Here is a 288,358-nt window from a genome sequence, read left to right on the forward strand (position 1 = left end):
TTTGCACTGTCTCAACTCACCCGGTCCATATTTCTAGATGGCCGACCATTGTTCCTCTGAATCTTTTCTTCATGGTTTTTCACTATCTCATGTTCTTACTAGCACCGCCTATTGTTCGGGTTGTTGCACTTTCTGATTTATCCAGTTACGGGATGGTTTCTGGTCCGTATCGGCTTTCAAAGTAGGTAATCTGTATATCATGTTCTTAGTGTATTCTTTGTTATTTGTTATTTCTTTTTTCATTCATTTTTTCTAAAATATTTTTATTTCTTCTCCGTTTATCGATTGAGGCTTATCCACTCAGGGAGTTGTACTTATATCTCTGTATGGTACATCTTGTTTGTGTTTCACTGCGGTTCTGGGCCGGATTCCAAGATGGCCGACAGTGTTGGTCTTCATTTACTCGTGTTATGCGCTCCAACTCCAGACCAACAAACGCATGTGTTGCTTATTTCCGGGCATTTAGTGCTTGGTGCCCATGTATTTATAGGAGCCTCCCTTATCATTTGGTTCATTGTATTGGTTCGAGCCATGGAGTTACCGGAACGAATCCTTGCGGGAGCATCTCTTGAGGTAAGCCGTATTCTCGCTTGCATCTCTGCACCCTGTCGGCTGTATTTCTGATAGCCATGCAGTTACTTATCTTTCTGTGTTTATGTTTTCTTGGAGCTCCGGATTATTGGAGGGTTGGAGCTGTGGGTCATTTGCCTTCTTTTATCTTTATCTCGTGACCCTCTGGGCACGCTTTTGAAGCTAGAGACACTGTATCGCTTTATACATCTAAGCGCCTAGACTTATTGCCTCTCTGAACATACCTAAGTGACAGGATTAATTGCCTTAAATTGTGAGTGTTGTCTCACGTTTCTTTTCTTTTCTTTTTCCGCTCTTTAATATTATCTATAAAAGAGTGTAGATATGTTTATGGCCCTTTGGCTCTACCTTTGTGGGACACCCCCGCGCCGCACGGCCACCAGCTGCTGCGTGCGCCCCCAGTGCCTGCCTCTGCCTCAGCGCCGGCCTCGCTGCCGCCCTGAGCGCTCTCCGTGGTTTCCCCCGTTTTTTGCCTAAAGTTGTGCTTGTTTTTCATCGTGTGTCACTGCCCTTTTTTTCCCGTTTTGTGCCTAAATTTGTGCTTGTTCTTCATCGTGTGCCACTGCCTTTCTCCCCGTTTTGTGCCTAAATTTGTGCTTGTTCTTCATCGTGTGCCACTGCCTTTCTCCCCGTTTTGACTGAAATTTGTGCTTGTCTTTGTTTCTGCCGATCTCGGCGTGCTCTGCCCACCTCGCCGCCCCCCGCTCCCGCTTCCCGCCACCGCCTTAGCCCCGCCCCTTTTTCTTCTGTTTCCCTCCCCGCTCCCGCCTCCCAGCTGCTCCGCCCACCCGCGCACTTCGCCTTAAATGGCGACCGTGCGAACGCGCAGCGTTGACGCGCAGCGGGCGCGCCGATTGTGCGCCGAAGGCGCGCCAAAGGTAAGCCCGTCTGCGCCCGTCCGCGCCTGGACCGCGCCCAGTGCCAGGACCCCTGGCCCCCACCGACGGAAGACGACCCGACGAACCTACAGCGCCGCCGACCTCATCGCACTCAACACCGGCCACATCCCAGGATGTCACCGAGCCGCCCCGAAGCACACCCACGGACCCTTCAGCTGCCTCGCCTGCAAGTTCACCTGCATCCGGACCTTCCCTGCACCCGCCAAGCCGAACTCAAGCAGCACCCACCTCAAGTGCATCCTGCTCAACACCCGCTCCGTCCACAGACACGCCGTAGAACTCTGGAACCTGCTCGACACCACCGCCCCCGACGTTGCCTTCATCACCGAGACCTGGATGAACGCCTCCTCAGCCCCAGACATCGCCATCGCCATCCCAGAGGGCTACAAGATCACCCGGAGGGACCGCGACAACCAGACCGGAGGAGGCATCGCCATCATCCACAGAGACACCATCCGCATCACGACCAACACCGACGACACCCTCACCACCGCTGAACACCTGCACTTCCAAATCCACACCAACCCGAAGACCACCCTCAGAGGCACCCTGATCTACCGACCCCCAGGACCGCGCACACGATTCAGCGAGGACATCGCCGACTTCGTCAGCCCGCACGCTCTCCCCTCCGCCGACTACATCCTCCTGGGGGACCTCAACTTCCACCTGGAGAACAACAACGACCGCAACACCATCACCCTGCTCGACAACCTCGACAACCTCGGACTCAAGCAACTGGTGACCACCCCCACCCACCTCGCCGGACACACACTCGACGCCGTCTTCTCATCCAGCAAAGACGTCACCGTCAGCCACGCAACAGGACTCCACTGGACGGACCACAGCTGCGTCCACTTCACCTTCAGAAGAACGACGACCCACCACCACCAGCAACAGGTTGCTCGAAGAAGCTGGAACAAGATCACAGCCGACCAGCTCACCGCCTCCCTGAGCCAGCACCCTCCCGTCAACTCAGCGAACCCCAGCCAGGCCGCCGACAACCTCACGAAGTGGATCAGCAACTGCGCGGACGAACTCGCACCTCTGAGGACCCCGCCCAGCAGATCCTGCAGCAGAAAAACACCATGGTTCACCGACGAACTCAAGTGCTCCAAGAAGAACTGTCGAGCCCTCGAAAAAGCCTGGAGAAGGGAACCAACGACGGACAACATGACCACCCTCAAGCTCGCCACCCAGAAACACCACCAACTGATCCGCGCCACCAAGAAAAATGCATACAAGGACCGGTTGGACAACAACGCACACAACTGCAAGGAACTCTTCAACATCGTGAAAGAGCTCTCCAACCCCAACGCCGGAAACAACGACATCACCCCGTCGCAAGACCTCTGCAACTCCCTCGCGTCCTACTTCCACAACAAAATCACGGACATACACAACAGCTTCAACAACCAACCAACGCAAGCCACAACCGCAACGACGCCACCACCCACCACCCTCCGCACCTGGACCCCGATCAGCACCGAAGACACCATCCGCACCATGAACTCCATCCATTCCGGATCTCCGACTGACCCCTGCCCTCACCACGTCTTCAACAAGGCCGACGCTGTCCTCGCACCCCACCTGCGGGACATCATCAACACCTCCTTCGACTCCGCCACCTTCCCTGAGAGCTGGAAGCACGCCGAAATCAGCGCTCTCCTCAAGAAACCCACAGCAGACCCCACCGACCTCAAGAACTACCGTCCCATCTCGCTCCTCCCGTTCCCGGCCAAAGTCATCGAGAAGACCGTCAACAAACAGCTGGCCGCCTTCCTCGAGACGAATGGATCCCTCGACCCCTCACAGTCTGGCTTCCGAGCGAACCACAGCACCGAGACCGCCCTCATCGCCGCCACCGACGACCTTCGAACTCTGATGGACAACGGAGAAACAGCGGCCCTCATCCTCCTGGACCTCTCCGCGGCCTTCGACACTGTCTGCCACCGCACCCTAGTACAGCGCCTCAGCAACATCGGAATCCAGGAGAAGGCACTGGAATGGATCACCTCCTTCCTCGACGGAAGAACACAAAGAGTCCGCCTACCACCGTACAAGTCAGAGGCCACCAAAGTCATCTGCGGCGTACCCCAAGGATCCTCGCTGAGCCCAACCCTCTTCAACGTCTACATGAGCCCCCTCGCGGCCATCGCACGCCAACACAACCTGAACATCATCTCCTACGCCGACGACACCCAGCTGATCCTCTCCCTGACCAACGACCCCGCCACCGCCAGAGCCAACCTGCACGAAGGGATGAGAGACGTAGCCGAATGGATGACGACCAGCCGCCTGAAACTGAACTCAGACAAGACGGAGGTCCTCATCCTGGGATCCACGCCCTCCGCCTGGGACGACTCCTGGTGGCCCCCCGCCCTGGGCACCGCACCCAAACCGACGGACCACGCACGCAACCTGGGCTTCATCCTGGACTCCTCCCTCTCCATGACCAGACAAGTCAACGCCGTCTCCTCGTCATGCTTCAACATCCTGCGCATGCTACGTAAGATCTTCCGGTGGATCCCCACCGAGACGAGGAAGACGGTCACCCAAGCCCTCGTCACCAGCCGACTGGACTACGGCAACGCCCTCTACGCCGGAACCACGGCCAAACTCCAGAAGAGACTCCAGCGGATCCAGAACGCCTCGGCGAGACTCATCCTCGACATCCCCCGACGCAGCCACATCACCGGACACCTGAGAGATCTGCACTGGCTCCCGGTCAACAAAAGAATCACCTTCCGGCTCCTCACCCACGCGCACAAAGCCCTACACGACCAAGGCCCGAGCTACCTCAACAACCGGATCAACTTCTACACTCCCAAGCGCCTCCTCAGATCAACCAACCACGCCCTCGCCGCCGTCCCCCGCATCCGAAGAGCGACAACAGGAGGAAGATCCTTCTCCTACCTGGCCGCCAAGACCTGGAACTCACTTCCGACCAATCTGCGCCTGACCCAAGACCACCTCTCCTTCAGGAAGAAGCTCAAGACCTGGCTGTTCGAGCAGTAGCGGCACCCCCCCCTCCCAGCGCCTTGAGACCCTACGGGTGAGTAGTGCGCTCTACAAATGACCTGATTGATTGATTGATTGACCTTTGTTTTTAATTTTTTTGTGTACGGATATTTACTTTATGCCTGTACACTCCATCTTGGGTCCTCGATATCTGCAGTAGTAGTAGTAGATTTTTCAATCTATGTAGGTGTGTAAACGTTTCCACCTTTTTTGTGATACTAGTTTGCCCCACTATTACTGGTAGCATGGTGACTTATTCCATTTGTCTCTTTGTTTTAGAATTCTCAACCTCTGAAGTCTAGTGAAGTGCAGACCTGACTTATTTTTCTTCATAGTTATCACATATTAACTGTTGAGATTTGTGCTTAATATATTGTGTCTATTTCTTTCTTTGAGTGTTCCCCACAATTTTGGGCTATTAGGTTGATTTTCCAGGATATCCTCTGGGTGCTCTGGAATAATTATTCACATGGGTGTTGTGAATCAGTTTTCTTAACTTCATGTACATGGTATTGAATCTCTTGCTCAGTGTAACTATTTTGAGCCTTTGTTGTTCTTATCCTTGTAAATATTTTCTTAATTTTTTTCCCCACAGACAGTTCATTCAGCCCTGCTTACACACTATATAATATATTACTTTGGCTGATGACTACCTTCTGGCCACTTTGAAAATAAAAATTATGAAGGTTGCGCCCTGATGAAGGAATACTGAAGCAGTGGTACTTTCCGAAACCTGCGTCGGCGCCTTTCACCCTTGTTGTTTTATATGTCATATATGCGATGTATGTATTGTTCCTTGATGGTATATTGTTTTGCATTGTGTTATGTTTTTTTGTAGCTGTACATGATTATGTCCATAATGTATGTGTTTGATTTATGTGCCAATTAGTTGGATGTCCATATAGTGTGTATTTCTCTTGTTCATTATTCTTGTGGGTTGTTTTTCTGTCTCATGAGTATTGATGTAGTCTATATATTATTGTTTGTAGGATGTATGTTCACTTTAAAAAAAAACAAGTTTTTCTACTTTCTTTCCCCAAAAAAGTAATGATGATAAATAAATAAATAATTTGTGAACTGATCTGTGGGCGATCACTCCAATTCTTGGAGCTACTGCCCATTTTTTGCTAACCTGCGGAGGCATCCTCTCATGTTCTTTATTTGTATTTTCCCTGGTTTGGATTTTCCCCAGAACAAGTTTCTCAGGGTCCCTCTTAAGTTTATAAGCTCAACTAACTATAAACGCCGAATTTCTTTGGTTTTGTACCAGTGAAATGTCCAACTAATTATAACATCCGTGAAACCTGTGTTTTTTTCAGTGAATTTCTAAGGTTTTTTTAAATGCTAATTTCTAACTATAACGTCCCTGAAACCTTTGGTTTTATATATATATATATGACATATTTTGAACTCTTCATGACACCGCAAATAAACAGTCACAATTACAAATTGTATGAGCCACCCTTAACAGAGGACAGTGGAAGCAACGCTATGCAACTCATCTTACAGCCATTATATATCTCGACAGACTAAAGACACACTAAACAGGACAAATATTTTACATCTACTTCAGTACGTTGCTTCTCTATAGCACTTAAAATCAGAAGACATGCTTATAGTTCAAGTTGAATGATCGGTCAACTCTCTGCAATATGAAGAGACAATAGTGACCTGGAACTCCTCATGGCAAGTGAAACAAGTCTCGACAGAAGGAGCAGCATTTGAACAATAGGGCATTGAAACATGCTAGTCTAAGCCAGCAAAATATCCACACATTCCAGACAACACTAACAAACACGGCAGGACTGAGCTTCACTCAACAAGCATTTTAAGGAATGCTCTCAGTGCCTTGGAATACAATACATATACAAATGTCCTGGTTTGGTTATGCTTTTGAAAAGAGCACCTAGGCATGCGTACTGTCTACATAGACCAATTTTACATCAAAAAGAGGAAGACTGAGACTGGCACACAGCTGTGCTGCAGAGCACATCAAAGATGCACTCTGAGCCTTAACTAAAAATCAAAAAAGACTTGGGGATGCAAGACTCTGCATATTAACAATTACGAACGATAGGGCTGCAGAGACACAAGGAGAAAAATAACCATTGAGATAAAACCTTAGTGTTGACTGCAAAGGAAGGGGAAGGATGCAGCCAACCACTTCCATCATTAAAAGGACCAGCTCTGCACCCCTTGCATCGTGGGCCCTCATCTTTGGTGAGCTGCCTTAGGTCTTTTCATGACTCTTGTACTCTTGGCCTGTGGGTCATCTTGAGGGCTTTCTTCTGCTTTGATGGGCTACCCTGCTTGCTCGGGGCCTGCTCTGACTCTCCTGCTCTCAGTGAGTCCCTTTCATCTTATTGTTGCTCCCGCCAGACACCGACCACCTGCTCAGTGACATCCGACATGAGACAGCCCATATACAGCTCCTGGTCTTCCAGAGCATCACCAGGTCCCCACAGCTGAAGCAACAAGGTCCTTGCAAACTCTTCCAAGCTTTCTGACAAGGGTGGAGATTGTGCTTCCGTGCCTCCTGGTGACCTGTGACTGCAAAGACTCCGTCACCTCTGCTTGCAGGTTCACCTTTTCAAGAATCCAACCTTGGAATCCATCTGATTTCTTCACAGATTTCTGCAGTGGCCTTTATAACTGAGTCGCCCATTATCGTCTACTAGAGGTTCAACGTCAGTTCACCCCTATGCACTTAGCTCCCCTGGTGCAGGTAACTTGGTGCCTCGGGCATCCATGGGTGCAGTGGCTCCACAACCTTCCACTCTCCACAGTGTTTCTTTGGGGTACTCTGGAAAGGTTCAATTTTCTTTTAAACTGCAACTGCAACTTCTCCATTAACTTCTTTTGAACACTCTGCAGACTGCCTCTTTCAGGTTCTTGGGTACTTACCTTGGGTAGTTCCTGGTTCTCCAAGCACTTCTAAGTCCTTTGGTCCAAGTCCCGCTCTTCTTTACAGTTCACATTTCACTTATTTAGTATATGGTTTGGTCTCCCACTGGAGACCAGTATACATTTGTGCCAGTTACCTGATTTCTTTCAAATATTCTTATGTGTATTATTGATATATCCACATAGAAGATATATAAAGTGAAAGTGATTGTGTAATAAATAACACCCATTCAAGATAAGCCTGAAGGCTGCTCTCCACAGCTACCCCTTTAAGAGCTTTTATGGTTAGCAAAGACCACGAAAATCAGCACAAGGGCTTGCTTCAACTACACCAGCCTCTTACATTTGAACTCTACTATGTCACTCATCTTCACTCCACTTCACCCCACTCCACTCCACTCCACCGCACTCTACACTACCCCAGTCTGCGCCACTTCACAGCACTCCATGCTACTCCACTCTACAACACTACACCCCGTGCTATGCCACCCCACTCTATTTCACCCAACTCTACTCTACACCACTCTACTCTAAGCACCTTTACAATATTCCACTCTATACCACTCTATGTCACTCTGAAGCCACTGCACACCACTCTACGCCACTCTACTCTATGCCACTCCATCTACTCCACACAATACCACTCTATGCCACTCCATTCTTTACTGCTCTACTCTACACCACCCTACAAAACTCTACCTTTCACCACCAACTCTACTCTATGCCACTCTTCTTTGCACCACTCTACTCTACATCACTCTACTCTACACCACTCAATTCTATGCTACTCTACTCAATGCTAATCCACTCTACTGCATGCCCTACTACTCCATGCCCCTCTTTTTCACTCCACTCCACTCCACACTACTCTACGCTATGCCACTCTGATGTGTAGCAATCTACTGTGTACCACTCTACTCTATGCCACTCCACTCTTTGTCACCCTATGCCACTCCACTCCACTCTGCACTACTCCACTCTATGCCGCTCTACTATGGGCCACTCCACTCCATTCCACTCCACTCCACTCCACTCCATTCCACTCCACTCCACTCCTTAACAGCCGCGGCCGGTAGTGGGAGTACCGGCCGGGCGGTGACGTGGGGCGGGGGAGGGGCAGGGTGGGCGGTAGTAATGTAAGGATTACAGACTTTAACAGGTAAGTAAACATAAAAATAAATAAAACAAATTTCGCTGCCTGCACTGCATCACCAAATGCGATGCAGTGCGCGTAACAACATTCCTGCCTGGGCTGAATTGCCCCCCCTCCTCCCTGAAAGACTGGAGGCCCCCTTGCTCTGTAGGGACTGTAGGAGTCTGTGGTACGACCAGTAATGGCTGCCGCCGGATAGGGGGGGTAGGGAAGAGGTAATTAAGTAATTAATAAATTAAAATACCTCATACCAGCCAGCTGCTGCCTCCCCTGCATCCTCTTACTTCTTCCTCTTCAGTCAGGCCGAGAGCAGGAAGCACCCAGCTCACAGTCTCCTCTGAGCCAATCACAACGCTGCAATGCAGCATTGTGTTTGGTCTAAGTGCCGTTGATCGGCACTCAGACTCGAACAGGAAGCCTGTGCATGTTCCTGACCAGGCTGTGTAATGCAACCTGGTTGGAACGTGCAACGGGCACATGAACTGTTTGGTTGGCCCAAGAGCTTCGATCAACCAGTTCATGCGCACTGTGGGGGTGCAAATCACTACTCCCCTGGCCAGTCCTGCCCCGACCCACACTGCACCCAAGCTGCATGCAATAGGAAAAATAAACTGACAATAACGATACGTTATTGTGATTTTATTTTTCCTTTGTGAGCTGTGGGGCAACGTTCCTGCAGCTTAGTGGAGGAGCCACAACTAGTTACGACCCTCTATACGGCAGTGTGTTAATCCCTTTCAACCATTGGCTTTTTCTGCCCTACCTTTTTCCCCTTTTGACTTGAGTTACATCTGCTGCCCGCTGTGTCTGCGTTCTATACATTTTGGCCATTTACTCCCGACCTCTCCCCTTTCCATGTGTGCTCCATGTTTTCGTCCTCTCGTCTCTCTACCCTCTTCTATCATCACACCCAACCTCTTGCCTTTCCTCAATGGTCTGTTTATTATACTCTTTGCATCTGCCAACCACTCGCATTCTCCAACACTCCCAGTTTTCCTGTGGGCTCCCTGTCATGTCAACCCCTGCCTACCTGTCAGTATCTCACTTTGCCCATTTCCAAAACCTTCATTTTATTGCCTCTGAGACCAGGTTTCATATTAATCCTCGTTCTCCCCCTCCTCCGCCTGAACATCAACATCTTACATTTTTCCTTCCTAGCATCACGTTAGTGGAACTTTGTTTTCCAAGGGTTTCTGCTTGGTTTCCATGGGAGTTCCATGGGGTGGTACCTCACTGTGCTAATCTCTTAACTTTTTTTATTTTTTTTACTTGTTTTATTACATTTTATAATCAAAACAGGACAAATGATAACAATCATAACTAAGGGGAGAAACAATAAAAGACAATCACAGTATGAAAATGTAATGGCTCCAAAGACATTCTCATAAATGGTACACATTATCACTAGGCTTTACTGTAGGAGACAGCGAACCATACAAGAAGACAATAACTATCATTGGTAGGAAGTTATAATACAGTGTAGAGGATCAATGTGTGGAGAGGGATCTAAATGGAAAGCCCCCAAAACAGCCTACAATAGCTACACATCAAGCAGCTGCACAAGTGTACTTCCCATGTGGGAAGCCAATAATCCCCTGCCTGTCCCCTGTGTGGAGAGAGGAAAGAGTCCACAGTTATCTGGCCTACCCTTTATCCGCCAGATAATCTTGATATGAATTCCAAAAATACTTGGGACGACTCGGGGGAGGGGGCAGAGGGGGGGAGTAATTCGCTATATACTTCAGGTTGAGTGTTACAATATAGCATATCTCTGGACCATTGTGCTATGGTGGGAGGAGGACCTCTGGCCCAGTGCACTGTAACCACACGCTTAGCTATCAGTAGAACATATCAACCAAGCGCCTAATGCCTTTGCGAGTATGTTTTGAAAAGCCAAGCAGAGCTACCGTTGGGTCAGTACTCATAGTCTCTCCTATAATATCACTGAGGTTCTGAAAAATGGCCTTCCAGTAGTTGGCTACCTTGGGGCACAGCCAAGTCATGTGGATAAACCCTGCAGGATCACTGCCACACCTTTCACATCTCGCAGAATCACGGAGACCATAATTATGTAAGCGGAACGAGGTGTAATATACTCTATTGATAAATTTAAAATGTATAAGGCGGTGTCACCCATTCAAGGAGATGCACTGTGTAGCCTTGCAACAGTAGCGCCATGTATAATCGTCGAGTGCCATTTCGAAATTAATTTGCCAGTTGAGGCTGACTTTAGCAAAGTGGTGTTTCCCGTAATCTTGGGTAGGAGAGTAAATGTTCAAAGAATGTAGAATAGTCTGTGGTACGACCAGTAATGGCTGCCGCCAGATAGGGGGGGTAGGGCAGAGGTAATTAAGTAATTAATAAATTAAAATACCTCATACCAGAATAGAATGTTGTGTACTCATTTTCAGGTGCTGTTACCAGTGTGCAGTGGCAATGGTTACTCATATGCGTGGCTTTGCTTGGGATTTTTCATAAAAAGTAACGCAATGCAGTGCATATCACTGTCTTGCTGTACTTTGAACTAGGAGGGTGTTCTGTGGGTGGAGCATGGGTATTCCTATGCATTCACCCATACATTATGGTGCATTCCCAGTTTTACTAAAGATAGTAAGCCTGGATATGTGTCAAAATGCTACACCTCCCCAAACCAGGCGTAATGAGAAGAAATATCTGTATTTCTCTTCTTTATTTTCTTTTTCTGTGTAATGCATTCCGCAGCACACCTAGAAAGTGGAAATGTCTTTAAGGATTGTTTTTGTGCAGGAAGGGATCCTGGTCACCCCTGGTTATGGCTTTTCATTCTCTTAATGTTGTTACATTGTACCTGGATATGCAAGTACATGAACAGAACAGTGTAAGATTCCAACCCAAAATTTGTTGCAGCTGCTGTTATGTTAATTTAGATAAGGCAAATTACCTCTGAAATCAACAGTATAAGGATCTCTGGTGATTTAATAACTGCTATGGGAGCTTCACCTTTAAAGGGAGTAATCCCCTTATTTTGCATGGAGCAGAACTGTAAGCTCTTGCTGGTAGCGTAGACTGACTACTATTGCCTTGACCACAAGCTGCTACAGTGGTCACTGAGTAGTGCTGCCTGTGAATTATTGGCGCAGTTCAGGAATCTCAGGCCCATATTTACAAAACTGTCACAAAATGCAGCACAGCATCCAAGGTTGTTGTGCGGCGTTGTGTGATAGGGAGAGAGCAGGAAAGCAGCATATCTACAGAGATATGGCACTATCCTGCTCTCTCATTAGCACTGGTGCAGAATCAGGCAGCTGAGCGCCATGCACTTACCATAACACCACAGTGCAAAGGTAGTTGTGTGAGTCTAGCATAGAGTTTGCACCAGAAGAGTACTCTTCCAGTACAAAAACTATGTTTAGACTAAGCTAAAAACTTTTTCTATTTTGTTTCTGTGCTTTACAGTGCAGCACACATGAGAATGTGAAAAGTTAAGAGAAATAAAAGCATTTCTCCTTTTTAACACCAGCTTTCAAGTGGTGTTAACTTTTGGCACATAATCCTGTCTACTATTGGTATTAGATAGCGTTTTGTTTGGGAAATCATAGGTGGTTACATAGGAAAGCCCATACATCACCCATTAAATGGCCCTTACCGCAGAGAAATGCAAAGAAGCACTTCGCTCTGGTTTGCGTTACTTTTTCTTACTTACTTCCACCTAGTACCCCTCCTCTGGTATAGGCCTTCAAGCAGGACTCGTCAGCCTGTCTTTTCTGGTCTCTTCCTTCGATCTGGCTCCAGGTGTAGCCCATTTCCTTGTATTCAGTCTTGTAGCTTTGGCGCCAGGTGTTTCTTTGCTTTCCTATTTTCATTTTCCCCTGAGGGTTCCATGTCATTGGAACTCCAGATCTTCTTAACCTGAAGGAAGGCAGGCCTTAGTTTGCTGATTTTTGCCTTAATGTCAGGTTCTGTGCCACCATGCTTGTCTATGACACTGCCCTGGTAGGTGAAGGCCTCAACCTCTTCCTCTTCCAGTGTTTTGTCTACAAGAGTGACTGCCTTTATGCTGGCCGTGTTAGCCTTCAGGATCTTGGTTTTATCTCTGTGGATCCTGAGGCCAAGTTGTGCTGATGTGGCTGCCACATATACAGTCTTCCCTTGCATCTGCTGATGAGCATGGGAGAGTAGGGAACCAAAGGGGATGATGGATGGCTGATTAGCCAGAAACCGGTCCCAGGGTGCTTGTTTCCGGTCCAGGGAAGACATGGCTTGGCAGTTCTGGCTGGACTGTTCCCATGAGGCACAGGGTCAGACTGATTTGTATATGGTCATGTCTGAACTGGGGTGGCGGAGTGAGCTAAAGAATGATGATGGATTAAATCAAGATCAGTTGACTGGGGGTGAGTGCTTGCATTGTTCAACACTCCGTCCATCATCCCCTTTGGTTGTGCATGGGAGAGTAGGGCCAGCTCATCTGTAAAGTCCAGGTAATCAAGCAGGGTCCCCACTGGATCCCATTTCTTCTCCGTGCTGTGGATATCTTCATGATCCAGTCTATGGTGAGCAGAAAGAGAAATGGCAAGAGCAAGCAACCCTGGTGGACTCGGTCCTCACTTGTAACGCTTCTGTGAGTTGTCCGTCATAGCTTGTCTTGCAGGTCATTCCCTTTTAAGAGTACCTGATAATTCTTACAATTTTAACTGGCACACCATAGTGGTGGAGGAGTTTTCAAAGGGTCTATCTATTCACAATCTGGAATACATTCTCATAGTCAATGAAGTTGACATGGAGGGTGGAGCTCCATTCCACCGACTGCTCAATGATGATCCACAGTGTTGCAATCTGGTCTGTGCAGAATATATCTTTGAGGAAGTCAGCTTGCTGGTCTAACAATAGAGCATCAACTTGTTCCTTCTTTCTGTTCATGATAACTTTGTTGACCACTTTTCCTGTGGTTGGTAGAAGTAGTTTGTGCAGTTACTCAGCTCACCTTTCTTGGAGATCTTGATGTGCAATATCCCTCCTTCCAATCTGTTGGCATCTTTTCCTCTTCCCAGACAATTCCAAACAAAGGGTAGAACATATCTACTGATGTTTCAAAGTATGCCTTCAGTGCCTCGGCAGGAATGTTCTCAGGTCCTGCTCCCTTCTCATTTCTCAGTTGTTTGATGGCTTGCCATATTCATTCTATGGATGGTCTGCTGTCGTTGATTGGAAAGTCCTTCTCAGCAGCATGTATGTCTGGTGCAGACTGTGGCACGGGCTCATTCAGCAAGAGCAGGTAAGAGCGATGGGGTGGGGAGCGATGAAGGAAAATTCATTTTTTATTTAATTTTCCCTCCACTGTCTGTCCAATACCCCCCACCCCGGCCCACTACTCTTACCTGCATGGGCCGCTCCTGTTGTTCAGCAGTTCTTCAGAGTAATCCACCCATCTTTGTTGTTGGCCTTCGTTACCCATGATTATCTTCCCCGCTTTGGCTGTCATAGGTCTTTCTGGCTTGCGGTATCTGCTGGAGTGTTTCCTTTTAAAGTCGTAGAGTGTTTTCAAATTTCTGTGGCTTGCTGCTTCCTGGTCTTCTGTGACAAGACAATTAATGACTCTTCACTTGTCTGCTGTTTGCTCCCTTGTTGGTTTTGGTATATTCACCTTGAGTCTTCGCTTTTTCTGCTCTTGTTCAGATGGTATTGTCCTCATCTTTCTTTTTCTTTCTCTCTAGGATTCTGCAGAGAGTCTCAGTGGAAATCTATTCTTTATGTTGGTGTATCTGGGGACTCAGTTCCTCTTGGCAGGCTGATGTCACTGTTTTTTTCTCTTCTCCCACTTACTTGTTAATGAGCGTGGCTGAGTATCCACTCCGTTTCTGTGCATCTTTGAGGAGGGTGGTGTTATATTGCTTGCATTGGTTTTTTAGTTCCATTTGTGCCTTCTTCAACTTCAACTTTAGCCTGGCCATGACAAGGTGATGGTCTGACAACACGTCCACTGCTCTCATCACTCTCACATCCTGCCCGGACCTCCAGAACCTATTGGCAATGCAGACAGAGTGAGGCTGATTTTCTGTTGAATTGTCTGGTGAACACACGTTGACGATGCCTTGTGTATTCCTTTGAATGGGAATACACTACCGTCCATCACCAGACTGTTTAGGGCACCGAGATCTGTTAGCCTTTCTCGATTCTCAATCATGTCGCCAAGGCCATGGTTGTAAAACTGTTATTTTTCCTATTCTTTGTGAGGAAGGTCACTTAGCTGATTCTGAGACTGTGGGTTCCCCATCCAATCACAGCGCTGTTGACTGCTGGTGTTAGCAGAGTGTGTGGAGTCCTCGTGTCCAGAATACAACAGCATTCCTCCTGGAGCCAGTGTTTCTGTCCAGATTGTTTCCGTCTGGTCTTGCTGATGCCAAGCAGGGAAAGGTTGTATTTTTTCATCTCCACTGCCACTTGGGCTGTCTTGCCTGTTTCGTACATGGTTCTCACATTCCATGTCCCGATGGCCATTGTCTTTGTCGAAAGCAGGCGGATCGACTTCGTGACTTCCAGGGATCTCTGGCTTTCACTACAAGGCATCTTAGCTCTCCGTGAGGGAGAGTCCTCTCTCCCAAAGGCCAGGATGTCTTTTGGTTAGAGTTTCTGTAGTTAGGATATTTCTACATGGTGGGGTCACCATCTCCACGGATAGCCCTCCTCATTTCGCAGTTGGGCTTGGGACTAACCATGGCAGAGTTACTTTTTCTTACAATCCAACGCAACTACCAATTTGCGTTGGTTTGTAAAACCTGGAAAGGATTTTGTGTCCGTTCTGTGTTGGCCCCCAGGGACCCTCAGGATTGAAGAGGAATTAATTCCCCAACTTAAAACGCGCCACAGGGCGTGTTTGCAGACATGTCACCTCAGGCCCCACCCCCTTCCTTCACCATTGTGCAAACGCACCCCCTTGAATTCTGAGGATCCCTGGGGGCCAACTAGCGCACCAGGTACCTCCAGTATGCGCCAGGGGGCTGCGTTGCAGAGAGGTGTTCAGAGGCCATGCCCCTTTTTACACCTCACTGCAACACAGCTCTTTGGCGCTTACTGGAGGTAACTAGTGGGCTAGTGAGAACCTAGGGACCCTCAGGATTCAACGGGACTTAATCTCCCAACTTAAAACTGCCACAGGGTGCCTTTACAAAGTGGTGAAGCGAGGGGCCCGAGGTGACGTTTGCAAACACGCCCTGTGGTGTGTTTTAAGTTGGGGAAATAATTCCCCTTCAATCCTGAGGGCCAACTAGCCCACCAGGTGCTTCCAGTAAACGCCGCTGCACTGCGATACAGAGAGGTGGTCCAGGCCGTGCCACTTTTTACACCTCTCTGCAACGGCACTTATTGGAGGTGCCTAGTGGGCTAGTTGGACCCTAGGGACCCTCAGGATTAAAGGGGACTTAATCTCCCAAATAAAACGGCCACAGAGTGTGTTTACACAGTGGTGATGGGAGGGGACGAGCCTGAGGTGACGTGTGAAAACACGCCATGTGGCACATTTTAAGTTGGGGAAACATTTCCCCTTCAATCTTGAGGCCCCTGGGGGCCAACTATCCCACCACGTGCTTCCAGTAAGCGCCACTGCTCTGCGTTGCAGAGATGTGGGCTAGGCCCTGCCCCTTTTTACACCTCTCTGCAACGCAGCTCTGTGCCACTAACCAGAGGTATCTCAGGGGCTAGTAGGACACTAAGGACCCTCAGGATTCAAGGGGACTTAATCTCCCAAATTAAAATGGCCACAGAGAGTGTTTACAGAGTGGTGAAGGGAGGGGACGGGGCCTGAGGTGACGTGTGTAAACACACAATGTGGTGCATTTTAAGTTGGGGAATTAAGTCCTGTTTAATTCTGAGAGTCGCTGGGTCCAACTAGTCCACCATGTACCTCCAGTAAGCACCACAGAGCTGCGTTGCAGAGAGGTGGGCCAAGGCCATGCCCCATTTTACACCTCTTGGCAATGCAAGTCTGGGGCACTTACTGGACATACCTGGTGGGTTAGTTGGCCCCAGGGACCTTCAGGATTAAAGGAGACTTTGTCCCTCAACTTAAAACGTCAACAGGTCGTGTTTGCACACATGTCATCTCAGACCCCCCTCCCTTCACCAGTGTGCAAACGCACCCCACGGTGCATTTTAAGAGGTAGTTTTAATCCCCCTGCCCTATTATATACTAGGGGCTTACAGAGGAGGTCATTCTAATCAGAGGGGGACCCCAAGGCCTAGTGTTCCCTAGTGCATGTAGGTGTTTTAACTGTATTCTAAGTGTCTTTTAACATAGCACTGGCTCTAGGACTGGTTAGTCAGACTCAGTTACCACCAGTACCCGTCTGAAAAAGTTGAGGTTACAGGATGATTTTATGACAAGGCTTCTTTCTGCTCCTCTGTTTGTTCTTTCTGCATGTCTTGTTTCTTCCTGAACTTTTCTTCATCTTTGAGGACTTCTGTTGCTTCTTTCTGAATTTCCTTTGCTACTTTCTGTGCGTTTTTTCTTCTTTCTTCACATGTCCAACCTAGGGGTGGGCAGCAAATTCTGTTCCTCTCGCGGAACTTGAGACATTTCGGCATTTCGGCATTCCGTGCGGAACGCGAAAATGTCGAAACGTCCGCGATCCGCGGAGGAACGGAATTCGGGGGCATGATGAGGGCAGTAGAAAGTACTCCAGTTGAGTAGAGGTATTGATGGGGGTCTTTACATCTATGTATTGGCTAATATCAATGCTAAAACTGGAGAGATCCTCGTTGACCACCCAAACTTGCAAGCTGTCAAACTCTTGGGACGTTCTCTTCAGTCAGCGCTCAACCCCAGCAACATTTCAACGAAAAAGCCCTCCTTATGAAGGAACAACGTTGGATATACCGCCTATCCACACACATTGATGGGCTGAACGATTCCATTCAATGGAATGCTTTGACCACTTGAACAGTATGATAAATTCGAATGCTTTGACCATCTGAGCAGCATAGTATTTTTCTTGCCCCACGTCTTTGTAAAATTTTCAGTATGCCTACTGATTGGATATTTACTTGTCAGTACTACCCTTACTGATTAGTTATTTCCCTGTCTATATCGTAATTATACTCCGTGTTTTCCTTATTGTAACCATACATCTCAGTCTGTTTACTCTAATAACACCACTTGAATGACCCACACTTTGCGGGGCCAGTCTTGGCTTTTGCGCATACCACTTGAATGACCCACACCTTGCGGGCATATTCTGGCATCCGGCGATGCCACCCGCATGCGCTGTAACCCTGCACTACTCTGAGCCCATTGCGCATGCGCACGAAATACATATCCTACACACATGCGCACGCTCCACATAACTAAGCGCTTTCAGCGCGACCGCACCTCTTCTATCTTTATTCCCGCTCCAGGTGTCGCGAATCATACGGGCTATTTAAACGAGACCAGGGCCCTCACTCACTTACTCGGGACACCGCAGCAGGACAACAGGTCAATGGAGCACCCAGATCGGCAATTCCGTGAGTAGACACGCTACCCTACCGCTACGAACTAGGTAAGCTGCAGCAATTTTCTCCCTACAGGTTTTGGTGCTAATCTCTGCCTTTCCACAATGTCTAGGGTCTTTTCTCCCTGCCAGGTGACCCAAGGAAGCTTTAACAGCAAACAGCAAGTGTGAGGAAAATGTATTATACTTACCTGTACCTCACCCTGCACTTACCCCGCTGTGTAGCCCACCACCCCCACCCCGGTTTTACGCTTAAAACCACACCAGCCATGCAACCAGCCTGGCCACATTTCTTGCCGCTTTTAGGTCGTTTCACACACCGTAGAAGCCGGCATAACGTTGTGTTTTAGAAATATCATCCTAATTGACTCTACCTTGTACGTCTGTCTGTGTCCTTTATGTTATGTGTACAGTAAAGTAGAGGGAATCCCCCTCTTACACGTAACGCACCTTAGCGAGTGCGACACTTTTAATTACAAAACAAATCACTTAAAATATTTATTATCACATACTCATTGGTCCTGAGGAAAGCCAGTTTTATTCAAAAGGCCTGGCTGAAACATGTAGACCACACAGGACGTAGGAGGTCATAATTTACTCCACGCGTCCATTTGCCTTTTTAGTTGCTAACAGGGGCCCAGTAATTAAAGACTATCCATATACCCTTGGGTACTGGGACCCACTGTATAGCTTTTAAATGTTCACCTTCACATTCACCAACACTGCACACTCAGCGAGTATACCAGCTCCTCAGTAATCTGGAGTCGCAGCACACCCGGGACACATTCGGTGTCACTGTGGTGGGCCCGATGATGAAGCATGCCACCAACTAGGTTGGTGGGTGAGGGCTTCATGACCAAACCAAATGGTTTGTCAAAATGCGTAACCATTGAGTCCCTTCACACAACTTAGCTAGTCCTTCTTGATAAATTATATATAACTTAGGGGATCCAGACGGGCTTATCTAGTCCTCTCTCTCTATTTTGATTTGGCAACAGCATCCTAATGCCCTTAAATTTGAAAGCCATCAAATACCAATTAACGTCCGGGGCCAAACCACCTTTTAGGAGCTTCCTTCTTAGATTTTTTCATGACATCCTAGCACTTTTTTGGCCCCATATAAAACTGACAATTTCCCCCAGAATCTTACTTATGTTCTTTGGGGGAAAGTTAAAGGGATTGCATTGAAAATGTACGTCAATTTTGGTAAAACCGAAATTTTCACAAGATTTACCCTCCCATAGATGGTCAAAGGGAGGTTTCTCCATTTAGCAAAAAGATAATCAATCTCCTTTTCAATTTTCCCCAGATTTACCAGGGGGATTTTGCTCAAGTCCTTAAGCCCTTCCATGCTCATGACGAGCTCAGCTCGTCTTGCAGTACACTGCTTGTGTGCTCATGACGAGCTGAGCTCGTCATGAACAATGGAATTCAAGGATCTGCAGCACAGAGGATGAATTGCTGTAGCATTGATGTGGTTAACGATTTCAATGCCTAGGTACCTAAATTCTTTACTGGTGGGGCCGCCTCTGTAGAGGGTATTCCAGCACATTACTTCAGTTTTTGCCGAACTGGCGAGGTAACCTGAAATCAAACCAAATTCCTTCAGCCTGTTTTCAAGTTGTGGAATAACAAGCTCTGGATCACTAGTATATACTATCACATCATCCGCATACAATGCTAATTTGCAGTCATAGTTTGATGATTTAAACGGAATGATAGTGTTATATAGTCTGATTGTTTGGGCTAAGGGCTCAATATAAATGTTAAGCAAGAGGGGGACAGGGGACACCCCTGCCTTGTCCCTCTTTGAATATCCAAGCTTGGAGCCAGGGACCCATTCAGGGGAATGTTCACCGATGCGCCCAAGTAACAGTGCTTTAAAGTCTGCACAAAAACAGGACCCATACATATGACCTCCAATACCCCCCAAAGGTACCTCCAACACACCCGGTCGAAGGCCTTAGCAGCATCTAAGGCCACTACTGCCAAGGGATCCACCCTTATCTCCGCCAGGTCGATATTTTAAATCAATAATTGTGTTTGTTCCTGGATTGCTCTCCCCACCATGAAACCTTTCTGATCGGAATTAATTAGATTAGGTGCCAGTTTCGCCAATCTCCTTGCTAGAACACCCATAAAGATCTTATAATCGGAATTCAGCAGGGAGATCGGACAGTAGGAATCAGCCATCAGGGGGTCCTTTCCTGGCTTTAATATTATAAGTATTGTGGCCTCCTTCCAGGATCTAGGCATCACCCCATTAGAACAATAAACTGAACTAAATAGTATATGTTAAATAGTAACAGCTTATATATTTCATTAGGGAGAGCATCAAGACCAGCAGCTTTTTTATTTTTCAATCTCTTTATTTGATTCCTAATCTCCTCCATAGTTATGGGTGCATCAAGCGCATCTCTGGAGGGTTCAGTGAGAGCGGGTAAGGACTTATCCCTTAGCCAGGAGAATATCTGTTTTTTTTTGTTTTTTTTTCCTTGAGTGACGTTTTACAATTAGCATTTAAAAAGCCATAAACATTTACTGAAAAAAACACTGGTTTCAGGGACATTATATTTAGTTGGATATTTCACTCATACAAAACCAGAGGAATTCAGCTGATATAGATAGTTGAGCTAACTATAACTCACGCCCCCGCAATGCACGGCTGATGATGTCACATATTACATCATTCATGACCTGGTTAGTGATATCAATGATGATATCACTGATGACATCTCAAATTACATCACTGATGATATCATCCAGTAACTGTGTGTTTATGAAAAGTTTAAATATGTTTTGCATATGTATATGTCAAGGTGCATTGAAGAATGAGTGGTTGTATAATTGTCTGAATGGATGATTAAGTAGGTGTATGACTGTCTAAGTGAGTGATTAAATGTGTCTTACTGAATGCATGGGTTAGTGACTAATCTGTCTGAATGTCTGTATCAGTCTGTCAGTTGGTGTGTAAGCGGCTGCATGGGTTGGTGAGTAGCTACATGAGTGTCTATATGGGTTATTGATTTGTTGTCTGAGTATCTGTATGGGTTGCTGAGTGTCTGTGTTGGTGGGTGTGGGGTGTGGGGTGTGACTCTGTGCATAGATGTGTGAGTGGGTGATTCACTGCGTGTATGAGTTCAAGAGTGCATCTGTGAAGGGCTGTATGGGTGGGTGAATGTGTGTATGGATGTGTTGATTAGTGAATGGATCTCTCAGTGGTACATGTGTAAGTTACTACATATGTAAAAGGCAGTGTATGTGAGTATTGAGTATATAAATGACTATGTGAGAGTGAGTGATTGTGAGGGTGGCTGCATAGATGAGTGTGTGCTTGTATGAGTCATTGTATAAGAGAGTAAGAATGTGTTAGTATCTGTATGGATAAGTAAGGTGGTGTGTGTATAACTGTATGCATGAGTAAATGGGAGTGTGATTGATTATTTGCATGACTGACTAGGTGTGTGAGTAACTCTATGGATGAACAGCTGCATGTAAGTGTCTGTATAGTTATGAGTGCTTATGATAGTGCTATATTGATGAGTGGCTGCATGTATGAGTGGTGACTGTATGAGTGAATGAGCGGATATGTGTGTAGACCTAGGAATCAGTGAGTGGGTATGTAGTAAATGGTATTGGTGTGTCTATGGTTTTGAAAATGGTAGTCTGTATTTTAGAGAGGGTGTATCAAAGGTTAAATTAGGGTATGAGGAGGTGCATCAGATTATCACGTGGATGATGTCATCAGTGATGTCATCAGTGATGTCACTGACCCAATCATGAATTATGTAATATGTGACATCAGCAGTGCATTACAGGGGTGCGAGTTATAGTTAGCTCAAACCGACTGCTCGCAACACTCTTTTGTATTACGAAAGCTTTCATCCCCGGAGCCAGAAGAATAGCATACCTTTTAGCCAATTCTTGAGACTCTGCAGAAATTGCACCAACATCGGCGACTTCGAATTCCATGCCTCTCAATTGAAAACTACATTTCTCAATAGAGGGTACCCCCACAGATCGGTGAAAGAATCTTATAAAAGGGCCAAATACTTCAACAGAGAAGCCTTTCTCTGCTCCAACAAGGAAAAAGATTAGCCCAAACTGCTTGTGGTTACCACTCACTCTAATTTCAATGATAAACTCCGGCATATCATCAACTCCCAATGGCATATTCTTAACACTGACAAAACAGTTGAAGCACTTGAAAAACCCACCTTCGCATTCCGGCGGAATAAGAATTTGAAAAAAACTCATTAGTCAGAGCTTCAGTCACTCAAAGTAGTGGTTTTGACCAGAGATCGATCAAAGGTTTGATTCCTATCTGTGGCACTCACAGATGTGGAAATTGTCACGCATGTGATGCTGCCATTGTCACATCTGAACTCGTCTGGGGCAAGAAAAAATTCCCCCTCAAGGAAATGACGAATTGCATCATGCCCAATGTTGTTAATCTTGTGTTATGCCCCTGCCAGAAAGGGTATGTTGGTGAAACAAGCAAAGAGTTTAGAACACGGTTTAGTGAGCACAAATCGTCTATTCACAACCAAAGGGCTGGTGCCCCTTTGGTTGCCCATTGGCATGATCAAAAACACATGATTCAGGAATTAAAATGGCTCATTCTGGAATGGGTGTCCAGCCCGAGGGATGGCAATGTGGACACCCAGAGACAGCAGAGAGAGGTTTTTTGATTTTCACTTTGCAGACTGCCAGCCATGGACTTAACGAATCACTTCCCTGGAAAAATGCCATTATCTAAGCCCTGTATGGCTTCCCAGGTTTATTCTCTCTCTCTATATCTGCCACCACATTTCATCCCTCACCTATGTTCCTGTGGGGGGTGTCTTCATGTCTTTGAGTTTGTGGCCCCCTGGTCTTGATAGGACTTTTTACCGTATCTCTGCCCATTCTCGTGCCTTTATTGGTGTTTCCTGCACTGGGCTTTGCTTAGTGATTCTTAGCAGTGGGAGTTTTCACCCATTTTGCAGCATCATTGTATATATTTAATCTATTCTTTTATTTTGATCGAGGGTGTGTTGTTTTTTTCCCTATCTCCTGGGTCTATTCAAAAACATTTTTTCTCTGCATTTCTATGTTTTTTCGCAATTTTTTTTGCACTGTCTCAACTCACCCGGTCCATATTTCTAGATGGCCGACCATTGTTCCTCTGAATCTTTTCTTCATGGTTTTTCACTATCTCATGTTCTTACTAGCACCGCCTATTGTTCGGGTTGTTGCGCTTTCTGATTTATCCAGTTACGGGATGGTTTCTGGTCCGTATCGGCTTTCAAAGTAGGTAATCTGTATATCATGTTCTTAGTGTATTCTTTGTTATTTGTTATTTCTTTTTTCATTCATTTTTTCTAAAATATTTTTATTTCTTCTCCGTTTATCGATTGAGGCTTATCCACTCATCTCTGTATGGTACATCTTGTTTGTGTTTCACTGCGGTTCTGGGCCGGATTCCAAGATGGCCGACAGTGTTGGTCTTCATTTACTCGTGTTATGCGCTCCAACTCCAGACCAACAAACGCATGTGTTGCTTATTTCCGGGCATTTAGTGCTTGGTGCCCATGTATTTATAGGAGCCTCCCTTATCCTTTGGTTCATTGTATTGGTTCGAGCCATGGAGTTACCGGAACTACTTCCTTGCGGGAGCATCTCTTGAGGTAAGCCGTATTCTCGCTTGCATCTCTGCACCCTGTCGGCTGTATTTCTGATAGCCATGCAGTTACTTATCTTTCTGTGTTTATGTTTTCTTGGAGCTCCGGATTATTGGAGGGTTGGAGCTGTGGGTCATTTGCCTTCTTTTATCTTTATCTCGTGACCCTCTGGGCACGCTTTTGAAGCTAGAGACACTGTTTCGCTTTATACATCTAAGCGCCTGGACTTATTACCTCTCTGAACATACCTAAGTGACAGGATTAATTGCCTTAAATTGTGAGTATTGTCTCACGTTTCTTTTCTTTTCTTTTTTCCGCTCTTTCATATTATCTATAAAAGAGTGTAGATATGTTTATGGCCCTTTGGCTCTACCTTTGTTTTTTATTTTTTTGTGTACAGATATTACTTTATGCCTGTACACTCCATCTTGGGTCCTCGATATCTGCAGTAGTAGTAGTAGATTTTTCAATCTATGTAGGTGTGTAAACTTTTCCACCTTTTTTGTGATACTAGTTTGCCCCACTATTACTGGTAGCATGGTGACTTATTCCATTTGTCTCTTTGTTTTAGAATTCTCAACCTCTGAAGTCTAGTGAAGTGCAGACCTGACTTATTTTTCTTCATAGTTATCACATATTAACTGTTGAGATTTGTGCTTAATATATTGTGTCTATTTCTTTCTTTGAGTGTTCCCCACAATTTTGGGCTATAAGGGTGATTTTCCAGGATATCCTCTGGGTGCTCTGGAATAATTATTCACATGGGTGTTGTGAATCAGTTTTCTTAACTTCACGTACACCTCTGTGGTATTGAATCTCTTGCTCAGTTTAACTATTTTGAGCCTTTGTTGTTCTTATCCTTGTAAATATTTTCTTAATTTTTTTCCCCACAGACAGTTCATTCAGCCCTGCTTACACACTATATAATGTATTACTTTGGCTGATGACTACCTTCTGGCCACTTTGAAAATAAAAATTATGAAGGTTGCGCCCTGATGAAGGAATACTGAAGCAGTGGTACTTTCCGGAACGTGCGTCGGCGCCTTTCACCCTTGTTGTTTTATATGTCATATATGCGATGTATGTATTGTTCCTTGATGGTATATTGTTTTGCATTGTGTTATGTTTTTTTGTAGCTGTACATGATTATGTCCATAATGTATGTGTTTGATTTAAGTGCCAATTAGTTGGGTGTCCATATAGTGTGTATTTCTCTTGTTCATTATTCTTGTGGGTTGTTTTTCTGTCTCATGAGTATTGATGTAGTCTATATATTATTGTTTGTAGGATGTATGTTCACTTTAAAAAAAACAAGTTTTTCTACTTTCTTTCCCAAAAAAACTAATGATGATAAATAAATAAATAATTTGTGAACTGATCTGTGGGCGATCACTCCAATTCTTGGAGCTACTGCCCATTTTTTGCTAACCTGCGGAGGCATCCTCTCATGTTCTTTATTTGTATTTTCCCTGGTTTGGATTTTCCCCAGAACAAGTTTCTCAGGGTCCCTCTTAAGTTTATAAGCTCAACTAACTATAAACGCCGAATTTCTTTGGTTTTGTACCAGTGAAATGTCCATCTAATTATAACATCCATGAAACCTGTGTTTTTTTTCAGTGAATTTCTAAGGTTTTTTTAAATGCTAATTTCTAACTATAATGTCCCTGAAACCTTTGGTTTTATATATATATATGACATATTTTGAACTCTTCATGACACCGCAAATAAACAGTCACAATTACAAATTGTATGAGCCACCCTTAACAGAGGACAGTGGAAGCAACGCTATGCAACTCATCTTACAGCCATTATATATCTCGACAGACTAAAGACACACTAAACAGGACAAATATTTTACATCTACTTCAGTACGTTGCTTCTCTATAGCAATTAAAATCAGAAGACATGCTTATAGTTCAAGTTGAATGATCGGTCAACTCTCTGCAATATGAAGAGACAATAGTGACCTGGAACTCTTCATGGCAAGTGAAACAAGTCTCGACAGAATGAGCAGCATTTGTACAATAGGGCATTGAAACATGCTAGTCTAAGCCAGCAAAATATCCACACATTCCAGACAACACTAACGAACACGGCAGGACTGAGCTTCACTCAACAAGCATTTTAAAGAATGCTCTCAGTGCCTTGGAATACAATACATATACAAATGTCCTGGTTTGGTTATGCTTTTGAAAAGAGCACCTAGGCATGCGTACTGTCTACATAGACCAATTTTACATCAAAAAGAGGAAGACTGAGACTGGCACACAGCTGTGCTGCAGAGCACATCAAAGATGCACTCTGAGCCTTAACTAAAAATCAAAAAAGACTTGGGGAAGCAAGACTCTGCAATATAACAATTACGAACGATAGGGCTGCAGAGACACAAGGAGAAAAATAACCATTGAGATAAAACCTTAGTGTTGACTGCAAAGGAAGGGGAAGGATGCAGCCAACCACTTCCATCATTAAAAGGACCAGCTCTGCACCCCTTGCATCGTGGGCCCTCATCTTTGGTGAGCTGCCTAGGTCTTTTCATGACTCTTGTACTCTTGGCCTGTGGGTCATCTTGAGGGCTTTCTTCTGCTTTGATGGGCTACCCTGCTTGCTCGGGGCCTGCTCTGACTCTCCTGCTCTCAGTGAGTCCCTTTCATCTTATTGTTGCTCCCGCCAGACACCGACCACCTGCTCAGTGACATCCGACATGAGACAGCCCATATACAACTCCTGGTCTTCCAGAGCATCACCAGGTCCCCACAGTTGAAGCAACAAGGTCCTTGCAAACTCTTCCAAGCTTTCTGACAAGGGTGGAGATTGTGCTTCCGTGCCTCCTGGTTACCTGTGACTGCAAAGACTCCGTCACCTCTGCTTGCAGGTTCACCTTTTCAAGAATCCAACCTTGGAATCCATCTGATTTCTTCACAGATTTCTGCATTGGCCTTTATAACTGAGTCGCCCATTATCGTCTACTAGAGGTTCAACGTCAGTTCACCCCTATGCACTTAGCTCCCCTGGTGCAGGTAACTTGGTGCCTCGGGCATCCATGGGTGCAGTGGCTCCACAACCTTCCACCCTCCACAGTGTTTCTTTGTGGTACTCTGGAAAGGTTCCATTTTCTTTTAAACTGCAACTGCAACTTCTCCATTAACTTCTTTTGAACACTCTGCAGATTGCCTCTTTCAGGTTCTTGGGTACTTACCTTGGGTAGTTCCTGGTTCTCCAAGCACTTCTAAGTCCTTTGGTCCAAGTCCCGCTCTTCTTTACAGTTCACATTTCACTTATTTAGTATATGGTTTGGTCTCCCACTGGAGACCAGTATACATTTGTGCCAGTTACCTGATTTCTTTCAAATATTCTTATGTGTATTATTGATATATCCACATAGAAGATATATAAAGTGAAAGTGATTGTGTAATAAATAACACCCATTCAAGATAAGCCTGAAGGCTGCTCTCCACAGCTACCCCTTTAAGAGCTTTTATGGTTAGCAAAGACCACGAAAATCAGCACAAGGGCTTGCTTCAACTACACCAGCCTCTTACATTTGAACTCTACTATGTCACTCATCTTCACTCCACTTCACCCCACTCCACTCCACTCCACCGCACTCTACCGCACTCTACACTACCCCAGTCTGTGCCACTTCACTCTACGAATCTCTACTCTACACCACTTTATACCACTCTATACCACTCTACTTCACTTCACGCCACTCAGTTCCACTCTATTGCCACCCTGCGCCACCGCACACTGCTCTATTTCACTCTACGCCACTCTGACACTCCACTCCACACAATACCACTCTACACCACTGCACTCTATGCCACTCTACTCAATTCCACCCCACTGTAGTCTATGCCTCTATACTCTATGCCACTCCAATTTACTCTACTCCACTCCACCTCACTCTATGCAACTCTACTCTACACCATTATACTCAACACCTATCTGCTCTATGCCACTCTACAGCACTCCACTTTAGTCTAAGCCACTATATGACACTCTGCGCCACTTCACAGCACTCCATGCTACTCCACTCTACAACACTACACCCCGTGCTATGCCACCCCACTCTATTTCACCCAACTCTACTCTACACCACTCTACTCTAAGCACCTTTACTATATTCCACTCTATACCACTCTATGTCCCTCTAAAGCCACTGCACACCACTCTATGCCACTCTACTCTATGCCACTCCATCTACTCCACACAATGCCACTCTATGCCACTCCACTCTTTACTGCTCTACTCTACACCACCCTACAAAACTCTACTTTTCACCACCAACTCTACTCTATGCCACTCTTCTTTGCACCACTCTACTCTACATCACTCTACTCTACACCACTCAATTATATGCTACTCTACTCAATGCTAATCCACTCTACTGCACGCCCTACTACTCCATGCTACTCTTTTTCACTCCACTCCCCTCCACACTACTCTACGCTATGCCACTCTGATGTGTAGCAATCTACTGTGTACCACTCTACTCTATGCCACTCCACTCTTTGTCACCCTATGCCACTCCACTCCACTCTGCACTACTCCACTCTATGCCGCTCTACTATGGGCCACTCCACTCCATTCCACTCCACTCCACTCCACTCCATTCCACTCCACTCCACTCCTTAACAGCCGTGGCCGGTAGTGGGAGTACCGGCCGGGCGGTGACGTGGGGCGGGGGAGGGGCAGGGTGGGGGGTAGTAATGTAAGGATTACAGACTTTAACAGGTAAGTAAACATAAAAATAAATAAAACAAATTTCGCTGCCTGCACTGCATCACCAAATGCGATGCAGTGCGTGTAACGAAATTCCTGCCCGGGCTGAATTGCCCCCTCTCCTCCCTGAAAGACTGGAGGCCCCCTTGCTCTGTAGGGACTGTAGGAGTCTGTGGTATGACCAGTAATGGCTGCCGCCGGATAGGGGGGGGGTAGGGAAGAGGTAATTAAGTAATTAATAAATTAAAATACCTCATACCAGCCAGCTGCTGCCTCCCCTGCATCCTCTTACTTCTTCCTCTGCAGTCAGGCCGAGAGCAGGAAGCACCCAGCTCACAGTCTCCTCTGAGCCAATCACAACGCTGCAATGCAGCATTGTGATTGGTCTAAGTGCCGTGGATCGGCACTCAGACTCGAACAGGAAGCCTGTGCATGTTCCTGACCAGGCTGTGTAATGCAACCTGGTTGGAACGTGCAAAGGGCACATGAACTGTTTGGTTGGCCCAAGAGGGCCGATCTACCAGTTCATGCGCACTGTGGGGGTGCAAATCACTACTCCCCTGGCCAGTCCTGCCCCGACCCACACTGCACCCGAACTGCATGCAATAGGAAAAATAAACTGACAATAACGATACGTTATTGTGATTTTATTTTTCCTTTGTGAGCTGTGGGGCAACGTTCCTGCTGCTTAGTGGAGGAGCCACAACTAGTTACGACCCTCTATACGGCAGTGTGTTAATCCCTTTCAACCATTGGCTTTTTCTGCCCTACCTTTTTCCCCTTTTGACTTGAGTTACATCTGCTGCCCGCTGTGTCTGCGTTCTATACATTTTGGCCATTTACTCCCGACCTCTCCCCTTTCCATGTGTGCTCCATGTTTTCGTCCTCTCGTCTCTCTACCCTCTTCTATCATCACACCCAACCTCCTGCCTTTCCTCAATGGTCTGTTTATTATACTCTTTGCATCTGCCAACCACTCGCATTCTCCAACACTCCCAGTTTTCCTGTGGGCTCCCTGTCATGTCAACCCCTGCCTACCTGTCAGTATCTCACTTTGCCCATTTCCAAAACCTTCATGTTATTGCCGCTGAGACCAGGTTTCATATTAATCCTCGTTCTCCCCCTCCTCCGCCTGAACATCAACATCTTACATTTTTCCTTCCTAGCATCACGTTAGTGGACCTTTGTTTTCCAAGGGTTTCTGCTTGGTTTCCATGGGAGTTCCATGGGGTGGTACCTCACTGTGCTAATCTCTTAACTTTTTTTTCATTTTTTTTACTTGTTTTATTAAATTTTATAATCAAAACAGGACAAATGATAACAATCATAACTAAGGGGAGAAACAATAAAAGACAATCACAGTATGAAAATGTAATGGCTCCAAAGACATTCTCATAAATGGTACACATTATCACTAGGCTTTACTGTAGGAGACAGCGAACCATACAAGAAGACAATAACTATCATTGGTAGGAAGTTATAATACAGTGTAGAGGATCAATGTGTGGAGAGGGATCTAAATGGAAAGCCCCCAAAACAGCCTACAATAGCTACACATCAAGCAGCTGCACAAGTGTACTTCCCATGTGGGAAGCCAATAATCCCCTGCCTGTCCCCTGTGTGGAGAGAGGAAAGAGTCCACAGTTATCTGGCCTACCCTTTATCCGCCAGATAATCTTGATATGAATTCCAAAAATACTTGGGACGACTCGGGGGGGGGGGGGGCAGAGGGGGGAGTAATTCGCTATATACTTCAGGTTGAGTGTTACAATATAGCATATCTCGGGACCATTGTGCTATGGTGGGAGGATGACCTCTGGCCCAGTGCACTGTAACCACACGCTTAGCTATCAGTAGAACATATCAACCAAGCGCCTAATGCCTTTGCGAGTATGTTTTGAAAAGCCAAGCAGAGCTACCGTTGGGTCAGTACTCATAGTCTCTCCTATAATATCACTGAGGTTCTGAAAAATGGCCTTCCAGTAGTTGGCTACCTTGGGGCACAGCCAAGTCATGTGGATAAACCCTGCAGGATCACTGCCACACCTTTCACATCTCGCAGAATCACGGAGACCATAATTATGTAAGCGGAACGAGGTGTAATATACTCTATTGATAAATTTAAAATGTATAAGGCGGTGTCACCCATTCAAGGAGATGCACTGTGTAGCCTTGCAACAGTAGCGCCATGTATAATCGTCGAGTGCCATTTCGAAATTAATTTGCCAGTTGAGGCTGACTTTAGCAAAGTGGTGTTTCCCGTAATCTTGGGTAGGAGAGTAAATGTTCAAAGAATGTAGAATAGTCTGTGGTACGACCAGTAATGGCTGCCGCCAGATAGGGGGGGTAGGGCAGAGGTAATTAAGTAATTAATAAATTAAAATACCTTATACCAGAATAGAATGTTGTGTACTCATTTTCAGGTGCTGTTACCAGTGTGCAGTGGCAATGGTTACTCATATGCGTGGCTTTGCTTGGGATTTTTCAGAAAAAGTAACGCAATGCAGTGCATATCACTGTCTTGCTGTACTTTGAACTAGGAGGGTGTTCTGTGGGTGGAGCATGGGTATTCCTATGCATTCACCCATACATTATGGTGCATTCCCAGTTTTACTAAAGATAGTAAGCCTGGATATGTGTCAAAATGCTACACCTCCCCAAACCAGGCGTAATGAGAAGAAATATCTGTATTTCTCTTCTTTATTTTCTTTTTCTGTGTAATGCATTCCGCAGCACACCTAGAAAGTGGAAATGTCTTTAAGGATTGTTTTGTGCAGGAAGGGATCCTGGTCAAACCTGGTTATGGCTTTTCATTCTCTTAATGTTGTTACATTGTACCTGGATATGCGAGTACATGAACAGAACAGTGTAAGATTCCAACCCAAAATTTGTTGCAGCTGCTGTTATGTTAATTTAGATAAGGCAAATTACCTCTGAAATCAACAGTATAAGGATCTCTGGTGATTTAATAACTGCTATGGGAGCTTCACCTTTAAAGGGAGTAATCCCCTTATTTTGCATGGAGCAGAACTGTAAGCTCTTGCTGGTAGCGTAGCCTGACTACTATTGCCTTGACCACAAGCTGCTACAGTGGTCACTGAATAGTGCTGCCTGTGAATTATTGGCGCAGTTCAGGAATCTCAGGCCCATATTTACAAAACTGTCACAAAATGCAGCACAGCATCCAAGGTTGTTGTGCTGCGTTGTGTGATAGGGAGAGAGCAGGAAAGCAGCATATCTACAGAGATATGGCACTATCCTGCTCTCTCATTAGCACTGGTGCAGAATCAGGCAGCTGAGCGCCATGCACTTACCATAACACCACAGTGCAAAGGTAGTTGTGTGAGTCTAGCATAGAGTTTGCACCAGAAGAGTACTCTTCCAGTACAAAATACTATGTTTAGACTAAGCTAAAAACTTTTTCTATTTTGTTTCTGTGCTTTACAGTGCAGCACACATGAGAATGTGAAAAGTTAAGAGAAATAAAAGCATTTCTCCTTTTTAACACCAGCTTTCAAGTGGTGTTAACTTTTGGCACATAATCCTGTCTACTATTGGTATTAGATAGCCTTTTGTGTGGGAAATCATAGGTGGTTACATAGGAAAGCCCATACATCACCCATTGAATGGCCCTTACCGCAGAGAAATGCAAAGAAGCACTTTGCTCTGGTTTGCGTTACTTTTTCTTACTTACTTCCACCTAGTACCCCTCCTCTGGTATAGGCCTTCAAGCAGGACTCGTCAGCCTGTCTTTTCTGGTCTCTTCCTTCAATCTGGCTCCAGGTGTAGCCCATTTCCTTGTATTCAGTCTTGTAGCTTTGGCGCCAGGTGTTTCTTTGCTTTCCTATTTTCATTTTCCCCTGAGGGTTCCATGTCATTGGAACTCCAGATCTTCTTAACCTGAAGGAAGGCAGGCCTTGGTTTGCTGATTTTTGCCTTAATGTCAGGTTCTGTGCCACCATGCTTGTCTATGACACTGCCCTGGTAGGTGAAGGCCTCAACCTCTTCCAGTGTTTTGTCTACAAGAGTGATGTGGTTCTGAAATTCTGGACCCTACCGTTGTCCCGGTATCGAGGTCCAATACCCGTGTCCCGAAACATCAACGTACCATGACGAATTTGGTGTCGACGAACCGATAATGATTAAGACATCATTCCTATGCATTTGCGTCAGGATCGAGGCATGCTAACACCCCTAAATCGTAGTTTCCGTCCCGACCCCCCAGACTCCATTTTGTAAACGGTATCCATCTTGTGTCTTGCCCTCATGATAAGTCAATTAAAGGTCGAGCTTGATCTAAAAGGACACGTCCACCTTCCCTGACTTCCCCCTGACCTGTCCCAACTGACTCCCTTGCCTCCAGCCAAACCTGTTTAGGCAGCTCCTCGCCCAGTGGCCAAACACGATAGCATCAATGCACAACATACCACAAACCATTCACCTCTTACAGATCATGTTTTCTACACACATACACACCTGTCCACGCTCCCTGTTTATGGCCAGTTTTATGACTAGGAGGTGCCTTCTTTTATTGGGGTTTCACCGATATCTGATGGGAGTTCCGGGCCTGGCTAGGTAATCTATCACGAATTGGACATCTAAAATACGGGCTTGCCTACATGACTTCGCTCTTTTGTATTATTGTAGAAATATGTACATAGCCATATCATAAACTCAAGAATTCTTGCCTGCAGCTATTATTTTTGTATATAAGGAGAAGGCTGGTTCTGTAAAAACGAACAGTCTCCTGAGAACACATGACCCGTGCTTGTCGTGCTTCTAGGACACCTGTTACTTGGTAGCTATCAATAAAACTTGATCTCTGACTGCGACTAGAAGACTCCGTGTTTCTGTGGTCCGAAACAAGGGGGAACTCAGAGGTCTTCGGGTGTTATTCCCTGACACCACCGGGTTCTTAAAAACCCGGCACCTCAGTTGGCGCCCAACTCGGGGCGGTATCAAGCGGCGACGGTCCAAGCCAGATGTTCGTGAGGAGCTTCGTGTGAAAATTCCGGAGGACGGCCAGCCACTTCAGCGACCCCTGTATGTCGACGTGGTTCCGAAGGTCTTTACTGCGAGGTTCCCCGTGTCCCGACGGCTACGAAGGACTGCTGCCCTGACTATCGCCTTGTTTTGGACCCAGTGATCCTTGGTAGAGCGAAACGATAGACGAGTCTTCTAGCGACGTCACCGATCTTCAAATACTTCAGTTAAGTATAAGTGGAGCGTCTCCCAGTCCTTAGTTTGTCCTTAGTTTTTGGTATCCTTGAGATACGCTTTGATTTTGTACTTGCAAGCCCCAAAGCCGAAGGACTTGTGTATTCAAGAGAAATATCGTAACAGATAATCCTTTGAAGTTTGAAGCTAGACTAGTGAGCAAAGATGCCTGGTTTTAGCAGACTTGGAAACTTGTTTTGTCTTGGTTATAGTAAGGACTCCCGATTAGAGAATTCCTGTCCGGTTCCTCCGATTGGAACTCCAACATATGAGCTCTATGTAAAGCACGGCGTAGGTCCTATCACATATAATGAAGTATGGATAAAATACACCCGCAAGGATGGTGTTTTAAAGTGGCCCCAATATGGTAGTTTCGACTCAGAAATATTAGATAACCTAGAGGTCAAATTATTCAAGAGAAAAGCCCGGCCGGCGATGTTTGACTCTTTCCGCTTATGGCGCAAAGAAGCCAAACAGAAAGAAATAAAATTAGCAAAAAAGAATAAAAGAGGTATGTCAATGGTGCAAGCTGCCGTTGCATACAAGGATAACGAGGAAGAGCAAGAAAGCGAACAAATACTTAGGAGCAAGAAACTAGCAGTAGATAAATGCTACCCGTTGTTACCAAATAAGGGACAAGGTCAAGAGGAGAGATCCGAGAAAGATCCATTAATGTCCCACTTATTAAGCTCACCTCCACCGTATGCGTTAGACGCTACTACAACGCCAAAGATTTTTACTATACCGCGCCCCGGCGCACGAAACACAGCTCTTGCACACACGCCAGCTCCTCTTCAGCTGGTTTCTACTTCTCCGGCGCAGCCTTCTCAAGGGCCGCCATCTTCGCTACCTACTCCATCTACTTCCACGACTTTGCCTACAGCTCCAGCTATTGTCTATGATACTACGTCTGCTACTACTTCAACTTCATCTGCTTTTGCCTCTACTTCTTCTTTGCCTCAGCCTGTTTTTTCCGATGCACTTGCTCCTCCGCAAGCTTCTCCTTCTATTAGACAAAGAGTGACAGGTACCGTCACTGGTCTGCTTTCACCTTTCTTCGGGTCGCCTAAAACGACCCCTAAAACAGAACATAGACAGTTACGTAGTCAACTGCCTGATTACGAGGAAAGGAAAGTGCTGAATGAACTAGCCCGTAAATGGATTACGGATACTGTTAGATACGATGTTCAGTCTGTTATGGAAGTTTTCCGTCAATGGAATGCACCCACTCAGAGATACGTGTTCGAAGAAATGTGTGTATATCTGGGCAAAGATGTGAAGACAAATGATCCCACATACACAATGAACGAACTATGGCGTACACGCTTTAAGTTCTATGAAGGTATGATTATAGGTGCAGATGTTGAGAAAGCGATAGAGTTATTGCTCTCTTACAGGAGTAAGGGAAACGTCTCTAGATCATGTCACAAAGACGATGCACCAGAAGGGAAAAGAGCGAGACAGTACCCCATGAGAGAGGTTCCTCCGGTTTGGAGGGAAGGTGATGCGAATGCAAATCCGCCAATTCTGCCTCATTTCCAGCGTGTATGGGTACATGTCCCCTGGAAAAGATCCGATGTCTTAGCACTCAAGCAGACACTGCCTGATCCTCGTAAAAACCCGACTGGGTATTATAAGGAGTTAACGCAAACTGCAAGCTCATGTATAATGAATTTTGCGGATATAGACATGCTGTTTGGGAACGTTGTTCCACATCCGTTATGGAGCAAAATACGTCATACGAACCATGACCAAGAACTAGGTGACTCATGGGCGAACATTGCCGCTATAGATGCTCGACAAATAGGTGGTTCTAAACCTGAGCCGTTAATAGCTGAACTTCCCGGTAGAATTATCGCGTACATGAAAACGATAATGCCTGAAGTACGCGTAAACTGGGACAAGCTATCTGCGTGCAAGCAGAAGAAAGATGAGAATGTGTCTGACTTTTTCACAAGATTTGAGGAGACTTTCACCGATCATAGTGGTCAGGATATATGGCTACCGAGGGTGGTCAAAGATTGTTTGTAGACAAATTCGTATATAATGTAATCCCTGAACTGTGTAATAAACTGAAAGATTCAGAGAGTGCTTGGGCTGTCTCTACGTCAGCTCAAATTTTAGCTACAGCCCAGTACTATGAAAATAGGCGCAAAGACGAGCTAGATAAAGTCGACAAAAAGACAAAAGATTTAAAAACTAAAGTTCTTCTCCAGCAAGCTTATCCGCCTCGTACGGCTAGTCAGCCCAATTATCAACCACAACAGCAGTATTCGAGAAACGCGCAAGGAAACGAGTTTTCCCATCAGCGTATTGCTTATGGCCCGAATCAATGTGCGTATTGCAAGGAAGAGGGTCACTTTAAAGGTGATTGTCCGGCTCTTGCGCGACGTTTGAGCGGTGCTTCAGGTGTAAGGGGAAGAGGTGTTCAACATGCCCCTAGAGGTAGGGGCTGTGGAAATTTCACCCAGAATACAACTTCCTTTCCGCCTCAGAGTTCGATGAATAGCTTTGACCAACAGAATAATGCGTCGTCCAGGTCAGCTCAGTACTATACTGATGACTATTACACCGAACACGAAAATGAGGGTAACGTTTGCTAGGACAGCCATGGACATAGAGAGGGAGTTATTTCAGTTCCAGTAGATCAGAATGGACCTTATGTCAAGGTAATTACGTCAGGAGTGTCAGAGCCATTTCTGCTGGATACTGGTGCTACAAAAAGTTCTATCATGCACTCGAAACTTCCTGGCGCACCTTTGTCTGGCGAAATGAATGTTTCAGTAGGTTTCTCTGGCACCCCTGTTAGAAACCCGATCTCCAGTCCTGTATCTCTTTCTATTGGCCCATGCGAATTAGAAGCACCCCTCATTTTGACAACAGGTTGCGGTGAAAATTTGTTAGGTTTGGATTTGCTAAAAAGGTTATATGCGACTTTGTACTGTTCACCATTGGGAGTACAACTTACTTTAGGTAAGAAAGCCATTTCTCCAATGTATGTGTCAAAAGAAAATATTGCAACTGAATTGTCGTGTCTTCCTGATGTACTCTGGGCAAACGGTTCTAATGATGTAGGTCGTTTGGAGATAGCACCGTATGTCATAACATTGAAAGCCAACGTTAGGTTGCCACGCATTCCCCAATACAAAATATCTAGCGAATGTGAAAAGGCGTTATTGACGATTGTTTTCGACCTGATTGATAAGGACGTCATTGAAGAAACGACAGGAAATGTTTGTAACAGTCCAGTCTTACCGGTTTTAAAGCGTACGGACCCTACACAGCCTCCTGTGTATAGGTTCGTGATCGACCTCAGAGAAGTGAACAAGATAGTTATCCCACAGTTTCCAGTTGTCCCCGACATTACTGCTTTATTGACGATGGTTCCAGCTTCAGCAAATTGGTTCTCGGTGATTGACCTGAAGAACGCTTTCTTCAGCATCCCGATTGCTGAGGAGAGTAGAGATATTTTCGGATTTAATTTAGGAGGACGAAGTTTCCGCTTCAAGTGCGCTCCTCAAGGCTACTGCGAAAGCCCATCAATATTCAGTCAGGCCCTGAAAACACAACTAGACACGATTGTTCTACCGAATGGTTCAACTCTGATTCAGTACGTAGACGATCTACTGATCGCTGCAGACACTGAAGAGATTTGCAAGAAAGCTACGTTGTCATTATTGCATCACTTATGTAACATGAAGCACAAAGTCTCTCTTTCCAAACTACAATTTTGCCGACAAGAAGTAACCTACTTAGGTCACATCTTGTCGAAGGAGGGAAGGAGACTGACACCAGAAAGAATACAAGCAATTGCAGAACTGAGTGCCCCAAGGACACAGAGAGAGGTTCGAGCCTTCTTGGGCATTACATCGTACTGTAGACAATGGATACCGAATTTCTCACTACTAGCTAAACCCTTGCTGGCACTACTCTGTAAAGACACGCCAAATCCTATGCCTTGGTCTGAAGATTGCCAGACGAGTTTCCACGAGTTGCGGGATGCATTGTGTTCGGCCCCTGTGTTGGGAAACCCCAACTACAGTAAGCCTTTTACAATATATGTCCATGAGAAGGAAGGTTGTGCATTATCAGTTTTAACACAACATTTTGGGGACAGACAGCGCCCATGCGCGTATTTTTCGGCAACTCTAGACCCTGTGGCTAAAGCCCTACCAAGTTGTCTGAGGGCTACCGCCGCAGCAGCTGTCTGCATCCGACAATCCGCTGGATTAGTCATGAATAATACTCTGATCGTTATGGTTCCGCATGCAGTAGACATTTTACTAAACAGGACGAAGACACAACACCTTACCAGCGCTCGACTATCCAGTTACGAACTTACGCTGCTAGCAAGTCACATCCACATAAAGAGGTGCGATACACTGAATGCCGCAACGTTATTACCCATTCCGACAGAAACAGACAAGATTGATAACCATGACTGCTGTTTTAGGACAGAAGAAGAGACAAAAGGGAGAGTAGACTTACAGGACACTCCCCTTCCTGAATGCAACGATACTTTATGGGTTGATGGTTCATGTTTCAAGCTGCCGAATGGTGATACGACTGCAGCATATGCCGTAACGACATTACACACCATTATAGAGACCGCGCGCATTTCCCATAATTCTGCACAAGCTGCAGAGCTAATTGCGCTTACCAGAGCATGTGTGTTAGCGAAAGGAAAGTGAGTGAATGTGTACACTGACAGCCAATACGCCTTTGGTGTGGCTCACAGTTTTGGGAGACTGTGGCGTGAACGTGGGTTTCTTACGTCACATGGTGCAAAGATACAACATGGTCAGTTAGTTAATGAGCTCCTACAGTCACTGACCTTGCCACTACAAGTTGCCATTGTAAAATGCAGTGCACACAAAAAGATTCAGGATGATGTTGGCCGCGGGAATGCATTTGCAGACGAGGTTGCGAAAGAGACTGCAAGGAACACAATGAGTCGAATGTATGTTGTAGGTCCCGCCAGATGGATTACTGATGTAGGAATGTGTGAAGACACCATCGAAAGCGTGAAATCTATACAAGCCGAGGCAACTGAGAAAGAGGTGAATGAATGGAGAGAAAGTAAGGGTAGGTTAGATGCGAATGGTTGTTGGGTCGAATTGTCAGAACACCAGCGATGGCTATTACCTAACGCATATGTACTTGCAGTAGTAACAATGGCTCATGGATTTGCGCACATCAGTTCGAAAGGAATCTGTAAAGTATTGGCCCCAGTATGGCAAAACAGCAATATCCCGAGATATGCAGAGAATGTGGTCAGAAACTGTATGGTGTGTTTGAAGTACAATCCCGGTAGGGGAACCCCAACTCCAGCTGGTCATTTTGCGCCTCCAACGTATCCGTTCGAGGTTTTGCAGCTCGATTTCATTCACATGGAGAGATGCAACAATCTGAAGTATGTGCTCGTTGTTGTTTGCGCTTTCTCCAGGTGGGTGGAAGCGTACCCCCTTAAAGACAATACTGCCTTGTCAACTGCCAAAGCTCTCGTCAAAGAGTTCTTCCCGAGATTCGGCATGCCCAGAATCGTCTGGAGTGATAATGGAAGTGAATTCGTAGGGCGCGTGATGAAGAGAGTGTGTGAATGTTTAGGCATACAACAAAAATTCCACTCTGCGAATCACCCCCAATCAGCTGGATTAGTAGAGTGCTACAATGGCACTTTAAAGCTCAAATTAGCCAAGATCCAAGCCTGTACAGGTCTTAAGTGGCCTGACGCCTTGCCCCTGGCACTCTTGTCAACCAGAATGACAGTCCATTCCAGGTTAGGACTTAGCCCCCATGAGATAGTGTTTGGCCGCCCAGCCAACGTCTGGGGCGTGCCAAGACCAAACAAACTCAGCGAAATAGAGCACCCCGTACTGCTTGACTATTTGTGCGAATTGACAACTAAATTGCGTGTTTTACACCAACAGGTTCACAGTTCCTCTCCACCAGCCTCTGACGATCCAGGTCACTCCATCGCACCCGGCACGTGGGTCTTGGTGTGGAATTTCCAGCGCACAAACAACGGACAGCCGAGGTGGACCGGACCTTACCTGGTACTTCTTTCTACGAGATCAGCGGTTCGGGTGGAAGGCAAAAAGAACTGGGTGCACGGGACCCATTGTAAACGGGTCCCTCTGCCCCTTCCATACGACCGGTGGGTCAAAGAAGGAATTGCCGACTCCGAGACAGAATCCATACCTCGCTTCATCCCTTTCAGCGATGCACGTTTAAAAGAAACTGGTACCGAAAAGGAGAGTGATCATATTTTACAAGGATTTGTGCCACGGTCTATGCAGTTGGACACTACCGAACCTGAGACATTGTTTGAAGACCACACCGTACCAGGAAAACGACGGTACAATTTACGGTCTAAACGAAGAGACTAATAAAAACAAACAAATGTGATTTTCTTTTCCCCCAAGAACTATTTTTGATTTTTCCAGCTCTCTCACTCTCAGGAAACTTGCTCATTTTTGATTTTCGAACCGCCATCCGGTTCTGCTGCTAGGGTCGCGGTTGAAGGCTGGGGAGTGCAACTGGGGACGTTTAGGTCAACGGTTCTGGTTGGTCCAAGGGAGTTACCCCGGACTGAACAGAGCGCACTCCCTGGCAGAACCAACCTACCACCGCGGGCAGCAACTAGAGGATGGAGTTTCCTAGGGTAAAGAGACCTACCAGACTCACAAACATTGAAAGACAACTATGCACTGTACTGGCCAAAAGAAGGTTTTTGATAACATGTATTTTAATGTTGTGTAGCATAACAATGTTTTTGACTGGTTATACTCTATTCGTATTCCAAGTTACTTTTTGAAATGACACCCGGCCACAGCCTCCTCCTACTATCTCTCCACACTACTTTCACCCTCTACCTGAACACGAGTCTGCCAGAAGACTCGAATTTGTAAATAACTCATTCATTCAACTTCTACACCAACACCAGTCCATAATGAACACATCGAACTGTTGGATATGTGGACTCATGCCACACACAACGGATAAGGGTATCCCATACTTCATCCTGCCTTTCAGTTATTATGGTTCTCTGTGGGCTTTCCAGACCATGTTCCTATTCGCCCTTGAACCATACCCGACACGTTCCACTGAGAGCGATTCCAGCAACAAGGCACTAGTAGCAGGGATAAGAAATATGAGTAGAGAGTTCGACACATATCTAACGATTCCCAAAGATGGACTCACTCCGTACACTCGTTGGAACGTAACTAAATATGGGGTTTACCTGAGTAAGAGCCAGACAGCAAAGAAATCCCGCCCAGTTTGGATAGTACCCAACCGAGGTCACTTATGTTTACAAGGTATCGGCAGGGATCCCAAAGCACAATTAGGAAAGAGTAGATGCACGGAAACATATGTGTTCGCTTCCCGAACTTCCCCTATACTATTAGCAGCCAAAGGCACGTATTTCGTCTGCCATGACCAAGCTTACACCTGGTTGCCCCCTGACTTCTCCGGTACATGCTTTATCGCATTTCTGCTGCCTCCCACCTACACGGCCAGAGCAGATTACCATCGGACAAGGACAGCTAGAGGTGTCGTGAGTAAAGACGACACCGCGGGTCAGGAATTCGCTGACTTCGCAAAGGGTTTTCTGCCATTTTGGGGGCCTATGGTGAACAGCAGGAATATTCGCCAGTTATCGAGGATAGTTGAATCCGCCGTGATTACAACGGCCGGAGCTCTTGGCAATTTGACGACCAAACTTCAGTCGGATCGACTTATGACTCTTCAGAACCGAGTTGCCCTAGTTATCATACTCGCCGATCGTGGTGGTGTGTGTAGAGTGATCCAATCCAGTTGTTGCATTTTCATCCCTGATAACGCACCGACGGTGTACCAGGCCATCTCTAAGTTACACGAGATATCTGGTTCCCTTCACGTAGAAAAAGGGGACTGGTCCTTACTAGGGTGGTTCTGGGGACTGATCGCTACATGGGGATGGAAAACACTGATCTTCATTGGGATGATCTTAGCACTTCTGTTTATGTTCTGCCTGTGTGTACAGTGCGCTCCTGCACTACGTGGCCTCTGTGCTACATCATGTGTACGGAAGCCTGTGTCAAGGGTCGAACTGAGCAACAGAATGATGCTACAACAGCATCTCCACGAATTCCTTCATACAGATTTAGACTCGGATTAACATGAATTATTGCCTTATATGAGGGCAAAAGGAGGGTCTGTGGTTCTGAAATTCTGGACCCTACCGTTGTCCCGGTATCGAGGTCCAATACCCGTGTCCCGAAACATCAACGTACCATGACGAATTTGGTGTCGACGAACCGATAATGATTAGGACATCATTCCTATGCATTTGCGTCAAGATCGAGGCATGCTAACACCCCTAAATCGTAGTTTCCGTCCCGACCCCCCAGACTCCATTTTGTAAACGGTATCCATCTTGTGTCTTGCCCTCATGATAAGTCAATTAAAGGTCGAGCTTGATCTAAAAGGACACGTCCACCTTCCCTGACTTCCCCCTGACCTGTCCCAACTGACTCCCTTGCCTCCAGCCAAACCTGTTTAGGCAGCTCCTCGCCCAGTGGCCAAACACGATAGCATCAATGCACAACATACCACAAACCATTCACCTCTTACAGATCATGTTTTCTACACACCTGTCCAAGCTCCCTGTTTATGGCCAGTTTTATGACTAGGAGGTGCCTTCTTTTATTGGGGTTTCACCGATATCTGATGGGAGTTCCGGGCCTGGCTAGGTAATCTATCACAAATTGGACATCTAAAATACGGGCTTGCCTACATGACTTCGCTCTTTTGTATTATTGTAGAAATATGTACATAGCCATATCATAAACTCAAGAATTCTTGCCTGCAGCTATTATTTTTGTATATAAGGAGAAGGCTGGTTCTGTAAAAACGAACAGTCTCCTGAGAACACATGACCCGCGCTTGTCGTGCTTCTAGGACACCTGTTACTTGGTAGCTATCAATAAAACTTGATCTCTGACTGCGACTAGAAGACTCCGTGTTTCTGTGGTCCGAAAAAAGGGGGAACTCAGAGGTCTTCGGGTGTTATTCCCTGACACCACCGGGTTCTTAAAAACCCGGCACCTCAGTGACTGCCTTTATGCTGGCCGTGTTAGCCTTCAGGATCTTGGTTTTATCTCTATGGATCCTGAGGCCAAGTTGAGCTGATGTGGCTGCCACATATACAGTCTTCCCTTGCATCTGCTGATGAGCATGGGAGAGTAGGAAACCAAAGGGGATGATGGATGGCTGATTAGCCAGAAACCGATCCCAGGGTGCTTGTTTCCGGTCCAGGGAAGACATGGCTTGGCAGTTCTGGCTGGACTGTTCCCATGAGGCACAGGGTCAGACTGATTTGTATATGGTCATGTCTGAACTGGGGTGGCGGAGTGAGCTAAAGAATGATGATGGATTAAACCCAGATCAGTTGACTGGGGTGAGTGCTTGCAGTGTTCAACACTCCGTCCATCATCCCCTTTGGTTGTGCATGGGAGAGTAGGGCCAGCTCATCTGTAAAGTCCAGGTAATCAAGCAGGGTCCCCACTGGATCCCATTTCTTCTCTGTGCTGTGGATATCTTCATGATCCAGTCTATGGTGGGCAGAAAGAGAAATGGCAAGAGCAAGCAACCCTGGTGGACTCGGTCACTTGTAACGCTTCTGTGAGTTGTCCGTCATAGCTTGTCTTGCAGGTCATTCCCTTTTAAGAGTACCTGATAATTCTTACAATTTTAACTGGCACACCATAGTGGTGGAGGAGTTTTCAAAGGGTCTATCTATTCACAATCTGGAATACATTCTCATAGTCAATGAAGTTGACATGGAGGGTGGAGCTCCATTCCACCGACTGCTCAATGATGATCCACAGTGTTGCAATCTGGTCTTTGCAGAATATATCTTTGAGGAAGTCAGCTTGCTGGTCTAACAATTGAGCATCAACTTGTTCCTTCTTTCTGTTCATGATAACTTTGTTGACCACTTTTCCTGGGGTTGGTAGAAGTAGTTTGTGCAGTTACTCAGCTCACCTTTCTTGGAGATCTTGATGTGCAATATCCCTCCTTCCAATCTGTTGGCATCTTTTCCTCTTCCCAGACAATTCCAAACAAAGGGTAGAACATATCTACTGATGTTTCAAAGTATGCCTTCAGTGCCTCGGCAGGAATGTTCTCAGGTCCTGCTCCCTTCTCATTTCTCAGTTGTTTGATGGCTTGCCATATTTATTCTATGGATGGTCTGCTGTCGTTGATTGGAAAGTCCTTCTCAGCAGCATGTATGTCTGGTGCAGACTGTGGCACGGGCTCATTCAGCAAGAGCAGGTAAGAGCGATGGGGTGGGGAGCGATGAAGGAAAATTCATTTTTTATTTAATTTTCCCTCCACTGTCTGTCCAATACCCCCCACCCCGGCCCACTACTCTTACCTGCATGGGCCGCTCCTGTTGTTCAGCAGTTCTTTAGAGTAATCCACCCATCTTTGTTGTTGGCCTTCGTTACCCATGATTATCTTCCCCGCTTTGGCTGTCATAGGTCTTTCTGGCTTGCGGTATCTGCTGGAGCGTTTCCTTTTAAAGCCGTAGAGTGTTTTCAAGTTTCTGTGGCTTGCTGCTTCCTGGTCTTCTGTGACAAGACAATTAATGACTCTTCACTTGTCTGCTGTTTGCTCCCTTGTTGGTTTTGGTATATTCACCTTGAGTCTTCGCTTTTTCTGCTCTTGTTCAGATGGTATTGTCCTCATCTTTCTTTTTCTTTCTCTCTAGGATTCTGCAGAGAGTCTCAGTGGAAAGTGGAAATCTATTCTTTATGTTGGTGTATCTGGGAGCTCAGTTCCTCTTGGCAGGCTGATGTCACTGTTTTTTTCTCTTCTCCCACTTACTTGTTAATGAGCGTGGCTGAGTATCCACTCCGTTTCTGTGCATCTTTGAGGAGGGTGGTGTTATATTGCTTGCATTGGTTTTTTAGTTCCATTTGTGCCTTCTTCAACTTCAACTTTAGCCTGGCCATGACAAGGTGATGGTCTGACAACATGTCCACTGCTCTCATCACTCTCACATCCTGCCCGGACCTCCAGAACCTATTGGCAATGCAGACAGAGTGAGGCTGATTTTCTGTTGAATTGTCTGGTGAACACACGTTGACGATGCCTTGTGTATTCCTTTGAATGGGAATACACTACCGTCCATCACCAGACTGTTTAGGGCACCGAGATCTGTTATTCTTTCTCGATTCTCAATCATGTCGCCAAGGCCATGGTTGTAAAACTGTTCTTTTTCCTATTCTTTGTGAGGAAGGTCACTTAGCTGATTCTGAGACTTTGGGTTCCCCATCCAATCACAGCGCTGTTGACTGCTGGTGTTAGCAGAGTGTGTGGAGTCCTCGTGTCCAGAATACAACAGCATTCCTCCTGGAGCCAGTGTTTCTGTCCAGATTGTTTCCGTCTGGTCTTGCTGATGCCAAGCAGGGAAAGGTTGTATTTTTTCATCTCCACTGCCACTTGGGCTGTCTTGCCTGTTTCGTACATGGTTCTCACATTCCATGCCCCAATGGTCATTGTCTTTGTCGAAAGCAGGCGGATCGACTTTGTGACTTCCAGGGATCTCTGGCTTTCACTACAAGGCATCTTAGCTCTCCGTGAGGGAGAGTCCTCTCTCCCAAAGGCCAGGATGTCTTTTGGTTAGAGTTTCTGTAGTTAGGATATTTCTACATGGTGGGGTCACCATCTCCACGGATAGCCCTCCTCATTTCGCAGTTGAGCTTGGGACTAACCATGGCAGAGTTACTTTTTCTTACAATCCAACGCAACTACCAATTTGCGATGGTTTGTAAAACCTGGAAAGGATTTTGTGTCCGTTCTGTGTTGGCCCCCAGGGACCCTCAGGATTGAAGAGGAATTAATTCCCCAACTTAAAACGCGCCACAGGGCGTGTTTGCAGACATGTCACCTCAGGCCACACCCCCTTCCGTCACCATTGTGCAAACGCACCCCCTTGAATTATGAGGATCCCTGGGGGCCAACTAGCGCACCAGGTACCTCCAGTATGCGCCAGGGAGCTGTGTTGCAGAGAGGTGTTCAGAGGCCATGCCCCTTTTTACACCTCACTGCAACACATCTCTGTGGCGCTTACTGGAGGTAACTAGTGGGCTACTGAGAACCTAGGGACCCTCAGGATTCAACAGGACTTAATCTCCCAACTTAAAACTGCCACAGGGTGCCTTTACAAAGTGGTGAAGCGAGGGGCCCGAGGTGACGTTTGCAAACACGCCCTGTGGTGTGTTTTAAGTTGGGGAAATAATTCCCCTTCAATCCTGAGGGCCAACTAGCCCACCAGGTGCTTCCAGTAAGCGCCACTGAACTGCGATACAGAGAGGTGGTCCAGGCCGTGCCACTTTTTACACCTCTCTGCAATGGCACTTATTGGAGGTGCCTAGTGGGCTAGTTGGACCCTAGGGACCCTCAGGATTCAAGGGGACTTAATCTCCCAAATAAAACGGCCACAGAGTGTGTTTACACAGTGGTGATGGGAGGGGACGAGCCTGAGGTGACGTGTGAAAACACGCCATGTGGCACATTTTAAGTTGGGGAAACATTTCCCCTTCAATCTTGAGGCCCCTGGGGTCCAACTATCCCACCAGGTGCCTCCAGTAAGCGCCACTGCTCTGCGTTGCAGAGATGTGGGCTAGGCCCTGCCCCTTTTTACACCTCTCTGCAACGCAGCTCTGTGCCACTAACCAGAGGTATCTAGTGGGCTAGTAGGACACTAGGGACCCTCAGGATTCAAGGGGACTTAATCTCCCAAATTAAAATGGCCACAGAGAGTGTTTACAGAGTGGTGAAGGGAGCAACGGGGCCTGAGGTGACGTGTGTAAACACACAATGTGGTGCATTTTAAGTTGGGGAATTAAGTCCTGTTTAATTCTGAGAGTCCCTGGGTCCAACTAGTCCACCATGTACCTCCAGTAAGCACCACAGAGCTGCGTTGCAGAGAGGTGGGCCAAGGCCATGCCCCATTTTACACCTCTTGGCAATGCAAGTCTGGGGCACTTACTGGACATACCTGGTGGGTTAGTTGGCCCCAGGGACCCTCAGGATTAAAGGAGACTTTGTCCCCCAACTTAAAACGTCCACAGGTCGTGTTTGCACACATGTCATCTCAGACCCCCCCTCCCTTCACCAGTGTGCAAACGCACCCCATGGTGCATTTTATCCCCCTGCCCTATTATATACTAGGGGCTTACAGAGGAGGTCATTCTTATCAGAGGGGGACCCCAAGGCCTACTGTTCCCTAGTGTATGTAGGTGTTTTAACTGTATTCTAAGTGTCTTTTAACATAGCACTGGCTCTAGGACTGGTTAGTCAGACTCAGTTACCACCAGTACCCGTCTGAAAAAGTTGAGGGTACAGGATGATTTTATGACAAGGCTTCTTTCTGCTCCTCTGTTTGTTCTTTCTGCATGTCTTGTTTCTTCCTGAACTTTTCTTCATCTTTGAGGACTTCTGTTGCTTCTTTCTGAATTTCCTTTGCTACTTTCTGTGCGTTTTTTCTTCTTTCTTCACATGTCCAACCTAGGGGTGGGTAGCAAATTCCGTTCCTCTCGCAGAACTCGAGACATTTCGGCATTTTCGCATTCCGTGCGGATCGCGAAAATGTCGAAACGTCCGTGATCCGCGGAGGAACGGAATTCGGGGGCATGATGAGGGCAGTAGAAAGTACTCCAGTTGAGTAGAGGTATTGATGGGGGTCTTTACATCTATGTATTGGCTAATATCAATGCTAAAACTGGAGAGATCCTCGTTGACCACCCAAACTTGCAAGCTGTCAAACTCTTGGGACGTTCTCTTCAGTCAGCGCTCAACCCCAGCTGAATATTAATGTTTAGATTCACCCCGTACCTGCCAAGAAACAAGAAACAATTGACATTATGTTGGCTTACATGTCTGTCTAAATTGCTTTAAACCCTACTCCACTTATCTTGATAGATCAGACGGATTCATCTGGACATACACCTCATGTATTATGTCCTCGCCGGAGGAATCCCAGGGCTGCTACAGACCAAACAGAATTGGGATTGTGAATCAGAATCAGCATGTGATCGTCTCTGACTATCCCTGTTCTTAGCTTCATTCCGCCCCATCCCCGACCCGGCTGCTCCCAAGACCTCTGTGCTCACGGCACCCACAGCTGCTTGGTAACGGTGGGTCTTCTAGTGGAAGACACCATGGTCTACCTGTCATTATCTTTTCACTCTCTGATCCCCTAGTTCCCTTTCGTTGTGCATGCATTAACTCTTACTTCACCTGGGTTGCAGGTTTGTTCTTACCTGTGGCTGGGCTGAGACAGTTTGGGAATGCCTTGTGCATGGGCTGCACTACGCCTCAAAGCCCCTTATGTGTCTAGCCATGAACCATCCCTTGGTCTCTTAAGTTCATCATCCGGTGATGACGCAGTACCTTAGATTGGTGTCATCTGTGTCCTTGTGTGAATGATGAAATTGATTCAGTCCTGACGGATGTAAGCCCAGAGCCTTGGGTTCTGTCTGCACCCTCACCCTTCTCACGCACTCCTTCTCTGGTGTGTATCCATCAGCGGGCAGCATGTGGAAACCCAGATGCAACACTGCTGCTGAAAACAGAGACTACATATAACAGAACATCTCCCGCCAGGCACCAAACCCCTGTCCTGGCGCCTGCTGCTGTATGTACGAGGCTCTGGTTAGCTTTACGCATCTTCATAGCTCGTGTTTGCCGAAATTCTCTCCAGGATTTAAAAATGCAGCTTCTTTTTTTAGGGGAACATTTATGTACAATCAAGATCTTTTTGTAGCTTCCATATATATTTTTAAGCCGATGTTTGCTGTTTGTATTTTTGTATGGACCACACATGTGTCCCACCCCATACCACCCACTGTGGTACTTTCAACCCCAAGGAATGTGTATTCTTAGGGCCTCAAAGCCCCTTTTGTGTCTAGCCATGAACCATCCCTTGGTCCCTTAAGTTCATCATCCGGTGATGACGCAGTACCTTAGATTGGTGTCATCTGTGTCCTTGTGTGAATGATGAAATTGATTCAGTCCTGACGGATGTAAGCCCAGAGCCTTGGGTTCTGTCTGCACCCTCACCCTTCTCACGCACTCCTTCTCTGGTGTGTATCCATCAGCGGGCAGCATGTGGAAACCCAGATGCAACACTGCTGCTGAAAACAGAGACTACATATAACAGAACATCTCGCGCCTGGCACCGAACCCCTGTCCTGGCGCCGCCTACTGCTGTATGTACGAGGCTCTGGTTAGCTTTACGCATCTTCATAGCTCGTGTTTGCCGAAATTCTCTCCAGGATTTAAAAATGCAGCTTCTTTTTTTAGGGGAACATTTATGTACAATCAAGATCTTTTTGTAGCTCCCATATATATTTTTAAGCCGATGTTTGCTGTTTGTATTTTTGTATGCACCACCCATGTGTCCCACCCCATACCACCCACTGTGGTACTTTCAACCCCAAGGAATGTGTATTCTTTGGGCCACTGAAAAAACATAGGTTTCAGGGGTGTTACGGTTAGCTGGACATTTCACTCATACAAAACCATTGAAATTTCTCCGTTATACTTAGTTCTACTAACTATAACTCGCGCGCCCGCAATCCACTGCTTATGATGTCACATATTACATCATTCATGACATGGTCAGTGACATCACTGATGACATCTCAAATGACATCACTGATGACATCACTGATGACATCATCCAGTAAATGTGGCTTGGTTCAATATTTAAATATGTATTATATATATAGCAATCTGCATTGAAGAATGAGTGGATGTATAAGTGTCTGGAAGGAGGATTTAGTAGCAGTGTGATTGACTGTCTAAGTGACTAACTTAAAGTGTCTCACTAAATATATGGGATAGTGATTAAACTGTGTGAATATCTGTATCACTTTGTCTCTTGTTCTGTAAATTACTGCTGGTTACTAGCTACGTGAAAGTCTATATTAGGTATTGATTAGTTAACTGAGTATTTGCATGGGAGAGTGAATGTGTGTGTTGTTGGGTGGGGGTGTGTGACTGTCCAAAGATGTGTAAATAGTTGATTTAGTAGGTATATGAGGTTAAGACAGTGTGTGTAAACAGTTGTTTGGGTGAGTAAATGTCTTTATGGGTGTGGTGATGAGCAAATATATCTCTCAATGATTCATGTTCAACAACGTAGAAATATAAAAGGCAGTGTATGTGACAGTTGTTGTATATAAATAAGCATACATAAGACTCAGTGATTGTATGAGTGACTGTATGGATAACTGTATACTTGTAATAGTGTTTTTATAACACACTAAGTATGAGTTACTATCTATATGAATAAATGAGGTGGTGTTTGTATAAGTGTGAGCTGAGTAAATGTAAGTATGATCAATTGTTTGCATAAGTGAGTAGGATGACTGTATGGGTGAATAACATGTGTGCTGGTGTGTAATGTCGATGTAGGTGTATAAGTATATTTGATAGTGTTCTATTGATCTTTGTCAGCATGTATGAGTGAACCTATAGGTAAGTGTTTAGATGTGTGTGTAGATCTAGGAATCACTGAGTGGGTTTTTAGAAATTTGTATTGGTGTGTCAATGGTTTCAAATATGGTACTCTGTATTTTATCAGTGATGTCATTTGAGATGTCATCAGTAATGTCACTGACCACGTCATGAATGATGTAATATGTGACATCATTAGCAGTGGATTGTGGACACGCGAGTTAACTAACTATAATGGAGGAATTTCAGTGGTTTCGTACGAGTAAAATGTCCAGCTAACTATAACACCCCTGAAACCTATGTTTTTTCAGTGAATTTCAAAGGTTTTTTAAATGCTAATTCCTAACTATAACATGTCTGAAACGTATGTTTTTTTCAGTGAAATTCAAAGGTTTTTTAAATGACAATTTTTAAAAATGTAATAATAGTTATATTTCTGATTTTTATACTGATTTTCTAATTGTTTTGAACTATTTATTTTGACATATTTTATTTTTTAAATTACAATATATATTTTTAATATGAATGGGAAAAAATGTTTTTTAAAATATTGAAACTGAAATATTGTTGTTTTTTTGTTTTATATCTTTTTTTATATATTTATATTATGTTCTTTATTGTTTTTTATTTGTCAAATTTTTTGGGGGAGTCACACACCCAAAGCGTACCTTTCTCGATCCTTGCACGGAACCTAGCCGCCATTTTAGAAATGTTGTGAAGGATCCGCGTAGGATGTTCGACGGGTGCGTATTTTTGTGCGCGATTGCTATGTGACCGGTACGCGACTCCTGCTCCCACACATTCGCGACACATGCGCAGTACTGTACGCGACACTTGCGCGGTGACGGGTTCCACGTGACGTCATATACGTGTTGGGCGCGGTGGGTGCGTGACTCCTGCATAAAAAATTTATGTCTAAAATGATATATATATTTCTTTAATATAGGGCAAGACATTATCTATGCTATTCATAAAAATGATATATTTTAACTTGTAATAAACTTATATTACTTTTAAATGCAATTTCACGAAGTCGCGTTGGGTGCGTGCTGCCTGTGCACACAGTGCGCGGACCCCATGTGACCTGAAATAAAAAAAATTGATTGGTTCATAACATTTCCTATTGTAACTATTGAAGGACCCCACCCAATTCAATAATTTTTCCTAGACCTTCTTTGGAGGAACATCTCTCACCTGAGAAAGACTTTTTTGGGCTGATTTACTTTGTGCTATTTTGTAAAATCTGCACACAATGGCTTCAGGACAGCAGCCAGCACAGGAGTCTGAGCATTCTTAGGAGACCGACATCGGTGGTGTGGAATTTGTTTTCCATCCCAGAAGGCCTAAAAAAGGTGAATGCAACAAAAGTCACCAGCAGAATTTGCGAAAGGGTTATTTTGAGAGGCGATCCCATCAAGAAATATTCCTGCGGTACAGCTAGTATGTACAAGCACCTGAAGACTCTGCACCCCGTCAATCTGTCTCGGGAGGAGTACAGATGACTGCAAGGTAACCCTCCACCTGCAGAGGCTTGTACATTTGGTACATTATCATCGCCAGCACGTCCGGACATAGCTCCAGAATTTGCTCAAGTAAAAATCCACTGCATCAAGCGCAACCAACTAATATGCTACACGGAGCAGTCTGTAGATCTAGTCTGCACAGCACAGAGAAATCATCGCTGTTAGACTTTTCTTTTTTTTCCTGAAGTTGACTGTTTTGTTCCTCCTGTTCTCTCTTTTGAAAAAAAACAAAAAAATAACAAAATCGTTCAAAAATGTTAAAAATAAATATAAAACAAAAAAATAACAAAAAAAGTTATTTTCAGAACTAATATCTCTGGTTAAAAAAGAGCTATATTTGTATGATAGTGTGTGAAAGTTTGGTTGAATGTATGCATAGTGCATAATTGACTGGAAGAATGCATTAGTAGTGTATGGTGAATATATAAGGGCAGAACTATAAGGAAGTGCTGCACTATGATACAGTAAGCTCTTTAGCTGCAATGTGCTGTGGTACTTCCGAAGCACAGGGATGCAACATATGTACATAAATATGTTGCAAGTCTATGCTTCCCTCTGCACTGCTGCTTAAACTGCAGCCATGCGGTGACACAGGCACCCTTGCACCATGGTGCAAGAATATCTGTGTCATGCAGAGGTTTATTTGTGCAGGAAGACACACCTTCCTGCATAAAAACAATCAGTGAAGGTGTTTTTCTCCTTCAATGTATGCTGTGCAATGCAACATACATTGAAAAAGAAAAAATAAGGAGTAATGAAAACAATTCTCCTTGTTGTGCCTTCCTACGCGACCTGGGGGATGGTGCCGCATTCACACATATGTCCAGATTCATGATTTCTGATAAATCCGGAGATGTGTCCACAGCAACACCTATAGAATGCCCCTTCAATGCAAAGTTGTGTGTATGATGAGTTGCATTTACATGGAGAAGAAAAGCTACATAGAGTGCCTTTTTCTCTCCTTGTAAATATGAAGGAGTTTCTGGCACCATCACTATGTTACAAAAAGTGACATATTGTTGGCACAGGATGCTTATTAATTTGCTCCATAAGTCCTTAGGTTTTGGCAGGCTGTTACAATAAGAACATATTGCTAGTTGATTGACTGAAAAATTGCATCTGAGGAGGTAAGCACAGAGTTATCTCTCCAAAGATGCTCAAAGAAGAATGATTGAAATGGTTGCAGTCCTTCAATAGGTACAATGGAAAATGTTATGAACCAATCAAATCTTTTTTTTCAGGTCTCATGGACCCTATGACAGAGAGATTCCAAAACTACATAGGTATAACTGAGTATTTTGAAGAGTGTATTAATACTTTACAGCTTCTTGCAGGTCTGCATGCATAGTATAAAAAGAAATTGACTTGTACTAGGGTTAGTGACTAGGCCAATCCTTAAGTATATAACTAATAAATAGAGTAATTTCAGTACTGCAAAGAGAGTACAAGATAAATTTATAAGTACTTAGGTTTTGGCAAAGTGATAGGACATGTTTATAGAGTGGTGAAGGGAAGGGATGGGGCCTGATGTGACATGTGTAAACACACTCTGTGACGTGTTTTAAGTTCAGGAATTTAGGGGCATATCATCAAGAACGGTGTTAAAAATTATCGCCGGTTTAGCGGCAGAAAACTGCTGCTAAAGCGGCAATAATGGGCTTGATAATATACCCTTGAGAATTTCAATAGAAGTCCATGTTCTGGTGTGCCGCTAAACCGGCGATAATTTGAACGCTGTTCTTGATAATATGCCCCTTAGTCTCTTTTAGTCCTGAAAGTCCCTGGGTACTACTAGCCCACCATGTCTCTCTATCAAACACCATACAGCTGCGTTGCAGAGAGGTGGTCCGAAGCCATGGCCCATTTTCCACCTCTCTGCAATGCAACTCTCTGGCACTTTCTGCACAAATCTGGTGGGTTAGTTGGCCCCCAGGGACACTCAGGATTTAAGGAGACTTTGTCCCATAACTTAAAACGCCCACAGAGCATGTTTCCACACATATCTACTCCGTCCATCCCCCCTTTCTTCACCAGTGTGCAAACAGCCCATTGTCCATTTTAATACTTAGTTAATCTTACCTTCACAGTAATAGATATAAAAAACACTAAACATTTTTTCAGTTGTTTTTTATAATTAACATTTCTGAAAATTTCATATTTTAGAATTAAGATCTATAAAAGAGAAGAAAAAATACAGTTATAATATATAATATTAGATTTTTTACAAAACAACATAATTTTAACATTATATACATTATTTTCTTTGCCTTTTTTGCTGTTATCAGAATATATTGAATTTCACTACAAACAGTGATTTCAATGTTACTCATCACATAACAGCGGGCAAAAAAACACCAATCAATAAGATTGTTTAAAAAAAACAAAAGTGTGACTAAAATATTTTTAATATACTCAACTATTTCTGAACATTCCATAAAAACTACATTCTCAATTATATACCATTTAATACAAATCACACATTTATAAAATGCTTCCTTCTAAGAGAATTTTCTTACTTTAATATGAAAGTACTGAAATATTAACTCAATAAAGAATTATTTTTTAATTTCCGTACACTGTAAATTATGTTCTTTAAAAATATATGCTGTGAGAATGTGCAAGAAAAAGTCCATAATTCAAATTGTTACCTTTCCTCTAGGCCAAATGTTATTCCTGAAATCCTTTGAACTGAAATTGTCCAATAGTAATCGTATTAATACATTTTAACATATTCCTAATAGGCTGAATTATGTTCCTAAAACTTTGACTTTAAAAATATTAGGTACGAATTTGGTAATTCGTAAGGCAAACGTTGTTTAAAAACCAATTGAGCATCATTACAATATATCCATCCTTTATCGCATTTTAAATAGGCAGTGTAATATCCAGATGTTGTAGAAGGACCATTATGGAAAAATTATTGCTACTGCTACAAAAGTTCTTCCTGATATTGATAGTTGACTTGCTACAAAATGTTTTATTAAAGTTTCCAATTTTCTTCCATCAGCTGCACAACGTTGTATCGTTAAAATTATATATTGTCCATATCTTTGTATAAATAATGTTGATAACATTTCTGATTTGCATTGGCTACACTCCATGTTTTGATTTGCTGCTTTAACTAGTTGGTTGAATGACACTGATTTACAGTCTGGTAATGTCAAATATATAAATCTTTCAGTATCTATGTTAGTGCTAGATGTAAACATACAATTTTCACATTGATGTTCCCATTTATAACGAAGGCCAAAAAGTTTTTCAATTTCTATTCCTTTGTTTTCCAATACTGCAAGCATATACATTAGAAATTCCTGAGCATCTTGTTGGATATTCTGCGTAAATTGTGTAGAACCAGAACATATATCCAAAAGATTATGAATATCAGAAACGCTTTGCATTTTACTTTTATCAGTTCTTCATTTTTCATAAATACAATGCAACAAAGAACAACATTTTTTTCCCGACTCTCCACACTTTGCTGTTGCAAACTTTTTAGAAAAAAAACAACATTGACCACTACATATCAGTTGATACCTGAACTATTTTCAAACCGATAACCAACAATCTCTTCAACAGTGTCCTTTTTCTTTTTGCTTGCAATCTCAATATTATCTTGATTTGTTTTCCTTCTCTATAACTTCACTACAGATATTCTCATACCTTCTTTTTCAACCTACCACACGCTTTTCAAATACAGGATATTGACCTAAATTTGGAGCATACACTCTTCTTAACCTATTATACTTTTTTACACAGTTTGCATCTGCAGTAATCTTTATCTCATCACAATCAATCAAAAACAAACCAGATAAAGTTCTGACTCGGGACAAAGCAACATATGCCATACCCTCTTTAAACACGTTACTTTCAATGTTCACCAAAGCACTGTCTACACTTAATCCTTGAGATTTATGAATAGTCACTGCATATACCGGAGAAAGTGGAAACTGTTTTCGACGGTCATATAAATCTTTAGCAAGCAAAACACGAACTGAACAACGACCAATTTGTTTTACTTCTTCAATTTGATCAAATTTGATTTTTAAAAATTAAATTCCTTCTCTATTTTGATAATTAACAAAATCCACAACTTTACACATTGCTCCATTTACTAAACTTTTTCTACATCCAAATTACGCCTTAACATTACCCAACAGTTTACACATACATATAGATTATTTTCTAAACCAGCAGTTTTAAATATCGATTTTAATAAAGAATCCAATTTTGTTTTCAATTTTTCCGTCAAAATAATAGTGATTCCTTCAGGCTCTATTTTATCAATGGCTTCCATTTTTATTATTTCTTCATTTTCTAGCTTCAAAAGTTGTTAATTGAATACAGAACACTCGTGCAGTGTTGTCATTAAGCAGAGTATATATTTATTTTCTGCAATTTTCATATATATTTTCTCAGGAACTATATTTTCTTATGGAAATAAATTTGAAAGTAGTCGACTTTGCAAAGCTAGTTTACCATGCTCTGTCAGTACTCCAATTCTTATATCTTAAAGAATAGTTCCATAATCAACATCATCTGCCTGTCGCATATTTGTAATGAGTTCTTTGTATTCAAAATATGACCAACTATTAATGTTTCCAACACTTACCAAAGACTTTCCGGTGTCTTCATGCACAAGTGTTAAATACTGGTTGTCCCTTTAAGGGAGTAAGTTGCAGTAGATCTCCAAAAACTATTAAAAAAAATCCTCCAAATAAGAATTTGTTCTCTGTTTTAAGAATTAGCTGCATTCTTAAATGCACAAAAGTAAGCATTAAGTTTGGGACCATGCTTACCTCATCAATAATCTGAAGTTTCATTTTCTTTAGCACTCTTGAAACTTCATAACAAGCTCCTCCAGACAGCTTGGGATATTCCAATTTGTTTTCATGCTCTACAGGTAGCATAAGTAAACAATGCAATGTTATTCCTTTAATGTTGTGTGCTGCCAAACCAGTTGGAGCAGTTACAATACAAGACAATTGTAAATCAGTTGTTTTCTGTAGATAACTGGTCAATACTTTAATTAAGAAACTTTTTTCTGTACCAGCTTGACCACTGACATACATTCGGATAGGTTGAAATGACGTGCATGTGCATTCTTTCTTTTCATGAAGAAAACCATGGTCGGTCTGTTGTCTCACTTGCTGATATATATTTTGTGTTCAACATTTAGTTGTTCTTCCAAGTTTCCTAAGTTCATAATATCTTCTTGAGATGGATGCATTGCTGTTTCCACTTCATTCATGGCAATTGCTCCTACAATTCCAAGAATTGGTTGTCCTTGTGGATCTTGACTCAGTGGAGCAGAACTTTGACTATCTTGAGAACTGTCTCTAGCAATTTCAGCTGCAATAGTAGCTTCTTGATCAATTTCTTCATTCAACATTTCCAGATAATTTGCAAAAACTGTGCATTCAATGGTATCTTTACAAGCATTGAAGGAATCTTCATAGCTCTGAAAATCCAGTTCTGTATGCACACTTTGAACAGTTGCAAAAGTGCTATCAGGAGTGTCACAACTCAGTTTTCTGTGATTAATCAAATTGCTTTTCCTTTGTTTCACCAAACATCCTTCGGACCCAATTACTCCATATTTTCCATTATTGATGTTTTCTATAGCATTCCGTTTAAAAGTGTAGTTTGCAGCACTTCATGGAGACATATGTTCTCAAAATGATGACTTCTATTCGGATAATATGTGTCCAACATGTTTGGTTTTGACAATATCTGTACTTTCCGGATCTTTTTCTACTAAATATTCGATTTCTTGTACAGATTTAAGTACGCAATTTCGCGTTGCAGCAAGACCTAGACTCACCCAAATGATTCTTCTAGATTTTGAGTATAAGTTGCAGATGATAACCGATCTGAGTATTCATACACTCTAATTTCTTGATGGGATAACATCTTCAAACTGAAACTGTATAATTTCTTACTAAGACTCTTCTCGTGAGAAATTTCTTCCCACATTTCTTTCAATTCTGTCCTTTCTGATTTTGTAATGTAGGATGTTACATACCGAGCAACAGCAATGGAATTATCCCCAACGTATTGGATATCCATACTAGCATTCCACATTGAAAGTATAACTGGATTATAATCATTGATGTATTTTGATTCTTCACTTCTTCTCAAATTGTATGTATTTTTTGGAGATTTTCTATTGATGGTATGTCTCATAGCTGACATAAAACTGTTTACTCTTCCTTTGTATATTACAGTACATGGAAATTCAAAACGACATTTGGTATAAAACTTTTCCTCTATTTTGTACTTTTGTCCACAGTATTTTCCACATCGATGACTTTGGAATCGTAAGACTTGTTGCCATAAGTTGTTTTCTTCTGTTCTTTTTGGTATAGCACAATAAAAGACAAAACAGTATCATCCGAATCAGTTTCAAATTTGGGTGCATCCTTGATCTATAAGAGCATATGTATAGGAGGAGTACCTCTAGCTTGATACTCCTTTCTCCAAAAGAAATCCACAACTTCTCCAAGAAGAGGTTTCTTTTCATTACAGATAAAATACATCATAGCTTCAAACCTATGATTGAAATATCTGCTTACATTAACAGGATCCAAAGAGCACATTTCTCCAGGTGTCTTGTAATCAATATTTTTTGTATTCGAATTTGCCTCTCGAAGAAATTCAAGTAAATCATCCCAAGCGTTTTCAGCACAGCTTAGGGTAAGAAACCACGTAGGAGTTCCTAAGTTCCTTAGCATACATTTAAGTTCTCCATGACAACGGTACCAATACTCATTAGTGACATGCCATCAAATTAATCAGCAGAGATTCTAAATGATCATCTCTCTGATGTACTTCATCCATAAATTCCTTTGCTGAAACATTTTGAAGATGTACTCCTGTTTTCAATATGTGGTTGACTGTATATGAAAGTCCAGACAAGTCACTCTCAAACAAAAGATGAAATCTTGGATCTTCTGCATACAATCTTGTTGTCCGATATTCAGATGTAGGAATTTGCACTGATCGTTCTTCATATCGTCCACCCTTTCCTGTTGGGAACAGCTGCGGAAAACAACGAGCTTCCAAACTTGTTTCCCATACACTCATGGGACTTCCCTTTGGTGTTTTCATTTGGAACAATTCAATGGTATTCCCCATCACTTCTTTTGAATGAAGTGGATGTACACTATAATGTTCATAGATTTCTTCAATTTTGGACATATCTACTTTTTCAATTTGACCACTTGATGCTTCAGTATCATCTCCTAGAAGTATTTCTTCTTCTCCCACATACATATTTTTATAGTACTCATTGTTTTTTATCAGATACAATGATGCCTTTTGCACTTTCCTAACATCCACTAATTCTTGCCAGATTTTCTTACTCCTAGTAGGAACACCATTAACTAGAATAACTAGTGGTTCACTTTCTTCATTCTCTAGACCAAAAGCTTCAATATTTGTCTTTAAATCTAGAGGTAAATATACAACTCTTCCTTTTTCCGCTCTGTAAATCTGTAGGAGGCAATTTACATGTTTTAGGCTCCATACGAACAATAGCCTGAAATGGGTGCACACATTGAATCAGAATCAGAATAGCTTGCGGTGAGTAGGCGGCTGCCTGACCTCACCAACATCCACTGGGACAAAACATTTGGCGTTTCATTCTAGAACTTAGCAGCATTTTATGTACTTTTTTAAAAACTGCGTAGCGACTTTTAATCCTGCCTAATTTGCACATTCTATCTACTCTACCTCATTTGGCTCCCGCCTCGGTCCCCGCAGATGTGTGCTGTTTGAGAGGAGGACGTGGAGACCAGGCACTAGAACGCGCAGGGCGTTCCCGGCAGCAGAGGGGGCGAAGCTGATTGCGAGCTTCGCTCACTATAAAACCTATGTGTCAGCGTACGCGCAGCGGGCGAGCGCAGCCAAAGGCAAGCCCGTCTGCGCCCGTCCGTGCCTGCTCAGCATCCAGCGCCAGCCACTCTGCCCAAATCCATCCTACAGAGCGCTGCAAGTTGACCAGAAATAGTCTGCTTGAACTTAGACCCTCAATAGAAGGTAACCACATCAGATGCAACCTTGCACTATTGAATTAACGGTTCATCTGTACAGACTGCCCCATCTTCATTGTTCCCCCACAACCTCATCCTCGATGGGACATCAGAGACAAACCTTGCCCACCTCCCCCACGCGAACTTAAAGCGTGCCTACTTAATTGCCGGTCCCTGCCTAAACATTCAAGCGACATCTGGCTCTCCCTTACCTCTAATGCCTGGTATATGATGTTTCTCACGGAAACATGGACTAAAGATGCCTCAAATCCCGACATATCCTTAGCAGTCCCCTCAGACTACCAATTTGCCGGGCTCAACAGACCTGGATCAAAAATAGGAGGAGGCATAGCTATAATCCTCACAGCCCACTGGAAGATTACATCCAGGAAACTAGCCAAACTTGGATCTATAGAAGTCATGTGCTTCAGCATTTCCGAGGCCTCTCTTCTTATTTGTGCGGGGGTATTAATCTATAATCCACCCAATACCCCTCCTACTTATACTACGGATTTACTCACAACTGTGGCGGATCTCTCCTTAAAGCACCCCCACTTCACTGTTCTTGGGGACTTCAACCTACACATAGACGACAACAACTGTGCAAAAGCTTGTTCCCTAGTAGATACTATGGCGGGTATTAATCTCATTCAGAAAGTTCAGGGCCCCACCCATATAGCGGGCTATACCCTAGATCTCATTTTCTCTAACTCACCTGGCCTTTCCACCTTCGCCCCCCTTCCTCTGACATGGTCGGACCATTTTATCATCCCTTTTTCTGTTAAAATTGTCCCCACCACGACCCCCACTTGTAGGACAGAGAAAGTAGGAAGAAAAATGGTTCAAAGTAACACGGGAAGCGCTCGAACCTACACTAGCCTACACTAGCCGAGCTCAATTGGCAACTCTCCAAAGACATAAATATCGATGTAGCAAACCTCAACCAATACTTTACCACGGCCATTGAGAGCATTGCCCCTTTAACCACTCTCTCCTCGGCCAGAACTAAACCTTCTGCACCCTGGTTTTCCCAGGCATTATGGGAAGACAAAAGTTAATGTAAAAAGCCTCTGGCGCCGCACCTACGATCCAGCTGCCAAAACTACGTACAGAGTGGCGCTAAAAAAAGTCATAAAACTAAACAAAACATCATGAGAGATTATTTTGCAAGCAAAATTAAATCCGCAGACAACTCAGCTAAGCTGCTCTTTCAGATTGTTAAAGACTTCACTAATCCGGCGGCCCTCGCACACCTGTTAGCGCCCTGTTAAGAGCTCTGTGATGGACTGTCGGATTTCTTTCACGAGAAAGTCACTGACATCTTTGCTTTATTTGATGCAGCGAATAAATCCGACATAACATCTGGACCCCCCAATTCTCCCTCTGCCAAGAACATGAGGCTGTGTGCGTTCAAACCGATCTCTCTGGACGTGGCGTTGGAAAAAATACAGCTATGCAAATCGGGTTCGCCATTAGATCCCATGCCCGCCCAGGTGTTCACTACTGTGGCACCAGCGATTGTACAACCCCTAGCTACACTATGGAGCGCCTCCCTCTTATCGGGTCAGTTCCTGGAGATATGGAAACAGGCCATTCTCATCCCCCTCTTAAAAAAACCTGAGTTCGATCCAGCTGTGTTCAGCAACTATCAGCGACATGAGTCTCTTGCTCATTGCACCATCAGGATTCAAGCAAGCCGGGCCGAAGACGGCTGTAATGCCAGAAACCGGTTCTCGGAAGCTTGTTTCCTTTCCAGTGAAGAATTGGCTTGGTAGTTTGGTCTGCCCTGTTCCCATGATGCACTGGGCCAGGGACAGACTAATTTGCATATAGCCAGGTTCTGAACTGGGATGGTGCAGTGAGCTAAAAAACGGTGATGGATCAAGCCCTGATCTGTTGACTGGGTAGGAGTGTTCTGATTAACTCAGATACTCTGTCCATCACCACCCCCTTTTTGTAATTATTTTGGCCACCATGAGTGTGGAAGGGTATGCTCAGACATGAGTCCCTTGCTCATTGCACCATCAGGATTCAAGCAAGCCGGGCCGAAGACGGCTGTAATGCCAGAAACCGGTCCCCGGAAGCTTGTTTCCTTTCCAGTGAAGAATTGGCTTGGTAGTTTGGTCTGCCCTGTTCCCATGATGCACTGGTCCAGGGACAGACTAATTTGCATATAGCCAGGTTCTGAACTGGGATGGTGCTGTGAGCTAAAAAACGGTGATGGATCAAGCCCTGATCTGTCGACTGGGTAGGAGTGTTCTGATTAACTCAGATACTCTGTCCATCACCACCCCCTTTTTGTAATTATTTTGGCCACCATGAGTGTGGAAGGGTATGCTCAGACATGAGTCCCTTGCTCATTGCACCATCAGGATTCAAGCAAGCCGGGCCGAAGACGGCTGTAATGCCAGAAACCGGTCCCTGGAAGCTTGTTTCCTTTCCAGTGAAGAATTGGCTTGGTAGTTTGGTCTGCCCTGTTCCCATGATGCACTGGGCCAGGGACAGACTAATTTGCATATAGCCAGGTTCTGAACTGGGATGGTGCAGTGAGCTAAAAAACGGTGATGGATCAAGCCCTGATCTGTTGACTGGGTAGGAGTGTTCTGATTAACTCAGATACTCTGTCCATCACCACCCCCTTTTTGTAATTATTTTGGCCACCATGAGTGTGGAAGGGTATGCTCAGACATGAGTCCCTTGCTCATTGCACCATCAGGATTCAAGCAAGCCGGGCCGAAGACAGCTGTAATGCCAGAAACCGGTCCCCGGAAGCTTGTTTCCTTTCCAGTGAAGAATTGGCTTGGTAGATTGGTCTGCCCTGTTCCCATGATGCACTGGGCCAGGGACAGACTAATTTGCATATAGCCAGGTTCTGAACTGGGATGGTGCAGTGAGCTAAAAAACGGTGATGGATCAAGCCCTGATCTGTTGACTGGGTAGGAGTGTTCTGATTAACTCAGATACTCTGTCCATCACCACCCCCTTTTTGTAATTATTTTGGCCACCATGAGTGTGGAAGGGTATGCTCAGACATGAGTCCCTTGCTCATTGCACCATCAGGATTCAAGCAAGCCGGGCCGAAGACGGCTGTAATGCCAGAAACCGGTCCCCGGAAGCTTGTTTCCTTTCCAGTGAAGAATTGGCTTGGTAGTTTGGTCTGCCCTGTTCCCATGATGCACTGGGCCAGGGACAGACTAATTTGCATATAGCCAGGTTCTGAACTGGGATGGTGCAGTGAGCTAAAAAACGGTGATGGATCAAGCCCTGATCTGTTGACTGGGTAGGAGTGTTCTGATTAACTCAGATACTCTGTCCATCACCACCCCCTTTTTGTAATTATTTTGGCCACCATGAGTGTGGAAGGGTATGGTCAGACATGAGTCCCTTGCTCATTGCACCATCAGGATTCAAGCAAGCCGGGCCGAAGACGGCTGTAATGCCAGAAACCGGTCCCCGGAAGCTTGTTTCCTTTCCAGTGAAGAATTGGCTTGGTAGTTTGGTCTGCCCTGTTCCCATGATGCACTGGGCCAGGGACAGACTAATTTGCATATAGCCAGGTTCTGAACTGGGATGGTGCAGTGAGCTAAAAAACGGTGATGGATCAAGCCCTGATCTGTTGACTGGGTAGGAGTGTTCTGATTAACTCAGATACTCTGTCCATCACCACCCCCTTTTTGTAATTATTTTGGCCACCATGAGTGTGGAAGGGTATGCTCAGACATGAGTCCCTTGCTCATTGCACCATCAGGATTCAAGCAAGCCGGGCCGAAGACGGCTGTAATGCCAGAAACCAGTCCCCGGAAGCTTGTTTCCTTTCCAGTGAAGAATTGGCTTGGTAGTTTGGTCTGCCCTGTTCCCATGATGCACTGGGCCAGGGACAGACTAATTTGCATATAGCCAGGTTCTGAACTGGGATGGTGCAGTGAGCTAAAAAACGGTGATGGATCAAGCCCTGATCTGTTGACTGGGTAGGAGTGTTCTGATTAACTCAGATACTCTGTCCATCACCACCCCCTTTTTGTAATTATTTCAGCAACTATCGTCCAATTTCATTGCTCCCCAAACCAGCTAAAATCCTGGAAAAAATTGTCCAAGAACAACTTTCGGACTATTTAGAGTCGAATGAACTTCTACACGATTCACAATCTGGATTTAGGACCGGGTATAGCACCGAGACAGCATTATTGGAGGTTACGCAGACCGTGCGGGAGAGCGTGGACAGGGGAGAGGAAGCCATGCTTGTGCTCCTCGACCTGTCCGCCGCCTTTGACACGGTCTCCCACCCCATTCTGCTGGACAGGCTCCGTGAGATGGGGATCTGTGATACCCCGCTGGCCTGGATCACCTCCTTCTTAACTTTAAAACCTGCCTATCCAATATCGTAGCCTGGATGACTTTGAACACGCTAAAACTCAACGCCGATAAAACGGAGGTGTTGTTCTTTAATCAAGCGACCCCCTTGTTGCCTGCTACTTGGTGGCCCACGGAATTGAATCCTCCGCCTTCCCCGGTCAAAGTGGCATGCAATCTCGGTGTCCAAATTACAACGAACTATCCCATAAAACCCAGATCATGAAAGTTACCTCTGCTTGCTTTGGCAAACTTCACATGATAAGAAAGATCTCCCCCTTTCTCCCCACTGAGTCACTTAAGACAGTGACGCATGCCCTTGTCACCTCACATTTGGACTACGCGAACAGTTTGTATGCTGGTCTCCCAGCCTACTTCCTCCACAGACTGCAGATCGTGCAGAACGCTGCAGCCAGGCTGATCTGTAAGGTCCCCTACTGGCATTCCATCTCTCCCTACTGAAGGAAGCTTCATTGGCTCCCCATCACCGCGCGCATCAAATTTAAGGCCCTTGTACTTGCCTTCAGGGCTCTGAAGGGAAAAGGCCCCAGTTACCTCAGACATAGGCTGAAGTTAGTTCAATCTTCTCGGGCTCTTAGATCTAACCACCTTCGTCTCCTGCTCCCTCCCAGATTCCGCTTAGCTCGAAAGGGTGGTAGAGCTTTTGCGGTGGTGGCATCTAAACTCTGGAATTCCCTAACTATCCGTCTGCGCCTTATTGACACCGAATCTCAATTCAGGGGCAAATTGAAGACATTTTTATTTTCCAGCTGCTAATCCATGAGTTCCTCCTATTTGCAGTCCTCAGCGCCGGGACACCCCCGACTGGGGGTAGCCGAACGCTCAATAAATGTCATAAATAAATAGACTCATACATATTTAAATATATCAGTTCTGTGGTAGGAGAAGTTGCCAACTCTAGATTATTATGGACAGCTCTAGAGGGCATTTTATTCTGGACAAATTTGTTATAACAATATTTACAAATACGCTGATCAGAACCCAAATCAAAACAATTCTCTTCCAACAAATAGGCTGCAAATTCCTTTCACTTATCATTATTTTCTCTTTCACTTTTTAAATACAGATCAACAGTCCTAGTCTGATTTTAAAGTGAGTTCACCGGCAACGTATTCAAGAATACTTTGGCCTTTCACCAGAAATCACCTTAAACTTTGTAATTTGTTCTTCAAATGTTTTTGTAGTACTATGTTGCACATTCTCTTCAATATTTTCTTCTATTAATGTGTCAGTTTCTGCACTCTCTTGTTCAGGACTAAAGTAACAAAACTCAATTTCATCACAAACCTTCTTCACATCTGATAATGACCCAAGCAAAAGAGCACTGTTCAATTCATTTAACATTAGTGCTGGATTTTCTGCGTAATACAATCTTCTGACTAACCTCCGCATTTGAGAATGATGTACTGCTAACATTCTGAAATGATGAAAAACACTTTGACATACTTCTCTACAAAGACAAGCTAGAGAATGACCTTGGAAACCAGTATTTTTCCTCACTCTACAAGTATCTAATCCTTGCAACATCTTAATCTTTTGTTTAATACTTTTTTTAGTATACTCTCGTACGAAATTGTGTAACGCATCAATAGATTCCTGTCGTATAGTACAAATACTACTGCAATCCCAAGTGTACACTGGGGCTTTAGGACGTCTCCCTAGAACTTCATCAGCTATCACTTCTGCTACATTTCTGGGAACAATCTTCTCTTTCTCAATTGGACAACCATTTCTAACCTCATAAGCTCGACAACTGGTATCAACTGCATGCAATAAACTGTTGGTCTGAAAATAACTCTCTTCATTAAAGACAGGCTCTAAACTTGAACTGTGTTTCCGTTCACCCCAAAGAAATCACAAAAATCAGTTCTGTTCATTACTCTTTTCTTCTTACTTTTGGCCTTCATAAAATGGATTGGTTTATCTATTGATCGAATTCTGTTTAAAACTAAAATGAATAATTTCCTTTTTAATTCAAAAGTCTTTTGAACAATGGATTCAATATGCTACTTCTTTTTATAAAATAGTGCTCTTTTTTATATTTTTTCACATCTTTCAGTAAGTTAAATACAACTCTATTATAAACCTCGACCCTCAACCCTGCCTGCAGGCCAGGTCGTCCACCTCCTGCCGCACAGCACCACCTGTGAGCTTTGCCTCCCCCATCGCTGCCACTCGCATCAGGAGTCCGACCCTGCTGTGCTCCCCTGTTCGTTCCGTTCAACAGCTGTTACCTGCAGCCTTGCTAATTGTCTTTAGTATTTGTGCCCAGTTGTGCCAGTTAGTTCATTGTGCCGTGTTCGTCTCTGCCTCTGTTTTCTGCTTGTGCGCTCTACTGTGTTAATCTCTTCTTCACTCACTTCCTGCCCTTGCGTCTGCTCGCCCCCCGCCCCATCCTTCTCTTCTGTACCCTGCCCAGTTGTACCAGTTGTAATTTGTGCCGTGTTCACTTCTGCCACTGTTTTCTGCTTGTGCGCTTACTGTGTCTATTTCGTCCTCTCGCTCACTTTCCCGCCCTTGCGTCCACTCGCCCCCAACCCCCCTTATTCTCTTCTGTACCCTCTCCCGCCACTGCTCCACTGCAGACCCGCCCCCTCGCCATCCACTCGCCGCCCCGCTCCCGCCTACCAGCTGTTCCTCCCTCCCCGCCTTAAATGGCGGCCGCATGCAGCTGGTGCACCGCTGGCATGCCGGAGGCGTGCCAGAGGCAAGCCCGTCTGCGCCTGTCCGTGCCTGGACCGCGCCCTGCGCCAGAACCCCTGGTCCCCGTGAACGCCATGACGCCAGACTCCGATACAACGCCAGCACCCTTCACGCGCTCAAGGCCGGCCAAGACAACTCCTGCCTCCAGGGCGCCCCGAAACGCACCCATGGACCCTTCTCCTGCCGCACTTGCAGCTTCACGTGCGACAGAACCACCAAACCTCCTAGGACCGGACTCAACCACCTCCGCTGCATTCTCCTCAACACCCGCTCTGCATGCAAACACACCGTCGAGCTCTGGGACCTGCTACACACCGCCACCCCAGACATTGCCTTCCAGACCGAGACCTGGTGGAACGACTCCTCGGCGCCCGACATTGGCATAGCCATCCCGGACAGCTACAAGATCACCCGCAGGGATCGCACCAACGGAATCGGAGGAGAAATAGCAATCGTCCACAAGGCCACCCTCAAGGTATCCACCCATGCAGAAGACACCCTCATGACCGCCAAACACCTGCATTTCCGAATCCACACTGACCCCAACACCACACTCAGAGGAACACTCGTCTACAGACCCCCCTGACCCCGGGCACCGTTCAGCGACTCTATCGCTGACCTCGCCAGCACCCACGCACTCGCCTCCACGGACTACATCCTCCTCGGGAACCTGAACTTCCACCTCGAGAACAAAGACAATGCCAACTCCGCCACCCTGATGGACAACCTCGCCAACCTTGGCCTCTGCGAGCTCATCACTGCACCCACCCTCGCCGCCGGCCACACGCTGGACCCCATCTTCTCCACAAGCACCCACGTCACCTTCAACAACATCACCAAACTCCACTGGACCGACCACCGCTGGATCCATTTCACCTTCAAGAAACCAACCACGCACCACCGCACCCAACAGCTGCCCCGTCACCGCTGGAGCAAAGTCACCGAAGATCAGCTGACTACCACCCTTGCCCTGAACCCACCAACCGACTCCACCGAGCCAAACATCGCTGCCCGCAACCTCAGACAGTGGATCAATGACTGCGCCAACACCCTCGCTCCGCTCAAGAAACCCTCCACAAACAATACCAGCAGAAAAGCCACCTGGTTTACTGACGAGCTCCAGACCTCCAAGCGGGCCTGCCGGAAACTGGAAAAGAAATGGCTCCATGAACGCACACCAGACAACCACCCAGCCCACACGGACGACACCCGCAGACATCACCACCTCATCAGACTAGCCAAGAGATCCTCCTTCAAAGACGCATGGATAACAATGCGCACAACAGCAAAGAGCTCTTCAGCATCGTGAAGGAACTCCCCAACCCCAGAACCAATGCCAACGAAGTCCCGCCCTCTCAAGAACTGTGCGACTCACTGGCTACCTTCTTCCACTGGAAGATCGCTGACATCCACGACAGCCTCAACACCCTGACCACCCGATCACGCCAGACCCCACCCCTGCGAACTCCACCCGGACCAACCACCTGTCCTCCTGGACCAACATCAACGTCGACCGGACACGCAAGATCATGAACTCCATCCACTCAGGATCACCATCAGACCCATGCCCACACCACGTATTCAACAAAGCCGGCGCAACCATCGCACCCCAACTACAGAAGGTCATCAACACCTCCTTCAAAACAGCGACATTCCCGGAAAGCTGGAAGCACGTTGAAATCAACGCCCTCCTCAAGAAGCCCAAGGCGGACCCCAAGGACCTCAAGAACTTCCGACCCGTCTCCTGCTCTCGTTCCCGGAAAAAATCATCGAGAAAATCATCAACACGCAACTGGTCCGCCACCTCGAAGACAACAACATCTTGGACCCGTCCCAGTCCGGATTCAGACGAAACCACAGCACCGAGACAGCCCTCATCGCCACCACAGATGACATCAGGCGCCAACTAGACAATGGCAAAACATCAGCCCTCATCCTCCTGGACTTGTCAGCCGCCTTCGAGACTGTCTGCCACCACACTCTAAAAGCACACCTCCAAGAAGCCGGAATCCAAGAGAAGGCCCTTGACTGGACCACGTCCTTCCTCTCCGGCAGAACCCAGAGAGTCCGCCTCCCACACTTCCAATCCGAAGCCACCACCATCATTTGCGGCGTCCCCCAGGGCTCATCCCTCAGCCCGACGCTATTCAACACCCACCAGCACAACCTCAACATTATCTCCTACGCCGACGACAACCAGCTCATCCTCTCCCTCACCAAGAATCCACACACCGCCAAAACCAACCACCACGAGGGAATGAAGGTCGTCGCCCACTGGATGAGGAGCAGCCGTCTGAAACTGAACTCGGACAAGACGGAGGTCCTCATTCTCGGACCCACCCCCTCTGCCTGGGACGGCTCGTGGTGTCCGACCACGCTGGGAACTGCACCGACACCGACCGAACACGCACGCAACCTAGGATTTGTCCTTGACTCCTCCCTCTCCATGTCAAAGCAGGTGAACGCCGTCTCCTCCTCCTGCTACAACACCCTCCGCATGCTCCGCAGGATCTACAAGTGGATCCCGACCGATAGAAGGAAAACAGTGACACAGGCCCTCGTCAGCAGCAGGCTAGACTACGGCAACGCACTCTATGCAGGAATCCCAGCCAAACATCTGAGTCGACTACAACGCATCCAAAACGCCTCCGCCCGACTGATCTTCAACACGCCTCGCCGCAGCCACACCACCCCCCTCCTGAGAGACCTGCACTGGCTCCCCGTTGGCATGAGAATCAGCTTCAAGCTCCTCACCCACGCGCACAAAGCACTCCATAAAGCCGGACCAGCCTATCTCAACAGCAGACTCAGCTTCTACACCCCCAACCGCCAGTTCCGCTCCACGAGCCTCTCCCTCGCTGTTGTCCCCCGCATCCAACGAAAGACCTCCGGCGGCAGATCCTTCTCCTACCTCGCCGCCAAGACCTGGAACAACCTCCCGACCCACCTACGGCAGACCCAAAGCTTGCTCACCTTCAGAAGACTCCTGAAGTCCTGGCTCTTTGAGCAGTAGCGGCACTCCCCTCCCCTCAGCACCTTGAGACCCTCACGGGTGTGTAGCGCGCGCTACAAGTTCTTTGATTGATTGATAAAAAATCTTTTTTCTGATTTCTTTATACTGATTTTGCCTTCTTTTACCATACATTGTGTCTTTTGAATGCAATTTTCCATTCCATTTCTTCCTTTGTTTTTATTCATATTATTTTTTCTGGCTGAAGCATTCTTTGTACTTTGTACAATCTGTGCACTGTGTCTAGGCTTTGAAAGTTTTTTAATAAATTCTTTCGTTGTCTTACTGGATGATTTATTCTTTTTCCGCACATATTGTTGGTCATCCAATACTTTTTGTGGAATTTTCTTCAAATAATTGGCCTTTTTCTGTCCTTTTCTCTTTCTTGATTTTTCAGGCATGATAAGTTTATTTTAATGATGATAAAAAATATCTGGAAAAAATAAATATAAATATTTATTTTAATACATTTATAAATTATGGGCCATATGCATCAAAAATCGGTATTACATGTCCTTAATAGTGAAAAATAAGGAATCACTATTAAGGACATGCAAACCGCGATGCATCAATGATTTCGGTATTAATTACCGAAGCGGTAAAAATCGCTATAAAATAGCGAAACAACGTCAGCGAGACTAACAAATACCGATTTAGCAAATACCGACTCGGTATTAGGGAATCCGGTATTTGCGAAATCGGTAATAGCGAAAACGGCAAAAATACGCGACGCATCGGAAGCAGGCTGATGACATCACAACCAGGAAGTAGGACAGTCCATGCTCCATTCTGTGCCCGAGGAGCTCAGAGGAGGAGGCAGAGCACAGGAGCTGAGGAGCCAGACTGAACCAGCAGCAACCAGGACTAGGCAAGCAGGTCAAGATGGAGAAGGAGGCCCCCCAGCAGGGAAAGGACACACACAGAAAGAGGAAGCGCAAGTTCTCAGACAAGGAACTCGAAATCCTGATAGAGTGTGTGACCAGCAACAATGACAGACTGTTTGGGAAGTTGTCGCTGAAGGTGCCTGAGGCTGAAAAACGAACGATGTGGCTGCGCATCAAGGACAAGGTCAATGTCTGCGGAGTCACCCACCGCAGCATCGACGATATAAAAAAACGCTGGTATGACCTGCGAAAAAGGTCCAAGGAGAGGATTGCGCAGAGGGTCAAGGATGCTGCTGGCACAGGTGGGGGCACATCCAATGTGACACCTAACACAGTCCTGGAGGACCTAGTGGAGTCTACCATAGAGCCGGAAGCTGTTGTGGGGGTCACCCATCTGGACACCTCTGGTGCTGCGGAAGGAGGAGAAGGTAAGATGCATGACAGCGTAGCAATGCAGCGTGTAGTCAATCCCTGCCCACTCCCCCATGCCAGACCCAGTGCACATGTAGCCATGCCTCAAACACATAGCCTCACCACAGTGTTGCACCATGGGAGTTGTAGTCAATACATGAATGAGTGCATGTCTGACCCAAGAAGTGAATGAAATGAATACAGCAGCAAAGGGCCAAATGTCTGTCCAAAAAACAGCTTTATTTTTAGACAACAATGCTATATCCACATACAATACTTTTATATTAACTATGCACTGTTTCACACACAGATGCATCCTCCATGGATTCTGACGGCAGTGACCGCCTCGTCATCTCGGAGTCACCAGTGTTGATCGATGCGGAGTGCTCACGGGCACATGAAGCCATGTCCTCCCCTTCAACACCACCGCGGACAACACCTCCACCATCCATGCGGAAAAAGACACCACCACCACCGCCATCCACACGGAAAAAGACACCACCACCACCGCCATCCTCGCGGGCAAAGACACCACCACCACCACCAGTGCGTCAACTCCGCAGAGCCGCAGGGCAGATGTTCCCTCCCTGGTTGAGATGGAGTCGGAGCAGAGTTCAGCGCCCCAAAATGTTCCACGCCAGGCTGTCGTCACTCCAACCACCCAAACTGCAGCACGTCAGCGGGTCAGACAGAGGGCTGTGCCCCTGGTTAGGGCAGCAGCAAGACAAGTGGATCCGTCCCAAGGGTACGGAGTTGTGGAGGCCTGGATGCTGCGTGTCCAGCGCCTGGAGGGGAGACACATGGGTGCAATGAAACTCTCAATGACACAACTGTGCAACAAAATTGGCAACATGACTGATGCTGTGCGTGAGCACACCACTGCCGTAGCTGCGGGCAACAATGAGATCAAGCTTTGCCTGCAGGAAATGACACGTGCCATAGTCACAGGCCAACAAAGTGAGCGCCGGCGTCACAAGCAGGTCATGCTCGCTTTGAATTCCACCAACAAGGCCATCAATAGGCTGTGCAACAGCACAGCCGTGCTGTCCCGCAGGTCCGTGTCCCTGCATGTGGACCTAGGGCATTATTGTGGGGATGTGGCAAAGGCCCTTGAGAAGGTGACCACTGCAGTGGAGCAACTGCAGCCTGGGTCAGCCAGTGTCAGCAGTGTGGGAGTGGATGAGGGGAGTGAGGCAGCCTCCAGCGTGAGCAGCATCTCCCTGCCGGAGACTAGCGGGAGGAGGCGCAGTGTGCGCAGCGCAACTGCCACTGACACCCATCGTGGAGAAGCTGAGGAGTCACAGGACAAGAGACTGGGGGTACGCGGCAAACGCAAGTAGACATGTGGCAAAGTCAGACTATCCATGGTGATGTAACCATGGCCCAACTATAGTGCCACATGCATCACCCGTGTTGAGAAGGGCAATTTACATTTAACTTCTACTGCAGCTGCATCATGTTTGAGTTACATATTTCTGCACCTGTCAGGTGTTTGTTTCCATTAAACCCTTCCAAATCAAATACTGTTGTCAAGGCACTCTCTTACCTGTCTCAGAAATGATGCTGTGTGATGTATGTCCGCCTCCGTTGCCCTTCTGCTGTGTTGGGCACATGCGCCTGTTGGTGTTGGGGGGGGGGTTGCTGTGCACGTAGTTCATCCTCTCCGTCCACCTCTATGGGTATCCCCCTGTGGGTGGCGATGTTGTGCAGGATGGCACAGACTGCTATGATCTGGTAGCAGGTCACTGGGTCGTACTGCAAGGCACCTCCAGTCTTGTGCAGTATTCTGAAGCGACTTTTGAGGATGCCGAAAGTATGCTCGACCACATTCCGTGTGCTGATGTGTGCTCTGTTGTAGCGCTGCTCTTGCGGTGTAGCTGGGTTGGGGTAGGGAGTCAGTAGATATTCACGCAATGCGTAAGCACTGTCACCTGCAGGATGGGGAGAGAAAGGTCATCAGCATGATGGCAATTATACATGTGGGGATGGAGTGAACGATGCTGCATCAATATGTACCTAGTAGGTGTCCCTCTCCAAATTCACCGTTGATCAGGCGCCTGTGGAGGCCACAGTGACGGAATATGTAAGCGTCGTGTGTGCTCCCGGGGAATTGGGTTACTAGGTCCGTAATTATGTACTTAGCATTGCACACAACCTGCACATTAATAGAATGATAAGACTTCCGGTTGCGGTATATGTATTCGGTGGCTGATGGAGGACAGATGGGGACATGCGTGCAGTCAACACACCCTATCACATGGGGCAATTGTGCCACCTGGTAGAATTCCCGTTTGGTGCAGATCAGCTGCTGGGGGGTTGTGGGGAAGGTGATGTGACGATTCATGAATGTCAGCATGGCCTCTAGGAACCGGTGGAAGAAGCGTGATAATGCGCTTTGCGACACGCCTCCAGTCTCAGCTATCACCCCCTGGAAGCTTCCAGACGCCAGCAGGTGCAGGCAGCATAGGACCTGGAAATGGGCTGGTATGGCGTTGGTCCTACGGGTCTCATGCTGCAGTAATAGTTCCAGATCAGCTATCAGGCGCATGATCATGGCATGGTTGAGTCTGTACTTATCGTACACCTGTTCCTCGGTCTGCCCCAGCAAAGTGATGCGCACCCTGAAGACCCTGTCCTGGATCATCCTCCTGCGCTGAGCCTGGGTGTTGATCCTCCTCCTCCTAGCAAGCACGGAGAGGGCAGCCATTTTGGATGACTTGTGGGGTTTCCCAGGGCATATGTGAAGGCTTACTGATTGTCAGCACCTGCTGGGAATATTTTTTTTTCTTTCCTTCAAATAACTTTACCTCCTGATTCAGATTCCCCTTATTTTGCTCATGCTAAATAGCGAATTTTGCGTTTTTCGGTATTAGCGATTGTTCATGCATTCCATTGCGATTCTTTAATAGCGATTCGGTATTACCGAGGTCAGCTTTGGTGTTCGGAATTTCCGATTGTCTGATTAGCGATTTGGGGCCAGATGTAGGTAGCCAAATACCGGTCGGTAACGGCCGAAAATACCGATTTTCGGCCGTTACCGACCGGTATTGAGTATTCGGTATGTAGGTGATAGGAAAGAGGGTGAATCGGTAAATTTACCGAATCGGTAAAATTACCGATCGGTAAAATACCGATTATAAAAAAGTACCGATCGGTAATATTACCGATCGGTAAATTTACCGATCGGTCTAGTTACCGATCGGTAAACTTACCGATCGGTAAAGTTACCGATCGGTATAGTTACCGATCGGTAAATTTAACGAATCGGTAAATTAGAATAGGTAAAATTTAACTTTGAGATGTAGGGAGGCTCTGAAATACCGATTTTGCCTCAAAATCGGTATTTAAGAGTCGGTATTTACCATGGATTCAAATCAGGTGGTAACCAGGTGCAGCCTATAAAAAAGGACCCAAAATGCAATTCAGTTTGCACAATGGCGGCATTTTACGTAATAGCAAGACGGCTACGGCTACGGGAGGAAGGAGAGAGGGAATGGCTGAGACAGGAGCAGGTCTACAGGCAGAGGGTGACCCTGTTCATGCTCACAGAGGAGGAGATACTTCAAAGGTACAGGTTGGCTCCAGACACCATCATGGAGCTCATCAGGAACCTCAAACCACTGTTGGAGCACCCCACCCCAAGGGCACATGCAATCCCAACACATGTACAGGTGCTGTGCAGCCTCCACCTGCTGGCGTCAGGGAGCTACCAGAGCGTGGTTGCTGTGGCGGGAGGGGTGACCCAGAGCAGCCTCTCAAGGTTTTTTCACAGATTCCTTGACGCCATGTTGCATAGGATGGATCATTACATTTCTTTTCCATCCACCCATGCTGAACTTGTGCAAACAAAATCTGAGTTTTACCAGATGGCAAGATTTCCCCATATCATCGGATGCATTGATGGCACGCACATCCCCATTTGTCCCCCTGCTGCCACAGAATACATGTACCGCAATAGGAAGTCAAACCACACCATCAACGTCCAGGTGATTTGCAACGCAAAGTATGTCATCACAGACCTTGTCGCAAAATTCCCTGGAAGTACCCATGACTCCTATATATTTCAGAACAGCGGCATCTATGCACGTCTGTCAGCAGGGGAATTTGGCGAAGGATACCTCCTAGGTAAGACAGAGTCTGCGATCCCTTCCACACCTATTGCAGTGAGAATTACAAGTATACATGTGAGTAATGTATTCCCATTTCCCTTTTAGGAGACAGTGCATATGCCCTACGTTCATTTATCCTGACTCCCTACCTCAACCCCTCCACACCCAGCCAAAGGAGGTATAACCGGGCCCACAAAAGTACACGCAATGTGGTAGAACGGACCTTTGGCATATGGAAAAGCCGATTTAGATGCCTTCACAAAAGTGGAGGCGCAAGGCAGTATACCCCCACCACCTGCTGCAAGATCATAGCTGCCTGTGCCATGTTGCACAACTTGGCTGTGAGGAAGGGCACAGAGGTTGAATTGTCTGACTATGAGGATCATGATGACGACAATGCAGTGCCTGAGAGACAACTTGCTGGAGTCACAACACCAAGTGATGGGAGATACAGGCGTGAGGAAATAACAAGCAACTATTTCTGAGTAAGTAATGAGACACAGACAGGTTGTGTATGGAACTAAAGTATTTATATGTTTCCACAAACTTAAAGCACTCAAGTGCAACTAATGAAGTAAAACAAATGTGGGGACAACATGTCCTGGCAAAGTCACTTTCTCGCCCGCTTCCCAGAACCACTGGGATTTTCCTCACTACCTTCCTCCTGGCCTGCAGGCTCAGCTGGGCGCCTGCGGCTCCTACGAGGTGGCAAGACAGCACTTCCCAAGCTGCTGCGGCTACTGGTGTCCTCTCCTTCAGGCACATCCAGGGCAGGATTTTGAGCTGTTTGTGAGATCATCATTGCCTCTAGGGCACTGGTTATTCTGGCCATGCCCCTGGTGACCTCGGCCGTGTTCTGGGTCAGGCTTTCCTGCATATTATTGCCTCTGCGGCATAGCTGGGCTGTGGCAGTGGCGAGGCGATTAATGGCCCTATTGGTTGCTCGGGCGTCCCTGCGCCTTGTGTGCTCTATGTTGTTCATTTCAGTGCACAGCTGCGTGATTGCAGAAGTAATTCCTGCAGCTAGGTTATCATTGGATTTGACAATGTCCCTGTTGGTCTGTGCGATGTCAATAAGGCTCTTACCCATTTCTCCTATTGTTTGATGTAGGGCACGGATTTGGCGGTGGCAGGCCTGTAGCGATTTGCCCTGCATGTGCTGGATGCGCACCATTGCTTCCCTCCAGCCCACGGAAGACAGTGCCATCTCCAGAGCCACCTGCAGTGCTGGGCATGCGGCGACGTCTGCGCATGGTGTCAGGATCTGTGTTGGGCTGCAGTGCAGCTTGAGCCCTAGGTGCAGTGTCCTCATCCTCAGCTTCTGTTGTGTCCATAATTGTCAGTGGGGCCACGAGTCGCCTCCTGGCTGGTGGGGTTTTAGGTGCAGCCTGTAGCATTGATGGTGATGTTTCAGGAGAGAATTGCAATGCTGGGGATTGGGAAAGGTGTGGGGAGTGTGGACACTCGGGGTCAGGACTGTCTCCTCTTCCTGTGTGATGGCAGTTGTATCCTCCTCATCCTGCGATTCATGGACATGGCTTGGCCCTGCCTCCTCACTCTCCTCCCTCGCTGCTGCTGTCCCTGTTGTCGGTGTGCCTTGACTGGCTGATGGTGCCCCTAGGTGTAAATAAGCGTATGTCAAATGAGTGCTACTGTGTCACAGTGACTTAAAATAAATCTTTACACATTTAACTTTCATTAATCTGCGTTACTTTCACTGCCTTGCTCATGTCTGTTAAGTTATACATGGTCTAATATTTGCTGACTACATTTCCCATAATGCATTGCTCCTGTATAGTGCTAGCAGTACTGGACTGGGGTTGGCCTGTGCACAAAGGGTTAAGGGATGCTGCTCGGTATGGGGTGTTGTGCTGCGCATGCTTCTTACCTTTTGCTTTGGCTCTGGCAGAGCTGTCCACTTCTCCCAGTCCCACCACACTCTCAGGCTCGATGGTAGACGCCACCAACTCCTCCAGGTCAGTCAGGGGGGGTGCTGGATTCCTGCCTCCCCCGGTGAGTCCAGCCTGTTTGTGCAGCTCAGCCATCTTTTTCTTAGTGTGGCTCCTGAGGTCATAGAACCTTTTCTTCAGTTCTTCCATGCTCCTGGTGGTGACTCCAACTGCATTCACCCTTTCTACAATGTGCAGCCAGAGCTTTCGTTTTGCTGACTCTGCTAGTGTAAGGGACAGCTTTCCAAAAAGTTGGGTGTGCACTCTCACCACCTCCTCAATTAGTACCTGCAACTCCATGTTGCTAAACTTTATTTTTCTTTTTCTCTCAGCCTTCTGGCTCTCTGTGCTGCTTGCCATTCTTTCTGTGTTTCACTCCAAAAACTCTCTCCCTGCTGCTCTGTCTGTTTGCTCAGCTCTGCCTGCCTCCAGAACTTTCTAATGAGTTGCAGCTGGCTGGGCAGGCACTTCCTGGTAGGAAGGGGGAGGGTGGTTGCACCTGATTGGCTGTTGTGTTAAGTTTCACTTTTGATTCCTGCACGTTTTTGTAAATACCGATCGGTATTTACCGATCGGTATTTACCGATCGGTATTTCCAATGCATTCCTATGGGCCATAAGGCCCATAGGAATGCATTGGTAATGCCGATCGGTAAATACCGATCAGTAAATACCGATCGGTAAATACCGATCGGTATTTTCCGATCGTCCGATACCGACTTTTACCGAATCGGTAAAATATACCGATTTTTTACATACATATCATTTACCGATTTTTAAATACCAAATCGGTAAAATTCGGTATTTAAGAATCGGTAAAATCACATTACCTACATCTGGCCCTTTGTAATTTACCGAGGGGATGTTGATAGCGATTCTTTATTTTTTCCGATTTTTGGTTAATGCATGGCATTTTCTGGTTTACCGTTTGGTAACGGCCTGTTTTACCGATTCGGTATTTTACCGGGAGGTATTTTGCTTGATGCATCTGCCAGTATATCTTTCTATTACTATACAAAAACATTGTATATAAACAACATTTTACCCCTTTCTTTTGTAACTACTAATTGAAATTGTAATTAAAGGTGTAAAGATAAGTGTATAGGTGGTTAGAGGTCTGCATGTGTAACGGACAAGGGTTTGTACTAGTGTTTGTGTTAAGCACTGGGACATTGTATAAGTACTTAGGCATTGACTGAATGATTAGAGTCCTGTAAGAAAAATGCCTGGGTTAATGTATAAGTGTTTCACTTTAGGTGCAGTGTTTGGATTAGTACATGATGCTGGATGGCTGACTGGAGGAGTGCATAGGGAGTGACAGGGTGTTTGCTGGAGTGTATGGATACCGACTGGGGAATTGATGCCTGAAACACAAGTTTGTAGGTGGTTAGATGACTACATGCATAGTGGATAGGAGTTTGTACAAGTGCACATGTTAAGGCCTAGCTCACTGTATGGAAATGATTAGAATACTACAAGGATAGTGCCTAGGTGAATTTATAAGTGGTTCAGTTTAGGCACAGTGAATGCATTACTACATGGTACTGAATGTGTCACTATAGGAGTGCAAGGGGAGTAACAGGGTGTTTGAAGGAGTGTATAGATACTGACTGGGGAATTGAAGACCTGAAACACAAGTGTGTAGCTCGTTACAAGACTACATGCATAGTGGATAGGAGTTTGAAGCATTCCATGTGCTTATGGCCTAGATTACTGCATGAATACTTGGGTACTGACTGAATGATCAGAGTAGTACAAGGAGAGAGACTGGGTGAATTTATGATTGGTTGTGTTTCAGTGCCGTGAATGGATTAGTACATGGTGCTGAAAGGGTTACTAGAGGAGTGCAAAAGGAGTAACAAGGTGTTTGCAAGAGTGTATAGATACTGACTGCAGAATTGAAGGCCTGAAACACAAGTGTGTAGGTGGTTAGAAGACTATATGCATAGTGGATAAGAGTTTGAAGCAGTCCATGTGCTGAGGCCATTGATCACTACATGAATACTTGGCTACAGACTGAATAATTAGACTACTGAAAGAAAAGTGCCTGGTTGAACTTATAAGTGGTTTAGTGTTGGCACAGTGAATGGATTAGTACATGGTACTGAATGGGTCACTGCAGGAGTGCAAGGGCAGTGACAAGGTGTTTGCTGGCTGGATTGAATAAATGCTGTCTGGGAAAATGAAGGTGTGAAAGATAAGATAAGTGTATAGGTGATTAAACAACTGCATGCACGTTGGACAGAGGTTTGTAGCACTTCATGTTCTAAAGCTTGGATTACTGCATGAATACTTGGGTAATGACTGAATAATTAGAGTCCTGTAAGAAAAATGCCTGGGTGAATGTATAAGTGTTTCACTTTTGGTGCAGTGTTTCGATTAGTACATGATGCTGGATGACTGACTGGAGGAGTGCATAGGGAGTGACAGGGTGTTTGCTAGAGTGTATAGGTACTGCCTGAGTCATTGAAGATATGAAACACAAGTGTGTAGGTGGTTAGACAACTACATGCGTAGTGGACAGGAGTTTGTACAAGACTAGGTGTTAAGGCCTAGCTCACTGTATGAGTAGTTTGGTACCAAAACAATACTACAAGGATAGTGCCTAGGTGAATTTATAAGTGGTTCAGTTTTGCACGGTGAATGCATTACTACATGGTACTGAATGTGTCACTATAGGAGTGCAAGGGGAGTAACAGGGTGTTTGCAAGAGTGTATGGATACTGACTGGGGAATTGAAGACCTGAAACACAAGTGTGTAGGTGGTTAGACGACTACATGCATAGTGGATAGGAGTTTGTACAAGTGCTTATGTTAAGGCCTAGCTCACTGTATCATAATGATTAGAATACTACAAGGATAGTGCCTAGCTGAATTTATAAGTGTTTCAGTTTTGGCACAGTGAATGCATTACTACATGGTACTGAATGTGTCACTATAGGAGTGCAAGGGGAGTAACAGGGTGTTTGCAGGAGTGTATGGATACTGACTGGGGAATTGAAGACCTGAAACACAAGTGTGTAGCTCGTTATGAGACTACATGCATAGTGGATAGGCGTTTGAAGCATTCCATGTGCTAAGGCCCTGGATTACTGCATGAATACTTGGGTACTGACTAAATGATCAGAGTAGTACAAGGAGAGAGACTGGGTGAAATTATGATTGGTTGTGTTTCAGTGCAGTGAATGGATTAGTACATGGTGCTGAAAGGGTTACTAGAGGAGTGCAAAAGGAGTAACAAGGTATTTGCAAGAGTGTATAGATACTGACTGCAGAATTGAAGGTCTGAAACACAAGTGTGTAGGTGGTTAGAAGACTATATGCATAGTGGATAAGAGTTTGAAGCAGTCCATGTGCTGAGGCCATTGATCACTACATGAATACTTGGGTACAGACTGAATGATTAGACTACTGTAAGGAGAGTACCTGGGTGAAGTGGTTCTTTTTTGGTACAGTGAATGTATTAGTACATGGTGCTGAATGGGTCACTAGAGGAGTGCAAGGGGAGTGGCAAGGTGTTTGCTGGAGTGTATGGATACTACCTGTGGAAATTAAGAGGTATACGATAAGTGTATAGGTGATTAAAGTAAAGGACTGCATACATAGTGGATAGAGGTTTGTAGCACTCCATGTTGTAAGACCTGGATTACTGCATGAATACTTGGCTTCTAACTAAATGATTAGCCTACTGCAAGCAGAATGCCTGGGTGAATTTATAAGCGGTTAAGTTTTCGCACAGTGAATAGATTAGTACATGGTGCTGAATGGATCACTAGTGGAACACAAGGGAAGTGACAGAGTGATTGCTGGAGTGTGTGGATACTGCCTGGGGTAATGAAGGTGTGTAAGATAAGTATGTAGGTGGTTAAAGCATTTCATGCATATTCGATAAAGATTTGTACCAATCCAAGTGCTAAAGCTTGGATCACTGCATGAGTACTTGGGTATTGATTACATGATTACAGTAATGCAAGGAGAATGCCTGGGTAAATTTATAACCGGTTGGGTTTTGGCACAGTGAATGGATTACTACATGGTGCAGAATGGATCACTAGAGGAGTGTAAGGGGAGTAACAAGGTGTTTGCTGGAGTGTATGGATAGGGACTGGGGAATTGAAGGCCTGAAACACAAGTGTGTAGGTGGTTAGATGACTACATACATAGTGAATAGGACTTTATACAAGTGCATGTGTTAAGGCCTAGCTCACTGTATGAGTAGTTGGGTACCAAAACAATGATTAGAGTACTACATGGAGAGTGCCTGGGTGAACTTATAAGTGGTTCAGTTTTGGTACAGTGAATGGATTAGTACATGGTACTGGATGGGTCACTGCAGGAGTGCAAGGGCAGTGACAGGGTGTTTGCTAGAGCATATGAATACTGTCTGGGAAAATGAAGGTGTGAAAGATAAGTTTATAGGTGATTAAAGGACTGCATGCACATTGGACAGAGGTTTGTAGCACTCCATGTTCTAAGGCTTGGATTACTGTATGAATAGAGTACTGCAAGGAGAGTGCCTGGGTGAATTTATAAGTGGTTGGGTTTTGGCGCAGTGAATTAATTAGTACATGGTGCTGAATATGTCACCAAAGCAGTACAAGTGGAGTAACAGAGTGTTTGTAGGAGTGTCCGGATACTGACTGGTGAATTGAAGGGCTGAACCACAAGTGTCTAGATGGTTAGACAACTACATACATTTGATATTTGATATTTATTAGTTTTTGTAAAGCGCGTCTATCGCTCCGGAAGGAGCATCTTGGCGCTGAGCAGACAGAAAAAACCAGCTTGGCGTGAACAGGAATCAGATGGCTGCGAGGACCAGAGAGTCGGGCTGAGAGAATATCCATGTTTTCAGGAGTTTCCTGAAAAGGCTTTCTGAGGGGGCGTGCCTGAGGTTGAAGGGGAGGCCATTCCATGCCTTTGCTGCCAGGAGTGAAAACGTTTTTCCACCCTTCGTTTTGAGCTTAAACCTGGGTATGGTGACCAGGTTGGCTCCTGATGACCTAAGGTGGCGCAATGGAATGTAATGTGGGAAGCGCTTAATGAGATAGGAGGGGCCTGTGTTCTTGGTAGCTTTAAAAACAGTGACAAGGAGTTTAAAAAGGATTCTTTTAGGGAGGGGCAGCCAATGGAGAGTGTTGAGGGCTGTGGAGGCAGAGGACCTTCTAGGGAGTTTAAGGACGAGCCTGGCCGCTGCGTGCTGTATGCTCTGTAGCTTCTTGAGGGTAGACTTCTTTATGCCTGCCAGTAGACCATTGCAATAGTCTAGCCTGGATAGGATCAGGGCAACGGCAACTGATTTCCTGGCAGAGATAGGGAGAAAGTCGAAGAATTTCTTTAGTTGTCTAATAAGGTTAAAACAGCACCCTGCAGTGATGCGCGCATGATCGTCAAAACTGAGGGAAGAGTCGAATTGGACGCCCAGATTGCGGGCCGAGGAGACTGCGCTGGGAGGTGCTTCTGAGTGTTGAGGCCACCAATCTTTTGGAGAGAAGCGGGTGTCTTTACCTAAGGGTATAATTTCAGTTTTGGCGCTGTTGCACTTAAGATGGTTGTTGTTGAGCCAAGCAAATACTTGGGAGAGGCAGTTCTGGAATCTAAGAGCGGCGTCGGGTGTTTTTTTATCAAAGGTGACGACAAGTTGGGTGTCGTCAGCATAGGATGTTACTAGGATGCCATGGGATTCAATCAGGGCAAGCAGTGGGGCCATGTAGATATTAAAAAAAAGGGGACTGAGAATGGACCCCTGGGGCACCCCTGATATAATGGTTCTTTCGCCGGAGAGAAAGGGGCCAAGTGAGACTGTTTGGGATCTATGGGAAAGGAATGACGTTATCCACTTCAGTGCAGTACCTGTCACACCAATCTCGCGCATTCTGTGAATGAGGATGTCATGGGAGATGGTATCAAATGCGGCGGTTAAGTCGAGCAGGATGAGTACAGCGTGTTTCCCCTCATCCTGCAAGAACTTAATGGTGTCGGATAGCTCGATTAGAGCAGTTTCAGTGGAGTGGCCGGGGCGGAAGCCAGATTGCTGTGGATGGAGGATGTGGTTATTTTCCACAAAGGTTTTTAACTCCTCTTGTACTATTTGCTCAGTAATTTTGCCTAGTGCCGGGAGTAAAGAGATTTGGCGCATGTTGGAGAGGTCTGTCGGGGATTTGTTTTGTTTTTTCATTAGCGGCTTCACGATGGCCTTCTTCCATTCTGCGGGGACGGTGCCTGAGCTGAGGGATTGGTTAACAATGGAGTTAATGAGAGGGTTGACAGCCTCAATAAAGAGGTGGAAAATGGCAGGGGGGCAGGAGTCCGTGGGGGCTCCTGATCGACAAGACATAATGGCCTTCTGGGTTTGGAGCAAGGTCACTGTTGGAAAATTACCAAGCAGGGGCAAATTAGTAGTGGCAGCTTGCAGGGGGATAGAAGGGGAGGGAAAATCCTTGCGAATGTTATTAATTTTCTCAACGAAGAAATCAGCAATTTGGTCACAAAGGATTTGGGATGGGGGGATTTCCACTGCGAGGGCCTTGGGATGGGTGAAGGATTTGACAATATTAAAAATCGTCTGTTGTTTCTGATTGGCTACTTCTATTGCTGCAGTAAAGAACTCCTTTTTTGCTTTTTTTATATGAGACAGGTATTGTTTCCTCTGTCGAGTGTATAGGGTTCTGGAAGAAGGGTCGTAAGTTTTCCTCCACTCTCTTTCAAGAACCCTGCACTTATGGTGGCTGTCGGTAAGGGCCTGGGTATACCAGGGGGCATTGGGCTTTCTTTTATGAGAGATAGGTTTTTGGTGGGTTGAATTGGAGTTGGCCAGAACCAGTTGATTGATCCAGATGTGAAAGTTTTTGGAATCTTGTGATACATCTCCAACAATAGTGGGCGGGGGGGTAGGGAGCTGAGGGTGTAGTTTAATGGACTCAGCTACTTTCTTCCAGTTGGTCGAGTAGGTTGGAGGGGCGTTCTTGGTGCACAGTTGTGATATGGGTTTTGCCTTGATGGAGAAGGGTATAAAACAATGATCAGTCCAAATTTGTGGGATAGGGGGGGATATATCTAGAGTGATTGAGTTTGAGCAAATGCCATCTAGTGTGTGGCCGGCCCGGTGTGTGGGGGGAACAACTAATTGAGAAAGACCAAAGATATCAAGGGATTGTAGAAAGGTTAAAGTGTGGGGGTCTACGCGGGATTCCAAATGAAGATTGAAGTCACCGAGGAGGGTGAAGTTGGGATAGTGGGACAAAAGGGATCCAAGAGTTTCGTCCAAGGAGTCTAGGAAAGGCGTAGCGTTACCAGGGGGGCGATAGACCAGACCTCCGGAAAAGGAGGTAGATGGGTTAATGTGGATTACAAAGCCTATGCTCTCACAGTCCTTGAGAGCGGCCATGTCAAATGTGTGGCACCTAACGGATTTTCTAATAATGATAGTGTTGTAAATGATTTGACGAAGTCATACAAGGGTGTCAATTCAGTTAGGGAGTTTATTAAGGTAGAGCGCAGAAAGACCCGACCAACAGGACCGGGATCAAACGGGTAATAACGGCCGTTAGAGTAGAACACTGGCCACGTAGTGGAAGCGGGCATCTCGAGCGCAGCACGAGATGCACGCTGAGGACAGGGGAAAATATAACACATCTCCTTTCCTTAAACAGTGGAAAGGGAAAGCACATTTAAGTAAGTTAAGCAAAAACACAGCAGAACACAAAATGAAGGCATTGCTTATAACACGCAGTTTTCCGTTTAAGAACAAAAGAAACAATTAAGCCATGACTATGTAAATAGCATTGTAAATGGCACTGTTCAGAACATAAGCTTTTCAAGTAACATAAAGCTATGTAACCCCACACCCTTCCTTGGATGAGCAAAATTTACACAAAATCTTTTAAGTAAGCAGGAGCAACTCTTTTGCGAATTGGTCTGCAAGCCTTTTCATCAATAACCTTTTTGGTGACAGGCACATGAGTGGTTGGCTTGGCCTTTTTCTGGTAAAGCGCTACCCTGCGCAGATTCCAAGTTTGCCCATTCTGCAGCCTTACGTAATTACCAGCCACGGACTTCACCTGGTAAGGTCCTCTAAACTTGTTAAACATACTCTGATTCCCGCCAGGTTTCACCTTTACTAAATCCCCTTCAGCAATGTTAGTGCGGGCACAATTCCTTGACTTACAGTGACTATCTTTCTCTACTTTCCCATGTAGCCAAGTGGGAATCAACTTCGTACCCGCAGGCCTCCCTCTCATGAGTTCAAAAGGTGTAACAGACATGTTACTATGAACAGTTGTACGGTATGCCCACAACATTTCTTTAATCTCCTTCTGCACAGACCGACCAGCGGCTAAGGCAAGTTGCATAGTGCCTTTTACAAGTCTGTTCACCCTCTCGCACAATCCGTTCCCTTGAGGGTTGTAGAGCGACGTGCGCAGGTGCTTTAAACCCAAAAACACAAAATAGTTTTCCATGATTGCCGAGGTAAGTTGTGTGCCATTATCTGTTAAAACTACCGAAGGGATCCCTTCACGCCTAAATATCTCATCTAGAACCCTAACCGTGGATTCAGCAGTGATGTTCTTCATAAAGGCAACCTCCACCCACCTTGAAGCCGAGTCCACTAACACCAAAGCAAACCTCTCTGAATCCAGCAGGTCATGAAAAGGTCCTATGAAGTCAACACAGACCTTCTGCCACGCACCATCGTCAGAGACGATCTGTCCCATAGTATCCTTACTGGCACGAACCTGTAGCCTCTTTTCCGACTCTTTGCATGACTGACATTGCTCAACCCAACTCTTCACCTGTACATCAACTCCCGGCCACCAAAAGTCAGCCTTAACACCTTTGCCAGTAAGGGTCTGTCCTAGGTGGCCCTCATGCGCCAAAGCAATAATACGGGGTCTAAGGGAAGCAGGTGGTATGTATTTCTCACCCCGCACAAGAATGAACTCAGTCAGTAAAGAAATTTCATCCTGTAACTGCACGTATGGCCTGAGGGCGGGTGAGACCGTACTTTGCCTAGATACACCCTCCTTGCACATCCTGATCAAACTTTCCATCACAAGATCCTTTTTCATTTCTTGCATCCATTCCGCCTTTGATATGGAAGAAGGTAAGTCACTCTCTAGGTCATCTAAAAACGCGACCACACTCTCAGTCACCAACTCTCTGGGTAGTACTTTAGTGTCAGGCAACCTCGATAAGCAATCAGCAACACTGTTGCACCAACCAGGTAGGTATTCCACATTGCACGTAAACTCTTGGACGCTGACAGCTAACCTCGCTAATCGCCCTGAGCAATTCCTAATACCCCCAGGGGCCAAAATTTTCAAGAGTGGCTTGTGGTCCGTTCTGAGTGTGAATGTGATCCCCCACAGATACACACGGAAGTACCGAGTGGCCCAAGCAGCCGCCAATGCTTCACGCTCTATGACTGAGTAGTTCCTTTCAGTCTCAGTCAAGGAACGCGAAGCAAACGCAACAGTGTTCTGTTTACCATCACCTTTTTGCGTAAGAACAGCTCCGATCCCAACCGAACTGGCGTCTACAGTGAGAATGGTGTGAAATGACTGTACAAAACTTGAGAGAATGTTAGCATCCACAATATTTTGTTTGATCATTAAAAAGGCGTTTCTTTGATCAGTTCCCCATGTAAAACCTTTCCCTTTTCTCATGATGGCACGCAAGGGTTCTACTTTTTCTGCAAAATTTTTAACGAATTTAGCATAGTACTCTACCATGCCCATGAAGGATCTTAGCTTTTCTTTGTCATCAGGTTCAGCCACATTGCATATTGCGCTTACTAGATCCTTCTTTGGCTGAATCCCAAGGCCAGACACATGATACCCCAAATAGTCTACCTCCCCAACAGCAAAAACACATTTCTCCTTACGCAAGGTCAAACCAGCCCTTGAAAGAGCGGTGAGAACTTTGTCAAGAATGGCATTATGATCATCAACGTCTAAACCATAAATCAGGATATCGTCCTGAAAAAATACCACTCTTTTAATGTCTTTTAGGACGTCAGTGATGATTCTTTGAAATGCGCTTGCCGCAGAGCAAAGGCCGAAGGGAAGTCTTTTGAATTGGTATGTTCCTTCCGGGGTGATGAACGATGTAAACTGCTTTGAGTCCGGGTGAAGTTTCACCTGGTGGTATGCACTGCGAAGATCCAACTTCGAAAAAACCTTCCCTCCACCCAAACTTAGAACAATTTCATTTATATTGGGGAGTGGAAAGTTGTCCATTATCACAGCCTTGTTTAGACTTCTCATGTCCACACAGAAACGCAAAGAATTGTCCGGTTTCTGTGTGATAACTACAGGACTTAACCATTGTGTGGCCTCCACAGGTTCTATTATGTTATCATCCAATAGCTGTTTGATAATTTTCCTGACCTCATCTCTGGCGGACAAAGGTATTTTCCTCGCAGTGTGTTTTACAGGTGTAACACACCTCTTTGTTTTGATAATATGCTGATAGCCAACAGCTTCCCCCAATTTCTCACTGAAGATGTTCTCATGCCTTTTAAGAATAGCCTCTAAGTCTCCATGAACACTATTACATTCGTTGTCACTATCTATACACATCACAGGTGGGTCTGCTCTCGGGTTCACCCTTATGTTTAACTCGTACTGATGTAACCATCCCAATATGGCAGGGCCGTGTGGTGATACATAAACCTTCCCTCAAGTAATTCTTCCTTTAAACTTAATGGTGGCCTCAAAGAACCCAAGGACACCAATGCTCACCCCTTGATAACCTCTCAGGGTGATATCGGATTTGACAAGAGTCGACTCTTTGCAAGAGGAGTTAAACAAACTCTTTGGAATAATTGGGTCATTTCTTACAGTTACTGCTCCGTCACGCTTCACCCACAGTTGTATTCTTCCCCGGTGAGTTATTTTTTTCACATACCTTCAAATGAGGCTTACGGTATTTTCAACACTTTGAGCGATCCCTCTCACTGGATCGCGGTGATTCTTCTTCGGTCGGGTCTTCCGCTATTTTCTTTCTTTAACGTGGATGTCCGTCGTCGGTTGTCTCTCCCGTCTTCGTCCTCGATCGCAAGTCGCCAAAATGTTGTAAATGATTTGACGAAGTCATACAAGGGTGTCAATTCAGTTAGGGAGTTTATTAAGGTAGAGCGCAGAAAGACCCGACCAACAGGACCGGGATCAAACGGGTAATAACGCCCGTTAGAGTAGAACACTGGCCACGTAGTGGAAGCGGGCAGCTCGAGCGCAGCACGAGATGCACGCTGAGGACAGGGGAAAATATAACAGATAGCTAACCCGCCTCCCCTGCCAGCTGGTCTATCCCGTCTGTAGATGGTGAAATCAGGGGGAAGGGCAATTGCCAGATCTGGGTTGGATGAGTCATTGAGCCAGGATTCGGTGATAAACAGGGCCTCAAGATCATGGAATAGTACGAGGTCATGGATGTCTTGTCCATGACACGCTAAAGATCTTGCGTTAATAAGTCCACAGTGGAAGGTAGTTGGTTTATGTGGTAGTGGGGGGGGTAATCGTGGTAGATTGCCAGTGAGTGACAAGGATGACCATCTACAGAGGCGACACGAGAATGGCCCCCAGAGGTGATAGATGGGAGAATAATCCTTACAACTATGGCTAGCCATTGACTGTCGTATAGTGAGTAGCTCATTTGAATTGTACCTGGTTATTGGGTGGACTTGGGCAGCATGACCGGCTCTCGGCACGGTCTTGGCGCGGACGGGCGCAGACGGGCTTGGCTTAGGCGCGGCTTCGGCGCGCATCCGGCGCTCCCGCTGCGCCAGCCCGCTGCGCCGTCTGACCGCCTTGCACATTTTATAGGAAGGTAAGAGGGCGGGAAGGACGGCCCGACTTGAGCGCTGTCCCCACCTGCCACACTCAAGATGGCGCCCACCGCCGCCGGATATCGGCTGAGAAGCGGCTGGGCTGAAGAAGAAAAATGAATGAAGGGTGATAGAGGTGTCAGAGTGCCTAGCGATTAAATTCCCCTTGTACTGACATCCCCAAAGGTAAAGTAAGCCGATTGTTAAAATTATTTAAAAATGCTCCAGATGCGCTATACTTAAGAACACAATTCAATACACAATTCAATATCACACAAGTAAAATTCTCTGCAGCTCGCAGCCCCAGTTCCCCTCACCAGGGAGAGCTTCTGAAGGCACCGAGCGCTGCGAATGGGCTTGGTTAAGTACACTAGGAGGGCGGGAAGGACGGCCCGACTTGAGCGCTGTCCCCACCTGCCACACTCAAGATGGCGCCCACCGCCGCCGGATATCGGCTGAGAAGCGGCTGGGCTGAAGAAGAAAAATGAATGAAGGGTGATAGAGGTGTCAGAGTGCCTAGCGATTAAATTCCCCTTGTACTGACATCCCCAAAGGTAAAGTAAGGCGATTGTTAAAATTATTTAAAAATGCTCCAGATGCGCTATACTTAAGAACACAATTCAATACACAATTCAATATCACACAAGTAAAATTCTCTGCAGCTCGCAGCCCCAGTTCCCCTCACCAGGGAGAGCTTCTGAAGTGGTGGATAGGACTTTGAAGCAGTCCATGTGCTAAGGCCCTGGATCACTGCATGAATACTTGGGTACTGAGTGAATGATTAGAGTTCTACAAGGAGAGAAAGTGAGTGAATTTATAAGTGGTTGTGTTTCGGTCCAGAGAATGGATTATTACATGGTGTTGAAAGGGTCACTAGAGGAGTGCAATGGGAGTGACATGGTGTTTGCTAAAGTGTAAGGACACTGACTGGGAAACTAAAAGCCTGAACAATAAGTGTGTAGGTGGTTGGAAGACTACATGCATAGTTGATAGGTGTTTGAAGCCCTCTGCATGCTAAGGCTCTGAGTCACTGCATGAGTACTTGGGTGGTATGGAAGGGGTAACGTAACTGCACACATTCTACATTTTTCACTATTGCACTCTAGTGTGAATGTCTGAATCATTCTGCGAATGCATAGGCACTAACTGACTTCTAATACTACTAAAACTTAACAACAGGATAGGTTTTTAAGCAGTTATGTGTCAGCAAACATATAAAGTAAACAAATTCTTCTCTCACAATGGTTGCCCAAATGCACACAGACTCACAGTGTGATTGTAGACAAGCAACACTATTCCTTGGACTTTAGAAAAACACACTCACTAGTCTGAAAGGGGTACGGTGACTGCACACATTCTACATATTTCATTGCTGCACTCTACTGTGAATATCTAACTCATTCTGCAAATGCATAAGCAATGACTGGCTTCTCATACTACTAAAACTTGACAATAGGATAGGTTTTTAAGCAGTTATGTGTCAGTAAACATATAATGTAACCAAATGCTTCTCTCACAAAGGTTAACCAAATGCACACACACTCGCAGTGTGATTTTACACAAGCTACACTTTTCCTTGCACTTTAGCAAAACAGACTCACTAGTCTGAATGAGGTAAGGTGACTGCACACATTCTACATTTTTCACTATTTCACTCTAGTGTGAATGTCTGACTCATTCTGTGAATGCATAAGCAATGACTGACTTCTAATACTACTAAAACTTGACAACAGGATAGGTTTTTAACCAGTTACGTGTCAGCAAAGACATGAAGTTACCAAATGCTTCTCACAATGGTTGCCCAAATGCACATAGACTCACAGTGTGATTCTAGACAAGCAACACTATTCCTTGGACTTTAGCAAAACAGACTCACTGGTCTGGAAGGGGTAAGATGACTGCACACATTCTACATATTTCACTACTGCACTCTAGTTTGAATGTCTGACTCATTCTGCAAATGCATAGGCGCTAACTGACTTCTAATATGTGTATGTTTATGTTTAGGCAACTTGTATAGCGCGCAAATACCCTGGGGTGTCTCGGCACTTCAGGAGTAATTCAAAGGATAAACGAAGAGAGTGGGGACTACTGGCTGAGAGCCAGGTCTTTAATTGTTTCCTGAATATAATAAGTGGAGGGCTAGTTTTAATGAGGAGTGGAAGGGTTTTCCAGAGTCTTGCCGTAGCGACAAGAAAACGTCGGTCTCCCCAGGAGGCTCACTTGGTGCATGGGACCGGAAGCAGGTGTGCTGTGGAAGAGTGTAGAGATCTATTGGGGGTGTATAGGCTTAGTGATTGCTTTAGAAACTGTGGTCCAGTGTTCTTGATTGCCTTATATGCGATGCACAATGATTTTAATTTGGTCATGCTTTTAATGGGCAACCAATGAAGTTGGTGGATGATGGGTGAAATGGGTTGGAACCTAGGGGTGCCTACTAAGATTCTGGCTGCCGAATTTTGGACCAACTGTAGCTTATTGAGGACTTTCTGTTGAGCATTGAGCAAAAGTGTGTTGCAGTAGTCTATTTTAGAAAGTATTAATGTGAACATCATGGTTTTGCCTGCGGAGAATGGGAGAAAAGGCAGTATTTTCTTTATTTTTTTTAGTGTGTGGAAGGAGGAGGAGACAACACCATTGGCATGAAGAATAAACAAGAGTTTATCATCAAACAGGATCCCCAGGATTCTGACTTTCGTGATGGGCTTTGGTGGGGGGACCGAACTCATTAGGCCACCATGTGGGTGACCAGTGTAGGGTGAGGGATCCGAAGGTCATTTCCTCCGTCTTATTGGAGTTTAGTTTTAAGCAATTGCTTATCATCCATGAGCTGATGGCTAGCATTCCCTCCTGGAATCTTGCCGCAACAGCTTCACCGTCATTATGGACTGCTAGCACCAGTTGGGTGTCGTCGGCATATGAAGTTAGCCTCATGCCCTGTGTTTTGATAATCCTGGCCAAGTCCGACACATAGATGTTAAAAAAGGTCGGACTTAGCGAGGATCCTTGGGGCACCCCACAGGGGAGGGTGAACACTGGCGAGTAGCAGTTGCCTATTTTAACAGAATGGGTACGGTCAGCAAGGAATGAGGCAGTGTAGTTGATGCCAAGGGAAGAGACACGGTCGATGAGAGTGGCGTGATCGACCGTGTCAAAGGCGGCGGACAAATCCAATAGTATGAGGACTCACTTGGTGCATAAGACCGGAAGCAGGTGTGCTGTGGAAGAGTGTAGAGGTCTATCGGGGGCGTATAGGCTTAGTGATTGCTTTAGGAACTATGGTCCAGTGTTGTTGATTGCCTTGTATGCGATTTACAATGCTTTGAATTTGGTCATGCTTTTAATGGGCAACCAATGAAGTGGGTGGATGATGGGTGAAATGGGTTGGAACCTAGGGGTGCCTACTAAGATTCTGGATGCCGAATTTTGGACCAACTGTAGCTTATTGAGGACTTTCTGTTGAGCATTGAGCAGAAGTGTGTTGCAGTAGTCTATTTTAGAAAGTATTAATGTGAACATCATGGTTTTGCCTGCGGAGAATGGGAGAAAAGGCAGTATTTTCTTTATTTTTTTAGTGTGTAGAAGGAGGATAATCCTGGCCAAGTCCGACACATAGATGTTAAATAAGGTCGGACTTAGCGAGGATCCTTGGGGCACCCCACATGGGAGGGTGAACACTGGCGAGTAGAAGTTGCCTATTTTAACAGAATGGGTACGGTCAGCAAGGAATGAGGCTAGAAGGGCCCTTGCAGTGTAGTTGATGCCAAGAAAAGAGACAAGGTCGATGAGAGTGGCGTGATCGTCCGTGTCAAAGGCGGTGGACAAATCCAATAGTATGAGGACTGCCGCGCTGCCTTGATCCAGGATCATCCTGATCTCGTCTGTTGCCTTGATGAGCGCTGTTTCGGTTCCGTGGCCCTTTCTGAACCCAAATTGAGTGTCATCCAGGAGGTGATTCTGGTCGATGAACTCAGGTAATTGCCTATTCATTTTTTTTTCAAAAATTTTCGATGGAAAAGGACTAGGTCTGTAATTTTCCGAGGCTGAGGGGTCGAGGGTAGGTTTCTTGAGCAGAGGTTTTATGATAGCTTTTTTTCAGACTGAGGGGTTGCTGCCTCTGCGAACCATTGAGTTACAGATGTTGGTTAGAGGAGAGGTTATAGATTGAAAGATGAGTTTTAAAATGGACGGTGGGCAAGGGTCAAGAGGGGATCCTGAATTTATGGAGGAAAGTAGTTCTGAGACCTGCTCATGGGAGGGTTGGTTAAAATTAGAAAACGTAGGGGAGGTAGAGTTAGTGGGAGGGTGGGTATTAGTGAGTTCAGGGTTAGCCTGAGAGGCGAAGGTGGAGTAGATGGAAGTGACTTTGTCTGAGAAGAAGTTGGCGAGAGAGTTACAGAGGGTTTGAGAGGTGTCTGCATTGGGACACACGGGGGTTAGATAGTTTGTTCACTACCTTAAACAGCTGTTTGGACGAGTTTTGAGCAGATTCTATCTGGGATAGATAGAAGTTGCACTTTTCTGTGATGATCAGCTGTTTATATTTGGCTAGGGCTTCCTTGTATATTATTTTGTCGTGGGTGTAGTAGTTTTTGCGCCAATGTCTTTCTAGATTTCTGCAGTGTTGCCTTTGAACTCTGAGCTCCTCTGAAAACCAGGGGGCAGAGGGGGTGATCCGATAAGGGAAAATGGTCTTAGGTGGTGCCACAATGGTAAACGCTCTATGTAGCCACTGTGAGTAGTTATTGGATGCTAGTTCTGGGTCAGTGGTGGGAGTCTCTTGAGTGTTGGAGAGGGTGGTTGTGAGGAGGTGGATGTCAATGTTTTTCCATGCTCTAGTGTGTTTGGGTGTGCCGGCAGTGGGGTGCGGCAGGTTGGAATTTCGGATTTGGACAGTGAAGAGAGCTGCCGCATGGTCTGTCCATGCAAGGGGGATGATTGAGGAGAGGGTGATCTTGCTGTTGTTGGTGAACAGGTCATCGAGGGTGTATCCTGCCAGATGGTTAGGTTTAGTCATTAGCTGAAAGAGTCCTGCTGCTTGAAGGTCAGTTATGTGGAGAGAAGTGTCTTTATCATTGAGGGATTCTAAATGGAAATTGAAATCTCCTAGAATAGTTTAGTCGGGGGCTCCTGCTATAGGCTCTATTAGGCTGTCTAGTGCTGCCAGAAAGTTTGTTCGAGGGCCTGGAGGGCGGTAGATAAGGGTGCCTTTAAACGATTGGTTATTGGAAAGGGCGATAGAGAAGCTAAGCGCTTCACAGACTGGGGGGTCTAAGGTTTCTATTTTAGTTGGATAGAGTTCTCGATGGATAATTGCTAAGCCACCTCCCTTTCTGATCGGTCTGTCTCGTGTGAGTACACAATAGCCCTCTGGCAAAGCAGCACAGAAATCCGGTCCTGAGGAAGGGTCACCCCAAGTTTCAGTAATAAAAAGGATGTCTAAGTTATGGCTCGTTAGTAGCTCTAGGATTTCATATTTATGCTTAGGAACAGGGCGTGCATTTATGAGAGCGAAAGTGATGTAAGAGGGAAGGGAGGCTGGGTGGTGGGGGGGAGGGGAAGGGGGTGGGAAGGACAAGGCCAGGTTGAAAGTGCAGAAGGGACAATGTGTAGGGTGTTTATTCTTTGTGGAATCGAACATAAGGCAGGAACAGTGGAGGCTCTTGATGATGTTGTGAATGTCTCTAAGCTGGGTATGGGAGTAGGATATGATTTTGATGCTTGGTGATGGCGTGACAGATGCAGGGGGGTGGCCCTCGGCCTGGTCCCGGCGTGGACGGGCGCAGACGGGCTTGCCTCTGGCGCGCCGGCGGTGCACCCGCTGTGCTTAGGGAGAGGCATGGTCCTTTTATGGTGGTGGAGGTGAGCAGCGGTATAGAGTCAAAATATCGAGTTTTTAATATCGACTAAATATAATATAGAGTAAAAAATATAGAATGGACATAATATCGACTAGACATAATATAGACAACAAAAATATCGACTAGAAAATGTTAATATCGAATAGAATGGAAATATTATCGAATCAAACATATAGAATGGACATAATATCGACTAGGCATAATATAGACAACAAAAATATCGAATTTAGGGTAAGTTAATATTATTTTGTGTGTAATATAATTCTGTAGCGGGTTGTGGGTTTATAGGGGAATAGGGTGGGAAGTAATTTAATTATAATTAATTAAATATGTTCATTTATTTATTGTTATTTATTTTGAATTAATTGTTAATTCATTATTAATTGGTAATTAATTAAAATATAATTGGTAATTAATTATAATTGATTAATTGATAAATATGTTAATTTTAGTAATTTATTTTCTGTAGCGGGTTGTGGGTTTATAGGGGAATAGGGTGGGAAGTAATTTAATTGTAAGTAATTATATTTATTAAATTTTTTGTGTCTCATTTTTATTTATTTTTATATTGTAAATTAATTTATTGGTAATTGGTAAACAATTAAAATTAGTAGGTAATTTTTATTATTAGTTAATTTTTATTTGTAATTTTAATTGATTAATTAATATATTTTATAAAATTGTAAAATAATTTAATTATTTTGTAATTGAAATTAATATTTATGTTATTTATATTTATATATGAAGTATTTACTTTCCCTACTATTGCACTCACTGGAGTGGTAATAGTAATTTTTATCCCTACGCTATCCAACACTTTCCCTACTGTTGCACTCACTGGAGTGGGAATAGTAATTTTTACCCCTACGCTATCCAACGTTTTCCTTACTGTTGCACTCTCTGGAGTTGGAATAGTCATTTTTACCCCTACGCTATCCAATGCTTTCCCTACTGTTGCACTCTCTAGAGTAGGAATAGTAATTTTTACCCCTACGCTATGCAACGCTTTCCCTACTGTTGCACTCACTGGAGTGGGAATAGTAATTTTTACCCCTACGCTATCCAACGCTTTCCCTACTGTTGCACTCTCTGGAGTTGGAATAGTAATTTTTACCCCTGCGCTATCCAATGCTTTCCCTACTGTTGCACTCACTGGAGTGGGAATAGTAATTTTTACCCCTACGCTGTCCAACGTTTTCCCTACTGTTGCACTCTGTGGAGTTGGAATAGTAATTTTTACCCCTACGCTATCCAACGTTTTCCCTACTGTTGCACTCTCTGGAGTAGGAATAGTAATTTCTACCCCTACGCTATCCAACGCTTTCCCTACTGTTGCACTCACTGGAGTGGGAATAGTAATTTTTACCCCTACCCTATCCATCGCTTTCCCTACTGTTGCACTCTCTGGAGTTGGAATAGTAATTTTATACCCTACGCTATCCAACGCTTTCCCTACTGTTGCGCTCACTGGAGTGGGAAGAGTAATTTTTATCTCTACGCTGTCCAACGCTTTCCCTACTAATGCACTCTTTGGAGTAGGAATAGTAATTTTTACTCCTACGCTATCCAACACTTTCCCTACTGTTGCACTCACTGGAGTGGGAATAGTAATTTTTACCCCTACGCTATCCAACGCTTTCCCTACTGATGCAATCTCTGGAGTTGGAATAGTAATTTTTACTCCTACGCTATCCAACGCTTTCCCTACTGTTGCACTCACTGGAGTGGGAATAGTAATTTTTATCCTTACGCTATCCAACACTTTCCCTACTGTTGCACTCTCTGGAGTAGGAATAGTAATGTTTACCCCTGCGCTATCCAACACTTTCTCTACTGTTGCACTCACTGGAGTGGGAATAGTAATTTTTACTCCTACGCTAACCAACACTTTTCCTACTGCTGCACTCTCTGGAGTGGGAATAGTTATTTTTACCCCTACGCTATCCAATGCTTTCCCTACTGTTGCACTCTCTGGAGTGGGAATAGTAATTTTTATCCCTACGCTATCCAATGCTTTCCCTACTGTTGCTCTCTCTGGAGTGGTAATAGTAATTTTTACCCTCTCACTATCCAACGCTTGCCCTACTGTTGCACTCTCTGGAGTTGGAATAGTAATTTTTACCCCTACGCTATCCAACGCTTTCCCTACTGTTGCACTCACTGGAGTGGGAATAGTAATTTTTACCCTTACGCTATCCAACGCTTTCCCTACTGTTGCGCTCACTGGAATGGGAATAGTAATTTTTAACCTTACGCTATCCAACGCTTTCCCTACTGTTGCGCTCTCTGGAGTGGGAATAGTAATCTTTATCCCTACGCTATTCAACGCTTTCCCTACTGTTGCACTTTGTGGAGTGTGAATAGTAAATTTAACCCTCTCGCTATCCTACGGAAAAAATATTTTTTATGTTTTGTTAATAATATGTATATGTATATATATATATATATATTTTTTTTTAAGTTACATGAATTATGTGTTAATTTTAGGTTTATTTAAGTATTTTAAGTATGTTTAAATTAATTATATCTATTAATATATTACTTTAAAATTACTTTTAAGATATTTAAAAAATTCAATATTTTGACTGTCTATATTTTTCTTATCGATATTTTTGAGTCGATATTTTTGTACTTACCTGTTAGTAGATAGGAAGTCGATATTCTGGCATTCTATATTTTTACCTCGATATTTTGGCAAGTTGATATTTTGACTGTCGATATTCTGTCAGTGATCCGTAGGGCAGCACAGAAAATTATTATAATGAACTTTACAACTTATTTATGAGAAACAATACTTTTAAGACTGTGTTTTACAGAGTTTATCGGCACTTGATGTATTCTAAGCACAGTAATCTCAGGAAGCTTGGAAAAGAAGGCTGAACTCTGTCTCAAAACCAGACTACCCACAAGGATGCTAGGGATTTCCACAAGAAAGGCTGTTCAGGTCCCTTGCAGTGACGAGGGACCCTGTCACTGTTCTCTTGTGTACATGAGCCATTCAGACCTTGGTGGTGGAATGTCTGTTTACCCCAGAACAGGGTCTGCTGGGAGAGATCAGTAGGGTAAAGGACGTACACGTGGAGAGCATGAGCCCCCTAAAGGCCATGTTATCCTTAGAGTGAACGGGGTAGTTTTGCAGAGAAAGGCAAGTCCCCTTTTACCTGTAGCTTGCATCCTTGATACGTAGGTAACACAGGTGCGATTAGAAGTAGTGGGGGAGATTACCCAGGTTGCCCACCTGCTGGTCTCTGAGGTCACCCTAAGGTCAGGGTGCAGGGAACCTAGAAGAAAGTAAGGGGTAGGGGACAGGTGCCACCCACAGTGGGAAGACCAGTGGGTTAGAGGCTAAATGGAATGACATGGGGAGACCCTAAGACTGGCACCGGTGAGGCCACTTCTGTCCAGGAGGTGCTGCTTGTATTATGTTGTTTTCCAGACTCTGTTGCTGCTGCATGAGAGTAACAAACGTCTCGCTCAGGAATTGCTTTCTGCAGGTGCCATGTGTCTAGTTTGTGTAATCTCGTAGTGTTTAGATGCTGAACATTAGCTTGTTTCAAGTGTATTATGTTTTCCCTACATAAATAATGTTTTGTATACCAGCAATTGTTTCTTGAGCTCAATGAAATTATTTTTACCCTTTCTTCTTCTTGTCTCACAGTACCAACGGGGTGCTTTCATTTCAGATAATCAGAAATTGAATGATGGGAGAGATGATGTCCTTGCTTTTAATTTCAGTGGTGAATTTTATCACAGCTCCTATCCTATCAAAAGGCCATTTCACTGAATGATGTTCTTTGATTAGAAACGCATTTGCTATAGGTCTTTCACCAGTGTCATTAGCATGTAATAGTATATACTGTAGGGTCGTAACAAAAGATGTCACTATTGAGCCATTTAGTGATTTAAAACCGTGGCAAAGCCATGCCATGAGGTCCCATTCTAGCCTTCTTCAGTGGGGGTTAGTTTGAACATTTCTTTCCAGGGCTGATTTTGATTTTCCTGTTAATTGTTCACTGATAGACATCTTTACCCTACCGGTAAAGTGGTCATGTGTGGAACTGTGCAAACACTCCCCCTTTGCATCCCTTGTAAGGGCTTCACCTCAGGCGGCTGCAAGGGCTTCACCTCAGGCGGCTGCAGTTCGTCAAGGGATGACCCAATGTCCTTGAATGTCATTTTAGATTGCCAGCTCGCGATATTCTGAAAGGTCGGCTCCAGCCATTGTCCTTCAACGCTCTTCATGGCCTCAATCTGGGGTCCATCCCGAAGCCGATGTGACCAAAAACGTCTCCGAAGATGACCTTTGCCCACACGAACTGAACTAAGAAACACTCAGCACTAACTTTTCTGAGGTGCTATTCTGTCGCATAAAGCATCTGCATTGTAAAGTTGAAAAAAACAACAGGAACCAGCAAGGTAACCAACTCTACCAATTTGTAAAATATAGGAAAAGTGACCTGCAGCGGTCATAAAGTAGGCAAATAGCTGCATGCAAAGACTAATCTTAGCACAAAGAAGATATGTTCACTAAGGTAGGGGTCAGAGCAAATCTCGTGACCAACAAAACAGCAGCCATTCATTTGATATGCCAATAGGCTACTCCCCTGCCTCATTTGGCAAAATACTCATCAAACACAGCATGACAACATAAACGAATGCTGCTGGGCATTAATTATATTTTTCATGTTTGTTAATTTCAGATAATTTCGAGCATTATATGTTTTCCTTCACTTATTTGAGAAGCCATGGTTGTATAGGGTAGTATGTATTCCATGGTCAGAATCTAACTAAATCTAAGGTGGAATACCACACCTGCATTGATCATTCATCATTTGTTATTTGAAGGACTCAATGGAAGGCACATCTGTTTCATGGCAGTACTCCTATACTTAAGCAAATGTTCAAAGCAGATCTCCAAAGATCAGCCTCACAGATCTACCACTATACTTTTAACACATGAAGGCCTCTTAGTGAATCAGGTGTGAGGAAGCCAAACAGAGGTTCCTGGCTGCCTTTTAGTGTGGTGAAAGTTCCGCACATTCATTGGAGCACAGTGAGCTGTAAGAAGGCTACACCGTGTTTTGAAAAGTGATCCTAAACTCCATGAAGGGTGAACAAACTGCCTTCAGTTCTTGCGTCACATGGTGGTCTATCTGCAATTTCAGGTGCAGTCTGTCAGAATGGGTCTGAACTCTTTACAGCCTGACAATTCACTTTTTGATGATATCAATGTATGTTTAATTTCAGTGCTCCAAGGGTCGTATTTCACCCGCTGCTGTGGGGGTGCCGTTTGCATCTGCTGTGCATGCCCCTGGGGCACTTTAGTATTACAGAAGGGGCCGCAGACACTTGTGCGGTCCCTTCTGTAATACCAATAGCTCTGGCGCACATAAAGCGCCAGCGATCTCTTCAGGGGGAATTTTCTCATTTGCATAGGGGTGTGTCCCATGCAAATGAGGGAATCCTTTTATCTCTGTGCCCGCGCCGTATTACAGATGCGAGCGCAGAGGCATGGAAACCCTCATTGGTCACACTGACAGTGAGCCATTTAAAAAGTGGTGCACTGTCAGAGCATCCCCTGGGAGCAGCCCTCTGGAGGGGGTAAAATGGGTTCTATGGACCACCCACACATCCCCTCTAAAAGTGTAGGTGGATTGTCGCCTGCACTGTGAAACCATAGAGCGGCTTAACAGCAGCCGCTCGGTTTTTCACATCAGTGCGCTGCCCCCAGGGCAGCGCGAGTTTGTGGCTGTCCTGGAGGCAGCGCATTCCATATAACAGTGCGCGCTGTCCCTGTTTGCGCCCAGTGCACCTGTTTTTAGGTGTGCCGGGCACAAACAAGGAAAGAGTGCCCTTTACAACAAAGGGCCGCAGGACTCTTACCAGCTCGACCTAATGGTCAGGGTTAAGAAATGGAAGGTTATTAAGAAACAATGTTATTTTTGATTGACCACAACACAGATGTAGAACACAATCATGAGGTCAGTATTGAAAAATGTTCCCAAATGTTATGATTATGAAGCACCACTGGTTTGTGGTCCAGTGAAAAGAGATTGCTGTGTTGCTTATTTATTTCTCACCCACATTGCTGTTTCATAACTTGTTTCCCATCCATTGGTATGCACGATCTAGACACTAGTAATGTTTGCTTGGTTAGCAGTGGATTTACAGTTGCTTGTTAATTTGGGTGTCATTGATGTATGTTTGCAAGTGCACCTTGTGCTGCTCAGAGTTCTGGCAAGTGGTACATGTAGATATTGAAAAGCAGCTACTTATGGCACCGTACTTTGAATCCATAGGAGACAGATAGGTTAAGGAGTTGCGTTGTCCTTGCATCACACACGGTGACTCACGGCAGCACAATTCTTTTACTGAAATTTACAAGGCTGCGTCAGGGCAATTTGCACCGCCTTGCATAGCTTTGCATAAAAATGTAATGCAACACAGGTGCTTGTGCTATATTATATTATGTTAACAGTTTTGAGCTGGGAGGTCACCATGGGTGGATCATGAGCGTTCCCATACATTCACCCATAGATACAACACGATTCTGGATTTACCAATGTTTGTCCACCTAGGATCGCATTAAATTGGTATGCCTCCCAAGTGATGGCTTAGTGAGGAGAATAATCTTTTACACGCAAAGAATGAAAAAACATGTGTTTTTGGGTTGTTTTTGTGCAGGAAGACATCCCTTCCTGCACAAAACAATCCTGCCCGTAATGCAGGCTAACTTGCACTACAGTGCAAGGGTGCCTGCATTGGCGCAAGGCAGCACACACTGTGCCAGCCCAAGGAGAGAGCAGAAACGCTTCATATCCTTATAAATATGGAGCATTTCTGCTCTCTTCCTTTCACGTAATGCAGCACAGCAAATTCCCTTTCTACAATGCGGTACATGCAATAATGGTAAATGTGCCCCTAATGGTTCATGATTTCAGCGAACTTGTGATACTCTTCGCTTTGACTGAGGAGGAAAGAAGGGGTCCACTCTAGAACAGTTACACATACCTCTCCCTTTCTATTACCCTTTTCAATAATAAAGTGCTTAATTTGAGCCTATCTTTTCAGGTGCTCAGCACCAACACTTAGGGGCTGATTATGATGGCAGTGGAGCTGCCACAGGCAGGCTGTCGGTGGCGGGTTTACCGCCATCATGAGGCCATTTTCAGCCCGCAATAATATAATGGTGGGCTGTACTGTGGTGAGCCCGCCGGTGCATAGGAGGCCTCCCAATCCCATAAATGGCGGTAATGACTGCCAGGCACTGCCGTTGGGATTATGATAGTCCATCCCCGCCAGCCTTACAATGGTGATTCACCCGACATGGAAAGGCTAGCAGGGACAGACATTGGGGGCCCGTAGCGGGCCCCTCTTCACCCCAGGCACTTTCGTTTGAGGATTGGCATTTCCCGGTACCATGTGGCAGGCACCGCAACCTGCCACATGGTCCAACGCTTTCCCTACTGTTGCGCTCACTGGAGTGGGAATAGTAATTTTTAACCTTACGCTATCCAACGCTTTCCCTACTGTTGCGCTCTCTGGAGTGGGAATAGTAATCTTTATCCTTACGCTATCCAACACTTTCCCTACTGTTGCACTCTCTGGAGTAGGAATAGTAATCTTTACCCCTGCGCTATCCAACGCTTTCTCTACTGTTGCACTCACTGGAGTGGGAATAGTAATTTTTACTCCTACGCTATCCAACACTTTTCCTACTGCTGCACTCTCTGGAGTGGGAATAGTTATTTTTACCCCTACGCTATCCAATGCTTTCCCTACTGTTGCACTCTCTGGAGTGGGAATAGTAATTTTTATCTCTACGCTATCCAATGCTTTCCCTACTGTTGCTCTCTCTGGAGTGGTAATAGTAATTTTTACCCTCTCACTATCCAACGCTTGCCCTACTGTTGCACTCTCTGGAGTTGGAATAGTAATTTTTACCCCTACGCTATCCAACGCTTTCCCTACTGTTGCACTCACTGGAGTGGGAATAGTATTCATTACCCCTACGCTATCCAACGCTTTCCCTACTGTTGCACTCACTGGAGTGGGAATAGTAATTTTTACCCCTACGCTATCCAACGCTTTCCCTACTGTTGCACTCTCTGGAGTTGGAATAGTAATTTTTACCCCTACGCTATCCAATGCTTTCCCTACTGTTGCACTCACTGGAGTGGGAATAGTAATTTTTACCCCTACCCTATCCATCGCTTTCCCTACTGTTGCACTCTCTGGAGTTGGAATAGTAATTTTTACCCCTACGCTATCCAACGCTTTCCCTACTGATGCAATCTCTGGAGTTGCAATAGTAATTTTTACTCCTACGCTATCCAACGCTTTCCCTACTGTTGCACTCACTGGAGTGGGAATAGTAATTTTTATCCTTACGCTATCCAACACTTTCCCTACTGTTGCACTCTCTGGAGTAGGAATAGTAATCTTTACCCCTGCGCTATCCAACGCTTTCTCTACTGTTGCACTCACTGGAGTGGGAATAGTAATTTTTACTCCTACGCTATCCAACACTTTTCCTACTGCTGCACTCTCTGGAGTGGGAATAGTTATTTTTACCCCTACGCTATCCAATGCTTTCCCTACTGTTGCACTCTCTGGAGTGGGAATAGTAATTTTTATCCCTACGCTATCCAATGCTTTCCCTACTGTTGCTCTCTCTGGAGTGGTAATAGTAATTTTTACCCTCTCACTATCCAACGCTTGCCCTACTGTTGCACTCTCTGGAGTTGGAATAGTAATTTTTACCCCTACGCTATCCAACGCTTTCCCTACTGTTGCACTCACTGGAGTGGGAATAGTAATTTTTACCCTTACGCTATCCAACGCTTTCCCTACTGTTGCGCTCACTGGAGTGGGAATAGTAATTTTTAACCTTACGCTATCCAACGCTTTCCCTACTGTTGCGCTCTCTGGAGTGGGAATAGTAATCTTTATCCCTACGCTATTCAATGCTTTCCCTACTGTTGCACTTTGTGGAGTGTGAATAGTAAATTTAACCCTCTCACTATCCTACTGAAAAATATTTTTTATGTTTTGTTAATAATATGTATATGTATATATATATCCAACTCCTGTGTTTTTTTTTTAAAGTTACATGAATTATGTGTTAATTTTAAGTTTATTTAAGTATTTTAAGTATGTTTAAATTAATTATATCTGTTAATATATTACTTTAAAATTACTTTTAAGATATTTAAAAAATTCAATGTTTTGACTGTCTATATTTTTCTTATCGATATTTTTGAGTCAATATTTTTGTACTTACCTGTTTGAAGATAGGAAGTCGATATTCTGGCATTCTATATTTTTACCTCGATATTTTGACTGTCGATATTCTGTCAGTGATCTGTAGGGCAGCACAGAAAATTATTATAATGAACTTTACAACTTATTTATGAGAGACAATACTTTTAAGACTGTGTTTTACAGAGTTTATCGGCACTTGATGTATTCTAAGCACAGTAATCTCAGGAAGCTTGGAAAAGAAGGCTGAACTCTGTCTCAAAACCAGACTACCCACAAGGATGCTAGGGATTTCCACAAGAAAGGCTGTTCAGGTCCCTTGCAGTGACGAGGGACCCTGTCACTGTTCTCTTGTGTACATGAGCCATTCAGACCTTGGTGGTGGAATGTCTGTTTACCCCAGAACAGGGTCTGCTGGGAGAGATCAGTAGGGTAAAGGACGTACACGTGGAGAGCATGAGCCCCCTAAAGGCCATGTTATCCTTAGAGTGAACGGGGTAGTTTTGCAGAGAAAGGCAAGTCCCCTTTTACCTGTAGCTTGCATCCTTGATACGTAGGTAACACAGGTGCGATTAGAAGTAGTGGGGGAGATTACCCAGGTTGCCCACCTGCTGGTCTCTGAGGTCACCCTAAGGTCAGGGTGCAGGGAACCTAGAAGAAAGTAAGGGGTAGGGGACAGGTGCCACCCACAGTGGGAAGACCAGTGGGTTAGAGGCTAAATGGAATGACATGGGGAGACCCTAAGACTGGCACCGGTGAGGCCACTTCTGTCCAGGAGGTGCTGCTTGTATTATGTTGTTTTCCAGACTCTGTTGCTGCTGCATGAGAGTAACAAACGTCTCGCTCAGGAATTGCTTTCTGCAGGTGCCATGTGTCTAGTTTGTGTAATCTCGTAGTGTTTAGATGCTGAACATTAGCTTGTTTCAAGTGTATTATGTTTTCCCTACATAAATAATGTTTTGTATACCAGCAATTGTTTCTTGAGCTCAATGAAATTATTTTTACCCTTTCTTCTTCTTGTCTCACAGTACCAACGGGGTGCTTTCATTTCAGATAATAAGAAATTGAATGATGGGAGAGATGATGTCCTTGCTTTTAATTTCAGTGGTGAATTTTATCACAGCTCCTATCCTATCAAAAGGCCATTTCACTGAATGATGTTCTTTGATTAGAAACGCATTTGCTATAGGTCTTTCACCAGTGTCATTAGCATGTAATAGTATATACTGTAGGGTCGTAACAAAAGATGTCACTATTGAGCCATTTAGTGATTTAAAACCGTGGCAAAGCCATGCCATGAGGTCCCATTCTAGCCTTCTTCAGTGGGGGTTAGTTTGAACATTTCTTTCCAGGGCTGATTTTGATTTTCCTGTTAATTGTTCACTTATAGACATCTTTACCCTACCGGTAAAGTGGTCATGTGTGGAACTGTGCAAACACTCCCCCTTTGCATCCCTAGTAAGGGCTTCACCTCAGGCGGCTGCAGTTCGTCAAGGGATGACCCAATGTCCTTGAATGTCATTTTAGATTGCCAGCTCGCGATATTCTGAAAGGTCGGCTCCAGCCATTGTCCTTCAACGCTCTTCATGGCCTCAATCTGGGGTCCATCCCGAAGCCGATGTGATCAAAAACGTATCCGCAGATGACCTTTGCCCACACGAACTGAACTAAGAAACACTCAGCACTAACTTTTCTGAGGTGCTATTCTGTCGCATAAAGCATCTGCATTGTAAAGTTGAAAAAAACAACAGGAACCAGCAAGGTAACCAACTCTACCAATTTGTAAAATATAGGAAAAGTGACCTGCAGCGGTCATAAAGTAGGCAAATAGCTGCATGCAAAGACTAATCTTAGCACAAAGAAGATATGTTCACTAAGGTAGGGGTCAGAGCAAATCTCGTGACCAACAAAACAGCAGCCATTCATTTGATATTCCAATAGGCTACTCCCCTGCCTCATTTGGCAAAATACTCATCAAACACAGCATGACAACATAAACGAATGCTGCTGGGCATTAATTATATTTTTCATGTTTGTTAATTTTAGATAATTTCGAGCATTATATGTTTTCCTTCACTTATTTGAGAAGCCATGGTTGTATAGGGTAGTATGTATTCCATGGTCAGAATCTAACTAAATCTAAGGTGGAATACCACACCTGCATTGATCATTCATCATTTGTTATTTGAAGGACTCAATGGAAGGCACATCTGTTTCATGGCAGTACTCCTATACTCAAGCAAATGTTCAAAGCAGATCTCCAAAGATCAGCCTCACAGATCTACCACTATACTTTTAACACATGAAGGCCTCTTAGTGAATCAGGTGTGAGGAAGCCAAACAGAGGTTCCTGGCTGCCTTTTAGTGTGGTGAAAGTTCCGCACATTCATTGGAGCACAGTGAGCTGTAAGAAGGCTACACCGTGTTTTGAAAAGTGATCCTAAACTCCATGAAGGGTGAACAAACTGCCTTCAGTTCTTGCGTCACATGGTGGTCTATCTGCAATTTCAGGTGCAGTCTGTCAGAATGGGTCTGAACTCTTTACAGCCTGACAATTCACTTTTTGATGATATCAATGTATGTTTAATTTCAGTGCTCCAAGGGTCGTATTTCACCCGCTGCTGTGGGGGTGCCGTTTGCATCTGCTGTGCATGCCCCTGGGGCACTTTAGTATTACAGAAGGGGCCGCAGACACTTGTGCGGTCCCTTCTGTAATACCAATAGCTCTGGCGCACATAAAGCGCCAGCGATCTTGAAAGGGCGAGATTTTGATCGATACCTTATATCTATTGATCTAAACCTCGATCTGGTCGACTGAACCTTTGTTGCCTGTCTTGGAGGAAAACAGTACACCCATCTGTAAGTTAGTTCACCCAATAAAGGACTCTACTCCCAAAGATCACAGACAACTTCTAGCTTTCAAAAGTTTATTGTAAGGAAATGATAAGCTGCAAATACAGACATCTCAGAATGAGATTCACGAGATACACAGGTCCAATTACATACATGTGCTCTCGAAAAGCCCTCAAACGAGCAACAGAAATCACTAACACAAGTTCTAAGAATAATAAAGCTATCAGCATAGACGCATATCTCTCCTTCATTTAGGTTGGAGGAAAACACACAGGTTAGGCGTCCCTACCCTGTTCTAGATGGTATCCCTACTTAACCAAATCCCAACCTAACAAAGGTGTCAGCAGTGAATGACCCCCAAGGGAAGTCACCCACTCTAAGTCTCTTGGTGAAAACCTATAGTTCTCCAGTCATGACCCCTCTCTGCCTACCCATCCGCTCTCTAAAGGGTCCTCAGGTATCTGCTCTAACTCCACCCAGGGGTGCTGTCCCTAATACAAAACAGTCAACAACATTTGAGACGCCCCTTGCGAAACGCCTCTCACGTGGTGTAGCTTCAGGCTTTTTCCATGATGCTTTGTATTGGGCCTCAGACGTTAGAGTTGACCTTGCTTCTCAGGCTCTTCTCCGGCCCGCTGATACCCCTTAAACATTCCAAAACCCTCCTCCATGTCTGGGCCGTCTACTGAACAGACCTCTATTCATTCATTTATAATTGGATCCCCCCTTTCCTGTTGCAGACAGATATCTGCCGCCAAGAACCCAACTCTCATAGACTTCTAAAAAGGCTTGCAACATTTCTCAGCCCAGACATGTACGTATAAATCAATGCTAAAACATTTCAGGCCTACAATATTTCTCATTATGATTATAGCATTCAACTTCTTCTTTTAATTAAAGCATGTTAATACTCTTATTCTATTATTCAGTAAACATTTTATAAATCATGGCCCATTTAATGCAATGACCAAACATTAAAACAATCTGTGTCGTGAAAAGAAACACCTTCCCTTTTAGCTCCAGCTCTGGCCCTGAGGCCTACCACATTCTGCGTTTAACCGCATACCATCTTACATTTTAACAGCTACACGACATAGATTCAAAAGCAATCACATCTAATAAAATCATATAATGTCACACATTTCTGTATTAGTTCCACTTCTACTTAAATCTCTACATTAGCTATATATTTAGAATATAATTGCAGGTACTATTAGCACTCATGGCATTTCTCCTCATGATTTGTGCTTACTACAGGTAAGTGTGGTGCACTCATACATTTAAGTCAGTTTGCGCTCTCTCAGTTCCCCCCTTTGATGACCTCTCGGGGTCATCACTAACATTTAAACTGACGTTATTGCTGGCATTCTCTGCGCTTCCAGAGCCCTCAGACTCCTGTACTGATTATCTTGTATGGCAGCCAATCTCTGCAGCTGTTCTCTTTGGGCCCTTTCTGACCTTCTTGCTCTGTACCATTTGAATACCCTCACCAATCCCCACAATATTATCCCACAGATCAATATTATGATGATAGGCTTTAGAATATACCAAACAAAGCTTTTGCCTAAGGTGGAAAACCACCCTCCAACTGTACTCATTCCGTGGCCCACCTTTTCCCAGACATTTTCTCTACTCAAGTCTTCGATCTCCTTGTGAATATTAGTTATGTTCTTAATAACTTTCTCAAGGGGCTTCGAATTGTCTGGAATGTAAGTGCAACATTCCTGGACCTTCAAAGCCTTACAGACTCCGCCCTCTTTTGCTAATAGGACATCTAATGCAAGACGATTTTGAAGAACCATAGCCCTTATCGATTGCATCTCTCCTTCTACCAGCATTAAGGACTGAGCAGTGCTGGCAGACAACCTGTCGACAACTGTTGCCAGTCGTCTAATTTTAACATCATTAAGGATTATTCCCAAAAGAGGGAACATAGCTCCAAAGACATCTCCAACCATTTCGGCATCACCTACATCTCTCCTTCCCCTCGATGATGTCTGACCCTCAATGATCACTAAGTCTTGTGCATGATATATTTTGGGGAAGACAATTGCCAAATAACATGATCCATACCAGTTGTCAGGTAGTCTCACATAAGCATTTCTTCCACATACAAAATACACATTTGGAATCACTTGCATTCCCTTCAGGAAATCCTTAGTGTAGTACTCTAAATTAAAAGCATGTTCACAGTCAACTTCTCCAACGTATACATTTTCATAATACGTTTTGGCTCTGTGAAGACATAACTTTCCTCTCTGCGCTTTATCTAAGGCTATTGGACCACTACTACCCTTTCTCTGGTGTGACTTCTCTTCCTCGGTCCAATCTGTTTTCCCTTGTCCTGATTTTTTCAAAATCTTTTGTCTCCTGTAACGATCATCCACCTGCCCTATGAACTTCTTCTCGACTTCTGACACCTTGCATGTCAGATTATTTCTACGGGCATGTGAAGTATCTAAGGTAATCCAAGGAATGAAGAACTTGGCCAATCTGTCTTCACTCTTCCAGTAATCCCATTTGTTCATCTGCTTATAATTTGGGACTTCTGGCAACACTGAATCATAATTGGAGAAATAGTATTCAAAACTATCTCTCTCATAAAATATACTAAGCAATAAGCTACATGTAATGCCATATGTCAGAGGGAGGTGATGGTATCTAATACCCTCGTCTACAGATGCCGGCAACTGCATGCAGACATAACAATCCTTAACCTCCATGGCATCCACGTATTCATATAAAAGTTTAGCATAAGCATTTGACCTAAAGTCTCCTTGGGACTCGTCTACGTGTAACCTGCGGGCTTCTGCAGCTAATAACGCTTTCTCTTGAGTGTTTTCCCTTTTCTCACCAGCAACAGTAGGTGTAAGCGTTTCTACAGATTTCACATCAGTTACCTTTGCCTCTTCCTCATGTCCCTTTACATAAGAAATTGTTACCACTAAAGCTATTAATATTATCACTCCTACTATTAGTGTACCTATTATACATTTAGCTCTGCGGTTCGGGGTGCCGGCCTCCATTTCGTCAGACAATATAGCTCTCTCTTATCTTTAGCAAAAAGTTCTTTTCCTCTCGTTCCTTTACAGTCTCTTTTCAATCCTTTTGTCTTTAGAATCCACACAGCTGGAGGCTGACAGCCTTCTTCGCAAAAAGTCCTTTAACAGTTCAAAAAGACAACCCTAGCCCTTCTCCATCAACTCAAGGGAAGTTCCCTAAAATTCTCTGCTTCCTGGGCGCTAGGTAATCTTCTTTTTCCTGTTTGCTTTATTTACAAAGTCCTTTAACAGTCTACTATCAGATTTGTGGTTGCAGCTTCAATAGCATAGTTCAATATTTCCAAGCGAAGATTGTGCTCTTCATGTGCTGTTATCGTTGTACCAAAGTCGGGGAATTGCAATTCTGTAAGAAACATGTGTTTTAACTTGCTGAGGCGGGGAGGTCTGGGGAGCATGAATGTTAGTGACCCTTCTTGTTCGACACCGGGTACCAACAGTCGTATTTCCACGGTGATAATGGGCTCAGAACTGGACACCACCACCGCTCGGATCCTCCCTGTCTCCGGTTTCACAGACATTTGTCGCCAGATATGTCCACTCAGGTGTGGAGTATCTTCTGTTAGGCACACGCACTCTTCTTGACCTTCTTCGGTCGGGTGCTTCAGCGCCCTGAGCACCTTCTTCGGGGTCTGAGTCTTCTGATATCGGAGGAAGGGTTGCTTCTGGAGTTGACCTCAGGCTAGAGCTCCTTCTTTGCGGCCAATTTGCTTCTCCACGTGCCCTTCTACTCCTTCTTCTTCTTGTCTGTTCCCGCTCTCTCTCAGACCTGTCAGGGTCTGACTCGTACTCCCAGCTACTTTCTCCTTCTGTAGCGTCTTCAGTTTCACTGTTGTACTGACCGTCTTCAGCTTGGTCAGACTCGTTCCCTGCTTCCGCTGGCACCTCTACAGCTTGGCTAGCCCCCTCTATGGCTTCTCGGTCCTCAGCTGGACGTCTATCCGAGAGAGGAGCTGTTTCCAGAGGTGCTGGAACCCTTCGCGTATGTGACGCGTGGATCCAATTGGGCAGGCCTCCCACCTTTACAGCTGTGTTTGTGATCAGGATGACCTGGAAGGGCCCACGCCAACGAATATCCAGACAGCTTCTTCTCACGTGTTTTCTTACCAGGACCCAGTCCCCAGGGTACAGGTCATGGCACGGGCCCTGGCACGCTGGAACCTCGGCAGCCTGCACCTGAAGGGACACAGAACGCATGGCGTCAGACAGCCCCTTACAATAGTCCAGGATCATATCATCTGTGATATTTAACAGTGCAGTAGCTGGGATAGATGGCAGCCTCATTGCTCTCCCCATTAACACCTCATGTGGTGACAACCCTGTTCTTCTGTCTGGGGTACTACGAAGGCTCATAAGAACCAATGGCAGGGCATCAGGCCAACTCAGGGTCGTTGAGGAGCACACTTTTGCTATCCTGCTCTTGATCGTGCCATTGATCTGCTCCACAATCCCTGAGGCTTCTGGTCGGTAACTGCAATGTAACTTTTGGTCAATATTTAGCGCAACACAAATCATCTTCACAAGCTCGCTGTTAAAATGTGTTCCCCTATCTGATTCCAAAAAGGCCGGCACCCCGAAGCGAGGAATGAGTTCTCTAAGCAGTAATTTGGCCACTGTGAGGGTGTCGCACCTACGTGTAGGGTATGCCTCAACCCATCTGGAGAACACACAAACAACCACCAGGACATAGCGGAGGCGGTTGCACCTTGGCATTTCAATGAAATCTATCTGCATTCGATTGAATGGACCTCCAGACCTTCCTATGTGACTTAGTGCAACTGGTGTTCTTTTTCCTACGTTCAGCTGCTGACAGGTCACACAACGCTGGCACACTGCTTCTGCTGCTATTCTAAACTTAGGATTGTACCAAGTCTGTCTAAACACTCTCAGCATAGCATCTCTCCCTAAGTGTACGGGACCATGTATGAGTCTAGCCATTGGACTCACCATCTCATTGGGCAACACTGCTCTGCCGTCTGCTGAGACCCAAAAATGGGTCTCACCCATTACACATCCTGCCTTTTCCCATGTTTCTTTTTCAGAATCAGGAGCATTTTCTTGCATGGTTGACAGTTCATCCCAAGTATCAACAGTTTCCAGTATCATGGCTAATTCAGTTCTTACATTTATTCCACCCACATCCACCTCTGTGAAAGAGTACCCTTGTTCCGCACAATACCGTGCAACTTCATCTGCATATCTATTGCCTTTCGAAACGAAGTCTTCATTTCTGGTATGTGCGGTGCACTTTACAACTGCGATACCTGCTGGGCATTGCAATGCTTCTAACAACAGGCGCACAAACTCTCCATTGCGAATGGGAGAGCCTGAAGAGGTCATGAACCCTCTTTGAGACCATAACTGCCCGTAATCATGAACTACCCCATAGCCATATTGGCTGTCGGTGTAGATGGTGACTCGAATTCCATTGCTTGCCAAGCAAGCACGTGTCAGGGCAATAATCTCGGCTACCTGAGCGGAGTGTACTCCTTCCAGGCACCCAGCTTCCACAACTCCTTCAATTGTACAAACAGCATAAGCTGCTCTCAACTGCCCAACCTCGTCTCTTACACATGAGCCATCGACAAAGAAAACTTCGTCTGGGTCAGTCAGTGGCTCATCTACGATGTCGGGTCTGGGTTTGGTGCATAGTTCAGTCACATCGAGGCAGTCATGGTCTGTACATTCATCATCATCATCGATATCATTTGGAAGTGGCATTAAGGTGGCAGGGTTCAAAACAGAGCATCTCTTGAGGGTCACATTCTCTGCAGCAAGAATAACTTGCTCATAGCGCGTGAGCCTGCTGTTGGTCAGATGCTGTGTTTTGGTCCTGGTCATCAACAGTTCAACAGAATGGGGCACGCACACCTCTAACGGGTGCCCCATGACGATATTTTCACATCTCTCAATGCTGACACCCGTTGCAGCAACGGATTTGAGACATCCGGGCAACGCTGCGGCTACTGGGTCTAAAGTAGCCGAGAAATAAGCAACTGGTCTACGGGCATTCCCATGGATTTGGACCAACACAGACAACGCACAACCTTCCCTCTCACAACAGTAAAGAAAAAATTGTTTATTGTAATCAGGCATTCCCAATGCCGGAGCACGACACAGGTCCTCTCGCAGCTGTAAGAATGCCATCAAACAGTCTTTGTCCCATGGTACCGGATCACTCACCTCCTTGTGCGTCAGTTTTTGCAAGGGCTTTGCTTTCAGTGAAAAGTTCACGATCCACTGTCGGCAATAACCCACCATCCCTAGGAACATCCTGACCTCTCTCTGTGTCTTAGGCGCATTCATTTTCATGATCGCCTCTATCCTGTCTGGTGACACTTTTCGTTTGCCTTTCTCTATTCTGTGTCCCAAGTACTGCACTTCTGTCAGGCAGTACTGCAATTTTCCCGGGGACACCTTGTGCCCATTGGCAGCTAGGTGATTTAACAAAGCAATGGAGTCTTCCCTGCAAGCTTCTTCTGTTTCTGACGCCACAAGAAGGTCGTCTATGTACTGGACCAGAACTGACTTCTGGGGCAGCACTAGACTTTCAAGATTTTTCTTTAAAAGCTGGTTAAAGATCGATGGGCTCTCTGTATACCCCTGAGGGATACGACACCATGTTAGGACGCGATTTTCCAGCTTAAATGCGAAAAGAAAATGGCTTTCTTCGTCCAGAGGGATCGAAAAGAAAGCCTGACAAAGATCAATCACTGTGAACCACTCTGCTTGGAATGGAATCTGAAACAGTATCACTGATGGATTCGGTACCACTGGACAACACGAAACGACTATGTTATTAATCTTTCGAAGGTCCTGCACTATCCGAAATTTCCCATTTGGTTTCTGCAGACCCATAATCGGGGAGTTGCATGGACTACCCACGATTTCTTTCAGTATTCCCTGTTTAATCATGGACTCGATCACGGGTTTTATGCCTGCAATCGTTTCTGGAGTCAATTTATATTGGGGTGTTCTTGGGAACTCAGCATGCGGTTTTACTACAATTTTCACTGGGTCCACCCCTTTGACCAATCCAATCTCTTCCCCAGTGAAATCCCATACTTCTGATGCCACTGTCTCTCTCAAGTCCCAGGGAAGCTCATCTACTGTCAAAGTAGGGTACAGTTCCACGCATATTCTTGAGTTTGCAACTTTGAAATCTGCGTCATCATCATTGGTCAATACCTCCACTCCCTGAGGTGTACAATATATAGTACAATTCAATTTACACAACAGGTCTCTTCCTAGCAGACACACAGGGCTTGAATCGCAAACCACAAACTGGTGCTCATCGCTGTACTTCCCTATTTTCACCTGTACCGGTTCTGTCAATTGGCTGGTTATTCTCCTGTTTGCGACCCCTACCACCTGTATGGTCTCTCCAGACATGGGCAGGTCTGGAACTGCAGCTGATCTGATCGTGGATCTAGTGGCTCCTGTGTCCACCAGAAATGTCGTAGGGCACCCTGCTACTTCTGCTTCAACATAGGGTCCCCTCTGATCCACCTCTAAGGCTGCCCCAAGGGTGCAGTCTTCTCTTTCCACTCTCTGTCCGGTTAATGGGTCCACATAATAGCACTCTTCCCCTTCCACAAACAGGGGCATTTGTCTATAGGTCTTACCCATACTCCCTACTCGAGGAGGTTGCGGGAACTGGGCTCGGGGAGGAGCCCCCCCCCCTTTGAGCACCTTTCCTTGGTATGGTATCACCCCTCTTGTAGGTGCGCTCTGGACCTCTTCCTCCTCTATCTCTTGCTCTCCTATCTCTACATTGTAGGGGCACTCGCGTTTCCAATGCCCCAGCTCGTTACACTGGTGGCACCTTGTCGTTTTCTTTAAGGCAGCTATATCTATCCTGGGTCTAAAGGTGGAACTCTCCTCATTGCCCTTGTTCTGACTGTACTGCTTCTTTCCTCCTGTACCTGTTCCCTGCTGCTGTTGCTGTTGTCCCCCTTTCCCTGCTGCCTGCATCTGTACCACCATCAACTTTTCTTTTAGTTTCTTAGCCTTAGAGTCTATCTCATCACAGCAGTACCTGGCATATCTCAGTATTTCATCTAGGGGTTTAGTTTGCCAACAAATCGAGTGTTGCTGAATCATTAAACTAATATCCGGTCTCAGTCCCAGGACGAACTTGGACACAAATTGCCCTATGTCTTTTGGATCCATTACATCCAAGCCGCTATACTGCTTAAACGCCTTCAGCAATCTCTCGTAATATTCATGAACTGTCTCTTTGGGTTCTTGTCTTGTTCGGTCTATTCTGACCCAATCTATGTCTTGCATTGGCACCTTCTCTTTCAGCCAAGTCATCACTCTCTCGAATTTTGCCATCACAATCTCGGACGGCCCATTAGTTTTAGCATCTCTCTCTGGCTCCGTTGTGGGCCACTCAGCGCTAACCTTGCATGCTGTCCACAGATCTCCTGGTACTACAATGTCAAACAGCGTGTTCAAATCTATCCAAAGGACCTTTGAGATTTTTACAAACCTCTCGACTTGCTTGTACCACTCCACAGGGTTTTCCCGCAATTTGGGGAAGGAGGTGGTGAAAGCAGCTAAATCTCCCCTACTCCAAGGGACATGTACATAGTTCCCATTTGCGACTTCACGCAAAGGGTAAGCTTCTATTCCCTGCTGTCCTGGTGTCATACCAATCATGCTTCGCCTGCCGGTCCCTTTCTTGGACCACCTCTCTTCCCACTTATCTAGTGCTCTCCATGTCCTTATTCCAGTAATCAGTTCCCTTATGTGTGTTTTCAGCCCAATCGTTCTCCTCTCATCTAGGTCTCGATCTGTATAATGTAGCCTGTGGTTACCCTGTAATGCTTTGGTTCTTGACAAGTCCACCATATATTTGCCTGCTAGTTCGACTAACTTCTCATGGACTGCTCTCGCTTTTCGAGTAATGTCCTTTGCCATATACAGTATTTCATCCTGTTCATACATTTCCATTCTTTCTAAAGGCAGGGTACCATCTACCATGTCATCCAGATCTGACCTTAAGCTGGAGACATCAAGTCTCTTGGCTTTTATCTCAGCTCGCAATATGTCTTTCGAAGGGGGCTCACTGGTCTCCCTACCATCCCAACTTCGAGCTCTGCGTTTGGGCTCGGGAGAGTTAATGGGTGGCCTCCCTTGCTCCCATCTCTCCAGGTCCCATGCTCGGCCATCCGATCTTGGAAGGTGATGGAACACGGGCCTGTTACCCCCACTCTTGCTCTGCCCACTCTCTTCTTCTTCTCTTCTCTCCCCGCACACCTCTCTGTTATTCTCCCTCTGTTCTCTACTCTCCCTTTGCCTCGTATCGCTCAATATCCGATACGATCCTTCCTGGTTCCCCATATTCCCTGGGATGCGCTCATTTCCGTCATCACAGGGACTATGGTGCGACCTCTCACAACTCCCATTCAGTTCTCTGGTGCCAGGTACACAGTGTGGACACCTAAAGCTGTTTCTGTACTCTTGCGCTCTCCTCTCCCCTTCACTGAGTATTGGGCACGCCACCCCTCCACTCCCGGGGCCCCCGTTTTCCAGGTCTGTTCTACCTCCACTCCGGGCCCAATGGGTGACTCCCCTACTCCCTCTACAGTCCCACTCCGGGCTACTCTCCCCAGCCCCGCAGTGAGTCCGTGCTCTGCTATCCTGACTTTCTCTTTCAGCTTCCGCAGCATTGATGCTCTTCTGAGCCTTCACTGCCTCATCCCACTGCTTCATGTACTCATTTAGCTCTTGAAAGGATTTTCGTCCAGATCCCCTCAGATCCATTGGCCATCTAGGACCCCCAGGATCTCCTCCTGGGTCCCCTTCTGTATGCATCGGGGTACTCCACTCTCTGGGTATCGGCATCTGACTTGGGGAATTAATCGTATCGTTCCTCCTTGCCATCTCTGCTCTTTCTCTGTCTTTCCGTACCCGTTCTTCCCCTCTTGCTCTCTCTTGGTCATATATCGGTATTATAGGACCTATGGTAACAGGTACCTGTAGTGCATCTGGTAATGGGTAGGATGTGGCGCTTTCCGTTTCCGGCGCTCTTTGTACCACAAACCTACCGACCACCTGTTGCACCTGACTAGGCTGAGACAGCTCTTTCTTTGGCTCAGGATCCCACTCTGAACTGGGAAGCGGTCTATGCTCTCCTGCATTGCCCCCCTTTTCTCCTTCAGTATGCCCGACCTCTCCCCCTGCTCTATTATACGGGGGTGGCCTGTCTGTCAATAATCTGTTTATCAGGCTGTCCTCTGTTTCGCTCTCATCATCTTCTTCTAGGGGACTTTTATTTACTGGCGCCTCTAACACTGGGTACAGTTTATTTACTTCCATGTTATGCACTCTCCATCTTTTAGCATCCGCATCCCACCTGGCATCCTGCACTGCCCTTACCGATCGTTTCACCCTTTCTTGTCGTCTGTTCATATTCTTTTCATGCGCTGCCCTAATCCATGCATCAAGAGCTTCAAACTGGGTTGGTCTAGGCAAGGGTCTCTTTGAGGTCATGACTGATTTCAATCGATGTAACACCTCTAATCTGAACGTCCCGTACTTCGGGAACGTCAGTTCCTCATTTCCTTCAGTAATCTTACTCCACTCTGATATCCAAAGGATCGTATGCAGACCAACATTTACTGCCATGTAACGAGCTGGCGTACCCTCCGGCGGGGCTTCTTCCCCTTCATACGATCCCCGCTTCTCTTTTTTAAACACCGCTTTCAGCCACTTAAAACACTTCATAATTATGCGCACAAAATCCAGCCTCGCTACTCTGTTTACTTCCTGATGACAATCTACCAATCCTGTCGCGGCTTTGCTAGCTTGGCCTATCGCAGCGCGGTCTTTCTCCGGTCGGCCAATCACTGCGCGACACTACCTGACGTCACTTTTCTCCGCTTCGCAGCAGCACCCCTCCTTTCTCAACTCGTCTCCCGGTTATGCATGCGTCCCATTCATACACCGAAAAATGACTACTTCCGACCAAGCGGTCACTTCTCACGACTGTACGTCCACAGTCTATCTGTAATTGTCAACACAACTGACGAGATGTCTATCGTCCCTCTGATAGGTTGCTTACACACACAGTAACTTCCGACCAGCGTCCGTTACTCACGCACTCACTCTTACGTTCCCCCTATCTCGGTCTTTCGGGTGATCAATGGTACCTCATGACCCCCTTCACACTAGTTGACAATTACTCTGGGTGTCCGATACACCCGAACCACTTAAGCTCTCCTTGAACTTAAGATTTCCACCGGTTGCGCGCGCTCACAACCTGTTCCACAGTCACTCTACAGACATTCAACTCCGCCAGACATTACAACATAGATACAATACAAACACCGCAATCTAACACGCATAACCCTTTATACTCACTCTCGACCGATACTGCTGCTTTTTCTGTCTCACGTCATCCGGATCTTCTTCAGCAGGCTGTTCTTCCAATCATCGAATTCTAGGGGCCTTGGGGTAAGCTAACCTGGCCTAGGTCACCGTCCTCAAGAAGGCAACCATCCTCTATAGCTACCAACTGAAAGGGCGAGATTTTGATCGATACCTTATATCTATTGATCTAAACCTCGATCTGGTCGACTGAACCTTTGTTGCCTGTCTTGGAGGAAAACAGTACACCCATCTGTAAGTTAGTTCACCCAATAAAGGACTCTACTCCCAAAGATCACAGACAACTTCTAGCTTTCAAAAGTTTATTGTAAGGAAATGATAAGCTGCAAATACAGACATCTCAGAATGAGATTCACGAGATACACAGGTCCAATTACATACATGTGCTCTCGAAAAGCCCTCAAACGAGCAACAGAAATCACTAACACAAGTTCTAAGAATAATAAAGCTATCAGCATAGACGCATATCTCTCCTTCATTTAGGTTGGAGGAAAACACACAGGTTAGGCGTCCCTACCCTGTTCTAGATGGTATCCCTACTTAACCAAATCCCAACCTAACAAAGGTGTCAGCAGTGAATGACCCCCAAGGGAAGTCACCCACTCTAAGTCTCTTGGTGAAAACCTATAGTTCTCCAGTCATGACCCCTCTCTGCCTACCCATCCGCTCTCTAAAGGGTCCTCAGGTATCTGCTCTAACTCCACCCAGGGGTGCTGTCCCTAATACAAAACAGTCAACAACATTTGAGACGCCCCTTGCGAAACGCCTCTCACGTGGTGTAGCTTCAGGCTTTTTCCATGATGCTTTGTATTGGGCCTCAGACGTTAGAGTTGACCTTGCTTCTCAGGCTCTTCTCCGGCCCGCTGATACCCCTTAAACATTCCAAAACCCTCCTCCATGTCTGGGCCGTCTACTGAACAGACCTCTATTCATTCATTTATAATTGGATCCCCCCTTTCCTGTTGCAGACAGATATCTGCCGCCAAGAACCCAACTCTCATAGACTTCTAAAAAGGCTTGCAACATTTCTCAGCCCAGACATGTACGTATAAATCAATGCTAAAACATTTCAGGCCTACAATATTTCTCATTATGATTATAGCATTCAACTTCTTCTTTTAATTAAAGCATGTTAATACTCTTATTCTATTATTCAGTAAACATTTTATAAATCATGGCCCATTTAATGCAATGACCAAACATTAAAACAATCTGTGTCGTGAAAAGAAACACCTTCCCTTTTAGCTCCAGCTCTGGCCCTGAGGCCTACCACATTCTGCGTTTAACCGCATACCATCTTACATTTTAACAGCTACACGACATAGATTCAAAAGCAATCACATCTAATAAAATCATATAATGTCACACATTTCTGTATTAGTTCCACTTCTACTTAAATCTCTACATTAGCTATATATTTAGAATATAATTGCAGGTACTATTAGCACTCATGGCATTTCTCCTCATGATTTGTGCTTACTACAGGTAAGTGTGGTGCACTCATACATTTAAGTCAGTTTGCGCTCTCTCAATCTCTTCAGGGGGAATTTTCTCATTTGCATAGGGGTGTGTCCCATGCAAATGAGGGAATCCTTTTATCTCTGTGCCCGCGCCGTATTACAGATGCGAGCGCAGAGGCATGGAAACCCTCATTGGTCACACTGACAGTGAGCCATTTAAAAAGTGGTGCACTGTCAGAGCATCCCCTGGGAGCAGCCCTCTGGAGGGGGTAAAATGGGTTCTATGGACCACCCACACATCCCCTCTAAAAGTGTAGGTGGATTGTCGCCTGCACTGTGAAACCATAGAGCGGCTTAACAGCAGCCGCTCGGTTTTTCACATCAGTGCGCTGCCCCCAGGGCAGCGCGAGTTTGTGGCTGTCCTGGAGGCAGCGCATTCCATATAACAGTGCGCGCTGTCCCTGTTTGCGCCCAGTGCACCTGTTTTTAGGTGTGCCGGGCACAAACAAGGAAAGAGTGCCCTTTACAACAAAGGGCCGCAGGACTCTTACCAGCTCGACCTAATGGTCAGGGTTAAGAAATGGAAGGTTATTAAGAAACAATGTTATTTTTGATTGACCACAACACAGATGTAGAACACAATCATGAGGTCAGTATTGAAAAATGTTCCCAAATGTTATGATTATGAAGCACCACTGGTTTGTGGTCCAGTGAAAAGAGATTGCTGTGTTGCTTATTTATTTCTCACCCACATTGCTGTTTCATAACTTGTTTCCCATCCATTGGTATGCACGATCTAGACACTAGTAATGTTTGCTTGGTTAGCAGTGGATTTACAGTTGCTTGTTAATTTGGGTGTCATTGATGTATGTTTGCAAGTGCACCTTGTGCTGCTCAGAGTTCTGGCAAGTGGTACATGTAGATATTGAAAAGCAGCTACTTATGGCACCGTACTTTGAATCCATAGGAGACAGATAGGTTAAGGAGTTGCGTTGTCCTTGCATCACACACGGTGACTCACGGCAGCACAATTCTTTTACTGAAATTTACAAGGCTGCGTCAGGGCAATTTGCACCGCCTTGCATAGCTTTGCATAAAAATGTAATGCAACACAGGTGCTTGTGCTATATTATATTATGTTAACAGTTTTGAGCTGGGAGGTCACCATGGGTGGATCATGAGCGTTCCCATACATTCACCCATAGATACAACACGATTCTGGATTTACCAATGTTTGTCCACCTAGGATCGCATTAAATTGGTATGCCTCCCAAGTGATGGCTTAGTGAGGAGAATAATCTTTTACACGCAAAGAATGAAAAAACATGTGTTTTTGGGTTGTTTTTGTGCAGGAAGACATCCCTTCCTGCACAAAACAATCCTGCCCGTAATGCAGGCTAACTTGCACTACAGTGCAAGGGTGCCTGCATTGGCGCAAGGCAGCACACACTGTGCCAGCCCAAGGAGAGAGCAGAAACGCTTCATATCCTTATAAATATGGAGCATTTCTGCTCTCTTCCTTTCACGTAATGCAGCACAGCAAATTCCCTTTCTACAATGCGGTACATGCAATAATGGTAAATGTGCCCCTAATGGTTCATGATTTCAGCGAACTTGTGATACTCTTCGCTTTGACTGAGGAGGAAAGAAGGGGTCCACTCTAGAACAGTTACACATACCTCTCCCTTTCTATTACCCTTTTCAATAATAAAGTGCTTAATTTGAGCCTATCTTTTCAGGTGCTCAGCACCAACACTTAGGGGCTGATTATGATGGCAGTGGAGCTGCCACAGGCAGGCTGTCGGTGGCGGGTTTACCGCCATCATGAGGCCATTTTCAGCCCGCAATAATATAATGGTGGGCTGTACTGTGGTGAGCCCGCCGGTGCATAGGAGGCCTCCCAATCCCATAAATGGCGGTAATGACTGCCAGGCACTGCCGTTGGGATTATGATAGTCCATCCCCGCCAGCCTTACAATGGTGATTCACCCGACATGGAAAGGCTAGCAGGGACGGACATTGGGGGCCCGTAGCGGGCCCCTCTTCACCCCAGGCACTTTCGTTTGAGGATTGGCATTTCCCGGTACCATGTGGCAGGCACCGCAACCTGCCACATGGTCCAACGCTTTCCCTACTGTTGCGCTCACTGGAGTGGGAATAGTAATTTTTAACCTTACGCTATCCAACGCTTTCCCTACTGTTGCGCTCTCTGGAGTGGGAATAGTAATCTTTATCCTTACGCTATCCAACACTTTCCCTACTGTTGCACTCTCTGGAGTAGGAATAGTAATCTTTACCCCTGCGCTATCCAACGCTTTCTCTACTGTTGCACTCACTGGAGTGGGAATAGTAATTTTTACTCCTACGCTATCCAACACTTTTCCTACTGCTGCACTCTCTGGAGTGGGAATAGTTATTTTTACCCCTACGCTATCCAATGCTTTCCCTACTGTTGCACTCTCTGGAGTGGGAATAGTAATTTTTATCCCTACGCTATCCAATGCTTTCCCTACTGTTGCTCTCTCTGGAGTGGTAATAGTAATTTTTACCCTCTCACTATCCAACGCTTGCCCTACTGTTGCACTCTCTGGAGTTGGAATAGTAATTTTTACCCCTACGCTATCCAACGCTTTCCCTACTGTTGCACTCACTGGAGTGGGAATAGTATTCATTACCCCTACGCTATCCAACGCTTTCCCTACTGTTGCACTCACTGGAGTGGGAATAGTAATTTTTACCCCTACGCTATCCAACGCTTTCCCTACTGTTGCACTCTCTGGAGTTGGAATAGTAATTTTTACCCCTACGCTATCCAATGCTTTCCCTACTGTTGCACTCACTGGAGTGGGAATAGTAATTTTTACCCCTACCCTATCCATCGCTTTCCCTACTGTTGCACTCTCTGGAGTTGGAATAGTAATTTTTACCCCTACGCTATCCAACGCTTTCCCTACTGATGCAATCTCTGGAGTTGCAATAGTAATTTTTACTCCTACGCTATCCAACGCTTTCCCTACTGTTGCACTCACTGGAGTGGGAATAGTAATTTTTATCCTTACGCTATCCAACACTTTCCCTACTGTTGCACTCTCTGGAGTAGGAATAGTAATCTTTACCCCTGCGCTATCCAACGCTTTCTCTACTGTTGCACTCACTGGAGTGGGAATAGTAATTTTTACTCCTACGCTATCCAACACTTTTCCTACTGCTGCACTCTCTGGAGTGGGAATAGTTATTTTTACCCCTACGCTATCCAATGCTTTCCCTACTGTTGCACTCTCTGGAGTGGGAATAGTAATTTTTATCCCTACGCTATCCAATGCTTTCCCTACTGTTGCTCTCTCTGGAGTGGTAATAGTAATTTTTACCCTCTCACTATCCAACGCTTGCCCTACTGTTGCACTCTCTGGAGTTGGAATAGTAATTTTTACCCCTACGCTATCCAACGCTTTCCCTACTGTTGCACTCACTGGAGTGGGAATAGTAATTTTTACCCTTACGCTATCCAACGCTTTCCCTACTGTTGCGCTCACTGGAGTGGGAATAGTAATTTTTAACCTTACGCTATCCAACGCTTTCCCTACTGTTGCGCTCTCTGGAGTGGGAATAGTAATCTTTATCCCTACGCTATTCAATGCTTTCCCTACTGTTGCACTTTGTGGAGTGTGAATAGTAAATTTAACCCTCTCACTATCCTACTGAAAAATATTTTTTATGTTTTGTTAATAATATGTATATGTATATATATATCCAACTCCTGTGGTTTTTTTTTAAAGTTACATGAATTATGTGTTAATTTTAAGTTTATTTAAGTATTTTAAGTATGTTTAAATTAATTATATCTGTTAATATATTACTTTAAAATTACTTTTAAGATATTTAAAAAATTCAATGTTTTGACTGTCTATATTTTTCTTATCGATATTTTTGAGTCAATATTTTTGTACTTACCTGTTTGAAGATAGGAAGTCGATATTCTGGCATTCTATATTTTTACCTCGATATTTTGACTGTCGATATTCTGTCAGTGATCTGTAGGGCAGCACAGAAAATTATTATAATGAACTTTACAACTTATTTATGAGAGACAATACTTTTAAGACTGTGTTTTACAGAGTTTATCGGCACTTGATGTATTCTAAGCACAGTAATCTCAGGAAGCTTGGAAAAGAAGGCTGAACTCTGTCTCAAAACCAGACTACCCACAAGGATGCTAGGGATTTCCACAAGAAAGGCTGTTCAGGTCCCTTGCAGTGACGAGGGACCCTGTCACTGTTCTCTTGTGTACATGAGCCATTCAGACCTTGGTGGTGGAATGTCTGTTTACCCCAGAACAGGGTCTGCTGGGAGAGATCAGTAGGGTAAAGGACGTACACGTGGAGAGCATGAGCCCCCTAAAGGCCATGTTATCCTTAGAGTGAACGGGGTAGTTTTGCAGAGAAAGGCAAGTCCCCTTTTACCTGTAGCTTGCATCCTTGATACGTAGGTAACACAGGTGCGATTAGAAGTAGTGGGGGAGATTACCCAGGTTGCCCACCTGCTGGTCTCTGAGGTCACCCTAAGGTCAGGGTGCAGGGAACCTAGAAGAAAGTAAGGGGTAGGGGACAGGTGCCACCCACAGTGGGAAGACCAGTGGGTTAGAGGCTAAATGGAATGACATGGGGAGACCCTAAGACTGGCACCGGTGAGGCCACTTCTGTCCAGGAGGTGCTGCTTGTATTATGTTGTTTTCCAGACTCTGTTGCTGCTGCATGAGAGTAACAAACGTCTCGCTCAGGAATTGCTTTCTGCAGGTGCCATGTGTCTAGTTTGTGTAATCTCGTAGTGTTTAGATGCTGAACATTAGCTTGTTTCAAGTGTATTATGTTTTCCCTACATAAATAATGTTTTGTATACCAGCAATTGTTTCTTGAGCTCAATGAAATTATTTTTACCCTTTCTTCTTCTTGTCTCACAGTACCAACGGGGTGCTTTCATTTCAGATAATAAGAAATTGAATGATGGGAGAGATGATGTCCTTGCTTTTAATTTCAGTGGTGAATTTTATCACAGCTCCTATCCTATCAAAAGGCCATTTCACTGAATGATGTTCTTTGATTAGAAACGCATTTGCTATAGGTCTTTCACCAGTGTCATTAGCATGTAATAGTATATACTGTAGGGTCGTAACAAAAGATGTCACTATTGAGCCATTTAGTGATTTAAAACCGTGGCAAAGCCATGCCATGAGGTCCCATTCTAGCCTTCTTCAGTGGGGGTTAGTTTGAACATTTCTTTCCAGGGCTGATTTTGATTTTCCTGTTAATTGTTCACTTATAGACATCTTTACCCTACCGGTAAAGTGGTCATGTGTGGAACTGTGCAAACACTCCCCCTTTGCATCCCTAGTAAGGGCTTCACCTCAGGCGGCTGCAGTTCGTCAAGGGATGACCCAATGTCCTTGAATGTCATTTTAGATTGCCAGCTCGCGATATTCTGAAAGGTCGGCTCCAGCCATTGTCCTTCAACGCTCTTCATGGCCTCAATCTGGGGTCCATCCCGAAGCCGATGTGATCAAAAACGTATCCGCAGATGACCTTTGCCCACACGAACTGAACTAAGAAACACTCAGCACTAACTTTTCTGAGGTGCTATTCTGTCGCATAAATCATCTGCATTGTAAAGTTGAAAAAAACAACAGGAACCAGCAAGGTAACCAACTCTACCAATTTGTAAAATATAGGAAAAGTGACCTGCAGCGGTCATAAAGTAGGCAAATAGCTGCATGCAAAGACTAATCTTAGCACAAAGAAGATATGTTCACTAAGGTAGGGGTCAGAGCAAATCTCGTGACCAACAAAACAGCAGCCATTCATTTGATATTCCAATAGGCTACTCCCCTGCCTCATTTGGCAAAATACTCATCAAACACAGCATGACAACATAAACGAATGCTGCTGGGCATTAATTATATTTTTCATGTTTGTTAATTTTAGATAATTTCGAGCATTATATGTTTTCCTTCACTTATTTGAGAAGCCATGGTTGTATAGGGTAGTATGTATTCCATGGTCAGAATCTAACTAAATCTAAGGTGGAATACCACACCTGCATTGATCATTCATCATTTGTTATTTGAAGGACTCAATGGAAGGCACATCTGTTTCATGGCAGTACTCCTATACTCAAGCAAATGTTCAAAGCAGATCTCCAAAGATCAGCCTCACAGATCTACCACTATACTTTTAACACATGAAGGCCTCTTAGTGAATCAGGTGTGAGGAAGCCAAACAGAGGTTCCTGGCTGCCTTTTAGTGTGGTGAAAGTTCCGCACATTCATTGGAGCACAGTGAGCTGTAAGAAGGCTACACCGTGTTTTGAAAAGTGATCCTAAACTCCATGAAGGGTGAACAAACTGCCTTCAGTTCTTGCGTCACATGGTGGTCTATCTGCAATTTCAGGTGCAGTCTGTCAGAATGGGTCTGAACTCTTTACAGCCTGACAATTCACTTTTTGATGATATCAATGTATGTTTAATTTCAGTGCTCCAAGGGTCGTATTTCACCCGCTGCTGTGGGGGTGCCGTTTGCATCTGCTGTGCATGCCCCTGGGGCACTTTAGTATTACAGAAGGGGCCGCAGACACTTGTGCGGTCCCTTCTGTAATACCAATAGCTCTGGCGCACATAAAGCGCCAGCGATCTCTTCAGGGGGAATTTTCTCATTTGCATAGGGGTGTGTCCCATGCAAATGAGGGAATCCTTTTATCTCTGTGCCCGCGCCGTATTACAGATGCGAGCGCAGAGGCATGGAAACCCTCATTGGTCACACTGACAGTGAGCCATTTAAAAAGTGGTGCACTGTCAGAGCATCCCCTGGGAGCAGCCCTCTGGAGGGGGTAAAATGGGTTCTATGGACCACCCACACATCCCCTCTAAAAGTGTAGGTGGATTGTCGCCTGCACTGTGAAACCATAGAGCGGCTTAACAGCAGCCGCTCGGTTTTTCACATCAGTGCGCTGCCCCCAGGGCAGCGCGAGTTTGTGGCTGTCCTGGAGGCAGCGCATTCCATATAACAGTGCGCGCTGTCCCTGTTTGCGCCCAGTGCACCTGTTTTTAGGTGTGCCGGGCACAAACAAGGAAAGAGTGCCCTTTACAACAAAGGGCCGCAGGACTCTTACCAGCTCGACCTAATGGTCAGGGTTAAGAAATGGAAGGTTATTAAGAAACAATGTTATTTTTGATTGACCACAACACAGATGTAGAACACAATCATGAGGTCAGTATTGAAAAATGTTCCCAAATGTTATGATTATGAAGCACCACTGGTTTGTGGTCCAGTGAAAAGAGATTGCTGTGTTGCTTATTTATTTCTCACCCACATTGCTGTTTCATAACTTGTTTCCCATCCATTGGTATGCACGATCTAGACACTAGTAATGTTTGCTTGGTTAGCAGTGGATTTACAGTTGCTTGTTAATTTGGGTGTCATTGATGTATGTTTGCAAGTGCACCTTGTGCTGCTCAGAGTTCTGGCAAGTGGTACATGTAGATATTGAAAAGCAGCTACTTATGGCACCGTACTTTGAATCCATAGGAGACAGATAGGTTAAGGAGTTGCGTTGTCCTTGCATCACACACGGTGACTCACGGCAGCACAATTCTTTTACTGAAATTTACAAGGCTGCGTCAGGGCAATTTGCACCGCCTTGCATAGCTTTGCATAAAAATGCAATGCAACACAGGTGCTTGTGCTATATTATATTATGTTAACAGTTTTGAGCTGGGAGGTCACCATGGGTGGATCATGAGCGTTCCCATACATTCACCCATAGATACAACACGATTCTGGATTTACCAATGTTTGTCCACCTAGGATCGCATTAAATTGGTATGCCTCCCAAGTGATGGCTTAGTGAGGAGAATAATCTTTTACACGCAAAGAATGAAAAAACATGTGTTTTTGGGTTGTTTTTGTGCAGGAAGACATCCCTTCCTGCACAAAACAATCCTGCCCGTAATGCAGGCTAACTTGCACTACAGTGCAAGGGTGCCTGCATTGGCGCAAGGCAGCACACACTGTGCCAGCCCAAGGAGAGAGCAGAAACGCTTCATATCCTTATAAATATGGAGCATTTCTGCTCTCTTCCTTTCACGTAATGCAGCACAGCAAATTCCCTTTCTACAATGCGGTACATGCAATAATGGTAAATGTGCCCCTAATGGTTCATGATTTCAGCGAACTTGTGATACTCTTCGCTTTGACTGAGGAGGAAAGAAGGGGTCCACTCTAGAACAGTTACACATACCTCTCCCTTTCTATTACCCTTTTCAATAATAAAGTGCTTAATTTGAGCCCATCTTTTCAGATGCTCAGCACCAACACTTAGGGGCTGATTATGATGGCAGTGGAGCTGCCACAGGCAGGCTGTCGGTGGCGGGTTTACCGCCATCATGAGGCCATTTTCAGCCCGCAATAATATAATGGTGGGCTGTACTGTGGTGAGCCCGCCGGTGCATAGGAGGCCTCCCAATCCCATAAATGGCGGTAATGACTGCCAGGCACTGCCGTTGGGATTATGATAGTCCATCCCCGCCAGCCTTACAATGGTGATTCACCCGACATGGAAAGGCTAGCAGGGACGGACATTGGGGGCCCGTAGCGGGCCCCTCTTCACCCCAGGCACTTTCGTTTGAGGATTGGCATTTCCCGGTACCATGTGGCAGGCACCGCATGGTGCCTGCCACGTAGTGCAGGCAAATGTAAACAGTGCCTTTTTTACATTGCGGTGCTACAGCCAGCATCACCTGTCGCAATGCAAAGTATGGCAAGTGCAGCCGCCACGTAGGCGGTGGTATCCTGATACCCCCTGTGGAACCGCCACCTTGTAGGCGGGCGGTCCCACTCCCCGAGATAGTGGCAGACAGAGTGGAGTCTGTTCGCCATCATAATCAGCCCCCTTATTCTGAACAACAGCACTAATGACAATTCACCACATGGTTGCATTGTCTGTTTAATTTTAGATGAGCACAACAACATTTAATACTTCAGTATTGAATAAACATCTACAATAACTGCTGCCCAAACCTTTCTTATAGCTTTGAGTGGCGTGAAACTGAATTATCACTGTTGCAGCAGTTCAATGGTTAGTAGGTGTTTTGGTACTGCCATTGGCAGCACTGGCAGGAATAATGTGATACTCAAGGAGAAGTGCCTCCTGAGAAGGGCCCTGGCATTTACATTTTTACCAATTTAAGCACTAAGCATGATATTGTTGACAGGTCATGAAGTACTGAGACGGTGTGTTGGTTTTTAACAGGAGCTCTTCTCTGATATTTGCTGCATGATTTTACTTCCTCTCGTACAATAAATTTGATTTTACTTCTTCTTGTGCAATAAAATATGTTTTTTGGTTGTCTACAGTTTGTTTGTTCTTGGGGTCCTGTTGCTGCATTTTCACCTTTCTGTACATGATTGTCCAGGAGAGTGGAAGATTGTAAATAAATTGCTAGTACCTGTGGATCAGCCATGGATTTCTTCATGAGGAAAATGATGATAGCCTATTCCAGACGTTCTGTGTATTTTCACTCAAAAGAAATATGATTGCATTCTCATTATACCGGCTGCAAGAACCGCAAAAAAATCTCCATGTGTAATGCAGAAAATGTCTCCATCTACAGACTCAATGATTTAAATTTTACGGCTATCCAGGGGTCAATGCAGATAAAAGTAGTTGCTAGGGGGTTTCATGAGGCTCCTTCACAGTGAAGGGTTCCAATCTGAAGGCAGTGAGGGGTTTTACCTTATTTGGTTAGAAGACAAAGGGATGAGGACAAGCTCCAAAGGGCTTGAACAAAAGTAAGTAGCTTCGGGGATTCTGGGAGGAAGAATGAAAATACCTATGCAAAGACCAGAGAGGCACTTGCAGTTACAGCTAAGGTTTTTACACTTTGATTCTGGGAGGAAGAATGAAAATACCTATGCAAAGACCAGAGAGGCACTTGCAGTTACAGCTAAGGTTTTTACACTTTTTGTGTACCTGGTATTTTGGTTGTATTAATAAATAGCCAATTCACACAATGGAGGGACTTTTTCAGGGCATTCATGTATGCTACATTATGTTTTACCTTCAACTTCTCCTTCATAACATGTAGTGAATGAAGGTGTGACAAAAGAATGAAAGCTTTCATGTCTCTTTTAGGATTTTCAGTGGCTATATAATGCGTGTACCCTACATTTTACTATACTCCATAGCACTGTCTAGGATTGAGTACTTCAGTGGCACTCAAGCTCCATGTGGTGCCCTGAATTCTGGGAACGTTTTTACAGCATCCCCTGGGACAAGGTATTCTGATTCTGTCACACTCCCTTGTGAGACCATGATGTGTTTCAAGGACATTCAAGACTGATTTGCATATGGCCAGGTCTAAACTGGGGTGGCATGGTGAGCAAATGAATTATGGATTTAACACAGATCTCTTGACTGCGGGGGAATGTTTTGATTTGTTCTGCATTCCGTCCATCAATTGTGTGTCTTTTGCTTTCTCGCCCTAAGTGTGCCAGGTATGCCCAGACGTGGGTCCTGGGCTCACTCTGCCACTGGAATCAAGCTATCCTGGCTGGAGAGGGGTAAAACCCCAAAACTGGTCCTAGGATGTTTGTTTCCAGTCCAGGGAGGACCTGGCTTGGCAGTTCGGGCTGGACTGTTCCCATGAGGCACAGGGTCAAGACTGATTTGCATATGAACAGGTATAAACTGGGGTGGCATGGTGAGCAAAAGAAGGATTCAACCCAGATCTCTTGACTGGGGGTGAATGTTTTGATTTGTTCTGCATTCCGTCCATCAATTGTGTGTCTTTAGCTTTCTCGCCCTAAGTGCACCAGGTATGTCCAGACGTGGGTCCTGGGCTCACTGTGCCACTGGAATTAAGCTAACCTGGCTGAAGAGGGGTAAAACCCCGAAACTGGTCCTAGGATGCTTGTTTCCGGTCCAGGGAGGACCTGGCTTGGCAGTTCGGGCAGGACTGCTCCCATGAGGCACAGGGTCAATACTGATTTGCATAGGGCCAGGTCTAAACGGGGGGTGGCATGGTGAGCAAAGGAATGATGGATTTAACCCAGATATCTTGACTGAGGTGAATGTTTTGATTTGTTCTGCATTCCGTCCATCAATTGTGTGTCTTTTGCTTTCTCACCCTAAGTGCGCCAGGTATATCCTGGCTGAAGAGGGGTGAAACCCCAAAACCGGTCCTAGGATGCTTGTTTCCGGGTCCAGGGAGGACCTGGCTTTGCAGTTCGGGCTGGACTGTTCCCATGATGCACAGGGTCAAGACCGATTTGCATATGGCCAGGTCTAAAATAGGGCGGCAAGGTGAGCAAAAGAATGATGGATTTAACCCAGATCTCTTGACTGGGGGTGAATGTTTTGATTTGTTCTGCATTCCATCCATCAATTGTGTGTCTTTTGCTTTCAAGGACATTCAGGGCCAGCATCTGTACATGGCCCCGCCTCTGGACTTCCACTCCCATCAGCACCTGACAGGCCTTGATGTACACATCGTCATTCCGCATCTGTCCCAAGGTACTTGTATCAGGCTTGGACAGTGGTCAGGTTGTACTCTCACCAGGACGCCCCTAGCCACCACACTGACCTAAGGAGGAAAGACCTTGCACATGTACCCCTTTGAGGCCACTTGTCGCCACATTTCTTTGTTAGCAATTTGAGGGTGTTCATTCACACAGGAATAATGGCGCCTGCCAAAGTAACATAGTATAAACAAACAAATGCAATTTATTGTGGTGCAACAGGTGAGGGGAAAACCCTCAAAGGGGGGACCTGAGGGTCCGAAGTGAATAATGTCAATTCCTATGCACACGCTGCCATGTAGAATGAAATTTCATCAAATGTAGATAAGTAGAGGGAGGCAAGTAATGTCTCTTGACTTATTTTCTTTGTCTTTGTTCATGAAAAACAACGTAAAGTCCAGCCAAGACGTGTTTCGTTTTTTGGGTATTAACCCTCGACTTCTTCAGGGCTGTAACGTTTCAGATAGGGAATTCAATACCTTGTTACCGGTTATAATTTCCTGGCACTCTGCCCCTCACTTACCCTCTAACATTGCTAATTTTTCAAAACACCTCAGCTCCTCCTCATTGGGGAGTTGTTGCCGACACCAGGGACCTTGCGGATCGGATGTGAGGAGGGAACCAGTGTTGAAAAATATCATCCTCAGGTGAATGAGAGTTCTAGCCCTTTAAAAAGCTCTCCTCTGTTAGCAGTTAACATATGACACACACACACATAAATGTGTTATTTAAAAACTTCTTCTTTTCCCTTATGCTTTTGCCAGACGTACTTTTTGGTGCGCTGATAAAAGAATGATAGTACCATTCTATTTAGAATGAGCCACTAACAATTGACTAACTGTGATTAACTATCAGAACTAAAATATTCAGAATAATTAATTAATTATGGCATGGGGATAGCTTCCTGAAAAAAGTTAGAGATAAATAAGTAAATATTAGTCCTGAAGAAATCCCCCTTTGTTGGAACGAATCGTGTTGGCTGCTTGTCGTGTTTGTTTTGCAAAATTCAATCCTTAACTTTACACAAACCACCATTGAGTGAATAGACATTTATGAATACAATCAAAATACCAGGGCTTTCAACCTGAACTTAAGATGGACAATATTGGTTACACATCAAGTGGAAAAAGCGCTATTTGTATCCTTGGAATGAGAGGCAACCCCCGCGTCTAGGGGAGGGGTGCCTTTAGTGGGATTTAGTGCTGAGGGAACAGTTTCGTTTCCCTGAAAGTGGGCAGGGGGAGGGACGCCTGAAATGCGTGTAAGAAGGAGGTGCATTGGCGGCCCCTCCTCTGTAGCAGATAAAATAGCCGGACTCTAGGGAGTAGCCCTCTTTGTCCTCTCACCGCTCGGAGTGGCCGGAAAGGCGCAGCGGGAACAGTTGCGGTTTTTCCCGGCGACTCTCAAAGGTGAGGGGGCCTCACGCGTAGCGGAGGGATGGGGTGCGAGTTGGCCTACGGGCTATAAGAAACGGAGTTCGAGTATTTAGCTAAAAAAAAAAAAAAGAGAGAGGAAGAGCGGTCGCGAGAAGCCTGGGGTATGATACCGCCAGACTTGGGCAACAGGATCGGTCCTCGGCAACATCTCGGATTCTGGGCGAATACCTTAATCTCCCTACCGAAATTATTGTGTATGGATGTAAAGTAACTGGTACTCGGTAAAGCGCTCCGAGACACCAGGTCGAGTTTGTATTATATGAATCAGAGGCAATTGAATGGGGACCGGAGAAATCAAACACTGGCGTCATTGAGTCACGTGGTAACAGTACCACCGTTCTTACTGGAAAGCAGAGTGGCGTAGTTTGTAGAGCAGTTGACTGTGGTATGGGAGACCTGGGTTCGCGTCTAAGGGCAGCGCAACAAGCAGTGACAGGCTGTCTGTGTGCATTCTCCTATTTCATCACGATCAGTTATTTTTACAAAACTGAAGAACGTTGTGAGGAAGATCGATTGTGGTGTTGGGATATTGACCCAAGGAGGAGGGCACCCTGCAAATGAATGACAGTGAGTGAAGCAGTGTTTTCCATAACCGTTCTAGCTGTGTGATTAAGGAAGAAAGACAATGTCACTTGCCAGAATCTTGTATAGCAGGCAAGCAAGGAAAAGCTATCGGTTATTATCAGCCAAAGTAAAGGTGCGGAACTTTCAGGAGTTTGAGCGTTATCCTAAAAGTTATGCTTGTGGAATTCATGAAAACTTGCCTCTAATCATATTTTCACATACATCTTTGGGGTGGAGATGCAGATGCTGAATCAGCTAAGTTATTTATATCTCAGATCATGTAGACAGATGAAAAACCCAGAATATTTTTTCCTATTTAAGATTCTCCCTAGCTGACATTGAATACTAAAGAGTAATTCAATTCATGAAAAACAGAATACATTACTCTCTTCAAACAATATAATTCCATTAGTACTCGCTTTAGTCTGATAAAAATTAAGCTCACCACACACCATTCACACAAAAAACCTCCTTTGCCCCTCTGAAAATAGTCTGAATGATTGCAGCGGAGGGTAAATCTGACTACCTCACCCCTTCAATGAACCGCCCAATATATTCCATGAGAAACATTTTCACTTCTTAAACTCTGATGTGTCGCCTTCAAAAATCTTCATCTCAATGCCACTCCTTGCTATACTCACTCACTTATATATTGGGACCAAGGACATTTCACAAGCAGCATCACCTACCTACTGCTCAATCCAACACATCCAGGCCCTCAAAACACCTACGCCAAAATCAATACACAAGAGCTCTCAGGCCATATTTACAGGCCCCTTGAGCCACTGGAGCATCATTTTCTTTACCGTTTTGTGGCGCATTGTGCTGGCCCATATTTACAAGGCTACACAAAGCACAGTGCGTGGATTTTCATAGCCTTGTGAACATGGCCCCCTTTTATGCATTACTCTGCAAGGTTTCGTAAACTTGGGAATGTGTCAGATTCTAACTCATCACAAGGGTAGGCATAAAAGTGGTGCAAAGAGAAGGAATACCTTTATTCCACCTCTTTTGTTCCCCTTCATATGTGCGCTGCATTCCACAGCACACATAGATGGAGTGAAACGCCATCAATAATTGTTTCAAAGACCATCATCCCTGCAATGCAGTCACACATGTACCATGTTGCAAGGGTGCCTGTGTTGGAGTTAGGCAACCTATTGTGCACCAGCATAGGGATGCATCGTATTGTTGTGATTACGATGCATCCTTGCAAGATGGCTTGCAGTGCTGTGCTGCATCTTAATCTTGTAAATATGCCTCATAGGGCCAGATGTACAAGCCACCAATTTGCGAGTCGCATATTGCTTCGCATTTGCATCTCGCAATTTGCGACTCACTAATTGGGATGCACAACAGTGTCTCAGACATTGTTTGCAATTCCCAATGGGGTCTCAAATTGCATGCCTCATTATTATTAATGAGGTTGTCCCAATTCCGACCCCATTTGGAACGGGTAGCCCTCCCAGGGATGGTGGCCTGCTGGGTCAGCAGACCACCATGTCTGAAACTGCTTTTTAAATAAAAGGTGTTTTTTTTTAAATGCAGACTGTTTTCCTTAAAGGAAAACTGGATGCATTTAAAAAAGAAAAATCTAACTTTTCAGTTTATTTTATTTAAGGGCTGGCAGTGGTCCCTAGGACCACTGCCTGCTCCTAAAAATATTTCCTCACATACTCAAAAAGGCGAACGGGTCTCCTGGGGACCCCTTCCTGTGTGCGTGTGCTTTACCACCTACTTGAAGTAGGTGGTTAACTGTGAGTGTTTTACAGCCGCAAATACGGTTGCAAAACAATTGTATATGGCATGGTGACTCGCAATTAGATATTTCTCTAAACAAATTTATCTTGACTAGAAATGGGAAACCAATACTAAACTTTAATTGAAGACAGTAAGGTTTTTGAAAGCCTTGCCAAACCTCTCATTATTGACTCCTAGATTTAAAGTGAATGATTAATGTGATCGAGATGATTTGATTTGATGCTCCATTCTAAAATAGTGGTAAAGATCTATCAACCTGAGCAGAATTAGCAAGGAGGTGGAGATCCCTTAGTTCGTAAGTTACGGGTGAACTGATAAATAAAACACTCTCTTTCCATGCTACCACCTGTTTTGAACGCAATTGAAACAGCTCATCACTGTCTCTGGAAAATTACTTTCCGTTTTGTGATGATGCAAATGTATGTGTTAATTATTTTCCTATCTCTTATTTGGTGGCATTTTGAATATGAGCTCCACCTCATGTTACTGTAGCTCATTAAGACACCATCCTATTTTCTCTTACGCTGTTTCACATTGACATTTTAAAAGGTCAGCTGTTCTAATTAACCAACAAAGCTCTTTGTGACCTCACCTTGATGTCAGTGTCCCGTTTTGGCCCCACTGAAGTCTCCTCACCCTCCCACCCCCCTTTGGCGGTACTTGCTGTTACAATAGGTAATTGTAAATTAATGTTCTTCTGCTGTTAAATCTGCAAACATTATTATTTTGTGCACATTCAAAGGTATTGCTGAAAGAAAACACATAGGGAAATTAAGTTCAGCTACCTTACCACCTGCCAAAGCTGAACTATGTCTCAATAGCATGTAAGTGTTAAATGTATAGCGTGAACCTAGACAAATGGCTGCGGGCTCTGTATAGGGAAGGCAGGCATATAGCTAGTGAGTGATACGAAAGGTAGCTCGGTTCTAGGAGAATAAGTGTGCTGGTACTGCAATTTTATTTAATATTCTTTAAAAAGGTGTGTTTTCAACGCTTTCCAAAACTGGAGCAGCGTTTGGGTGACCATGATAAATCCAAAGGTAGTCAAACCTGACCGATTTTGCAACCTTACCCAATCTTGTTTCAAAAAGGAATGGCAAAAAAAATTCTCCACCTCAAACATCATGATCAGAACAACCATGAAATGCCCACACTTGTGCCACAAAAAGTACTCAACTACTGACCTATCACTATCTACCAGCACTGGCAAAAACCTATTCAATATAAAGCTCATAGACCAACAGCAAACTTCCTCATCCCGAACCAATCGAGCTTCCTATCATTGAGAACTCTACGAACAGTAGACAGTGCCCGTCTCACCTTAAACAACCCTCCTCTCGCCCTGAAGCGAGACAAGGCTACATGTATCAGTCTGCTGGATCACCCAAGAAAGAGCCTTGTACACCATCTTTCTTTGTTTTTAAAACGGCTACCTTCAACTCAATTATGTCTGACTTATGTTGTTCCTAATATAGCTGTCTCAAATGGTACTGTGCTATAATTATATTGACGACTACATCAGAAGTAAATAGTTGTGAATGAATGTATTTTTAATTTTAACTTTTGGAGTGCTGAGCCATCCCTTGCTGAGGAATTTTAATATTTTTCCCTGTAAATAGTGGTTTAGACAGATTAGCTCCTGCATAGAAGACTTGAGCACAGCAAGGTAGCTGCCAGAGGATTGTGATGAAAAGTAATGTCATCTGTGACGCATCATGCGAAATATGTAGATTGGCTTGAGATGTGTTTGAACCTCTCTGTGCCATTGAAGAGCAGAAGATTTTGTGAGTGCTTAACTTGATTTGATGTGTAGTTGGGTAGAGTGTCTGCCAACCACTGGTTGGCCACTTTGGGTTGGCAAGAGTTTAAGTGAGGCGGACCAGTTGGTGTATCCTACTTTTCGAGAGAGTTTGTCTTTCTTCTTTGCATTAAGGGAAATTTGGCTTTAGCAGCTCTGTGACAAGCTGTGGTAGAAGATACATTGAGGGTTGATAGTTTAAGATGTATGTAAGATATTTGCTTCCAACTTTCTTAATCCCTGAAGTTAACCAGACGGCGGCATCTGCTATCTTTATCTCGTTCGCCCAGTCCAGGACATCCCTCTTTCTGAAGTAGTTTACTCAGTCTTCTCTGCTTCTTTAAAGATGATGAATATTATGATTATGATGACGATGAGGATCCTTCTCAGAAGCCATTGCAGTGTCGAGATGCTCAACAGACTTTTCTGCTTGGTCTGGGTAGTGCTCTGGCTGTTCTTTGGAGAGCTCTCACTCCCCACCAATAGAAAGCTCATGATCTCTTTATATTCTTATACCATTTCTACAATAGCTTCCAACTCACAGCATTTCCCCCTACTTGCTACCAAAATGATGCGTTATGGATATACTTGTCCCGGATGTAGCAGCAATTCAATTCTGCGTCACATTCCTAGGAATTCACTAGAAAGACCTAAACTAGAGCCCAATAAATAAATCTTCAGCTCTGAGGGCCTCATTTAAAGATGTGACAGTGGATGTTTCTGCCACCACGGCAGCAGGTGTTCCTCCGCTGGCACTCTGGCATATAGAAGGCTTGCCTTATTCCAAGATGACCACCCCAGCAGCAGGTGTTTGGTATCAAAGATGGCTTCTGCTCCAGTATGGGAACTAAATGCAAATGTTACCATTTCTATGGAGCAGGGTGGTACTGCTGCCATCAGAAGGAGGCATACCAGGGTATGGTGACAGCACCCAAATTACAGTGTCCTTGATATCTTCAGAGTTTTTCCCAGCATCCCAAGGGCACTTGTTTGCTGTTGTTTCAAGAAGGACTGGTGTGCTTTTCATGGTGGACTAATTAAATGTTGATACTATCAACAATGACGATGGGCTTGTCACACTAAATAAAGCAACACATTTGACACATTTTTAGTGCAACATCAACATGGACCCATGAGAGACCTAATGAGGAAATAATCACAGGGCATATTCATAAGTGATTGCAGAGCACAGTCCTACACCAGGATTGGTAACGTTGCACTCCAGCATTCTGAAAACGCAGATTTACAATAATACAGCACGTCCTTGCATTTCCACTAGTGATGTTGCTAAACCTAGCTGTCTAGTACCAACGGAGGCACCCTTGCACCATAGTGCAAGGATCCTTGCATTGCAGGGAATGATTGTTTATTTGCAGGAAGGTGTCCCTTCCTACACATAAATAATAACTAATGGTGAGTTATAACTTCTATGTGTGCTGCATTTTGCAGCACACATAGAAGTTGCAAATCGTCATTATCTAATGATTGTTTATGTGCAGAAAGGCACAACTTCCTGCACTTGAGCAATCACCAATGGTGATTTGCTCTATCTATGTGTGCAGCACACATAGAAACAGCAAAAAAGAGGAGAAATTAATAATTTGTTCTCATTGAGCCAGTTTAAGACCAGGTTTTCCCTGGTTTTATTTTTGGCGCGGCCCCATATTTACGCCACCCTTGTAAATATGGGGCAGCGTCAAAAAGCAATGGGGATTGTGGCATAACTCCCTCTGCAGCACCCATTGCCCGCCCCTTTCACGCTAAGTGCTGCCTGAATTTGGGCATTATTTACATGCTGGGTGTTAAGCTATGTTAAGTGGCTTAATGCCACCTTGTAAATAAGGCGAGGGGTTTATTGCCACAAGAACATCAAAAAAAAGACGTTGTGGTGGCGATAACCCCTTGTAAATATGTCCCTGCGTTTTTCAGTCTTTTGCCTCTGCTATAAGATGGCAGTGGAACATACAGACCATCATTTATTGGCAAAAGTATCATTACTGTCCTCCAAACAATGCGATTTTGAGTATGAAAACACCCTGTATGCCCTCTATGCAGGCATTCTCTCTCACACACACACACACGCACACACACACACACACACATGATCTCCTACAATCTTTAGTGTTCCGTGTAAGCCCGTCCCCACTTAAGCACCAACCTCTCTTGCTCTCCACACCTTGCACATGCCATGTCACATAAAGATTGTTAGTGGACAATGAGGGATAGAAATGCTACCACCGGCAATCCCATCCCTGTCAGTACATGTGGACTGGCACTGACTTCTGACGTTCAGCTTCACACATACTTCTAAAATCAATCAAAGTGATAGCAACATTAAGAACGAGTAGTGCTTCCAGTTCCTCAGTGAATATCAGTCATAAAGTAAAATAATAAATGAATTTAAATCTATTATTCAGACATCAGACCAGGTACACACTTATTTGCCAACCACATAAGGACCAAAGCCCTAATTAGTCAAGCAGGTTACAGAGGTCTCTACAGCAAGAGCATTAACCACTGGGGTCTTCTCTGATAGTAGTATATCTACAATTAACTGTCAGTATATAAGTTAAGCTATAACAGTAAAAGGATGTTCAGTGAAGCAACGCACACGTTTTGTCTCTGTACTAAAACACCGTGATTCCAATCCTATTGAAACAGACTATCACTCTCTCTGGAAAAGGATTTTACATCTCATGTCAACGCCAAACCTCACGATAATTCCTACGATAACTCACTTTAGGCGGTGTTCTCAACTAGAGCCTCACCTCGTGTGGCGGCACCTTGTCAAGGGACGAGCAAACGTCCTCAGATGATGCTTTAGATTGAATATTCCTGATAATTTCGAAGGTCAGCTGTGATCACTGGCCTGCCATGCTCTATGTGGCCTCAGCCCTGCCTTCAGCTGTCAAGGGCTCTACGTGGCCACAAATGCTCTTCACCTCCTGTGACATGAGTGGCTCTGACAAACTACAGTCCTCAGGCCTTGGCCTGCACAGAGAGGGCTCCCATAAGCCCCTTTCCCTTGTTCGCAAAGCATTACCTTCAATAGATTATGCTGTAGAATGCAAAAACAGGGCCCTTCACGGTCAGCCAGAATATGAACTATTATTCCAGCTGTGCTTTAAAGGAGGCCAAAACAGCTGCTTTCCAACGTGCCCACAATTGTTACAAAGAAGAAAGGCAGGAAAAGATTTTCCGATCCCAAGAGTCAGCCCAGTGTTAACCAAATAACACATCTCTTAAAAACCACATACACTGTACTGAGGACATCTTAACAGCTCCTGACAAGCCACCTTCCTACCACTCAAGGCCCAAAGACAAGAAAACCCAAACCGGCTTCCTGTCATTCCACAGCATTTGAACAGGAACACTTCAAGCTGGTGAGATGTGTTGTGCTCAGACTAAGGCTAACCTGCCAAACCTATTTGCCATCTCTAATAAATAGAATACAGAAAGACCACCTGTACTTCCTCCTCACATTAGAGCCGTAACAAATGTACTTATGTTTAGGAATGCTTTAAAAACATGACTTTTTGTAAATTAAGAAATCAATAAAGTACTGCAGCTTTTCTTGCTTGAGCTAGCGCCTTAACACCACTACAGCAATTTGTTTGCACTCTATAAGCTGTTATAACATATAACATAACATAACACATAACAAAGCGATTCTGAATGATCTGTGTCTCCAAACCAACAACACCTTCCTCAGGGATCTAAACTACTGATCTCTTTAACGTTCACATAAAGTCCTTTAGGAAATATTGGGCTCAATCACATATTAATGCACTGACATACTAATGACTGATGCCTATTTTTTTTTCAGAGTTGCTCGTTGTCATTGAACATCAGTTGTTAAAGAAACCCAGACGCTGCTTTTTTAGATAATCAAAGGACAAGCCCAATCAACAAAACTAAAATAATGGCAAGTCATGTGATGCAGTCCACATAGTCAAGGGCAGCTAAATCTCTTTCTGTACCTTCTGACTTCACGATCTCTTAGCCAAAACATGCTGAAATGCATCTTTTCTTTTGAGAAGAATTCAGAAATGTCTCTCCACCCGTGAGATCTGTCTAGTAAAACAAGGCCTAGGGCCTGTTAATATTGCACCATGGCATGATCTCCTTTAAAGGCCTCACCAAAGCCATCACCAGCCTTCTCCAGAAGCCTGTAGTATGACAGCCAGACCAAGCCCAGGTCCTGGAAATCCAAGAACATTTCTCTAATACTATGAGAACTCAAGCTGCTCCCGTGATGTATTCACACTACTTTGACCATCGACTACTGCAGGGACATCGTGTCTGTGTCTTCTCCTTAATGGAACACAACGTATTTAAAAAAAATAACTGTGGCCAATTTGTTCATCTGTAGTATTACTGTGCTTTACCGCTGTGTACCAATATGCTACACCAATAATTGAACACACATTTACATGACCGGTAATATTTTCAAATAAAAAACACAACCTAAGTCCTCTATTTATTAGTCAGATGCCATCCCTGATCCTATAATGCCCGAGCAACACTTAATACGCATTGTGCAAATCAGTTTTGCCTGGTTGTAAAGGAAACGAATGGCTTGAGAATATACTTGAGATACTTTTGTCTTTTTTTTATTAGTAACACTGTGTTATTACTTTAAGGTGCTTTATACACAAGAGAGACTTATTGGCATTGACAATTCTTGTTATACTTGCAACCTACTCCTACAACATCTGACATAATCAGATAAAAAACGGGTGACTTTCTGGTTTCCGCAAAAACGGTTGCTCATTTGTTCCACAGTCAATAAGTCAAGAGGTAATCTTTAACCACTCTATTTATAACAGCTGTCGAAAATCAAAAATGACATAACAAAGCCTACTGGCAGCATAGCTACAAACAAGAGTGCGATAATACAGACTAAAGCCTGGTCCGGTGGTCCTGATGACAGTTGGGGCATGCCAATCAGCGATGCACTACTAGGATACAAGCATATGACACAGAATTGCGTTTAAGAGGATGTCTCTTGACAGTCTGGGAACTGCTGTGAGGCGTTTCCTCATAATCATATTCAAAGGAGGATTAATGGACTCTACATGACAGGAGGGTAACATGCAATTAGAACACAATTATAAACTAGTGGCGTAAAGCTTCATAACCTGCCGCCTGCAGGGGCAATCAGGACCTATGCTCAAGTCTTCAGTCACTAGTCTGCCCTCTTTTAGAGCTATTGTATGGCACATTATTTAGTGGCCCACCCAAATATTAAGAAACATCCAATTGGGCCATGTATGTGTGATGTGAATCCACTAAGAGCACTTTGCACTTTCTGCTGTTTTGTACACTGTACACGAATTTTCGTATTACTTTTTTGAAACCCATGTTTGTCAAATATGGTGTACGAACAGTTAAACATGTCATGACCTTAATTTTTAACTTGCAATTGGCAGACATATGTTTTTATACTGCAACGTTTTTAAACCAATGCATCAACTCCAGGAAAAGTATGTGTTTTTAATGCATTTTGATTGTTAATATTAATTGTAGAATTAGCTCATGAATTAGGAAATGTTTGTGTGTTTTTAATGAATTGTTATATTCTGTTTTGTGCTTTTATGGTCATATACATGCACCGAATAAAGCTTCATGAATTGAATTGAGCTATTTATACATGTTTGTTAGTGCGTTGTCGTGTCTCTTCATAATTTCGATTATTTATGTATTGGAAGATTATCTTTGTACTTGCTGTATACACAGGTAATGAGGGTCTGTTAGTGCTGCCATGAGGGTTTTTAGCCAACATCTATTTCTATTATAATTCGCTTGTTTAGCAGGCTTTCAAGTGACGCCTACTGTTTAACCTAATTGGAGCTATAAATATATGCATTTATATTGTTAGTAAGCTTTGTTATCTATTTTGACAACTCTTATAAGTTGAGTTGCAAAAGATGACCTTTTTATTTACTGCAAATGGAGCAAATGAGGAACTGGTCGTGCTGCAACCAGGAAGGGGCGTTTTAATAACTGTCAGAGTCCATTTGAGTAGGCAGTGAATACAGCTCCTAAATTGAAAGTAGCAGAGCCCTCGCCATAGCATTGTGCTAGAGACTGACAAATCTAGGGAGTGAGGGGGTTACAGGGTGACAGAAATGAGAGGAAGGCTACGGATCATAGCAAGGCAAGTGAGAATGACAAGACAGCCATCTAATCTCCAGCAAGGGCTTACTCGGTGAAGTATTGCATACAATGCTGTCTTTCACAGACAACTGGACAAAAGTATAAGCCATCACAGGAAAGTAGCTAGAGTGAAGCAATCACTAGAATGTACAAGACAGTATTATACTTGTGTATCTTATAAACATTTAATGCTGTATTGTTCAACTATGATTTATGGATCCCCTCATGTACATCTTGTAAACGTTATCACATAACATGTAACGTGCTCTGATACCTTCGAGTCTAGCTAGCACTATCTAAAACTCAAAATAATAATAATAATAAACAAACTACAAATGAAAAGACAATATTCTTGATTGCGCTTATCAAGAGTGTATGCTGCTCTGACACTAGTAATGCTGTGCATTATTATACATTTTCTAGATACCTTTTCTAAACATTATACAACATTTTCTGAAAAAATAAGTTACCTTGGAAGCCAAAGTGCATATTCTTCATTCATGGTGTGTCTCAGTAACGGAATGAAACTTCAGGTAGAAGTTTCAAAAGGTATACATAGCAAGGATTTCACACTCAACTGTGTTGTACTTACGCCAAATGTCTTCCCCTTGGGACACCTGTAAAGTGGTGTAATGTGTTGTCTACCAGAGGTGTAGCAGGAATATGACAAAATCCCTACACCAGGAGTTTCAACAATTTCATACTTTAGAATATATGAATGTAACTAAGCCCCCCTTTTGTACCTCACTTCTTAACATAGGAGTTAAGTCTCATAGTGCAAACAAAATACAGTTTTCCCTCCCAAGCAGCATCTTGAATCATTATTTCCTTACCAGCTCCCAGCCCCCAATCAACAGCTATCCAATGTAAAGCATTGTATTACTTGAGTTACACCCCACAGCCCGAAATCCAAGCCCTAGGCAAATGTGAATTGAGGACTAGGCAAAGGCTTTAAAGCATAGACCATTCTAGTGGACCTTCAGGGGCAGTGTTATGCTATCACTTGCTATCTTCATTATACATATTACATGTTTGGGATTTTTATTGTACAAAATGCAGTGGTATAAAATCCATATTTCACCTGGACCCACGAAATATGAAAAAAATATTAAATGCCTGTGAAATATGGGTTTCATCATCATATGGGCAGCCCCAAAATCACTATATTGAGCATTACCTTTTTCGGTCCTACTAGGATTGATCAAAAATAAAGTCTAAGAAAATATGAGGCAGAATTATCCACATTTTATGGAAGAAATATAAATAGGCTAAATGTATTGGTGCTATTTTTGCACAAATTCATGCACTGTAAAAAATTCCATATTGTAAATTGACCTATGAAAGATGAAAAAAATGTAATGGATCCCTGCAAAATACAATGGCCATCATCATAATGACTGCATCCGACTATTGTCCTTTGTTTCATCAACAATCTACTCATGAAAGTTAAACAAAACCTAAACATTATAATTCCCTTCTGTGCCCATTGTTAGTTGCACCTAGAAGAGAACAGCTTCAACAGTCTCTCCTTGCTACAGATAGAATATGTTCTTAACCCTTTCCGTGCGCGCGTCGGCCAACGTCAGTCGCGAGCACTAACTGGATAGTGCTGCGCACGTCCGTTGGCCGACGCGGCCCCGCCCACTCATTAAAACTCCCGCACCGCAGAGGAATTCGCGGCGCGATTAAGGAATTAACAATTCATATGGAATTTGTAGTTCCAAAAAGCATTCTCTTACTTTCAATGCCTACAGACAACAGTAGAGTGTACAATTTTTAACTAATAATTCCAAACAATTCCCTGTCTGCATAAAAACCCTTTTCCACTACCTACCCTATAACAATCAAGAAATAAAAAATATGTCATGGCTAGCATGTAATATAGTCCCATGTTGCAACATTGGGGTTCTGGTAACATTTACAAACCTGTAGGCTTTTTGCCTTGTAGCTTGCGATGTCACCAGAACACCTTTATGGAAACATTAAACCCTATTAAATGGTTACCCATTATATATCTTTTCTTTCTTCCTCTCTCTGCTCATTCCCCTTTCTCCCATCTCCATGCGAGTGTGTGGGTGTGTGTGTAATTGTAATTGTATTTGAATAATGCTTACTACCCCTGATAAAGCATGAAGCTCTTTCCGGTGAGCAGCACGCTACTCCGGTACCCAAAGATGGATTAGTGGTGGATTAGTAGAAGGAAATATAAATTGAAATTGGGAGTTGTGGTAGTTAAGTAGGATAGAGGCTGGATAGAAGAGGGGAGAGTTTAGAAAGGATTACTTGGGAGTTCATACTAGTAATAGTGGTGTAGGATGAGTGAGAGAAGCTGCTAGGTGGATGAATAGGAAAAAGGATGGATAGAGGAGGTAAGAGTTTGGAGAGAGTTGTTTGGGAGTTCCTAGTAGTAAAAGAGGTTTGGGATGAGTCAGCGAGTGAAGTTAGGGGATATTCTGGAAAAGGAATAGGATGAGTCATAGAGTGGTGATTTGATGAGGTTTGAAGAGATTAATCATTTTTTATTTGTGCCGTGGGAGGGAAATATTTAAATATGTAGATACATGACCACATTTAAGAGGTATATATGAGGTATACATACATAGAGATATTAACATGATACGCATATGGGAAAAAACAGGACAGGAGACATAAAATTGTACTGGATCAAGTCCCATATGTACACGTGTGGATAAATATTTACAAACCCAGGCGTTCTGTATTTATTGTAAACTAAGTTTTATTTAAATTTCATTAATTATGTTAAAAAAAAATAGTAAAGCATGTATTGATATAATTGCGATATATGAATATTTACACATTGTGACAGACAAGTATTATTATGGGAAAGTAAACCAATAAGCATACATTCATCATCATATATGTAACTGATGTATTGATCTACATATATATGTATACAATTATAAAGGTCTACATGTATGCATGCATACAATAATTTGTATTTGTGTTTTCTTAACTATATTTATTTTAATCCTTTAGTAAATGCAAAAATATATGTAGAGAGATGCATACTCATTACTTTTTTTGTTTGAGGTTTTTACATCAATTAATTAGTATTTCTTGTTTTTATTATTTAATTATTTTGATGTATGTATTATTTTTTTAAGTAATACGTATATTGAACGGTTAATATTTACACATACACTCTGCCTAATCATATTTGAAGTTTGTATATGAGTGAACAGACTAAATAAATAACATTGGTATGTAGTCCAGTACGTATTTGTTTAGTATTTAATGATCTATATACATTTTAAGCATGAATATAAGGAGCGTATATATTTTAACCATAAGTTATATATGCATTTTTACCCTTGTTAAGTATAAATATAAGAGGGTATATATATTTTTAAAGATAAGTAATATGAATATTTGTACAAAGAAATGCACATATCTGAATACATGCGTATTATTAAAGAATACAAGTTTGTTAAGAGCAGGTCACACTTGCAGCAGAAACCATTTCCATATAGAGATGTAATGTTTTGAACCCAGCAACAATACCTCCTATTTCAGATAAGAATTGTGAAGACAGGGAAATTTAGGATGAAATTAATCATAAATGCATTGAGGTGACTGGGTTATGCATTAAACCAAGACCGGATATTAAAGCAATGCCTTTGGAAATGGCTGATATAACTATAACTAATCATGGCCACCCTATTTTTCTGACTTTATTCTAATTTATTCAGTTTTTTTTTTATGCATTGGCTACCCTATTTTAATGGCTGTACTCTTATTTTTGATGTAATTGTGTTCTTTTATGCATTGCATTGAGTATTATACCGGTTCCCCTACTTTAAGAGTGTTATACATAGTAATATTACATAGCTCCTCTCTTTTAGGCCACTTCCCACTCGCATTGAGAACAAGATTGTACTGGTGATATTCTGCATCGTACATCCTAACATGGCTGTCCTTCAATATCCATGGCATGGAGCCACCATTTTGTTGTTTCTTTTCCTCTCCCTCGGTCCGTTGAACCTGACCCTGCCGACCCTCAGACATTGCTCCTTGGCTGGACTGCCTTAGCTCGTTCTCCCCCCCCCCCCAGGCCCCCGTTTCTCCTATCACCTTTCTCATCTCCCCCTCCCTCCCTCTCTCTACCCCCTTGGATGTCTTAAGTCTCCGTTCACTCCGTAGATACCATCTCTCCTATCTTATCTCTCCCTCCCTCCCTCTCTCTACCCCCTTGGATGTCTTGTTTCTCCGTTCACTCTGTAGATAAATATTATATAATCGTTTTTAGCCTAATCGTTGTGATAATGGAATCCTGAGTGAATTTTCTATCTGCAGAGACACAACTCTAACCACCAATATATGTATTAGTTCGTTACTATCACTATTTTGCGATTTTGAGCTTACCCGTTTGCATCTCTCCCCTGAGTTACGCCACAACTTATACATTTCCTTTTCTTCTATCTGTATCTCTTCCTTGTGGGATTCTACAACTCGCTAACTCCCTTCCTTTGTCTCCCGGTTCTCCCTGACTCTTGCCTTTCAAGAACCCTGTCTTTTTTTGTCTTATGTTCCCCCTCTGTTGACCCGCCAGTTGCGACCCTCCTCCTAACCCCCTGTCACTTGTGCCCTTAGACTAAGCACTCCTTCTCCCCTTGTTGGGGATAGATCCAATATCCATACCCTGGAGTCTCAGGGACCCCCTCTGAGAGAGTCCACAGCACCAAGGGAGTCACTCACAGTTGAGGTTTGGTATGGCACTCCTTGCCAAAGCACTCCCTCTCCCTTTGTTGGGGAAGGATCCAGTAGGTAGGCCTTGGAGTCTCTGAGACCCCTCTGAGCGAGTCAACTGCAGAAAAGGATTCTCTTGCAATAGAGATGTGGGATTGATACCATTTCCCCTGGGATCACAGCTTACCAGACTTTGGACGCAGCTTTTACTCGTCTACCGGTTTGTGCCCCCTCCACCTTCCTCTATCATGCTTTGTCTCTCATCCTCCCCTTCCTCTTTCCCTCCTTCATTCTTTCCCTGCTACTACCCCCTCTCCCCTGAATCTCCCCCATGCCTGCTCTTTCCCTTACGTATATGTCCTTATTGTTTTTCTTGACCTAACATGTAACTATGCTCTGAAACTGTGTAAACTTGTAATGATGTAACCTGCAACTATGGTCTGATACTCATGTAAAGCGCTCTGATACCGTTGAGTCTAGCCAGCACTATATAAAACCTTTCAAATAAAATACAAAATAAAATAAAGAAGCATCCTTTACTAAATGTGGCTTCAGCATAGGTCAGCCGCCAGGTGAGGGTGGGGGAGGGGGGAATGACATAGAATTGTTTTTATCATTTATCTGATGCAGGTTTAAGATTGCACTTGTTAGTTTGTTGTATTATTTTATGAAAGCAGGAACAGTTCACACGCACAAAATTCCTGACTTGGCCCACAAGGTAGAAACACAGAGTGGCGCTAATATCACCCTACTTACCTGGAACGTCCGCGGTCTGAATAGCCCTAAGAAATGTTGACTAGTACTCTAGCACATGCGTCAACACATGCCAGATATAGTATACCTTCAGGAAACACACCTATCACCTTCATTCCAGCCTAAATTTGCGTCCACTTGGGGAACTCATTGGTATTTCTCCAACTAGAGCTCATGCGCCCGAGGGGTCGCCATATTGATTAATCAAAGAGTGCTGTTCACACACATAGTCACAATATCTGACTCGGACGGACGGTTCTTGATAGTAACAGGGACACTAGCGGGACACACAATCACTCTGATTAATGTATATGGCCCAAACACTACGCCTTTCATGAACGACTGCAGACACACATGAGTAGACTGTTGACAGACCACATAGTACTGGGCAGAGACTTAATCCTACATCTAGACACGCTCCCAGACAGCACTAGTACGGCTCCAGCTATTAAACCCCGCTCTTACAAGGTACTACAAGACATGTGCCAGGATCAAGACTTAGTAGACACATGGAGATATCTGCGCCCTTCTGACTCTGAATACACCCATTACGCGCAACAGCACAGTACATGGGCGAGGCTCGACTACTGGCTGATCACCAGACCAACTATAACATAGGTCAAAACTGTGAGCCATTTACCTCGCACTCTGTCTGACCATTCCCCTGTCTTCCTTTCAGTGCACTTTCGGCAGAAGGCGGTCTGTAGAGGCAATGGAGATTCCCCTCAATGGTGCTGAAAGACCCAGTCTTTCAAGACAACTACGCACAGCAATAGTGTACTACTTTGCCAACAATGTCGGTTCGGTCGACGCAGGCAGTTCTTTGGGATGCCTTTAAGGCATGTATGAGGGGGTAAGCATCTCCACACACACACCGGGTGTTGAGAGACTTAAAGAGACGATTGGCCAGATTAGTAGGCGACCTTCATTTAATTGACAGAGTAAACATGACAGGAGAGACTCGAGATAGCGCAAAGTATTTGCTTCGCAGAACAGAATTATGGGTGGAATACACTGACGAAGCTAGCCGGGAAGCACTATATCTAGGGAAATATGCCACAACTCGCAAGTATGGAGAGGGGAAATGACCAGGCCGCACCTTGGCGAGGCTACTCAAGCCCTGTTATTCTCAAAATTACATTACTAAATTGAGGGATGAAAAAGGGCGGATTATAACTCAGAATCCTGCTATCAAAGTCCAGAGCCAAAATGGTGAGATTGGGGAGTACTTAGGTGAGATGGCCATGGTATGGCTTCCTGACTCGCACAGAAAGTTTTTGTGCATACCCTACTCAGTGGAAGAGATAGGACAGACCATTGACTCAATGGAGGGCTCTAAAGCTCCTAGATTAGATGGGTTTCCGGCTATTTTTTACAAAACGCTCCTAGCCCCACACCTTTTGGAAGTCTATGCTGAAACACTGGAATTTGGTGTTCTCCCACCTTCCTTCATGGAAGTGGTATTGGTGCTTCTCCCTAAACCTGGTAAATGCCCAAGCAGTGTGGATCTTATTGACAATTATCACTCATAGATTTCGATTATAAAATTCTAGCTAAGATGATGGTGACTAGACTATCACTTCTAATGGAACAAATTATAGCACCCGCTCAATCTGGGTTTGTGAGGCACAGGTCCACTGCACTCAATCTTCACACAATTTTCTGAGAGTTAAGAGAATAAATCCTGCCACTCCTGCAGTCGCTGCCTTTTTGGATGCAGAGAAGGCATTCGACTCAGTGGAGTGGTCCTTTCCACATGCAGTGTTGGCCAAGATGGGCATTCCCAAAGGTTTCATGGATTTGGTGAAATTACTCTATGCAGGCCCATCAACTCGCATCCGCTTCAATGGCACAATCTAAAGACCTTTCACAGTGTCCAGGGGCACCCGACAGGGGTGCCCTTTATCTCCACTGCTTTTCATAGTCGCAATGGACCCCTCATACGCTATTTCCAGAAAGACCATTTACATAGAGGTCTCCAATACAAACATAGCCCTGTACTAGTAACATTATATGCAGACGATGTGGCTTTATATGTCAGGGCACTGGAAAAAATCTACAACTGTTATTAATTGAAATAGAACAGTTCGGAGCTTTGTCTGGTCTTAAAATTAACTGGGGTAAATCGGAATTTTTCCTGCTGACTGTCATACAGAATTGTGTGTGGGGGGATTTTCCGGTACAATGGTGCAAAGCTGAGACCAAATATTTGGGAATATATCTACATAGGGACCGTGAGCAGGTGTTGCGCTTAAACTATGAGTCACTTACAGACTGAGGTGGACCAGTGGGTTAAGCCACCACTGTCAATAGCCGGGCGCATAGCCATTATAAAGATGGTAATTTTGCTCCGCTTTATTTATTCACAAACATTACTATTCCGTTCACCAATCTTTTTTTTATGCAACTCCGCACACATCTCATAAAGCTGGTATGAGGAGGGAAAAGGCCTAAAGTTAGCTGGGACACCTTAATCCTTCCATACAATAGAGGGGGGTTCGGAGTTCTGGATATTCAACTCTATTATTTAGTAGCACAGAGTGGAAATGCACACCACTGGTTCCACCTCGATGCACACATGTCATACGCCAAGCCTGAGAGAGACTTAGCAGACCCCACACCACTAAACGCCTTGCTTCCTATTGGAATCCCATGGGAACCACAAGATATCCAACCACATTCCACTACTTGTTGGGCATGGAAGAAGCTACTCACAAAAACAGTAGGGACAACACTGTACTCTCCAGCACATCCACTGTCAGCAAATCCCTGGCTCCCCTTGCAGTGGAAGTTGGGACTCAGTGCACTCTTTCATGATTAGGGCTTGACTCGAAGGGGGATCTCTTCCCTGGGGGCCATGTATTTTCCCGCACGAGGACCTGCGTTTCTCGACTGCTACATTTATGAACCATTTCGTACTGACCCATCTGCATACCGCACTTCGAAGCACAATATCAACCTATCTGATAGAGCCGGCAGAGTTTAGCCCACTCACACTAGTAATTACGGACGCTAGTAGAGAGCACATCACTTCTAGAGTGTACAAAGCCAGCCTTGCATTGATGCTGCAACAAGGTAGTAGGGTCAGAGAAGCCTGGGATGCTGACACAGGTCAACCGATCACAGATGACATCTGGAAAGGGCGTTGCAAACAAGTTAAACTAGTATCATGCAACCACAGACATAAACTATTACAATTTAAAATACTCAGGAGGGCCTATGTTACACCACAGCAAATGGTCAGAATGATAAAGAACACCACATTTACTCATTACCCCAAATGTAATCAGCTAGCAGAAACATTCCTAAATATGACTTGGTCCTGTAGCATAATAAGCGCTTATTGGCAATAAATACTCAACCTAGTGCAGCAGAACATCCCCGCTGATTGCACTGATGGACTATGTAGATCCGTTACCCAAAAACACACGCAGATTCATAGCAATTACCATGCTACTGGCGAAATGAGGCACCAGACAGAAACCCAACACTAAGAGCTGGCTTAAGAGCATGTCATATTGCGACACCACTAGCGAACTATACGCAGAACTGCAACCTCCCACCTCACGGCCCAAGGATATATGGCAACCCCTTAGGGAGTTTCTACGTCTACAAGAATGCCGGGCACACTACCTGACCAAGAGGGACAAGGAACACATCAGGGCACACAATCAGCGGAGCAACACAATGGAGTTTAATGAGGCTACAGTTCTGGTATAGCAGCACACAGATATCTGATTGACAAACGGAGGGTAAGACACAGGGAGTAGGAATTCAAACAGCACGCTTTCCAGACGACCATCAGAATTGTCAAATAAGGGACTGTGGGGCATATTACCAAGCAATAGCGATAATTATCGCTATTGCTTGGTTAGAGACAAAAAAGTATCGCCGACCTGCGGCGATTTTTATCGCAGATAAACCTTGGTATTACCAAGGTTTATCGCAAATGCGATAAAAATCGGCCGCAATGCATGAATATCGCTGAAAAGTCAGGTGTTAGCTTTTGGAGATATTCGCGCTTAGCGCGAATATCTCCAAAAGTTGGTAATAGGAGATAGCGATGTTAGCGACTGTTTCCAGTTGCTAACATCTTGGCACGCCAACTTTGCATGTCATTAGTGATAAATATCACTGACATGCAAAGTGGGGCCCAAGATGGTCGCTATCTCCTACTAGCTGTCGCTAACTGGTGTTAGCGACAGCTAGGTAATAGGGAGATCATTTTATCTCCGCTTACTTGGCTTTTAAAGCCAAAAAAGCGGAGATAAACCCCCTTGATAATATGCCCCTGTATTTGTCTATTCATGTTTGCTTGAATAATATTATTTTATATTTTTCTTTTTGTTATTTCTTTTTACCGAGCCTGTGAACAAGGCACCTGCAATCTGAGTATCTTGATCTATGTGTATTGTTTATGAAATGATAAATAAAGTTAAAAAAGACAAAACTTCAGCATAGGTGGCAGAATTGGTTGCTTTAATGAGAGCCTACTGCCAACAGGAGATTTAGAATGTGATGATTTACACAGACAGCCAATATGGTTTTGGTGTTATTCAACATTACGGGCAGCTATGGTCACAAAGAGGATTTATATGACATCTTCAGGATCTTCCATAAAAAACAGTGTGTCTATTTTAGATTTATTAAAAAGCCATACAGATGCCAAATGAGATTGCTGTCATAAAGTGTACACCCAATAAGGCTGGCAGTATTATGACTACTTTTGGGAAAGGATATGCGGATCAGATGGCAAAATATTGTACACTACAAGATCTAACCAGGGAATAGGAATCAATTCAGGACAAATTGGAAGGAATATGAACTGGTTCTTCGTGGATTCAATGTAAACTTTTTTTGAGTGAGTTATGGGATCTGCAGGAAGATGCTTCAGAAAATGAGAAAAGAAAATGGGAGAACCTAGGCTACAAAAAGAATTATCGGGATTTGTATGTCAATGCAGAACAAAAGTAAGTTCTTACTGATTTGATGCTACTTCCCAGGTGCAAGTATCTCCTCAATCAAAGACATGCAGATAGGGTTGGTCTGGTCAGGATTTTCAAAAGATAGCGGGAAAATATCAGATTTCTAAATGTTGCTGAAGATTTTTGCAGTCCATGTTTGGCATGCTATCTAAGCAATGCGGGTTGAAGGACAATTACTGAATTGAATCACACTGTAAAATCAGAAGGCCGCTTTTTACAAGACTACAAGCACATTTTATTGATGTGCCATACTATAATGGTTAGAAATAGATCCTAGTAATTATCTGCTTGTTTTCTTACTGAGTGGAAGCATTTCCAACAAGGAGACTAGATATCCTTACAGTTGTCAAATTGATATTGAGGGAGTAGATACCAAAAGTCATTATTTTAACTTACTAAAGTTTTATAATACGGGAATGGAAGGAATAACTTAAAGCTTTATGGTATACCCGAGGATTAACTAGCCTTTGATATTAAAGGAAAACATATTGATTCATTTTTAGCTGTTCTTATGTAATCAGTTATCAATGATACAAGTGTTCTGTCATACAATGCTTGGTGGAACAGTATTTGTTATAATTAGAGACTTGTTTAGATAGGGTTATTTGTGCTTTATTTAGATTAGCTATGAAAAAAGATTAAACATGGTTGACTTTGTCTCTCCTAGTTATCTGAACCGATTTTGCAAATTACATCTATCTGGCATGCACAATTCGATTTCTAAACCCTATAAGTGTAATGTTAAATGAATAGTGTGCTGCTAGTGAATTGTAATTATTCAGAAGTTTATTTTTAGTGTGAGATTTCACTTTTTTGCTTTTATTTACCAACGTTAATGTTTTTACATTACAAATGACTGGTGTTATTTTTGCCATCTATTACTGTTATCATTTTAAAATGTTATGTTATTTAACTTGTTATATATTAATTGAAATGCTATCATTATGTTGTGCTTAGTTATTTAACAAGTTTCCTCATTCGTTATCCTAATGTACAAATAAAAGCTATTATGAATGGATATTAGTGAAGGTACATTGGTTATGTGATTTATAATACTTTAAGTAATACTATTTAAATGTAAATACATACTTCCCTACAATCTCTTACCTTCTTCTTTAACCCTTTAATCTTCCATGTAAAATATGCTATGATTGGTGCTCTTTCTCAGACTTTCTGGAGCTGTTAGTCTTGGGCCTGCGGAAACACACAATTGACACTCACTTGACAATGTAAGAGAGCAGGAGAGATGTACACAAACATAAGTTATGCAGTAATCATTCATTGATTTATACCAGTGTTTACACTTTTATAAATACGGTGTTACTAATGCACACACTTTATACACTCCTGTTTACATGTGAAATCCAGTTATCAGTCAGAAAGTTTCCTTTGTTAATCGGTCCCCATGCTTTTATCAGTCCAGCACCCATATTTAAGCAGACCCCCCAGATTATTGCGGCATAGATATGGAAATTTAGCGGCACAAAAATGGAAATTTAGCGGCACAAAAATGGAAATTTTAACGGCATTATTGCGGCACTTTATTTTAATTGTAATCATTCTTAAATCAATGCAAACTATTGTAACAGAGTATTCCACTTTGAAATAGGCATGTTTAAAGTGCCTGCAACTCTACGGAAGTACACCTCTAAATCTAACCTCATGAGCGGGGGGCCCTATTTCTCCATGGAATGTTTTAGCGTCCTTCCCCCACAGGTGCATAATGGAAATGAATAGCATAGGCGGAAGACAAGCTTAGGGTGGCACATTGCGCTAGCACACAATATTCACCTTGGTGGTTTGAGGAGCTGGAAATCAGCCGAATTCACATTAAATTTGATAGCAGACGAGTGAAGTAGCCAGATCGTCAAATTCTTCTGCATGATTAGACCTTTTTGGGCTGCTGCTTGCATGAGGGCACACATGCCCTAGGGCATACGAGGGCATATGAGCCATATCTGGTTTGGAGGAATCTGGTACTAATTTGTCCAGGTTGAGTGAGATTAAATTAAAACTCACTCGACTAAAATAAAAATAATTTTAAAAAAATGACTACGTTCAAAACATATCATTAAAACTCACTCAGCTAACATACAAATAATTAAAAAAATAACTAACTTTAAAACATGCATGGGCAGTCTCTATATTGTACAAAATACAAAATGATTGGGCCGCAAAACTACCGTTCCTCAATAACAAAAGAGGACGTGGCAATCACATTCCAGTTTCTCTAATTGCAATTCATAATCAGTTCAGTTTCTGGATCGAAGCAAATCAATCAAACTTGCTGGTAATGATTATCCCTATGCTTCTTTCGAGGTTAGTCCTACCTTCAGGCGTGGTTGCAATGACAAAGGTCCCACTTGCTTTGATTGCCCACCTATTCCATCAGTTGGAGCATCGATATTTAAAGACATTTTGTGTATCTCTGTTTTGCAACTGGACAGCAATCACAGACAAAGGAGCAAGGAGACAGGCACGCTGACGGAGAGAGACCTCGACAGCAAGACATAGTGCAGGGACACAGTCACGTGGGGCCATACAGCACTCCACTGACAGGAAGCAGTGGCCGGGGTAAGGGTCTGTCCGTTCTGGCTTTCATCTTTCTGAAATTCTCAATCCAATTTGGAGAAATGTTAAAGGTATACACTATGGACAATGCAAAAGCATAACAAATGGACGCTCAGCTTTGAAATGAGAGGCCAAAACAGCTGATGATAACGGCCCCAGATAGAGGCATGGTATGGACACGGACAGGCGGGCAACTAGGGCCAAATTTTTCGGGGGGGGCTGAAAACACAACAAACACCTAATCTACAAGTAAATGGTCTTTGAAGACCTGTTAAGTACTTTTGTGCAGCTGCAATTAGAGCGTCGCCAGCCCGCAAAGCTGTGTCAGCCCGGGCTGACACACACGACGGGGGGGGGGGGACACGGACACGGACATCAAACTGAAGACAGTTGCTGACAGAAACACTGGCACAGCTGCGGAGAGACACGTTCATATTTAAGAAATCATTCTCAACATGCAACACTGGGGAATGCACACCAAACAACGTATGTGGAGCCGGCTGGAGACAACGAGTCAGTAGTTTTCCAGTTTTATGAGAAATTGGACCGAAAAGGCAACAGTGCCTTGAGGCAGAGAATACAGTTTAAAAACACAGAGAAGCCTACGTCACCAAGCTATGTTACCGGCTGCACGGTCGCACGTAGTGACGTGCGCGCGTGCAACTAATATACCAATAAGAAGCCATATGTTTGTCTTCTCTCCTGGGAGATCTTTTTTAGCGGCCAAAATAGCAAATATCGCGGCCATTGCGGTAATCAGCCGATTTCGTAATTTTTCCGTGAATCGCGAAATCGCAAAATGCTGGAGGGTCTGTTTAAGGTTAATCACCTCAGTCTGGCTGTTGTGCTTCATGAACAACAGCTTAAGATATACCATGAAATTATTGCAGTCACTAAAATTACCTCTTGGGGAATCTGAAGTCACTCAGAGGTCCATCATTGAGCTAAAATTTGATACTAGCTACTTTTCCTACTGCGTCAGAATTGAAAAAAGGAGTAGGCTCATGGGAATGTGATCACTTTATGTTAATTGAATTAATATAAACTTCTGCACTCACAACCAAGCATATTATTGCACACATATTTGATTTTATAAATATTAGTTTGTGTATACCATTGATGGAGCAAGGACTTGTGAAAAAGAGACTTGCTTGGATGCAATTTTCTCCAGTAACTACTAACCCCGTATTAAAAACTTGTTTGTGGTAATAATATGCATTCACACGACACTTGAGTATTAGATGGAAGCTTGCATATGTGTTTTACTAACCAGTAACTCGAGAGTGATGCTAAGATGTCCGCTAACTGAAGTTCTTTAGTGTGCATGCGTCTACTGCATCTATGTAGTATGACTTATCTATGCTTGGAGGGAAACTTTCTGCACTGGCGCAGTAGCTAACAAGATGGCCGCTTGACACTCATATGCTTGCAACCTGCTTGCTGTAAAACTAAACCCAGCTATTATTCTAATGCTAATGTGGAAAGAATACATATATGTAAATAAGATTAGAGTAGAGATAGGAGGCATACAGTGAAACCATTTATTTTTGATTTTAACATTTGTCTTTTGACTCTTTCAATAGTGCTTATTATGGGCCTGCAGTTGTCCCTCTCATTCTGCTACGCATGCCTGATGCAACCTAGCTGGAAGACGTCATGTCATCTTGAACTTCAGTCAAGGCTGAAAAACTGTTACACTCATGAGAACCAGAACAACAGTTCACTGAAATGCATGAGAACTACTGTTTTTTTCTCTAAATTGTGACAATTACATTGTGAATATAGGTGGAAATAAAGACTGATGTATAAAATGTAAGGGGTGGGATTTTAAACAAAGAGCTGAAACAAAATAATATGAAATAAGCATGGTGTGATGATCACCTACCCTTGCCTGTCCAATCAGAGTTAGGAGTTTCATAAATTTGAAACATTAATGAGTGGTTCAAGCATACAGAAAAGTATAATTGATGTAGCATTAGTTAGTTAGCGGAGTAATGATCACAGAAGAGTTCATAAACCAGAATGCTGTCCGAGAGCACAGAAAAGTCCCAGACTTAGATGCTGAAGAAGAATCAAAATTTCTGAACCAATTATCTTAAGCAAATTAATTTTGAAGAAGATCACGGAAGAGTCTTGAGGAGGAAGAGAGTGTCAGAGAGGGGTGCTACGCAAGTGTCGGGTGCGTCAGATCTTTCCTGGGGGACCCTTTCCAATTCCTAGGCCTGGGAGTTGGTTTCCACACCATACTTGGTAATTATATCTATATATGATATACGCTTATGTACTTTTCTTTCTGTCCTCTCCTTTCCAGGCAGTCATTTCAAAGTATAAATGAAGGTATCCTTAATTGATATTTTGAATTTTCATTCCTGAGAAAAACTGAGTTTATTATGTGCTGTCTAAGTGGTTCACAAGAATGTAATCTGATATATCATTTTAAAAGACATCCCGACTCTGTGATCATTTCTAGTGTGTAAGAAATTTGAAATCTTATATCATTTAACCATCAACTAGTTCCCACGAAAATGGTCCATTGACCAGAGGAAATAACTTTTGATCAGTGAAAAGACTAGTTAGGGACTTAAAGCTAACTTATCTAAAGAATTACAAAACATGACCCTAGCGGTTATTACCAGTGTGATGTGAAGTGAATTTATGGGCCCATGGGAGTATGTGGTGTTAGATTACCTGTTGCTGGTAACCCGCTGGTGATCCAGCGGGTTACAGGGCTTGAGAAAGTTTTGTTACAAGTGAAGCTGATGACTTTCCCAAGGCAGGTCAGTCCGTTTACAGTTATATTAGGTGGCTACATATTATTATACATTTTACTACTTCTGGTCACATACATAATATCATCACCATCAACCATATTCTGTGTACTGCTTATATACTCAACCATGCTAGCATCCATGCTTCTGGCTTCAATTGTGGTCTTTCTTTGCATTTACTTTATAGGTAAATAAACCCTCAGTAAACATCATGGCTATGCCCTTTGTCTCTTGAAAAGGGAAAATATAAAATGTTCTAAAAAAATCAAATTTCTTGCTCTCATCTTAGATTAACTGCAGCCAAATTTTAGGAAGTGAGTAAGCAACTACAAGCAAGGCCCTGTGACAAAATGGCATCCAGATTTGCCACCCTTGTAGTTGCACTGTAGGTGTGACGGGAGAATAACTCCTTTATAATGTCTGCATAATGTGAGGCAGGATGGGTGAATAAGGAATACAAATAAAAATAGCTCATCCATGTCCCCCGAGTCACATTCATTTGTTATCAAGCAGTTTACTGATAACATTAGCCACAGTTGTAGCATCTTTAATTCTCCAGTCCCATTAGGGTTGAAATCACCAGAAACTCGAAACTGCAAATGGCATTATCTTGAAAAACTCTACTTCTCAAAGCTAGTGAAGAACGTTATCAAAGTGCATAACGTTATCAATGTCCAAGCCGCTCCTGGACATACCCATGGACCCTTCACATGCAACTCTTGCAAGTTTACCGGCGCCAAGACCAACTCCACATCCACAAACAGCAATCAGAGATCCAACACCAACCACCTAAAATGCATCCTGCTCAACACCCGCTCGGTCCATAGACATGCCATCGACCTTTGGAATTTACTAGACACCATCTCTCCAGACGTCGCCTTCCTAACAGAAACCTGGATGAACGCCTCATCAGCTCCAGACATCACCACAGCCATCCCGGAAGGCTACAAGATTATCCGAAAAGACCGCATCAACCAAACAGGAGGAGGCATCGCCATCGTCCATAAGAATTCCATCCGCATTTCAACCATCTCAGACGTCAACCTCGCTTCCGCAGAACACCTCCACTTCCAGATCCACGCCGACCCTAAGACCACACTCAGAGGCACCCTCCTCTACAGGCCGTCAGGTCCCCGATCACAATTCAGTGAAGACATCACTGACTTCATCACCCCTCATGCCCTCCCCTCCGAGGACTACATTCTACTAGGAGACCTCAACTTTCATCTGGAAAAGAACAACGACAACCACACTACCACTCTTCTAGACAATCTCGCCAACCTCGGACTCAAACAACTAGTTAACACCCCCACACACTGTGCAGGACACACACTCGACCCTATCTTCACCTCCAGTAAACATATCTCCTTCAGCCACACCACAACTCTCCACTGGACGGACCACAGCTGCGTTCACTTTGTCTACAAAAAAACCACAACACACAACCATCCACAACCTACTCTGCGAAGAAACAGGAACAAAATAACCATTGACCAGATCTCCTCATCGCTTCTTCAAAACCCTCCTGCCTACTCATCGAACCCCAACCAAGCAGCCATTAACCTCACTCAATGGCTAACCATCAGCGCCGACAACCTAGCACCTTTGAAAAAACGTCAAATCACACTAGGCAGCAAAAACACCCCCTGGTTCAACGATGATCTTAAGAAATCCAAGAAACACTGTCGCTCCCTCGAGAAGACTTGGAAAAAAGACCCAAACATCAGCACCAGGGACGCCTTCACAAACGCCACCCGTTTACACCACCAACTAATCCGGACAGCCAAAAAAAACGCATTCAAAGACAGACTTGACAACAACGCCCACAACAGCAAGGAATTATTCAACATCGTCAAAGAATTTACCAACCCCACCGCCAACTCCAACGACATCACTCCATCTCAAACACTTTGCGACTCCTTAGCCTCGTTCTTTCACGACAAAATCGCAGACATCCACAACAGCTTCGACAACCAAACGGGAGAACAACCCTCCCAACCATATACTGAACATTCACCCCCCTTGAACATCCTTAACAACTGGAACCCAATTTCCACGGAGGACACCATCCGCCTGATGAACTCCATCCACTCAGGATCCCCCACTGACCCATGCCCTCACCACATCTTCAACAAAGCAGACTCCATCATAGCACCACACCTCCGAGACGTCATCAACTGCTCCCTCAACACCGCCACCTTCCCGGAAAGCTGGAAACACGCCAAACTCAGCGCCCTTCTGAAAAAACCCACAGCCGACCCCACCGAACTCAAAAACTACCGCCCCATCTCGCTCCTCCCTTTCCCGGCTAAAGTCATCGAAAAAGCAGTCAACAACCAGCTCGCCGCCTTCCTTGAAACCAACAAATCCCTCGACTCCTCACAATCCGGCTTCCGAGCCAAACACAGCACGGAGACCGCACTCATCGCAGCAACAGACGACATTCGAACTCTACTGGACAATGGAGACACAGTCGCCCTCATCCTCCTCGACCTCTCTGCAGCCTTCGACACAGTCTGTCATAGCACCCTGTTACAACGCCTCAGAAACATCGGAATCCAAGGAAAATCTCTAGAATGGATCACCTCGTTCCTGGCCGGAAGAACTCAGAGGCCACTGAAATCATTTGCGGCGTGCCACAAGGATCTTCACTCAGCCCCACCCTCTTCAACGTATATATGAGCCCCCTTGCGACCATCGCACGCCAACACAACCTCAATATCATCTCCTACGCTGATGACACTCAACTGATCCTCTCACTCACCAAAGACCCTAACACCGCCAAAAACAACCTACATGAAGGAATGAAAGAAGTAGCAGAGTGGATGAAGCACAGCCGCCTAAAACTGAATTCAGACAAAACAGAAGTCCTTATCTTAGGTACCTCCCCCTCCGCCTGGGACGACTCTTGGTGGCCAGCGGCCCTTGGAAAAGCACCCATCCCAATGGACCACGCACGAAACCTGGGCGTCATCCTGGACTCCTCACTCTCGATGATCAGACAAGTCAACGCCATCTCATCATCTTGCTTCAACATTCTTCGCATGCTCAAAAAAACATTTCGCTGGATCCCCACCGAGACCAGAAAAACGGTCACCCACGCACTGGTTACAAGCCGCCTGGACTACGGAAACACACTATACGCCGTTACTACCGCAAAACTCCAGAAAAAACTACAACGCATCCAGAACGCATCTGCCAGACTCATACTAGACATCCCGCGTTATGACCACATATCTGGTCACCTGAAAAACCTCCACTGGCTCCCTGTCAATAAGAGGATAACATTCCGCCTCCTCACCCACGCACACAAAGCCCTTTACGAACTTGGACCCGATTGCCTCAACGCGCGACTCTCCTTCTACACCCCCCCCCCCCCCGCCAGCTACGCTCCTCCAACCAAGCCCTTGCTGCTGTTCCCCGCATCAACAAAACCACCATGGGAGGAAGATCCTTCTCCTACCTGGCAGCCAAAACCTGGAACTCACTCCCCATCCACCTTCGCCTCACTCAAAACCACCTAGCATTCAGAAAGCAACTTAAAACCTGGATTTTCGACAAGTAATTCCCCACCCTTCTTCAAGCGCCTTGGTACCCTCCGGGTATGTAGTGCGCTATATAAATTACTTGACTTGACTTGACTTGACTATCTGTTGGATCTGACTTCCAGCAAAGGTGACAACTCTAACCAAACTGAAAATAGGAAGTTTGGTTAGATGGTTGGATGCAATACAAGTCTTTTTCTGGGCTTACCTTCATCCTATCCTCCCTCTAACTGAATGGGGTTAGCTGAAAAAGACACTAGTGGTGTAGAAGCCATGATGGAATGGGAGAAGGAAATGATCTCCCTATAAGCTGATGTCATTCTTCTCTTCTCTATATATCAGATCATGAAAGGATGCTGAGTCCCCTTACATCACTGATTCATTACGACTAGAATGGGTTAATGCCCCGCATGAATATCCGAAAGAATCTGAAGAAGCTGTATTGCTGGATTGATGTGGTCAAGAAGGTGAGAACTCCCCTGGCCGTAGTATTCACTGATGCTGAAAAAACATTTGATTCAGTCCACTGGCCATATTTGGCCTTGGGTTTGAAACACTTTGGATACCAACTCCGCTTTCACAGTTGGGCGGTCCTGCTATATGCAGAACCCACGGCAGCTGAGTGGATGGGGTAGCCGAAACTTTCCCATTGGGGGAAGGGCCAGTCAGTGGGGCCCACCCCCCTTTGCCCTTTGCTTGGAGCTGCTAACAGCCTTAATTAGTCAGAAAAAGACACCAGTGGTGGAGAAGCCATGATGGAATGGGAGAAAAAAATTATCTCCCTATACGCTGATGTCATTCTTCTCTATATTTCAGATCATGAAAGGATGCTGAGCCCCCTCCTGGAGATCTTCAAAACCTTTGGAGACTACTCTGTCTACAGAATAAACTGGCATAAGTTGGCGCTATATCGACTAGGAAACTGGGACTGGAAGGACATGGTCAGGGTCAGTAGATGGCTCCAAATATTTAACAATGTTTGTCAACACGAATCCAGAGCAGTTCATAAAGGTTCTAGGAAATTCAACTAGGTCTGGGGTAAGTGGATATAGTACTATGAACTGGCACATGCTGAATCACAAGATCTCCCACATTGAGAAGTTGATGCAGAACTCTAGTACCAAATATGTTTGCCTCCTTGCCAGAGTGATGAGGTTGACCTGGGGGAGTCTGGAACGTTTTTGTCGTCCTAGTGGTGGAAACGAGTGGCTCCAGATCGACCATCTCTTGAGTGTATACATAATATACTATATCCTGTTGCTATGCTACTGTTTGCATCTTGTTGCATGCCCACATTGGATGTTATTTAGAAAAATGTCAAAGAATTAAAAATAAAATAAGAAAATGTACAAAAGGTTACTTAAAGACCCTCCAGACTAGTTCCCTGATTGTATTCTGTGCGAAGAAATGTGCCACAGATAAAGGTAATAACTATTCCCAAGTGTATGGTTGGTTGAAATTTCATCTTCTGCTGCTTTTTCAAAAAAACTATTTATTAAGTGTCCCCTTAAAGAGGACGGGCAGACTCCACCACGTTATTGAGAGCCGTACCACCTCAGTTTAAATTACCTTGCAAGTCTTTGCGTTTTCCACATTGATCATCATATGTGAAAACATTTTCAGTCCATCCATCTGTAGGATTTATAATGTTCAGAAGTAATTTTTTTTTATTTTACCTCACCCACTTCTCCTCCAGCTGGGATATCCAGTTATATCCCCCAGTTTTTCAACATAAGTGGCAGGAGTAAATATTCCTACTTGTCAGCAATAAAGAGTATGTGTTAAAGAGTGGTTGTATGTGATCTGACAGAAAAACGATTTAATTAAACATTACTGAGAAATCATTTCACCTAAATTGTTTAATGTAAATTTGCAGGGTGAATGAAATTTACTATTTCATAGAAACAAATTCATATAATCTCTTTTTTTCCAAATCGGCTTTTGCATGCTTTTATTTCAGGTGTTAATGCAATAGTTTCAGGCCTTAATTTAAGAAACATTTTTGTCAAAGGTATTATTTCAGTACTTTACTTCAAGGGTATTATTTTCAATTTATATCTTGACACTGTCAAACAATGACTTTGTATGATTTTAATTTGCTGATTCTTCACAACTCATTAACACCATAAATCCCTGACCTAGTCACAGCCCCTAAACACCATCAGTCCCCCCAAAGACTCCTCATGACGCCCAAACTACACCCATCTCTGACACCTAACTCCATCTATCCCTGAACCCTAAAACCCTTCCTACCCATAAACTACACCAGTCCCTGAACTCTAAAAAACCCTCACCACACATAAACTACACTCATCGCTGACCCCAAAACTCCACGGATGCCTGAACTCTGCAATACCTTTTTATCTCTGAATGTCACCCATTTGTGAACCATCAAACACTTCACTACCTATAAATGACACTGTTGCTGAACTATAAAAACTTATTTCTTCTCCTGAACTCCATCCATCCCTGACCCATACAAAATTCCTCACCACCCCTAAACTCCACCTATCCCTGAACCCTACATTTTCTTCCTACATCTTATCTCCACTCATCCCCCAACCCTAAAAATATCTCCTCATCCTAAACTTCACCCATTCCAGCATCCGAAAAATATTTATGTCCATAAACTCAACCCATCCCTACCCTGACCCCTAAAATTCCTCACTACCCCTAAAGACGCCATCCATATTGAAGGCAATTCTTTAGAACGATCTTTTCTTTAAAATGTTTCCTTAATGCTCAATAAATGTGTATTTCATTAAAAATGCATTTCCTCATAATTGGTTTTCCATGACTTGGTTTCCTCTAATGTGAGTTCTCAGTTATCGTTTTCTCATGAATTCACATTTATCAATTAAAGTGTGCCTGTTAATTAGTATGTTTCATTTCGAAAAGCACTAAAGTTCCACCGTTTTAGAAAGCACCTAGAAATCTACATCTGTTGGTCTGCTGTTTACATATTTTTAATATCAATTACTTTATAGCTACTTGAGAAGAGCTTTGTTGCCCATGTGGCTAGATCTGTTCTATGGAAATAAAATCATTTAAAGTAACTAAATTAATAGCACACATTGTGCAAGTCCATCATATTGCCGCACTTCTCAACATATATCTATATATTTATTTATTTTGTTTTATATAGCTCAAACTCGACCCAAAGGTATCAAAGCACTTTACAGGAGCACCGGTTGCTTTACAGATGAACACATTTATGTTGTTAGGCACGGGGAGATTACGTGATTTGCTCAGAATCCGAGGATGTTAAACGTCCCTGCTGAGACTCGAACACGGTTCCCTAACTTCGAGGTTGAACACTCTTGCCATTAGGCCACATAATTTGATATTCATTTTTTCTTCTTAGACTTCAAAAAGCCAGACACTAAAGTATGTTTTAGCGCTTGTTTTGTTTATTCCATTTCTCTGTTAAAAGATGCACATGTGCGTCAAGCAAACTCATTTAAGATAGTTTAAGATAGTGCCTTATGACAATCATACCTAATCACCAAAACAAATTTCTCTTTTATTAGAGATAATCTTTCATCCAAATTAGAGTCAACATCATCTGGCGTGCAAGCCTAGTCATAAGAAGTACAAGATGGCGACCCTTTCAGAAACCGCACATGCTTCACTACTCGATACTCTGAACAAGAGACCAAACAAAATGTGTTCACTTAAATACCAATAGAGCCTAAAATCAACCCTCCCTAATCCAGTACCTCCAAAATAAAATTGACAAACGTCATGTATTTCACTCATACAGTTCTTATACAAATACTGATCAGTAAAGGAATGAGTGAAAGCCAGGGTTTCTTAGTCGAATCCAGGAGCCCACGGGTATAGGGTAAACAAACTTGTTATGATTCATAATGTACCCCAATATGGGCTTGGGTAGTCACCTACATTTACTGTGCCATTGTACTATATAACAGGTTAGTGCTGACCCTTTACCTAGTGCGGTGCTGCATAAGTAAGTAGTAGTAAGTAAGTAATCTTTATTGCTTGATTAATTAAAATCTTAGCAACTCACACAGCAGTATAAAAGTACATATATAACATAAATATAGAATTTCATTAAAAACATGGTATCAGTGTACAAAAACGAACAGTTGGTTAATTAAAATCCGTAAATTATAATTAAGTAAAAATGTAAAGTTCGAGTGAAGGCTGTGGAAGAGTCCCGGATTGAAGGCAACACGTGTGTCCCTGGATCTAATGGTCGCTTATTTAATCATGATCTACTAGACTTTGTGTCGGTGAACAGCGGGTCGAGAAGTTACCGACTTGAGAGTCATAGGCAAGGGCGACTGTGCTCAGGGTGCAGCAAAAAGTTTTGTTTGTGCAATTTTCATAAAGCGAACAAAACTGCAGGTTAGTCTGGTGTTGACCCCATTAAAACATGCCTTCACTGCCTGTCTGCAAGACCGGATATGCATTTCGTTTATGTGCGGTTTTAACAGCTCTCTCCTTTCCCGGTCTAGAGACTTGCATATACACAAAAGATGCAGCATATCTTCTTTGGTTTCGCCGCATAATCTGCATGATGTAGTTGCAAATGAGCGTTTCCAGGGGGACGTGTGGGGTTTGACAGGTAAAATGCCCATCCTCAAGGTTAAGAAGCCTTCCTTTAGTGAGCCTGAAAAGCTGGTTCCGAGGTATGGTTGTGGCGTGCATTTTAGGTAGCTTTGTATCACAAACCAGCTGTGGGCCCTCTTAGTTAGGCTTTCTTTATCGTTTTCAAGAGAGACAAGCTTTGCCGACTTGTTTACCAGATCTTTAACATTTTTGAATGGAAGTCCTGACTCCCAAACATCTTCCAAGGCTAGCATCCTAATCCCTGACTGAAGGTAGGCCTTGGCGGGGGAGACATTTTTTCTTGATATTTCCTTCCATAGAAATGAGTTCAGTGATCCCGCCGCTGCGTTCTTTATTTTATACCAGCTTTTTACGTACGCTGCCTTCCTACTTATTGTCTGATTTGCTATTCCAAATTCAAGTCTTATTTGGGTTGGGGAGGTATATTTTGGAAGCTTGAAGATTATCCTGAGGGCTTTGGCGACCGTTTTATTCAGGGTTTCTTCATCCAACCCTCGCATGGCCTCGCTGCCGTAGGTTAACGTTGGCAGCAGCTTTGCTTGGAGCACTTGAAGCAGCGGGAGCAGATTTGGGCCAGTAATTTTATTTTTTAGATTTTTCAAAGTGATTGCTAGGATGGTCCCTCGCCTTTGAATCGCCTCCTTTTGTTGCTCATATGACCCGTTTTTGTCAAAGATGATTCCTAGATATTTATACTCTTTGACAACTTCAAGTTCACTCTCGCCCAGCTGCCATTTCAGTCGTTTTTTTGTGCTGCGCTGGTTTAGCACCATTATTTTTGATTTTTCTAGGTTAATTTCTAACCCGTTTTTTAAGGCGAAGTTGTTAGCGGTGTGAAGCACATGCTGTAAGCCGACTGGTGTTTGACTGATTAGTATCAGGTCGTCGGCGTACAGTAGGTTTGAAAGAGGGAGGCCTCCCAGTTTTGGTGCATGGTGGTTGCAGTTGTCTAGATCAGTTGAGAGATCGGCCACAAAAAGATTAAATAAAGTTGGTGCCAGAACGCATCCCTGCTTCAGTCCTCTAGTAGTTGGGATCCGCCTGGACACAATCGTTCCGTCCCCCAGTTTTATTTGAACCCATGTCTCGGTATGTAAAAGGATGAGTTGATTCAGGAGAGCGGTAGGGATTTCCCATTGGGCTAGCTTTAACCATAATTTTCCACGATCTATGCTGTCAAAAGCGGCTTTATAATCGATGAAACAGACAAATAGTGGTTGTCTTGTCGCTTTTGAGGAGTCAGCTAAAAGCGAAAGAGCCAAGATGTTTGTGGTGGTTCCTACGTTTTCCTGGAACCCTGTTTGATTGATTGGGATTAAGGATTTTTCCCTTGCCCATTCCCGGAGTTCGGCCAGGATGACACCGGCGTAGTACTTAGCCTCGATGTCAATGAGGGCTATGAGCCTGTAGTTTTTTGGGTCGCTCTTGCAGCCTTTTTTGTAGATAGGGGAGAGGATGGAGCCTTTCCAGGATTCTGGGATTGTTCCTGTTGCAACGATGTTATCAAAAAGCCGTAATAATGTACTGGACCAGTATTTTTGATCATATTTGTATAGTATTGGTGGCAAGCCGTTGGGCCCGGGGGCACCATCTTGATGACTTTGCTTAATTCTGCCCTCAATTGTTTTTAAAGAGAAACTGAGTGCCGAGTTATACCTTTCGTGAGGTGGAGGGAGTGCAAGATGAGGTTCCGCTAATTTTTCCAAATAGCTATGGGGGTCTGCATTGAAGTAGGTTTGCAGATGGTTTGTCCAGACATCCTCCGTTATATGTGAGTTGATCCTAGGGCCCGATGGATTCTCTATGCTCTTGACAGTTTGCCAGAATCTTGCACTGTTGTTCGATCTGGCGTCATGCAGTAATTTGGCCCAGAGTAATACCGTGTGGTCCTTTTTTGCACTCCAAATAATTTTCTTTTTCCTTGCCCGGAGTTTTCCTAGTTCATCTAAGGTGCCAGCTGTTGCGCTGTTTTGGCGCAAGGAGCGGATTGCTCTATTTATATCGCCTCTTAGTTGTCTTAGTTCGGCATGCGGGCTTAAGGTCAGATGAGGGCACTGGTGTGTACCTGCCCAGAAGTATTGTTTTAGCCTATGTTCTTGTTGTGCTGGTTTGGTGGCGGGCGGCGGGGCTGTTTGGCCCAGAGCTTTGGAGAAAGTATCCCAGGCGCAGACCGTACTTCCTTCGATGAATGTAATTTCGTCCCACAGTGTCTTTGCAGCGACTGATAACTTTTCAGGGTAGCGTATTTTGCATCGAATTCTCTTATGTTCGTATTTTGACCTTTGATGGAGGTGTGGGTTTGCGTATGTTAAGGCAGTCCCCTGAATACCAAGAGTGAGCTCTTGAGGTTGGTGGTCGCTGTGGTCGGATACCCCGATCCGGAAATCTTTTACTAGGCCAAGGAGTGGGAGGGCGAGGAAGGTGTAGTCGATTGCAGAGTTAACGGAGTTTCTATGGAAAGTTGGTGCTTGGGGTCTGTCCCCTTGCATACGTCCATTTAGTGCTACCATCGATAGGCTTTCCAGTTCTCTGTGCAAGTTCTTTGAGGTTTTGGTTGGCTTGCCCCACTTGTATTTGTCCTGGGAAATAATACCCCATGCTTGATGTTTATCATCCTCGGGGTTGCAGTCGTCTGTTCCCTCAGCTAGGAACATGTTAAAATCACCTGTTATAATGTAATTCATGCCTTTATCCTCCGTTATTAACTGCGTAAGTTCGAGTATCAGCTGCTTGGCCCCAATTATCTTGCTCTGGGGGTGAATATAGATATTAGCCAGGGTTATGTGATGTGGGTTACTTCTACCCTGCATTTCAAATTGTATTGCCAATATTTCAACAGATGTTGTATTTTTGCTCAAACGTTCTTTTCCTGTAGTTATACCTTCGATCGAGGCAAAGGCGGTCAGCCCGCCTTTGCGGTGCCCGTAGTTTGATTGTCGTACTGCAGGGAGATGGTAAGTCTTGTAGCCTTGGAGGTGAAGGGGTTCCTCCAGCCAAGTTTCCTGTAATAGGATTAGGTCAAACCTTTGAAGGTATGACAGTAGTGAGTGGTCGTTAATTTTGGGCCCGAGGCCATTGATATTCCATGAACAGAGTTTTAAGTTCCTTTCCTTGTTTCCCTGTTCAAGGATCGGTCATCGACTGTCAGTTCTTAAGTTTATAGTTTTGGATATCCACGACCAGTCGGTTGGGGGATTATTTTCTTCTGCCCACCTACCCCTCCCCATCAGAGGGCTTGGTCCGTCTGGGACTGTGACCGAAGTGCTTCGGGCTCCTTTAAGGACTGTGCTGATTTGGTTACGACCAATCCCGCCGCTCAGTAGCCTCTTGCTAGGAGCTGGTTGGTTTTGTATCAGCGGGGTCTGGTAACCAACTCGTCGGGGCCGAAACACTCGGATCCCTCAAGCCTCTAGTTGTTGTCCTTCACTGAGGAATCTTCCTACCAATTCGGGTGTCGCCCACTCGGTTTTAGTTGCCTCTTGGTCTGAAAGATGTTTGAAGGTCTCAAATTCTACTGACAGCAGATCTTGAGTTTTGATCCCGGCTAGACTTTGGATTGCGTTTAGGATGTGGAGGATGTTGCCACGGTTTAGGATGTCCCTTCTACCTTTGGACTTATATTCAGGGACAAATAAGATTGTTTGCGAAGTGTCTTGCTGACATTGGTATGCCGGATTGCTGCTATGTTGACGTTTGCGTCCTTCGTCTTCAGTCAATAAATTCATTTGGATTTTTTCTGCTTTGTTTTCGTTGCCGTAGGATCGCTCTTTTGAATGAGGTTGGTCATCAGAGTTAGGTAAGAGAATTGTGGTTGATTCATTTAATACTCTTGAATTTGTTTGTGCAGGTGAGGATTGTTGCAGGGTAATGTCACGTGCTGCAGGATGTATGCCCGTTGTTGGGTCCTCGCTTCCATTTATGCTGGGCTTATGCCTACTAGTCGCTTTTTCCTGATAGTTTGTTAGGCGTTGATTGTGGTCCCTAGAGCTTTCCTCGACTACTCGCACTGGGCCTCTTTGTGTCAGGGAGCTGGTTAAGCCTTGGACCGGCTGTTGGATCTTTGGTGTACCAGGATCTTTGAGCTCCTGATTAGGAGCCTTCTGTGGGTTTGGTGCGGTTTGGAAGTATGTTTTTATGGGTGAGTTCTTTTTCCTCCCTTTCCTCCTTTGTTTCCTTCGCTGCTTGGAGGATTGACATTTGTTCTGCTCAGCCTTACCTCCTAAGAATATTGCTTCATACGTTTTTGGCTGGCTGGAGGTAGCTGCCGCTGATTCCGGATTTATGGCCTCGACAGTCCCTGGTGGTTTCGGAGAAGACGGGTTGAAAGTTTTAATAGAACTTTTGATCATGATTCTGGTTCCTGAATCATGTCCGGCCTCTTGGGTGGTCAGGTCCGTCGAGGGGATTGCTTCTTCCTTTGTACTTTCCCCTGGACCTGTACTGGGGGGAAAAGGGTTGCAAGTGACGGGTAGATTCGAGTTTTTAATGACCGGTTCTTGAGCCTCTTTTTGTGTCCATGTCCTGGGGCCTGTTTGATTGTTGGTTACTGGTCCTCTAGTGCCGGTATTTACACTGTCACTGTCAGATTTCAAACGAGAGCCTATAGTTTTCAAGTCAGTGAGGAGATCATTCATCACTGTCGGTAGAGTAGCGATTTTTTCCACGATAAGGTGGCAGGTACAGCTTGGTGGAATTATGGCTGTATCCCGTTGGGCTCTTTCGATAAAATTGTTCATGTCTGAAAGTTTGCTGTCTATGCTAGTGACATGTAATGCCAGACAATTGAGAAGGGTGAGCTGAATGTCCATTTTGTCGGAGTGGTATTCCAAAGCTTTGGTGGAGAGTTGTATGGTATTTAAAAGGGAGGTCCATATTCCTGATTCGCGTGGCTGAGTGTTTACGTCCGCCTTTTTTGGAAGTGTTTCCTAGTCCTGGGGGGACCTCTTCTTGCTTGCCCTCAGAAGTGTAGGTGGTGACAAGGTTTTCCCATTCTTCGTTTGTGAGGGAGGCAATGTTGACGTCTCCTAGAGTTATATCATCTGATTCACCCTCCGCGTTGACCGTTGCGTAAGGTTGCTTGAGTGGATGTACCTCAGAATGTGGTTCCGCCGGAGTGTGCTTCGGAAGCGTGCAATTTATGCTGTTTCGAATGGGTGATTGAACCGCTATTGAGTGATTGAGAGGAGTTTCTTTATTGTTGTCTTTGCATTTCTGATTATGGTTGTTATTGCACTTCTGGTTATGGTTGTTATTGCACATATTGAGTTCATGATTGCGATCGGTGGGGTCGGTAGAATGTGATTTTGAGAGTTGTAGGATGAATGGCTCTCTGGTTGCCTTTGTGCCAGTTTTGTCATCAAATGGGGGTGTCGAGAGGCCTGTAAAGTGAAATACGTCTGACACTGAGGCGCCTCGAAGATGACTTATGGACTGGCAGTGCAGAACTGTAATTTCAGGCTCTAGGGGGAACCCGGGTGGTTCCGTAGGTAGTTCCATATCATCCTCTTGAGATGGCTGCGAAACTGGTAAGAGCATGATTTCATTACTTGACAGGGGCCGTTCCGGGGCGCCTCCTAGGGTTTTTTCAGAGCTGGTTAAAAGGATATGGTAATTGCAGGTGGTTCTGTTACTTCATTGGAGGCCCCTGTGTTTGGCGAGTTTAAAGGGCTTTGTATCCTCTCCCCTGATTCGGTCGATTGGATTTACAGGCCGGTGACTGGTAAAACCGGTATGGCTGAGATAATTCCTAGAGTACCATCCGATGGCTGAGGGTGTAGGGGAGAGGGAAGATCTGTTTGGTTATTGGTGTTGAGGTGAAGTAACGCTCCTGCGTCTTTTATAAAGGAGAATTTGGAGTAAATTTTGGGTTGAAATTTTTTCGCCCCCTGGGGCGCAGATTGCTTCCAAATGGTCGCTACTCCAGTCCCCGTTGAGTCAGGGTCAAGGTCTACTAGCAGGGTGTCAGGCGTGCTTGTGACCTTTTCCCATTCTTTTGGAGTGTTTGGGACCTGGGAAGTATTCTTGGTTGGCTCGTTTGAAGTCTTAGGGTTCCTAATCTTCTTTTTCCTAGTGTTGGTGGTGTTTGTTGGTGCACGCCTCTCCTTGCCAGACCTCATTATTGGGTGGGATTGGCGCCCTCTACCGAGGATAGGGCTTGGTAGGCAGGTAGTGAACCTAGATGATTAGCACTAGCAGGCGAGTGGGGGAGCTGGGGGAGCTGGGGGAGCGAGGGGGGGAGTAAGACTGGTGTAAGACTGGTGGGTGCCCCCCCACACTCTGTTAAATTTTCCACAGCTCAGGCAGCTCAAGTGACTCTTGAGACTCACGTGTCCCTCCTCGCAACCCCTTCGCGGCTCCTCACTCCTCACCTCACAGTGCATAGTGTGGTCCCTCCAGCTTCGAGGGCCTGCCGTTTGTGGCACACGGTGGTGGCTTGGCAGCTCGCCCCCCCTGCAGTGCCTCTGCCACCCCTGTTGTTGCTGCTGATGGCGCTGCCCTCACAGGGAAGGAAAAAAACGGAGGTGAGCAGCTTGAAGTGAGGGAGGGGGGCTGCGTGTGCTCGTGGTGCCTCCCCCTCTGCTCACTCTGATTGATTCTTGCTGCCAGTTCCCGAGGGTCCGGTCTGGTTCCCAGCGGGGTTAGAGCGACAGCTTCTCCTGTGGTTCCTCTGGCATCACCGTCTGCTTTCCTCCGCCGCTGCTCTGCCGCTGCTCAGCACCCGCTAGGTGCCGCCCCTGTGTCAGGCAGAGTCAGGCAGATCTGCTGCCCCTGCCCTCACTGCTCCTGGCCTTGGATGCAGACCGGGGGCAGGTCGTAGTCGTAATGTGCGGCGGAGCTGGCTCTCACACCGGTTCTCACACCGGGAGAAGCAAGCGGGCAGGCGTGCGGGCGTGCGTGCTGGCTGTCAAACGCTGTCAGCGGGGGCTAGGCTTCAGGTGCGGGAGAGATAGCCAGGAGGTGAAGCTGTGCAGCTCGGCAAAACGGATCGGCAGCTCCAGTCCTGCGGGCTGCAGTCGGCGACAAAGGGACTCTCGGACAACGGTCTCCCCTGGAGCAGAGAGGAGAGAGACAGAGGCTGGGAGCCTAGAGAAGGAGGTAGCAGTCGGAACTCGGAGCTCGGAGCTCGATTTTCGGCGTTTCTTGCACGGCGTCTCTCCCCACTAGCTGCAGCTCAGACTACAGCTCAAACTGGCGGCAGCGTGGAAAAGACAGTGCTGCATAAATGTTGTGTGGTTTTCTCAGAAAAGTTGCTTCATTTATTATGCATGAGGATTCTCAGAATCACAGCAGGACTACCATCGTCTGCATCTTCTGCATAATAACTATGTATAAGGGTCCCTTTTGTCATCCTCAGCCGACACGATACAGCAAGGTAGAACCCCTGAGAGTACCTTTTGGGTATATAAACACTATCTACCTATCTAGAAATCTACCATCCATTTACTCTCTTGGTGCTTATAATCGTTTACCCCTGTTTCTGTCTTATGGTTGTTGCAGGCAGCACACATAGCTTACACTAGAATTACACTGGTTCAAAAAATGCTTATTGAAAACGTCCCCATAGTTTATTCTGTGTATCTCTCGGAGACAAAGTGAACACGAGTGACTGAGCGAAAAGTATTGTACTGTTTCCATGACCCCTGAGGGGTCAGGGTTGTCATGTTTTGTAGATGCCAGAACCTATTTTCTCCTTGGTAAGAGGGGTTCATAGTGGCACTGTGAGCTAGCAGGTTTACAGACGAACAGATCCAGTGGGGGTGTCTGGAATCAATCTGGACACCAGTCCCACAGTTAATGTTGTCTAAACTTGCAAATCCTATATAGGTTTATAGGAACTACACGACAAACTCTAGGAGCCCTCCTAAAGGATGCTTAAAGGTACCAACTTTAAACTAAGAAGGATCCAAGGGGAAAACAAGTAGTTGAGTGGGAAATGCTGGTATGCCAGACAATATTAGAGGCAAGTTTAGATCTTAGCTTTATGGATCTGCCCTTCCTCATTTGGGGTCTTGCTTGCCTCATCTGCCCGGCTCACATGCGCTCTATTTCTCCTTTTCCAGAAATCCTATACCATTCAACTAGTTCCCATTCCACACACACTGAAAATATACAGGAAATCAAGTGATGTCCAGGATCTTCTCTTCTTGCTTACCAAGTGTCAGAAAAGCCTGCACTTTGCCAGTGTTTGGCATGCAATCCGCACATGCACCTATGGCCTAGTACAGATATACAGGGATAGTTTGGGTTGGGGCTCTCGCTTTGTGGTACTGTCCCTGTGTGCTTGTGGAAAATGGAGTCCCAGTATGTGGTGTTCCACACCAAGTGTTGGGTCCTTTCTGCACTGTCTCCACAGCCTCAAACAGGGGCCTCGGAGTGTCCAGGTGCCGCTGCCACTTCCTAAGACCTTCTTTCATCCTGGCTATAAGTATTGTTTCCCTCAGCTTCACTGCAAGCGTGGGCAGAGAGAGAGAGAGACTACTTGCTACAATACCAGGATTCTTCTGTAACATTTGTTACCAACCCATAGTGTCCCACACTACTTAGGTTCTTGTTAGACAGTTGCTTTGTGTCTCGCCAGCACATGACGTTGAGGTGCGACTTCTCATATGGATATGGTGCCCTTTCCAAATCAATTCTTATTTTATCAGTCTTGAAAGAATGAATATTTGAATCGGACCTGCTGAAAATTGGAAACAACCAGATTTCTACATGGCGCATTCATGCCCTGACGCATCTTTATTGGATCCTATTCTAACTGGGAATCTGAAGTGACTGAAAGGCAACGTGCACCACAGTATAAAATTTCCCAATTAACAAGCAAACTTGCTGACGTGAAAGAAGGACCCTTTTGTCTATGGATCTAACCAACTACAACACCAACTCTGATAAAAAAAAGTATCATTACTATCTCTAAAAAATAGACTTGATATTGCAGTCATGCAAAGGATCTATTTTAATTAATTTTGTGAATATAGCCAAGAAGAGCCACCTGCATGCACAAGTCATTTTCACCGTTGTAACTCTTTACCATGACACCTAGACTGATGCAAATCTCTCCTCGCCGCAGAAAAGAGCTTATTGAATCAAAATCGTTGGTAGCACCTCAGGGGATTAGCAAGAGGTCTGACCATTATTCACTGGATTAACACATCCACAAAACATGTTGTATGCTGGCACTCTTTCTCCAGCCCTGTCGCCCTTTTACGATTATATGCGATGACTACTTAATCATCCAACACTTCTGCTTTAAGAGGTAAACAGCCATAACTCCAGCACAATTGAAACAGCTCATCACTAGAGGTGAAAAATGACTTTATCTGACAGTGATTCAAAAGCCAGTATTAATTACCTTGATATCTAGCTCTTTGCAGTCATTTTCAGTAAACGCTTGACCTCAAGTGACTGTAGCTTGCTCAGGCACGATTAGATTTCCTTTTATGCTGTAGCTGAAAATAACTCCAAAGGCCAACTGCGACCATCGAACCATTACACCCTCTGTAGCATCTTCTGTGACAGTGCCTACCAACATCTTCCTAGAAACAGGGTCCATATTTGCCAATATTTCACGCAACGTAGCAAGACACCGTCCTGCGCTACATGAAAGGAAGAGGGCAACAATGCGTCCTATCTATCAAGATGCACTGCATTCCAGCTCTCTGCCTGCACTGCTCGCAAACTGCTGCCTAGCACCAACGCAGGCTTGCACCATGGTGCAAGGGTGCCTAAGTTGTACTCACGATTGTTTTTGTACAGGAAGGTACACCTTCCTGCACAATAACAATCCCCTGAGGCATGTCTTCTTTCTATGTGTGCTGCAGAATACAGCACACTTAGAAAGCGGAAACAGCATGAATAAATACAAATATTTCCCCTCATTGCGCTTCCCCTGGGAAAGTGTAGGATTTTAACTCATTCCCAGGTTCACCAGTGTTAGTAGATCAGGGAATGCGCTAAAATCCATGGCTGGATGCGTGGTAACACCCACGCTCCATCCAGAGGAGAATATTGCAAGGAAGCAAACCTTTTGCCTTCACTCCTACCGGTTTTCTGAATTTGGTTTGTTTGGCCTTTGGACTCTGCACACTTTTCTGCAGCTAACCAGTACTAAAGTGCTTGTGCCCTCTCCTCTTAACATGGCAACATTGGCTTATACACAATTGTGATATTTAATTTACTTGTAAGTCTCTAGTGAAATGGTACTATATGTGCCCAGGGCCTATAAAATAAATGCTACTAGTGGGACTACAGCACTGACTGTGCCACCCACTTAAAAGTAGCACTTTAAACATGTCTCAGGCCTGCCACTGCAGTCTAGGTGTGCAATTTGCTGCAGTGGGAATCAGTAGAAAAAAACTCATTTTACCATCTGCGTATAGGGCTGACCCCACTGTGCTCCAATAGGTCGATGGACCTTGGCTGCTGTATTTGAGATCAGGAGCAAGTCATCACATTAATAGTAATCACAATTTCTATCTTAAGTTCAGTCAATAATGAGAGTTATTTAAAGTTTTAAGGGTTTTATTATTCAAGGTTTAGTAAATAATCTTTATTCAAATTCATACGTTTTATTTATATTAGTTTCAATGATAAATCATTTATAGAAAATGATAAAAAGAAATAGTTAATTCAAATTATGATAAAATGCATCAAGTATGTTCCATAAAGGAAGAATGCCCTATTCTATGAATGGGGTGAACAGGTGTCTGAAGTAGCCCATACAGAGATTAAGTTCGAAAGAGAGTGAGATCAAGCATAAAGCTCAAATTATATTCAAAAGACAACATTTGATCAAAGCAGAAGATCCCATAAAGAGAGTTACTCGAAACTCAGTGGAGTCTTAAAGCAATAAGAGATAAGGGGCCCGATGTAGGAGCCCTAATACCGGTCGGAAACGGCCGAATTCGGCCGTTTCCGACCGGTATTGAGGTTTTCTTATGTATTGGGCTACATAAGTACAGATTCGGTAATTTTACCGATTCTGTACATGTACAGAATCGTTAAATAGAATCGGTATCACAATCTGCTGCTGTCCGAAGGTCTGGGGCAGACTTGTCGAAAATTTGAGAGCCCTGGGACATACGTAGACATCGGAGCTGCCTCCGACTGGGTGAGCTGACGCGCGCTCCATCTGCAATTCGCTACCTGTGGAACTCCGATTGGGCGTCCTGCGCCAGGCGAGACCGAGGCTTCGCAGGCCCACCCGCGACAGAGCCTGGGAGTGCGGGGTGGGGAGAGTGTCCGTGCCCGCTGGGCCGGCTACACCTTGCTGAAACGCGTTCCTGCCCCAGCGTGCTGGCCTACTCTTGCGGGCCGTTGCCTCCGGGAGCCATCATCTTGGGACGAGCTTCGAAGCTGCGTGGTGCGGCCGGAGGGGACACTTACCCGAGCAGACCCTACTCGCGCTGAACTATGCTGGAACTGATATAAATTGCGAAGGAACTGGGAGCGGTGCTACAAACCTACCTCGAGACAGGGCAACGGCCGTTGCTTGACGCTGAGCCCGTGAGTACTATTGATCTCTTGGCGCCATATTGCTCTCCCTCCTGACGAACCCTGCCTGGACGCGAGTCATGGGTAAAGGCGACACTAGACAACCGCGACTGACCTTTGAGCAAAAAAAAACAGCTTAAGCCCTCAGAACCGGACCTCATGGCGACAGGGGGTTCACCCCAGAGATCACTCCCTGAAGAAGACGTCGCTGTGCTGATGATGGAGGTGCGCTCCAGCTTAAAAAGCATTGACGCCAAATTAGACGCCATGACTGCTCAGCTTGAAAATGTGCGCTCCCAGGTTGCCACACATGAGACGCGCCTAGATAGCCTGGAGAATAGACACACTGAATGCTGCGAGTTTCAGCAGGCCACTAAGTCGCACATTAATGCCACGGAGAAGAAAATAGAAACGCTGTGCGCAAAAGCGGATGATTTGGAGGCGCGCTCCAGGCGCTGTAACATCCGTATCACAGGAATTCCGGAGACCACGGCGATGGGGAAAATGGAGACCTACGTTACGGACCTGCTGCACGAAATATTTGACCCAAACCTGTCGCCGGTGTTCACTGTCGAACGAGCCCACAGGTCGCTGACACAGAAACCACCGACTGGAGCAGCACCGCGACCGATCCTAGCGAAACTTCTCAACTACCAAGACAGAGACCTGATCTTACGATTGGCTAGGGAAAAGGGGAAAATCACACACAAGGGAAATAACATCTCCTTTTATCCGGATTTTACACCCTTGGTGCAGGCTGCCCGTAAAGAATTCTTGCCCGCCAAAAAACTGTTGATGCAAGCGGAAATTCCTTATTCCCTCATGTACCCTGCCAAGCTCAGAATTCACCATGATGGCACCACGCATCATTTCCTTGATGCGAAATCGGCTTTGAAATTTGCCAAGCACATAAGTGGGTCCAGAAACAAGCGGAAAGCTCCAGCCGAGGTGGCAGCAGAGGGCCAGCTAAGTGACAATGATTGACGTGTTATTAAAGCGCACTGATACTCCTGAGTGTCCTGGCACTGTACTCATACCGCTAGGGAACCCTTCCTGGTTTTTCCCCGTGAAATGTCCACTCCTGGGCATCCCCAGGGTGCAACCAGGCATCCCTAGCGCTGTAGGGGGCCGTTGTGGAGACTAAGCAAGCTATTGCCCAGAGTTGCAGCGTGGGACCCATGCTTAGAGTAGGCACCGAGGCGAGAAATTAGGTCCGAGGAATTATGAGCCCAAGATCCGCCGAGACCAGCCAAGGCAGGAATTGAACCCTGGTCCCAGGCCAGACCTCTGCATCAGGGTCTGCCGCTCTAACCATTGAGCCACACTTCTCCACAATCTCTACCAATCCCGCTGACCCAACACTTCTTTGCATGCCTAAGCTCCCACCTGTTGGCGCTAGTATGGGCGGGGGTCAAGCAAGAGTCTCGTGGGCATTGCTAACGCTGCCGCTGCGACAGGGAGGCATGGGTGCACCTGATATGCGATTGTATGCACTCTGCGCGCAAGCCCAGTATCTCCACTTCTGGGCCTACCCTACACCCTATCAGCCGCACATGGCCGTAGAACTGGATATGGTGGCGCCGACGCCCCTGGGTGTGGCGTTGTACTGCAAAGCCCCTAGACCCACACGAGACATCGACTCGGCCAACATGCTCCGATGGTCGTGGAGAGAGTTGCAGAAGAGAGCAGGCCTACCCCTGCTATATGCGCCCGCCATCCCCATCAGACAGAATCCCATGCTCCCATGCCTGACAGAGGGGGGGGGGACATTACAGTGGCAGGATCCCCTTTACGTACCTTTGCTGACCGCTACCCAGATGGTACATTTCTCGCCCTACAGACTCAGGAAGATGCCCAGCCACTGCCATTCAAGGATAGGTTTGCTCACCATAAACTGAAAGCCGCATGAAGGGCAATCAGCGACAATTTCCCTAGTGAGCCCCCTCAACTCCTCGCCTTACAAAACATATTGGGCAGGGCATCCCGCAAGAAACTTGTAACACGCCTATACAATTCAATGCAGGAACAGTCCCCCATAATAACGCCTAAGTCACTACAGTGGTGGAATGATGACCTAGAGAACCCTTTAACTGAGGAGCAGTGGGCATTCTGCTGTCGGCAGCTGCTGGAGCTCTCCCCAAACTACAAGTTACGCCTCATACACTTCAAGTTCCTCCATAGGGTTTATCGCACTCCAATAGCACTACACAAAATGGGTATTAAGGAGGATGACAAATGCTGGAAATGTGGGGAGGAAGCTGCTTCGTTTCTGCACATAGCTTGGCTCTGCCCGGCGCTGTTTGAGTACTGGACTGCAGTTTTTGATGCCACAAATCAGATACTGCACAGAGCTGATTCCCCTTCCCCGCTGCTAGGACTCCTGGGATGGGTGGCCGAAACCGCGCCCACGCATCGGAAGCTGCATGCCATACTGTTGTTATATGCTAAGCGCCAGGTGGCCATGAAGTGGGGGCGTAGAACTCGTCCTAAATTTACGGACTGGATCACTGACGTGACGTATGGTCACACGCAATTAACTACCTACTGGGAGCTGATGCCTTCTGCTTCCAGACCGAGAGACATTTGGGAACCGTTTTTTCAGTGGTCTCGGAGCAGAGCTGAGTCCCCCCAAACCGTGCCTGCTGACCTGGTTGATTAACCCTGTCATAATGTAACACAGCATCCGACCTATTGTGGTGAGACACCTATGTCGCTTCTGTTTAAGGTGGAGAGAGATGTGCAGTACACTTGGCCTCGGAGGCTCTCGTGGTCCACAGGTGCCACACGCTGCTGCTAGCGGCGCTAGGCGCACTCCTGCACTTGTACTCTGACATGTATTGTATATTGACTACTTGTGCCTTGACCCTATACACCCTTTATTTGCTTTTCTCCATCTGCCTGGTGTATGCTATGCTTTTACATTTTTATGTTTTATGCTCTGACTGCAGCCTAAGTTGTTCCCTGTTGGAACGAAAATTACCAAAACTCTTATCCTTATGTACTGTATAGCACTGCTGATACCACAGATTGCAGATCTTGTTTGCATAAATGCAACTGTAACCTATTTGTGCTATTTTCTAATGTGCAAGCTCCAATAAACACATTAAAAAAAAAAGTATGGTTTGTTTGGAAACAATAAATAAAGTTTTTCTAACAATAGTGATATCTAACCTTTGGTTTTTCATGGAATTTAAGTGATTTTAAAGTTTTTAATGAACATGTGTTTCAAATCATAGTATTGAGTGTTATTTATTAAGATCTTGTTAATTGGAGTGTCGCACAGTAAGATAAAGGAGCATGTCAAACAGTTGAGTGTTGTAGAGTGGAGTCTTGTATAGTGGAAATGAGTGCAGTGTAGTAGAAAGTAGTGGTGTAGAGTGGGAAACAGTGTAGTAGAGTGTTGTACCATGGAGATGCATGAAATACAGTAAGATGTAGTAAACTGGAGCTGCGTAGAGTGAATGGGTGGACAGTGGTGTACTGCAAGTTAAAGTCTCATACAGTGGAGTAAACTTCAGTGGAGATGTGTATCGCAGTGTGGAATAAATTATAATACAGTGTATTAGCGTTAGGGGTGGGTGGTAAATTCTGTTCTGCCAGCGTGTTCATAGAGTTTTTTTCACTCCGCCTGGAGGGTGGAGTCTGGCAAAAACTCCACCTATGCTGCATAGAGGAGTTTACTGGAGCCACTACCACTAATCGTCGTGTTCAGCATGGTTCCCCTGAAGCTTCCAAGCTCACATTGCCTGACTGTGAGATCAGCCGGTGGAGCAATTATCACGTGATATTTAGGAAAGTGTGTCATTAGCATTACTTTTTAATTTCTACTTGGGCAGACTGCACAACACAGTGCAGAGTGTAACTGAGCTTGGGTCCAGCTCCGTCAAAGGTCAGTGTGGGTCACAAGTCCGATGTCAGCACCACTACAAGATAAGCTTTTTTCCTTTACCTAACTCCCCTTCATCACAATTACACTTTGAGGTTAGACCACAACAACAATAGTAGGATTTTTGCTACACTATGAATCAATTCAGCCAAGAACCTAGGGACTCCTTATGCACTAAACACAAACAAGCACACTCTGTGGCATAAAACAAAAAAGATGGTTTATGCATGTTACTATTGCCTACGGCGCAGGTGTAAGAGATTAAGTAATCACTATCAATCATGAAATGCAACATGGAGTCAGGATTGATGCGTTGGACAATGGATTGTAAGCAATCTATTCAGGCTACAAGCTCTCCATCTTGGCCCCTGCTTGTCTCAGGGACCCAGCGATGGAAAAAGGAGCGTTCCACAGCCAATCATACTGCAGCGTGCACAGAACAATGCAAGAGGGAGGAGCTCAACATATGACCAATCATACTGTTAAATGCAATCAAGCGAGAAATTGCATGGCTCGAGAAACACAGCCAATAAAATAGACGTATAGAAGTCTTTTACAGTAAGTTACCAATCAAACATAATAGTTAACGATCTGACAGTTTCAGTTTAAAACATCAGTAGCTCCTAAAAGAGTTGTAATAGAGACTAGAATGCTAACGAGCAAGAAAAATAAAATACTAGGAGGGGGTGGGTGAGTGGAGCAAGCAACTCCACCCACGTGTTTGTTTTTGTCCTGGGAGGCCGTGGTTCCTGCATCTTCTATTCCCCAGGAGGGCGGGCGGTGTGGCCCGCTCCATTTATTATATAAATCACTGGGAGGTGGTGCTCACCGGAGCTCAAAGAGCTTAAAGCAGGGGGGTCCGCACGCCCCCCTTTCCAATATGTAAATAAAGGTCCTGCTCTTTTTCTTTTTCTGCCCCCGGGATCTGGCTCACCTGGGGGAGCCAGATGGGGGGAGAAGGGAGCATAAAATAAACAAGCGCAGGAGCCAACCCTTTTTATTTTTTTGCTTCACAGTTGCAACTCCTTCTTGAATTCACAGCAAAATTGATTTTTTCTTATTTTTATTTTTTAGCCTGGTAGGGTCCTAGCGGGATCCCAGGACCAGAGCTATTTGGTCAGGGTATCCATACCCTGCCCCTTTTCTTTTTTTTAAAATGTTTTTCTGAGGACTCGGCTGAAGATAAGTCCCAAGATGGCTGCCAACTCTTCCTAGTTGAAGTCTTGGCAGCCAATCAGATATCAGCATGGTGATTGCCAGATCCTTTAGGGCTCCGCATCCCTAGATATCCAAATTTGGATTTCTTTTAATAAGTCTAAAACTATTGAGTGGATTTACACCACATAACAAAAAAATCCTCTGTCTGTACCAAGAGCTACCTTTCTCCCAAATTTTGTGTAATTCCATCCAGTGGTTTGGCCTGGAGGCATGTACAAAATCCCTATGACAATTAACATGTAAAACGCACTTTTTTGGAGCCGCCTTTTTATCAGCCCCCTGCTTCACGGACCACCCTAAAACTTTCCATGTACACCTAGAATTACGGCACTTTTTAAAGAAAATTTTGTTAAGATTCTTCAAATTGTGCCACAGAAATAGGGAAGTAAAAAATGTTTTTCTGTGGAAATATGGTCCCCCGGGCCAAATATGGCAGGGATGGGGGCTGCGTGGCCTTCCTCCAATTTGTGGGGGAAGACACTTGAGGAACAACCACATTGCTGAAATTACATGCACACCTTGTGATCCTTTACGCAGCTGTAGTGTACGATTTATGCATGCAACACTTACCCAACAAGGTAGCACTTTCTAATCAACCTAATGAAAGTACTTGAGTTGGGTAGAGGTTTTCGGCAAAACTGGGGACTCTTCTTTGAAAAAATTAGGTTCGATTCAGGCCCAGGTGTTGATTTCACAGAAATTACACCTCAACAGGAAGCAGTTACAAATGCAAACCTAGCATGTATCCCAGTTGAAGCTGCACTTCAGTAACCTCTTGGGCTTGACGAAGGGAAAGCAAGTGTGTTTCCTCTTGTATTCCACATTAAAAAACACTATGAAATGAATAATGGAGGTGTATTCATCATTAATCTGCCATCAGATGTGTAGTGACTGTAATGAGTGGTTTTCTTCTTGTCAACTCCTGGTGGGGGCAGAGTAAAATAATATCCCTTTTAAATATCCTTTGTATGTAAATGCCCAAAATGCATAGCACCACTCACACTCAAAGACATCCACAGGCAACCACATGCACACTCACAGAGCCACACAATTACTTACACACCCACTCAGACACTCACACAGGCACTCGCACAACCACTCAGACACTCACACAGCCCCTCACAGACCCACACAGGTACTCACAGACATACACATGCCCTCATACACCTACTCACACAGGTACTCCCCCGCATACTCACAGACCCACAGCACAGCATTATAACAAGAACAGAGATACCCACAACCCATGCCAAACCCAATCATCAGCGAGTGCCCACCCAATAGCACCAAAAAAACAATACAAGTGTGAATGCAGGCGGAAGAGGCCACATGTGTGAGCTCCACACATTGAGGGGGGGGGCGTGGTCACGGAACACACCAGGCCATTGAGGGGGATCCAGATATAGTTAAAAGTAGCAAGAGGTAACAAGCTTTTTACGTTTATTAGTGGTGATCTCTGGTGCATCTAAAAACACCAATGTGGTGGAATTAGAGCACAATGGGTCAGACCATCGTCTTATCACCATATATTTCTGCCCTATTCTAAGTCTCCTATATCGCTATAGGGCATCTGTCAGGGCTAATGATCCCTAAAGATCTAGACTAACAAATAGTCAGTAGTAAAAAGCTAAAACCATGCACTAGAAAGACCAGAGTGAATGCTACTTCGTCTATGTGCTAGTAAGCCCTCACTAAGGAGTACACCCTGACCGAAACACCACAGCCAAGCCCATCGACCCAGGTAGAGAACATCTCTTGCAACCTCATCTCGAAACTCTATTAGTGTTCACCCATATCTCCAGAGGCTCCATGATCGCTCTCTAATGCACTCTGCTCAGCCTCAAGGTGATCTACGTGCTCACAGATGGAATTTAGAACACTGGCGCTTTTAGAAATACACATCCCCCTGATGTTAGGGTTGGAGGCTTCCAAGAGAGTCACAACATTAGTGACTGATTTCTCATTCAGCCACACATATTTGACAATGGCCTCCCTAGTGTCAGTATGAAAAGCAACTTTGCAACCATCAACTGAGAAAGCAAGGAGGGAGTACTGGGTTGCTCAACACCAGCATGACTGGGGAGTGATCTGAAAGGGTATGAGGGAGAATCACAGAGCTACGGATCATGGAATACAAGGAAAGAGATATGAGCCACATGTCCAACTCTGTGTACATGCACACGACATGTGTAAGCCAGCTTCTACCAAGTCACATAAGTGTGTGATATGAGCTAGAGCAGTGGTTCTTAACCATTTGACTTCTGTGGATCACCTCTTAATCATTAATGGAACTCGGGGAACCGCACTGGACCATTATTGGAATCCAGGCACTCACACTGAGTCATTTTTGGAAGACCAGGACTCCAGCCTAAGTATTTTCGATGATTTGAACCAAAAAACAATGCACAAAGGCCACTCATTGTTCATACTGTATTCTGTATGATAAAACTGCACTCCTCCCATAGATCAATCAGAGGATACAAGCTTACTTTTTAGTCTCAAAATACAAATTCCTTCACTTTTACATAATTTTTAAAACATTTTCAATTGTATATTTAGCTTTTTATTTATATATCATTGATCAATCAATTAATATTATTATTAAGCAGTCACAATACCCCCTGGGTAGACTTCCTGCCCCCCTAGGGGTCCCCAGGCCACAGGTGTAGCACCACCAAGCTGGAGCATGACTAGCCTTCGGCATAGCAGGTAGCTTGATGGAGGTTCTATCTAGCTGTGTGGGGAGAGTTTATTGAAAATCACCTCCCCAAAGAAGGCTAGTCCCTATACTTATGGAAAAGGCTGAGGAGTTCCTTAAAAAACTCATGAGTATCCACATCTGGACCATATAGAATAACAATGAGTAGTACCCATCTAGCTGAACTGCAATCGCCACCAACCTTCCTACAATATCTTTAAGGGTGTCTATGAATGTGAAGTAAGCAGAGTTCTTAACCAGAATAACCACCCCACGGACATAGGGGGGAGTCAGAAGAGAAGTATTTTTGCACCCCCCACAAATGCGAGAGAACTGATGGATGAGAAATGTGTCTCCTGCAAAAAAGCCTCATACACCTGATGACGGTCAAGATAGGCAAGCACTTGTTGAGCCTTGCAGGGATTGTTGACACCCGGCACATTCCATGTGAGAAAGGTTACCATACAACTAGTGTAGAGTATCTGTCACAAATGAGCAGTGCTTTGCAGTCATCATCACCCACACTAATGCACCGCAGAGTGTAATGCAGTTTCTGGTAATTGCACTGTGGAAAATAATGAGAGAAAAACAGCATTATAACAAGAACAGAGATACCCACAACCCATGCCAAACCCAATCATCAGCGAGTGCCCACCCAATAGCAACAAAAAAACAATAGAAGTGTGAATGTAGGTAAAGAGGCCACATGTGTGAGCTCCACACATGGGGCGGGGGGGTGTCAAGGAACACAGCAGGCCTCCAGTGATAGCTTGAAAACAATACAATTATCTATACTCTTCAATCATTCCCAGTATGCAAATGGATAAGGCCATGTAATTACATCCTGGGTCAAGCACCCCTCACCAAAGTAATCTCAAGAGGTTGCGCATTACAATGTGATCTGAAAGGTGTCACAAGGAGCCCACACATGCATACTGACATACACAGTGCGCCGATAAACCATAATACAGGATCAGGAGAAGGAAAACTGGCATTCTCACATAGCTAATGGAACAAAGCAGTTGGTGTATGGGCCAATGGCAAACACCAGCAGCTAGTCATTATCACTGAGGATTGAGATATGCCACTGCCTGCCAGCTGTGGAAGACACAGGACTACCACTCGCAGATACATATTGCTTAATGAATTCCAGTGCAGACCCCGGATGCTGGAAGAAGTCTGTTCACCCTTTACATTCCAACCCAAGTTTCGCCAGGTGCCAGGTGCAGCATCAATCATTTCAATCCTCAGGCATGGAGGACCATCTTGATCTCAGCAAATAACCACTGGGCCTACCTAAACAGCCTAGGTGAAGTCAGAGTATAATGAGATCTGTGAATTGTCATACTGGAGATCAGGGGAGGCGTGGTTACATTTGAGGACTAGATCCCTGTTCCTATAATTGAGGAAGTGCGCTATTATTGGTCTTGTGTTTTATTGGTCCTGGGGCTGGGATCAATGTACTTCCTCCATTATGAATACACTAGAAAACGTATACCAGCCAAACAGCAAGTACAAAAGTTCATCCACAAAGAGCTCCATAGTTCCAGTCATTGCTTACTCTGGGACACCCAGGATACAGACACTGTTACGCTTGGCCCAGCCTTCCAAATCTCAGTTCCTTCCCTGTAGGAATTTCAACTTGTGCTGCAGCGTAGTTTGATCATTGGCAGTCCAGTTTTTTGTATCCTCTATATCAGAGATGCGAGAGTCCGCATAAGTAAGCCTGGCATCCTCTCAGTCCATGCGGTCCTGAAATCAGTCAAGTCAAGCAGCGAGAGAGAGTCAATTTTGATATGCAGGATATGAAGGATACCCCACAGGGAAGCCTTCATATCCTGCAACACAGCTGAAAACCCATGATCAGGTGAGTCAGAGGGATTTAGAACAGCATCATCAGTTCTCGTTGAAGGGGGTATCTTGTCAACGGGCAGCTTAGACTTTTATTGTCCCTTATCCATTGTAATCAGCTATCTACACATCACAGAGTGCCACACAGCAGGGCAATCTCCCAAGGAGGCCTCTGCAGCAGGGCAAATCCAGCAGCAGCTCAACTCTACACAAAATATAAAATACAGTCCCCAGACCCACCAGGCAGGAGGGAACAGCAGAGAATGGGCTCACACTAGCATTGCAGCAGGGCTCAAGTTGTATGCCCTCAAGTTTGTGGCAACAGTACAATGCAGCAGCTCGAGGTATCCACAAGTGCAGAGGCAAACATGGCACACCTAACTGGCCTTATCCAGCTGCAAACAGTCCCCAACAGGCCCTGGCTCATCACGTGAAGGGGCACCCAACTACAGGAGAGCCCAAAAGCGTATAATGGCAGCGTGACCCAGACTCACCGCTTATGGCACACTCTTGGGTGTATAAGTAGGTGTGTAGTGACTGGGTGGATGAGTGAGTGGGTATCTGAATGGTTCTATGAGTCAGTGACTAGCTGTTTTAGTGGCTGTTTGGGTAAGTGAGGAGATGATTCAGTGGGTGTTTGGTTAAGTGAGTGTGTGAGGGGCTGTATTGGAGAGTGAGTGTCTGCAAGAATGGCTGTATGGGTGAGTGAGCAGATATGAGAGTGTTTGTATGGATGTGTGAATGGGTATGTAAGTGATTGTGTGAGTGAGTGTGTGAAGGCTTGTAAGGGTGAGTGAGTGGCTATGTTAAGAGGCTGATTAGGTGAGTGAGTTGGTGAATGAGTGACTTTGTAGGTAAATAAATGGGTGTGTGAGTAGCTGTATGGTTAAGATGTGACTTGCTGCATGGGTGAGTAACAGATTGCATGAGTGGCTCCATGGCTGAGTGAATGATTGTGTGAGTGTCTGTATGAGTGAGTGAGTGGGTTTGTGAGTATCTCTATGGAGGAGTGAGTGGGTTTGTGAGTACTGGTATAGTTCTGTGAGGTTGTGTGGGTATGTGAGTGTGCTTATGAGAAGTTGTTTGGGGGTGTGAGTAGTTCTGTGGATCATATCATCATCGATGTCATGAGTGATGTGATTTGAGATGTCATGGATGATGTCATCAGCGATGTCACTGACCATGTCATGAGTGATATAATATGTGAGGTCATAAGCAGTGCATTGTGGGCATGTAAGTTATAGTTGGCTCAGGTAACTGTAACTGCCGCACTTCACTGGTTTGCGATGCACGGCGCACTACGAAATTTGTTTTATTTATTAAATTGTTTACTTACCTCCAATTATCCATCTTCCAGTTTTTAGCATCCCCAACCCTGCCCCTCTCCCACCCCGCCTTTCTGCCCCACCGGAACTCCAACATGGGCCGCGGCTGTTTCAAGGTCATTTCCAGATCTGATCAATAGCACAAGCGTATCACCAGACGTGCCCTTCCATCATTGGAAATGCCAGTCAAACATCTAGCATCCCTAGCAACTCCTTTATCTTCTAATGCCAATGCTGACATCCATTTGCTGACAATCCGCTCCAATTCCCATTGTAGCTAGCCCCTGCCATGTTTCTCTTCATTAGCTCTTATGCAGCCTAGAAAAAACAGACACAATGTCCCTCATGAGCATCCATAATATTGGAGAAGAGAGCAGTGAGACAGATCCACTTACAGGGTCAGTCAGTTGTCCCTGAAATGGCCAAGACCGAAGCCTAGATGTCTCCACCAGTAACTGATCTGACACTCTCCGCCCAGAGATGAAATATTTCCAGCAGAACACTGAAAATGATTACCAGCAAGGAAAAGATGTAAAAAAAATGCGTTGGTTTCTCGGTACTTCCTGATTGTACAACACCATTTCCTCCTACACAGACCATCCACTAATGCCCCTTCATTATCAGCAATAAGGGCCTTCAGTCCACGGCCGTGCTTGTACCCCACCACTTGACCAAAATTTGCATGTGCATCCAATAAACTTGTAAGCTTCAGAAGACCCTACAGGCCTTTTCTCAAAGTGGATGATCCAGTCCCCAAGAGAGAAGGTAATAGTGGTACAGAGAGTGGATCCTGAACCATAATTGGTGGGGCTGTAACCATGCCTCAGCTCCTCCAGAGAGACAAGCCATGTTGCACTGCAAAAACAAAACTGTTGACATAAAGATACCACAGCACCATAAATTCATACCTCACAACATGCACTCCATGACTACTATCCCCGTTCACCACAACATAAATGGAGCCCATTGTTCTTGTCACCTTGTACATGCTTTTAGTCCGCTTTGGACAACCCCATGGGGAGGGTCCCAGTATGCTTGTTTACGGGTCAGGGAGGACCTTGCTTGGCAGTACAGGCTGAACTGTTCTCATGAGGAGCAGGGTCAAGACTGATATGCATATGGCTTGGTCCAAACTGGTGTGGCATGGTGAACAATCAAACAATGGCTTTATTCCTGATCTCTCGAATGGGGTGAATGTTTGGTTTGTTTAGCATTCCGTCCATCATTTGTTTGTGCATCATGTTTTGCCCTAAGGGGGAAGAGTATGCCCATACATGGGTCACTTTCTCGCTGTGCCACTGGATTCAAGGTAGCCTGGCTGATGACGGTTGATACGCTGAACCTGGGTCCAACATACTTGTTTCCGGTACAGGTGGGACTTGGCTTGGCAGTTCATGTTGGACTGTTCCCATGAGGAGCAGGGCAAGACTGATTTTCATATGGCTGGGTTGAAACTGGGGTGGTATGGTGAGCAAAAGAACAGTGGATTTAACCCAGATCTTTTGAATGGGGGTGATGGTTGATTTGTTTGGCATTCCGTCCATCATTCGTTCGCACAGCATTTTTTACCTTAAGTGGAATGGGTTTGCTTAGATGTTCGTTCCTTGCTCGCTGTGTCACTGGATTCAAGCTTGCCTGGCTGATCAAGGGTGATACACTGAAACCTGTCCCAGGAGGCTTGTTTCCGGTTCAGGGAGGGACTGGCTTGGTACTTCGGATTGGATTGTCCCCATGAAGAGCAGGGTCAAGACTGATTTGCATATGGCTGGTTCCAAACTGGGGTGGCACGGTGAGCAAACGAATGATGGATTTAACCCTGATCTCTTGAGTGGGGGGTGAATGTTTGATTTGTTCAGCATTCTGTCCATCATTTGATTACGAAGGGTTCACCAATCACCAGTCAGTAGGAAACGGAGGCCAGAGTGTATCAACACAAAACAGAGCCATGAAGGGTTACACCAAATTAAAAAATGTGTGCTACTTTCGCAATAGTTTGCTAGGAGCATTAGAACAACATGACCACCCATGAGCAGATCAGGCCCCGCACCCATCGCCTACAAATATATCGCCATAAATTGAGTAAAGTTCTGAGTCATTTTTATCATTTATTCTATGATGGTGTTACTTATTTTGGTAGAATATTCTTACAATTAGTTTAATAATGGTTAAGTCGTATTACAAATTGTATTTTTATCGTAAATGTGGAACTGTATTCTGTACCTATGTTTCTGCTTCATAAAATAGTTATCCAAAGTGCTTAACTATAATCGTTAATTTGTATTCACTTGTTCACAATTTTTTTTAATTCGACTTACTTTATTCTTCATGCCACAGAACAGATGACCTTAGGAGCCAGCACTCTATCCATTCATGTCCCAATAGGCAAAGGGCATTGACTTGCACAAATGTTGCTCATTGGTAGCGAGTTAATCAGAATGATGACGGCGCATCATGGTATCTATAAATGAGGGCTTCTGAGTCTGCAAATAGCATGAATACATACAAAACAGTCTGGAGAGACCCGATGTGATCCTGAAGCCAGCTGGCATTTTGCAAAGAACTGTTTTCCGTGCTGAGAGGCTGTTCTTAATCGGAAGACCCATAACCTCAACTCCCATTAGATGGTGATAGCATCCAGCTCAGGTGTCAAAATACTGGAATTGAAAAGTCCTAATAAAAAGCACTATTATAGCAGCTTATCACTAGCTGTGAAAGGTGCCTTTTTTATCTAGCAGTGATGCAAAGGTCTATGATAATTGCTTTGTTATCTTCTTTTTTGGCAGCTATGCCACCTCACCTCACGTAGCTGTGAATTTCACTGGCGTGATCAGATGGCCTCATGTGTTGTTTTACATTGATAGCTCCGGATTGTTTAAAATGCCAACTCCATCATCTGTGCCTCGGTTATCTTTGTGCCCTCGACCGTGAGCTCTCTCTGCTGTCACTGAACCCAGACTAATTCACTACTGCAGCCACTTCCCACGGTACTCCTCATTCCATCAGATTAATAACTATGACTCGATGTGTCACAAGCTTTGAACCTCCCCAGCATCACAATTTCAGCTAGAGGAAAAAATTTAAGTTTACCTGTGAATGATTGTTCGATATTTGATGAGCATTGGCATTTTGAATTTAAAGCTTGATGCTGGGCGTCGTTTGTAAAAGTTGTGCTTCTCTAACAAACTTTCCTGTATATGTTCGAATGGAGAGATGCAAATGGTTTACAATTTAATTCCAAATTAGGCAAATAGAGTTGGGCTCAAGAACATGTTTAATAATGTCAATTTAAAGCCCTGTGGTGTTTAATTTTTTGGGACAGAAATAGGACTTCATTTAGAGTTGGGCGCTAAAAGACAATCCTCATCTTTGTCAAAGAAGTCCTCGCCTGGAGGCAGGGCCGGCGTTAGTGCCCGGAAACCCTGTGCAACAATGCTTGCTGGTGCCCCTCATTGACAACCTCCGCCACAGATTCTCTCACTAGCACCCTTTTACAGTGACCAAGTCTCCATAACCACTATCTCTCTCATGCATTTTTTTGTTTTATAGCGCCACTCATACCAGTGAAGGGTGTCAGAGCACTTTACATCACCCACATTACAGAGAGACAATGAATCATACATGTCTAAATCAGGTTACAGGAAATGCTACATAAGACAGAGGACTACAAGGTGTAGGAGTCACATGTGATCCATACTGGTAGGCAGTATAGATTTTAAGAGTCCTTGGTCTGGAGAAGCACAGACTCAGAATTTAAAACGTATCATGATGGTTGGTTGGGGGTCGTCTTTACTAATAAGAATACATTTCTACCCAAATGAACCCTTTTTACATGATTAGGATAATGAAACACTGGGGAAAAAGTCATAACTTTAACCTATACTATGCAACGACACTTAATAGCTAACTGTTCTATGTCAGGATCGTAAGCTATAAGCTGCAAGTAATAAATGGATTTCTTTGACCAAAGCAGTAACCCACTGTACTATTTACATTACTTTGTGATCTATATAGAACCCATGTTTTGCACCCGGCATATTAAACCTCTGTGCTACCTTATTATGAGTCAAAACTGCCAATAGACAAAGCTCCAATCTCGCTCCAGGAAGAACATTAATCGCCATAGTTATTTTTTTTTTAATTTGTTGCCTGAAGATTGCTGGAGGCAAGGAACGCTGCAGCAGGTGCTTTTAAAACCAAAGCATACTTGAAAACATGCCGACTCTCGAAGTCAGTTACTGGTGCGGTGGCACGGGTCGCACTGCCCTAGAGCCGGCCTTGCCTGAAGGAGAATCTTGACCTTATTTTACCAAAATATTCCCATAGTGGAGGAAAGCCCTGACAAATTCACCTCCAGATTTAGCTCTTCCTACACAAATTGAAGGACTGTCCATTACAGAGAATCAGGCTTATGGTTCTCTACAGTACCCATTTTTTTTCAAGACATACAGCCTGATTCATGTAGCCAAAAGCGCTTGCAAAAGGGCCAGATTCTGAGAATCTGGCCCTTTGCGAGTGCGATTTTTGCATTTGGTATTCACAATCCCAAATGCAAAAATCGCTATGTAAGAATTCGCATATTTGCGAGGAATGGCATTTAAGGAATCTCTAATAGAGATTCCTCAAATGCTATTCATGACACAAAAAAAATTTGCGATTTTGCACTTTTGGGCCGCTATTTACCGAGAGGTCAGACCTCTCGGTAAATAGCAAAAACTCAGAAAAATGCTTTTAAAAGCATTTTTCTAAGTTGCATGTTGCACACACACATGTCCTTTGGACATGTGTGTGCGCAACACCTGTTCAAATGTGCATTTTAGGGGTGCTACAGGGTGTCCTTTGGACACCCCTTGCACCCTTAAAATCGCTATCTGATTTGCGAGTAGCAAATTGCTACTCGCAAATGAGGGATACTCCCCATTCATTCCTATGGGCCTTTTGGCCCATAGGAATGAATGGGGAGTTATACCTTTTTTTGCGAGTAGCAATTTTCTACTCGCAAATAGAGATCATGTAGGAATCGCTATTTATTTAGCAATTCCTACATGAATGCCGTTTTGCGTGTCCTCAATAGCGAGTCGCTATGATTCGCTATTAGGGCCACGCAAAACGGCCCGTACATGAATCAGGCTGATAGTTTATTGGTTTTCTGCTCAAAACATCCATACACAATCATATATCAATTGCCCTATGAACCCTGTGGAATCTATCAGGACCCCTCCCTACCATGTAACTTACGCGTTATGTTGATATAGTAGCACTTTACAACCAGTGGAACAATATGAACAATGACTGCAAAATATAGCCCGTCTCTTCCCCCCTAGCAAAATTACAATCTCTCCCTCCCTCCTCCCTTCCCTCCCCATCACAGACGCGCACAACCCTGTCCATTCTTCCTATTTCACATGCACAGGAGTAACCATATATTGATCCATATGTGTACCTATCTTGCCTCAGGGCTACCCTCAACCAGTGGCCCATCCCGCTCATCATCCTGCGGCTTGTATTCGCGCAGCGCCTGCACTAAGACTTCCCATGCCATCGCCCCTTCTAATGCCTTATCATCATTTCGTCTGCGCGCCAGCTGATACCATAGTGCACCCTCACTGTTAGCCCATTTGATGAACTCTCCCCCCCACCTCGTACTGCTAGGTCCCACAGTAGCTTTCCAGTGCTTCGAAATTTCACGCTTTGCCAATATAAGCCCCATGTCCACAAATTTACTCGTGATCTTATTCTTGGACGTGTGGGGGAACCAATGGAGGATGCTGGTGGCCATATCAAATACCAGTTGTCTGTCTGTGATCACATTCAGGGTCTCTCCCACTTCTTCCCAATAGCAGCCTATCTCTGGGCAGGACCATAGCATGTGATCTAGGTCTACCCCACCCCTCGTGCATCTGGGACATGCCGCGTCAGCTACTTTAAAATATTGCCGGAGTTTCCCTGGCGTCAAGTACGCTCTATGGAGTATGTAAAAGTGTATGAACTGGAACCTTGCGTTCCTCGTACTCTTTCAGGCCCTCCGCATTATATGCACCCAGGCCGCGTCAGGAATGTCCTTCCCCAGAGCCACTTCCCATTTTCCTTTCAGTGTCGTCAGGGGTGCCAGCCCTTCACTGGTCATTCTCGAGTATGGACACGTGACCGCCTTAAACGTCCCAGCCGCCAGCATGGTATACTGGCATGCCATCGACGTCTTGGGCTCTGTAGTCCTTCTCGCCAATGCGCCTGCATCGCTCTTGTTAGCGCCGCGTGAAGTAGGAAGCCCCCCTCTGTAAATCGAATCTCTCCTGGAGTGTCTGGTAGGGCAGCATAGACCCATCCTCGTAGAGGTCCCACACCATGTGGAGTCCCGCCTCCTCCCAGATCTGTAGTTGCGACCAGGACCCGCCGTGCGGCAATGCCGTCAACGTGCCCAGTGGAATTTCAGGCGCGTTGGGTGTAGCACTCCCGCTCTGCGCTGCGATCGGTTCCAACAGAGTCTGAGCCTTTTTTCCTCTGTGAGTAAGTCACTGAGGTCTAGTCTCTGCTGGAGCACTATAAATGAGAGGACGTGGCGTGGTATTCCATGGCCTCTCCTAAGTTCCGGTCCCCGAAATTCTCTCACTACTTCCTGCGTAAAAATCTGCAGCTGGGCCGCTAGATAATACAGCTCAAAGTCTGGGAGCGCCAGACCACCCTCAACATTAGGCCGCACCAGCGTCGCTTGCGCGACTCTGCATCTGCCTGCGCCCCAAAGGAAGGACACTATAAGCGACTTCAACAGTTTAAAAGTGGAGCTCGGTATCCACACGGGCAGTGTTCTAAAATAATATAAGAACCGAGGAAGCACTACCATTTTTAAAAGGGCTATACGGCCCATAACTGACAACAGGAGGGTGGCCCAAAAGGCCATGCTGCCTCTCAGCGCCCGCAGTGCGCGACCCACACTACCCTCTAGCATGCTGTGTGATAAATGTTCACCCCTAAGTAGGTGAAGCAGGTAGGTTCCCATCGCACAGATCGAACCGTGTCTGGGCGAGCCTCCCCCTTCCTGACCGGGAACATGCATGTCTTGGACCAGTTCACTCTCAGACCCGAGATTCCTCCGAAGTCCGAGAGCAAGCGCTCAGCCCCCAGCATCGCACTGTCAGCATCTTCAAGGAAGAGTAGCAGGTCATCCGCGTATAGTGATATGTACTGCCGACCCTCTCTATTCTCCAGCCCCTCATAGTGTTGCCCCCCCGAGCCGTAACCGCAAGGGGCTCCACCGCCAGGGCAAACAACAATGGGGAAACGAACATCCCTGCCTCGTCCCTCGTTCCACCGGGTATTGCAAGGATATCAGCGTGCCAACCCTCACTCTGGCCACCGCAGACGAGTACAGGACCTTGGTCCATTGTGTATAGTGCTCGCCTAATCCAAAACATCCCATCGCCTTGTACAAATACTCCCACTCTAAGCTATCAAAAGCTTTTTCAATATCTACCGAGAGCACCGTTGGCTGCCTCGCCCCCGGGTGGTCGTCTTCTAATTGCTGCACCAACCATCTGATGTTCGTGGTCGTGTTTCGTGTCGGTATGAAACCAGCCTTGTCCTGGTGGACCAGCGTGGTCATATGCTTCAACAGCCGGGTCACCAAAACCAGCCACAGCCGGTGGTAGGTGTAACTGCAGGGCGGTGATGTAGGGAGGGGGAAGGGCAGGGTGGGGGGTTGTAAAGTATGGATTACGAACTTTAACAGGTAAGTAAACATATAAATAAATAAAACAAATTTCGTTGTGTGCACTGGTCGGCTGCGGAGCTCCCCGTTCAGGCGGTCGCCATCGCCGGCATCAAGCCACGCCCCCCTCTACAGTACCCATACACTGTTCAATGGTATTATAAAACTTTCCCACATCCATCACGGTACTTCAATTTAAGAGGCATTCAGGTTATGATCCAAAAGACCAAAACCTCTGATATGTCCAAGCTATGCTTAGCACTCAACAACCATAATTCTACCCTAAAGCACTGTTCCTGAACTCATGTGGGAGGGGAGAGGACAGAAACAGTAACACAAAGTACAGATTTCACAGCTGTACCTTTGCAGTGGAGAACTCTGAACTAAAACCACTCATGCCCAAAACCACCCTCGACTTTGTGTGTGCGCTCACAGCAGGAGTAAAAATATCTCCAGTAGTAGCAGAGAGAGAAAGAATACTCAATAGTGCACTGGATAGGACTGCCAGTGCCATAACACATCCTCAAAACATTCCTTGATCTGGGAAGAAATATTAGAAGAAAAAGAATGTGTACGACTTATAGTAGAAAGAACACTCCAGAACTTCTGGCTCCTGCTAGCGCCAAGGGACAGTAACTGCCCTTTAATGTTCTAGAGGGTCATTTTGGCACAGGAAGGGCACACCTTTGGTGGGCAAAATATCCAGGTTGGAACCACTTACAGCTCTTTGCCATAAGGAAAATCATTCAGCAGGTCAGTGAGGTGAAGGGATCCTGACTTGTGGAGCCCTGCCAGGCAGGAACTTGCAGCCTTGACTCAAGGGAGAATATTGGATCTAAAAAAGTAACTGAGTCCAAAGGTAAAACCATGGACTCGGAGAAGGCAGACAATCTACCTCATTAGCAAAACGTTGTAGCTATGAAATCTTGTTTTGTCCATATCAGAGTTTTTGGTGTCAAAACTGAAAGCATCAATAGGAGCTCATTGTTGATATATCTAAGTTTGAGGGGTTCTTGGCAGCTCCTGTGCCCTGCCTGGCAATGCTGGAAAACATTGTGGAAACAAATAATCTTCTAAGTCCTGAGGTAAAAACTTTGACCGTTGTGTCCTGCTTATATTACCTGAACACTGATCAATGGTGGTAGTTGGGCTGAAAAAATCCTCAGGTCCATATCAACCACAAAACTGTGATTTTCAATAGGCTACTTGAATCTTCTTGGTGTTCTTTGCCCTTAAACAATAACCTATAGCTTTGATTCCTCATACCTGATTTTGATAAAAAAAATCTAAATCAGTTTTATAATTCTTTTGTATTGTGATCCTGTCTTTAGTGTTGTTTGTTACTGCTTGGGCTGAACACTCATCTTTATAGTACTTGTTGTAGTAGTAGTAGTACGGAAAGGCACCTACATGCACATTCATTTGTAGACCTTTTTTTATTTAATTTATATGACTGCATTGTTTATATTTACGCTGTGTAATGTTAGCCACAAGCATAGGCAATTTAAAGCAACAAATATAGTAAGCACTCGGTTATTAGTAAACAAGTGTGCTTTAAAATAAATAGTGTATATTTGTTCTTCTGCATAACAATGCTGTGATTGGAAACCTGAAATCGGGAAAAGGCTTTAGTAGGACAGATATTTAAACACCAAACAAAAGCCAGACCTAATTTGCCATATTGTATCTACAATTACAACTTTCCTACATAGAGAAATCATCATACCAACCTGCCAAATTTACCGTCCGTACCTTTCATACATAAACTCATACATAGCCTGGCATATCTGACCTACCTATTATATCTACCTTCTATATTTAACCTGTCACACCTATAATGCCTATCATACTTAATCAACATTGCCTAAGATACCTTGTGTACCATCAGTAAACTACTTTGCATTCCATACCTATATACAATATAATTTACCCGTACCAACCTGTGAACTTTACCTAATCTAACAATCCAAAACTATCAAATCTACCTAAGATATCAGATACCAAACCGACCTCCCTTACCTACATAGATGCATTCCTAACTCGCATACATAACTTAACTACCATAGCTAACCCAGGTATAATACGTTACCGCCGATTTACACATAGCTATCATACTCAGCCTACCATACTTATTCTACTTATCTAACCCAATCTGCCTTACAAACCCCACCTAACCTAGCTACAGTACCTACCATATTTAACTTACCTCCACCACACTGCATATACCTTATGTCCACACTGAGGTGGTAAGTTATATATACATCTGCAATGTCAAGTAATGGACTAAGGTATTGCATTTAGTTAGGGAAAGTACTTGAGCCTAAGTTTAGTGATCTCAATTAATGGCCCAAAACACTTAAGCCTGCATTGGGGAAGTGCTAATTTTAATTTTTAAAGGTTAAGAAAATATGAATACCAGTGCTTCTCTAAAACAAGCATTTGCAATTCAATAAGACTTGCATTTAAACAAGACCTATTACATTGTAAACAGGAGTGCTGGTGGGCGGGGGGGCAGTGGGGCACAAAGGCATGGACACTGGGAGTTCAGGGTGCGAGAAGGCACGGACAATGGGAGTGCGGGGTAAGAAGGCATGGGCAACAGGAGTGCGGCCGGGAGGGGGGCAAGAAGGCATGGACAACGGGAGTGCGGGTGGGAGGACGGGGGAGAAGGCAAGGACAATGGGAGTGTGGGCAGAAAAGGGAGAAAAATAGTGCCCTAAATAACACTGTGACACACTCGAAGTAAAGGGTCCAATAGCCATGGGACAAATGACGACATGGCCATAATAAGGCGGGATTAACAAGCCTCATAATCAATCAGAATACAGAATTTACGAAGGACAAAGACAGAAGCCAATGAAAAATATGGGCGGAAAGTTAGGGCAGCTTGTCTCCCATACTCTACTATTGCATGCCTCGCAGAGCGAATGGTGTATGCCGCTGCAGCTTGACCTAAATAGTGAGACCAATTGGTTTTGCCAGTGTTTGTTATTGAGAGCGGCTGATGTATCCACTTCTCTCAAAAAGAAAATACCGCCCACATTTCTGCACACATATTTGTTTTGAATTAAGCTTTTCCCCAAAAGTGTTTGTTGAGGAACACTGAGAATTAAATGAATTAATGTTGTCAGGGTGGAAATCAAGACATGCACTTATTATGGGATGTTGCCTGATGCTTGTGCCGACGTTTCAATTAGAACCATGCTAAAATCTATCCAGACTGTGTTTATAAAGTTTGTAGGAGTACCCCTGCTCCTCGGTGCCGAGTAAATAACCACATGACTGATAGTTGCCATATAGAATGAGAGTAGTTCTGTTTCTGAAAAAAAATATATTTATATATAAAAAATCATTATTACTCTGAATATATATATAAAAAAAAATATTTGTGTGGGGTGAAACTAATTAGGAAGCAAGGAAATGCTGATAATATATACTTGAAGTGATGTAAAGTTATGAGACAATGAATGGAAATTTCCAATATTTTGGGCCTAAATAGCTATGGACTTGTAATCCACTGTTTGTGACCTCACCCGTGACATCAAGACATCCCAAATTATATGATCAGTGCCATCACTGATATCTTCCCATTCACCATCACTAATGGCATTGGCATGAACAAAATAGTGACTATTTCATGTCACCTGACTAACAAGATTATCACTCATTTTCTTTGGTGTCAAAGTAACAAAGTATATCAAGCATTGATACAACCAATAGGGTGACTGGTGAGGTTCCGTGAATTCTGAACCTGTGTTTTTGACGTTATGGTTCCGTTACGATTTTGGTAGCAAGGAACCGTAACTGATGAGTTCGGCAAGTACGAGTGTTTTCGCCATGTTACACACAAGGATTCACAGTGTATTTGAAGATTCTGTTCCGAACCATAGTTCTCATTTTGTGTAAGGCAGCCATTTTGTGGTTGCCCTCACATAGGCCGATGACTGCGGCTGAATGAGTCTTTAAGACTCGTGTCCTTTAGCTGGGGTTTGTGCTGACTTTTACATGACCCGAAGTGAACGGACCTCGTTGCCTGAAGCCGACCTTGCTGAGCCAGTTCGTGCCCGCTAGCTGATCAAGACTAAAATCAGAGCGCAGGGCATCGTAAAGTTTTACTACACACAAATATGCCTTATCCTGCTGTTACCTGTTTCTGTTTCTTTCTTTATGGTCTATTTATGATATGGGTTGTGGCCTCTTTTATTATGGGTTCATTCGGCCTGTCTAGAGAAGAATGTTGGGTTTGTCTGATGATTGATCATGGGCTGGACAACTGGGTTTTACCGTTATGCGATACTTTTGGTGTGGATACATGTGATTGGACAGTTCGTAAATATTAGGGGGCAGATTTATGAAGGCCTTGCGCCGCCGGTGCGTCACTTTTTCCCATGTTAAAAATGACGCACCGGCGGCGCAAGGCCTTCATAAATCTGCCCCTAGGTGTTTTGTCTGGAATGTGATTTTTGGCATAAAAAGGGATGATTTGCTTTGTAAAAGGGAGAAGTCTCCTGAGAACTCAGACCGTGATGATTTCTAGGACTTCTGTTACTGGCTGCAGTCAATAAACTCGATCTTTGACGTCACCACGAAGAGTCCCGTGTCTCTGTATTGAATTCTAAGACAGGTGAACCCGAAGACTTTGGGCGTGCCCCTGGCGCCGCCGGGTCTTAAATAACCCGGTTCTTCACTGGAAAGCAACCATTGGGGGACTAGGGTAGGGATACAGGCCATGCAATGACAGGGGGAGTGGGGGTATGGCTGGAATAATCAACTATAGGGGTTTAGGGTACGGTGGATGGGAAGTGCAATGACAGGCGAGGTAAAATGGCTCAAGCAACAATGTGGGTGGGAGAGGGAATAGGTCAAACTAAGACAGCAAGGCAACAATGCAGGAGGTAACAGGGGGACTGGGCAAGCAACGATTGGAGGGGAGGATGTAACGGGTCAAACAACAATACAAGAGGAGCGAAAGGGACACTGTAAACAACAACAACAGGGCAACAATGCAGGAAAGGGATTGGCAAAGAGTGATGTGGAGCCGAAACAGGGGAGGGGAGACAGCCTGCAAACACATGCACAATTATGGAATGCTAATTCTTAAATAAACAGAAAAGTATCTCCAAAAGCGCTCACGCAGTGGAATGATACTGCCACTGACAGGATGCAGAACTTGGTCCATGCTCCACAGAAGGACTAAACACATGAAGAGACAGTGAAACTGGGGTGTGCTGACCAATGAGAAGCAAGGAAACGAGTAGGATGATTAAGCCAACCAATGGTAGGTCATGGGTGGGTTCTAAGCCATGGGTATGTAAAAAAGGTTTTTGCAAGCGAGAGACCATGCACTGTTTCAGGTGAGACTAAAACCGCTTATAATCACTACATTGAAAAAGTTTGTTAGCAATTGCACAGCATGATTTTATTTTAAAGGAGAATTAACTCAGAACTTTCTCATCAACGTTAAAATGCATTGACAGCAGTGGCTACATTGTCTCAAAATTGCAATCTCAGTAAAAAATTGAAAACTAATGTGACGGTTCATAGAACTTTTGTAATGAATAGGAGTTTAAAATATTTTGTTCACAAAACCTTTTAGTTCAGATAAAGTTGTAAGCAATGCACCAGTTCATCAGGTCTACAAAGAGGGTGGTGACCTTTTGATTGAGTGTTAATTCCAGACGATGCATGTTGATTAGATTACTCTCCCATCCTGAGTATGGTTTGTGGTGCAATTTGGAGCTGAGTATATGTAACGGACAGTATACTACACTTGGAACTCCGAGGCTTTTTGAAAGTGCAGCAGAACATTTTCTGTCCTCAGTCTGTTGTTTATCTGCAGTAAATGTGATCTCCAATGCCTTCATCTTCGGCTGATACATTGTTAGTCAATCTTACTGGCAAATTCTGAACCTTTAAACTTTGTTCAGGATGAAATACAAAGGCATACTTCCAACACAAGGCCTTGACGGTCTTCAGTACTGGTCTGTCTGAGGAGCCTCCATACTTGCAATTGAATCAACAGAGCTCAGTGACCTCAATAAATGCCTCGGCTTGTTGCTTATCATGAGTCAGTGATAATTTATATTTGGACATGATTCCTAAAAACGTGCACATTCTCAAATTCAACACATTTGATCCATTAATTTCCCATGTAAATTGCCTTTTTTAGTTCCTGATTTGCAATACTTTTCGTTTGGTTATGTTAATCATTAATCTATTTCCAGTGCAATAATTTTGTAGTGCCACCAACTACCTCTGCAGCCCCATGGGTGTGCAATAAAAATAACCAAATCATCAGCATATTGGAGGGTGTTTACTTCAGTGGAGGCTCCTCGAGGGAGTGCTGCTGGTGGTGGGACAGGGCAGGGGAGGGGCAGGGGAGGGGCAGGGTCGGGGGTAATAAACTCCGACATAAGGCCAAACCGAGTCATGTACATAAATAAATCAAATGAATTACATTGCGCGCGCTGCAACTCAATCAGCGATGCAGTGCGCGCAAAGTAATTTGTTTTATTTATTTATGTACTTAACTCAGTTCTGCCTTATGCCGGAGTTTACTACCCCCACCATGCCCCTCCCCCGCCCCGCCCCATCGCCCCACAGCACTCCCTCGAGGAGCCGCCACTTCACTTGTGCACTCGCTAATGTATGGGAATTAGCATTAGTCTTTAATATAGTAGGGCCGGGTTATTTATCAACAAGGAAAACAGAAAGGGATCAGGCATGACTATTAATTACAACAGTTCTGTACTGGCCATTTGCTCCCCATTAAAGTCAACACTAACATGTGTTCAAGTATCCGCAAGCGGCACGACTAAGGGTTTTAATAACCACTCAGGAGGCCCCTCTTGGGCAGGTTATCTTAAAGAGCTAGTGGTCTACAACAGCTATTGCATAAAGAATACCTACAAACTAAGGCCTAGATTTACAAATGCTTTGCATCGGATGTGCGTTACTTTCTAATCCAAGTCCGATGTAAAGTGTTAAAATGGGATTTATTATCCAACACAAATTGTGATTTGTGTTGGATAGTAAACCAAAGTAATGCTAAGTTGTGCAGTGCTCTACTTTGTGTCAATTGGGTGTGTAATGGGTGGTGCATGGGCAAACCTGCACAACAACGCAAGGGATTTGATGCAAATCGCCGTCTACAAAGAATTGCAGACCAGGATTTGCACAAGAGTCCTATGCTTCCTTGAGGCATTTGTGTAAAGAGGCGCTTTGTACAACACACATAAAAAGTGGGAAATGCCTTTCTTTTTTTTTTTTTTGTGAAAAACCTGTATTGAAAGACACGTATCAATACAAGCGCAGGCCTACAACCACAGGGGCCGGCCGCAAAATCAGGAGAGCCAAAAAAGAGCAACAGCAATGTATACGATAAAACGAATACAGTATAGACGTGGAATAAAATCGCTACACAGCAAGCGCCAGGATAAGAAAGGTTTCATTTTATGATTTATAGAGGAGGCAGCAGCCATATCTACCAGGGCGTCATGCAACATATACAGAAAAAGAGGGGGGGGACGGGAGGTATACAGCCCCCCACGCAGTCAGATAATCACAGTAGGGCGAGGCCCAAAGACATCCTATGCCCATAAAAGGGTTCAAAAGGAAAGGACAAACCATAGCAAACAATTGAATGGGACGCCACATAGACAGTCCACCCGCCCCGAAAAGGAGAAAGTGCAGACACTTGCGAAACGAAGGAGAAAAAAAAACAAAGGGACATAGCCCACCCCCTGGAAAGGAAGCAAAAAGGGACCATAGAATAAAACAAACTAAAATAACAAACACCCCCCCCCCACCCTACATCACCGTAATGGCTATGGCCTACCCCACTAAACAGCGTGTCTGTCGCCCAGAGTCACCCGAAATATAGAAGAAAGAGAAAGGGAATAATAACGGAGAAAGAGAAAGGAGAAAGAGAGAGAAAGAGAGGAAAAGGAAGAGAGAGAGAGGGGAGGAGCCGGCGATCGAAATACAGAACACCTCCCCACCCGCAACAACGGATCAATAATCGAGGTCAAAGAGGACACTTGAGAAAAGCCTACACAGAGGATGGAGACAGGAACTGTCCAAATAATGAGGCCCGGAGATGCCATTAACAAAACGAAAGTCCCGCAGGCACCCAGGCACGATCACCCCTGTCCACTTCTACGAAGAGCAGAGCTGCCAGACCCCGGCACGGCCAAGAAACAGCATGATACAGTGGGCCCATACCAGTCAGGGAGAACAAGTGGGATCTTCGGGGAACATCGTCCCGGCCAACAAGAAGCAACCAGGAAAACTCGGCAGCAGTCAGAATGCAAAAGTACACCAAATATCCACGTGGCCAAGCACAAAATCCGGGCTGTCCAGCACGAAGCAAAGAAATCAGGATGTAGGAAACACTGCAGCATCGACACCGGGTCCACGTGATCCCATAGAATTGAACACCCAGCCGGAGATCCCAGCACAGCAGCTGGAGGAGTCTCAACAATACCAACTCGGGGAGACGACACCGCGTCACAAAATGGTGGAGCAACCATGGCGGCGATCCGCAACTCCAAGTCCCGGCATTTCAAGGACAGGTCGATCCGCAGAGTAGCCAGGGCAAGCAAGACAGCACTCCGTGTAGGGGCCGCCCAAAGCAAACGAGGTCCGGGGAGAGCAAATGCAGCAACGTCCCCGTCTCCAGGAGGAAGACACTCCGAGGGGCCATCCGCCATCTTGAGCACATCGCCCGCCGCCATCGTCTCATCCGCCTCCAAGTCCACCATGAGTGCCGGAGGCCCCAGGACACACAGCCAATCCGCGGCGGATGGCGCTCGGCGGAGAAAGGAGAGTCACCAGAAGAACGGGCGTGCTCCCCACAACACTCGGGGGAGCCCTGCACCGGATCCCAGGCGGGACAATCAACAGGAGTGGGCGTCTCACCCGAGGGGCGCCGGACAGCGCGGCTTCTCTTCTTCGGTCCGGCGGGCAATCGGGCATGCGGGGCGGCCCACCATCGGGGGTGGGCCCGCTCCGGCGCTACCGGCTCGCGGCTCTCAGGCTCCCACCATCGGGTCTCTCCACCGGTTCCGGACCGCCGGCACTCCGAACACCTCCGGGCAGACACTGCACTCGAGGCCCCGGCGTCAGGGCCGGGAAGGCCAGCAAGACGACAAGGGCAGAACGCAGAAACCACTGCACGCCAGAGCCCCGGAAACAGACGGTAAGTGAAGGCTCTTCCTCGGTAACCGATTACGGAACGCCTCGAACAGGATTAAAGACAGGATAGGTGGCGGGGAGGAAGGGATCTCGGAGCGAGGCGTTTATGCGACTGTTCCGATCGCCATCTTGGCTCCTCCTTCGGAAATGCCTTTCTTAAAGCATAGGTTTTGTACTGAAAGAAAAATCTTCCAGTACAAAACCTATACTTCAGACGACGAAGACACTCTTGACCTCTGGGGGCCTCATTTATGATGCCGTGAGTTACTTTTACGCAGCCGGTGCGTCACTTTTTATGACGCACCAGCAGCGTAAAAATTGTGCCTTCTTGCACAATATTTACAAAGAAACGCATATAAACCCCTTTGCAAACCCCTTGCGCCACATTATACCTGCGCCAGGTATAATGTGTGCAGGGGGGTGTTCCAGTGCAAGAAAGGGTCGTAGAAGTGACGCAGTGAAATCTATAAGATTTCACTGCACCATTTCTTGGACGCTAATGACTCAAAATCTAACGCCTGGCTCATGGCAGGCGTAAGACTGATGCAGGCACTACAACATGGGACTTGCCCATGTGAAAGTAAACATTGCTGGAGTTGCATCACTTTTGTGACACACTCCAGCAATGCGTCACTTTTGCGCCTGCAGATACGTCAGAAATACTGACGTATCTGTAACTCCTTGCAACATGATGCGTCATACTGTAAATATGACGCATCGTTAGTGTCGCAGGGAGAGCGCAGTGAAAAGTGACGCATTGCTGTTTTCACGCAGCGATGCGTCACTTTTCATAAATGAGGCCCTGGATGTCAGCGGTGCTGCATGGCTGCCTGAAGTGCACCAGTGCAGGGAGATTGCAGAACAGTAGCATATCTTTCCGGGTCTGTGGGGCTTGGTGGACAAATGCGCCCACTGTATGAGCCTGTGTTTGACCTCATGGTCACAGGTTAAAATAAAATGAGTACCATTGGGTAACACAAAACGTGCTATCCAGCGCCAAGATACCCTACCCACTGAATGTGAGCTTTACAAATACACATTTTGGGCCTCATTAGGATGGCGGTTTTTCCGCATCCTCCGGGCCGGCGGAAGTGTCCGCCGGCCTGGAGGATGCGGAAAAACCGAGGTGGAGACTCCAAAGACCCACCGCCAAATTAGGATGGCTGGTGTGTCTGGAATTCCGTCCGCCGCTTTTCCGCCGCGGTCGGCTTCCGACTGCGGCGGAAAAGCTATAACATGGCAGGCGGTGTCTATGCTTTTCCGCCATGGAAAAGCATACGGACATTCACTTTGGGGGCCCGTTGCGGGCCCCCTGGGTGAATGGGGGGTAGGGGGTGCACATGGGGGGTACCTATGGTATCCCCCTGCATTTGCGTACACAAAGCAGCAGGCACCGTGCGGTGCCTGCCGCTTTGTGCATGTAAATGCAACACATGCATTTTTAACATTGCGGCGGGTGCAGCTTGAAGCTGCACCCGCCGCAATGATAAAAATAGAGGATGTGACCGCCACCATGCGGTCACATCCTAATCAGCACGGAGGGAACGCCGCAGCCCCTGCGGACGTTCCCTCCTCCTCAAGGGTGGCGGACGGACGCAAGTCCGTCCGCCATCCTAATGAGCCCCTTTATGTTATGCTATGGTATATAGCGCTATTCTGCTCTCTCCCTTTCATGAAACACAGTGCAGAAACTTTACTTGCTACCCTGAATTGCATGACTGCTGGGTAAATCTGGGACAAAGTGTTTAAAGTTTTTGTGTGAATTGTTTTGCAAATAATGTCATTATTAGGGACCCCTTCCAAGTTGTTCCTACCAGTGCTTCTCACATCGTTATTATTAGTAAGGACAGAGGAAATCCGCCCAAATCGGAGGTGCTTTTTTTCTATAACGTTTAAAATTCAATCAGATCCCGTGGCATTATTTTCATTTGTATATTTCCTCCACAAGCCCCTTAGAGTTAATTGAGGAGGGAGGGGTCAAGCTTCTCAGCCCCTTATACTGGTGTGCACTATATTATTATTTCCCATTTGAGATTCGTTATTTGGGGGCACAAGGTGATCCCAGTGGCATAGCTGGGGGGAGGGGGGTGGGTACTGTTGTTGGGGGAGGCAGAAGTAATGTTTCTCGACTACCACCATTCCCCGGATCCAAGGACAAGTCAACCATCAGCCGCCCCCCCCACCCCCACCCCGCAGAACAAGTCGTCTGGCGACCACAACCCCCCTCCTGCTCTTACCTGCACTCTGGCAGCAAACGTAGGGGCGACCTCGGGTGACAGTACGCAGTGTGGCCTCAGCCATCCAGCTCCAATTCAACCATAATGACAAACTCTTTATCTTTTTCTTATAATCGGTCATTTCTACTCTTTCACAGCATTGAGGATTCTTATGACCCCTTCCTCTTCCCATCACGAACACACTTGTGTTACTTTCAAATTGCCCTTGGCTTGTTGTCTCAACATAGATAAGGACATTATTTTACCAGCTCCTCCACACAGGGCTTTAATTTTATTTATTTATTTTATTTTACAGATTTGTAGAGCGCGTGGCTGCCCGTGAGCGTCCCAGCGCTAATCCTGACTTCTTGTAAGTACGATGTTACTTGTTGTATCATCAGTGCTTTAAATGGGCCGGTACTTACCGGTACGGAGAACCGGCACTTTTAAATTTTTGCCCCTTGAGTACCGGAACTTCTCCTAGGACAAGGAGAGTACCGGTACGCATGGTGACCTTGCCTTGACACAGGTGGCGCTCCTCGCATTTTATCGTGCCTCCGCAGCACTTTTCACGCTACTCGCTCTGGTTCTGCAATCCTGAGCTGAGATCGCACAGGAGCGCCAGAACAGAAGCTTTTGTCACCTGGGCACAGTAATCTTGCAGTGCTTCTCTGAAACTCCCTCAGCAGTGTGGGGCGGCTGGGTGTTTAGTTTATCCTTTGATTCTGCACAGTGGGAGTTTAGAGTCCACCATAAAACTAATGGACGAGGGAGAGGGGCGCATTCTTTAGGGCAGTACAACATTTTAGCATGTCATTGTTTTAAATGACTGTAAATGTTAGTTCATCAGCAATTTAAATGCATTTTTACTTGAATGTAAATCCCTGCCCTTGCTGCCAATTTTACTATTACACTCAAAGAAAACAACACTTTAAAGGCAACACCATTTTTTTCTGGGTTCGGTGCTTTTAAACTGCTTCGTGTGGGAAACCATGTTTATCACAAATGTGACAGGCAGCTTCATGGAATAGGGTTTAGACTTTCAGACAGTTCTAGATTTTAGGTGGTAACGCTTTTGCTTGCTGGGACTCGTAGTTCTTCTTTCTCATTATAAGTAAGGGTCTCTAAAAATTCCAGCATGCAAAGCTTTGAAGGCAAAATTCAGAGACGGTTTTGAACATACATTTATTATTATTAGGGCCATAACCATAGGACAGATTCTTCCAATTTTTTTTACTTTGCACTTGAATTTCTTGCCAATAAAGTTTAGAAAGGTTGAAAACATAGCCCCGCCCCTGGCTCCGCCCCTAATCCCATCCCACGCTCCACCCCCCAGTCCACCACTCCTTTTGGTGAGTACCTGCACTTATTTTTTTCCATTTAAAGCACTGTGTATCATATATCTGGATGGAATGACAGAAAAAACAAAATACCAGTCGGGCGGCACACTATGCTAAGCACAAACTTTTAGCTTACGTGTTTTAAGCCACGCCCTTAATTACATTGGCCATGCCCCCTTGAGAAACTCCCCAGTGTTTTCATCCCACTTAAAGCCCTGCCTCCACAGTATGTTCATAGTTATTCATTGTTATTTGCTGCTGCGCCCCAACTCTCTCGACCTGAGCTTTTAGCACCCCGGCTGCATGAGTCCACTTAAAAATCACAGGCTTAAATTAAGCACTGCTTCAATGACCAGTTTATGGCAGGTCATTAAATTCATCTGGGCCCTCACATGGTCTCTTCAATGACATGACAGCAAAATAGTGAGTGTGTAAAATTATATTTAATAATTTTACTATTAAAGAGATTAACATAGCTGGCAACGTTTCAGATCGCTATGTGTGACATTCTCAAATTTCAGTGTATTTATGAGTGACATTTCAACAACCATCAGTGACAATTTCTAGCGAGCAAAATCAAGCAATGAAGACGAGGGAAACTTATACATATGTATCAGAAATGATTCCCATTTGAGCAAAGAGAAAAGGGCCTGGCTGTATTATTTAAAAAAGCAGAGGGGCAACTAAAGCCACATTTCTGGGCGGGGCTAAGAAAAAATGTCGGGGGGCGGGGCTGAAACATTAAGCAGTAGGTAGAGTGGCGCTGCAGGGGCTCTTAGAAGGAGTGAAACATCAACAAAGCCTCTTTAACATGCACATGGTCTTTTAAAGACCTGTGAAGTGCTCGGGTCCGGGCGGCTGTGGGGGTCGGCCTGAAGCCCTTTCATTCCAATGGGTGTTGCGCGCCTGTCAAAAAGACAACACTATAGTTGAAGTAAGTACACATTACTGAACCCGGCCGGACGCAAGGCCCACTGTATATTTGTTTCAAAAAGACTGAAATATTTAATATCAGACCATCGACCACTCGACCCAGGCCCCCAGCATAAATAACATTACATCATGAGAGTGAGTAAGTTGTGCGCACATGTCCGCCCTAGTTTTGTTTAAGTATGCAATTATATGGCAGTCACATTGTATAATTTACATCTACATATAATCTTAACAGCCTGGTCACAGCCTGGTTTGGCAGCTATTTTAAAGACATTCGATAACAATTCGAAAATCCGACCACCGCACCCGGGTTTGATGCGCCGCCTACAACACTAATATTAATGAGAGAAGGCCTGAGTTGAGTTGCACAGCACATGGCGTCTCAGACAGCAATGGCAGTCACATAGAACTATTTATTAATTACAGATTTATATTACCGGCTCTCCCAGGCACTTACGATTGCCACAGCCTGCCCATGGCAGCTGAGCTGACCACGGTCAGCCGTGGTCGGCCGGCTTTGGGTCACCCCAACAATTCAATCGATGGCACATCCCCACCACCCTGCCACTGTGCAAGCGGGCCAGCAAGGACATAAGGACAGGAGTTGCACAGCGTGCACATGACTTTAAGAAGCGCAGTCAACATGGCACTTACATTTAAATGTCACCCACTGCTCGCGCCGTGGTGGGCTGTGTTATGGGGTCGGGTATTTTGGGGTTGGCTTGGTGGTGTGGCCTACATTTTGGGAGCACACATCAAGAGACGACTGTGAAAAGGTAGGGCCGAATTCGACCAAGAACCCTTCAGTATTTGCCCGGCGTTAGCCGCCTCTCATACCATTCGAGATTACCAAACAAAGAGGCAGGCGCTGGAGACAGGAAGGCAGGAAACAGGAGTTTATTCCGACGGAGCAGAACACGTCAGATCAGACAACAGGGTATCTTCTCGAGGTGCTCTAACCGCATCTCTGAGGCCTGGCCTCTTATACACAGGTTTATGGCTTTATTACATACACTGCATCCGTAATGTTTCTTTGAAGGACAGAAAAGACATCCTCGGAATCCCCGGTCCAGGCCCGTTCCCACACACATCTACAGTAGAGTTCCCACCCGATCTCAGCATGTGGTGGTTATCGCGCAGCTGGACATTCCGCTGGGAACGGGGATGTGTGTGATCAGTCGGATCTTCGGGGTGCGAAAGCGTTGATTAATCCCCGCTCCTTTGATGGGGTGAGTTCCTACTGTAGGGGGCAATAACCTACATCTGCGAGGCCTGGCGGTGGCCTGGGAACAGCTTGGACAATCGGGCAGGGAGGAAGAGGATATCAAAGGCTTGTTCCCATGAAGGGATGAAAGTGTTATATGGTTTCGGCTCGGGATATTGCGCTGAGGCAGGATCGCGCCTATGGTTCGTTTATGGTTCAAGGAGGAGAGATTGGGGGTTGCCGGAGCGCGGGGGGGGATGCTTGGGGAAACAAGAGAGTGAGGGGGGAGAGGCGCGCTGGCTATCGGGAGTGGGCAGAGAGGCCATGGCAATCAAAATGGCTGCTACTTTCGTACATGAAGGGGCATAAAAGGGACAAGATGGCGTGGCCACTGTTTCACGATTTTCACTTTACTTTCAACAGTGGCTGTGGTGAACATAAATGAACGCCGCTTATATATACCTAATTTTAGTCATTTTCCACAGTCCCCAGTTTTTATCATAAGTTAGTTCATTTCTGTTCATGTCATAGGTGAGGATGTACAAGCTGACATTAGTTACACAATTCGCTTTGGTAGCCCATATGCATTACAGGTAGATGGAAATAATTCTGCTATCAATGCAGACAGAATCGCACATAACCATATGTAGTCAATGTGATGGGCGGGGAGACAGTGCATACAAAATTACATTAGCTGCGTCATACGTTAGACCTTGAAGGCGGGGACATTACTTTAGACGATGTAGGAGATTCGTTCGAATACAAACATAATGTCATACAAAAATGTTCTGGCAGAATAAAAGCTACTAAGTACATTACTTGAGGTTTGGACTTCGTGGGGATCAAAACTCGACAGCATGTTCATGTGTATGACTGGTGTTCTACAATCATCATGATACAGAGTTAACGCTTTCTTAGTTACTCATGCACAGTTGAAAGTGACCGATGTGAGGTTTCGAAAGCTCAATTGGGTGATTAATCAATACAAAGTGGTTGGGAGAGGAACTCAAATTAATACAAGTGACAGTCAAGGGGTGGTAATGTTCAAAAAAGGTTTCGCCTTTCCAGTGTCTTATTACAGCGAGCCATCACTGGTAGGCTCTCATTGTTGTTCTTCTTTCGTTGGCACTGTTGAGCACCGGCGGTGGGCCTACGCGTCCAGCTCGGATTCAGATTTCGCGTTGCAGGGTGTGGCCACTCTTTGCTCTCAGACCACAGTCCTGTTTGTCCTGTTACCTAACTAATCTACCATAGGTACTTTAGTCGGGGTACCCGTATTCCGTTCTTCTTTCGGGACAAACCCTATTCTATCTTTTGTGCTGTGTTTCTTCTTTAAGTCAAGTTCAAAAAACTCCATATGGAAAAAAGGGGTGATGGGGGCGTGCTTTGGGAGGCCAAGGGAAAAGAGGGTGGAGTGGGATCAGGTCTGAAACGGACCAATGAGGGCAGAAATTTCAAGCAAGTGGGCCCATCAATCGGGCACAATGGGCTGGGACATTCGGCACGAGCTCATCAACATGCAGGGGCTTCTGGACAGCCCTTCTTTCCTTCACTTTCCACGTTGAGAATGGTGCCTTGTCCCGCAACTCTTTGCTCTGTGGCTCCACCTTGGTCGAGGTCATAGATATTCCCCGATCTGCAGCCAGGCTGTGCGTCACGTCCGGCCCCTCTCCTCCGACGATCGCACGTTATCTTTAAATGAGTACAACAAAAAAAACAAGTCTTAGAGAACTGGCAGGGGAAGATGTTTACACAATTTAATTTCTCTCCCAACCCCAAGTAGTTGGGGAAACGTTTATTGGTCACGATAGGGTGGATGCTTAGTGATCCTTACATCGGTGTATGCTGTTAACTCATGCATCATTGCTGTGGTGCAGGTCTGCAAGTATCTTTCTATTTTCAAACATCATGTCTGTCTGGTGTTTATTCCTGTTATATTCGTGAGTGTGGCAAAAAGTCTGATATCCAACAATTACATGGTTCATCGAATTCAAACCGGCTCCTCCAGTAGAGACTTGTGTTTTTCTAAAACAAATCCTGTTGAGCTATATTTTTTTCTTCAAGGTCTGCTAATTCATAAAAAGTGTGAAGTGCTTATTATCATGGGCTTACAGTTACTTTTTCCAGGGAAGGACATACGTTAAGCATTTTTTTTTTCTTTCTTTTCTGACAGCAACGGCTAACTTTTATCACTTTTAGACGATTTATCTTTAAAAACAAGGTCATCAGCTACAGTCTTTAAGATTTTCTGGGACGGCTGGTTACAGAACTGGGACCATTCTGGAAAAACGGGGACGTTTCGGACATTCTACTTTTGTGCAATGGGCGGTGGTAATCCGAATGATGAGGGTGGTGTTACTAAAGCACTAAAACAAAAGCCACTGACATATAGTTCCCTTTTAAGGGTCAGATTAGGGGACATTAGTCGTATTACCTGTCCTTTCTTTCTCAGCCAATTAAGTTCCATCATTTTACAGAAAGGAGAGGTAGTAATATGGCAAAATACGATCGTTTTGTTTCTGTCAATTTGTTCAAACACTGTTGTGTCTAAAGCCAATTATACCTGTGCCGGCGAGGTACAGTGTCGTCGTTTATTCAAAAGGGAGCAAGGGAGCCCTCAGAGGGAGAGAGCGTCGTGTGCACCAAATAGGCAATTAGTACACGTACAACACAAAGAGAGAGAGAGAGAAAAACGTGTACAATAATAGGCTATTCAGTGCACACACACATAGAACAGTACGGGTCAGTTTTACGTATAAAACACAAGCTGAGGGAAAACATAAATGCATAGTTTACGTACACACAAATACCAGATAGGGTGCGACAGTACATACATCAAGTACGGAAACCTAAGACAGAACACAGAGCTATTTTGGGCAAAAGGACTTTGTCATGCATGTTGCGTATTCTCAGTATTCCCTTTAATTCATTTTGGTGGTTGAGCTCTTTGTTCTCCTTCCTTCCTAATAGTAGACAATTTTTGTTGGTAACCTCGCTTCAAAAATACTTACTCCTTTTTAATTGGTCGGACACTAGTCCAGTCGCGCTTATACTCACGGTGGGGTCTTCCAACATCTAGCAAATGATGATCCAAGCTGAGGTAAAGGAGGGGTGTCAGTCGGACGTGCGATGGTACAATTCTGACTTTTCTATGAGGGTGGAAGAAGAAGGGGTACAATCTAAAAAATAACAATATCCCTAATATCTGGGCTGAGGGGGATTTGGGATGAACCCCAACCCGGGGTACTCTTAACTCTTCTTATTTAGTCAGCACATAAATTGACTCACTGGTGCGCATTATTTTGGGTGTGCATTTGGGATATCGGTTGGGGTTGGGTTCGTCGTACTGAAATAAGCCTTCAAGTTTCTGGTGTAGGCCACTCTCCCATTCGCTAGCTCCAGAGAGAGTCGTTCCTAAGTAAGGAAAGTGCTATATTTTTATTTGTCTTTCACAGGCAGGTACCATGTTCGGGCTTTATTTTCCTATCCCATTAACCGTTCGATCAACGCCTCAATCATACAAAAAGCATTCTTTTATTGACCCAGACGTGCGCCACACATACCCATTCATACCGTACAAATCAGGGCCCATGCGCACATTCATACCATACAATTTTTTTCACGCTCCCAGAGATAGCTCCTACATATAATGTACCGTCTCACAGAGCTAGCCTATTTTCCTCGCGTGGAACACGGTGCGGTTTTAGGTCTTCTCCATACTTCAGCTGAAATTCCGATGTAACCTGCAAAAAGAAAAAGAGGGGGGGGCAGCGTTCAAAGCACATCAGCGCGCATAAACACGAAAATGTTTTTACCTACCACGTACTTGACTTATCTCTCTGGGATGCAGTCTCTTATGTCTCGGCATTGAAGCCCAGAGGAACTGGTAGTGCGCAAAGATAACCAATGGTAGTCTGTTCATTACATAGATCGCCCGAGGGCGGTAGTACAGACCGCGTGTAGGGGAGGGTCAAAGGCCAGGGGTATTCAGTATAAGGTGGGGGGGGGGTTGACGGATTCATGATTTCATTCGAGGGAAAAAGGAATGGTTTACGGTGGTATAGGGTCGTTCCTGTTCGCAGAGCATGGTATTTAAAAAAAAAACCCTATCAATCTAAATGACTGTTATGATGCTAGTTCCATATATATTTTTCTTTTAAAACCTTGAATGTAAAAATGTCAGCATTCAAATACGGGCCTCCAACCATACAGGCCGGCCACGGGGCAGACGGGAAACGCATGAGGTAAGGAGAGTTTACACTGTAGTATAGGAGTACGTAACGAGCGAGCCATTTAAATGAAAAAACTAAACGTGACAAACGGTTGCAGGATCAGTGAAGGTTGATTTTATAATTGAAAATATAACAGAATCAGTTACAATAAAATCGTCCATACGCACACCATGGGCGAGTATCATGAGTAACATTACTTCGGAGCTTTAATTATACAATAATCAATAGTAAAAAACCCGACATCAATAGGGTTGTCCGCATGCCCAGTCAGTACCCTTCCCCGCCCGCCATGTGCACAAAGACCGCATACATCCCCCATAACATCAAGGCTAAGTAACTAGAATCGTCATAAGGAGTTGCAAGTCCCGCCCATACTGGCGCCACTTTGGTCGAGGCCAGGCGGGTCCGGAGTATAGTTCAAATGCCTCCAATAACTAGCAGCCGGACCAGAATCCCTTTCGGCAGTTCAAAAAGATTCCGTTAACGCCAGCAGAAAGGACAGGCGGCATGAACCGTGACTTAAAGGCGAGGAAGGCAAAATCTTCCCTACCAGGTCACGCTGAGGTCCCACCGGAGCTGATCGAGTTGGCAGTCTACAGTGTATTTTAGTAATTCGGACAAAAGCTGGTGTCAACATGAGAGCACCACCATCTTGTGACAACGTTGTGGCCACTCCGGAGAGCGGGACAGCAGGCGTATCCCTCCACAGATGCACTGAATCAGTCTTTCCTACGGCACCAGATGTGGGTAAGGCGGCGGCCACCCGGGGCAGCGGCATATCCATGGGGGATAGTCGAGCAACAGTGGCGGTTGCCCCCACCGGAAGCCCGCGGGAGTCGAGGGCCAACGACTCTCGTAGAATCTTTAAAACTGAGAGGACGTCTTCAAGAGTGGGGCTCATGCCCGAGCAGGCAAGCATCCGAGTTCCATGGTAGCGCAGAGCCATCCTAGTGGACCAGGCCCAAATCCGGGGAGCCGGCCGCCATCTTGAGAGTCCCACCAGCAGCCGCCCTTCACCACGGCCACCGGAGCGGGTCCCCCGGCCAGTCAACCGCGGGGGCTCGTTGAGTGGAACGCTAATGGCAATCTCGGTGCAGGAGAGGAACCTCCACCTGGAGGGGGAGGGGTGGCCGTCCGTGCCGCTTCTCCACGGGCGCCCAATGCCATCTCCTGGCGCAGGTATATAAAATGGCTGGACCAGGCAACAAAAGGGGGGGGAGCCATCAGCAAGGCATCCCCCGCACACAACTTGCTGGACACCACCTCTGGATGATCCGGGGACGGGCCTCGACACGTTGTGTTGCCTCCGGCCTATTCGCACAACGGTCCTCCACCCAAGGCCGCCACCGACGCTACCTCGCCGGCTGATGGCTTTTGTAGACTTTCTATAGCCCAAAGCCAACTAAAAAGTAGCCCAAAGTAGCCCAACATTGCTACTTTAAGGAAGGAGGGACAGGAACAGCGTCAAGCAGACGGCGAATGCATTGGGATTGATGTTGCAGCCGGCTGCCATGTAAATAGTTGTATAATAAAACGTTTTAACATATTACTTTGCTGGAGTGTTGTATATATTTATAATATTTGCATAGGGTTTGTCGTTATTTGGGCGGGGTGGGCGGCGGAGCCGAGCTGTCTTGCGGTCATCATGGCGTCGAGCTCGGCTCTTCTCACTAGTTTCATATTTCTCATGAGGGGTTGTTCCTAATGTTTCTATTTTAGCGGGGTCAAAAAGATCCCATCAGTGGCCTACTGATTTTGCTCGATTCCTTTTGTTTTTCCTAACGATTTTTATGTTATAGTTTGCTAGCACGATACAGCGGCTAATCCGTATTTTTACAGACATGTCCTTTTTATTAGGGGTGTCCTCCGGTGGAGCCGGATGATCTACCTCTAATAACGGTCCGGGCTGAACCAACTACTGAACAATGGGGAGAAGATAGGCATGACGGGTTACAATGGGGACAAAAGTCTGCACTACCTATCCTTCACTACTTTGCGGAGACTAGGCAGAATACTTCTATTCTACAGTATTCGCAAATAGGGAATACCCAAAGAGAGAACTAATTCCAAACAGTCAAGGTTCGGACAAACAATCAATCAAATGAGGGATAAAAATAGGCACGACGGATTAAAACGGGGGCAAAAGCCTGCGTTACCTATCCTTCACTATCTGCAAAGACTAAACAGAGTATTGCGACTCTGTGCTTGTTTGCAAATAGAGAATGATCCAAAGAGAACCAATTCCAAAACAGTAAATGCTTGGATAACAATCAATCAAATGGAGAGGGAAGCAGGCACGACGGATTACAACGGGGGCAAAGGCCTGCGTTACCTACCCTTCACTATCTGCAAAGAGAGAATACTCCTATTCTTCCCTGTTTGCCGACAGAGAATCTCTCAGAAACAATCAAATGAGTAATACTAGTATTTTCAAACAATCAAACAATCAATTCGCAATTCGTCGTGTTACACGACCTTACCCGGACCGTATGGACAGTTTCTCGTCTTCCGCTTCCAGCGCCTGATCGTCCTCTATTCTCCGTAATTGCTGTGGCACTGCTGATGGTTCCCAGTCAGGACCGTAGATCACTCAAGAGAGGTCTGCTCGGAACCAGTGAAGTTCGGATGATCGGCTGCCAGACGAGGGTCTATCGGGCAGGTGCACTTCCCGATCGTTGCAGTCGTTCACTCTGTCGTTGGGACCTCTCCCACTGGATCCACGTGTCGCTGATGAGCCCCACGTTGGGGACGCCAATTGTGAAAAGGTAGGGTCGAATTCGACCAAGAACCCTTCAGTATTTGCCCGGCGTTAGCCGCCTCTCATACCATTCGAGATTACCAAACAAAGAGGCAGGCGCTGGAGACAGGAAGGCAGGAAACAGGAGTTTATTCCGACGGAGCAGAACACGTCAGATCAGACAAGAGGGTGTCTTCTCGAGGTGCTCTAACCGCATCTCTGAGGCCTGGCCTCTTATACACAGGTTTATGGCTTTATTACATACACTGCATCCGTAATGTTTCTTTGAAGTACAGAAAAGACATCCTCGGAATCCCCGGTCCAGGCCCGTTCCCACACACATCTACAGTAGAGTTCCCACCCCGATCTCAGCATGTGGTGGTTATCGCGCAGCTGGACATTCCGCTGGGAACGGGGATGTGTGTGATCAGTCGGATCTTCGGGGTACGAAAGCGTTGATTAATCGCCGCTCCTTTGATGGGGTGAGTTCCTACTCTAGGGGGCAAAAAACTACATCTGCGTGGCCTGGCGGTGGCCTGGAAACAGCTTGGACAATCGGGCAGGGAGGAAGAGGATATCAAAGGCTTGTTCCCGTGAAGGGATGAAAGGGTTATATGGTTTCGGCTCGGGATATTGCGCTGAGGCAGGATCGCGCTTATGGTTCGTTTATGGTTCAAGGAGGAGAGATCGGGGGTTGCCGGAGCGCCGGGGGGGGATTCTTGGGGAAACAAGAGAGTGAGGGGGGAGAGGCGCGCTGGCTATCGGGAGTGGGCAGAGAGGCCATGGCAATCAAAATGGCTGCTACTTTCGTACATGAAGGGGCATAAAAGGGACAAGATGGCGTGGCCACTGTTTCACGATTTTCACTTTACTTTCAACAGTGGCTGTGGTGAACATAAATGAACACCGCTTATATATACCTAATTTTAGTCATTTTCCACACGACTACACAGGATTGTAGTTCGTGCTGTCAGCCACGAGCGCTGACGTCACACTTCATTTATACCTTCTGGTCTGAGCCCAGCCTGGGAGGGTGAAAGTGATACAAGTTATTGGAGGGGCCAGGTGGCTCACTAAATCCCTCCTTAACCATCTTGGCATAAACAACATACTAAAATAATAAGCTATCAAAATATCCGCAACAGCAGGACCAATAGTAGTCTCAGACAGGAATTTTCTTCAGATGCTTCCCATGCTCTTCAGCACCAAAGGTCTCTCAGCTTTTGACTGGGTCAGGGATTGTCTCACAATTGATATGGACTTTTCGTAGAGAGGGCCTCGCCTCAGACCTCAAAGGGTTGTCTTCTCTGTGTGGTGTTGCCTCTAATTCGACCTCGCGTTCACTCTCCGGGGTTCCCCCAAGCATGCTGCCTTCTTCCGTCCTTTCAGTCTGTCCTCCTTCACTTTGTTCTACTTCACCATCGTCCTGACAGACTTGGGCGGGCAGCACCAGCTTTTTGAACCACAACACATTCCTCGCTATTTGCCTTCCACCTCGTTGCGCTGTCACCAGAGTTCCTTGCACTCTCACCACCTCCCATGGTTCGGCTTCGAATGGCGTCCGGAATTTCGATCCGGGTTGTCTGTCTTTCACAATCACCTTGTCTCTCCTCTGGAGTTTGACCACTCTCGCTCTCCTTCTTCTACTGGTCATATCGTTGCGGCTGCTCTTTTTTCCTGCAACGTTGCCTCGTCCATGGCTCCCGGCTCCCAGTCTACACTGACGGGCACTACGTCTCTTACAGCATGTTTCATTATTAGGTCACTGGGGGCACATCCGGTTGTGCTATGTGGTGTTTGCCTGTACGCTTTGAGAAATCTCTGCAGACATCTTCAAGCTCTTCTCGCCTAGTTACTCCAATTCGGAGAGCCTTGTTGATTGTCTGCATGAGTCTCTCGACATCACCATTGGCGTGAGGCCATTGAGGAGTTACTTTCCGGTGACGGATGTTATGGTGCTACATGTAATTCTTGTCCATGGAAGGGTGGTCCATTATCTGTTTGCACCACCTCTGGAGTTCCCAGTAATGCAAATGTCTTTTCTACTGCGGTCTTGACATTTTCAACTGTTGTCGATCAAATTATTTCCATGAGAAACTTCAAATAACTGTCTAGCTGGACCAGGGTCGATCTCCCATCCGGGAAGCTTCCAAAGTCCATGATGATCGAAGCCCAAGGCTTCCTCACCGGCTGTTCTGTGACTATTGACGGTACCGGTGCTTCACCTCCCATGATCTGGCATTCATGACAACTTCTTACTTTCTCCTCTATCATGCGGTCCATTCCGGGGAACCATACTTTAGTCCGCAGGCGTGCTTTGTCTTCTTAATCCCTTGGTGTACTTGGTGAGCCATGTCAATTTTTCATTTCCACAGCTTGGCCGGCATCACAACCCTGGTTCCTCTGAGAACGATCCCCTCACTACTTTCGCTCAGCTCATCTCGACATCTCTATACTCCCATCCTTACTTCTCTGTCTTCCTCTGTTCTTCGGCTCACTTCGTCCAGAAAGTTTTTCCAGGCATGACTTCACAACGTGTCCTTCACTGCCAGCAAACATTTGTCCTCATCCGTGGCCGCACAAATTTCTTCCAACAACAGAACTCGAGGGCAGGACACTCCAGGAACTTGTTTAACAAATGACTCTGCCCCGTCGTCCACCTCAACTGTCTGATTCGTGATGTCGTTCAGGGGGTGCCTCAACAGGTAGTCTGCAGGGTTGTTGGCTCCGGGTTGGTAGACCACTTTGAAGTTGGGTAATGTTGAATCTGCATCGCCCACCTTTCAAATCACGACGGTGAATCGGTGCCCACAGAGGTATATGTCAAAATGCTGACAGGCCCACTTTATTACCAATGCCTCACTCTCAATCTGGGCATAACGAGTCTCCACATTACCATTAGTGCTTGGCAGGCATAGGCAATCGGCACCCAGTTGTCCCATCTCGTTGAAGAAGTACGGCCCCAAGACCAAACGGGCTTGCATCCACTACCAGTTTAGTGGGGTGCCCTGGTTTGAAATAGGCCACGGTCGCTCCCTGCATCAGAGCTCCGTTGATTTCTTGAAACACCTTTGCCACTTCCCCCATCCATTGCCCCTTGACATCCTTTTTAGTGAGTACCCGCAGGGTTTCAGACAGTGTAGCCAGGGGCGGAATGAAACGGCCACTATAATTAGCCATCCCTAGGAAGCTTCTCATCTCAGACTGATTCTGAGGAATGGTCGCCACCTTGATCGCCACCACCTTTGCGGGATCCACCTGTAGCCCCTCCTTCGAGAATCAATACCCAAAAAATTCAACCTCATTAGCATAGAATTGGCATTTCTCTTGGTGCAGCGTTAGCCCTTGTTCCACGAACCGTTGGAGAGTAGCCCTCACCCTCTCAAGATGTTCTTCCAGGGACTTGGAGAAGATTAGCACGTCGTTACTCACACTAATGACTCCCATTAGACTGAACAGGGATCCTCGGATAGCGTCCTAGAATGCAGCGGATCATACCCCAAACCTATGTCGTTTGAAACGCCGTAATTCTACATGTGTTGAGAACATAGTGATGTACTGGCTGGACTCGTCAAGCAACAATTGGTGATATCCAGAATTGAGGTCCACTTTGGAGAACCACTGCGCTCCATTGATATCGGCCACAATCTCATCTATTGTGGTAGTGATGTGCCGTTCTCTTTTTATGGCAGTGTTTGGCAGGCGCATGTCCACGCAGAGTCTTATTGCCCCTGGTTGTTTTAGTTTTGGGGCAATCACCAGTGGGGATACCCATCGGGGTGGCTCCGGACACCTTCTCGATCACTCCCATTTTCTCCGGTTTTTCTAGCTCTCCCTCTACTTGCGGCCGTAAGTGAAATGGCACTCTCTGATGACTCAACGCCACAGGTTTGATCGTTTTGTCTAAGTGCAGCTTCACCTTTACACCTTTTAAGCATCCTAGTCCTTCAAAGAGGTTTGGGAACTCTTCCATGATTTTGTCAGCATGTGATTGATGAATTTGTTGCGCAAACATTACTAAGCCCAAGTCTTCTGCCGAGTGACATCCTTCCAATGTGCCTGCACTGTCCTTCATCACATGATATTGGGTCATGGCTGACCGGTCACCATAAGTGACTTCCACTTCGATCATGAAGATTTTAGCTTGGGTGCATTGTAGCGGCGGTTTGGGTTGAAGTTGGGCATATTGTTCTGCGTCGAGGATATTCACAGAGGCCCCTGTGTCTATCAATGCTGAGAATTGAATCTCCCCTATTCGGATTAGACACATCAGTGGTGGCCATTTCCTCAAGGTGGTCCGGCAAGTGTAGGATATCACAAAGACTTTGTCCTCCTCGTCATCCTCAGTTATTCACATGTTCTGGAACCCCCCTTCCACATCCTCCACAACCTGGGCTGTATGGACTGTCTGTCTTGACGTTCCCTGCTTCCTGGGTTTGCTCCCTGAGGCTGATGCCCTTAACTCACTCATGCATACCTTCGCAAAGTACCCAAACTTCCCACACTTAAGACAAGGTTTCCCTTGCGCCAGGCATCCTCTCGGTGGATGATTATCCATCCCGCAATTACCGCATCCTCGATCTCCTGAGTAGCCAGGTAGGCTCCCTGTTCCTCTGCCGGGTCCCTTCCTGATGGCGTCCTCCTTGACTAGAGCCATGTGTCCCTGCGCTCCACCCGATCTTCCCGCCAGTGCCAACACCATCTCACCGGCTCGGACATCTATCAGTTTGTGAGATCTTCCTAGGACCAGTATGTCATCAAGAGATATACCTGGCTGTCGCAGGATGAGTTTCCTCAAGTCCGACAACTTGCAGCCTTGGATAAGTTGGGCTCTAATCTCTAGTTGCTTGTCAATACCCGTACATGAACATGCTAGTTTTCGCAATCTCGCAAAAAACATGTCCATTGACTCTTCTTCTCTCTGCTTAGCTTGGCACAGTTTGTAGTGTTCAAAGTCAGGATTGACTTGTGGGTCGAAATACCGGTTGAATGCCCGCACCACCTTGTCATATTCATTCACGTCCCCCGTGTCAGGCAGATCTAGAAATAGCTCATACAGCTCGTCTCTTCCCATGTGCAGCATGGTGGACTTTTTAGCAGTACCATTCATCTCTCTCCCCGGAATGAAATCATTCTCTAGCTGGCCAATCCACTTATGCTATCTCAGTGCTGCAGTGGCCGTATCTGCCAGTTGGCTGAACGGCGGTAGGGAGTTGAGCGTAGTGCGCAGGCCCTGTTCCACTGCTGCTGTATCACCTCCCTCAGCTTGCTGCGACATCCTACTTTTTCCTGCACCATTATGCTCTAGAGTGAGGTACCCTTGGTGGAGTGTCTGGTTGTGGTTAAGGCCTCGTGTACTGCACCTTCCACCCTGGGGTCTATTTTTCACTCACCTCTCGCATTGGTGAGCAGTTCACACTGCCTATCTGCCCACTGCGGGCCTCTCCTAAGGCTTTCTTCCCACTTGGAGACTCTCTCTCTCTCTGCAGGCTGCCCCCTTGCGCCCTGTAGTAACCGTGGGCGTAGTTTGCATAGTAGCGCTACGCGTAGCTACGCGAAGCTACGCGAAGTGCACTTCGCACTACGCAAGCTACGCATAGCTATGCGAACTGCATAGTGCACTGTGCATAATGCTGTTTGCACTGATTGCACAGTGCCGGATGCTTGTCCGCACTGTGCAATCAGTGCAAACAGCATCTTGCACAGTGCAAGCTGTCGTTTTCTGCCGCTCGAGTAGATTTCTAGGCGAGTGGCAGCTTTCTCAACGCGGACTCGTAGTTTCTCATTGCGAGCGGTCGTGAGCATATGCGACCACTCGCAATGAGAAACCTGACATCCTGCGTTGAGAATCTCACTGAGAGGTTTATTTTCCACGCTTGCGATCGGCAACTTGATGTTGCTGATCGCGAACGAGGAAAAAGTCTCATCGGGATGTCATTGTGCTCGCTCGCGGTCGCCAACTTGACGTTGAGGAACGCGAGCAAGCACAAAATTACCGCAATGCTACGCGTGTTGGCACTGTGCTACGTGCAATTTGCGTAGTGTGAAGTAGCGCAAATTTCGCAAACTATGTGAGCGTAGCATAGTACTTCACCCATGGTTACCCCATAGGCCTCTTGCAGCTCCCTGGGTCCTCACACCTCTTGCCGGCATCCTCGTTCTACCGCCTTCACACGTGGCCCACCAGAGACTGGCCTGCTCCCCGTCCGGAGCGCAGTCCTCAGAGGCAACCTGGATAGCAGAGGCCTCCCACACAGCCTCGTGGTGCGCACGGGCTGGTCGCTCTTCTCTGCCACATGCGGCCCCATCACAGCACGTGCAGGCCGTGCCACTCCCGCTGGGTGTACCTGCAGTGCAGCTATGCCCTTGCTCCAAAGGCTCACATTGCTCTCGCCTCCACACACCCTGGGCCGCTTCTCCACAGGCTCACACTTGGCGATGACCCCGCACTCGATGAAGTGCGTGCTTGCCCCCCGCCAGTTCAGAGAAGCGCCGCTGGTTGCCATGGGACAGCAGCACGGTAGGGCACCTCCATTGCCACGATGACGTTCGCCCGCCTCGTCTCCAGTGTTATGGGGTCGGGTATTCAGGGGTTGGGATGGGGGTACGGCCTACACTTTGGGAGCACACAATAAAGGGATGACTACACAGGATCGTAGTTCGTGCCGTCAGCCACGAGCGCTGACATCACACTTTATTTATACCTCCTGGTCCGAGCCTGGCCGAGGAGGGTGAAATTGATACAAGTTATTCGAGGGGCCTGGTGGCTCACTGCAGGCTGCAGCAAGGAGGGGCCAGTGGGACCTGTGATTCCCCAAGTTAGCCTATTAGATGCTGTCTCACTCTGAGTCTACTTCATCAATGGGCACCGCGCTGACAATGCGTCAGTGTAAGTTATGCACCACATGTGTCAGCCCAGCCGTGTCACCCTACTGAATACATTGTATCACAGAGAGCTGTGAGCAGATCTAGCCAGCCCCCTTTAGCCTCTGTATGCAGACATCTGGAGCAGCGTGCACTACGCTGACAGCCACTGCAGCTCAGTCGATCAATGTGCCTATAGCAGCACTTTGCTTGACTGAGCCTGTTGGTGCTATACATGCTTGATTTTTCATTTCAGTGCTGTGATGCGGACCACCACACTGAAATACATTAGACTTATGCGCGCAACGTCCATTGGGCTTAAAGGGCTTCAGCTCCCCCATCCACCGTCATGTATGTCAGTCCGGGCTGGGACAGCTTCCCAGGCTAGATACCGTCTTTTTGCAGCCGCATGCAAATACTTCACAGGTCTTTGAAAGACCTTTTACTAGTTAATGAGGCTTTGTTCTGTTTTCACCCCTTCTTAGAGCTCCTGCAGCTCCACTCTGCCTACTGCTGGAAGACTTAAGCCCCCCTGACATTTTTATTAGCCCCTACCGAAATTAGGCTCTAGTTGTGCCTCTAATAAGACTAATACTTGATACGTGGTACTTAGCAGGGCAGGATTAAAAGGGAAGTAGCTGGATATATAAATGTTCAATATGCATATTAGCAGATTTAACTGCTTTGAAACACTCATACTTTTTATATGTAAAAGGGGGACAGTCCCACATGAAGTATGCTGCTCCAATCGAGCTTTCTGCTAGGTTACGTCCCCAACCACCCTGGTGGGACTAGCCTTCTTGTCACCCTGACAGCGTAGTAGAGAAAAGAGAGGCTGTTCGGGTAGAAAATGGAGGTCTGCCCCTGTGGTGTGTGGCATGTGCCTGGGCCCTAGATAAGAGCAGATGACTGGAGGGGTAAATAGGCAGATTTGCCCCATTCCGCTTCAGATAGGATTGCCACTGATTGGGTCTGCTCAGTGGAGTATCTCGACTCCTAGAAGAGGCTAACTGCATTGCAAGTGAGAGCAATGCTTAATTTGAGCTGGTGGTTGCAGGTGGGGCCCACGGGCACTCGATTATGAGGACCAGCACTTATGTTTCCTCATCAGACTGGCTCCGAGAGCAAGAGAGAGAGAAAAACACAAAAGGGGTGAAGACAGAGGAAGAGAAAGACAAAAACAGTGACAAGGGGGAAAGGAGGGATGAAAAAGAACCTACAAAAGTCATATGAGAGGCAGGGTATATCTGGAGATGGATTAAAGAGGCATGATTTGGAATCAAGACTACACAGCTTTGGTATTTGGCACATCAGCCTTTGAAAGTTTGTTCCGCTGCCTTCTGATGATCGAAGCCTTAGGCCCCGGCAAATTTACAAATTAAGCACTGGGTGAGAGAGTGCTTCCTTGCAGAGGTGGGTATGTGATCAGGACTTGTGGCGCCTAGAGCCCATCAAGGAAACAGCTCTGAGAGAGGTCCTAGTAGGAAGCAGAACAGGAAAACCTAAAGAGCCCAGTGTAGCCCCCCAAATATTCCTGATAGACCCAGACTATAGCCCTTACACAATCAGCATAGTGGAAACTTCACTGGAGATCTTTTCGAAGAAGAGACTGACTGGTGGGTGTGGATGTGGTTCGTGACTTCCTGGATTATGAAATATCCTCATTGACTCTGCGCACTCACTGGCTGAGTTAGAGATAGAGAACAAGCTACCCCCTCACCCTCTGCAGAGGGATACCGCACTGCCTGACTGGGGTACTAGTATTCAGAGACGAAAGTAGAAATGGGCAGTAATAGGGCGCTCAAGGAACATAGTACTGGCACAAACTGGAGCCCTAACAGCCCAGAGTCACAAAAACTCAATGTAATTTTTTCCTGATTACACGGTAACTGTTTAGCACAAGCAGCTGTGTTTCTAGAAGTTAAAAGTGGTTTACATGATGCAGAATCAAGAATGACTATGCTACATGATCTCGGCACCAACCAGCCTAAAAGAGGTGCCATAAACAATACAACCGTGACAGAATTAAACATCTAACTAGATCACAGGCTGAATGTAAAGTGAAGCAACAGTGAACACAGTTACTGCTTTTAGGATGCCTTCAGAGCAGAAACTAGGTGAGATGATATCATATTTGTTGCAGGGAAGCTCAGACTCAGATACTGTGATGAAAGATGGTCAGGCAAGGCCCAATGAATTTCCAGGGTGGCAGACGACTTGTGACCCTGATAATGTCAGGAAGCCTGAATGAGTGGTTATGCTCTGGGTAACATGGATGTGTGTAAAGAGCTTCACGTGGCAACTAGCAGTGGGCCCTCACAGAGGAAGAACGAGGGATCTTGAATGGGGCTGGTGCAGCAGCCTGTTTAGGCTCCTGGTGGAGGCTAATTGCATAGCTGTGAGGTAGTTCTGCCTTGCACAACTGGGGCACGAGGGGCCTAGGCTATGAGTAGGCTGGTGCTGGACTTCTGGAGCCTGCAGCCTGTGAGAGGAACAGCTCTGAAAGACGGCCTGGCATGGAGCAGAGCTGAGGCAGCCCGAGTAGTCTTGTGAATCCCCCCCACAGTATCCTGGTAAACTCAGAATCAAGCCCATGACACAGTGAGCAGTGTGGAATCTTGACTGGTCAAAACAGAAGGTTCACCTAATGGACGTGAAGCATTTTTGAAGAGAGACACTAGTGAGATATGGCTCTTGCCCTCCCAGAATTTGATATATCCTTGCTGGCTCTACACACTCACTTGCTGAAGATGGAGAAGAAGCTGCCTCTCCCTGAATCCCCTGCAGTGGGATATTTCACTGCCTGATTGGCGTGCATGCAATCAGAGAAGCCAGTGGGAGTTGGAAACTCAAGGCACTCAAGGGACATAATACTGACAAATACAAGAGACCTAACAACCCAGAGTCACAAGAAGAACACCGACGAGCCACAAATGATACAATGGAGACCCACATATTAGACCCTCAACACAAATTAGACAAAATACTGGATGAGATTACTGCCTCTAGGGAAGCCCTTGAGAACAAGACTGATGAGGTGGTGATAAACATGGTCAGCCTTAGAGGCATGAGGGTAGGTATCATTAAACATAGGACGGAGGACTCGTAAACCAGAGCAGGTGCAACAGCATTTGAAGGATATGCAGGCCAGAAAAGCCAGAGGGATCCAATATGATGTCTTATATACAACAGTGGCTATCTACCAAAGTAGCCACACTGGAAATATCTAAGTCAGGGCATTTGAATGATATGCCTGCCAGAAATCCAGGAGGATCCAATGTGATCTCTTATATACAATAGTGTCTATCTACCGAAGTAGCCACGCTGGAAATATCTAAGTTAGGGTAAGTTAGGGTCCCTCCAGGACTGACTTTGGAGAACCGTTGTCTAAGTTGTTTGGAAACGGTCCACAGGGTACTGGGAAAACACCCCTTAAGCCTAATGGACACCCGCCTTCTTCATTACTGAGATAGGAACTGCATATTACAACGGACCAGGACAGCTGGTGAGAACAAAATCGAGAATAACTCCATGTGGATAATTCCTGACAATACTGCAGCGATCCAACACAAAAGAGCTTTGTTTGTGGCATTTAAAAGTGGTTAACACGTTTCAGCGTTAACGTATATGTTGCTATTCTATGCCACACTGAAAGTGATGTTAGAAGGATAATCTACATTTTTTTGTTTAACCTACTGCTGCATCGGACTAGTTGGAACAGCATATGGTGAAGAAAGACGATGCCACATGGTCTCAGTACCACTCACCCTAAACCATCAAGTGAAAGTGCTGTATAGCCAATAGACAGAGAGACTGAATGGAAATGGGGATACTAATTGTGAGTAATTGTTATGAGGCAGGGGAAATTAAGAGCCTGGCTTCACTGATTGAGGAAGAAAGCCTATCAGAGGCTCAGTTCTTGATGCATGGAGGTGTGGTGCTTTATTTTTGACAGACTTGGGCAACAGGCCCGACACAGCATCAGACACACCATTTGTTACAAGGCCTCCTTACATTTGGGAGTGGACACTAAGGGCCATATGAGGGTAAATCCCAAATACAGTTTCTTAAATACTGATTTTTAACAAATTTTACCGAATCGGTATTTAGAAATCGGTATTTGGGATGTAGGTAATAATTCGGTAAAAATTACCAAATCGGTACAATTCGGTAAATAAATACCGAATCCTCAACACCGATCTGTAAATCTCGATTCGGTAAATACCGAATCGGTAAATACCGAATCAGCTATTCCAGATTGGAAAAAACCCAGGATTCAGCCAATCATGTGCAACCACCCCTCCTCCCAACCGGGTGCAAGCAATCTGAAGCTGCTGGAGAGGCTGTGAGAGCAGAGCAGAGCCCTTGAGCCACTGCAACACTTTACTCCTGGGAAATTGAAAAAATGGCAAGCAAAGACACAGAGAGTGAAGTTGCAGAGAGGAAGAGGAAGATTAAATTCAGCACCATGGAGCTGCAGGTCCTAGTGGAGGAGGCTGTAAAGGAGCACAATAAATTGTTTGGGAAGCAGTCCCTACTGGTGGCTGAATCTGCCAAAGGGAAGATTTGGCTGGGAATACAGTCAAAAGTAAATGCGATCGGAGTCACCACACGGGAGATTGACGACCTGAAGAAGAGGTGGTACGACCTCTGGAGCTTGACAAAGCAAAAGATGGCTGAGCTCCACAAACAGGCAAACCTGACTGGAGGAGCAAAGAACACGGCACCTGCCCTGACTGAGCTGGAGGAGCTGGTGGAGTCCACCATTGAACCAGACAGCGTCTGTGGAGTGGGAGATGCAGACAGCTCAGCCCGAGCTGCCACCAGAAAATGTAAGAAGCATGCACAGCAATCAGCCCCACCCAACCCCCTTCCCTTTCCCCTTCCCCTATGTGGTAGTGTTAACCCCAAACCAGTACAGGTAGCAACATACACTAGCAATGCATTATGGGAGATGTAGTCAATGAAACATCTACCATGTCAGACAGCACACCAATGAACAAGGCATGCAACACACATCAGTGATAAGCAAGCTGAGGCAATAGCAACAGTGTTTCAGAGATCAGAATGTAATTATATAAGCAGGGCTGCAGGACCACAGAGCTAGTTTACGAATTTCTGTTCACAGGCCAGACATCTCGCAGGGGTACCAAGGAGAAGGAAGGCAGTGCACCACGGAGGGAAGACCCACAGGAGGTGAGTACAAGTGCAGGGAATACCACCCAGGAAACTGCTGCACCACCAGCACAGCCAGCCTCCCAAGACCTTCCAGCGTAACCACATCTGCAGGCCTCCTCAGAGCATTTTGGCTCCCCTCTACTCATGTCCTCACCGGAACTGCTTGTGTCACCGGCTGTCACAATACCTGCAGTTCAAAAAAGCAAGAGGCATGTCATTGCCACACTAATAGAAATGGAGTCATCAGCAGGAGACACGGTGGGGGTGAAACATCAATCGTGGCTGGTGAGTAGAAGCACTGGCAAACAGCAGTCCTGTGCCGAGGGGGCGCGCACAGGTGTCAGACACCGCAGGGCCAGAGACAGCAGTGAATTGCAACATGTTGAGGGTCCCAGTGTCTTCTGTGGACTTGAGATTAGCATGGTGAAAGTACAGCACATGCAGGGGAAGGCCATCCAGTCGGTGCAACGCCAGATGAGGAACCTGAATGAGAACATGACAAACATTGAAAAGGGCGTTAGCTCAATGTCGGAGGGGAGTAGAGAGATGGCTTCGGGTATGAGAGAGATGGCTGCGTGCATACGGGACATGTCCCAGTCTGTGCTGCTCTTGTGCAGCAAGCTTGACCAGGACAGGGCAGCAAGGCAGAAGGAGAGGCAGCGGGCAGAACGACATACAAGGGCAGTCAACCGCCTGGCCACTGCCACTTCCCTGCTTTGCAGGCAATGTGTAAACATGCAGGAGGGACTGACACACAGCAGTAGTGAAGTCTCCAGGGGCCTTGTGAGGGTGACAAGTGCTGTTGAGGTGCTGCTGACTGTCCAGTCGGCACATACTGTTGCTCTGGATGTGGGTGAGAGCGAGGAGAGCACCAGTAGGAGCAGCATGACAACCCCCTGTATTACTGACACATGGAGGAGCAGCAGGCTCCGTGGGGCTGCCACTGCCTACGCACCCAGTGAGGATAGCCAGCCAATGTCATCCGGCACCGGTAGGCGTGGCCGCAAAAACTGATGCTGCCCACACACCCTGATCTGGAATGGGTGAAGTAACCCAGGACTGCCAAAATGGATGGTTTCAATTGGTCTTGCACATTTGTGCCTCTGTGTACTGGCGTAGTGCCAAAAAATTAAACCACGTTGTGTACATACTAAACCTGGCTGTGTCTCCTTACTTACTTAGAAATAGTTGTGTGTGATCTCTGCCCATCTCTGTCTCCCATCTGTTGTTGGCGCCACTCCTGCTGTGTTGGGCTCAGGCTGTGCACATTCCTCATCGTGGTCCTCATAATCACTTAATTCCACTTCTGTAACTTTCTTTGTAGCAAGGTTGTACAACATTGCGCAAGTTGCGATGATCTTACAGCTGATGAGGGGTGAGTACTGACATGCGCCTCCACTTTTGTGGAGGCAGCGGAATCTGCTTTTTAACAGACCAAATGTGCGCTCCACAACGTTGCGAGTTGATTTGCGTGCCACATTGTATCGTCTCTCACTTGGGGTTGATGGATTCAGGTAGGGTGTCAGAATGAACGTGCGGACGGCATATGCGCTATCACCTATGTGGAAATGAGAAAGCCATTAATCACATGCGCAACAGAACCTACATCTGCAATATCTATCAGGGTGTGTCACAGTCTTTTACCTATCAGGTATCCTTCTCCGAATTCCCCCGCTGTCAGGCGCGTGTAGATCCCACTGTTCTGAAAGATGTAGGAGTCGTGGGTGCTTCCTGGGAATTTGGCCACAATGTCTGTGATTATGCTGTTGGCATCACAGATTACCTGCACATTTATTGAGTGGGTGGACTTTCTGTTCCTGTAAATGTATTCTGTGGCTGGAGGTGGGCAGATTGGGATGTGCGTGCCATCTATGCAGCCAATCACATGTGGGAAGTTTGCCATTTGGTAGCAGTCAGTCTTGGTCTTCAACAGGTCCGCATGTGTGTCATGGAAGCTGATGTAATGATGCATTCTGTGCATCATGGCCTCCAGGAACTTCCTGAAGAAACGGGACAGGCAGTTCTGGGACACCCCACCTACCGCAGCTATCACCCCCTAGTAACTGCCAGATGCAAGCAGGTGTAGGCTACAGAGCACTTGCACATGTGGTGGTATGGCATGCCCCCTTGGTGTTGGGTGCTCCAGAAGTGGGTGCAGGTCCTTTATCAAGTCCAGGATGGTGTGGGGGTGTAGCCTGTACCTTTAATGGATCTCTGCCTCAGTAAGTGAAAGAGTGTGATCCGCTGTCTGTAAACATGCTCCTCCCATCTCCAGATCCTCTCTCCTGCTGCCTGTAGCCGTAGCCGCCTTGCTATCACATAGAATGCCCGCCATTCTGGTCACACCGTTGCATTTTGGTGACTATTTTATGGCCTGCACCTGGTTACCACCTGCTTTCAATCCATGGTAATTACTGACTCTTAAATACCGAATTTCATGTAATTGGGTATTTTAGAAATTACCTACATCTCATATCTCATCTTTTCCGTTTCTTATTTACCGAATCGGTAAATAGGAATTCGGTAATTACCGATACAGTATTTCTGGTTCGGTAAATATGAATCGGTATTTACCGATTCATATTTACCGAATCCTTATTTTTGGTCTCCTACATCTCGAAGGCCTAAATACCGGTCGGTAAAGGGTATTTTACTGAACTTTGGCAGTTACCGACCGGTATTTAGCTACCTACATATGGCCCTAAGTGATTTGCTGGCTATACAAGTGTTTATTGTCAATTATTATGCACAGCTTGACTAATCTAAGCTTGACCAGGTATGTTGCTCCCCCTGCGCACAGCACCCCCTGTGTGTCCCTGCCCCAGCTGCCGCTGCTGTGGAAGTTCGAGGCCCTCCACCACCCACAGGCTACCACCTGCACCTCATCCCTGGTGGCCAGTGGTAGGCCGTAGGTAGGTTTGTTCATCCTCCGCTTTATTGCTTTTATTGTATTGCCTGTATTTTCATTGTTGTGTCTGTGACTACTGTTGTCTGTCTTCCCCGCTGCCTGTATGTGGTCCGTGCCCCTTTTTCTTCCCTCTGTTCCCCTCGCTGTCCCCGTACTCTCTCTGCCCGGTCTTTCCTTCTGTACCCCTCGCTGTCCCCGTGTCCCTGCCCGGTTTTCCCTTCTGTAACCCTCGCTGCCCCCGTGCCTCTCTGCCCGTTCTGTCTTCTGTTCTTAGCTGCCCCCGTATTTCTGTATTTTGCCTCTGTGCCACTTGTTTTTCCGGTATTTCTGTGCCCTTTTTGCCTTCTGTGCCACTCATTTTTCCTTTGTTTTTGTGCCTCTTTTGCCTTCTGTTCCACTCGTTTTTTGTGCCCTCCTGCCCTCTGTTCCACTTGTTTTTTTGTGCCCTTCTGCTCTCTGTGTCACTTGTTTTTCCCTTGTTTTTTGTGCCCTTCTGTCTTCCGTTCCACTCGTTTCTTGTGCCCTTCTACCCTCTGTTCCATTCGTTTTTTGTGCCCTTCTGCCCTCTGTGCCACTCATTTTCCCCTTGTTTTTGTGCCCCTTTGCCTTCTGTTCCACTCCTTTTTTGTGCCCTCTGCCTCTGTTTCACTCGTTGTTTTGTGCCCTTCTGCCCTCTGTGCCACTCGTTTTTTCCTCTTTTTTGTGCCCTTCTGCCTTCTGTTCCACTCGTTTTTTGTGCCCTTCTGCCCTCTGTTCCACTCATTTTTTGTGCCCTTCTGCCCTCTGTGCCACTTGTTTTTCCCTTCTTTTTTGTGCCCTTCTGCCTTCCGTTCCACTCGTTCCTTGTGCCCTTCTACCCTCTGTTCCATTCGTTTTTTTTGTGCCCTTCTGCCCTCTGTGCCACTCGTTTTTCCCTCTTTTTTTGTACCCTTCTGCCTTTTGTTCCACTTGTTTTTTGTGCCCTTCTGCCCTCTGTTCTACTCGTTTTTTTGTGCCCTTCTGCCCTCAGTGCCACTAGTTTTTCCCTCGTTTCTTTGCCCCTTTTTCCTTCTGTTACCTTTGTTGTCCCTCACCACCCTCGCTGCTGCGTCCCCTGCGACCTCCACATATATGCTGGCTGCTGCGCGGCCGCACGCAGTGGGCGCCCGGCTGACACACCAAATGCGCGCCTAAGGCAAGCCTTTCTGCGCGCGTCCGTGCCTGGACCGCGCCCAGTGGCACTACCCCTGGCCCCCGCACCTGCCACGAAGACCACCGCCACTACGATGCCAGCACTCTGCACGCTCTCAACTCCGGACGGAGCCACACCTGCTTCAAGGCTGCCCCGAAACACACACACGGCCCCTTCACCTGCCCGAACTGCAGCTACACCAGCCTCAGAGCCGACGAACCACCGCCAAGAAAGGCCCCAACCACCTCCGATGCATACTAATGAACACCCGCGCAAGCTTGCCGTTGAGCTCTGGGACCTGCTAGACCCAACATCCCAGGATGTCGCCTTCCTGACAGAGACCTGGTTTAATGACTCCTTCACACCCGACATCACCATAGCCATCCCAGACGGCTATAAGATCACCCGCTGAGACCGCACTAATGGAGTTGGAGGAGGAATCGCCATCGTCCACAAGAACAGCATCAGGGTCTCGACTAGCACCGACAATGCGCTCAGCACCGCTGAACACATGCATTTCCACATCCACACAGACCGTAACTCCACCCTCAGAGGCACCCTCGTCTACCGACCCCCCGGACCCTGCCCCCAGTTCGGTGACTCCATCGCCGACTTGATCAGCATGCACGCCCTGACCTCCACCGACTACATCCTCCTCGGAAACCTGAACTTTCACCTTGAGAACAACAACGACAACAACTCCACAACCCTGACAGATAAGCTCGCCAACCTCGGACTGAAGCAACTCGTCACAAAGCCCACCCACTCCGACGGCCACATGCTCCACCCCGTCTTCTCCTCAAGCCTGCACGTCTCCGTCAACCACACCACCGAACTCCTCTGGACCGACCACCGCTGCATCCACTTCACCTTCCAAAACCCACCACACACCACCGCACCCAACAGATCCCCTGCCGCTGCTGGAGCAAAATCACCGAAGACAAACTACTTGCAAAACTCGCTCTCAGCCCACTCACCAAACCTTCCAACACCGACGACGCTGCCTACAGCCTCAGTTACTGGATCGAGAAATACGCCAACACTCTTGCCTGCTGAATAAACCCCCCCAATGAGGCACCAGCAAGAGGACCCGCTGGTTCTCCCCAGATCTACTAGCCTCCAAGCAAGCCTTCCAGAAACTAAAAAAGAAATGGCACAGTGAACAAACTCCGGACAGCCACGCAGCACACAAGGATGCCATCCGCAACCACCGCCACCTCATCAGGGCGGCCAAGAGGACCTCATTCAAAGACCGCCTCGACATCAACGCACACAATAGCAAGGAGCTCTTCAACATGGTGAAGGAACTCTCCAACACCAACGACATCCCGCCGTCGCAAGCCCTGTGCGACTCCCTGGCCACCTTCTTCCACCGCAAGATGGCAGACATCCACGACTGCTTCAACACCCAGACAGCCCCAACAGACAATAACACAACAGACCCTCCACACACCATCGGCCACGACCCCCTGCTAGCCTGGGCCAGCGTGAGGATCGATGACATCATCAAGACCATGCGCACAATCCACTCCGGCTCTCCGTCAGACCCATTCCCACACCACGTCTTCAGCAGAGCAAGCAGCTCCATCGCACCCCATCTGCGCAATGTCATCTATCTATCCCTGGAGACCGCGACCTTCCCAGAGATCTGGAAACACGCCGAGATCAATGCCCTACTCAAAAAACCTAAGGCAGACCCAAGAGACCTCACGAACTTCCGGCCCATCTCTCTTCTCCCCTTCCCAGCCAAGGTCATCGAGAAAACCGTCAACAGACAGCTAACCTGATACCTCAAAGAAAACAGAATCCTGGATCCTTCCCAGTCAGGGTTGCGCAGCAACCACAGCACCGAGCCTGCCCTCATCGCCGCCACCGACGACATCAGGACCCTGCTGGACAATGGTGAGACCGCAGCACTCATCCTCCTAGACCTCTCTGGCGCCCTCGACACAGTCTGCCACCGCACACTACGCGCACGCCTCCACAGTGCAGGGATCCGAGACAAGGCTCTGGATTGGACCAGCTCCTTCCTCTCCGGCAGAACCCAGAGTGTCAGCTTCCCCCATTCCATTCCAAAGCCTCCGAGATCATCTGCGGCGTACCCCAGGAATCCTCCCTCAGCCCGACGCTGTTCAACATTTACATGGCCCCGCTCGCACACGTAGCCCAATAGCACGACCTCAACATAATCTCCTACGCCGACGACATTCAGCTGATCTTCTCCCTCACCAAGGACCCCATCACCACCAAAGCCAAAGGAATGAAGGCTGTCGCTGACTGGATGAAGACTAGCTGTCTGAAGCTGAACTCGGACAAGATGGAGGTCCTCATCCTCGGCTCCAACCCTTCAGCCTGGGATGACTCCTCGTGGTCGACGGCACTGGGTGCAGCCCCGACACCCACTGACCATGCACGCAACCTGGGAATCATCCTCGACTCAAAGCTCTCAATGACCAAGCAAGTCAATGCCGTCTCCTCCTGCTTCAACACCCTCTGTATGCTCCGCAAGATCTACAGATGGATCCCGACAGATACAAGAAAGACAGTCACCCAGGCCCTCGTCAGCAGCAGACTCAACTACGGAAACGCCCTCTACGCGGGTGCCCCGACCAAGCTCATCAAATGACTACAACACATCCAAAACGCCTTGGAACGACTGATCCTCGACGTACCACGCAACGGCCACATCACCCCCCACCTGAGAAACCTGCACTGGCTCCCCATCGACAAGAGGATATGCTTCAAGCTCCTCACCCACGCACACAAGGCACTCCACAAGACCCGCCCAGCCTACCTCAACAAACGGCTCTCCTTCTACATCCCCAACCGCCAGCTACTCTCCGCGACCTCTCACTCGCCACCGTCCTGCGCATCCGTAGAACAACCAGCGGTGGGAAATCCTTCTCCCACTTCGCCGCCAAGACATGGAACACCCTCCCACTGAGCCAACAACAGACCCAAGACCTGCTGACCTTCAGGAGGATACTCAAGACCTGGCTGTTCAATCAGTAGTGCCCCCCCCCCCCCGTCCCCAGCGCCTTGAGACTATCGCGGGTATGTAGTGCGCTTTACAAATGATTGAATGATTGATCTAAGAATAGCTTGGGAAGACAATATAGACAATATAGAAGGGATCTGAGAGACCAAGGTCCAGGTTTTGTAAGGTTTCGTGTTGGGGTTGCGTCACTTTTATGGCACAGCCCTGGGACAAATTCTTTTTGCCATTAACCAAGCCATGCAAAGACATTTTGTGAGCTTTGTATGGATTAGTAAATACAAAGCAAATTAATGATGAGTAAATGCAAAGCAATGCGTTGCACTGCCTTGCTTTACTTTTCATCAGGGAGGTGTTCCATGGGTGGAGCATGGGCATTCCCATGCATCCACCCATTGTTTTTGAAGAAATCCCATATTTTCTTAGGTGAGTAAACATGGATTGCACCAAAAAGCTATGCCTCCCATAAACAGGTGCAACAAGGAGAAATATCCTCTAAGGATAAGCCCCTAAGGATCGCTTTTGTGCAGGGAGATGTAACGGTGTGCAGTCTAAATATGGAGTATTTATTTTCGAATGGACATAATATCGACTCCAGAATATCGAGATGGCATTAATATCGAGGTAAGTAATATCGATGTATTTATTATCGATTTCCATGTATGTAAAAAAATATCGATTGAAAAAATATCGAGTAAGTAATATCGATAGTAAAAAATATCGTTTTTTCTAGTAGTTTAAAAATATCGAAAGTCAAAATATAGGTTTTAAGAATATCGAAAGTTGTGTTATCGACAGTCATGATATCGACTGTCATAATATCGACTAATAATATCGATATAAAGAATATCGAATATTTAAATGTACAGTTTTAATTTTTTATTACTACATTTATTGTTAAAATATATGTTAATTTTGTATTTATTTATATTGAAATACATTTTAAAAAAATTAATAATTATAAAAAATAATTCAAATAGTATAATAATTTCTAGGAGCGGGTAGTGGGTTTTTAGGGGAATAGGGTGGGAAGTAATTTAATTATAATTAATTAAATATGTAAATGTATTAATTGTTAGTAATATTTAATTAATTGTTATTTTTTTTTTTTTATTATATAAAATGTTATTGGTAATTAATTTAATTTAATTGATTAATTGCTAATTATATTAATTTAAATAATTTATGTCATGTAGCGGGTTGTGGGTTTATAGGGGAATAGGGTGGGAAGTAATTTAATTATAATTAATTAAATATGTAAATGTATTAATTGGTAGTAATATTTAATTAATTGTTAATTTAAAAATATTTGTTCATTATTTAAAATTTAATTGGTAATTAATTTAATTTAATTGATTAATTGCTAATTATGTTAAATACAAATTTTTATTTCCTGTAGCGGGTTGTGGGTTTATAGGGGAATAGAGTGGGAAGTAATTTAATAATAAATAATGAAATAATAATATTTATTTAAGGTATACAACGTTTACCACGCAACTTTTACAACGCACTAACATTACAACGAAACTTTTACAATGCAAATACCATAACAACGCATGTATTTACAACGAATGTTTTTACTACGCAGGTACTTTTACAACGCATACCATACAACGTAAGTATTGGTAAGTATATAATTATATTTAAAATGTTATAGGTTTGGATTTTTGGGTAAAGGGGTATTTTTAGGGTTCAGGGTCAGTTTTGGGTTTTTGGGTAAAGGGGTATTTTTTGCGTTCAGGGTCAGTTTTCAGTTTTTGGGTAAAGGGGTATTTTTAGGGTTCAGGGTTCAGGGTCAGTTTTCAGTATTTGGGTAAAGGGGTATTTTTAGGGTTCAGGGTCAGTTTTCAGTTTTTGGGTAAAGGGGTATTTTTAGAGTTCAGGGTCAGTTTTCAGTATTTGGGTAAAGGGGTATTTTTAGGGTTCAGGGTCAGTTTTCAGTTTTTGGGTAAAGGTGTATTTTTAGGGTTCAGGCTCAGTTTTCAGTATTTGGGTAAAGGGGTATTTTTAGGGTTCAGGGTCAGTTTTCAGTTTTTGGGTAAAGGGGTATTTTTAGGGTTCAGGGTCAGTTTTTAGTTTTTGGGTAAAGGGGTATTTTTAGGGTTCAGGGTCAGTTTTCAGTTTTTGGGTAAAGGGGTATTTTTAGGGTTCAGGGTCAGTTTTCAGTTTTTGGGTAAAGGGGTATTTTTAGGGTTCAGGGTCAGTTTTCAGTTTTTGGGTAAAGGGGTATTTTTAGGGTTCAGGGTCAGTTTTCAGTTTTTGGGTAAAGGGGTATTTTTTGGGTTGAGGGTCAGTTTTCAGTTTTTGGGTAAAGGGGCATTTTTAGGGTTCAGGGTCAATTTTCAGTTTTTGGGTAAAGTTGTATTTTTAGGGTTCAGGGTCAGTTTTGGGGTTTTGGGTAAAGGGGTATTTTTAGGGTTCAGGGTCAGTTTTGGGTGTTTGGGTAAAGGGGTAATTTTAAGGTTCAGGGTCAGTTTTGGGTTTTTGGGTAAAGGGGTATTTTTAGCGTTCAGGGTCAGTTTTCAGTTTTTGGGTAAAGGGGTATTTTTTGGGTTGAGTGTCAGTTTTCAGTTTTTGGGTAAAGGGGTATTTTTAGGGTTCAGGGTAAATTTTCAGTTTTTGGGTAAAGTTGTATTTTTAGGGTTCAGGGTCAGTTTTGGGGTTTTGGGTAAAGGGGTATTTTTAGGTTTCAGGGTCAGTTTTGGGTGTTTGGGTAAAGGGGTAATTTTAAGGTTCAGGGTCAGTTTTGGGTTTTTGGGTAAAGGGGTATTTTTAGGGTTCAGGGTCAGTTTGGGGTTTTTGGGTACAGGGGTACAGGGTAAAAATAACGTTAATTTACATTAAATCACTTAAATTAAAATAAATTTAATTAAATTAATTTCAATTAATTTACATTAATAAAAATATTATATAATTACCAATACTTACGTTGTAATGGTATGCATTGTAAAGGTATTTGCGTTGTAAAAACATTTGTTGTAAATACATGCGGTGTAATGGTATTTGCGTTGTTAAAGTTTCGTTGTAAAGGTATGCGTTGTAAAAGTATGCGTTGAAACGTCATACATCTTTTATTGTATTGTATTTAATAGAAAATAATTGTAAATTATTTTATAATTATCAAAAAAATAATTGGTAATTAGTTGTAAATTAGTATTATTAGGTAAGTAATAGCAATAATTATAGTTAATTAGTAATTTTAATATATTAATTATTATGTAAAATTAAATAGTTAATCATTTTTAAATAAATTTATATTGATATTATTTTGTAATTTATTTATTAATATATGAAGTATTTACTTTCCCTACTGTTGCACCCACTGGAGTGGGAATAGTAATTAGTATGGGTTCAGTGTCCAGCACCTTCCATGAGTTTACAATTGGTGAAGTGGGAATTGTAATTTGTATGGTTTTAATGTGTAGTATGGTTTTGTGCGTTTATAATTGGTGCAGTGGAAATAAGAAAACATTTTTTATACAAATGATTATTATTGGTAGGATACTATAATAAAGTTTTACAGTTACATAGAAAAATGTTGTATTAATTATAATTATTGTTATTGTAGTAGTTAAAAGATAAATACATTTTTAAAATTATTAAAATTTAAAATGCATTTTTAAATAGAATATTTCATATGTAATTAATATTTATATAGAATAATAAAGAAGGAAACATACACAGGGTTAAATGGAATAAATGAAAAACAGTTTATTAACATATAAAAAATAAATTGTAAGTAGAGATGTATTTTTTATTTCTATTGAACATTGTAAGTAAACAGTTTTTATTATCCAAAAAAATATATGAAGTGCATATATATGTTTTTAACAAATAAATGATATTAACATAATTTTATGTTTATTCACATATATTGTAATTTAAATAGTTACAGAAACAAATTGGTAATATGTACTTTTCATTTAATAACAATTATTTTATTCACATAGACATTGAATGTATTGTCATAGATAAATATGTATATTTGTTTTATAACAGTAACATTTTTGTTTTTCACAAAGTAATCATATTTTTTTTACAAATTAATATTATGAATATTGAACATATTTATAATATTAATGTTTACATAGATAAACACACAAATACATTTTTATATACATACATAATGTTTAAACTAATATTAGCTATTTTTATAAACAAATTATTTGTAACAAGGTTATATATGCAAATTTGTTTAACATATAGATTATTTTCAAAATGTATATATAAATAATAAAATATTATTTAAAGTAACAGATAACAGTTGAATAATTATTTGAAAGTAATGAATATTTAAGAAATAATTTTCTACAATTTAAATAAATATTTACACTTAATATAATACTCAGTGTATTTTTTTAAAGTGTTGGAATATAGAAATTAAAGAGGTTTTTGCTGTATACAGGGACTACTTTTTAACCGCGTAATGTTTTTAGGCTTATTTGGTGCTTCAACAGATCGCGGTTGGATGCTGCTTCGCGTTAGAGAGGGTAAGTTTGTTTTAATTGTATTTTAGAAGTTAATGAAGTTAGTGTTAGTGTATGTGTGGTGTGTTTAGGTTTATGTAGATAGGGTTATTAAGAGAAGATTGTGTTTTCGGTGTTAGGTAGAGTGTACGATATTTGATTTTTACCGCGTTTTAGTTGTAGGTGTGTGACGTGAGCTAATATGTTTAAATGTTACAAAGATAATATGTTTGGTGTATAAATATGTGTTTTTATATATGTATGGGTGTTTTTGTGTGGGTGGGTATGTATTTTATTTTTTCCAGGTTATCGTCGCGTTTTACTGTTTTTGAGGAGGTCCTTCTTTTTCGATCAGAGTTGTGTGACGAGTATTATATACTCTTATTTTTGCACACAAATATTTTGGTTTTCAAGGTTTCCAGGAGCGTTTTTTTTCCAAAATTACTATTTTCGGGTTTTCAATCGTATATCGTGTGTATTACATTGGAGAGGAGTCGCTATGGATTTGCTTGTATTTTTGCATTTTTGTTTGGGCTTCCATGGATTGTATGGGTTTTTGCAATAGTGTAGTCTGGATTGCTTGGAATTGGATTACGTTTGAAGGTGCAACAGAAATGTAAGTATTAACAAAAAATTTTATGGGTGGGGAAACTGTTTTAATTTTTGCTTTAGTTACGTTGTATGTAACATTTTGTAAATACATTATCTAAATACATTTTATATATGTTAATATTATGTATTTGATAATTTAATTGCAAATTGTTACATGTAAAAATCAAGGAATTTAGAAAAAAAATGCTTAATGTAACGTGTATAGTTATGTTATGTTTTAAAGAATAGTTTTTGCAATCATTGATAGATATTCTAGTCCTTTGCTAGTTGGATAGAGGGTAACTTTACTTTGGAGTGTGTTATACATTTTTTTCGTTTCTTTGGTGAGTTTAGGTCCGATCAAAGTTACTGATTGCTCCATTCGGAGCTCCTGGTAACTCTGTTCTTTTTGTAAGGATTGTATTAATTTGTGAAGGGTAGGCGTTCCTCGGCCTGTAGTTGCTTGGAAGGCATTGTGCCATCCTTCAACTGCATTGTTTGTTTTTGCTTCCTTATTTAGTGTGCTAAGGTAGACATTCCACCAAGCTATTTGGTATTTGGGTTGTCTTCTATGGCCTGATCTGTGTAGCCTTCCTACCCATGTGTCTTCGAAGTAGTCAAGCATAGGGCTTAGTCTTTCTTCGTTTCTTTTATAGTAGGGGCTGTCTATTAACAAGTTATAGTGCTCAGTTACATCTGTCAGTGGAACATAGGCTAGGGCGATGAGTTTTTTTATTTGAACAGCAAATGTGCTATCAGTGGCGTATTGGATACTCAAGGTAGATTTTTGTAGATGTCGCCAGATACATTGGTTAAAATGGTAATAGCAACCTTGTATTGCTGTGTGTGGGTATGTTTTAAGGATGCTGTTTATCATTGCTTTTTCAAAGTCAATGATCATTTTTTGTGGAAAATAGTTGTTAGTATGTTGATTGACTTCAGTTAGTATTTCTTGATAGGTAGCTTGCTGTTTGTTTGGTAGAAGGGCATAAAGGAATGGAATATTAGCATTTTGGAAATGACCATGGATAGTGTATAATTGATAAAAAGGTTTGGGGCATACAGAAAAAGTACCGTCCTTCATCCAAGTTTGGCATTGGGTAAGTTTAGTCATGTTGTTTGCTGTGGCAAACAGTATAATTCTTTTATCTTTAGATTTGTTGTCATAGAGTATAAAATCATCTTTATTGTGAGTTACAGAGAGTTCAGGGGGAATTTGCACTTCTTCAAAAGTTTTGGTGTGGGAGGAGTAGTGCATGTTGCTCTTTTTTGTCTAGCTACAGTTCCTTTAAGGGATTCGATAGATGGTAATTGGCTAGAAGCATGTTGGGGAAGTACACTTAAATGGTGTTTCAGAATAGCAGTTGTTGGTTGATCAGTACTAGTACTAGCTTCTTTAAGGGTATCTAGCATTTGTCTAATCTCTATTTCTGTTACATTGGGTGGGTGATTATGTTCCTTAGTATAAGTAACAGTAGTTTCCTGAGTTATAGCTCTACCATAACATTTGTTGGCATAATATTTCGTACACTTCCAAAACACTTTCAAATCTTTTTGTTTCTCTTGAGTGTAGACATATCCCATGTAACAAAGAAGCATTTTCCCTTTTTGTGAATAAATGAATTTAGCTCCTTCAGTCATGATTGTATTGTAGTGCTAGGAGGTAAATAAAAGAGAATGTCAATACATTTTTTGAAAAAATAATGTTGTATTCTAATAATACAGTTTAATACATTTCTGATTTACCTGTAAATCTTTTTATGATTTCAAGTAGTTCTTTTCAGGTGTTGATGTTCTTCAAACTGTTATTTTCTGTCTATATATTTTTGTACCTGTGGAGTTGAGAAAATGTGTACAAATATTTTATAACTATTTATGATATTTTGGTAGAGGTTTTTAGCTAGTTTCTATTTAGTTACCTATCTATTAAATGTCGAAGTTACATTTAAATTATATACTTACTTATTTATAGTTAACTTTTGATGTCCAGGTGTTGTCTAGGTCTTCTGTATTTTCTTTTTGTCTGTAGGATAAATAGTAAAAAAAAACATATATTTTAGGTATTTGGCTTTTAAACATAGGTGTGAGGTTTGAGAGTTACATTTTCGATTGCAAATAATGTAGTAGTACTTATTTTAGATAGGTATAGCTGTCTTTATGTTGAAGTCAATAAGTTTTCTTTCAGAAATCCTGCAGAGTTTCGTCTTCCTTTAGTTAGGAGATTTAGGCTGCATTTTTAGTTTGCTGTAATCTTGTTTATATAGTATTAGTCTAATTGTTTTTGAAATAGGATTGGTTGTTTAAATTGATAGTCTGTTTTTATTTGTGGATTTGAATTTTTTAACCTGTTATGCTAATTGCTTTCCTTATATGGGTGACGCCAATTAACGTTTATTTAATGTGTAAGGCCTTATTTAGTATAGATAATGTTATCTTTATATTTTTAAAGTGGAGAAATATATATAATTTGCAGTAAGAAATGTTTAGTTGTTCGAAACATTGTTTATGTATTATAAAATGTATGTTTGTATTTATTTTGTGTTATAAATGTTAGGAAAATATATAGTATGTTTTATAGCTTTATAGAAACAATTCATGAATAATTATGATTAGTATGACTACATTTTAAGATAATAAAGTGATTTATTCAAGGATGTACTAATTTCGATATTTTAAAAAAACGATCAATTTGCTATCTATATTTTTGTATTCGATATTTTGACTGTTTTTCATTTAAAGATGTGATAATCGATGTTTTAGAAATCGATAATGTTGTTAGTCGATATTGTTGTAGTCGTTGTTATTTTTAGTCGATAATGTGGTTTCGATATTTTTGTGTTTTGTTGTTTAAGTATAGGCAATCGATAATTTTGTAGTCGATAATTTGTCATCGATATTTTGTCCAGTCGATATTCGGTCTGTTGAGGTTATGTCAGTGATCCAGATGTAACACAAGACCCTTTCATCCTGGCGCAATGGTGCCTGCATTGGTGCTAGGCAGCACACATTGCACCAGCACCAGAAGGTAGCAGAAATACATCATATCTTAGTACATACGATTCTTCTGTCTCCCTTTCACACAACACAGGGCAGCAACTATGCTTGTTGCCCTGCATACCATGAAATTTTAGCAAATAGGCCCCAAAGAAGTGTAAAACATACTGGAAAAGCCCGCAATCTCTAGGTACACTAGATATACATGTACACAAATTAACTTTCTTCACAACACCTACTGAACATCCTACGGAATAAAAGGAATTGCAGAAACGGAAAATACGAAGTGTCCTAGATGTGGGCAGGCAGATGCTGACTACATCCACATGGTCAGGATTTGCCCTCCCTTAACCCACTTTTGGGAGGCTGCTGTAGTTTACAGTAAAAGAACCTGAACAGAGCTAATATCAACTTAAGGGAGGAGTGCATGCATGGGCTTTTCACCTGTCCCTAAGGTAAGAAGGCAAGCAATAGATTTCTAGTTCTCACCTTGGTAATGGCCGAAAGGGCCATAGCAATTCTTTGGAGTCCTCCTGAAGGACCACCCACCCCACACACACTCACACATAGCAGATTGAAAGGGGAACTATTGAGATGAGCTAGAGTTGAATACATAGTTTTACATGATGGAGAGAGAGGGGAAATGAGCAAAACCTAGAAAATCTGTGGGATCAAATACTAGCTATGTTTGAAGAGCCTCAGGATTAACTTTCTCAGTGTGCAGCCGCAAGCCTGAACCATTAGGCCATACAATGATTTGAAATAGATTAGGCTCATGGACTATCCGGAGGAAACACAGTAATACCAAACTGCTGGGAAAAGGAGCCTAGGCCAATGGATGTGACCATGTTTAAAGTCATGTATAGTTAAACTGGGGATCCAACCCAGTGGAGAACTTTGTTAAGATGTTATTCTTTATGTTCATTTACAGTGAAAATTGAATCAGGTAATCCTGATAACTCTGGAAAAGGACAAAACAAGTCAGAGTGAATTTAAATATGCAAAAATGTACTGGTGAAAAGCAATATGTTGACACTTATTATAACCTGACAAAACTAATAAACATATTAAAATGTAATATATGTATTTTTATATGTGCAACTTCTTTTCAACTAGGCCAGAATTAGATACCGACTCTTAAAGTGCATACAGCGTATGCTGCTCTTAGCCACTGAATCAGTTAATGGCGTTACAAATTCACAGCACAGCAATAATGCCAGGCACCTAATTGCATCTTCAGTGCTTGGAAATATGCCAATGTACTGAGAAAAAGAAGCAATGAAGTGTCACTAACTAAGCATTCATCGTGATAGCCTTTCTGATGGATGAGTCACGGAATAAAGCATACAGTTCCAGGAAGCCTTTTTACAAAAAATATTTTGTCATCTCTTTAGCTTCCGGTCTTAATATCTGGGTGCTACTAGTACATTTATTAGGGTGCCTTTCCCGAATGAAGAGCAAGTGAAACCAGTATCTTGCATAAGTCATTTTCAGCTACTAGTGCCTTCATATGTCTGATTCTCCCTGGAACATCTTCCTACAATCATCTTCTACTGCAGGGATTGACAGGCCACACGGTGACAGAGACATGGTTATTTACAACTAGTGAGTTAGGTAGGCTAAGGGCCTTAGTTAGAGTTCGGCAGACAGGTTACTCCATTACAAATGTGACAGATTACCTGTCCAGGAGCAAAGCTTCAGTGGGTGTGTGTGGGGTGTTACACCCCCCATATTAAATGTATTATTTATTAGATAGTTGGGAATGATAAGGTCTCTGTTGGATTTCACCTCGGATTTTTAAATACTCACTCAGACAAAAACACACCCACATACACCCTTGTCTGCGTGAAAGGTCTTAAAAGATGGTTATTTTACTGAGCTTTAAGTACCTTTCCTAATCTGCACTTCTTTTCCTTTCCACTGGTCCTTAAGGTCCCGTCATGTGCGGCTTCTCATACAATGATTAACATGATATGCCAGCGTGGTTGTCGGAAAATCTGAAGCTCACACTCCCCTAAGTCTGGCTAACCAAGCTATGCCCCTTCTCCTGTCCACGAGAATTATAAGTGGCATTTGATTTTTGCACTCTAATACGGCGGACGGGATATTGTCATGTTTGCGTTAGAGTAACCCATCCACTGACCTCTTAATTAGGCACTGAGTACTCACATCTACAGTTCCTCCTCACCTTTGATGGTACACTATTAGTACATGGACATCCAGATACAGTGTTGAAGCGTTTTTATCCATCTCAACTCTGTACAGCATGGAATAACTGGAACCCCTAGAAATAGAATTGGCTGAAAGAGGATTAGGCATTGGCACCTCATAACCAGAATGGAAAGCTACTTTAAGCCAAAATCTGTCTTTACATCCATCTTCCCATCTGATAACACATTTGAACTATTTCGCATAGAAACCTTACACAACATGGAACATCATTTTGAACAATACGTCAAAGAAAATAAATTACAGAATATCCGGTATCAAAATGGAACAAAGAAAAGTGGTCCAATGACTTCAAAGTAACAGATAATAATAATAAAAGTGCATATTATAGAGCGTGTGGCTACCTCGAAAGAGGTGCCCCAGCAATAGGTACAATCAATCAATCAGCATTTGTAGAGAGTGGCACTTTCACCCCCTTGGGGTATTTGGGTGCTGGGATGTGAGGCCTCTGTCGAAAAAACAGTTCTAGAGGAAACGGCAGGAAGAGGTAAAAAACAAGCAGAAAAAGGCAACACTGAGGGCAGAAAAACAAGTGAGCAGAGAAGGTAAAACAGAGATTAAAAAAATGAGCTTAAAAGGAAAAACAGAGGGCAGAAAAACAGACAGAAAAGGCAAAACAGAGTAGAATAGGGCAAAACAGAGGGAAGAGGAACGAGCAGAAAATGCAAAACAGAGAGCAGGAAAATCAAAACAGAGCAGAAGAGGACAAAGCAGAGGGCAGAAAAATTAGCAAGAAGGCAAATCAGAGCAAGAAACACGCAGATGAGGCACAAACTGAGGGCAGCAGGCAGCAGAGGGTAGCAGACTGCGGGCAAGCTCGGCAGGAGATCTGTTGCAGTGGGAGCTGGCCGTAGGACCTGCTGGTACAGTTGCCCACAGTCCCAAATAAAACAATTAGACTCCCCTAGCCCGCACACTAAAGAACCAAGTTTAACATTTTTTTCTAAAAACACACTCCGACTGAATCTAATGAACTGTCTGTGGCAGAGAGTTCCACAACTTCAGCGCCAAGTAGCTAAAAGACCTGGCACCTGTGCGTACTCTTTTAATGTTGGGAACAGATATCAGATCTTAGATTTCTCCCTGGTATATAAGATCTGACCAGATATTGAAGATACTGTGGTATGTTTTGCCTGCACAGCGCTTGGGCTTGTAAAATCTCTTGTATTTAATATGTCTTAAAGAGAGGCAGTTCCAATCATCGAATTACTGTGTTCATTCACTTTTGTGTGGAGCTTTGTTTTGTTATCTTCCATGCTGGTAGGCTTGCTTTTTAGGAATCACCTGCACAGTGCTTACGATGTGCTTGAGAAATCTATTGTTTTTAATACAATCACAAAAGGGACTTACCTCCGGCCTCCTCTCTTTTCTGCCTTCTAATTGGTTCATGTGGTTCCCACTTACCTTTCCTCCATTTCTATTGACTGTAGCATATTTTCTTGCATTGATCAATTCTTGTTCCTCGTCTGCTTCTCTTATCAGTTTCCCTCCACCGAAATACTGTTAACATCCGCTTTGGTGGAACTATATTTTCATAAAGTCTTGCCTTTTACTATCGCAGCATATTTATATAACAATTTATCACCGAAGAGATTAAGGGCCATATGTAGGTGGCCAAATACCGGTCGGTAACGGCCGATTTCGGCCATTACCGACCAGTATTTGGAGTTTGAGATGTAGGGGCCCTAAAAATTACAGATTCGGTAAATTTACTGATTCGGTAATTTACCGAATCAGTATTACCGAATCAGTATTTACCGAATCTGTAATTTGAGATGTAGGTGGCACTGTAAACAGTGCCACAGGATCTTAAGGATTCGTTATTTACCACCAACTATTAGTTGGTGGTAAATAACGAATACCTGTGTATATGCAAATCTGTGCATGTACACCTGTGCCATGTGACACACATACATGTATGTGTGTCACATGGCACACAAGCACTGATCAGGGGTGCAACAGGGTGTCAAAGTGACCCCCTGCCACCTTTGACTATTCGGTAATTTTACCAAATCGGTATTTACTGATTCGGTAATTAACATTGATTCCTATGGGCCTCAAGGACCATAGGAATCAATGGCAAATACCGAATCGGTAAATACCGATTCGGTAATTACCAAATCTTAACGATTCGGTAATTTTTAAAGAAAATTTACCTAAATAGCATTTACCGATTTGTAAATACCGAATCGGTAAAATTCGGTATTTACGAATCGGTAAATACCATTTACCTACATGAGGCCCTTAGTGGTTAGCATAGAATCACAGGATGGTGCACGGTGCCGCCGAGACTCGAACCGAGATCCCAGCTCTCGAGTCAGCAGCTCTGTCAGGGAGCTTCTCCTGGATGATGATTGATGAAAACAGACAGCTCTTTATTAGTTAGCCTGGCATATGATGTCTACTATTCTAGTGGGCACCTTGCACCAGTCTAAACAACCCTTATTGACGGTGGTTGTAGATTCAACCTTATAGACAAGCTATCCTAGTGGTAGCATGGACCAGCAGTCTTAGGCTAAAACTTCAGAGAGCATGTAAAGCAAGCTGTTTTACCAATTATAATCCCTTGAGTACCAAAGGAAAGGACACCACACAAGGTATATATCGAATATATATGTTTTTATTTCTAACACAACCCCTCTGTACTCTTTATGAGGTCAGAGATCGAAATACATCACAAGATACACATTAAGCCTACTATAAGTTGCACAAATACAGTTCTGCCCTAGGGGCCTCACAAACCATATACTAAGTAAGTGGTATAAGAGCCACTTCAGGAATAGTGAATAGGCCTAGGGAATCGCTAGGACTACACTAGACAGCCAAAGGATAGGAAGTAGGAGACCCACGGGAGACCCGTGCAGTGTCTAAACTCAGTCGCGAGTTGCCTTTGACTTATAATGGAGAACGAAGAAGTTACAAAGTTACTGATTAAGGACTCTTCCGGTTGGACTACGGTAAAATCCCTTTAAACTAGGACACTTCGAGAGTCAACACCCACGGGAGCACCGGCGTACTCGAGTTACCTCACCCAGGTAAGCCGGGTGCATAGGTGTCTTTTCGTGTCTGGTTTCGTCAATGTTTTCTATGGAGATCTGCAAAGAAGTGTTGCAGGCGACCAGAAGAAAAGTGTCCGGGTGGATCCATGGGTGGATCGGAGATGAGAAGAGCCTGAAAGCAGAGGGGACAGAGTCTGGGTCACTAGCCAGTGACCAGGAAGGAACCAGGAAGGAACGAGGCAATGTTGAGTTGATTGATGGGCTTCAAGTCAGACCAGCAAGGTCTGGGGAGCTTATCCTTCGGAGGGAAGCTGGAGCAAGTCTGGAGCAACTAGGCAAGCAGTGTAGATTCAAAGGTTCGTCTTCGGCGGGCTCACTAGCCAACAGGCTAGCAACTGGGAAGACACGTCAAGCCGAAATGCAGGAGCAGGCCCCATGCAGCACTCGTGGAGTGTGAAGGGCTGAGCTTTGGTGCAAATGGCGCTCTGGTCTGGGACTCCTCAAATCCCAATGCACAACTGCGAGGGTGCCTCAGTAGTTGCACTGTTAGCAAAGTGCAGGAAGTGCAGGGTGTCCAGTCTCACGTCTCTCGTGTCCGCCATGGGTCTCAGCTTTGCTGTGGATATGGATCGGAGTCGGAGAAGTCTGGAAGTCCAGTTCCTGAGTTGCTGAGTCTTCGGGTTCCGGCAGGAGCGTCAACAAAGCAAACCGGCAAGTTACTGGTGGTGCCTGTTTGTACAGGGTGGTCACTCCTTGACCACATGGGTGATGTCTTCAGTCTTCTAGTGGATATAGAACTTCAAAGGTCCAAGAGTTTCATTTCAGAGTTTTAGTCCTGGATAATCTAAAGCCTCTAAACACAGCTCCTATCTTTATACTGATTTTAGGGCTGGATCACCTGCTAGGTCCCTCCTATGGGTGGACCTAATAAGGGGGTGGTTACACCCCTTTCCCTTTGTCCAGTTTCACGCCAGAGCGGGGCTGGAGTGACCCAGCAACTGGTTTGAACCGGGCTATGAATGGAGCACCTTGTGTGCCCCAGGCAGTGTCTGGAAAAGCATCTTTCCATTCAACCCACCCTGCCCCAATGCACTACAGGCTGTCTGGGGAGGTTAGCCTTAACTGCGAGGATTATAATGCACTTAAGAGTATATGGTATGGCTATATCATAGAACAGCTATAAGGAGATGGTTCCGAAAGCTGCAGAGGGGCTGAGCTCATGCTTGGGCACCCTCTCACATAAAACCAAGCACTCTGCCTCCAGGATTATTAAGGCCTGCCATAGGAGTGACTTATAGATTACTATGTGTCTATATATAAGGTAGATATAGAGATACTATATCTAAGTAAGGGGTGATTACACTACCTTACCCAAGCTGAGTGATCAGCCTGGGGTGTCAATTTAGATGTCCAGCCAGGGGTGGCATAATACTTGCTGCAGGCCCTGGTAGGCCTTGGATGCACCTATGCCCTGGGTACCTATGGTACACTATACAGGGGAAATTAGTGTTATCCCCGTGCACTCGTTTTGCTCCTAAGTTATTGCAAGTGGTTAAATCTGCTTGGCTTGGCGCCTCATTCGTTGCACGTCGTCTGGCCGTGCCTTTAAGTATTGAAGCATGGTGTGGGGAGGATCACCTGCCCACCAAAAATGTGCGCACAATATATCATGAAACTCTCCGGTTTCTTCACAAGGTTCAATTTTATTCAATTCAAAGATTTGTAATCCATTCAAGGTTCTTGATTAAGTTCATCGTTCAAATTCGACACTATTCAGGGGCTCATAAAGGTGACCCAGTACCCAATCTGGTATGTACCTAAAGTACATGGTATCAATTTAGAGAGAGAACAGCTGGGCTGTGGGTCTGATTAGCAGGCCCACAGCCACACTAAAGTTGAAAAACCAGAATATCACAGCAAAAAGTGGGGGTGACCATAGGGAGCAGACCCTGCTCTCCTACAATTACCAGTGCTTTTTATTACTCAGTCATGTAAAGCAGATGCTTTAGCATTGGAACATTTGTGGCATTTCCTATTCATGCCTTAGTAACTTTCTTTGCACTTTGTAGGTATTATCATATTGATTTTTTCATCTTAATCAATTTGGTCATCATGATCAAATATTTTTTTTTTTTTTTTTTAAAACCTTTATTGAGTTAATCAAAGTATGACAAGCGCAGGCCTACAACCACAGAGGCCGGCCGCAAACACAGGAATCAGATCAGGAGTCATGCACGTATATACGACCAAATAATATCGACAATACAGATACAGCATGTGATTGTATATGCCTCAACGCAGAAGGATATCAAAGGTTTAATTTTAAAGTTATAAAGAAGCAGAAGTGGCTGTACTATCGGTGGCGTCACACCATAACATGAAGTTAAGAAGAGATGGGGGGGAGGCACCCCGCAGTGCAAACAAGTCCAGGTGATGAGCAATATGAACCTTGGGCACACTATGCCCGCCGAGGCTGACGAGGAATAAAAGACAATGTAAAAGCAAGCAATTAGCGAGCACACCCTCCCGAAAACCCACCCTCCGGAGACAGTAAGGTATAGGTAAGTATAGAGGCCAAACAGAGAAAGAAAAAGATAAGGAGAGACAGCCAACCCTACTGTAAGGGAGGAAAAACCCTACCCAAAGAAAGAGGAAAGAAAGAAAGGGGACCATAGAACAAAACAAACTAAAATAACAAACCCCCCCAACACCCACCACCCTGCACCCCTGTAATGGCTACGGCCTACCCCACTAACAGCGTGCCTGTCGCCCCTGAACACCCCAAAGAAGGGAAATAAAGAAAGCGGAGGAGGAGAAGAACAAACATACTCCCGGCCACCTACACCCCCCGCCATTAGCGACCTCCCCAAAACATATTGTCCATTATTAAAAGCAAGTATTAAGCACCAATATGGGGAGGACCTCAACCAAAACCACCGACTCCCAGTGATATACACAGTACAATCCCGGCATAGATCACAAAGCGTAGCTAACCCCAAAAGTCAAAGACAACCATGACAGTTCGGTTCTTCACGATAATCTACGTCGCCAAAGCCAGCAATCTCGCAGAAAGCGAAGCGTCCCAGATAGTACAAAGCAGTGGCATCGGATCCAGGGCAGGATACAAGATGAAGTCAGCCCTGACCAGTGCGATTCTTTATGAAAACCCATGCCACCCAAGCCACAGTATTCATGTGGTAATCGAAACGTCCATAGCAGTTCGAAGCAGCTGAATCGTACCGAGGACAGGATACAAGATGGCGGCATCCACAGGACCAACGGGGAAAGATGAAGGAGATAAGCAGACCTCTCCCACGGTCACTAAAGAGCTGTTCTTGGCGATCAAAACCTTCAGCAACGATGTTTCGCCGAGCAGGAGTCATACCGAGAAAGCTAACTATGGTCTTAGGTGCAACATTCACGAGGCCAAAATCATCGACGTGAGCTGAGTCAGGCTGCCGCGTGGGAACCTCAGAACAGTAGGCCAAATCTTCCACTGGAACCACAGAATGCTGATCGTGTGTCGCAGCATCATCGTCCGGTCGCAAGCAGATATTTCCCAGCGTTTCTGACATTCGGTCATACGTGACTGTGAATTGGGAGTGGAGCGCCCCAATGGCGGCCATCACGGACCTCAACGATGGTGCGCCATCTGTCCTCTCCATCTCCCCCCCCCAAAGAGACGAATCAGGACTCGAGCCCCAGACTCACTTCCGAGGCTCCAGGCACACACAAAGCCGATGGCAACAGCAGGCGCTCCCTCAGCTGGTGATCACGACACCTTCGCCGACCGCGGGGGCCCCCCCTTCAACACCGCCGTCCCCAGCAGGGTCTCCGGGCGAGTGGCCCCCGACCGCGGCGCACGATGCACACCCTGTGTCACGAGACCGAGTCCTCAGTGCCAGCTGGTGACTGGATTGCAGATCGGAGATGCAGAAAAAGATCCGAGTACGGAAGACTGGACGAAACACTGGTTCCACAGCCGCTGTTGATCAATTCCAGCCCGGATGGGCTAGAAATCGAGGTCCCGGCTTCAGCCCTGGAGTAGGCCGAAAATGGAACACGACATAACTCCACCACCCAGTATGTTAGGGAGTCCGGGATTGCACCACCGGTATCAGGCGAGCTTCATACACACGGGAGTCCGGCGTAGGTAAAGGATAAATGACAGGATATGCGAGCTGCCGGCGGAGGTCGACGGAGCCGGGAGCTTAAGCGGCCATCTTGGATCGTAGCGTAGCTCCTCATCCATGATCAAATTTTAATGTTGTAATAAACATTCCACGTTAAAAATAAAAGTTAGTACACAAGAGTTGTACTATATTTTACTACTAAACAGGCAGTCACGAGTGCAGTTACCTTGCAGACAATAGGGTCATTATTTGAATGGTGCAGAAGGGGCAGCGGCACTGGGCCCAAAAGTTGGTAGAACTCCTCTAAACACCTAATATTGCTATATTTTACAACCAAACAGGCAGTCATAAGTGCAGTTATCTAGCAAGCACTGGGGTCATGATTTCATTAGGGCACCAGGTGCAGTGGCACTGGGACCAAAAGCTCCAGGTACCCCACTAAACATCTAATATTTCTATATTTTATTCTTAAACAAGTGTGGTTACTTTTCAGAGAGCAGGTTCATGATTTGAGTGGTCCAGCAGGTACAGTAGCACCAGCCCCAAAGTTGTAAGAACTCCTCTAAACACATAATATTGCTATATTTGACTACTAAACAGGCAGTCACAATTGCACTTACCTTTGCAGTTGAAAGGGACTTGATTGGAATGCTACAGCATGGGGCACTGGCACTGGGGCCAAAAGCTCTAGGGAGCCCACTAAACCCAGATTATTGCAAAACTTTACTAAAAAAAAACTGTCACAGTTGCATGTATCTAGCTAGCAATAGCGTCATGATTTGAATGGTGCAGCAGGTGCAGTATCACAAGGACCAAATGCTCTAGACACTCCACTAAACACCTAATATTGCTATATTTTACTACTAAACAGGCAGTCACATGAGCGATTACCTTGCAGACAACAGGGTCATGATTTGAATAGTGCAGCAGGTGCAGTAGCACTGGGGCTCAAAGCTCTAGCAACCCCTCTTGACACCAAATATTGCAATATTTTACTACTAAATAGGCAGTCACAAGTGCAGTTCATGCAGGGTTCATGCAGGGTCATGATTTCAATGTTGCAGAAGGTGTAGGGCACCGAGGCCATAACTCTAAACACCAAATATTGCTTCCCTCTGCATTTCTTTCATAACCTCCCAGTGTTTAATACCATGGTCAACCTTCTTGGCCTAGCATATCTTGCTGGGTACTTTCACCTGGAATAAGGGTAGGAGACAACTGGCTCTAAAGAAACTACAACTGCACATAGATGGGGCGGCTGGGAGCACCCAATTTTGAGCATAATTATTTAGCAGCAAAGCTGCAATGGCCTGCAAGATGGCTGGCAAGACATGGGACGAAAGAACTGGGTCTGCCAAAGGCAGCGCGGAAACAGTTAGTGATTGCTGGGATGTTGCTCCTACAGACAAGACTCATTTGAGATTCTAACAATTTACTGCGGATAGCCTACGGTAGCTACCATAAGGGGCTGCGACTCATGCCATCGATCACTGAGTAGATCCTAGTAATTAGATTAAGTGCTATCGAACCATTCGGCGAACTAGTTGGATGGGAGGGAGAGGCAACTTGGGCTTAGACTGGGGTGGAGACTTGTTTGGTGAGGGCACACTCATCCCCTTTGACCAGCTGCAAGGATGATGTGAATTGACACTGGGGCACATCCTTGCTTATGGTAGGTTTCTGGCGAAATTGGGGCAGTTGTGGAATATTACTGATTCTGAACCCGAACAGGACCCACTAGTACACACCCAACACATTATGGGCACTGGGGGCAGGCTTATTACTGAGTTTGCAAGGCCATCAGCACACACCACACTAGACCCTCTGCATGCAATGCGCCGATGCTAGGAGAGATATATTGGTCAGGAGCTAAGACCCAAAGAGTGGGAAAATCCCTACATTATCCGAGGAAGGTATTCCGGAATGCAGACTTTCAGTATATTCATCGCAATATTCTTCACAGGGCTTACCTCACCTCTGCAAACATTTAAACTATTAAAGGGTACCACCATGTGTCGGTCTGTTGGCCCTATTACCCCTCTTGATGGTCACCACACTGCTCCCCATCCCATAGACTATGGTCCTCTCTCATCGGTGGATGATAAGTGCATTGAGAAAAAAAATATTCTTGGGGGTGGAGGGGACTGAACAGTCAAATTCCTGTTGATCCATTAGGAGTACCAGGTAGACATTGGTACCAGAGCGATCGAGCAATTACTGACATTGAATGATGTGGAGAAACTTTTCACTGTTGTGATCTGCAGTTTGCTTGTTACTGTTATTACTATTATATGTTGAACCATGTAACCCCCAAATACAGCACATTACAGAAGTCAAGCCTTAACACAATCAGAGCCTGAACTACTGTTTTTCTAACTGGCTCTGGCAGATAATTTTTCTCAACATCTTGAGAATTTCAAAACATGTTTCTGCCCCTGAAGATATTTGGCTGTCAAAAGACACCTTTCTGTTCAGCCAAATAACCAGGTTCTTAACCTTGGGTTTTGGTTCAGGCAGAAGGCCCAGCCCCATTGGCAACCAAGCAGTGGACTAGATGTTTGACTTAGTGCCCAAGGTCAGCACCTCAGTATTTCCAGCATTGAGCTTAATACAGTTCCAGTCCATCCACCTGGCAACTTCTGCAAGACAGAGACACAAGGAAGAGACCATGTTAGGTTTAAAGTATTTTATTGTAGTTTTGAAGACAGTACAAACAAATGAAAACAGTCGTCTCTAAGAGGTAGTGCTAAGCTTCCGCTATGCAGGAGCGCAACCAGCGTGCAAGGCTCTGCTATCGTGATGTCCACCAGAGATGGTGCTGGGTGCGCATGCGGCAACAACAACTTCAGGAACAAACAACCCCAATCCCAACTCCCCCCCTCTGTTCCCACCCTCTGGATCCCCTCCCACCCTCCCCCCGCACCGTGCCAAAGTCGCCCTCCCGTGCCACTCCCGCGATGCGCCCCCCCCTCCCACCCGACCGCAATCCCAGACTCATTGGCTGGTTGGGGCCGCCGGGGATGTTAATCTTAACAAACGGAGATACCGGGGACAAGTAAGTTCTCTGAATTCCGTCACTAATAAGGAGTGGAACGGCAGCCACAGGTCTTCAAACTTGTCCATCTCCCCTGCCACCATTAGGGACAACTTCTCCATCCCCAGGACATGCCACAACCTGTGTAACCAACCGGTAATGGTGGGGAGCGTGGTGGTGCGCCATTGAATGAGTATGTTCTGGACAGCAGAGCCCAGTGCAATCGCTATCTGCCTACCCCTGCGAGATCTCAAAGGGTACATCAGCCCGTTGGGCAGGCCCAACAGGACATGTGCGGGGAAGCGAGGCAGTTCAATATCAAAGCGTAGGTCAATCTCGTCCAAGACCTCTTTCCAATAAGGGCTCAGTAGGGGGAAGTCCCATAGAACATGTGTAAGTGTGCCTATCTGCCCACAATCTCGCCAACAAGTGTTCACAATGTTATGGTTAATTTTATGTAGTCTCTCCGGTGTGTAGTACCAGTATGTGGATACCTTAGTGAACGTTTCGGTGAGTCCGGTATGGTACGCGGAGTGTCGCGCCCGGTAGGAAATGTGGTCCCAATCTGTGTGACTCAGAGCCCTACCTAGTTCCCGTTCCCAGCGTTCCCGCCCTGGATTATAGATTTGGAAAGAGGAAGGCTGCAGGAGCTGATATAGATCCGAGATGAGTTTGGAGTCCAAGGTGCGTGTCACGAGCCACTTCTCATAAAGCTTGAGCTACCGGTCTGCCGAGTCGCGTACCTGCGGCTGAAGCGCCCAATGACGCACCTGCGTATACCGCATCCGTTCGGTCTCAGGCAGATGGTATTCACGCCTAAGATCTTGAAACGAGATGACGCCGTCGGGCCGTATACGTGAAACAGCGCACTGCATCTTGCCGTCCGCCAGTGTGCGAAGGCTCCGGACTCCATCCCGGGATGAAAATCTGGGTTCTCAACCAATGGCGTAAATGGTGATGGGAAGGTAGTGAGATCATGCGCAACATTCGTGGCGTCCCACACTCGCATCGGAACCCGCGTGATGAAGGACGCATATAGGTTGGGGGGGCGGTGAGCTCTGCGCAGGAAGGGCACCTCTTGCAGGGTCCTGCCTGCGACCGCCTGGTCCTGGAACAGCCAGTGTTTATCTGACTCCCACCTGCTCCACTCCACGAGATATCGTAGTTGTGCCGCTTGGAAGTATTTGTGAAGATCCGGTATGCCCAGTCCCCCCGTTTCATGGGCCAGCGTGGATAGGGCTCTCTTGAGTCTGGGCTTGCGGCCCTGCCAGAGGAAGCGTGCAAGGTCCGCTTGAGTCTGCCGGGTCCATCCTTTCGGGGGTTGGAGCGGTAGAGCTCGGAATAAATATAGAACCTGCGGCATGAGGGTCATCTTCACTGCGGCTATTCTGCCCAGCCAAGACAGTGTTCCCTTGTTCCATCGGGATAACTCCTCTTGAATTTTCTTGCCTAAGGCCGCGTAGTTGGCAGTCACCATTGTGGGTAAAGAGGGCGCCAACAATATGCCCAGGTAAGGCACCAGGTCCTTGGACCAGTGCATGGGGAAGAGGCCCTGTAGTTCGGTTCTCGTGGCGGCAGTCAACGAGACGTCAAGTGCCGCAGATTTCCCCATATTCATCTTGAAACCTGCGACAGCGGCAAAATCCTCTAGTTCAGCGATACAAGCAGGGAGTGCCCTTCTTGGATCTTCTAGCGTCGATATAACGTCGTCCGCGTAGAGGCTAATGGTGTGTGTATACCTCCCCATCCGTACGCCAGTCGTATTCGGATTTTGGCGTATCCTTTGGGCAAAAGGCTCCATATAGAGAGCAAAGAGCAGTGGCGATAATGGGCACCCTTGTCTGGTGCCCCGCTCTATCGCAAACTTCTGAGAGCTACAGCCATTCACCCGTACCACCGCAGATGGAAATCTATAGCAGTTGAATACTAGGGTGCGAAATTTCTCCCCTATGCCCATCTTTGACAGAACCTTTTCCAAGTAGGGCCAATGCACCCGGTCAAAGGCTTTCTCCGCGTCGATCGATAGCAGCATCCTCTCCCCGGGGATTCGGGAGGCCTTCTCCAGGATATGGACCACTCTCTTGGTGTTGTCCACCGTTTGCCTCCCGGGGATGAACCCTGCCTGATCCGGGTCCACCAGTCCCGGCAGTTGAGGTGCCAGGCGTGCCACTAGGATCCCGGTGTACAGTTTGAGGTCTACGTTCAAAAGGGAAATCGGCCGGTAGGAGCCACACTGAGTCCGGTCCTTTCCTGGCTTGGGGATAACCGACACCGTTGCTTGGAGAAGGTCCGGGGGGATAGCTCCCGGCGCAGAGAATGAGTTAAAGAGGCACGTAAGGAGCGGCGCCAACTCAGGGCAAAACGTCTTGTAAAAAAGGGACGTGTAACCGTCAGGTCCCGGAGCCTTCCCGTGTTTGAGCCTGGAGATAGCCGAGATCACCTCCTCAACTCGAATGTCTCGTTCTAAATGCTCTGCCTGTTCCGAGGCGAGGGAGGGAAGGTCTACCGAATCCAGATACTCTGCCTCAGCCTGCGCCGAAGGGGGCGCGCCCGCATACAAGTCGGAGTAGAATCGGCGGAAGCCGTCCGCTATCTGGCTATCCTCTGTGGCCGTCACCCCAGCGGAAACTGATAGTTCCTTCACCAAATGTTTTTGGTACGCTACTCGGAGCTTATTCGCCAGGAGCCGGCCACACCTATCGCCGCCAGTGTAATACGCATGTTTCAAGCGTAACACAGCGTATTTCTCCCTGTCGATGTCCAGTGCAGACAGGAGTTTTCTGGCAGCCTTAAGTTGCTTCCAGACTCTGGGAGCCCCGGTCCTCTGATGCACCTGTTCCAACTCTCGCACCTTACAGGTGAGTTCATCCCTCTTTTGTTGCCGCTCTCTATTCTCCACCGAGGAGATGGCAATAAATTCACCGCGGAGCACCGCCTTCAGCGCAGCCCACTGTGTCGCCCGGGTGGTGTCGTCATTATCATTGTTCATCCGGTATTCGCGAATTGCGTCCTGTATACATTTCACCACCGCCTTCCTATTCAAAAGAGCGTCTCTGAGGCACCACACACCTCGTGAGGGAGACATTGGCGGTAGTCGGAAAGTGCCCGCAACGGGGGCGTGATCCGATAGCGAAAGAACCCCTATTTCCGAGGCTATGGCTAGGTCGCAGATAGGACCCGTGACCAGAAGATGGTCCAGTCTCGCGTAGGTCTTGTGTGCGTGTGAGGAGTAGGAGTAGGCTCGGGCGGTAGGGTGGAGACGACGCCAAAGATCGTGCAGATCGAGGTCGTCCAGATGGGATTTTCCCATCTGCAATATCTCCCCCGTTTGAGGGCGTCGCTGTGCCGATCTGTCCAAGGACGAATCGAAGAGCATATTCAGGTCCTCACCTATAATTATGTGTCTATCCGGGGTGGCCGCGATGTCCACCAAGGCGGAGTGAAGGAACCGCTCCTGATGTTCATTGGGACTATATATCGAGCCAACAGTAAACACCAGACCTCCCAACTTGACCCTGTAAGCTAGGAGCCTCCCTTTCTGTTCTGCCACTTTATGTAGGGTCTCCCCTTTAAATGTTCTGGACACCAGGATCGCGACCCCCGCTGTCTTGGTGGTGTTGGAGGAGAAAAACTGTATCGGAAATTTCGGGGACCGCATCCGTTGGCAGTCTCTGGCCAGAAGGTGTGTCTCCTGCAAAAGACAAATATCAGCCTGTGTGTTTTCTAGCAGGGACAGCACTGCCCTCCGTTTGACAGGGTTATTCAACCCTTTCACATTAAGAGTAACGACCTTAAGGGCTGTCATCGCTGTGGGTAAGAGCGCAGCTCAGTCAGCAGGTCACGGCCCGGGAAGGGCGGCGCCAGTGTCAGTAATGTGTAGATGTGGTGTGAGGTCAGAGCAAATACATCAGCAATACAGTACGGTTCCCGTCCCTCCCCCCACTCCCCTGGAACATCCCTCCAACAACCCATCCCTGCCTCCCCCCGACTCCCCATCCCTCTCCTACCCAACAGACCCCCCATGCAAACAACCAGCTTCACCGCCCCCTCTCTCCCTCGCCACTCCCCCATCCTCTCCTCCCAACCCCTCTACGCTCCCCTCCAACCTCGAAACTTCCCCAACCACCCCCCTCCCCCTCCTTCCCCTCATCCCACTGCTCAAAGAGCACCATTGTCCCAGTCTGGTCCCAATGGACAAGTCCGTGGAAAGTTATTCAGGTGGACGTCCAGCCACAACACACCCTCCCGCCGCCCCCCATCCCTGGAACGCTGGAATCTGCAAAGATGATGAAGCCATGTCGATCTCCCCCCGGAGTATGCTCAGGCAGTTAGGGCCACATCACCATTCGTCGTGTCTCTGGTCACCGCAAGTACTGCACTGTCCATTTCCGCCCGGATAGTGGGCGAGTCTGGCCTCATGGGCGTAGGTGTGGATCGCCGCTCCCGAGGCGTCTGCCAGCCATCTCTAGTGCCGCGCCGGCGGTGGGGCGTAGGCGCGTCCTCCTCTGTTGCGGTGATTTCCAGCACTCCGCAGGTGTCCTGGAGGGACCGGAGTTGGTGCAAGGTCCCATTCCATCGGAAGATGAGCCGGAAGGGATGGACCCAGGAGTACTGCGTGTCGTGTTCCCGCAGGAAGTCCGTAGCTATTTTGAACGCTTTGCGTTTTTGCAGTGTGATGGCCGACAAGTCTTGAAAAAGGGCCACATGATGGCCACGAAAACACAGGGATTGTTGCCGCCGTGCTTCACGAAGAATCCACTCTTTCAAAGGGAAGTCCGGCAAGAAGGCCAAGATATCGGGGGGCGGCGCCGAGGCCCGGCGCGGCAGGCCCACTCTGTGTGCTCTGTCGATTCGGACAGAGAAGTCTCCAGGTTCGCCCAGTATTTCTCTAAACAGGTCCCTCAGGTATGCAGCGATGTCGTCTCCTTCCTCTTTTGATGGGACGCCCCGGAGCCGAATGTTATTGCGCCTGGATCTATTCTCGAGGTCTTCAGCGTGGGCTTGGAGGTCAAGCTGCTGGTCCCTGAGTCGCAGTACCTCCTGCTGCAGTTGCACGATCTCTTCGTCCCGGGAGTGGCCGGCCTCCTCTACAGTAGCCACTCGTTCGCCTAGGGAGTCGACCTCCCTTCGCACTTCTCGGACTTCTCCGGCCTCCTCCTGCTTCAGCGTCTGGAAATCTTCCCTGAGGGAGCTGAACAGCGACTCCAGGAAAGACCTGGTGACTGGAGGCTCCCCTCCCTCCGCTCCTCGGGGATTGTTCGAGGGGCTCGGTGTTGGCTGAGTCCTATCTTGTCTTGGGGAACCCCTGCTCAGCATTTCTGGTAGAGTGCGGTCCCCCTTCTTGCCCCCTCTGTTCCCGGACATCGTGAGAGCGGGGAGGCGTGCTAAGTGGCACGGCACCCGGGAAGAGCCGAGGGGCTTGTCCCCGTGTCCGTAGGCGAATCTCCTTGTGGGGCCTGCGCCCAAGGTCACTCCAACGGGCAGTGTCACCAAGTCCCAAGTCTGTCTGCGGGCTCCCAGCACACCAGGAGCGCCGGCTCGGGGAAAGCGGCCACGGAGCACCTCCGGCGCAGGTCGCAGCAACAATGCCTTGAGGCGAGGGACAAGTCCGCACGGTGTTGGCTGGGAGGTGATCCTGACCCCAGGGGCGGGCCAACCAAAGCACGGTCAGTCCGTGAGACGTGCCTTCAGCCCGGCCGCGTGGCACCCCGACCCCTCTGCGGCGTCCGGACCGCGGCGGAGCCGCTCCACTTGATGCGGGGTTGAGAGGCGCCACAGGCCGGTCTCCCTCCAAGTCACCAATATCTGCCACAATCGGAACGCCTTGCAGTGCGAGACCCAGAACCGTTCCGTGGTCCCGAGGGGGCCGCCAGGGCCGTTCCCGCCCCAGGGGCCAGGAGACGGTGCTGCGGGAGCAGTGCAAACCGCCGAGGCCCACTTCCGGCCACGACCACGGCCTCCAGTAGCGACCCCACGCCGACCCGGGTCGCAGCTTCCCGGCTCCGTGCCCACCACCACTGTGGATCGGGTCCGGGAGGAAGTCCGGCGGCCGTATCTCTGCGGTCGTGCAGTTGTACTTGGGAGGCCGCCTACTCACTCTGCACTCCCGCGTGGGACCTTGTAAGTGGGGCCTGAGGGTGGTGTGCAATCTCGGGCCCAACGGCCGGTCGCGATCCCCCATCTGCTCCTCTCCGAGGCGTCCAGGCCAGAGCGCCTCGCTCTCTGCTTGCTTCTCCCGCCGCCGGACCTCACCGGGGGCTCGTGCGGGGGCCGACCGCCTCCACCAGGCCGCCGATGCGTCGACGAGTCCTCCTTCCTCAGCTCCGGCCGGCGACAATCTCGGCCCCCTCAGCGCTCGGCCTGCTCCCTGGTCGCTCCTCGCTCCGGGCTCACTCCGGTGCTCCCCCTCTGGAACTGCGAGGCAGCACGGAGCCCTGAGCGGCGCCGCTGCGTGCTCCTCCGTACCCGGCTTCGAATTCCGCCAGATCGGGGGGAGATCAGCGACATTCGGCGGTTAAAGGGCCCTGGATCACGGGAGCTCACGGACAGTGCGTCCTCTCAGCCCGCCATCATGGCCACACCCCGAGGAGACCATGTTAAAAGAGTTCTGTGACAGCATGATGATAAGCTGTGTGTCATCCGCATATGAGACAATAATAAACCCATAGCCTTTGATGACCTCTGCAAGTAGTTGCGTGTAAACATAAAAAAATGTTGGACCTAAAGATTAGCCCTGCAGCACTTCTTGATTCGCTGGAAGCACTCTTGACTGATATGTTTTTTCTGATACCAGAGAAGTACGCCGCTACACGAATGAAGTGACCCAACTCAGTGCTTTATTGCCCACTCCACAGTTCTATAGTCTCTCCAGTAAGATGTAATGGGACACAGTGTCGAACGTGGCACTAAAGTATAATAATAATTGCGCATTTGAATCACCTGAGTCCAAGATCTTATGGGTCGACACTGTCACCAGCAACAAGGCAGACTTAGTACTGCCTTGTTGCTGGTGACATAACCAGAAGCCAGGGATCCATTGATCTGTTTGCCTACTAAAGGTAGAATCACACCACCCCCTCTTTCCAATATGGATGGGGAGGCTTGGTCCAGGGGCGACCCTGACTTTACTGCAGCACAAAGCAATATCAGCTCCTCAGGCTCAAATAAATACCTTGAAAATTCAATAGCTTACAGCTGTCCTCTCTGCAGTTGAACCAAGAGCTCAGACACAGGGCATCTCTAGCTGTTTCAGGAATAAACTCTATTTTAGTCACCTTTTCCATAAAGAAGTGGGCCAAAATATTGCACCCTTCTTCAGAAGACGCAATTGACACTGAGATTTGAGCTAGAGATGAGAGTGATTGCATCACCGCAAACATTTTGCGTGACGAGAATTGAACTGACTGGATTTTATCTGTATAGAAGTCAAGGTGGGCTTTCTTGATACATCAATGATAAATCTTTTGTGCAGCCACATAGCCCCAGTTACAGGTGGAATTATACTATTTGCACCTCCCGTGCTCAAGACACTTGCACTTCTTTTTTAGTAACAACAAATCCGAATTAAACCAGTCAGTTTAGGGATTTAATCTGCGGAAATTCTGGTTCTCTAGTAGAGCTATTTTATATAATGCTTCATTAATCCAATTATCCACTTGTGCATCCCCACTGTCTATACAACTATCCAGAATAGGCTGACTACTGACCACATTATCACAAAATTTAGGGAGAGTAACGTTTAGCCCACAGCCTCACCTGTGTCAGTGTGGCTGCGGCATCTGCTCTGTCTATACAACTATCCAGAATAGGCTGACTATTGACAAGATTTATGTAAAATTTAGGGAGAATAACTTTAGCCCACCTCCTCATCTGTGTCAGTGAGGCTGGGGCAAGATTAATAGGCACATTCCCATAAGGAGCTAAGGGAAGAACTTCCATATGGTCAGACTAAGTGAGAGGGCTATACCAGTGGCTATACCAGTCAAATTAGAAAAATAGAGTCAAGAAAATGCCCCAATCTCCTTGTGGGGGAAGTCACATACTGAACCAACTGGTTCTGCCAGCCAAGTGAGATAATCAAAATACAGATTAAGGTCTCCGACAGACCTGTCTCAAGACAAACCTCAAAGTACAACCACAGGTTCTCTCATAGACCCTACAGTTCAAAATTAAAATAAATGTATTCTAGCCTAGAACAGACACTCACAATTAGAATACCCTGCCCAAACTGCCCGTTGTCCTTGACCTGCCTTTATGACACTGCTGAAAGAACTAGGGGCCCTATGTACAAAGAGACAGTTTGCAAAATGTGGTATTAAATTGTGCACTGACCTTTTGCAACATGTTTCAGATTTTGTGATGCAGAATATGCACCATGTCCTTTGCAAAATCAAAAATGCACACAAATGATGGTGGAATGAGGAACAAATCAAACATTCACCTCCAGTCAAGAGATCTGGGTTAAATCCATCATTGTTTTGCTCACCATGCCACCCCAGTCCATCATTTGAGTGTCTTTTGCCTTTCTCTCGCTAAGTGCGCCGGGTATGCCCAGACTTGGATCATGGGCTCACTCTTCCACTGGATTCAAGCTAACTTGGCAGCTGAGCGGTGATACCCTGAAACCAGTCCAAGGATGCTTGTTTCTGGTTTAGGGAGGACCTGGCTTGGCAGTTCAGGCTGGACTGTTCCCATGAGGAACAGGGTCAATATTGATTTAAATATGGCCTAGTATAAACTGGGGTGGCATGGTGAGCAAAAGAACAATGGCTTTAACCCAGATCTCTTGACTGAGGGTGAACGTTTGATTTACTCCGCATTCTGCCCAACATTTTGGGCCTTTTCCATTGCAAAATCAGTCACAGGGAATCCCAGAAGGTCTTTTCTAATGTATTTTAATTAGGGAGGTCACTTTATGTGAACCCTGTGATTGGCAACAATCACAGGGGTGGTGGCCTGCAGGAACAGCAAACGCCAATTAATGTGTTTGAATTCTCATATGGGAGCCCGTGTCCCATAAAGTAAATAGTGCTGCTTTAAAAAAATAGTTTTGCTTTTGGGAAGACAACTACTGCTTTCTCTCCCTGATGTCACCTAACCCAACTGAAGGAGATTGGGGACTTCACTGGCCCCTTTTTGCCTTTGCCAATAAGTTACCACTTCCTTTGAGGTGTTGGTAATTGTTCAGTGGTTTGAGACTACAACTGCGTTCGCAAACCACTGACACATATGATACTGGATTTCCATTAGGAAGGAACACCCCTTTTACACCTCTTGGAAATTGCGATTCTGTATGCATCGCTAAGCCCATTTTGGACCAGATGTACGAAATTGTGTGTTTGCGATTTCATAATAGTGAATTTTAGCGATTATTTATTAGGAAATCGCAAACTGCGATGTACAACAGTGTGTTTGACACTGTTATCGATTTGCAGTGGCTCGCAAATAGACCTGCCTCACCAATATTCATGAGACAGGTCGCAATTTGGGACCCTTTGTGAATGGCTACAATCACAGGGATGGAAGCCTGCAGGGGTCAGCAGACCACCATGTTCCTGGGACCACATCCAGCTCTTAAGAAAGGGTGGTGCCAACATTTACAAAGGAGAAGGGGTCCTTGGGGGACCCCTTCCCATCTGTGAATGGGTTGCCTCTAACTTGAAGTTGCTGGTAACTGTGAATGTTTGCGACTGTATTTCCGGTTGGATAATATTCATACATACAAGTGCTATTAGGAATTAGTATGGAACGCCCTAAACACGCCCCTTCCTAATACCAAATAACAAAAGCAAAATACAATTCGGTAACAGTTACAGAGTCACACTTTGCCTTCTGTACATGGCAAAATGCATTTTACCTGTCGCAAACAGGCTGAAGGGTCTGTTTGTAACGGGTAAAATGCTTTATACATCTGGCAATCAGTGAGTCGGGAATTCATTTCTGATTCATGAAATGGGTTTAGTGCACTGCAAAAACAATTTTGTGTATCATGGGGTTGGTACAAACTTTCTGTACAGCTGGTCCAAAGTCAATTTTTTTCTATTAACCCTCTCCATCCTGCTCATATGTCCCACACATTTCACCCAGATCAGATGAGTCTAGCCACTTCGCGAATTTGCTGGAAAACAATATAATTGTTTTTTAAATAGTATTTATAATTGCAGAGTTTCTAATTCCAAATCCACTAAATGACGATAAACAGGAACAATGAAACACGGTTGTATAAGATCCAAAGGAATACAAAGTAATGAATTGCCAGGCTGATGTTTGTCTCCAGCCTGACTAAACTGGTTTGACCAGGTTTCTCTTATTCACTGTTCCCTTTGATTCCGGATCCTATTCCCTACACTCTCTCTGGCAAAAAGGAGCATAACGTTCTTTATAATAATCTTTTCAACGAAAATGTCTTGAATAACAGCAGGTGTCTTTAAGTGAGAATATGCTTGGAAGGATAGCTCGTTTGACTTACTTTGAAATAACTAAAAAAGAAAAGTCTGATAATAATTTGAGTTAGACCGGTAGATACGGCAACAAAATAAATATCGGGAATGATGCGTTTGATCCTGTTGGAACTTGCACTTTCTGGTTGCTGGAGGCGATGCCCAGCCAGGCAGAACCTACCAATACTGTTAAGGGCGGGAGATTACACACACTGTACAACCTGCGCTTACCCTTTGGTAGTTTGGCACCAGGGCCAGACTGGTCGTAGCAGGCACCAGGTGTTTCCCCGGTGGGCCACCAGGGTGTGTGCCGGTTTTAGACCCATGAGGGGGCGTTTTTGTTACCTGGGGCAGGTTTTGCAGCATAGCTGCAATATCGGCCCCCAGCAACAAAAGTGCCACAAAACCTCCGTTAGCACCTCCCCACTCCACCCTGGGGCGAGCCCTGCTCTTTGCCAGGGCCGGTTTCGATTCCCAGTCCAGCCCTGATTGTCACTGAGCAATGGCCCAGCACTCACTCAAGATAAATGCCTTGAGTGCCACAAAAGAGGCTTCATTCGTGATGTTTGTAAATAATGCTTGTATTCAACACACATAATAACAAACTCAACATGAACATCATGTATTTCTGGGCAGAAATTACAGTCTGAATTATTACTAGCAGTACTAAGCCCCTCTGTGTTCAAATTAAATCAGCAATATGGACACATGGGAAAGAACCTAATATACCCCCCCCAGCACCCATATGCGGTACAATACATTGCCCACCACAGGCTCACCTTAGCAGTCTTATAATTCAATACCACACAGTTCGAGGGTGCAGCCAGGGCCACAACGATTTCATAAATATGTACATACACATATTTATACCACTTTTTAGCAGCACCGCAGGCCGAGGCCAGGCAGGTAAAACCAATGTCAAACGTAATGCTTTTCTGGTAAGTATTCAACATATCGGGCAAACTGCCATCCTGTGTCGTGAATCACAGGCTTTTTCCCACTGGCACTCCCACACACACACTCATTTAGCACTGGTTATCAGACCACTCCGTATCGAAGCACTTGCACACATACGCACTCAGCACCCTAACTGCGATTGATACCCAGCAGGTCAATTGATTACACTATGCAGACCCCTTGACCACAAGCCTCCCACCGTTCTCCAACTCACCCAGACTATCCTACACCCACAGATTGGAGCCACCCCATCCTTTCCCAGGGCAATAGGCTCCACATGGCTGTAATTACTCTTAGTCAGGGTCCCAGGAACCATGTGGGGGTAGGCAGCAAGGTCAATTAAGAGGCAGTCGGCAAAAGGTGTTTGGCAGCCACTCGAGAAGTTCACCCACAGGATGCGGAACAGACACAGATCAAGGGGTCGCCTAAAGGTCTTCTGGCACAAGCCTAGTTCTACGAAGCACAGGGGGGTGTCACAGTCTCTTGACCCACCTCCGATAGTTCTCGGAGGTGCCCCTCCAGCCCTGTCAGTCACTCTCACCACTCAGGCCCGAGCCGGCAATACTACCTTGCAAAACATTATCGCTGGGGATGGCCAAGTGAGGAGAGGGCAGTTGATCCACTGCGCTGAGGGCGAATTAAGGGAACAAGAGATGGATGGAGAATAAAGCAGGGAGGCCTCTCAGAAGGAGGAGGCAACCCTGTCAGTTACACGTTGATCAGAGTCACGCCCAAGCCCTCGGGCACAATGTCAGGTGCGTGATGATCAATTCACACCAGACTGTTCCAGTCACACAAAATGAGGCACAACGTCCAGTGTACAATGATTTTGGCTGCACCAAACAGCTCCGATCACTCACACAATTGAAGAGTTGCAAGTTCCGTACCTCCCTGGAAATGAGTCAGAATGTCAGGTACATGCTGATATTGATAACACCAGACCATTCCAGTCACTCACACATGAGCAAGTTCAGCAATGCCTCATGAGGTAGAATGAAGCACTACTACAGTTAACGCCCCCACCACCGAGGGTCGCAATCTGTGAAACGTCACTGCATGCAGTGAGCATGCAGTCGGCGTGTCACACAAGAGTGATGCATCACAATCAACGAAGCATGCATGCTGGGTCCCGCAACTGGTAAATCACTGCAACCGCTCACCTGCAACTGGATTTTTATATGTGCCAAGGTACCCATGATGCTGGGGCCATATGCCTTATATGCGGGCCAGACTTCGGCTCTCCGCACAAGGAGACCCGGTCTTTAGGCACAATTCTTAGTTCCACACCACACTACCAGCTAGAATCCAGCAGATGATGTGGGCACTTGAGAGGGCACCAAGCTTCAGGTGTCACAGGTAGATGGTGTGTGCTCCTCTTAGGAGATCTTTGATGTTCCTGATCTCTTTGAGAACAGGATGAAAGCTTGATAAGCCCTTGGAGAGCACATTCAGGTTGTCAAAAAGCAGCAGGTAGGTGACCCAGTCCAGCCACTAATCAGGAAGGGCAAGTGGTCCCTTTCAACTGCAGTAATCCTCCTTGTGCACAACAAAGTTCTCTGGCAATCTGCACCACACAGTTAGTTCCAGGTTCTTCGGTTCCACGTTCCCAATAGCATATCTCATCCTTTGTTGCAGGATGAAACCAGTAGTTATACTGGAGTGTGCCTTTAAAGTTTGAGGTGGTTCAAAGGGTCTACCTTTGAACCACAACTGTCTCCCCCAAAATGTCGTTCTCTCTGCAATGAGTCTGTGCAATGCAGATCTTTATCTTTAGTGGGGCTACAAATCCTCCTCCTACAATCCCTGCAGCCAGGTATCGCTCGTTCCAATGCAATGCCCAGTTTTATAAAGCTGTCACTTGGGAATGCCCTAATGTGCTCCCCCAACTTCCAGTGTAGACTGGAGTCAAGTACCAAGGCACACAAAGAGTTTAAGAGTATAGAAATGCCTGATTTCTAGTAGTTACATTGCATGCAAATCATGACAAAGTCACCTTGACCATTGGAAAGAGCTTGTTGCTGCAAATACAATGATAGGAAACATCATAGGCAGCTCCACAGCAATCCACTATTGCAGCCTGAAATAATATCAAACATTTCCCCATGTTAGCCATTGGGATGAGCAAACCTGATAGGTAGCAAAAACACACATGGATATTTTTCATTACCTGGGCAGGGGACACATGTGTGTGGTAGGTAGCCAAAATATCGAAATTAAAATATCAATATACATTAATATCGATGTTTTCATTTCGATGGTATAGAATATCGATGTGCAATAATATCGATGGACAGAATATCGATTTTAAGGTATCTATATTATTAATATCGACATTTTGTTTAGTGTTATGTATTTTATATGTTTGTTAAACATGTTTTTTAATGTATGTTTAGAAATTGGTAATTTTATTTACATTTTGCGTTTTAGTATCAGAGCGGGTTGTGGGTTTATTGGGGAATAGGGTGGGAAGTAATTTAATTATAATTAATTAATTATTATGGTATTTAATATTTTTGATTAATAATTAATTGTTAATTAATAATTAATTGGCAATTAATGATTATTAATTAGTTAATTACATTAATTAGAGTAAATGTAGTAATATGTTTTATTTTGTGTTATTGTTAATTAATAATTAATTGGTAATTAATTATTATTAAGTGATTGAATGATAATTACATTTTTTATGTGATTTATTTATGTGTATTGGGTTGTGTGTTTATAGGGGAACAGGGTGTGAAATAATTAAATTAAATTAAATAAAGAGATTATATTTAGGTATTGGTATTCATTATTAATTAATTGTTAATTAATTAATTGGTAATTAGTTTTTGAAAATTAATTTATAATATTAATTATAAATAATGTATTAATAAATATTGTTTAATCTTGTAAATTTCTTGTTAATTAATTATTAGTTGGTCATTAATTAATAATTGGTAATTAATATTTGTCAATTAGTTAATTTATAATTACATCAATTTAATAATATTCATTGTTATTAAATGAATAATTGATATTTAGAATAATTGTGTTTTTTTGTATGTGTAGTGTGTTGTGTGTTAAAGGGGGAGTAGCGTGGGAAGTAATTTTTTGTTATTTTAATAAATATTAATTATAAATATTTGGTATTTAGTAATATATTTTTGTAAATAAGATACTACATCTTTTTTTTCTGTAAAAAAATATGTAATTGATAAGTATGTTAATATAACACCTACGCTATCCTGCGCTTTCGCTACTATTGCACCCTCTGGAGTGGGAATAGTAATTTTTATCACCACGCTATCCAATGCTTTCCCTACTGTTGCACCCTTTGGAGTGGGAATACTAATTTCTACCTCTACGCTATCCAACGCTTTCCCTACTGTTGCGCCCTCTGGAGTGGGAATAGTAATTTTTACCCCTAGGCTATCCAACGCTTTCCCTACTGCTGCACCCTTTGGAGTGGGAACAGTAATTTGTACCCCTACGCTATCCAACGCTTTCCCTACTGTTGCACCCTCCGGAGTTGGAATAGTAATTTTTACCCCTACGCTATCCAACGTTTTCCCTACTGTTGCAGTCACTGGAGTGGGAATAGTAATTGTTACCCCTACGTTATCCAACGCTTTCCCCACTGTTGGACTCACTGGAGTGGGAATAGTATATTTTACCCCTACGCTATTCAACGCTTTCCCTACTGATGCAATATGTGGAGTAAGTATATATATTAATTTATATGTAGAGTTTTTCATTTATTTTAAATGTATATGTATTAGTTATTATTTTTTAGATATGTTTTAATGTTTATATCTATAATTTGGTAAATTATGTGTATTTTTAAATTATTTTTACATCATTATTAATACATTCAAAAAACCAATATTTTTTACTTCTATATTTTTGTACTACGATATTTTTTTTCCGGTATTTTTGTACTTACCTTTATGTAGATAGAACTTCGATATTTTTGTATGTCTATATTCTGTCTGTCGATATTATGTCATAGATCCACATGTGTGTACCTGCCACGCCTTTCACCTACCACTCGCTTCACCCCTTAGGACGTACCCTCAGGGCACTTTTTTTAAGTAAGTAAGTAAGTTTATTGGCATAGTTAATTAAAACCATTGCAAAAGGTTACACTATAAAATTCATAATCCATGGTTAAAAACATTTTAAGAATTAGAATAAAATACTGCATTGTGATAATACATGGTCAAATTACGGTGTTTGAAGTAGTCAATGGGTCACGCATGCTTGGATATCATGGCGAGATTGTCTCTGCTTGTTTCGGTTAAGTTCCCGCCATAGCTCCTTGTCCACTTCCGGTAGCTGTTTCACACGCAGTCAGAGAAGAGACTTTAGCCCCGTTTTTTTGTTCGGCCATCCTTAGATATTTTACCAGTCTGCAATTTAATTGGATGTTCGCTGGGTTAAAGCAGGCCAGCACTGCTTGCCTTCTGGTGCGGATCCCTTTCTGGTTGAATGAATCTTTTAGAAATTGAGACCGTACTTGACGCAGTTCTTCACATAGGCAAATTACGTGCAGAATGTCACCATTCTTGTTGTTACACAGTCTGCAGGCAGCTTGGCCTTTGGTCCTCAACCATGGTGGTAAATGTTGAGTACATGGAAGCATCCCCAGTCTGTACTTTAGGAAATTCATTTTTGTCACCCTCGAGTAAGGCTGATTGAAATATGGTTGTGGGGTGAGCGATTTGTACGAGCTGAGGGTCATCCAGGCGTGGGATCTTTTCGAGAAGGCTGCCTTGTCGTTAAGTAAGGAGGATAGTTTTATGCTTTTCCACACCAATTTTTTGAAATTATGTTGGCCGAGTTGCGCCTCCCATAGTCCAGACAATTTGGTGGAATCTAAGGCTGATTTAAGGTAGTTTCTTGCTTGGGAAAACTCCCTATGTTGTAAGTCTTGCCAAAGCAGATAGTTCAATGTGTCTGGATTGGCCTTGCTTATCTTATGCCAGCATATGATGTAAGCCCCGTATCTAGCCAAAGCTTGTTGTTGGAGGCCAAACTCCAGCCTTATTTGTGCTGCTGACGTATAAGACGGAAGACAAAACATAGTTCGATAGGCTTTGACCAACGTCCTATCCAGCTCTTTAGCATCTCTACCCCTCATTGCCTCACTACCATAAGTTAGCGAGGGAAGAAGTTTAGCCTGAACTGCCTTCAATAGTGGGGTCAATGTCGGTCCCATTAGTTTGTTTGCCAGATTTTTTATCGTTAAGGCAGTTAGCAGACCTTTCCTTTTTATTTCCTCTTTTTGGCGCCAGAATGAGCCTTCTCTATCGAATACAACCCCTAAGTACTTGTACTCGCTTACATGTTCGATTTTGATGCCACCAAGGAACCAGTGTTTCTGTGAGCTTTTTTTGCTGTTAATTGACATTGTCTTTGTTTTGGACAAGTTTATTTTTAAGTTGTTTTCTTTTGCGTAGTTTTGCATTTCAGTTAGTAGATGTTGCAGGCCAACGTGAGTATGACTTAGCAAAACTACGTCGTCAGCGTACATGAGGTTGGTTATAGTTTTCCCTCCCAACCTGGGGGCGTGGGAGTTACAAGCATCCAGCCGATTAGGAAGGTCAGCCATGAATAGATTGAACAAGGTTGGAGCAAGCACACAACCTTGCTTCAATCCCCTCGTAGTTGGTACTTTCGAGGAGAGATGAGTCCCTCCACCTAGTTTTACCTGCACCCAGGTATCCGTATGTAGGAGCATTAAGATGTTTAGAGTAGACTGCGGAATGCCCCATCGTGTCAATTTCTCCCAAAGTCTGCCTCTCTCGATGTTGTCAAAAGCAGCACTAAAATCAATATAACATAGATGTAATGGTAAGTTGGAAGTTTTTGCTGCGTCAATTGCTAGAGAAATTGCGAGGATATTTGTAGCTGTGCTGGTTGCTTTACGGAAACCAGTCTGATTCAGTGGTATCATATGAATCGTCTCTGCCCAAAGTGTAAGCTCCTCTAGAATAGTTCCCGCAAAGTACTTGGTGGAAGTGAAAGGTCCTCTCAGGGTCGCTAATGACTTAAACAGGCCAGTCTGAGTAAATGCACAATTGTGTGCATCGGCCAGCAGTGGCAGGCTGGATATGAATTTAAAAGCACCATTGGTGCACAGCGCACACCAGCCTGCAATGGCAGGCTGGACACGTATTTAAGAGCACTATTGGCAGCCTGGACCCATGCTTAACACATCCTCAGTGCCGAGCGCATGTCAGCCTGCATTGCCAGGCTGGAAACGCATTAAAAGACACCATAGGTGCCAGGGCACCCACCAACCTGCACTGGCTGGCTGGACCCAGGTCTTAAAACATAATAGGGGCAAGTGTGCCCCCACCGGCCGTCCATGGCACACTTGACCGACGTTGTTTGAAGGGCACGCACACTTTCACTCTGCACTTGCTGCGGGAAAGTACCCCAAGCTCTAAGGCCTTAACAAGAGAATCATCCCCAACCAGGAAGTCCCGTAGGGAGAGCCAACCCCCAAGGTATGGAAAATCCACATGGAGGATGCTCCCTACCTGGGTAGTGCACATGCATATGCACCTATCCGGCCATACACCTACACCGATGTGGTGGTAGGTAACGGCCCTCTCAGGGTTGGCTATGGAGTGAGTCTCCTCAAAAATGCCTGAGTATGAGGCATTTTTCATACCCATTCAGGTGGGTGGCACAATCAGTGTGGCGTCCCCCTATTAGCCAGGGTTGCACCAGCCCTGGTTATGTTGGGTACCTTTGTACACGGCACTCACAGGTATGACACCTAACCCAATCAAGTGAGCACCCTATCCTGACATGTGTCCTATGATCCCAGTAGGATCCCCTTTGCCTCTGTTGTGGTCCACCCTAAGGTGCGGCCTCTCCTGCCCGGGCCACCTAAGTTCGCTCAAATAGCCTCACACCCAGGACACCGATAGCCGCCTGCATCCCCAACCTAGCACCCAGCCACCCAAGAACTTATGCCCTTGTGGGTTCCAGCTAGGAGGGGCAATGGGCCCCGGAGTCTTGCCCCTTTTTCCTGCTTCCCCTTCGACCAGGTCAGGTATGGATTACTGCACCGGATCCCCCAGCCCAGGGTCTCTACCCTGTGACTGGATGGGGGGCAGGGGTAAGCTCTTTATTCCCCTGCCCTCCTCATTGGGGGCCCAAACCCCAGAGTAGGAGGAATACCCCCAGATATTGAACTGGGGGGCTACCGGTTCCAATCACCTGTCCACGTCCTCCTGCTGCTACGGGATCTCCTTCAGTGGATTTCCTCCTGGCACAGGCCAGCTTCCCCACCTGGCTCTCCCTTTGGGAATACGCCAGTCCTAGGGGCTAGGTGTAGGGTATCCTTGGTGTTGGCACACCCTAACTCTCTCCTCACTTTGAGAAGGAACATGGGACATCCTGGGCTTTAGCCTGCCACAGACTCCCCCATCCCTGAGAGAAGGAAAATGGGACCCTTTCCTCACCCAGCTCAATGGGTAATTACCTATTCTAACACACGTCTCCCCTGGGGTGTTAGCTGGAACATCCAATTGAAGGCCATCCCCCAAAGTCTTCCCAGCCTAGAGTAAGAAATATCTCCCCTTCGGGGTGGACCATTTGGATCCTGCCCCAAACGTCTTCATCAGAATGGATTTCTTGACCCAGTAGCTCACCATGCCTTTCTCTTCCAGTGTAAAGAGGGTGTCCCTCCCCACCTTAGGTACGAACAGCCATAAGTTACCTCCCCAGACTTTTTCTGGGACACTGTGCACCATTAACGCCACCTCATAGGTTGCCCAAAGTCCAAAGGTCAGGAAAAGAGAGTTGGCAAAATCCAGGAGAACAAAAAGCAAAATGTTTTTGGGAAATAACCATAAGAAGGGTTCGATCCAACAGATAGCTTACAGCATTAACTATTCTCACTGCACTCTACCTACCTTTGTCTGACATGCAGTCAGTGTAGCAGGCACTCACGCTAAACCTTCACTTAAATAATATATTCAGAAAATCGTTATCTTTATGTGGCCCTGCGCAGCTTAATAAATCTAGAGTAATGCAAGGTAGCGCAAATAGCTGCCTTGCATTACTATGCTGCAGAGAGGTGTGCCATGGGTGGAGCATGGGTGTTCACATGCATCCACCCATGCATTCTGATACAGTCATAGATTTATCAACACTGGCAGACCTGGGAATGTAGCAAAACAAATATGAAACTTTTCAAACACTCGTCACCAGTCAAAAGATCTGGGTTAAATCCATTATTATTTTGTTCACCATGCCACCCCAGCTTTGGACCCAGCCATATGTAAATCAGTCTTGACCCTGCTTCTCATGGGAACATTCCAGCCCGAACTGCCAAGCCAGGTCCTCCCTAGACCGCAAACAAGCATCCTGTGACCGGTTTTGGGGTATCATTCCTCATCAGCCAGGCTAGTTTGAATCCAGGGGCTCAGTAAGCAAGGAACTCACATCTGGGTGTATCCTTGACCAATTAGGGAGAGCATAGCAAACAGAACAAGATGAGGACGGAGTGCGGAAACTTTTTAAGACCAAACCCTGGGAATGTGTCAGAATTGTATGCCTCCCCACCGGAGGTGCACCAAGGAGAAATATCTTTCTTTCTCCTCATTGTTTCCTCTTTCCAAGAGTGTTGCATTCTGCAGCACACTCAGAAAGGGAAAAATGCCTCTGAGGATTGTTTTTATGCAGGAAGGTGCCCCTTACGGCACAAAACTAATCCTGCCTATAATGCAGGCACCTTTGCTGCATGGTATAAGTGTGCCTGCGTTGGTGCTAGGCAGCTGACTATAAATATAATATAAATATGGTGCATTCCTACCCTCCACCTTTCACGCAGTGCTGAGCATCAAAGTGGCTTGCTGAGATGAATGAAATATTCAGAAATATGGGGCTCAACATTGATAACACCACAAGCACTGACAACAAGAAATGTATAAAGAAAACTGACTAGGTATATTTCATTACCACAAATAACAAGCATAGCAATATAACACATTCCACTAATCAAAATGAAAATATGTGACTTACCAGTGCACAGGGGTAACATGTACTCACTCATAGGCACATAAATATGACGATAACTTTTTCCAAGTATAATAGTTTCAATTTGAACTTCCTTCAAGACCGGACTCTGTAAATATTGAATGGTGGAAAAGGCCAATGTTTGAGGGCTGTTTGTTGTCAGCATCTAAGTGCTAAATACAGAGTTGAACACGAGGGTAGGGGGAGCAGGTGCAAGCAGCAGTGATGTGGCAGGGGCTGGTGGGGCAGCAAAGACACAGGAGTGTGGTTGGGTGCAGGTAGAAGCTGCAATGATGCAGGAGGGGCGTGGGTTGAAGCTGTAACTATGCAAGGGGATGGCAAAAACATAAACGACGAGGGAGATGCAGGCAGCAACAACATTATGGAGGGGGCAGTGCAAGCAATGATGTAGGAGGAGGGGGAGAGGCCCGTTGCTAGCAACAATGAGGGAGTTGGGCTGGGAAGCTGGGTGCAGTCAATCATGCTGGAGGGAGACGGCCTGCAAAACACATGCACTCTTATTGAGTGCTACAACTGATAAACAAAGTACCTCCAGCGTGCGTACAGTAGAAGGGCACAAGCTGTGGACAGGAAGCTATACTTGATCCATGCTCCCCAAAATGACAAAAACATGAAGAAAAGGTGAAACCAGCACGTGCTGACCAAGGAGAAAGTAAGAAATGGTAATTAACGGGTATCTCTAAGCCCTTTCTGTGTTTTTTTAAGCTGAAAAAAAATCTCACAAGTGACATCGCATGCAAAATGTCAGGAGAGATCTAAAAAGGCAGAGCAAAATGAAAGGGAAGGGAATCAGAAGATAAGAGGGATCTGGCAATGCCTGGACCATAACACATTGCGAGCCATAAATTGGATTGAGGCAGGTTAAAGAAGCCATGTGAAATTAAAGTGCATTAAATAAGGGACCGGATTTATCATAACGTTGTGCTGGTGCAAAGTCACCGAAAGGGTTGCAAACCAGCGCAAAGTATTAATTTGTTATTCACTTTACTATGCAAAACCTTTGTGTTTGAAAGCTGCCTTAAATGTATCACTGCTTTGCGCCAAAGGGGCATCCCGAGGGTAGTACATGGAAGGATCTATGCTACAACCCATGGCTTTTTACTAACATTTGTAGATCGGGCTTTGCACAAAAACTATGCTTCTTTGAGGCTAGCGCAAAGCAGAAGAAAACTTTTCACACTTTTTACATTTTACATCACATATAAAGTAGAAAAAGTGGTCAAGTTTGATTTGAAATAGTATTTTGTAATGGAAGGCTAAACTCCCAGTACAAAGCCTATGCTAGATCCAACCAGATTTAAATCTACCACTAACGGATTAATTCATATCACTGACTGGGGTGCCTGACTGTGTGCTTAGGGAGGTCATGTGTGTTGAGTAGAGTAGTAGTTAAACTGCAAATGTATTCTGTCAAAATAACTCATGAAAGCCTTAATGCCCATTAAGGAGCTATGGACCATATGTATCAACATTCCGTTTTGCGATTCCTAAATAGCGATTTTTACGGAATCGCTATTTAGAAATCGCAAAATGGTATGTATGTAGGAAATCGCTTCTTTTTAGCGATTCCTTAAAATTCCTTAATTGCGATTAGCAAATTGCTAATCGCAATTAAGGAATAATTTCCCATTCATTTCTATGGGCCAGGAGGCCCATAGGAATGAAGGGGAAATTTGAATTTGCAATTTGCTAATCGCAAATTGTGAATATTTTCAAGGGTGCAGGGGTGTCTCAAGAACACACTGCTGCACCCCTGAAAATGACAAGTGTGCGCACATGGCGCACATGCATGCCGCACATGGCACCTTTTGATGTTTAAAAAAATGCTTTTTTAAAAGAATTCACAACTTACCACCAACTAGAAGTTGGTGGTAATTTGCGATTCCTTAATGGCATTTTGGAATGTTTTTTTCCTTGATACATTGCATTTAAGGAATCGCAAAATTTGCAATTCCTTAAATGCAATAGCAAAATAAGGAATGGCAAATTTAGCGATTCCTTATTTTGCACCAAAAATGTTTCATACATACCATTTAGCGAAAATGGGTTCGCAAACGCTGGAATTCTGCGAATTTCGGCGTTTGCGAACCCATTTTGCTTTGCTACATATGGCCCCATGTTACATTTATTAAATGCTACATTTGGATTTTTTGCAGCTAGAGAAATATTTCTTCCACTCATTTTAATTGTAATTTAAAATCCTCTTTAATGGTAAAGTCGGATTTAAAATATTATTTTAGAATTACCATGTTTAGAAAGTTGTCATTCCCTGCCAAAGGTTTCTGGGACCTTTCTGTGAGTGATCAGCTGCCTGAGCTGGAGATGACTGTCCCATTGGAAATGTGTACTGGGGTGACACAGGTGACAAAAGGGCCTGGGGGTAGAGAGGAGTGGGCCGTCCTGACATGATGACTGGGGCGGAGCTGTGTCTTGCCCTAATTACAATTCAAAGGAAGCTGCGTACAGCACAAACAAACTAACATGACATCAGGCCTGGTCCTGCCTTTGTTTCACTAGCCACGCTTGAGCCAAACCCAGGGGAAATAGAGAAACTGACCAGAGCCAGTTCTAGGTTTAGACTATGGGGTGTCCTCCACCCCCAGGCTGGCACTGGGTTTAAAAGTAAAATCCGCAGAACCTGAAGGAGGGCAAGACCCTAAACCTAGACAGCAACAACACTACTAATAGCCTGAAGACCAAGTCCCCTGATGCCCTGTTGGAATCAGGACTTTGTCTGCAGCTGACCCCTAGGACTAGATGGGTCTCTCCAGGGCCAGTGACACTGACCCCTTTAGACCCCCTTATGACCAGCTTGGGGAAGAGCTGGACTTCTGTGCCTCAGCAGGAGGAGAGGGAAATCAGGAATCCGACAAAAGAGAAAGCTGGCATAGGAATCCAAAGAAAAACAGCTCCTCGCAGAGTGTGTCCTTTTGAAGCCAGTAGTTCTGCTCAAACTGGAGAAGCGTGGCTCAATGGTTAGAGCGGCAGATCCTGAGCGGAGGTCTGGCCCGGGGCCAGGGTTCAATTCCCGCCTCGGCGGCTCTTGGACTCAATCTCCCCGGACCTGATAATTCTCGCCTCGGTGCCTAGTCTAATCATGGGTCCCACTCTGTGACTCTGGGCAATAGCTTGCTTAATCTCCACAATGACCCCAGCAGCACTTGGATGCCTGGCTTCACCTTGGGGGTGCCCAGGAGTGGACATTTCACATGGAAAAGCCAGGAAGGGTTCCACAGCGGTATGAGTGCAGCGCCGGGACGCCCCGTCGCGTGGGCAGCCGTGCACTTTACAAATACAACACATTTACATTTACATTTACATTTACAACTGCCCAGGCGCTAGGCCTAGCCACCTTGAGTGACATGAGCTCAAGATCTAGAAATGTGTACCAACAGGGCCCAACATATGCTAATTTGATGATCTTGAGGTTTGGCCACTTTTGTCAAAACTGAGTCGTGGAGCTGTTCTGCAAGTTCTCCAGATACCTCTAGGTAGGGCCTGTGGGTCTCCTCAAGCTTTATTAATAATATATATCCAGCCAGCAGGGGGTTGTGGAAACGCCTCCCTAGAGTCCCACTAGTTCGGGGGACCCCTTCACCAAGGTATCCCAGGTCAGAGGAAATATGACCTGGTGAGACTTCTCCCATAATTTCAAAGCCCTTTCTCAGGCTGGAGCTTTTGCTGACTAGCTGGAAATGCAGGGACCTCTAGAGATTTGACCTATAACTGCAGTTTATATGGCTTAACTGTGTAGAAGAAAGACTCAAGCACATGCTATATTGCTTTTCAACGCTTTATTTAAAGTATATTGGTGACAATTACTTTTTTGAATGCTTTTATTAAGAATATTGGTTGTAGCTTAAACATGGTTACTGGTTCCAGTGATATGATTGTGATTTTTGCAACCTGTGATTATTAATCTTATGATATAGAAGCCCCTTGACAAATCCAATAGGCTTGCCCTATATTTTGATGTGGTGACCTGCTGACAAAACCTATAGACTTGCTTTATAAATGTATGTGGTTACCTCCTGAAGAAGCCAATCGCCCTGTTTTATTACAAGTGACACTCACTATATTTTGATGTTCCACCTGGTATAGGTAGGGGGAGGTACTGTGATTTTGAGGGTCATAGCCTAGTAGGGGTCAAACATGATTTAAGAATGACACCAAAGGTCTTTTTATCTACCTTATGTATATAATTGAAAATGAATGCATAGCATTTAGTAGTATGTGTTGAATAAATGTAGTTTCCTTTACAAAAAAAGAGCACTGATTGGACAATAATGTATTGAGTACTGTTATTGCGTGCCAGCAAATGGTGATTACTAGCCCACATCACCTTCTCTGAGCAGGCCTTGGACTGCTCTGCTTTGCTACCCTGAGAGAGTCAAGTGATACAATGGGGTGAATGATTCCCAGCAGGGAGATAATTGTGGACCTATTGCTTGTGGAGGCCTCATATCCTGCACAACTAATAACCCAATTAGTAACACTAGCCATATGCAAATCATACTGGGCCCTTCTCCGATGAGAACAGTCCAGCCGGAACTGCCAAGCCAAATCCTCTTCAGAAAGAAGCAGGCCACCAGTCTCACTCACGAATTTCGTTACGTGCTCTGCATCGCATTTTGCAATGCAGCGCACAACGAAATTCGTTTTATTTATTTATTTATTTACTTACCTCTGTTCATCCATATTCTGGTGTTTACTACCTCCCCCCCCTGCCCCTCCCTCGCCCCGCCACACCGCCCCATGGAACTCCCTCCACGGGCCGCTACTGGTCTCCCTCTAGGGGTTGAGCCCCCTTCTTCCTCCATCTGACTGGGAAAGAGTCTGCAGTTAGGCTAAAAAATGTAGGTGTAGAGTACAACCTATAACCAGTCAGTGGCAGAGGTCAATAATTTCAGTGATTGCTACTGCCTGAGCTGTACACTTAGCCTGTGAAGCCACCAAGCTTCATCCCACCTCAGCAGGAGATGGCAAGGCTGCCTTTATTCTCCACTGCACCTGGAAAAGCTGTTTGCATGCACATCCCTGCACTTTTTCATTATTTGTATAGCTGGCAGATTATTTTTCCTTCCCCTTCCTATGTGCACTCACAAGAAAAGTATAAAAATGCCATCAATTTCACGGTGTAACAGGTACTGAATTACTGTCCTATGGGCTGATCCTAAATGTGATTGACATTGTTAAAAAAGTCAATAGCTAACCTAGACTGACCAATTACCCCAAGCTATTCATACTGTCCAGTGTGCTGATCCAGAAAAATGAAAGACACAGTGTCTGAACCCCTTTCAGAGGGCCATGGGACACGCAGGGTTTACCTGGTCTGACCATGGAGGTTGAGGCCTTATACTCCCTGATGTCCCAGGGCCTTGCCTACTATGAAACCGGTCCTAGGATGCTTGTTTCCGGTCCAGGGAGGACCTGGCTTGGCAGTTTGGGCTGGACTGTTCCCATGAGGCACAGGGTCAAGACTGAATTGCATAAGGCCAGGTCTAAACTGCGGTGGCATGGTGAGCAAAAGAATGATGGATTTAACCCAGATCTCTTGACTGGGGTGAATGTTTTGATTTATTCTGCATTCCACCCATCAATTGTGTGTCTTTTGCTTTCTTGCCGTGAGTTTTTTCAGGTATGCCCAGATGTGGGTCCTAGGCTCACTGTGCCACTGAAATCAAGCTATCCTGGCTGAAGAGGGGTGAAACCCCAAAACCGGTCCTAGGATACTTGTTTCCGGTCCAGGGAAGACCTGGCTTTGCAGTTCGGGCTGGACTGTTCCCGTGAGGCACTGGATCAAGACTGATTTGCATACGGCCGGTCTAAACTGGGGTGGCATGGTGAGCAAAAGAATGATGGATTTAACCCAGATCTCTTGACTGGGGTGAATGTCTTGATTTGTTCTGCATTCCGTCCATCAATTGTGTGTCTTTTGCTTTCTTGCCCTAAGTGCGCCAGGTATGCTCAGACGTGGGTCCTGTCACTGTGCCACTGGAATTAAGCTATCCTGGATGAAGAGGGGTGAAACCCCGAAACCGGTCCTAGGATGCTTGTTTCCAGTCTAGGGAGGACCTGGCTTGGCCGTTCGGGCTGGTCTGTTCCCATGAGGCACAGCGTCAAGACTGATTTGCATTTGGCCAGGTCTAAACTGGGCCGAAACATGTCGACCTAATTTCACTGCTTAACATTTGATAACTTCAAGTGTTAGCATACTGCTTTTTAATCTTGACAATGGCACTCTTGGAATAAATTTGTTATAGAGTTCCCTTAGTCATTTTTAAACGCACCCTTTTGTATTATTCAGCGCTGTTTTTTGTATTTTCATTGGTGAGCAAAAGAATGATGGATTTAACCCAGATTTTTGACTGGGGGTGCATGTTTTTATTTGTTCTGCATTCCGTCCATCAATCGTGTCTTTTAATATGGGTCATGAGCAACTACGGCAAGTACGCCAAGTACCCCTTCTGCACTTGACTGTGATTGGTAGCTGTTGTAGGGCAATCAAAGCTCCCTCAGGGCACATGTGGATACAGGTCAGTGAACACAACTCAATTTAAAATGCAAACAATACAAATAATAAATCAATATCCAGCCAAATACATACTTCTATAAGAAAAAATAGTATTTTATTTCTAACTCTACACAGGCAAATTCAGCAGTGCAGAGAATGGCCTCTCCTCCGGCACTCCCAAGTCTATATCCTTTACTGCAAACCTGTATGCCTCGTAGTGGACACAGCAGCACCCGGTGGTGCAGGCTCTTCCTGTTGAGCAGTATGGCCAGTTGGGTTCCAGTGAGCAGAACAGTTCCTGCTCAGTTGACAAAAAAAGATAAGTTGCTCTTTCCCTTAGCGGTGGAGGGGGCTGGTGTGATACTCCGGCTCCCAGCCGTAGCTCCAAAGAGTGTGTGATGCATTCAATGATGTCTCAGCGAACCTTGGGAACTTCGTCAGGAGCTAATCATGGCGTGCAGGCTTGACATTCTGTTCACAGCAGTTCTTCAGTCCTAGGTGATGGCACAAACTGTAGGCCAAGGTGGTACTGGACACCCACATGGGCAATGGCCCGATTGGTGCACCACCACACACCTTGCTCAGGGAATCCTCGTGCAGGGCCCTCAACTGAATTTCACTCCCTCCAACACTCTCCTCTCTCTCACATGACACACCGGCAAGCATTCAGGGAATGGTAACAGGCTCCAGGGCAGGGGAGCTTAGTGTCCTGGGTGAAGTCCCCTCACCCAGCAGGGAGACTAGCATACCTTTGCACAGAGTTCTGGTAACATGCAGAAGTCTTGCAGAGAGTCCCCTTCTCACACAGCTTGTCTGACTGCTTAGCAGATGACAATTTTTATGGACTCAGCCTCCCCTTCTAGAAACCAAATGTAATTTAGGATCTGGGTGTTTGAAGTTTTATGTTGGAGGTCTGGTTCTTTTGAAGTGGGAACTTCTACCTTTCATCTCCCTTCATAAAAGAGGTCTGTCACTGCAGGTACAACTCCAAAGCTGACCAGAGTTTACACTTAGATGTCAGCTACAGTGATTAGTGGTAATCCCAGACCCCCAGCCCTACTCGTCATGATTCTCTTATCAGCTCCATCTTCCTTCCTTGATGTGCCCAGGCCCAGTCCTTTTGATCTATCACTGAATCAAAGAGCAGTCTTTGAAATGCAAAGTGAGTCTGTTCCTTCCAGTGTGACCTTTCCCAGATCTCAGGAATGCAGCAATCCACAAATCTGTCTGGGGGGATTCCTCTCCTCCTCATGTCTTCACCAGGTAGGTCTGGGCTTCCCAAAATTGGACGCAGGGTCCTCCATGCCACATATCCTTGCAGGTACATTAACTCAGTGTGCACTCTCATCACACCTACTGTTGAGCACTAATATCTCTGTGCATTGAACCCTTACATGCACTATGCACTATGCACCCAACACTCAGTCTCTGCGCACAATTCAGCACTGAAGCTTACCTAGAATATATTATTTTAACACACACACTGCCAGCACGTACAATCAAAATGTGCGTGCTGCACAACTCTTCAGCCTTCATGTATTGTACTTCACGGAAGCATACATACACCCAGCAAATGGCACAACTACACTTGAACTGCAACACGCTGGATCTCTCATCTAATAGATTCTTCTCAGGCATACATACACACAGTACATGTGCTACCCACACATGCACTGCATACTACTGCTCCATCCTTGTATGGTACCCTTTAGGCACGCACACAATCAATGCATAGTCACTACTTTTGCGCTGTGAAGCACTTCACATCTATCTGATGTAGGCCATGAGTGAAGTAAGCACAGAGCAGCAGAACTTTAAAAAGGGTGAGTGAGCCTTTATGCATCACTCAATTGACACAGGGTAAAAAGGTCCTGTTCTGTACTACAACGCGGTTGTGTAACTCCTGATGAAGGCGGTACCCTTCCACCACTCTGAGGTAGCTCTTTGGGCACCCCTCCTGGTCTAACAAGTCCGCAATCCATGAGACAGGCCAATGTCATGGCACACGCACATGATCTGTGTTCACCAATGATAAAAAAAATCAGTATTAGGGATCCACACAAAAGTACAGGTGGGCACTCAGGGTAGGGTTCCAAGTCTCTTACCATTCAGAGGAGCTTTCGATCTCAACACACTGCAACTGAGCTCAGGCCAGACCTATAACTCGACATGAAGTAAAACATAACATGTGACCTAATACACTATTTTAAACTAATAGACAAGGGGACCCAAACAGGAAGAGATCTGTAGTTCACCAGTGGGAGAGCCACACATACACACACACACACACACACACACACACACACACAGCAACCACCTCTCCATCCACACTGAACCAAATCTAGGATCTTCAAAGGAATCTAGGTGCTAGCTTCATACTACCAAGCAGTCTAGGGCTAACCATCATGACCAAGACAAGCAATCAACTACGAAAGTAAAGATGAAGTCTTGCACACAAAAAGTCAATACATTCATAGTTGCCAACCTCAAAAGATCGGGAGACTCAATCGGATTGCATGACACAGAGAACAATCACAGAAGAACCTTCATATAATGAATTCACACTCCATAACACATGCAACAGTTCACCATGCAACATAGTGGCAATGCCATTTAGAGATGCTTCCCGAAAAGGAAAGTACAAAACAACAAAACAAACCCTCACGTTAGGTGCATTACTGGAAGCCACAGATAGGTAGACTGTGATGTACGGCTACAGAGGGCCGGGCAACACAGAGTAGGGGCATAGACTGGGTG

Source organism: Lissotriton helveticus, chromosome 3_1 (genome assembly GCF_964261635.1).
Source record: "Lissotriton helveticus chromosome 3_1, aLisHel1.1, whole genome shotgun sequence".
Lineage (NCBI taxonomy): Eukaryota > Metazoa > Chordata > Amphibia > Caudata > Salamandridae > Lissotriton > Lissotriton helveticus.